Genomic DNA, 251,112 nt, shown 5'->3' with positions numbered 1-251,112 from the left:
CATGTTTTGCCTCGCACAATGAACTGCTCTCTATTTATCAGGGAAGAAGTCATTGATGTGTGCCCTCTATGTGCCCCAAAGCCTCCAGGAACTATAAAAGCCAAGTCTGATAAAGATCCAGTACAAAAAAAAACCTTAGGAACTGGGTCATTCTCTGTACGGGGGTTGAATGTGTTGTCTAAAGCAAAGGCAGCAGCAGTTGAGACTCACACACGTTCTCTGTGCCTCCAGGCTCGTTATTTTAATCTGCATCACACCATTTCCCATGCTGAACTAACTAACGATGACACTGAATGGGACAAACCCCACCTATTTATAAAGCTGGGTATGGATCAAAAAAATGGAAAAGCCAAGAGGTTTTCTAACAACCCCCAGAGCCTGAAAATATTATTGACAGCAGGAAGTTTGATCAGCAATTTCAGAGTCGATGCTTAGTACCATCTAGTGGGCATATCAGCACCCCATCAGAAAGGAATTATTTCTTCACAGCACACTGTTATTATTTGTACAGCAGTGGTGATAGGTGCTCCAGGATCAGTCAAATGTCCCTGTGTGAAGGGAGGAGCTATATCGATACGTACCCGAGAAGGATCATGAAGCTGTGCCTTTATTATTGCTGTATTCATCTTTTAGGTGCTGTCCCTGCGGCTTCACTCGGTTGGGCACTTGTAAATACTCTTAAAGGAAATGATCCAGGTAAAATATTCTTCTTAATGTTTTTTGAATCACAGATTTTTAAAAAAACTGCATCTCAGTTACAAAGTACAGAGAATTAAAAGTAAATATTTTTCCAAATCTCGTTCCCATTTCATCTAGTTTATCTACCTGCAGACTGCCTTGTTCTCATTTAGCACCAGCATCTCTTCAGATCAAAGCCACTGTACCCCAGCAAGTTAAAGCAAAGTACACGGTTCTTGGAAAAGGACAATATTGTTTTGCAGGTGTGTGTGCATAAATCATAGAATCATAGAATGGTTTGGGTTGGAAGGGACCTTAAAGATCATCTAGTTCCAACCCCCCTGCCATGGGGAGAGGCACCTTCCACCAGACCAGGTTGCTCAAAGCCCCATCCAACCTGGCCTTGAACACTTCCAGGGATGGGGCATCCACAACTTCTCTGGGCAACCTGTTCCAGTGTCTCACCACCCTCACAGTAAACAACTTCTTCCTTATACCTAATCTAAACCTCCCCTCTTTCAGTTTAAAACCATTACCCATCATCCTATCACTACACTCCCTGTTAAAGAGTCCCTCCCCATCCTTCCTGTAGGCCCCCTTTAGGTACCGGAAGGCCACTATAAGGTCTTCCCAGAGCCTTCTCTTCTCTAGGCTGAACAACCCCAACTCTCTCAGCCTGTCTTCATAGGGGAGGTGCTCCAGCCCCCTGATCATCTTCATGGCCCTCCTCTGGACCCACTCAAGCGGGTCCATGTCTTTCTTATGTTGGGGGCCCCAGAGCTGAACACAGTACTCCAGGTGGGGTCTTACCAGCGTGGAGTAGAGGGGCAGAATCGCCTCCCTTGACCTGCTGGCCACACTTCTTTTGATGCAGCCCAGAATGCGATTGGCTTTCTGGGCTGTGAGCGCACATTGCCAGTTCATGTCCAGCTTTTCATCCACCAGTACCCCCAAGCCCTTCTCCGCAGGGCTGCTCGCAAACCACTCACTGCCCGGCCTGTATTTGTGTTTGGGATTGCCCTGACCCATGTGCAGGACCTTGCACTTGGCCTTGTCGAACTTCATGAGGTTTGCACAGGCCCACCTCTCCAGCCTGTCAAGGTCCCTCTGGATGGCATCCCTTCCCTCCAGCGTGTCGACCGCACCACGTAACTCGGTGTCGTTGGCAAAGTTGCTGAGGGTGTGCTCAATCCCACCGTCCATGTCACTGACAAAGATGTTAAACAGTGCCAGTCCCAATACTGACCCTTGAGGAATGCCACTTGTCACTGCTCTCCACTTGGACATCGAGCTGTTGACCGCAGCTCTTTCAGTGTGACCAGCCAATTCTTTATCCACTGAGCGGTCCATCCATCAAATCCACGTCTCTCCAATTTAGAGACAAGAATGTGGTGTGGGACAGTGTCAAATGCTTTGCACAAGTCCAGGTAGATGATGTCTGTTGCTCTTCCCTTATCCACCAATGCTGTAATCCCATCATAGAAGGCCACCCAATTTGTCAGGCACGATTTGCCCTTAGTGAAGCCATGTTGGCTGTCACCAATCACCTCCTTATTTTCCGTGTGCCCTAGCATAGTTTCCAGGAGGATCTGCTCCATGATCTTGCCGAGCATAGGGGTGAGACTGACTGGCCTGTAATTCCCTGGGTCTTCCTTTTTTTTTCCCTTTTTAAAAATGGGAGTTATGTTTCCCCTTTTCCAGTCAGTGGGAACTTCCCCGGACTGCCACGACTTCTCAAATATGATGGATAGTGACTTAGCCACTTCATCCACCAGTCCCCTCAGGACCCACAGATACATCTCATCAGATCCCATGGAACTTCTGCACCTTCAGTTTCCTTAGATGGTCTCAAACCAATCTTCTCCTATGGTGGGCGGTTCTTCATTCTCCCAGTCCCTGCCTTTGCTTTCTGTGATTTGGGCAGTGTGGCTGGAGTAGTTGCCAGTGAAGACTGAGGCAAAAAAGTCATTGAGTACCTCAGCCTTCTCCATGTCCCAGGTAACCAGGTCTCCCATCTCCTTCCGGAGAAGGCCCACATTTTCCCTAGTCTTCCTTTTATCACTGACATACCTATAGAAGCTAAATCAGAAGATAAATAAATTTTTCTCCATCCCCTCCCACCAGAGCAATCTGCCTGGACATGGCAGGTTGTGTTCACCTGCCCTTTAGCACCTTCTCAGAGCAGTGTCAGTGGTAACTGCCCTTCTCATACTGCCTTCGCTCTGAGTTTTTTGCTGTAGCGTTACAGCTGGCACAGATTTCCTCCAGGGCCTTCATGCCTCCCACAAGCATTGCTCAGCCACAACATGCATTCGTGACCATCTGATGTCATTGCACTCCCATAGTCTGCTCCCTCCCTTAATCTTCTCTAAATTATGTCCACTCCCAAGGAGTCCTCGCCACGGCTCTATCAGTGACAACGGACAGAAAAGGAACAAAAACTGGGCCATCGCTGGTCCCTCTAATATACATGAGAAAAACAGAAGACCTGGCTTTCAGGGGTTAACATGTCAAAAGCAGGAGCTGGAAAATTAGCAGACCTCAAGCAGTAGTCCCAAGATAGGTTCAGATAAAACTGCTTGTGTCTCTGTGGACTTTGCTGGTCATTGTCAGCTGGAGACAACAACTGGGCACCATGGTTTAAAGCACTTTGAACTCTAATCCCCGCGGCATAGTGGCTGCATTCTCCTGTCAGGATTTCCATCCTCTCTGAGGTCCTGGCAACACTACACAGGAATCACAGCAGCCCCAGATACAACAGCAGGGCGAGCTGAATAGCTGGGACCCACTGCTGCTTTCATCACGCCCAGGGGAGCTGACAGTCAAATAGAAATGCGTAATGTCTAAATTTTATCCTCATTTAAAGCAGAGCGTCTGGATTCCTCTGTAAAAGATCCTAACAAATTCCTCACGTAGGCAGACACGGTGGAGCTGGCTAGGACACCCATGGCTTTAATTGGACACGGGAGAAGACTGCCAGGGAAGACAGGTACCTCAGCTTATTTACATCACCCAACCTTATTTAGTATATATGAAAACAGTCCATACACATGATAGGAAACTTTTCCAAAGGTTTTTGTGTCAGGCTGTGTAATTCCATGTCGGGGCATGAGCAGAAAAGGAACCTGCCCATGCCTCATCCCACTGCAGCCGCTGCACAACCTTCCAACCCAGCTGAGATGGTGCCCCTTGCTGTCACCTGCCCCCCAGACACAGAGTGAACAGGGAAGGGTGTTTTCTGCAGCTGGATTATAAAGTCATTAAAAAGCAAACATGCTGGGTTCAAACTGGCAGAAATCCCAGTGCTGCCTCTCTGAGGTTTGTTGCACATGCCAAGGACTGGAAAAAGAGATGAAAGGGCTGGGGACACGCACCAGGTCTACACACATGGTCCAGGACACTTTATAACACTCCACTAAATCCCACTTTTGAAAAGCACCTTGGAAATACTCCTGCATCTAATGAATATTCATCTCTTGCTAGAGCAACAGGACTCCATCCTCGTACTTTTAACCGGGCTCCTTAGAAAGGCACAGTAAAAATGCTGAGTAAAAAGATCAGGAACACAAAGGGACTAGACAGAATCCTTTAAAGAGCTTTTCATCCCTAAGTCTTTATTGTTTCTACTGGAGACTTGAAAATACCATTTATTTCCCAAAGTATTCTCCTTTTCCTGACAAATGGTGTGCTTTTTCCTAGTGGATGTGCTCTGGTTCAGCTACTTGCTGTGTAACTCTGGTAGCGTTTACAGTGCTGCAGGTGAGCTTCATTCCGAAATACAACTCTTCAGACCCATACCTGCGATAAAGTGATTGTCTCTACAAAGGAAAGAATGGGCGGGTCTTGTAGAGTCAGTAAAAATCTGAACCCAGATGGTTCTTCCTGCAACCGAGTGGCTTTGAGTAGCAGAGAGAGGATTTATCTAAAAATAATCCCTGTGAAACAAATTATACAGGCAGAGAAGCAGGCAGAAGGCAAACAGCCAACAGAACTGCTCCCAGACGCGGAGGTTGGGTTTTCTGCTCCTACACAGAGGGGAGCGGAACCCAGATGTTCCAAGGGGGGCCGCTGGAGATGCAGCCCTTCTCGACCTCCCACTCCTTGCTCGGCCTACCACCCCCCTTACACCTCGTATTTTTCGCAGTCTCTCCCTTTCTCTCAGCCGCCCGCCCCATTTTGGCCTCTACTTTTCCTCTGGCTTCCGCGGCCGCCCTGACCAATCGCAGGCCAGGCGGTCAAGCGACGGCCAATCGCAGGCCTCCTCCTGCCCTCCGCCCCACCCCCTGGAGGGGCTGCCGAGCAGCCGCGCACGCCTCCCGTCCCCACCCCCCGCCAGGGGCCGTGGTCGAGGCGGTGGGCGGGACCGCAGGGAGACCTGCGAGCCACGCCCAGCGCCCGTCCGCGCCAGTGCGGGGGCGGGCAGGGCCCCGCCCCCGGCCGCCACGGAGCCAATGGGAAGCGCGCCGAGGCGTGTCCGTGGGGGCGAGGAGCCGCTGCAGGGCCCGCGCGGCTGGCGGGAAGGGGTAAGATGGCGGAGTAGGCGCGCGTCGGCGTGGCCTGCGCTCACCGTGCCGCGTCCCCGCGCAGGAGGCGGGTGGGTCCCCGTGCGGCAGCCGGTTGCGGTGCGAGGCGGAGCGGGGAGGAGGAGAAGGCCGCCACCATGCCCAACATCAAGATCTTCAGCGGGAGCTCGCACCAGGACCTGTCCCAGAAGATCGCCGACCGCCTCGGCCTGGAGCTGGGCAAGGTGGTCACCAAGAAGTTCAGCAACCAGGAGACATGGTGCGGCGGGGGCGGGGCCGCACTACAGCTCCCGCGCAACAGCCTGCAGCAGTCCCAATGACAGTCAGACCCAGGAAATAGATTTAAGGACCTCCAGTTTTGAGGGGAGCTTGGCAAAGATCAACACCCTTCGAGGCCATGCCTACAGCTTTCCCAATGGGTTTCTGCAAGTGCAGCTGGATACCAGTGAGCTCCTGACTATCCTGAGGCAATGTGTGGTGAGCCCTGATGTCCGGGACTGCAAACCCTACATATCCCAGCTGGCTGAGTACAAGCAAGAGCTCGCCCTCAAGTTCAAGGAGTTTCGGGCATCCTGCCGCCGCGTGGCAGCCGTCGACAAGAGTCCTACCCACATGCTCTCTGCCATCACGAGCAGCTTCCAGGTGCTAAGCAGCCTCATCGAGATGTTTGTGAGGCTGGTGTACATCATGCACTCAGAGTCCCAGTGTGGCCTCCCACCCCTTTTCAGTCCTAACTTTTTCTCAACCTCTACATCCCTTTTTGGCCTCCCACCGCTTTTTGGCCACTACTTCCTTTTCAGCCTCCCACCTCTTTTTGGCCTTCCACTCCCTTTTATTCTCACACAACTTTGAGGCTTCCCAGCCCTTTTTGGCATCCACTTTTCTCTTGGCCTCCCTCCCCTTTTCGGCCTCCCAACCCTTTTCAGCCTTAACTTTTTCTCAGCCTCTGCTTTCCTATTCATCCTCCCACCTGTTCTCTGCCTCTACTTTTCTTTCTGCCTCCCGCCCCTTTTTGGCATTCACTTTTTTTTCCAGCTTCTACTTTTCTTTCAACCACCAAGGCAAAAGGCAGAGCCTTGTGTTATTCCTAACAGAACGGGCTGTGAGGCAGTGCAGTCATAAAGCAACAAAAGAAAAATAACCCTCAGCCACAGGCTTTCTATATGAAAATGTGTCCTTGATTAAGTGGTGGGTGGTAATTAAGTGGCAATTGTATGCAGGAATGTGCTAACAGAGGGATAAGGGCTACTTGTCTTGACTGTCATCACCGTGAAAGTTGATGGCATTAATGCACTGCTTAAAACTTCCTGGAAGATGTATTCTCAGGGCATGAAACACAAATGTATTTCTGATTAAATGCATCTCTATAGAATCAGGTAAATAAAAAGGGGGGTTTGCCATTTGTGGGCTTTCAGGTTCTCCTTAGTTGGACAGTGATTTACTTCACAATTTTCAAAACATGAAGGAACACAGCAGCTCAGGCTATGAGCTTGTTCTTTCTGATACCAAAACCAACTTGTACATGTCCGCATTGTAAACCACCACAGGAAAATTAAATTAAATACTTTAGATTGGAAGTAGATAATTTATTATATTTTGCTTTCAGAATGAAGCAAGCCAACTGGAATTAGGTGCTTTAATTTTGAGAAAGGGTGCCCACACAAGAGTTGAGATACTCCAATCCACTTTAACAGCCAAACTTCACTTAGGCTGTGGTCATTTCCCTGAGCATCTTTTGACAGGCAACCTGACTTACAGGTCAATGGTTTTCGACTACTTAGTCCCTCCCTTCGTCCCATTTAGGCCAAGAACCAGATAAACATCTCCCTTTCAAAGCTGGTTCTCCTTGTCCCTTCTTCAGTTAATGGCAATGCAAGCTGCTAATAGACAAGCTATGGCTGAGGAACCTCTGGAGCAAGCTTTTTGGCTTTGTTTGACTAAGACTTCGGTGGATTAAGAGCTTCTTCTCAATCAAATCTCTGAGATTATCCTGTTCCAAGAGCTTTGCTAGCGATAGTGATAAATCGTTAAGGCCGATGGACTTTTGTCCTCATAACCAAAGTGCTGTCTAACCTACAAAGACATTGTGGTAGCTGAAACACTGAAGGGTATCAGGGACTTTTCTTAGATAGCACTCGTGGCCATTTAACACTGCTGTGAGCAGTGCAAGGCAGCAAGACGATGCAGAGCTGGAGAGACTATAAGCGGCCACAGCACCCAGCCCGTGGCTGTTAGCCTTTGGGGAAAAAAAGAAGGTGTCACCCACCAGCAGTTCCACAAAATCTCCCCTCCTGGGGGCGCAGCTTCCACCAGCTCACTGGAGTTCCTGAGACCATGCTTGGCCTCTAGCTCAGAAAGGCAAAAAAAAAAAGTATTTGATTTTACACATGAAAGGTTGCCAGTCCCTGGTTTACAGGATTAAGGATCTAATTTCATCTTTTGTCAGATTTTTCACTCCTGCAAATCCCATCTCCATGATCCCAGGAGGAAACTGACAGACATGCCACTTCAAAAGTCCTGTGTAGGGGAAACTCAGACAGAGTTCATCAATGAGGGGCATAATTTGCATGTTTTAATATGCCTTCCACTCCCTTCAGCCTCAGGTTCCCAGTGCTTGTTTCACGAATAAACAGGGAGGGGACAGGGATGTTGAGGCACAGAAGACACTCATTCTGCATGCAAGAGCAGGGGAGGGAAAAATGGAATTTAAACCAAGACTGAAGCAAATGGTTCAAAACCAGAAACAAGTATTTTGGGGACTGGAAAGAAGTTATCCATCTTCCAAATTCTTCAAACTGCAATAGCAGCAATAAACCTTCTGTAGTCTGGTTTGCGGGGAGGAGAGGCCTTGCAGGTATTTTTAGACTACAAAGCTTTATCACTGGAAAGTATGCACAGAACAGCCATTGCAAACTTCCAATTATCCCAAACTATCATTTGAAAAAAAAGTTGTGAACTGTGAAAGGCCCATGTAAGAATGCCAACAAAATTGCTGGATTTTTTTTAGGTGTCTTTCAGACAAAAATACAGGAGTCATTAGTAGGGAGTGGTTACAGTGATGTGGATTTTGTGCAAGAATATGGCTGCTAGAAATTTGGGAGGTAACCACAAAACCCGTCACTTGAACCACCAGGTAGCCATCTGACGGTGAAGTTTTCTTCTGTGTTATTAAGATGAGCAATGTTTAGCAACAAATTAGAAGGAAAGGGCTGTATTATTCCTTTCCCATTCCTTGGATTCGCTGTATGTCACAGCATTTCACAAGCTGCTATAGTTACACAAAAAAAATCTGAATTACCATATATCGATATTCCAGTTCCCACCAATGCTAAGTATGGGAATTAATATATTTTAATCCAGATGAATTCCCAGTTTAATGACACCCTCCAAAGGGTTATAGAAAACCTCCTGAAAGTATGATTTTGTAATCATTAGTTTACTGGCCCTTGGGGATAGTGACAGCAGCATTTTGGGCCAGGATAGTTGCAAGACGAAATAAAGAGAATGAGGCCAGCCTCTGAACTGCGGACTATTTGTTCTGGTTGAATTCTTAAGGACTCAGAGCAGTAACTTATCAATGCCAAATTCATTGCAGAAGTTTGTTGTCTATGAGACAGTCAAGTAAAATGAGTAGGAATTGCATGACTGCATGCAAATTTTGAATAAGCTGTTTGTGGCTTATTATTTAAAGACCTTTAAACACAATGTTTATTTTTGCAAAAGCTAAATTAATCTGCATAATGTAATCATGTACAGGCTGAAAGTTCACAGGAGACTAATTACAGAATTAGGTACAAAACCCTGATTATAAATGTAAAAAAACCCTCAGAAATTAAATTAAACAGTCTGTTAAAATAGTACCCACATGGGTTTTAACAGTGATTCAGAAGACAGAAAAAAGCACCTCTGTATTTGCAATTCAGAGTATCCACCACAATTATGATTTTTTTTAATCTCAAAACACGGCCAAAGGCCATTTCCAACAGGCAAATAAACAGCAGAAAGTATTGCTGCAAATTCTGAGGACAGGTGCAGAAAATGTTGATTATGGCTATCATGATATTTTTTTCTGAGTTTGCAGTGAGACCAGTTGGACTGGCTGTACGTGTGAGAAGTCAATGCTTCTTTGCACATAAAGCCTGCTACCATCATTTCACTTTTGAAATGGGATCAACTCACGATTCAGCCAAAGGAAAAGAGACCGAGGACATCATCCTTGAAAGAAAGGGCAAAGAAAATCAATTATTAGTATTTTTGTAGAGTAGAAGTTTGCAAGACAAAAGAGCGAAAGGTTTATCTTCTGGTGAAGAAGGCAAGCACTGTCCTTCCAGAATTAAGAACTACCTCCAACTTGAGAACGGGGACACATAGTCCCACCCAACCTCTGAAGCGAATAGCTGGGGACCGGTCCCAACCGCTGGGTTGAGCGCGGCCGGTCTGGGCACAGCTGCTCGGGCAGCAGAGCTCCGTTTCCGTGCTGTCCTCAGCTCTGCGCGGCCTTCGGGTGAGGCACCTGGCCTTCCGTTTGTGCTGGAAAAGCCACCATTTCTCTGAACGAGAACCTATTCCCTGTGAAAACCACAGAGGAACATGAAATGGTGGGGCCCAGCGGGCATTGCTGTGCCTGGGGCTCCGCAGGCCGTCGCCTCACGGCTCGGGGGGGGCCTTTGCTTGGAGGCAGCTACAGCGCAGGGCGAGCGAGGGGACCCGCGCGGCGCCGGGCTGCCATGCCGCAGCACCCCGAGCCGTTCGCGGCGGTCGGCGGCCGGGGCGGGGGGGCGGGGGGGGGGGGCGGCCGCGCGGCGCTGCCCGAGACGCAGCGGGGTGACTGACCCCCCGCGCAGCGCCGGGGAGGGTGCGGCAGCCCGGCGAGGCGGCGCCTGCACAGCCTGTCTCGGGGGGGGTACGGTGCCTGGCGAGGTGACGCCGGTCCAGTATGACACGGCGGTAGAGCAGCCGGGCAAGGTGACGCCCGTACAGCATGCCACTGGGGTACTGCATTACGCCGCGGTACTGCGGCCCGGCGAGGTGACGCCTGCTTAGCGCAGGGCAGGCCGCGGCAGCGGAGGCAGGAGGCAGCTGGCGCAGGCACACCGGCATGCTGAGGTAACCCCCGCCCCGCCGCCGCGGGGCTCCTCACCCGCCAGGGTCGGAGGCCGGCGGGGGACGCGGGCACGGCGCCCTGCGGCGGGAGCGGGGCCATTTTCTCTGCCGCTCCCCGGGGCCCCCCTGACGGAGGGGAGCCATCATGGCCGCCGGGGTGGGGGTGGGGGTCGACTGTCAATCATGCGACCAACGAACTCCGTCCCCGTCGTCCCCCCCCCCCCCACCACCACCACCCCCCCCCCCCCAGAGCCACGTGGGGCAAGGCCGCCGGCCAGCTCCGGCCGCGGCCGCCCTGACCAATCGCAGGCCAGGCGGTCAAGCGACGGCCAATCGCAGGCCTCCTCCTGCCCTCCGCCCCACCCCCTGGAGGGGCTGCCGAGCAGCCGCGCACGCCTCCCGTCCCCACCCCCCGCCAGGGGCCGTGGTCGAGGCGGTGGGCGGGACCGCAGGGAGACCTGCGAGCCACGCCCAGCGCCCGTCCGCGCCAGTGCGGGGGCGGGCAGGGCCCCGCCCCCGGCCGCCACGGAGCCAATGGGAAGCGCGCCGAGGCGTGTCCGTGGGGGCGAGGAGCCGCTGCAGGGCCCGCGCGGCTGGCGGGAAGGGGTAAGATGGCGGAGTAGGCGCGCGTCGGCGTGGCCCGCGCTCACCGTGCCGCGTCCCCGCGCAGGAGGCGGGTGGGTCCCCGTGCGGCAGCCGGTTGCGGTGCGAGGCGGAGCGGGGAGGAGGAGAAGGAGAAGGCCGCCACCATGCCCAACATCAAGATCTTCAGCGGGAGCTCGCACCAGGACCTGTCCCAGAAGATCGCCGACCGCCTCGGCCTGGAGCTGGGCAAGGTGGTCACCAAGAAGTTCAGCAACCAGGAGACATGGTGAGGCGGGGGCGGGGCCGTACTACAGCTCCCGGCGGGCCGCGGGGCGCTGCCACGCTGGGGTCCGCGCAGCCGCCGCGCTCGGAGTGCTGGGATTTGCAGTGCGGGGCGCGGGGTGGGCCCTGCGGCCGGGGCCCGGCCCCGGGGGAGCGGCGGCTCGACGCGGGCCGCGCTCGGAGACGTCCGCTGAGCGCGGAGCACTCCTGCCTGGGCCCCGCTGGGGCGGAGGGTCTGCAACGCATCCCGCCCTTCTCCTGCGCGCAGCAGCTGCGCAGCCCGCGGGCAGGGCCGCGGCCGGGGCCGGGTCTCCCTTGGGCGCCCTCCAGCCAAGGGGCCGCCGTGCAGCGCCGCTGGCTCCGCTCGAGCCCGCTCCCCGCCCGGGGCCCCGTCCTGGGCGGCAGCGCTGGGGCGGCTCGGTGATCGTGCCGCCGGGCCGGGGCTCGCGGAGCGCTGAGTGAGAGCGAGCGGGAGCAGCCGGCGCGGTAACGCGTGACACCCCGGGCAGCGGCGGAGCCCCGGGGAGGTGGGCTCTCGTGGCGGGGGCGGAGAGAGGCCGGGGCCGCGGCGCTCCCTGGAGAGCTCCTGGCGGCGGCGAGCCATGTGTCGGGCGGCTGCAGGGCCCCGGCCCGGCCCGGCCGTGCCTCTAGCGGCCTCCGCGGAAAAGCGCCGGCCTGCCCGGCGGGCCGTGCCGCTGGGTGCTGGGCTGCCGCCCGCGGGTTTTGGTGGTCTGGCTGCACTGGGGGCCGCGGCGGTGCTACGCGCGGAGGAGAGGGTCTGTGTCACCCGGCCGCTACGACGGGGGTCGGAGCGGCAGAATTCAGCAGCCGGACCTTGCCCCCTCCACCCCAAAAGCTAGGAGCTGGTGGGAGCGCACCTCCCGGGGTTCCAGCCGCGCTGAAGAGCCTCTTCCGTGCTTAGGCAAGACACTGACGACTTGAGGCGTGACAGCTTTGCGCTTAGTGTGTAGCTGGTGCCTTTAAACTACTCTGAAGAGCATCAGAATCTTAAAGGTATTGATAAAATTATTCAGGGAAGAGAAGCGGCTGGACACCACCTTGCAGCCGGTGATGCAGTTGCAGTCATGCAGTCTGTGTTGCCCCCCAAGCTCTGAAACCTAAGATTCGTCTCGTTTTCTGTCTCTATGCTTTATAAGTCTTGCTGCCATCCTGCTTGAAGAAGCTAGAGGAAAGGAGAGGATAAAAATTATTTGGAGCCCTTAAACCTTGGTTTAGAGAGGTACACTAATCACATATACACCACACAGTATAATACAAAGAACCTTGAATGACTGGTCCAACCCACTCCTTTCTTCTGGAGACAGTAATTTTTTCCAGGAGAATCCAGGATGTACACATGACATAGGATATTATGTTTCTATTGCATGGGTATTGATTGTAACTGAAATCTTCAGAGGTAGTACAAAGAGTTTGAGGAGAGTTGTAAAAAAGAGTCTGTTTGATTTACAGCCATTGCGACTGCACTGTTCTCATTGCCCTTTATCAATTGCTCTTATCCATCCAGTTAGCTAGCCGGCAGGTTCTTATGTCAGCAGGTAATGTGACTTTAAGATCTAATATACATCTTATTTACCCCAATAAACTGATAGCAGATGCTTCTCAGATAAAGTAATATTGTTTTAACAGAGTAGTTGATTGGTACTTTTGTACAATAAGTGTCCTGAATTAGCTTAATATTAGGCTGTTAATAAGCACACTTGGAGATGACACTTGTATGCTAACTACTGTTTATTTACACACTTATCTAGCAGAAAGTTCTCATGCTGGCTGAAATTCTTCACAAGAAGAAGCATCTTGGTGTATGCTGTAAGATGCAATAAAGATGACAGCAGTTTGCTGATGGATATTGAGCAGTAAGACTATAAATACCTAGCAGTTATCAAGAACATTTTGGAGAAGAGGGGAGGAAGATCAGAGAATGAAATATTAAAATTAGAAATCTACCCTAAGGTGCTCTATAAATGAAGCCATTAGGAGTGGGTTGGGTGATTATCTACTTGTTTCTAGAGTTTGATGTGGCAGCAGTCTGCAGAGTGGGTGAGCATCTCTAGTGCAAGAAGCAGCAAACTGTGGAAAAGCTCTGTCCTCAGTAGACTGACTTCTGGTTACTTCCAGATGTGTGGCAGGCTTCTCTAATCTGAAATGGTGGAAGTACTTAGTAGTTAATCTGTTCCTATGAAAGGCCTTATGCAGGATGGTCATGTATGAAACCTCAAACCTAAGACTACTGCTTGCTTTCCAACTCTGCCTCTGGTGCAGGTGTCTTGATACACGCGCTGAAGCTGGCAGTTTGCTGCTGGCAAACAGGACCTTTGGCTTGTATTCAGTCCCTTCATCAGCAGGGATTAGTGTGCATTACATCCAGGAGGAAATTAACCCCAAAAGCCTTTCCAAAGTGCTGGAGGGCTTCTCTGTTCAAGCCAGTGAATAGCTGTTATGACTCTAAATCTAATAATAGGCTGCAGTGTAGCTTCTGGTAGAAGTTTGGCTTTGCTTTCTCTGCTGACTGGCTATCATCCTTGCTTCCTTTGTACACTGCTGCTTTTAGCTGAGGTGGTTGTACTTCTTTCTGATTCAGGGGGAACGAGGCCTGTGCTGGGGTGTTTACATGCTCAGCTTGTGTTGAGATTGAGACTACACGCTGAGTGCTTTTAGCCTTACTGACTGAACCATTAAATTTGATCAGTGACCGATGTAAAATAGTTACTGAGCAAATAAGCAACAGTGTTCCTGCTCAACACCCTTGCTTATATGACACTGTCACCCACAGACCCTTGGGAATGCAATCACTTGGTTGCTCTGCAGGCATACGTAATGGCTGTGTTTTAATTTCTACTTGGATACAACTCTCCTTTCCTCATCTGTTCCCAGTGTGGAAATAGGCGAGAGTGTACGCGGGGAGGATGTCTACATTGTGCAGAGTGGCTGTGGTGAAATCAATGACAATCTGATGGAGCTCCTTATCATGATAAATGCTTGTAAGATTGCCTCAGCCAGCAGAGTCACAGCTGTCATACCCTGCTTCCCTTACGCTCGGCAGGACAAAAAGGACAAGGTAAGGAATGGTGTAAAGGTTTCTGCTGGGAAGATGAATGCATGCCTTGAAAGTCCTGACTGCTGGATAGGCATTAGATGAAGCTGAATATGTAGAAGAGGAGATAAAACTTATTTTAATTTCTTTAAACCTCAGGGCATTGGACTGCAAATGTATCTTTTCATAAAGATCTAGTTCTTCTTGAAAGTACATGAAGCTGTAATCACCTGTTGATGAAAAGATGCAATGTTAATGAGTACTCCTTTTAGTAACTGCTTGTGAATCATTGCCTAGAAGTGGAAGACTGACGTCTTGATGAAGGAATTGAATTTGTCTTAAATACTGTTTTTTCCTGTACCAGAGCCGAGCTCCAATATCTGCCAAGCTGGTTGCAAACATGCTGTCTGTGGCAGGTGCAGATCATATAATCACCATGGACCTGCATGCATCTCAGATTCAGGTAGGAGCTAAAATCGGGGAAGTACTTACCTGCTCCAATCTAAGCCTCTTTACTGCCTTGCAGGCTTCCCAGTAGTCTGCTCTTTTTAGACACAGCAGTGATCAGGACTTGGGAACATGAGACTGGAAGGGACTTGTAGAATCAGTCAGAAGAGGATGGGGGATGGGTAACATTATAGATGTTCTTGATCAGACTAAGCATATTGAGTCCTGTGTAAATGAATGTTGGGCTAGTAAATGATCCATGCAACTTTATTGCCACATAGTGACACTGTGTATTCTTAACTGGTCCTTTGAGGAATTTGAGATGGAGAAAGGCTTTATCAAGAGTGTTCTTAAATATTGAGTAGAGCTTTCTGATATTTACCGAGTTGTCAGGGAGAAGTGAGCAGTCCTCTGTTTGACACAGTGGCTGATAATACTGCTGCCCTGAGGTTAGCTCTGCCTCCAGATGTACTGGCACAGCTGCTTGTGAGGGTTCAGTTGACCAGGACAGCGATCTGACAGCTTGCTGCTGACAAGGTGGGCAATCCCACTTGTATCCATTCAGTGCCATCCTTCCACATCAGTTGGCTTTGGTTCTCTCCCAAGCTGTTGGTGAACTGAAAATTATTCATGGGTTTTGCTGGCTTAGTGAACAGAATAGTCTCACAGAGCAATTGAAATCTTGACCAGAGCTGTGTAAGAGAAGTGGCAAGAGTGTATACCAGGGAGAGGAGGGAGAGCAAGCTGTTAAATTATCAGTCTTGTTTCTTTCCACCTTGAGCAAGTGCTCTGAGACCAAGAAACCACCTCAGTGCAACTGAAAGGGGTGTAGCAGAGGGGATGATACCTATTCTGTTGCTGCAAACACTTGAATCCAGAAGGCTAAAATACCTCCTGCCTGGTGAAGTAGGTGGGCTGGCTGTTTTTTTAACAGTTGAAAATGCAGCCATTCACACTTCAGTGTAATTTCTTCCAGTATAATTTGCCCAGAAATACTTTGTCTCAGATGGGAAAAATCTATGGGGGCACAGCTGAGAAGACTTCCTGAAAGATCATGGAATAAAAGAACAGAGCCCAAGGGGGTATGCCTCTTCCCTAAGAGTTGTGATGTGTGCCATAGGGTTGACTCACCAGCAGCAGTGGTGAGATTTGATTGAATAATTGGGTTTGTGTATATAAGCTTCCAGCATCTGGCTGGTTTCAGCCTGGTTCTTGTAGTTGCTGTGTTGCTGAGTGCAGAAAGAATGATGGTAGGAAGGATCTGTTACCCCTGTTCCTTGAAGCATTCCTTTAGAGTAGCTGCCCCCTCTCCTGCCTATTACTCCCTGTCCAGGATTAACTTCTGGCTTTTAGTGACCTTTGAGGTTTACCTGGAGGAGTCTGTTGGGTCAGTGTAAAGTTGTGGAACCAGCTGTATTAGTTTAAAAACAAATGTTACTCAAGCCTTTTTCATAGGTTTCCTGTAGGTGCAAACAGTGTAGGTAATGAGCTTTAAAGATTGACTTTGTAAACAGGCAGCTAGCTGCTCTGAAAATGAGTGTGTTTGATGCTGGTTTTCTGCACCTCCTTAGGGACAGAACTAGTTCCATGTTGTGAAGGTGTCAAATGTGAAGTGTTATTTATGCTGCTAAACTATTTCTGGCTCTGAAGACTTCTTATATTACTATTTTGTGTATCCCAAAGGCTACTGCCCTTGCATTAAGGGAAGTAGAAAGGAAAGCTGAAAGCTGTGGAGAGGTGGTGGCTGCATGCCTGATGATATAGAAGGCTTCTTCCAACTGTTTTTGGAATGTGACCTTCAGCTGTATCTGTTCCGGTTGTCTTCCTTGCAGGGTTTTTTTGATATCCCTGTTGATAACTTATATGCTGAGCCTGCTGTACTGAAGTGGATCAAAGAGAATATTGCAGAGTGGAAGAACTGCACCATTGTTTCACCAGATGCAGGTGGAGCCAAGAGGTAAGCTGTCAGACAGCTAGCTTGGGGTGCTTCTGTATCTACTTGAATTCCTGAGAGTGCTTGTGACCTTATTCTTAAGACACATGTTCCCTCTGCCAGCCTACCTTCTTTAAGACAGTCTGTGGCAGCTAGTGAAGAGTGGTCAGATGTTCTTCCTAGGGAATGTTTGGAAGGTTTATTAGGCTACATGGAGAATTAAATAGCTTCTAGAATCACAGCTGCATAGGTAGGAATTGCGCAATTACTACATCCCTTGGACTAAAACAGTTTTTTGTGGAAGGGTAATTTATGCAGGTTGAAGGAGGGAATCAAGACAAGGTTACTGCTGCTGCTTAATGATACATTTTCATCCAGGCTGTTTTCTTTGCAGTATTCAGCTTAGTCTCTTGAGATGTTTTCTTACTTTACTACTCTTGATTTGAATATCTAGCTGGGACTTAAGCCTGCTGCTACTCTTCCTCTTCCCTGAGAGCAAGGAAGATAGATGGTTTCTTTCCAGAAAGCAGCAGCATATGTTACAGCACATTTCTACTTCAATAGTTTGACAATCTCCCATCTTTCTGCAGATAAACATGCCAGTTTGTGGGCAGTTCAGAATGTTCTCAGGTGCTTATTAGGAGAAACTAGGCTGTTCTTGATGCTTCTGTATAAGGGCTACATGTGAACATCAAAGGGATGCAGATGTGTTCTTTAATCTAGGACTGTAACACCAAAATGTTGGTGCATGCTGACCTGATTCACATACTTTAGAGTGTTTTAAGCTATCTATTGCAAACAGCCAAGAGATACTACTGCTGTAGGTCATTGTATGTTTTCCTGTAGCTTTGTTATGGCCCGTGTATTGGACAAGACCTTTTGTATATTCAGCTACTTCTGTAGCTTGTTGCATAATGCAGTATATGAAATGCCAAGTCAGCCAGCTATAATCTGACTCCTGAAAAAAAAACTCTTCAAAAGCCACTTAAACTGAAATGTGTTGATCTTAGCTGGTGCAATACTTTATGGCAGTACTGCAGAACTAAATACTTCAGTAAAACAGTTTAGTTTAACAATCTTGAGTAGGGCTCCCAGGCTGATGAGTCTGATCTACTGAGGCTAGGAGTCTACTCATCTCAAGTGTAGAATTTCTTAGGGGCATGTGTATTTTGTTCCTTCTCACTCTTAATACTTTTAAATTCTTTACTATTCATCAGTATCAATATATAAAGTTTAGGTCCCTCTATTAAGGTTGTTCTGTGGTCACTTTAGTTAAAGTAAATGTGAGGTGGTGGACTTGCAGTTCTTGGATGTGTACTCCTGCCACTGTCCTTGTGCCAGCACTTGTATGCATGACAGTTGAATGCTTATATGAGTGTAAGTAAACCCCTCTTGTAGCAAAACGTAAGCCTTTGCAGTGTAGCATTAAAGATGACAACTTCCCGAGCATTCTGATCACTTCAAGTTTGCCAAACTTGCTGGTTAAGGTTTGTTTTGAGGTTTAAGTGCAAATTAATTTACAGTGGTCAGGATGAAAGACTGTTTTATCTTAACCTAGTTGCTTTCATTGGGAGAGATTGGATCAGAGATTGCAGTTCAACTGCTTGAAGGGAAACTAAGGAGGCAGAGTATCTTCTATTAATTGCTTGGGAGCAGTAACAGATGTGGTGACAGCTTCTCTTACTGCAGTGGCAGTCTGTGCTTAATAGTTTTAAAAGAGATTTGATTGAAGCTGGTGTGTGGAGTTAAGTGTTGTTTGGAAACTGTTCTCTCTTCAGAGTGACCTCCATTGCAGATCGATTGAATGTAGACTTTGCCCTCATTCACAAGGAGCGCAAGAAGGCCAATGAAGTGGATCGCATGGTGCTGGTGGGTGATGTGAAAGACAGAGTGGCCATTCTGGTAGATGATATGGCAGACACATGTGGTACCATCTGTCATGCTGCAGACAAGTGAGTAGGGCTGACTGATTCTTTCCTAAATCAGAAACCTATTGTTAGTGAATGCTATGTAATGAGTTAATCAGATTATTTGCATATCAAGTTTCACAAAGTAATATATGGTTTCTTGATTATCTCATGTCATACAATATAAGTAAAAAGCCTAAAGTTCTCACAGAAGACCATAGTGTCTTTTTTTTATTTGAAAAATGCTTGTGTTGAAAGTATGTCTTCCACTACAGTCACTGACTATGCTAGGCAGAACTAAGTGCTGTCGGGTCTGTCAGCTTAAGGTCATACATCTGTATTTCTATTAGAAGTAAGCTTTTCAAGCTTTGATATCTTTCAAGCCTTCTGTACTAGAAATGCCAGCATATGCAACACTCAGTATTAAGTATCTGCTACCATGTGTTGGCAAAAATCACCAGAAGGTGATTTGTATGATCTAGTCCAAATGTCTCAGGGCTAAGAACAATATTTTTTCAATGTATACTTTGCCTGTGGTGTATTTTATGGTAATTGTTAAACTGTTTTCTTCCCCCAAATCAATAGTGGGCTGGAGGGGGGAGTCAAAGATAGCCTGTCCCCTAAGCATATTGTACTGTCTCCTTTCATGCTTACCATGTGCCCTGCACTAATGTCAGTTTAATACTTGCTAAGAATTTCTCATCCTTCTCCTTTCCCCCGCCTTGTAGGCTTGTGTCAGCTGGAGCCACCAAAGTTTATGCCATCTTAACTCATGGGATCTTTTCTGGGCCAGCAATTTCTCGGATCAACAATGCCTGTTTTGAGGCAGTTGTAGTCACAAACACAATACCCCAGGAGGACAAGATGAAGCAGTGCCCTAAAATCCAGGTGAGCATCTACTTTCTCCTCTGTCACTCCTGGGGGGTGGTAGCACTTGTCTGTCCTCCTGTTGGTGCGAAAACCCATAATACTGTTTAGTGTTTACAGCAGTTCCGTTGGTACTGGAATCAGTGGCAGAGTTGACTAGTTCTCTTGTTCCTATTGCTGTAGGATAACAGACCTGTTACATTGATAAAATGCACTTCTAATCCAGCTCATCTTAAACAGTGCATTTAAGTAAATTTTTTTCAGGGCGTGTTTTACCTAGATCTGATCAGTGATCTAATGGGGCCGTGATGTAAGCAAGCAGTTGTATCTGTACACTTTGGAGGAGTAATAGGCTGATGACATGTAATACTGAAGCAGAAGTAGATAGGAACTTCTAAAGTTGGTAATGCCAGCTTCAGTTGTATATCTATCATGTAATGCCCAGCCCTTTAAGCAGAGTATCCCTTGCTTTTGTAAAGCAAAGTAGGCCTGGTCTGGGGAAGGTGGATGCTTCATGTCTGGTCATAACAGCAGTGCAGGTGAGCTGGAGAGGGAGTGTAGTCTTGTCCCATGGACAGGTCTTGCTGGTTTGACTAAGAGCAGTTGACACAGCTCCACAGTACAATGTTCAGATACTTGCCAAAGATAAACAAAAACACTTTGCCATCCACGTGAAAGCTAAAAGCTGGTCTCTTGATGTTCACTCTGTGTCTTGGGTTTTCCATTTAGGAAGAGTACTGTGGCATTTTGTTTCCCAAGCTGAGGCTGACTTTCCTGGAAAAAAAAAAAAATGGCTGTACAACTTGAGCTAGGCAGAACTTGAGGATTTCCTGTGTTAATGGACAGCTGGAACTTGCAGCTTTACCTGAGCATTCAGGCAGAATAGGTCCATCAGAAGCTTCAGGTACTACTATAGTGCATACACAGCCAAGGACATCCTAAATACTAGCTTCACAGCACAGATATACACAGGCATTTGGAGAAGTTTTGGAAAGTCAATGGCGCTGCTAAGACTCAGCTAGTACTGTGTTGTAAGTGTAGCAGATGCCCCCGTACTGGGATTCTGGTGAAAAGGAAGCTCAGCTGGTTGAAGCTGCATTGAAGCTTAAGCTGCTTTTGGAAGTAAGTTATAAGCCGATTCCAAACTGCTGTTGGGTTGCATTGTTTTCAACACTAACTTCTGGATGATATTCCTGCAGCTGAGCACATCTAAAAGATGTCTGATGCTTCAACATCTTTCCAAGCTCCACACTATAGTTAATGTAGGCAAAATGTTAAACTGGTAATCAGTATGTAAATAGCTGTAGCCAGAGATTGCAGTGGAGTATTTTTTTCAGACTCTCACTTAACACCTCACTCTTTTCAACTAACATCTGATGTTCAGTGCTGAGAAATACAGAACTAAAGGATTTGTCATAAGTCTCATGCTCTGTCTGCTCTGCAGCTCTTAAGTTTTTTTTTTTTCTTTCCTTCCTTAGGAGGCAAACTATCTGGAAGAAAGAAAATGTAAAATATGGATTCCGCTTAGTTTCCTTAATGCACCATGAACACGGTGCTTCTTACTGAGACTACATATATTGAAGTACTTTAGCTGCTGGGGTTCAGAGCTAGAGTTTTACTGAGACTTGATTTTTCCCTCCTTTTAACTGGATTACCCCGCCAGGTGGAGCCAGCACAGTGATGGGAGCTGAGCTGCAGCACAGTCGCTTCATCTTTCTTAGGCTGCTGGCAGTGATGGTAAAGCCTCGTGACTCAAGGGAAGCGATCTGATCTTGATTTAGACTCCCTTAACTTCTCTGCAACCTACACAAAGTGAATAAGATAGTCCTAGGGTAAACAGACTGAGCTTAGGGAGTCTCAGCAAAGGAAGGTGACAGTAGACTGTCATCCTGACAAAGATCAACAGTGAAATAATTCTTGTAGTGCTATATGTAGAATATCTTCAGAATTATATGTAAGTAAATCCCAATCCTGTGTAGAAGTCATTTGTCTGGCATGTTATAGATTTGGGTGATGAGTTTACTCCTTAAGTTCTTCCTAACTTACCAGCCATTCTTCCAGGCTTGATGTCTTTTCTCAGTGACGGTGATGCATCTTTCTTCCCCTCCAGGTGATTGACATCTCAATGATCCTTGCGGAGGCCATCAGGAGGACTCATAATGGGGAATCTGTCTCCTACCTATTCAGCCATGTCCCTTTATAACAACAGATGCCAGCTGCTGCTTGTATGGCTTTTTTTAAAACCAAAAGTTGTTCAGCTTGTTGTAAAGTTCAGTAGAAGACTCTGCTTGTTCCAGTGCAGTTCTCCACAGCTCCTCCTGCTTAAGTCAGGCTTACTGGCTCTGATCCCAACGCTGGGAGGCTGGGGGGAGAAGCTCATCTCCGTAACACTCCAACTCCACCAGCAACCCTGTGCATTGGGGCTCATCAGTAGTATTGACTCTATTCTGCAGATCTGTGGAGAGCGGGACTGACACATGGCTAATTGCCACAGTTACTTTGGGGTGGGGGAGGGAGAGGGTTTGTCTGTGGGCAGTGTTAGATATCTGGCATGCGCACCCTAAATTGTTTGGGAAGTAGAGCTCCCTAGGACATGGTGGTCTGGATCTACAGCAAGAGCCTGAGTGACTGCTGGCTGTCTTACCACTCTATGCCTGACAGTATATGGGGAAGAGCAATGGGGAAGGCTTGTATCTTGGCCAAGCTTGACCCTAGGTGAAGCCCTGGAGGACACTTGGGAGGTGGTTCTGCTACAGCTTCCTCCCGTGAAAGGAGATCAGTTTAGCTTGCAAACTTGAATTCATCTTAATTACTGATGAAATTAAATGTCCTATAGCATGCTACACAGCAAAGTGAAGGTGAGAGCATAGTCTGTGCAGTACTGCCTCGCTGTGTTAACTTAGTGGTGAAGGTGCATCCTGGACAAGCATTCCTCTCCCTCTTAATGTAGAGGACTCATGGTGGTTGTGTGCTTTAGTTTCTAGTGTAGGCTAAGACCAGTTCCTCAATTTCACAGCTTACTGTTAGCCTTGCTAGTGACTAGAGGACTGCTGTCATGTACTATAGCTGCACCTTGACTTGCTGTGCAAATCCTTGATCCTTTTTTTTTTTTTACCAGTACACTAGTAAACTGAGCCTCTTTATCCCATAGTAGCTTGGTTGTTGCATCTAGCAAGTGCCTGCTCAGACGCTGGGGTGACCTGATGCACAACAGCTTTGTGTCCAGCTGTCTTAGCCTCTCATTGCCTGCAGTCCTATTGTCCTGTAAGTTACTGACACATTCTGGTTGCTTGTCCTGGTCACTGTCTGCCTTGCCTTGAAATTGTTGCTCCTTGCAAAAGATCTTAAACCAAGGAGCATAGGAGGTTGCAGGACTACAAAACCTGAAGAAGCCTTTGGAGTGGGTCTGATGCTGCTAATGAGTTCTTACAGCAATGGGTTGAAGAGGCTGGTGATACATAGTACTGGGAAAACTGTAGATCTAACACCAACCTGACAGGCAGCAAAGTGCCTGAAAGAAAAATACCAAAACTAGAGCTGACTGAGGCTCCCAGATGTAATAAGTATCATCTGAAACTTGAATACTTAGTAACTGTACCAGACAATCGTAAGGTAAACTGTTAAGTCTCTCCTGGACTCTTATGGGGTTATAGATGAACCTGTTTTATGCTCTGGTTTTTATAAGCACTCCTCTTTTACTTGTTTTTGAGCTGGAGGAAGGGAAAAAGGGAAAAGAAGGAACTTGAAACTACTTGCTAGAGTAACCAGCATGGCTTTGAGAGGCTAGGGGCTGGGGTATAAGTGGAACTAACTGAAAGACTTGGTCAAGATCTAGGGGAGTACTTCTTTAGTTGTGCCTTTTACTGAAGAGTTCTCTCCCTTCCTAGAACTCCTGTCCTGTGGCAACGTTAACACTTCTATTACAGTGTAGGGTTTTTCTTTTTGTATAAGAATTGGTGTTTGTCTCGAAAATGTGTGTGTCTTGCTTGTTTGCTTTGCATCCTGCACTGAGCTCTACTGAGAGTCTGATTCCTGCCTCCTGTATTGGAGCCCCTGCTGCCACACTGCGAATGCCCTAAGACCCAAGAGCCAGGACATCGGAGCAGCAGTGTGAGGATTTTCAGCAGCATTTGTGTTTAAATTTAAGACCTGATGAAGGAATTAAACTTTTATTTAAAAACCATGGCCTCTGCCTATAAATGCTTTTAAAAACCTTACAAAGGTGATGTGCATCTTCTGAGTTGGATCAATTGCAAGGTAGATCATGGAGTAATGTTATTTGGAAGGGGACCTTGGAAGGTCATCTGGTTTAGCCCTCTTGCAGCAGGGCTGACTCTGAGGTTCAGCTTGGCTGTGCTCACATGGCATGGAAGAAAAAGCTTGGGACCAAGCTGCTTCTCTTAGCAAGCAGTGGCTTTTGTCTGTTTCTGATTTCTTAGACTTAATTGTTAGAGGTGGTAGTGCAGTTTCTCTTGTACTGTTCAATTATGTATCTGAGCAGATCTGTTCACATAATGTTCAGGTAGGGGAAGACCTGAATAGTTTAGCAAGTACGAGTGAAGAATTGCTAAGTATTTTGCACAAAGCTAATGATCAGAGGCAGCAGGATTATGTCCTGAGAAGTGCTTGTTCTAACTAAACCATCATCCTTTCTCATTGTATATTGTAGACTTAGAAAGTATAAATGAAGTCAGAAGGATGACATGGTCTAGAGAAAGGTCTTTGGCCTTACTATAGACTTCCAGGCCTAGATTGAACGTTGCCTCAGAAAACAGACCATGGCCTCAGGTAGACTCTGAGGATCACTACTGTCATTCATCTGTTAAAACATATTTCAGTACTGGTCAATGAATAAGTGAACTGTGTATTTTTTCCTCAAATAGCAGGGGTGTGATGTGGGTCTTGTCAGGGACAAGCCAGCCAGCAACTAAGCCAGCAGCAGCTCAGGCCCCAGCCAGCAACTAAGCACCACGCAGCTGCTCACTCACTCCCCCTGCCCTGCAGTGGGATGGGGGAGGAAAATCAGGAAAAGAAGTAAAACTCGTGGGTTGAGATAAGAACGAGGTAAGAACGGTTTAATAGAACAGAAAAGAAGAAACTAATAATGATAACACTAATAAAATGACAACAGTAATAATAAAAGGATTGGAATGTACAAATTATGCACAGTGCAATTGCTCACCACCTGCCGATTGACACCCAGTTAGTCCCGGAGTGGTGATCCCCTGCCCCCACTCCCCCCAGTTCCTATACTAGATGTGACATCACATGGTATGGAATACCCCTTTGGCCAGTTTGGGTCAGCTGTCCTGGCTGTGTCCTGTGCCAACTTCTTGTGCCCCTTCAGCCTTCTTGCTGGCTGGGCATGAGAAGCTGAAAAATCCTTGACTTAGTAGAAACACTACTTAGCAACGACTGAAAACATCAGTGTTACCAACATTCTTCTCATACTGAACTCAAAACATAGCACTGTACCAGCTACTAGGAAGACAATCAACTCTATCCCAGCTGAAACCAGGACACAGGCTTCACCTTCCTTAGAGAAGAAACAGAACATGAGCTTTCCAGCCAAAAATTTGTACAAAGGTGACCATTACTATTGGTGTGTGTATATACTGCTTTCTTAGTTACTTTAATAAAATCTGGGGGTTGGAGTGAGGAAGGGCACGGACTTAAAATGCTGTATGACAGCACTGTAGCTCTGAAAAGGATGGGTGATGCATGGGGTATGAGAACTGCCCCAAGGAGATAAAGCGCTTGTGCTCTGGAAATCTTCAGATCAGAAGGGCTGGACACTTTACCAAAGTTCCTTCCCTAAACTGAAAAAAAACCCCAAACTTTCTAATTACTGAACCTATTTGTAGGCAGGTTGTGACTGACTGACTAGAAGTAACCATTGTGCTATTAGAGCATGTATGGCTGCCTTTTAACACGTGCATGTAGTAGAATGCACTCTTCTTATCCAGGACACTCATGGATGTAGTACCAGGCAGCTGTGGGAAGCGTGTCCCTTCACTGCAGCATGGGCTGGGAGGAAACCAGCCCCGGAAGTGTGAATGGCAGAGAGCCAAGTTCCTCTAATGTCCGAGTCTGGGAGTGGTGCAGGGATGCTCATCCCTTAGCCCAGGCAAGTTCAGCTCCAGCAGCATCAGCCATGATGTGAAGTGCTTGTGCTATCTTGAGCTACCTGCTGTAGTGGAGATGATTCTCCAGCCTGTCCTGGAGAACTGCTGGAGTGAGTACGGAGCATGCAGGGTGCTCTGGAGATGAATTGTGTGGTGTCTTCTCAGGCTTTCTTCTCAGCTGCTGAAGAAATACTATTGAAAGCAAGTCGTTACTTCCCCAGGAGAAAATACCAAGTGAGTAATTTGCTGTGCTTTTGTAGTTGGAGAGCTGGAAGAGCAGGACCGAGCTACAGCAGCTTGCTGTGCCACAGACACTGCTGGAGCATGGCTGCAGGTGTGCAGATGCTGGTACTGGTGCCAGTAGCTGTCTAATGCCTGTCTGTCCGCTGCCCCCTGTAAAAGCAGGAGCGGAATGGAACACATCAATCAGAAGTCCTGTACGTTAGCCCAGCTCACCTGCCTGGGTAGCTGAAGCTAATATGCAGGGTGGGGATGCCTTAAGCCACTGTGAAAGCTGGGCTTACCCTTTGTGCCTTGCAGGCAGCAGGACTCGTCTGCTGCTTGGGGCAAGATGAGACACATCTCAAATTGCTCTCACCAGCAGCTCCTTTGTGCTGCTTTTCCCCGAGCCTTACTAGTGTACAGATGATTTGTCATCTCTTGGAGTGGGTGTTTCTGTGATCTAGAGAAAGCAGCAGCTTGCCTTGCTGCTGTTGGGTGGTGGACAAGTAGTAAGGGTTAATGGAAAGGCCTTCTTTAAACTGCAAGGGGCAGCAAAATCCACTGGAGGCATGAGCACTGGTGTAAGACACAACAGCCCGAGTGTGCTGGCTGCCTTCCTGGGGCTCTCTGCTCCTGCCCTGGTGGAAGGAAAGGGTCGTGGCAGGAGGCTGGGGTTCACAATGAGCAGGAAAATACAGTAAACTGTGGCCCTGCGGGGTAAGGGGACTGCGGGGTAAGGCTCACAGCTGGGCAGCGGTGGCTGAAGGGAGCTCAGGTCCCAGCTGGCTGTGGTGGTGCCCTGCCTGTCCCTGTGGGCAAGAAGGGCAGTAGGCAGGAGGCTGAAAAAAGCCTCTCTGATCAGATAGAGAAAACTTCCTGCTGTCTCCTTCCTGTACAAGAGAATGTAAAGCATTCCTGGAAATGGCCATCAGCGAGGCTGTATCTCAGCCCTGACAGCCTTGTTCTGTGGGAGATTTAAAATTCATCTAAAATGGCTGGCAGTTGTTCTTTCCCGTTTCAGGCCAGGGCTGTTTCCGCTTTCCCCCTATCTGTTGATGTCTTGGTTCTTTTGTTACAAATTATTGAAAGCAGAAATACCAAAACGCTGGAGAAAGAAGCGGGTTGTGTGGTTACGGGAGGCTTTGCAAATTTGTCAGGGGAAAAAGCTCTTGCTGGGATATAAGCTCCTTTCTTGCTCTTTGTGCCAGATGGATTTTGAAAGCTCCCCAGCAGCAGCCCCACACCTTGCCTGCTGGAAATGCAGAGCGCTGGCTTTAAAGCTGCACCAGCTGTGGTTTGTAGGAGCTTGGCGGTGCCTGCGTGGCTGTGGCTGGCTCGGGGAAGCTGGAGCTCCCCTTCCCCTGCCCGCGTGTCTGCCGTGGCGGCTTTGTGCCCAGACAAAGACCCCGGGTTTGCAAAGTGCTGCAGCATCGAGGAGATGCAACATGTCGCACAGGGGCTGCGCCTTGGCTGGGGTGGGTGCAGTTGATGCTGGTGAGGGGCTGTGCACGGGGAGGATGGGGACCAGGTCCTTTCGCAGTCGCTGCCTGATGGGGACAGAAGCTACAGCGGAGAGAAGCGTGTGGAGAACAGGCAGGGAAAGAGGGGGAAGCTGGGGGGAAGGCAGACACAGCTGGAGAGTAAACACGCAGTAAAACACTTGTCTGACTATTTGCATAAAGGCAAAAAGGATTTCCTGCTTTCATTTTGAAACTGGGTGGGTTTTCTGTTTCCTTTTGGCTGTGCAGGAAAAATGAGCCCTTTCTCAGCTCAGGGTGGGCTTTGTGATGCAGGCTCTGCAGGGTGGGTTTGAAGGATGCTTGTGAAGGCAGCCCTGCTTGGGCTTGCTGCTCCTGGCTATGTGACACCCTCCAAACCTGGCCCTGCGGGCAGGAGGGGAGCAGCCACAACACCGAATCAAAGCTGCTCCCGGAGCAGCCTGGCCTGGGGCTTTGCCTGCAGCCTCTTCCTCTTCCCCCACCCCGCTGGGGGACAGGGACTGGAGGCTGTTTGCCATCCAGACTTCTCTCAGAGTAGCAACCAGCCTTAGATCTCAGCCTTTGCCTTTTCTGCGTACACCAACCATTGGCATTTCTTTAATTTGGAGCATGCTTGCTGGCTGGAGGGGCAAGGTGCCTGTGTTCTCAGGGCTTGCTGCAAAGGGCCACCTCCGGCCAAGACCTGCTGTCGCTGGAGAGCACCAAGCCTCCCTCCCAAGATGGCAGCCTTCTAGCTAAAAAACACAAAGCAAGTGTTTCTTTATGCTTGCTGGGGATTTTCTCTGCAAAATCTCCGATAAGCCTAGAGAGAAACCCAGAGGCTGGCAGGCTGGGAGGAGGCGGAGGTGGTTGTGAGAGTTGCTGCAGCACAGCTGCTACCCCTGGTGCTCTATGTCGGGTTCCCGCTCACCGTGAACACCGGGATCTCTGCAGAAGGCTTTTGGCAAGCCTGCCGTGGGGGTCAGGATGCTTTTGTCTTTTTCTCCTCATTCCCTTCAGCACCTACAGGACCCTACTGGAAGGCCTTCCAGGCATCCTGGCCCTTCAACTGCTCCCCATCCTGGTGGCCCGTGCGCAGGTGCCCCCCGGACCGCCACTATCCTTCCTGCTCCCCGCTCCAGCCAGCAACAGATAGGCTGCCTGCACTTATGCTCAGCTTTTTCCCCCGCCGAGGTGTTTTTTCCACACACACCCCAGCGCATCCGGCCCGCGCTGGCTTCCCCCCGGGCTTCCAGCACCCTATTGCCTTGCTACGGCCCAGCGAGAGCCTCTGCCCGCGAGCGCGGTCTGCTCCTTGCCCGCCCGCGGTGCTGCTGCTCCAGTGACCGCATCTCCCCGGGAAGCGCCGTGGCTGGAGCCGGCGCGGCCGCGGGTCGAGCGAGACGGTGAGGCATCTCCCACAGCTGCGAAAACACGGTGCTATTTTTATCCCCGGGGCTCGCTTGCTTAAACAAGTTCTGCTTCAGCAGGGTGGGGGGTGGCCAGCGGCGGGTGCGTCCCCGGCCACGCGCGCAGGGCGCAGCTGCCCCCGCGGCTGCGGGGCATCTGCTTCAGGGGAGAGGGTTCGGGGCCGGGACGGTGGCCCTGGGGACTCCCGGTCCCGCGGGGTGGCACCCAGGTGCGGGGAGCGGGGGTGGCGGCAGGGCTGGGTGGGATCCAGCTGGCGGCGCGTGCACGTGCGCGCACACGCCGCGGGCGGCGTGCCGAGCCCGTGCTGAGCCTGCAGGCACGGGGCGCGCACCCGTGAGCGCGCGGGGCTGCCCCGGGCGGGGGCGCAGGGCGGGCGGCAGCTCCGGCCGCGTCCGCGACCGCCGAGGGCGGGTGACGCGCTCCCCCGCCGCGGCTCCCACAGGGGCGCGGCTCCCACAGGGGCGCGGCTCCCACAGGGGCGCGGCCCCCAGCGCGCTCCGCCCCGCTCCCCGCTCCCTCCCCCCCGCCGCGGGGCGCCTCGGGAGCGGCAGTTCTCCCGGCGGGGGCGGCGCGGCGGCGGCGGCCGGCGGGCGGACTACGCTTCCCGGCAGGCTCAGCGGGCGGCGGGCGGCCAATGGGCGCGCGGGCTGGGCGGCGGCCGGCCTATATAAGGCGCCGCCCCACGCCGCGCGCGCCAGCCTCACCTGGAAGCGGAGCGGGGTGGGACGGGACGGGCGGCGCAGCGCGGCACGGCACCGGTACGGCGGCGGCTCTCTCGCCGAGGAGCTGCCTGCGCCGGGGGCTGCGCGCGAGGGGGGGGCGTCCCCGGGCGGGGGCTGCGGGCACGCGGCGAGGGGGGGTCCCGGGCGGGCCGGGCTGCGTGCCGCGGGGAGCGCGGCGGGCGAGGGCGGGCGGGGAGGTCTCCCCCAGCGGACGCGAGCGCGGGGGGCGGAGGTTGGGGGCCGCCCCAGGTGGCCGCCCAGCCGGTCCGGGGCTGCCCGGAGCCGGGGAGCGGCGCGGTGCCCGGGGCGGCGGCGGCGGCGGCGCGCCCCGCCCTGCGCTATTGTCCGCGGCGGGGGCCGGGCGGGGGGGCCGGGGCGGGCCGGGCCGCCTTTGTTCTTGCCGCTCCCCATCTCCGGGAACCTCGGCTGACCGCGGGGCGGGGGGCGGTCTCGCAGGCAAAATGTGCGACAAGCCAGACCTCTCGGAGGTGGAGAAATTCGACAAGAAGAAGCTGAAGAAAACCAACACGGAGGAGAAGAACACGCTGCCCTCCAAGGAGAGTGAGTGCAGCGGCGGGGGTGGGGGGGGCTGGCTGGGACCAGGGTGGAGCCCCAGCGTTGGGCTGCGCGGGACGCACGCGTTGGCCACGGCCGGTGGAGGGGTGCCCTCGGGTGCTGGTCTCACCACCGCGGTGTCCGATGGAGAGAGGCTTTGGGGCAGTTAGGCTCTGACCCAGAGAAGACCACTGAGTGCGAGGTGAGGGGTCAGGGTATGGCCCTCTGCATCCTGCTCGGAGGGCTGTTGGTCCAAGCTGCTGCCTCGGGGCATGATTTCCCTGAGGAGAGCTGAAGGCAGGTGCCCAACTTGCTGTCACCCCTGTGCGTGTCTCATCACCCTCTGACTTGAAGTGCTTGCCTACCTCACTTGGGGTCAGACTGTAAAACTGGGTGCCAGGGCCCGAGTGATTGCTCCGCAACCTTCTCCAGTGGGTGTTTCCACAAAAAAGCGCCAGAGACTAATGGACCTCTCTTCTCTTTCAGCTATTGAGCAGGAGAAGGAATGTGTGAAGTCCTCCTAGAGTGAGATGGCCTGCAGGAAGAGTGACCACTTGATTTTTTTGCTTTGAATTAAATCATGTGTTTTTTTTTTTTTTAAATTTACATCATGTACATGTATAGGAAACAGCTGCATCACCTAACCCACTGTCCCACCTTGCTGGCAGCTTTGGCGGGTGGGGGGAAAAAAGTGTGGCCCTCTCAGTCCATCAATAGCCTGACCTAGCCCCATCTCTGCTGCTCAGCCAACTCCTGTTGACAGCTCTGATGTTGCTCTAATGCAGTGGGGAGGTGAGCAAGGGCTATGGAGGCTCCTGGGGACAGACCGCTTCTGCCTGGGGGAGTGGGGATCCTTTCTGGCCTGGCCTGTGGCCTGGGTCTGTCTCGCATATTATTCACTGACAGTGTTCTGTAGCCTCACTCACAGTTTTTTGTCTTCCTTGGGGGAAAAATGAGAAGTTTATTATAAAATAAAAAATGTAATGACCTACCTATGGCTTGTGGCTTCTTCCCTGGCAAAGGTTCAGGCTGCAGCTTGGCTTGCCCAGGGGGTGGGAAGGTCTCTGCCTGGTGGAGCCAGTGCTGGTGGTTTGGTGTTGCTCAGAGGGCTATATGGGATGGTTCCCTGCAGGGCAAGTCCAGCTTGGTGTTTGTGCAGGGCTCAGTTCCTGGTGGCCTGGGGGAGACCAGAGCTGGGAGTGTTGCTGCTGTGGTGCTGGGGGCTCAGCTGGCTGAGGCCACTGTGTTCCACCAGCAGTCCCACCACCATAGCAGTTTCTTGGTGCATCTTCAAGTAGAGGCTAACCTGAGCCTTCCTGCCCACCTGAAGGCTGAGCCTCCTGCTTCAGAGAGGTTAGTGTCCCCTGCCTGAAACATCACTTGTGGAGCTGGGCTGGCTCTTCACCTGCATGGCTGGAGGTGCCTGTGCTGGCAATGTGGATGCTGGCCTGGGTCCCACTGGTGCTGTGGTCAGGCTGGCTCTGTCCACCTGGTTCTTAAGAGCGGAGCTCTCCCCTTGCCTGGCACAGCCCTTCTCTTCACCTTGAGCCAAGCTCCACCCCTGCCCTTGGTTGAAGGAGGTTTTTGCAGCCTTGTAAGGATGGATTAATGCGGTAGACCCCTTGGGTACCCTCTAGGCTGGTCCTACCCCTGCCTTGCAGGAGTGGAGATCTGTGTGTCTTGCCATCAGCCTCCAGCACAGTGTGGGCAAGAGGAAGCTGGGGTCTGATAGTGCTTCCAGGTCTATGCTGAGGCTTCCTGGATGCTGCTAGGATTTCCTCACCTCCACCTGGCCTGCAGGGTCACTGAATAGGCTGCTTATGGAGGAGGTGGAGGCAGACTTGCCACCTAACAGTTTTGGCCAGTGTCCCTAGTGAGCCTGGTCAGCTGGAGACAAACATGGGGCTGTTGCGCCTGTCTGGACATGGTGCCTATCTGCATAGTACCTCCACGCAGCCTGCAAATAACACTGCTTGTGTGGCTGCAACTGCCTTTGCCCCTTAAAAAGCAGAATCAAAAGCAGAATCAAAAGAGCTGAAGGTAAGAGGTTGGTGTTTGTGTGCTGTCAGAGCAGCGTGTGGGGTTTTCCGTGGGGTGAGGGTGGTGGGGAGAAATGCTGAGGCCCAGCTAGGGCTGCTGCTTGCACCAGGCTGAGCACTGGGAAGCTCAGCACATGCCAGCATGGCTGTGGCCCCTCAGCACCCTGATGTCCCCAGGACAGCACCGTATCCTGAACATGGGAATCCTTTTCCCAGTGCCAACTGCCAGGGTGGGCTGCCGTGGTGCCAGGGTGGCAGCAGCTGCTCATTGCCCTGGCAGGGCTTATCCCTTCTTGGGGGTGGTTTCTCTCACTGGGCAGAGGCAGGCTCAGCCCTGTGCTGGGGAGGGGGCAGGGGGCCTCTTCGGACCCTTCTGTGAAAGCGGAAGGTAGAAAAGGTCACGTCAGCAAGAGCTGGGCTCGGGAGCAGCAGGCAGGGCTTGCAGACCACTAAAGGTTAAGCACCTTCTCGCTGCTTCAGCATTTCTCCCTCCTGCAGAGAGGCTTTGCAATCCCTTGGCCACTTCATGTACCCAGGCTGGGAGTCGGGTCAAACCCAGACGTAAAGCCAGCCTGAGCCCTTTCCCCGTCCCTGAAAGCCAGAGCATGAGCTGAACCAAATGAAGCTTTTGGAATGGAAACACAAAGTGGCAGAGCTGATCCCCTCTCTTCAGCCAGGCTTTTAGGGATGGAGAGGTCTTGGTGGCTGCCCATAGCACCCTGGCTGCACCCAGTGCCACTCCCTCCTGTGTGCTTTTAGTCGTGCTTCAATGGGCCATTCTGCAGGCATGGAAAAACCCCCAGTCGACTTATCTCGCCCTGAGTCACTCAGACCTCTGCAAGGTCACGGCAGGAGTGCCCCGTCCCTGGCACTGCCGTGCTCACAAAAACCTCCCCTTTGCCCTGTGTTGCACAGGTGGGCAGTAGAGACTTTGCCCAGCGGTGCCGGGCATCCCAGGTGCCTGCCAACTGCGCAGCCCCTTCCTATGGAGCTGACTGGTTCACCAGCCAGGGTGAGGGCTGCGGCTCCCCAGCGGTTGCCACAAATGGCAGGGTTGCTGGTGCCAGGAGCCAGCAATGCTCCAGCGTTCACCTCAAGCCTGTGGAACCAGCCCATGGGACCAGCTTGCTGCATGCTGGGGTGCTGCGGGGTGAGGACAGGGGTGTCGATGCACCTCGGTTTGGGTTACTTTTTCACTGTGGCCACCACAGGAACACAGCGATGCAGGTTTAGACATGGGGTTAAGTGCTGGCACGGCCAAGTCTGTGCCCCGATGAAACCACTACAGGGGCTGGCAGCCCCAGCCTGGCACTGGGGACATCAGTTGGAGCTGGGGGCAGCTCCCCAGCCCCAGCAAACCCATCTCAGTGGGTCATATGGCTGATGCAATTGTGCCCACCCAAAATGAGGGCAGCCCAGGCACTTCTCCCACCTACATCGCTGCCAGAATGGTGCACAGCAAAGTACCAGACACCTTGCCCAAACCCCGTATCCTCAGGTCTGAGGATAAAGAGAAAGCCGTTTTGCAACGCAGTGCCCAAAATGTCCCTGGTGCCAGCAGAGGATTAGCCAGTAAGGGGAGAAGTATTACAGAAAAGCCTTTTATATCAACACTTCCCCTCCATCCCTGCCCCAGACTTTCCCTTTTTCACCCTGGCACACATGGGCACACAGTTGCCAGTGGTGTGGGAGGCCAGGATGCCTGCCAGGCTGATGTTCCCTAGAAACCTGGTGGCTTCGGCAGCACGGGCTGCCCCAGCACCCATCCACGCATGGAGGATGCCATCCCAGGAGCTGGGCCTTCCTGGCAGGGCTCGATGCCACCTTTCCTCGTCAGGCACCAGCTAAGTTATATGTGCCAGCTCCTCCTGGCAATATCCATGCCTCTCCCTGGCCAGGGCCTATCCCCCCGCTCCTGGGACGGTTTCCTCCCATCACTCGATCGGATGGTGAGCTGTGGCCAACACTGCAGAGGAGGGAGGAGGAGGCTGAGTCACTGGCAGGAGGAATTTGGGCAAATACCTGGTGATCAGCAGCACCAGGGAATTCAGATCGGGGCTTGCAACTGGGAAGGGCATCTGCCCCCGCCGCTGCTTCATCCCCTCTGACTCAGCCGGGAGAGGATTTGACCCCACATACGCTTGTGTGGAGGATCATAATCCCCTTTCTTGCAGGATGTTCCTGAGTCAGCCTGTGCATGGCCCTGCACTGGGCACCCCGGTGTCCCCCTCCTCCAAGCCGTGCACCCAGCCTGCCAGGCTGTGGCACCCTCCACGCATCCCGCAGTGCCATGCTGGTTTGCAGCACGGATTGCCCAGCACAAGGGAAGCTTTTGCATGCCGGCAGCCGGGGTTTTCCCTTGGCTGCTCTCCATCTGGCAGCCCCCAGGAGCTGCGGCAGAAAGTGGTGAGTGACCACCACTCACCAGAGGTGGCAGTGACCGGGGCCTGGGGCAGCTCCCGGGTTTGGATGGCACGAAATCGCCGGCCCCAGCCCACACCGCGGATGGTCCAAGTAAACACTCCGTTGGAAAGTGTAGGTTTATCACCAGAGCAAACAGGATATGGCAAAGCCAGGTTGTGCAGTCAGGCAGATGCTGCAGCTCCCTCGTGTGGGTCCTCCCCCACCCACCACTCCCCACATCCCCGAGGAAAATGTGTCACCACCTCTGCATCACTCAGGTCAGTCTCTCCCTGCCAGGTCTCCCCTGCCTGGGTGGACACACTGCCAAGTGCAGAGCTCAAACCCCACAGTGATCGTGGTGGAAAGGGGAGGTGAGGGGGCAGCAAGCACGAGCTGCCAGGGAAAAACCCCTGCTGGGAGTTTTTGGGGAGGATATGTGTTTGGCTGTAAAAGCGGAAAGCAGAAAAGAGTGAGAAGTAATGGGGAAATGAAAATATTGTGCGAGCTGGTGACCATGGTCCTTTGGGAACGGAGCTGATGGGAAGCCACCAGGGGGTGGGAGAATGTGTATGATGTGGCACTGTAGGTCAGACCATACCGTGGGGATACTCAGTGACACAAGGGGAGGGTTAACAAACAAGCTGTCCCCATCCTGCGGCAGGGAGCAGCGCTGTGCTGGAGAGCCCTGTGGCCATGGGGCAGGAAAGCCACCATCCCTGACCAGTGGATGCAAAGGCACCAGCAAAGCGAACCAGACGCCTACAGACACCTGCACTGGTACACCCTCCTGTGGGCTGTGTGGTGGCTGGCAAAGCCAGGCTGCCACACTTGGCACACCCCGACACCTTCTCCAGCAGCAGAGAAGTTGCTGCTGCTGTTGAAATAATGCCCGGGAGGCCAGGTTTACCAGCATGAGGTTACTTATCCCCTGACAGCAAGGGCTCAGCCTGAGTAATGATGAACCAGGAGCACTCAGAGCTTCCTGCCCTCTCCTCCAGAGCCCCGGTGAGAACTGAGCTCCTGCCAGCACCAAGGGCTAAATAAAGCTGGGGAGTTACACACTGAGCCACTCTGCAACCCGCCTTGCTGCCCACATTTGCTCGGGTTGCTGCCGGTGTGGGACGCAGCTTTGCTGCATGCCTTTGCCAAGCAGCATGCATGTTGCTGGCGCCTGGGGGTGCCGAGCCCTTCGATGCCTCACGGCCTGCTCCTGAAAGTGGCCAGTATTAATCGCTCATTTCTGGCCCCCCAGTTGCATTCTGCAGATTCCCACTGGCCCATGGGGCAGTACTGGGAGCTGCAGGAGCACATGCTCCCGTGGGGGATGCAGCTCCGGTGTCGTGTGGCAGTGCCCGCACTTGTGCTTGAGCCGGGGCAGCTGATGGAGGAGAGGAGCGCTTTATTTTAGGAAGCAGCTGGCTCACACAGGAGACATTGTTTATCGTCTTTCTTCCCCCTGGTGCTTTATTACAAAGGATTATGGCATGAAAAGCCATTTTGTTCCCCTGCTCCCACTGCATAGCCCCCACTCTGTGATTTATTCTTCTCCGCAGGCAGCAGCTGGGCTATGGCACCCTGGGGAGCTGGAGGGTGACAAGGTGGGGGCTCAAACCCATGGCAGTGATGGCAGCAGGGATGCATCCAGCACCCATGCCGCGGCAGGGTGGGGTGGGGTTTGCCAGGAGTGCCCAAGACTGCTATCGACTGCGTGAGCGCCTGCATGATGTGAGGAAACCTTGAGGCATGGAAAAACAAAATCAAAGCCTTTCCATGGTGGGTGTCACCCGTGAGGTGATGTTGCCTTGCTTTGTCCGGACAAGGCAGAGGTCAGTGTTCTCTCCCCAGGGACACTGCTGTCCCCAAGCCCTGGTGTTCCACTGCCAGTGCTGGCAGCACCATGTGGTGTCACAGCTCCAAACATGCCTGGATGAGCCTGTGGGGGAATGTCCCGCTGCCCACGGGGAACTGGGGCTGGGCTGGGTGGGAAGAGCACGGTGCAGGGTACGATCTGGGCACAGAGGCTGTGGTGCAGGATCTGAGCTGGGACTCAGCATGGGAATATGGCCCTTGGCTGCTTCTCCCAAAATCATCCGTGGGCAGGGCAGAGGCACCTCTGAAGCAGCAGCAGGAGTGGCTTCTCTCCATCCCTCTGCCCAGGCACTTTCCTTGCCAAGAGGCAGCTGGGATGCTATGTGCCCCTCTGTCCCCCTCCTCTGATCCTGCTGCCATGAAGCCCACTCTGCCACCGTGCACCTTTGCTGTGAGTTCCTGAGCAGAGCCTGCTGCAGCAGGGCCAAGCTCCCCCCTGCAAGGCCATGAGCTGGTGCCTGCCAGCCGCCTCCACGGCTTTCCAGGAACCAGCACAGGAGCGATGGGCAGCAGATAAGCGTGTAGCAACAGACGCCTCATGCTGTCTCCCAAAGCCCCAACCTGCCCACGCACCTCCATCAGGGTAAAATTATGGCTGGTGCTTCCTCCTATGGTGCTACCTGCTCCACCATCCTGTCACCCAGCACGTCCCTGATAACAAGGGGCTCCAGGTATGAGCTGGGTATGGCTGAGGAGGAGAGGGCAAAGGCTGTGGCGGTGGCACGCAGCTCAGCCGCTACCAGCCCTGGGGCTGTGGTGAAGCGGGGACAAGCCCCTGCTTGCAGTGTTGTGTCTCCAAGAGGCGACTCAGCAGCCCAGGCACATTCCTCTCCCCGCTGCCTCTCCCACGCCACTCCCAGCTCAGCAGGGAGGGACCCCACAGTGTGCGTAGCTTTCACAGGGAAGGTTCCGACAGCACCTCTGGCATCCCAGTGCCATGGTGGGGAGGAGGCAGCTCCCATCCCTGCTGCCATGGTCCCAATTCCCCTGCAGTGTTGGCAGCCACTCCATCTCCAGCCGGTCACCAGCTATGTGGTCTTGCCGCAGTGGGTGACGCTGTTTGGGGACACTGCTACACCCCTGAGCTACTGCTGCCTGTGTAGTGGCTGGCAAGTGTCAAGTTTGCAAGGCCTCAGCCCAGCTCACGAAAACCACATAGGGCACTTCTTCGGGGCAGCTTGAGCTGTGTGGGGTAGAGGGAGATGCATGTGGGGGGGGGGCTTCCTGAGCTTTGCTCTGGCTATGCTCATCCTTGGAGGGGAGAGGAAATGGGTGCCAGGGTGCCTGGCAGCCACTGCTCAGAGCTGTGAAACGGGGAAATGCGGGTGGCCGAGGCTAGGGGTGGCAGGGCTGTTCAGGAGGGACATGTTCTGGGGAGTGTTTCAGAGCAGATGCCGTGGGCTGGAGCTGCCGCTGGGTACAGTCCTTGGAGAAGCAGCTGCAGACCCGTGAACCGGGGCTGGAACAAAGGAAGAGGCCCAAGCCCCAGCTGCAGCGTGGGACGTGTGATGAGTTAATCGGGGCACAAGCTGGCAGCGCTTTGCATGGCCACAGGCTGGCAGCAGGGACGAGGCTGTATCAGGGCTCCTTACCTTGGCACCAGCTTCCCCATGTTTGCTGTAACACCCAGAACCGGGAGCGAGAGCCAGGTGGAGGGTATGTGTGTCGCAGCCTCTCCAGGTAGGGATGCAGCCAAGCCCAGGGGAGTAAAATCTCACGCTCCAGGAGCCTGGTGTCCTGCAGAGCCCCTGCCCCACTGCCCTGGTTCTGCCCCCACTGCCCTGGCGCTCCTTGCCCAGCACGTGCTTCCAGGACAACATCCCCATCTCCAGACAAACCCCCCTGCAGCAACCAGTGACCGTGCCCAGGGCCCGCAGGCAAGGTCCTGTCCCACCTGCAGTGCCAGGGCCATGCCGGCTCTCAGCAGGCTTCCCACAAGCGTGAGGTCATGCCCAGATAAGCCTGTTCCTCTGCCCTTGAGCCCAGGGCTCAGGTTCTCAGGCACCGTGGGAAGCACCAGCCCTCCAAGCAGCTCCCCCTGGCTCCCTCCCGCTCCTCTCTTCTGGGGGCTCAGCGGGGAGCCCTGCTTCTGCTATTCACCTCCTATTTAATTCTCCCCTTGTCCCTTCCAGACCTCCTCAGGAGAGGATCCAGGCCCCCCTCCCCACTGCATGGCCAAGCAAGCCGTGTCGGGTTGTGCCACCAGGCTGTGTCACCGCACCAGGGTGGCAGAGCCATGGGGGCAGTAGCTGTGACACTGTTTGCAAACCCATCAAGCCACAGTTAGTCATCTCAGAGATCTCCTTTCACTTATAAAATATGTTTTTCCCTAAGATGCTGTATTGGGTCTGGCTGAGATGGAGTTAATTTTCCCCCTAGCAGCCCTCAGAGTGCTGTGCTCTGTATTGGTAGCTAGAAAGGTGTTGATAACACACCAGTGTTGTGGCTGCTGCTGAGCAGTGCTCCCACAGCATCAAGGCTGTCTCTCCAACATTCCCCCCTCACCAGTAGGCTGGGGGTGGGCAAGATCTTGGGATGGGACATAGCCAGGACAGCTGACCCAAGCTGACCAAAGGGAGATTCCATACCATAGGACATCTGCTCAGCAATAAAAGCTAAGAGAAAGGAGGAGGAGTGGGGGCATTTATGACATTTGTCTTCCAGAGCAGCTGCTACACCTACTGAAGCCCTACTTCCCGGGAAGTGGCTGGACATGGCCTGCTGATGGGAAGTAGAGAATAAATCTTTTGTTTGCCTTTGCTTCCGTGCACGACATTTGCTTTTGCTTTTGCTTTATCAAACTGTCTTTTTCTTGACCCACGAGTTCTTTTCCATCTTATTTTCTCCCGCCCTGTCCTACTGAGGAAGGGAGTGACAGAGCAGCTTGGTGGGCACCTGGCATTCAGCCAAGGCCAACCCACCACAGTCCTTTTTGGTGCCCAACGTGGGGCTCAAGATAATGGCAGTTTTGCATTAAGCATGCTATAGCTATAGTAGTTATTAAGTAGCAAGCATCTGTGCGGGTCACAGAGATTGTTGGCTACACTGCTTATCTCTTTATTTCGCTGAGCTTGGGAACATGTTAGTACAAACAATGGCTTTCTGCTTTTCCCTGGCATTGGTAGCCTTGCTGTGCTGGGGGAGCTATCTTGTGGAGAGGATGAGGGAATACATCTCCCTCTTTCTACCCAGGCCCAAAGTGGGTGGTTTTCTTATGCAGGCTCCTGAGGTCCTTGTTCACCCTTACATGAGCTGTTTAATACTACTAATTAACACTGTTGGCATATTATGGGGTTTGTGGAATCTGGTGTTGTCCTGGTGTAAGAGAAGACAACTTTTGGGTGAGGCGATACTGAAATGTGCCCTGAGGTGGCCGGTCCCTGGGTGGCAGGGTGTGTGGAAGGATTTGGGCAGGTGCCTAGGGCAGTTTTCACCTCCCATAGCCTGGGACTTTACACCTGAACAGGCAAGCAACCCTGGCAAACTGATGTGCCACCTGATAGAGGGGTGCCTTGCCCACCCCAATGAAAACCAGCAGCTTCTAGCACTCTACTAAGGCTTGGCTTGTGCCTACCGAGACATGGTTCAGTACTATCAGAGGACTATGCTTAAGGCAGGGACCCAAACCACTTCTGAGAATACCTTGACTAAGACCGGGGTGCAAACTACATCTGAGGACATGATAGTAGAGATAGGGACCCAAATTGCATCTGAGGACACCATGTTTGAGATAGGGACCCAAACAACAACTATAGTAATTGTCTCAGTAGTGAAAAAGAAAGTGGACAAGGAGGTCAACAGGTCCATATCATCGATTAGAAAGGGAGGAGGAAGAAGAGGAAGGGTTTGATCAAGAAGCTGGTCCTTCAGCAAAGAAGTTGGAGAAAGGAGTGAGGGAAATCAGACAAGAAGCGGAAACTACCCGGTCTCTGACCTCATCAGAACTTTGAGACATACAGAAAGATTACAGCCGCCAGCCAGGTCAGTGGATTGCTGCCTGGCTGCTCCGATGCTGGTGTAACGGGGCCAACAGTCAGCAATCAGAAGGTAAGGAAGCCCGACAGCTGGGATCCCTTGCTAGGAACCGGGGAATTGAGAAGAATTGGAAAAGAGGCAGCAATTTGCAGTCTCTGAAGATGGCTCCTCTCAAGTGTGAGGGCAAGATATCCGTTCAGGGAAGATCTTGTGAACTACTCATGAAAGTGGACTACCGCAGATGAAGGCATCCAGTACCTGAGAGAGTTAGCAGTGCTGGAAGTCATTGACAGTGACTTAGATGATGATGAGATTTCCAAAGATCCAGAAGATGTCCTGTGCACATGGGCCATGTGGATGAAGGTGCCCTAGTGTCATATTCTAACAGCTTGGTGACGATGTATTGCCTGGATATGGATACACCAACTGTGGAGAGAGTGTCTTCTTGGCTCCAAAACTTTGAAGAAAATCTCTGTCCGTCCTCACCCCCATGGGCCAGTGCCTTGGCTGTCAGGGTTGCCCCAATAAGTCAGTCCCCTCCTCCCCTGGTCAGAGGGAAAGGGAGCCCCGGGCGTATGCCGCGTGGTGCACTCTGGTTCTTCCTGCGTGACCAGGGGGAGGACATGAGGAAGTGGGGTGGTGAACCCACCTTTAAGCTGGAAACCCTTGTATACGAACTGAGAGGGAAGACAGCTGTTATGTAGGGGTCACCCAAGAAGACTGTCAGCTTAGTTGCTCTAGACACCCAAGAAGGCAATCGGCGATCTCCCAGACATAGAAGGACTGAAATCACTTCCTTTGATCCTGGTGAGGGGACTTCTGGTCTGGCACTGAAAGGGTCAGACAGTGAATACTCTGACCAGGAACAGGAATAGAGGTCCCTGCCTCCGGCCAGGAGGAGGAAAGGGATGACCAGGTTTACTGGACTGTGTGGATTTGATGACCTGGTGCATCAGACCCACAGAAGTATAAAGCTTTGGTAGACAGTGGTGCACAATGTATGCTGGTGCCATCAGGGTATAGGGGCACAGGACCCATTGGGATCTCTGGACTGACAGAGAGATGCCAAAAATTGTCTATTGGAGGCTGAGGTGAGCTTAACAGGGGACAAGAGGCAAAAGCACACCATTGTGACTGGTCCAGAGGCCCCTCATATCCTTGCCATAGACTACCTCAGGAGAGGGTACTCCAGGGACCCAAAAGGGCACCGATGGGCTTTTGGTGTAGCCACTGTGAACACAGAGAAGATCAAACAGCTATCTACCCTGCCTGGCCTCTTGGAAGATCCCTTCATTGTGGGATTGCTGTGAGTTGAAGAACAGCAGGTGCCTATCGCTACCAGGACGGTGCCTCGGCGGCAATAGTGCATGAACTGAGACTCCCTGGCTCCCATCCATGAGCTGATTCATCAACTGGAGAGCCAAGGAGTGATCAGCAAGACTCACTCACCTTTTAATAGTCCCATACGGCCAGTGCAAGAGTCTGACGGAGGGTGGAGGTTAACAGTAGACTATTGTGGCCTGAATGAAGTCACACTACCACTGAGTGCTGCTGTACCAGACATGTTAGAGCCCCAGTATGAACTGGAGTCAAAGGCAGCCAAGTGGTATGCTACAATTGACATTGTCAATGCGTTTTTTTCAATTCCTTTCGCAGCAGAATGCAGGCCACAGCTTGCTTTCATGTGGAGGGGTGTTCAATACACCTGGAATTGACTGCCCCAGCGGTGGAAGCACAGCCCTACCATTTGTCATGGAATAATCCAAAGTGCACTGGAAAAGGGTGATGCCTCTGAACATCTACAATACATTGATGATGTCATCGTGTGGGGCAACAAGGCAGAAGAAGTGTTTGAGAAGGGAAAAAGAGTAATTCAGATTCTTCTGAAAGCTGGTTTCACCATAAAAAGAAGCAAAGTCAAGGGACCTGCATAGGAGATTCTGTTCTTGGGAATAAAAATGGCAGGATGATGGCATCATGTCCCTATGGATGTGATCAGCAAGATAGCAACTGTCTCCACCAGCTAACAAGAAGGAAACACAAGCTTTCCTAGCCCTTGTGGGATTCTGGAGAATGCATGTTCCAGGTTATAGTCAGCTTGTGAGCCCTCTTTATCCAGTAACATGAAAGAACTATTTCGCATGGGACCTTGAGCAACAACAAGACTTTGAGCGTATCATACAGGAGATAGCTCATGCGGTAGCTCTTGGGCCTGTCCAGACAGGACCAGCTGTGCAAAATGTACTCTACACTGCAGCTGGGGAGCATGGTCTCACCTGGAGCCTCTGGCAGAAAACATCAGGAGAAATCAAAGGTTGACCATTAGGGTTTTGGAGCTGGGGGTATTGAGGATCAGGAGCCCACTACACCCCGACTGAAAAACAGATACTAGCAGCATATAAGGGGGTTTGAGCGACTTCAGAAGTTGTTGGTACAGAAGCATATCTCCTCTTGCACCGCGATTGCCCATGCTACACTGGATGTTCAAAGGAAACATCCCCTCTACATGTTGTGCAACCAGCGCTACATGGAGTAAGTAAGTGGGTAGCATTGATCACGCAACAAGCTCGACTGGGGAAACCCAACCGCCCAGGAATCCTGGAAGAGATCATGGACTGGCCAAAAGGCAGAGATTTTGGAGCATTGCCTGAGGAGGTGGCTCATGCCCAAGAGACACGACCATATAACGAGTTATCAGAAGATGAAAGGTGTTATGCTTTGTTTACTGACGGATCCTGTCATGTTGTAGGAAACCACTGAAGTGGAAAGCTGCTGTGTGGAGTCCCACATGACAAGTCATTGAAGCCACTGAAGGAGAATGTGAGTCAAGTCAGTTTGCAGAATTAAAAACCATCCAACTAGCTCTAGAGCTTGCTGAACAAGATAAGTGGCCAGTACTTTATCTCTATACTGACTCCTGGATGGTGGCTAATGCCCTATGGGGGTGGCTACAGCAGTGGAAGAAGACCAACTGGCAGTGCAAGGGTAAACCCATCTGGGCTGCTGCATTGTGGCAGGACATCCCTGCCCGGGTAGAGAACATCTCTCTAAAGGTATGTCATGTAGATGCTCACATGCCCAAAAGCCGCACTACTGAACATTGCAACAATGAACAAGTAGAGAAGGCTGCCAAAATTGAAGTAGCTTGGGTGGACCTGGACTGGGAGCATAAGCATGAGCTATTCATAGCTTGATGGGCCCATGAAACATGGGGACATCTAGGGAGAGATACAACATACAAATGGGCTCGTGATAGAGGGGTGGACCTGACCATGGAGATCATCATACAGTCACTCATGAATGTGAAACACATGCTGCAATCAAGTGAGCCACATGAGTAAAGTCTCCCTGGAACTGTTACACATGCATAACTAACCAAATCCAACAGGTGTTAAGACTCAGATTTATTCTTCAGCAAAAGTTAGAAGTCCAGTAACATCTTATAAAACCACAGGCTCAATGATGTAAAGAGAATTAATACTACACGGCCGACTTAAGAATCCCCGAGATTTAAAGTGATGGCTCAAAACGCACGTATCACTCACCTAAAAGCTGAGGGCTCTCTCCCTCCAGGAGTTACCTGGGGTGGTGCCCCGGCCCGAGGGGGAGTCCCCGACTGCAGACCCGCTGGTCCGAGGAGGACTGCCAACGTGTCCTCCGGCAGGACCCCGTTTATACCCCTGTCGAATCTGACCGGTGGTCGTTTAATTCTGTTGGCTAGGAGGGTCACCTCGGTGTACCTGGCGCATCTCGATTGGCCAGTTCAAATTTCAACCTGCAGCCTCCAGGGTTTCCGTCCCATTCTCCCTTCCTGGAGAAGTTTCGTTTCCTGCTGGCGGGATGGGGGGGGGGGGGGGGGGGGGTGTACTGCCACAGGAAGAGAGGGTGGCGGCTGGGTTTTCGATATGGTGAGGCCTGGCAAATTGACTATATTAGACCACTGCCATGAACACGCCAAGGCAAGTGCTACATACTCACCATGGTGGAATCAACTACTGGTTGGCTAGAAACATACCCTGTAAACTATGCCACTGCCTGAAACACCATCTTAGGCCTTGAAAGGCAAATTTTGTGGTGACATGGTACCCCAGAAAGAATTGAATCAGACAATGGGACTCATTTCTGAAATAACCTCATAAACTCCTGGGCCAAGAAACATGGCATTGAGTGGTTGTATCACATCCCCTATCACCCACAAGCCTCTGGAAGGACTGAGAGATTTAATGGATTTTTAAAGACTATGTTGAGAGCGTTGGGCAATGGGGCACGGAAGCACTGGGATATAAATTTAGCAGAAGCCACTTGGCTGGTTAACACCAGAGGATCTGCTAACTATCCTGGTCCTGCCCAAACAAAACCCCTACATACTCTGGGAGAAGATAAGGTCCCCATAGTGCACATAGAGAAGTGGCTGGGGAAGGCAGTGTGGATTGCTTCTCCCTTGGGAAAAGGCAAACCCATTCGTGGGATTGTTTTCACTCAAGGACCTGGGTGTACTTTGTGGGTAATGTGGAAGGATGGGGAGACGTGGTGTGTGTCTCAAGGAGATTTAACCCTGGGGAAAAATAATGTGATGTGAGTTGTATGTTGTAGGAAGTGATGTAGCAGGAATGACCTGAACGGACGAAGAGTGAGTTTCACAAGGAACCAGGCAAGTGCAATGATGACCCAAACCAAGCCCGTGTTGGTGCCCAACAATTGAACCTACTGCTTCTCCTGTCCTGAGCAGCCATCTTGACAGATGGGGACCAAGTCATAGACTGTTCTTATGAACATTTGGAGGAGTGGAGGAAGCCCATGGAATGGGATAATATCTATCTGTTAAAGGACAGAGGATAGTAGTTTATGAGAATGTATAAATCTGTATGTTGGGTATAAAGATGGTTTAAGTATGTAGTATAAGTTGTAAGTGTTGGTAAGAAGAGATTTCAGTAATGAGAGTTAAATACAATGGGATGGTTGGAAGATATATATATGTATTAAATTATGTGGAACCTGAACATGATGCAAATAGTATGGAATAAGGGGTGGAGAAGGTATTGGGTCTGGCTGAGATGGAGTTAATTTTCCCCCTAGCAGCCCTCAGAGTGCTGTGCTCTGTATTGGTAGCTAGAAAGGTGTTGATAACACACCAGTGTTGTGGCTGCTGCTGAGCAGTGCTCCCACAGCATCAAGGCTGTCTCTCCAACATTCCCCCCTCACCAGTAGGCTGGGGGTGGGCAAGATCTTGGGATGGGACATAGCCAGGACAGCTGACCCAAGCTGACCAAAGGGAGATTCCATACCATAGGACATCTGCTCAGCAATAAAAGCTAAGAGAAAGGAGGAGGAGTGGGGGCATTTATGACATTTGTCTTCCAGAGCAGCTGCTACACCTACTGAAGCCCTACTTCCCGGGAAGTGGCTGGACATGGCCTGCTGATGGGAAGTAGAGAATAAATCTTTTGTTTGCCTTTGCTTCCGTGCACGACATTTGCTTTTGCTTTTGCTTTATTAAACTGTCTTTTTCTTGACCCACGAGTTCTTTTCCATCTTATTTTCTCCCCCCCTGTCCTACTGAGGAAGGGAGTGATAGAGCAGCTTGGTGGGCACCTGGCATTCAGCCAAGGTCAACCCACTACAGATGCCAAACAGGTTGTAGCCCAGCTCAGGGAGGCAGCCAAGCTGCACAGCTGCCGGGAGCCAAACCTGCCCAGGCAGATCCCTGCTCAGACGGGCAGGTGACTCTCCAACAGCTCCCAGCACCCACGGCTCAGCCTGGGGGAACATGGGGGGCCTCCTGACCACCGGCATGGTCAGCTGAGGCCACGGGTCCTGTGCTGTCCTGGCCGCACTGCAGGGACATGCTGCCCTCCCTAAGCCCTGCAAGCAGCATCCCCTGAGACTTTGGTGTTTGCCAGACCTGCCCGGGGTGGTCCAGGGTGTCAGGGCACAGCACAGTGCTGCTGCAGAGCACCGTGCCCCTCTTGCCTTAGCAGGATGTGTCCTGGTGGCTCTATCTCGCTCAGGAGGCGTCTCGCCCCTCCTGGCCTCAGTATTCTTACATGCTAAATTAGATCTCTAATAAATAAGTAATGACAAATAATGGGATTAAACGGCTGCTGGGCAAAGGGAGCTGGCAGGGGGAGGTGTGCCGTGCTCGGAGGCTCACCCCAGCGGCGTGTGGCCCTGGCAGGGCTGGCACAGGGATCCAGACTGGTTTGGAGCGAGCCACAGCTGGTGGTGCAGGCTGGGTCTGCCACCTGTACCAGCAGCACCCTGTGCTTCTGGCCCTGGTGCTGGTGCGTACGTTGGTGCCCCAAATACATGCCTGAGGAGCACCCCCATATTCCCCAGGCTCCCCTAGTCCCAGACTGCCAACACCCTGCACCCTCGGGCCCTCGGCCTGCTGCCTCCTCCTCATCCCCCTACGCTTCTCTTGTTCCCCATCTCCTCTGACAGATCACCGAGGCTGGTATTACTATAATCCCTGGCTTAATTTAAATCCTCCTCCCATCTCATGTTTTTCCGGGGGGGAGGGGGGAATCAATGCACTTTCATGGCACCCGCTTGGCCCTGGGGCTGGTGCTGTGTTCGGCCAGCCAAAAAGCCCTGGGCTTCCATGTGAGGGGTCTCCGCTCTCACCCCCCGGGGAAGGTGCCTGGGGCATCTTGCAGCCCCCAGCGAGAGGTGTCCCCAGGTTCTGGAGCTGTCTCTGGGTGGGCACCAGGCAAGGGCGGGAAGAAGAGCTGACGATGCCGGGGGTGGCATGCCGGGGGTGGCAGGTGGCTCCGGCTCCCCAAACCCCGCCTCCAGCCACCCAGGGGTCTGGTCTCCCCGTCCCTCTCCCGTTGCTGGCTGTCCCAGGCTGGGGTGACCTCGCCTCTATTTTTCCTTCCGTCCCTCTGAAACATCTGTATTTGCTGCTCTTCCCCAGAAGCCTCCTTCTTTAAGACGTTCTCCCTCCTGGTCCCACGGGTGGTGGTGAGGGTGGGAGGAGTCGCACTCCTTCGGGCAGCTGCCAGCCACTTGCCACCCTCAGCGCTAACCGGGGAATCGGGAAGAAGCCATTTGGGGTATTTGTTAATTTATTTCTGTATGCCCCCCTGGCGCAGCAGCTGGGATCCTGCTGGCAGGGTGAAGACGGGCCTTCGTTCGAGCACACCAGAACAGGCGTGGGGGGATGCGCAGGGCTGGGGACGGCCACCACTGCCGGCCTGCGGTGACACGGCGCAGGGGACTGTGTTCTGCAGGCGGGTAAGGGGCTTTTTGCGGCGAGGGTGCCGTGGCCTCACGCGTGGAGGCCACGCCGCTTCGAGAGAGCACCCCCCGGTCCGGCAGCGGGGCGGCAGCTGCGAGCTGGTGCGGGGACAGCGGGGTGGCAGGCGGGGGGAACGAAGTGACAGAAGGGCGACCGGAGGGGACCGCGAGGAGGGCGGTGAGGGGGCAGGAGGGGACTGTGAGGGGACCGGAGCGGACCGGAGTGAGGGGAGTGGCAGGAGAGGGCAGAGGGGGGCCAGGCGGGGCCCAGCGGGCTGACGCGCGGATGGCACGAGGGGCAGGGAGGGGACCGCAGCGACACCGACACCGGCCCCCAGGCCCGGCCGCCCCCGCAGGAGGGCGGGGGGCGGGGCGGGGGCGGGGTGAGGCCCCGCCTGGCCCCTCCCCGCTGCCTCGCGCGGCCGCCGTCGGCAGGGCGCGTGCGCTGCGCAGGCGCGCGGGCAGCCGGCACCTGCGCCCGGCGGGTCAGGTGGGCGGTGGCGGCGGCGCGGAGGGAGGTAAGGGCGGGCGGGCCCGGCGCCATTTCCCCCCCCCCCCCCCCCCCCCCGCCCCGGCCCCGAGACGCTCCTTGGGGCCGGCGGGCCGCCTCTTTCCCCCGGCCCTCTTCCGAGGGGCCCCGCGCCCCGCGTCGCGGGGTGCAGCTCCTCGGCCGCGTCCCCCCCCTCCCTGCGCCTCTCCTCGGCCGCTCCGGCCTGGGGGTCCGGCTGCGGGTCGGGAGAAGGCCGGGCAGCCAGGCAAGGGCCCGCCGGAGGATCTCGCCTCTTGTCGAGCTGGGAGCCGGGGCCTGGGGAGCGGGGAGGGGGGGGGCCCAGCGTGCAGCTCCCACGCACGCACCCACCCCTCTGTTTTTATCTGCAAACAGGTTCTGGCGTCCTGCCTGAGGGGTTTCAGTCCTGCTGCAAGTCTAGGTTAGCCTCCGGAATAGCTTGCAAGGGGCTGACCGGTGAACGCAGGTTGCAAACAGCGTTGCTAACGTCGGTGTCGTGGGTGGCAGTGTGCCTATCGGTGTCTTGGCTGTGTCATGTCTGTCAGTAGTCTGCTGACCTGCCAGGCTCTGGAGTAGCCTAGCATAACCCATTAGTCATTTTTAAAACTTCTGCTAGTCACTTGCTAACAAACCATTTCTAAACGGAAACTCTTGTCAGGGCTGATGGCATGTGTCAGGAAGGGCTTTGGTGATGGGCCAGGGGCCATCTTAAAGCCCCCTCAGCAAGGGTTTGGAAAAGGAAGAGCAAGGGTTTTGAACAGCTCACCTGCTCAGGGGAGAGTTCCCCAAAGCCATTGGCCCCAGGGAGCTGTGCTGCATTCCTGTTTGTCTCTTGTGACATTTGCATTTTGTTCTTTGCTTTAGAACCATTGGGTTGCAGAGATGCTTCTTAAATGTCCCATGGCTCATCAAGTTAGTTTAGCTGTGCTCGATTTGAGGTGTTTCTGTGCAGGGGAAGTGAAATTGGGGAGCCTTTAGTGAGTTTCTGCACTTCCCACAGAAACTAACTTGAAGCAGAAGTTTCTGATTTTGGCTTTGTGGTAAGCACTGGTTAAAAGAGCAGAAACAATGTTGAAGAGGGCCCCCTGCGATTAATGCAAAAAGTGATTTTGGGCCTGGAAGGAGTAGGAGTGCTGATCAGAGCAGTGTCAAATGCTCCTGTTTTGATCGGTTGGAGGTGGTGTCATCACTAAGCAGCACTATGTGTCCACACCCTTCCCAGGAATGTTGGTAGCAGGTGTAAGCAAGCCAGTCTTTTTTCATACCAGGCTCTTGCCAGCTGGCTCACTCTTCTGGTTAGCAGATTCAGGTACATGTTCAATCCTCAGATCAGATTCCAGAGTGTGTGGGTAGGCAGGCCAAGCAGATCAATCCAGGGGACGTCAATAGCTTTGAGGGGAGATACAGGTTACACAGCCTGTGCACTCATGCCAGAGCTGCTTCAATTTATTCTTTTCTTATTTTGGGTTTAGCATCCATAAGGTACTGGCTCTGCCCTGGTCAGAAATGGGCTGTGTTCCATTTTACTTAGGGCAAGGGAGACTCTGTCCTCGGTGCCTTGTTCTTGCCTGTTTTACTCCACCCATCAATACTGTACTTTCAGTTTCCTAGAGCTCTGCTGTTGTTCTTCCAGCCTGGGTCAACATTGCAAATTGAAAGGCAGTGCACCGAGTGGAGCTCTGGCAACCTTGCTGACTGATGTTTGTTTTTTAGTGACTGTTATGCTGGAGGAAGGTGTTCCTTGGACAGTCCTGGAGACAGAAGCACTGTGTTTCTAGAGCAGGTACAGTACAGACAGCAGCCAAACAAATGTCTTATTCCATGTCAGGCCTTTACCTTCACTTGCAGAATGTCCCTGGGAGGGGGGGACTGGTTGGCACTTGGCTTTTCTCTTGCAACTGCTGACTAAGGAACCTGTGGTGTCGGGGCTGTTGCATTGTGAACTTGCACCTGTGCCCTAGCAAACTGGCCTGTGAAAAGCATTGCCAGAAAAGAGCAGCAGAGAAGCTGGGTCTCTGTGCCTGGGAAACCCCTTCTGAGCTGTAGAGATCATGCACAGAGAACAAGCACAGCTCCACTTGTAAGGTGAGTCAGCGTTCTTGGGGTGATTAAGAACTGGTTTGCCGGATGACTTGTATTGATGTTAGGCCTGTACATCTTTTACATCCTTCCAGTAGAGCAAGTCAGATAGGAGAAATTACTTAGCTAGTGATTGTACAGTGGAAGGGAAGGCCTGGTGACGGTGATCCCTGGTGATTTTGCTGTTTCTGTGATAGCCTGAGGACACAGGCCAGAAGAGATGTTTAACTAGTGATGGTATTTTTGGAAAAACTAGACAAGCTTTCAGATACAGAGTTTTCGCCAAAAGTGGTATAATTGATACTAAACTCCCAACAGTTCTTCTCACCTTGCACTTACAGTGGTGACCTGCTGCTTCCGATTTGGACCTGAGGATGACTTGTGTGCCTGAAAGCTTGTCCAATTCCCAGCTCTAATCTCTCTAATAAGAGAGATTACCTCTTATATACAAAACTTGTTCAGAAATGGGGATGGAAATACCATATTCTATTCTTCTGTGTGCAACTTTCTGCAGAATCCAGGAGTCAAATGGCTATTTTGTACTATTTCTGAACCCTGCAGATTGCCTTGGTACTGCGCCCCTCCGTCCTGCTGCAATGAGTGGGAAGTCCTTGCTCTTAAAGGTCATTCTCCTTGGGGATGGTGGAGTTGGGAAAAGTTCCCTCATGAACCGGTATGTCACCAACAAGTTTGACTCACAGGCTTTCCACACAATTGGTGTGGAGTTCTTAAACCGGGACCTGGAGGTGGATGGACGTTTTGTGACCCTCCAGATTTGGGACACTGCGGGACAGGAGAGATTCAAGAGCCTGCGAACCCCCTTTTACAGGGGAGCAGACTGCTGCCTGCTGACCTTCAGTGTGGATGACCGGCAGAGCTTTGAGAACCTCAGTAGCTGGCAGAAGGAGTTTGTCTATTATGCTGACGTGAAGGACCCTGAACACTTTCCATTTGTAGTCCTGGGCAACAAGATAGACAAACTTGAGAGGCAAGTGAGCACAGAGGAGGCCCAGGCCTGGTGCATGGAAAATGGTAACTATCCATACCTGGAGACTAGTGCCAAGGATGACACGAATGTGGCAGTGGCCTTTGAGGAGGCTGTGCGACAGGTGCTGGCAGTGGAGGAGCAGCTAGAGCACTGCATGCTGGGCCACACCATTGACCTGCACTCCAGCTCCAAATCGGGGTCTTCCTGTTGTTAAGAGTGGCTGCTGCTTCGGGAATGTCGCTCGAGCCAGCGGCTGGATTGGAATAAGCGTGGGCAGCTCTGCGGCACTCTGAGGAGAGTGGCCACAAGGACAATAGGTGGTTTGCTCACTGGGGAGTTGCAGCCTCACCATCTGAATTCTGGCTGGAGTTTTCGGGCACAGAGCATGCATCTGCACGAGGGAGCTGTTAAAAGAGCATGTGAGAGTAGTCCTGCTTCCACCTCTGCCTATTTTAGCAGGTTTCAAGGACTGGGTTAAAGTCCTTTAAATTCACTAAAGACAGTAGTGATCTGATCTGTACCAAGAACTGCCTGTGGAACAAAGCTGAGAGCGCTCTAGACACTCCGTGAAGTATTTTAGTCCTGAACTAAAAAAAAAACTAGACCCACTAAACTCATGACCTTACTGCCAAAGGAAAGTCTGCTCAGCATACTGAACAAAACCTGTTGTAGAAACTAGCCCATGCACTGTGAGAATGCCAAATACTAGAGTGGCTGAGGTGTGTGTATCTGTTGTTTGGGAGAAGTGCACTGTGTCCTGAGACTGAATTGTGCTGAGAATTGTTAAAGCTCTGATCTGAAGCAACATATGAAGGAGAGATGGACCTGTGTTTGAATGTGGCAGCATCACTTCTTTGTAGCTGCCTATTTCTTGACTGTTTTTCCTCACATCTAACTTTGTCTTGTGTGAGTGTCGTTTTGTGGAGAGACTGTCTGCTTCTTGTTTAATATATGTTTCCTTGTCTCTTCTGGAGGGTCAGCACTGGATCTTGCTTATCATACCTTGAAGCCCTCGATGAAAAATACCTATGTGGACACTCAGCGGGTCACGTCAAAGGGTTTAGAGTTACCAGGAGTTCAGGAGATCTGGAGCATGAAACTTCAGCTGGTTTCTGTCACAAGTAATCACCCTGTCCAGGTGATATGCTCTAGCAGACCGATGGTAGGTGGGTGGGATGTCTCCTAGGTGTGCAGGTGACTGGGGGAGTCATGTGTGGTCAGCTGTTAAATCCCCTCACTCAGTGTGTGGGGCTGGTGACCACTGTGCTTCGTTAGCTGGTGGTTCAGTATCTTCAGTTGCTTTAGCACGGATGTTCTCATCTGGATGCTGCAACATATAACCATTCACTTCATTACCTGTTGTGTCAGGTGCAGTGCAGCTGAACACAGTTAACTCATGCCATTGTCCTGACACTTACTCCCTAATGGGGAATCCAGTATGTTTTATCTGTGATTCATATGACAGATTTTACTGGTAGAGGATGTCCACTTAGTTAATTGGCCTTTGTTTATGGCTGCAGTGTTCAGTCCACTGGGGAGAGAGCTGCAGTGGTTCCCCCTCTGTTTCAACATGGCTGAAAAGTGGTAGTGGGGGGCAGGGAACCTTCTAGAAAAGGACGCCAGGCCTTGTTGATCTCGGCTTCTGCCCCCTGCTAGGTTTTAGTCCCAAGCTGTCTGTGTAGCAAAGAGGTGAGTGCTTGCTGACTGCAGTCTTTGCCATTATAACCTCATGTCCTGCAACTTCCTGTGCAAACGTTTGTCCAAAACTCCGTCTTTGCCCATAAGCACATAGGAGCCTGCCACAGGGAGAGCTTCCCTGAGTACATATCCACTAGCTGCTGAATGCAGTTCCCACTGTGATGAGCTACTAGATGGTAATTTGTGTAGCTCAAATCGAGCAGCCTCACTTAGGCAGTGCATTAGAGCAGGGCACTCTCTGCCCTCCTGCTGGCTGGTGGCAACTAATCCCTGTTGCCGAGCAGTCTCTGAGCATGCAAGGAGTCTCCTCTGGGGGAACTCAGGGTGATCCTGCCCTTCTCTGTGGGGCAGCCACATGTCAAAGGGACTGGAGCTTTAATGCAAAGTGCTTTAGAGGGATCTGATTTCTAAACAGGGCTGAACACTTGTATTCACAGAGATAGATAGGGAGTGCTTGCAGCCTCTGGACAACCAGGTCCCTTGAGGTATAAGAGAAGGCTCTGCCTCCATAGGTGCAACATATTTTTACAGGATATTAAAGTTACTGTTACTGTTTATTTACCAACGTCTGACCTCCCCAGGCCTCTAGATTTTTCTTCAGTTTAACACTGCTTGATATTTCCTTCAAGATCCAAGACACTGTGACCTGTGGTTCTGATTTACATCTTTGAACAGACACGTCCTCTGGGAGCTGGTTAGCGCAGGGGTCCTGGGGTCGGAACAGGCTCAGGCCCTAGTGCGCTGCCCAGCCCTGCCAGAGGAACTGCTGAGGGAGCTCTCTGAAGGTGAAACTGCTGCTGCCCCAGCATGGATCTCATGGGATCTGTGTGAGGACTGGCACTTCCTGTGGGAGAGGGCAGAGGCTGAACAAGCCGAGGTGTAGGAGGCACAGGTGCAGCATGTTGTTTGCTGTACCCTGGGCATGTATTGATGCTGATAGCTGAAGCTCAAGAGCCGCATTGGGCACAGGCTGTGCAGACAGTATGTATTGCTGGAGAGTGTTACGCAGCATCTTTTATTCCTAACAGATGTTGGATCATTGACTTTTAAAAAAAAAAAAACAAACAACCTATTTTATTAGGCTTATGTGTTTTAAAAATACATTAAAAAAAAGTATATTATAATATATTTAAATTGCTTAATTTATTTTAAATGATACGCACAATTTCCAAAGGAGCCAAGATTTTGAACTCTTTGTTGCAAAGTTCAGTGCCAACAGCCATCCCCTCCCTGTGTCTACTCATGCTGCTGCGGTTGTTGCTATTGCTACAAAACTGGAATTGTAAAACCGAGATTCTATCTTTATTTAAGCAAATAAAACATGGATGTATTCAAGTGAACTCAAGAAGTGGCTGCCTTCTTGGTTTATCAAAGTTCAAGATGCCTCCTGTTCTCCTGAGGGATGTGGAACTGGGTTGGTTACAGCATCTGGCAGAGAGAAGTCAAGAAGGGATCAAAGGGCTTGGTTATTCCTGAACATACCTAGCTAGGCCAGTAGTTGACGGACTATAACTTATTTACCAGCTGAATCCAGTGACCAGTTTTGTCTTTTCAAGAATGTATCAGAAAACACTTTCATAACAGAAATATTCCACATTGCTTCCCTCTGTCACTACATTTTGATTTTCAGCCTGGGCTCTCAGCAGCGAGCCAGGTACTTTCCTTTGATTTCTTCCTGCGATCTTGGAACTGGTCCCTTGGGCTCCAGGGGGTTGTAACCAGGCATGATTTCCACAGGATGCCGAGACAAAAATCAGCATATGGGGACTGTTTTCTTCCGCTGTCCTGCCAGGATGGTTGCTTTTATTGGGAGGGTTTCTCTGTGCTTACAGAGTCTGTGCCTGCTGTTTCTGTTGGCAGAACCTTTTAGTTTATTTTTCTCGCATGTCTGCTTGCCTATCCACACTTCCAGAGGCAGCGTAGGGTTTCAAGTCCCTGAAAATCCTGCTTTCTAAGTGTGGGCTGGACTATCTGGGGACCTCCAGCATTTTACTTCAGCCGTTTCAAGACACAGCTGATAATAGACAGACAGCATGACCTGGTGGGAGATGGTCCCAGGCTTGGAGGAGTCACAGGAGTTGGGTGAGGCTGTCTCATGTCAGCAAGGGTCTGTCTAAAACCATCGGAGCCACTGACTCCCCTGATGTGAGATGTTTGTAAGAAAACGTGGGGCTGAGGCAGAAGCAATAGTGAGGCTGTTCCTTCATTCCCCACTTTGACACTGCAAGCAATAGCTCAGGGGGTTTTGTCATGGGCTGGGGAGAGGATGGATCCCTGGAGGGCAAAGGAGTGTCTCCAAAGGAAACCAGTGAGCTGCACTGCGTGGAACATGCTGTAGCTTATCTCTATGTGCTTGCAAAGCAAGATGAGTGTTTTGGGGGGGGGCATCCATCCCTCTCCCACAGGCCTCTTGAGGATTTTGCTGCTCTGGGCCAGGTAGTGCAGCTGTAAGGCTGTGCAGCTGCTTGGTGGGCTGAGGAAACCAAAATCTTCTCTAGAACCACTAGCTGAGGAGCCCCAAATGGCTGCCCATGCCCTGGAGTTGCTCTCTGAGTGACTGAAGTTGCTCACCCACTGTGTGTTTCCTGAGTGCAGCTCCTCCCTAGCTCAGGAGGCTGGATCCTCACAGCAGTACAGCTGTAAGGATGTTTATGGGAACACAGTCTCTGGGGACTGCATGTTCTTGTATGTGTTTGAGGATGAGCAAAAAGATACAAAGAGTCTAAAAATGCCTTTTCAGGAGCCTCTGAACTCCACTCCAGGCTCCAGTTCTTAACAGGGAGTTTGTTGCAGCTCTGGCGCCAGGGGCACTGGCATGTTCTGCTCTGGAGTAAGGACCACTCCCCTCTGCCGAGGAGGGATGTGGTGGGAGGCAACGGCAGCTCCGACAGTGGTTGCCCAAAGGCCTCAGGTGAGTCAGAGTCCCTTGACTGGGAGAGTGGGGCCTGGGACAATCTGTGAAGTCAGTGAAATGGTGGGTTACCTGCTGAGGTGATTGCTCAGGCAAAAGCAGTCGGGGATGGACAGAGATACACCTTGACCCCAGTGCTTGCATGGCTGGTGGAGCAACTCTTTCCTGGTGGCTTCAAGGGGTCCTTTAAGGGCTGGTGCATGTGGCCACATGCAGATGCAGGACTCTTGTCTTCATGAGCAGCCAAGTACAGTATCTGCCTGTCTTAGATCTGTCAGTCTTATTCATTTCCATGAGGACTTGCCACTTGCTATTCCCTTCTGTCCCCAGGCATCTCCCTAGCAGAGCCAAACCATGTGCAGAAATGGAGAGAAACCAGCTGGGTGCCTGAGAGGCAGCAGGTGAGACCTTCATCTAGGGCAGATGGGCAGCACTACCATGCTGTGGCCTTGGCAGGCGGGGCTGCTCGCCAGCTACCACCCCTGCCAGGGCATCGCTGGCCGCTTGCAGCCCTTTCCCTGCCCTAACTGAAGCCAGGACAGGGCTGGGGGAGCTGCTGGTGAGGAGCAGCATGAGCATGCCCTGCCACGGCCGGTGTGTTGGCTGTCCGCTCTGCTGTTAGTGCAGCAGAGAGATGGAGGGCTGAGCCAGGGCAGTGGGCAGCCGTTGGGTTTGCCTCTAGCACTGTCTCCTTTCCCTGAGCCTCCCCGCTCGTCCTGCGCAGCCTTTCCCCAGGGCTGAGCCTGAGTCCTTGCTAAGAGAGCAAGGCAGGAGACTGCCTGTGTGGCTTCAGAGGAATTTGCTATGTAGTTAGAGGCTTGCACACAGGCTTTGAATGGCAGCGTCTGGATGTTTAGGGTAGCTTTTATTTACTATTCCCTTGCTGGACTGTGCAGGACTGAGCCCAGTGTAAATGAAGGCGCTGGAGGGAGACGGTCGTTATTTTTTCCGATGCGTGGCTGGTGGGCTGGCTTTGTTTTGGAGGATCCCAGGTCACCCTTAGCAGGAGACCTGCCTTTGCAGGGAGGGCTTCCCCGGGGAAGCACGGGCAGCGCACAGGAGGCAGGGTCCGGGGGTCGGGGGGGGGGAAGCCGGGACACGACGGTCGCCTTGCCCCGCTGGGCCTGGCAGCACCAGCCCGGGCAGCCGCCGCTGCGGCCGGCGGCCGCGGGGAGGAGACGGAGGACCGGGGATGCGGGAGCCGGGCCGGGCCCGGCCCGGCCGAGGGAGGCGGCCGGGAGGAGCATCGGCGTGGCGGGGCTTCGCCCGTGGAGGCCGCCTCAGCGGGGGGCTGGGGACCCGTGGCCGCGCCTACACGAAGACCCTTGGGTGCCGCCATCCCTTCCCCTCGCCGTTCCCTCCGCAGGGGTGGTTTCCGTCTTCACCGTCCCAAGGGTTCGCTGCCCAGTGTCCCTTGCTAGCAGCAGCACAGGGCTGTCTCCCGGAGTGGCAAGGCATGGGATGAAGGGGTGGGAGTCGCCTTGCCTGCTGCCCGGCAAGGCAGCCCATGGGACCTGCTCCAGGGTCCCTCGCCCTGGTCCAGCCTTTGTGGGAGCAAACTGCAGCCACATTTCAGCTGCTAGTTAGGGGAAGGTGTTCGACTGCACTGGCTCCCCTCCTTGGAGCTCTCATGATGGGCCAGTTTGCAGAGATGTGGTTTGGTACCCGGCAGGGTTTATTCCCTGTCTTTTCTCAGCCACTTCCCAGAGGGCACAGGGTGCCCAAGGAAGGAGCTGTGAGGGCAGGTCCCATGTCCCCAGGTAGGGTGGCAGCAGGACACAGCCAAGGGCACACCCGACGAGGCTACATGTGTTCTTCGGCCCTCGGACTTGCCCAGCGTCCTGGCCACACTGGCCGCTTTCACATGCTATGTTGCGCTGCTGTCCCCAACTCTCACGCCGGCCGGGGGGCACCAGTCGCTGCCAGGGGAAAGAGATGGTGTTTTGTTCCCTGGCTCGCTCCTGTCCAGCGGCTGGTCGTGCACACACAGGGCCCTTTCAGCATGGGGAGAGGAGGGTGATGGCATCTGGGAATGCAGGGAACAAAGAGTCCCATTGATGCTGGCTGCAGCCCCATGGGTTTCTGTGAGCTGGGGCAAGGCCGGCGTGCAGGCACAGCTGTGCACTGAGCTGGGGCAGCAGCAATGCATGAGGTAAATCTCCCCTGGCCTGGCTGTATGGGAAGCCTTACTGCCTGCCTGGAGGGGGCTTAAGCCAGGGGAGAGAGGGGAGAGTGGGATTTGGGCTAGCATCCCATTTAGGAAGAGCAGCATGGGTCCTGGCTGTGGGTAGGTAACAGCCTGCTGGCTCTCAGCCTGCCCTGCCACTCATGGGCACCTAGCTGTGCCTGAAATCTGCCTCTCGGCCAGATCTGCTACAAACAGGAGTAGTGCTGGGGTTTGAGCATGGGGCTGAGAGCATCCCTCTGTGGCCTTGCTCCCCGGAGGCTCCTGAGCACAGTTCTTGAGGGGAATTTCTAAGAGAAGCAACATTTTAATCAGTAATTTTTGAGTAGCTGCTGTGGAAATGTGCATCTACGGGCAGTGTTTGGATCAAGGGCAGAAAAACACCATCCAGTGGTCTCCCCACGTGCCAGCACTGTGCAAACTGTTAATGACCCTGCAGCAAACGGCATGCAGCCACCCACACAGTGTGCAGACAGGACATGTAGGGCCCTGTGATAGTTGGGTCTGCCCTCGGGCCTGAAAAAGACCATCCTATTTCACACAGGGCACTCTGCAAGTGAGAGGATGGTGCATCCTGCATGGCTCTGGATGTGCTTGTACTACATGCATTGCCTGATGCGAGCCAGCAAGCTTTGTTTGAGCCATGCTGATTAGTTTTGCTGCGGTTGTGCTGTAGGTGCTACATTAGGAGATGTGGCGGAGGCTGTCACCACATAGGCTGAGTATTAAAGGACAGCGGCACATTGCCAAACAATGAGCAAGCAGCTCCTACAAGACCCCAGCTTTCCTTTGGGTGGCTGAAGGAGAAATAAAGGTTTTAAGGGCTCCCCAGCTGGGAACCATGATTTTGTAGTCAGAGTTATGAACCTCATGGCTGGGGTGGGAAGGAGGGGTGGGCAGGGTCCTGCAGGGGCTGCTGGCCCACACATAGGGCTGGTGAGTACTGCTCCTCTGGGACCTTCTCCTCTGCAGCCTCCCCGTCCATGGGGTTTTTTTGGCAGGGGGGGGGGGGGGGGGGGGGGTGAATCCTGCTCAACAAATGGACAGACAGACATATATCTTGTTCAGAATGTTCTTAATTTTAATTTATTTCCTTTAATTTTTATAAAATACATCTTGTAAGATAAGTCTCTAAAAACTTGCTCCTTTTTATTGCTTGTTAACAAGTTGAAATTCTAGATCAGAAATGAAGGAAACACTTTCAGTTGATTAACTCTCTTTTTGCGTGTGTGTGTGTGTGTGCACATGTGTGTGCGTGTGTGTGTGTGTGTTTGGGGTCTGGGGACAAGGGTGGAAGGAGGATCTGGTTATTTTTTTGTTAAACGGGTACCAAAAAAACCCCAGCAAACCCCCAAGAGAGATAGTGTCAATGTGAATTTCCAGATCTTGACTGGTTTCTCCCCACCCTGCTGTCCCTCCTGGCATCTCCCCCATCCCCAGCCCGTGTGCGTTGGTAGCCTGGCCAACCTATTTCAGCATTCCTGGCAGCAAGGGTCCTTCGAACGCTCTGCTCAGCAGATCTGCTCCTTTATCCTTGCCCCTGCTGAAACCGGCACTTAAAAAAAATATAATAATAATACAGACAAAAAAAAAAAATCCATGCAAGATAGAGCTACAGTCTGCCACTGAAAGTAGTTTCTCCAATAAATAAACACAAAGATTAGCATTAAGGAGAGGCAAGGAAGAGCAAAACAAAATACCGGTTGGCGGGAAGGACTGGAAACAGCATTTTGGCGGGTCTGGCTGGACCCATGCTACCCAGCCAGGGGGCTTTCCTCCAGCTGCCACGGCGAGTGATCATGGGGGAGAGGTTGTTTCCACCAAACCCCTCACCCTGCTGCCCCCTTCCGTGGGAAAAGACTGAACTGGCGCTGGAAAAGGTCTGGTTTGCAGAGACAGACTGTGTTTCCGCCTCGTGACCCCCAAACCACCGCCTTTCCTTCCCTCCTCAACTCCTTCATGGGTTTTGGCTGGAAGCGAGATGCTGCCAGTCCCTCCCGCTCTGGCAGACACAAGACAGTTGTCCTGACTTGCAGGAAGCACGGGAAAAAAAGTGAGGGGAAGAGGGGGACAGAATGAGGGAAAGTTGTGTTTGACACAGGTGAGAAACAAATCAAGCTCTCTGACGCAGCGGAGGTTAGAGAAGCAGACGTCACCCCAGAGAAGAGCACCATTGTGAAGGGATGAGAGCGTGCGGTGAGCGTGGCACTTGCAGGGCAGGGTGGGCAAAGGTGCACAGTCCAAAGGGTCATCCCCTGCCTATGGAGGGACAGCTCTGGCTTTACGCTCCTGGGGCACAGCGCAGAGATGTCCCCTCTCGATCAAACCTATCTGCTGCCTCTCTGCTGCCTGGAGTGTAAAGCCAGGAGTCCCCCTTGTCTACAGAGACACCAAACTCCTTTACACTTTAATAAGGGCAGCTGTTTTAGGGCTTTATCAGCATTGGGGGCAGGGCTCTCTTCTCCGCAATGGGAAGATCCTTGCCCTAAACTCCCTTTGCCTTGGCTGCAGCAGGCAATTTGGGGTAAATTCACCTTTCTTTGCTAAGGGAAAAAAAAATAATCCTTCTCTTATTCTCCATCCATGGGTGGTGACAGCAGACAGCTCCAGGAGAGTCTCTAGCAATGGTACCGCGACTGGGCCAACTTCCTTTTCTCTCTAGGTAGCCTCTTGCTACTAATGGAGCAACCTACATGGATTTCCTCCTCCCAGGAGCATGAAGGACTTTGCTCGTCCCTAGGCAACATCAGGACACTGGAGTAAGTCCCTCCTCTTCTCTGGCTGGTTTTGATGGGCTTGGCCCTAGAGCGAACCAGTTGCGGATGAGCAGAGAGAGAAAAGTGCATGAAGAGGTGTCCATTGGTGGGAAGCTCTCCTTCCTGGTCACGCTCAGCACGATGGATGCGAGGAAGGAAGAGGAGGGGAGTCAGCAGCGAAGGCAGAGTTAACGCAGGAGACCTGGTGTCGGGTGGCTGCAGTGTTAAAGCCTCGGGGTTAGAGAAAAGAAGGGCATTTGGTCTGGCTGGACTCCACCGCGCAGGCTAGAACTTGGTGCCTCGGCCCATCAGCTTGAGGACGGCAAAGTTGTAGGTGGCAGCAATCATGAAGGTGAGCTGTGGGTGGGAAGAGAGTGAGCAGGAGGGGAGGAGGAGAAACAAAGCTCCCATGGGTGAGGAGTGCAAGCAGGGGGGACACCTCACTGCAGTACACTTGAGGTCACATCCCTGAGCCCAGCACCCCAACAGGGCAGTTGCCCCATGGAGCCCTGTGGCCCCACTGCACCGACAGGACAGTGTAGTGTCTTGTCACTGGTGTAAAGCAAGAGAAGAACCAGGGAAAGGCAGGGGACTCGGTGCATGGGCAGCAGGACCTCTCCCTGGTGGTCTCCTAAAGCCTCTCCAGATCCCCTCCAGCAGTCACCTCTACATTCTTATGGCCCGAATTCGCCATCTGCACTTATGTGCCAGAAAATGACATGAGCACAGGCTCTGTCACATCCATGCCCACCACCTCTGTTGTCCTCTGCCCCCACATCCTCGCTGGGCGGAGGAGAACAGCCAGGCAGGGGGAGCACCAACTCACCAGTGAGACCAGTGTGGCGGCTGCCCCCACGAAGGCTGCGATGAAGAGGTGGAAAGTCATCTGGAACTGCAAGGGAAGAGGGGGTGAGCTCCCAGGGTCCTGTGTGCTGGCCAGGAAGGCCAGTGCCGAGACCACTCGCTGAGGGAAGCGCACATGGGGTGATGGAGATCCTCACCTCGCTGGTCTTGCAGATGGAGAGCAGGTTGGAGCCACACACCTTGCCGGGGAAAGCGTTCCAGGGCAGGACACCTGGTGAGACGTGGGGAGCCAGGTGAGCCAGGCAAGGCTACCAGCCAGCCACCTTGCTCAGCCTCCCACAGCCACGTGTGTCACACACCCCCCAGCGTTTCAGGGCTCTTCAGCACTTGCCCCTGCTTTATCCCAGCCTTATCCACCTGGACCCTCTCCTCCATCCCCTCTCTTCCACCCTGAGCCCAGGCTCCTGGGCAGTGAACCCGTCACTCACCATACATCCTGGCATCTGCACACAGGGTGCCAATGCTGGCCGAGGTCTTGCTGGGGTTGGCAATGGACTGGCAGGTGGTCCAAGTGTTAAAGTAGATGTAGACGGGCACCGCGGAGCAGGCAAAGACCAGGAGCCAGATGATGGTCAGGACGTAGGTAATGCCCACAAACTGCAAGGGGCAGGACAAGCCGGGGCAGAGCCGTGGTTACTGAGCGGCCAGGGACACGGACAGGGGAGCGCGAGGGTCCCCGGGCAGGAGAGGGTGGGGGGCAGGCAGGGGACTGGGATGCTGCCTGCATCTGGCTCCACGCCGCCCACCACACCCGGTGAATCCCCAAAGCAGCCAGCACGGAGCAGCAGCCCGAGCCGTGCGTCCCTGCGGCTCACGGGGCCAGCACCAGCCCCGGGCTCGCCCCAGGCTCACGGCCGGCTACACGTGCGTGGGGGTGACCGGCGGCGGCAGCAGGATGGCTGCCACGTCCCGCGCAGGGCGGGTAACCACAGCCACAGCAAGCAGGGCTTGGCTTCTGCGGGAGGGCAGCTGCAAAACCCGCTTTGGCGTGCAAATGCGGCTCTCCTGCCCTCCCTCTGTGGTGCCACCCCGACCAGCCCCCGAGGGAACCGCAGCCATCCCCCTCCGCTCCCCCAGGCCACGGGCTCCCCTTACCAGCACTTTGTCATGGTCCCCAAGCACAGCGGAGAGGACAACGCCAGGGGCACGAGGTGCCAGAGAGCCTTGGGCTGCCAGCACTGCACGGATGCTCCTGGCTCTCCCCGCCAACGTTTAAACATGAAGCGGTTTTGTTACATGTGGCCATTTGGGCTGCTTTGGTCCCCAGAGGCCACAGCAGGCCTGGGGGAGGGCGGCCGGGCTGCGCTTCCCTTTGGGATACCCCGAAACCCGGACGGCCACAGTCTCCTGCCCTTTGGCCACGCCGAGCGTGGCGAACCCACTGCAGGCGCGCGAAGGGGTGCCAAACCCCGGTTAAGATCACCTTGTCAGGATGTCCTAGCCACTTTCCCAAACACTGACACACCCGCTGCAATGAGTGAGCTCGCTGGGGGCCTCGCGCTCCCCTCCCTTTCGGGCCCCCAGTTACCGTTGCGCTGAGGCCCTTGCCGCAGATGGTGGTCTTGTAGTCCCCGAAGATTTGCCGGACGGCACCGGTGGTGTAGAAGCCTTCGGCCAGCAGCAGTGCTCCGTAGAGGAAGAAGAAGGAGGCCGTGCCATAGATGACATACTGAAAAGCGTGGATGCTGCCGGGGAGAGGAGCAAGCAGGGATGCTCAGGTGCCGGGGTGGTGCTGGAGAGCTCAGCCCCACATGCAGCATGGCTGGGGCAGCCTGGCTGCAGCGACTTACCCTCCCCATGCCACCCCGGGGGGACCAAAAGAGAGGGTGAAGCCGCAAGAGGAGTGAGCAGGGGCAAAGCTGTGGCGAGCAAGGCTGTGGGCCGCTGCCAGCTCCCCCGTGCCCTCCATACCTACCCAGTGCAGAGGTCCAGCACTAGCCAGAGCACCTAGTGAGGGTCAAATAAAACAGGTGTGAAACAGAAACAAGTGGCCACTGGACACTGCCATGCAGCCGCGGCACCAGCACACAGCAAACACAGCCTGGGGTCTCCATGGTGCCTGGGTGACAGCATCAGCCCGGCCAGCCTGGCCAGACACCTCCTCCCAGCCCAGAGCAAGACAGAGACACGAGGGGGCCCAGTGTGAGGGCAATGCACCACCACAGGGTACTTACACGTCGATGAGATACTCGTAGTCCTGGTAGTTTTTGGAGAAGTAGGTCTCAATGAGCTGCTCGGTGCCTGTGAGGGCTTCGTGCCCACAGCCACAAAACAGTGCTACCCCAAAGAAGCACAAGCCAGTGGCAACCAGTGAAGCAAAGGGTGCCCCAATGAGACATCTGGCACAGCACTCGAGCAAACCTAGGGAGAAGAGAGGTGAGGTGGGATGGGGCTGCTGGGACAAGGGAGCACTTGGAGCCTGCAGCTCAGGAGCAGGGAAGCACAGGGCGAGGAAGGTGCCCAGCAGGAGGAGGGAAGCAGGCTGAAGGAAAAATCCAGAAATGATTAAATGATTCATTGCAGTGCTGGAGAGGAAACCCAGCAGCTTCCCCAAGAGCTCTCTAAGCAGCCAGGCAGGATTGCACCCAAGTGTGCACAGGAACAGGGGTGACGGCAGTGTGGGGCACCGGGGCCACAAGTCAGCCCTTGGGTGTGAGGTGGCCGGGGATCTGAGGCAAGCCAGCTGTGCCGACCCATGCAAAACAAGATGGAAATACAAGGCAATGTAGCGTAATGCCAGTGGGACCCAGCAAACAAGCTGCTAATGGGCTCCCCGCTGCCAGCGCAGCCCAGCTGCGGGCAACGGTGATGCCAGCTGCCTGCATTTTTCTTTTGCCATTGAAGATGGAGGGGAACCCAGCACCTCCACAGAGACAAACTGCACTGGAGACCTAGCAACATGGCCCAGCTTTGGGGCAGCGCAGGAGGAGCTGGCACATGCCCCAAGCACACTGGGCTTCCAGGCAGCACGCTGGGGTGCACTCATCCCCTCTCCTGGCACCCCACGGGCAGCTCATGCTGCAGCAGCCCCGTTCCACGGGCAGATGTGCTTATGGAGAGGAGCCATGTTAGTTCCCCAAATGTCAGTGCTTGTGTGATAGATTTAGTCCTAAGGGACAGATATTTGGCAAGAGGGCATGTGTACCTGTGTGTGGGTATGGAAAGCGAGAGCACATGCCAGTATGCTGCTTGGATTGCCTAAATGCTGGATTTTTTCAGCAGTGGGGCCATGGAGACGTGCTCCTTCTGCACGTCAGGGCTCTAACGTAGAGGATCATTAGCTCAGGGGTCTGATGGGCTGGGTTCGGAGGTGCTCAGCCAGCCACTCTCCTGCCCAGTTTGGGGGTGGGCAGCCAGGTGGGTTTGCACCCACCAGCATCTGGCTCTGGAGCTTCAGTTTGGCTCCAGCTAAGCTGCAATAACCTGCTGCCCTGGCTGTGCAACACCTCTGCGCAGGGAAGCTGCTCCCCTTCCCCAAGATGTGAGCTTTAGCACCCCACTGTCCTGGGCATGGTGGCTGCCTGGGCATATCCCATCTGGGCATAGCATTTGTGCCTTGAATGCCAAACAGGCACCCGTGGGAAGCGTTCCCAAACCTACGCTCCCTCCACGGATCCCACAGTGCTTATCTCCTCCCTCAAAGGACAAGAAAGCCATGGGGTGCCCTCCCCTCCCCACTGGGAGCAAGGTCGCGCGGTGGCACCGAGGACAATGGGGGATTGTCCTGGCACTGACGCCCTGGCGGCTGCCCCATGCTGAAAGCAAACAGGGAACAAAGGCAGCGCTATGGGGGAGCACTGGGACCCCTCCCGCTTGTTTGCCTTGGACATGGCAGGTCCAGGGGGTCCTGCTCCTCCTGGCCAGCACTGCTCCTCGAACCTCGCTGGGACCCACAGCAGCAGGGTGCTGGGCCAAACACACCTTTTTCATTTTTATTTTTGGCCACCTGAGAAGTGGCGTGGCAGGTGCCCAGACTGGGGCATGGTGAATGGCCCCGTTCCTGGGGGCCTGCAGGTCCCGGGATGCGGCGGCAGGGCCCGGCAGGCTCCCTGCCACAGCTCCGGCCCCTCGAGCTTTGGGAAGCTGCGCTGGGGAAGCCTGGGGAGGGGAAGGGAGGAGAGAAAGAGCCCTTGTGCCACACAATCCCAGGCCTTGTACCCAGGCTCAGCTGCTGCTGGAGCCAAACAATATGCTGCAGACAGGAGGAGGCAGGGTGCCGGCAGCCCCTGTCACCTCTGGGAGCAGAGCACCCCTGATGCCCTGGGGGGTATGCTGGTAAGTATTAGTTCTGGTGTATCAATAGGGAAACTGAGGCATGAGGAGTGCCTCTGTTTTCCCACGGCTCCTGGCGTACAAGTGGCACAAGCTGTGGCAGGTCTCAGCACCCTGCCCAGACCTCCCAGCTCCCACCAGCCCTGGGCAGGAGCTCTCATCTCTCCAGCCCGTGTGGCAAGGGCTTGGATGGGACCAGCCATGGGGATGGCACCTGTCCCCACAGACAGCGCATGAGCACACAGGGACAGAAAACCACTTTGGGAAAGAAAACACCGTTCCCGCTGTGCAGAGGCATCCTCCCCCGGCAGCTCCCATGGCCAGCATGGCCACACAGGGGCCACCCGACCAGACCAGTGCCAGAGGAAAGTTTCAGGGGCCTCTGCTCGGGGACAGGGTCCGCAGAGCCACCAGCAACAGCTCTCCGGGTATCCGCCACCCTCACCCCATACTCACCCATTGTGCTGGACTTGGTCAACTCCTCCGACCACCCGCTCGGCTGCTTTGGTGCTGTGTGCTGTCTGCCGGAGCCCTCGACTGCCTGGCGGTCCCTCGCCCTGTATTTCCCCCTCTGGGGGCCTGTCCCGCTCTCCAGCAAAGAAAAGGGCTCTCTGAGTGACAGCCACCCCCCTTAAAGGGACAGGACCCCGCCCCTCCCCCTCGACCCCCCCAGCAGCACCCCTTGGCTGCCAGCTCCTGGGTGCCTGGCAGCTGCGTGGGCAGAGCCTCCCCACAGCCCCGCTCAGGGCTTTTGGGGGAAAAGGCTTTTGCAAAAGAAAGACAGCGGGGAGGCTTCATGGGTGTCCCCTCATCGGTGGCTCTGGGCACCCTCGGCCTGGCCAGGCTGTGTTTGCCCTGGGCTGCCCGCTGTGGCAGTGTGGGAGACTGGCCCCATGGTTGGGGGTCCCCCTCTGACACCTCCCTGACACCCCAGCACCTGCCAGCGGGGTACAGGGTCCCCTGTCCCAGGGACCTGCTTTCAGTCTTGGGGGCTCCAAACTGGGAGTTTTACCCCTTTTAACGGGAATCCTGAGACCACTTTCCCAGGCCCCTTGGCCCCCGTGGGGGAACAGTGCTCAGGTGGGCACAGCCATGGGGTCCCCAAGTGACAGGTACGGCTCCAGGGCTGCAGCAGATGGAGGCAGCTCCCTTGGGTAGTCCCGCTCCCATGGGTACCCCAGCCCCCTTGCATGTCCCATATCCCATGGCTGCCCCCAGCTCGCCTGGGTGCTGCAGCTGCAGAGCCAGCACAGGACCAGGGAAGCCTGCAGAGGGCAACCGGCCCCTTCCCGGCGGGCACGGGCTGAACAAAGCCCCGCTGTGTCCCTCAATGCCCCTCTTTGTGCCAGGCAGTGAGGTGGCAGGGCCTGGCTGTCCCTGGGGCTGGGGACACTGGTGGGCTGGGAGGTCTCTGGGCTGTGGCAGGCCAGGAGCAGGGTGGGCCACCTTGTGGGGACCCCTGCCCCTTCCTTGCCCACCCAAACAGCCACCCCTTGGCTTGTCCACAGGTGGGCTGTGGGGGAAACACCACTTGGGCAGCTGTGCAAATGCTGCCAGGGCTTCATGGTGGCCATCTGCACCCCACATCGGTGGGACCCAGCTCCTCACCCCCCCAGCACCACTCCCTGCCTTAGTTTCCCACTGCGAGGCAGGGTGGCAAAGGACTACCCTGTGTCCCCAACCGGCCATGGGATGGGAAGGGCTTGGGAGGGACAACAAAGCAGGGAAAGCCTCTGCTACTGCTGTGGTTGGCATCCTTAGGCACCTCCGTTAGCCCTCCAGGTGGCACCCAGGTGGCCTGGCAGTGATGTTACCCAGCCACGGTCACCTCGTAATGGCCATGGGAGGGTGACAGCCTTGCAACACCCCTTTGGAAATAACCCATGACCCCTACAGCCACTGGAAACCAGCAGGGCCCAGCCTGCAGCGCAGGGGGACCTCTGGCCACCAGGAGGAAAAAATATTACCCCCCCCTGCAAATATAATATATAAAGTATAACATAATATATTAAAAAAAATTACATAGGGGAAAAAAATATAAGTTCTTATTTTTCTTTCCGTAGAAAGCCCAGTCTTGCTGACTCTGCAATTTCTGAACACCCTGGAGGTAAGCAGCAGCTTGACACCATTGGGGAAAAGGTGGGCAACTAAGAGGGACTGTGATTTCTACACAAAATGGCTTAACATTCTTGGTGAATGGCCACTCTTTGTCAGCAAGCATTTCCCTCCTGGGATGGAAATCCCTCAGTGCTGCTGCTAGCATCACCCACTGGCTGTAGGGACCAGCCCATCTCCCAGCAGTGCTCCCGCGAGTGCTCCAGAGCAGCGCTGCAACACAGGGAGATGGGAAAAGGGGGAAATCCCCTCCCTGGATTTCTAAGGCTTAAGATAGAAGAAAGCATGCAAGAAAATAGTTGGAGTTGCCTTTCCTCTGTCAGCGCGGCAGGTACCGCGCACTGAGCAGCTGGGTGGGCAGCCAACAGCGGACCCCAAACACTGCACCATCTGCCTGCGCTGGGGGGGCAGAGGCTCAGGGGTATGTGTGGCCACAGGGATGCTGAAAAGGCTTTCTTGCATCCTGCTCCCTTTACATTTCAGTTGGAAAGGCTGAGAGCCTCTCCTGCAAATCCTCAGTGTGTAACTGGATGCTTTCGCACGCTTGGAGCAATCCTGCAGCTCAGCCCCTTCCTGGATGAGGCCCCCAGGGCAGCGTGCGGCTGCAGGGAGCCTGCCAGCCAGCATAAAAGCTTCCTTGTCAGCTTGTCCCTGCCAGAGAAAATGCTGCTATTTCTCAGGCGGGGAAGGGAAGACGCATCCCTGTTTTTCAGCCAGGAGAGGGCCATGCCAGGCTGGTAAAAATAAACATGCTTATAAATCAATCCAGATCACCTTGCAATGTGTTCTGACCCTTTGCTGTGCTGACCCTGCACTGCAGGCTGGGCCCTGCTGGTTCCCAGTGGCTGTAGGGGTCACGGGTTATTTCCAAAGGGATGTTGCAAGGCTGTCACCCTCCCATGGCCATTACAAGGTGACCATAGCTGGGTAACATCACAAATTGGCAGTGGCCAATTATGTCCAAAACCACCCCCCACAGAGCAATTAAGGACATAGCTATCTGCACTCATTAACAGAGCCTGGGCCTACTATGCTGCCCCTTGTGAGGTGTGCTGGGGGCTAGACATGGAGAAGGCTTTCCTTCCCCAGGCACCCACAATCTGCACTAAGACACTGGGATGGGCTGCACCATAATGAAGTATCTGGAGGAAAACACACACACATATATCTCTAAATATACCCCCTGCATGGTAAGGCCTCTCTAGGATGTTTGTGGGTTTTTTCTCTTCCATCCTTGATGCTTCACAGCTGCGGCTCAGACTCAAGCTTTCCCTGGGCCATGGGGAAGGCAAATTTGGGGCTGGAGGGACAAGCAGGTGACAGCAATGGCAAAGGGAGAGCCACACAGGCACCGCTGATCTGCACTGCTCCACCACATTAGCACAAAGAAGCAAGATGGGAAAGCAAGCAGGAGTATATGGGGCAGAAGACCAAAGCATCATCCCTGTCTCCATATGCAGCCACCTCACCCGTAATCACCGCAGACAGCCTGTCACACTTGCTCCCATCACACTGATGGCATGGGACAGCCTCCTGCTTGCCCTGGCCCCCTGGCACACACCGGGCACGCGGGCAGCCCTCCCCGGGGTGAGCCAGCAGGCAGCAGGGAGGCCAGTTGCAGTCGCAGGGAGGCCAGTCGCAGCAGGGGCTGGCTGGGAGAAGGTTTCCTGCTTGCTTCTGGCTGCTGCAGACCCGCAGTTTCAGGGAGGGTTCCCCCCCCCGATTTCTTTGCTTATGTCCCCACATGGTGGCCAAAATCACATGCTTCCATGGGTGCTGATCCTGCAAAACACAGAAAGCCCCTCCACCCTGCAGCCTCCAAAATGAAGGCACAGCCCTGGTACTCCCAAGAGGAGCCAGTGACGGCGCATGCAGCGCCCTTATCCATTATAGATGGGGCAGCGGGAGAAATCTGGGTGTATCTTGTCACAGCTGAGAACCTTGCTGCTATTTTTAGGCAGCTGCTTCCCCGACCAGGCTGAATTTCTCATTATCTGCTGCTGATTTTAACTGTCCTTCTTCACCTGCCTTGCTGCCTCAGTTCATCCATCAGCAGGGTAAAAACACCCTGGCCGGGGAGCCCGAGAGGTGTCCTGCTATCAGGTGCCCCAGAGCAGCTCTGCAGCCAGGGCAAGCCAGGCAGCTGCTTGCAGCAGCCAGGGATGCCCAGGGATTTTCCTGCTGTGCAAAATCTCCTGCTCTCCCAGGCAGCCCCATCCAGGCAGAGAGGAGATGGCAAACGTGGGAAGGTCATGATGGCACGGGCAGCATCTGTCCAGCTGCCTCCTCCCGTCAGTGCCAAGGATGCCCACTGGAGCTGGCCCTGCTCACCACTGCCTGGGCCTGGCTGCACTTGCTGTCCTATTTGTATTCCTGGGTTGCTGCAAGGCTACAAAATGTGCTAATAAAAATTAAATTGAAAAAAAAAAAAAAAAAGGAAGCTGGCAGCTGCTGGCAGAGGACAGGGGAGGCACACTGAAGGACAGACGGATAGGCCAGTGTTTTGGGATGAGAGAGGAGGAAGGGCAGGGGCTGTTCAAGAGAGGAGTGGGCTAAAACCCTTGCCGGGCTCAGCCAAGGGCTGGGCAATGGGTACCAGCCTTGGGTGTGGGCAGCAGCGGGATCCTGCACCCTGAGCCTCCCAGGGATGCTCTCAGGACACCCCAGCAAACAGGGCTGCAGGCAGTGCAACAAAGCCCTGCCGGATAACCTGGGGCAGACCCCTCCTCCCTGGCACCAGTGCCCATCTCCTGCCTGCATCAGCTGCCAGACTTTATCTGGGACCCCAGCGGCAGCCACGGAGGTGCTGGGCAGCTGAGATTACACCTCAGCTGAGTTCACCTCTTCACCTAGTCGCCCTTAGGAGAAGATGAGCAGATGACCATGCCTCCTTTTTGGTGAGCCTGGCTGATGTTTTCCCCTGCAGGAGCCAAGTTTTAAATTTCTTAAATTTAAATTTTTGTAACTTAAATTTTTTAAATACCAAGTTTTAAGATTTGGAAGGTCTTCTTCCGTGCCTGGGCTCACTGGTGTAGGAGGAGCTGTGAGCCTAGAGGGCAGAGGGGACCACCAGCCCCCCAGCCGTGCTTGGGGCAGGGTGTCTGGCACCCCAGAGGTGATGCATGCAGGAGCGCTGCTGCTGCCTTGCTGTCCCCAGATCTTTCACAGGCTGTGAAGCCCAGGGTGGCAGGGCTGCACAGTGCACGTGTGCAGGCACGGCTGCCCGTGCCCGGCGGGGAATCAGGGGCACAGGCAGCTGCTGGCAGCACAACCCAGGGTCCAGCTGATCTGAGAGGCAGCCCAGGGCCCAGAGGGCTTGCTGGCTGCTGGCTGCTCCCTTTACCCACCAAATAGCCCCGTTATTTACTGCAGAAATAGGGGATAATATGCTGGTCCAAACTGCTTTCTTTTTCTAGTTTCTAATTTCCCCCCCAAATTCTTACCAAGCTCCTCAACCAGTACAGTGAGTCCCCTGGGTTAATTATAGGTTTGGGGGGAAGATGATTTTTTTTTTTTTTTCCCCTGGCTGATTTTCCAGCAGATTTGCCTTTCACGTCCACTGCCTTTCTCCTTGATTTACTTCCTAAAGGAAGGTAAACAGACGCCTCACGCTGATGTTCTCCAGGCTGTTCATTACTCTCTTGCTCTGCCACTCATGGGGTCATATTCTTGAACTGTTCTCATTTACCTTTCAGAAAATCTTGGAAGGGAAAGACAAATGTCATTCTGCCTCCTCGGAGCCAACGATGTCTGACAAGCAAATACAGCCCAGGATCACTCTGTTTCTATTTGCCCCTGCGAAGCCAGAGTGGGCTCTGTAAAGGGAGGGTGAAGGCAGCACCAGGGACAGGCTTAGCTCTAGGGCACCCTCATTTATTTCTTGCTACCCATGGGACCCATTGTGGAAGTTTTGGGTGAATTCGCATGCCTCCAAAGAGCCAAGGAGGTGCTAACTTGTCCATGGTTTCCCTGAGCCCAGAGGAGGGACAGTGATGCTGAGGGAGGTCCTGGGTTAGCCAGCACAGTCCTGAGCAGCGGAGGTTGTGTCTGTGGTGTTTTGTCTTGGATTTCTACCCAGAGAGGGAGCTTTTCCCTGTATTTCCCTCCAGAGCCCAGGAAGATTCTTCTCCTCTTGCTCACCCCCATGCCAGCCCCAGCCCCAGCTCACCCACGCGTGCCAGGGGTGATGCCCGTCCCAGGGACCAGGGGATAGGGTCTGACCTGGCCGCTCCGACCCTGTCCCTGGACTGGCAGGACCCTTCCCACAGCCAGCGGGTGCCAGCTGTGGTGGGGCTTTCCCGAAGGAAGAGCAAGTGAGCTCTGGGGAGGTCACAGCTCGGTGGGGCGGCAAAAGGACAGCAGTGAGAGCCCCCAGGTGGCATTACTGCCACAGCACCTTGGGCACACTGTGCCATTTCCTGGATAGCAAACCCAATGGTAGGATGACAGAGATGCAGACATTTCCTACCTGGCACCCACTGTCTCTCCCCGGAGTCGCTGATGCAGGCGGCTCTCGGAGAGCTGGGTGGAGAGCAGCAGCCACACAACCCTCCCGCATCCCCTGCAGCTGGGCCAGGTGGCAACAACCCACGAATGCCATGCAGGCTCCTCTCCTGGGGTGGCTCTGGGGACAAGGGACTCATTTGCTGCTCCAGTTGTTACATTTACTTAGGTAATGCCGCTGTGCAGCCCCTCGGTGCCGGCAGCTGCACAGGGAGAATCAACCTTGCTCCCTGGGGATGGCAAGGTGATGACATGGGGACTGATGAGATGCCTTTGCCAGCGTGCCACTTGCATCAGGGACCCCAGGACAGCTACCCCAGAGCCCATAACAGCATGGGAGGAAGAGGATGGAGTGGGGGGAGCAAACCCAGGGTCACACTAGGCTTCTTATGGCACCATCCTCTGCAGCCACATAGGGTGGCACCCAGCATGCTGTTCCTCCGCAAGCCACGGCTTCATGGGACTGTGACACCCACCAGCTCCATGGGATGCAGGTGCCATCATGGCAGCCCTGCACCCTGACTGCCGCAGCCAAGATTCCCCCAGGAAGCAGCTGCTGCCTGAGCCACTGCTGTTTGCATTTGTGCATCAGCAGGGGGATTTGCCATCTAATTAAACAAATCCTTCATCTCCACCATGCTGGCCGTGCCAGGGGGGAAAGCAGCAGGGGGGCACAGGGCAGGAGGGCTGATTTCTTATTCCTTCTCCCCCCTGCTTGCCACCTAATGCTGCAGATGTGTAACACTTTGTTTTCCAAACTTGTCCCTCCTGGGGGTCTCTAGTGGAAAACAACAATCCCATCCAATTAGGCTGAGGCAGGCAGCCTGTGGTTAACACCCTGCAACGCTACCACACATTTTGCTCCCAGTGATCTCCTGCTTTCATGCTTGGAGACCGCTGGGGCCAAGGGCAGGAGAGCCGCGGAGGCAAGAACAGCAAACAGAGCTCATCAAACTCTGCAAGCGCTCCTGCTGCAGCAAGGGATGCACATCACCATGGCAACCGTGGCCAAGGATGCACAGAGCTGGGTGCCCCGAAGTGGGGAGGAGACTGGGGGACCACGCTGACCCTGTCCCATAACCCCCACCTGCCTTTGCTGACACAACACCCCTTAGCACAGCACTGGCCAAGGCATTGATTTTGCACAGCAGCTCCTCTGCTCCCCAGGCTCAGGCAGGGAGAAAAGCTGTGGGGCAGAGCTGGGGAAGGCAGAGGTTAGGGTCTGGGGGGGTCTTGCAGTGTCAAAATCCAATAGATTTTCCCCAGGGTAATCAGAAATGCTGGAAACAACTGCAGCAGGGGTTAGGCTATTGCTGCAGCCCCAGCACTGCTCCCAGCAGCCCATCAGTAGATCCCAACCCCATCCGATCGCCATCCTCGCCAAGCAAGGCCATTTCTGGGAGCAGAGATGGGAGCATCCTCAGCCAAGAGAGAGCTCTGCTCCAGTCCAAGCTTCCTCCTTGTAATTCCCCTCCCGCATGCCCAGCCTCAGGAGGGAACCAGCCCACACCGCGGGGCAATTTGGGGACAAGGCAGGCAGCAAAGGGGTGGCCCATGGTAAAAGAGAAGGGACACAAAGATGGGAAAGGGCCAGGTCACCCCTGGGGAGCGAGGCACCCACTGAGGGTTTTGGAATCTGTGCCAGGCTTTGCTGCTGGCCCCAAGAGCCTCGCTTGACACTTATCTAAATTAAATCTCCCCGTTCAGCATGTCCAGCTTGTCAAGGTCATGGGATCAGCCGCTACCGTTGCTCCAGCCTTCCCTCTGCCTGCAGTTCTCTCCGCGCGTGCTCTATCTGCAAATACAATCCACGTAGTTCACCCAAAGCAGAGCACCATCTGTGGCAGGAGGCACAAGGTCCGCCATCCACAGATGGGAAAAGGCAAGTTAGGATGATCTAGGCTTAGTTAGGACCTGTCTTCAGGCCAGGGTGGCAGTCCCCTGCTCATACATGATGGGGGCAACGTACACAAAATATTTCCTTGAAAACCTGCCATAAAATATCAGAAATATGTTAGACACGTGAGGATATGTGCCGTTAGATGAGGGTGGGTATTGAAGAACAAGTGTTAGACTCTCTTTAGCTTGATAGCTTTCAGGAGAGCAATATCTGAAACACCCTCCAACCTGCATGACCAACTTGACAGAGTGCAGAAGAGCTCCCCAGGGCAGCACTGAGCTGCACAGCCACTGGCAGTGTGGCTGCTGCAACGTGGCCTGCCCCTTCCTCGGCCACGCAGCTGGCTCCCACCCAGCACAGCATCTGGCCCCAACGGCAGCCATGCTCTGCCCATGTGGCCTCCATCACAGCGGTCCCCAGGATGACATGACATACCCCAAGGCTGCACGATGGCACAGGCAACTGAATCCCTATGGATCGCCCTGAAAAGTCCCGCCATGGACGCAGATGTGGGCCCAGGGCCAGATCCTGCATTTCTCATTGCCCGGCTCTGAGTGATCTGCTTGTGACAGCAGAGTGGCGCAAGGCTGAGTTGTCCCCATGGCAAGGAGGGTAGTGAAGGTGGATGGGGCTGGCCCAGCCACATCCTGCCGTGCTGGGACTGCCTCCAATCCTGGGAGAGGCTTGTCAGCCCTGTCCCCTCCGGCCACCCACTCATGTGTCCCAAACTCAGCTCCCCAGGAGCTCAGACACACCGGGACAGGTGAGGTCCCTTGGCCTGGTGCCAACCCCCCCCAGCTGTACGGAGGGGCTGGGGGCACATTTCTTTAGCACATGCAGCAGCCCCACAGCCACAGCGATGGGCTGAGCTCCTCAGGCCTCGCTGCCACTCGTTGGGGAAATGAGGCTTGCTGCAGCATCCCACCCCCAGGCTGGTCCCCAAATGGGCCAGACGCACCCTGAGGAGCTGGTGTGACCCTCCGGAATCAGCAAAGGACCCAGTGCCAGTGTGAAACACAGCTCAGAGACATCACTGAGGATGCTTTCTCCCCACACGGTATTTTGGGGACTACTGGCTGAGCGGTTGCATCCAGTACAGCCCTGGAGAGAGGTGCCAGCTCACCTCAGAGGAGGAGGAGAGAATAGGTGACCTCTGCATTTGGCTGCTCAGGGAGCAGGAGGGTCAGCCCCACGGCTGCTGCAGGGCCACCCCAGCCCCACCGGCTGGCTGCCCGCCCTTGGCTGGTTCCACAGCACGGAGCATCCCTCCGCAGCCACTGCACGCAGAACCCGCCCCATGCCGCGCCGCACCAACAGCAGGGGTATTTTTAGCCTGGAAAAGCGCCACAAAATCATAGAGTGACATTAGCTGGAGTTGGGACCAATGTCTTGGTTCACCTTGCAATCTCCTCCGGGTCACCCTGCCCAGCTCAGCGAGGCACTGGGTCCCACTGGCACTGCCACATAAGCACCAGGGACCCACTGGGCTCCCCAGCACCGCTGCCATCCTGTCCTCTCCTCCCATGCCACAGTGCCAGCTTTCCCTACGAGCAGCCCCAAATCGCCCCAGCACCCCATGACCTTCCTGGGCCACTGGAGGGGACGTCCTGCCCTGTCCTGCCAGCAGCTACACCCAAACCCAGTGCCCGCTTGCCTTGCTGAGGTGTGGTAGGAGTTCAGGCTCTCTGCCTGTGCTCTTATGCCAGCAGGGCCCTAGTCTCCCCACCAAAACAGCACCACAGTTATTCATCCCCTAGCCATGCATTTATTGCCCTGAGATGATGTTTGCTCCTGCTGGGAAAGGAAAGCACCCGCAGCCCATTATACAGCTTCTCCGGGAAAAGATGGGGACAAGCACAACACTGGGGAACCAGACGAATTGCCATTAAATGAGAATGAAGCGCCCAATCTGGGTGCACACTGGGTGGCCAGGGAGAGCCTCAGGCTGGCAGCAATGAATGTGTCTTCCTGGCATTAATTTCACACCCGATTAGACGCCTCAAAATGTTTGCTTTGGGGGAGCCCGCCACCATGTCCACCCCGGGGCGGAGGGGCTGTCATCTCCCTGAATGCAGGCATGCAGGTTTTCCTATTTGTTTTGCTGCTTTCCTTAGAAACAGCAATGAGACTGTGTCTGCTTTCCCTTGCTGTCACTGGTCAGAGGATTAAAAAATGGAAAGGGGAGCTCACATAGCCCTAAACTGAAGGCACAGAGGCCTTGAATCTTTCACAAGGAGCACTTTGCTCCCCAGTGCTCATTAAGCATTTAAGCAATCAGTACAGAGCAGAAGCTCACGGCAGTGCTTGCACACTGGCTGGCTGGCAGAGCCCTCTGCATTCAGCATCTCTGTTTCACGCCTCGGTTTGTGCAAAAAAATCCCAGTCCTAGGGCAAAATAGAGAGGAGGATGTCTGGAGTCAGCTGCGTTGGCTGGGAGCCTTGGAGAGGGGAAGGAAGGCAGGAGGGAATTAGGAGACAGGGGATGGAGGTGCCTGCTATGTGGTGCTCTCTAATTAAAATAAGCAGAGTCTCCTAGAGCATCTGCCTCTGCCTCTGATTAATTGCAGTCGTTATCCTGTCTTTGGCGGGAGGCTGGCCCACGTCCTGGCCTGTCACTGGGGCTGGAACTGCAAGATGCAGAGCATGCGACACCCCCAAAATAGGAGCTGCCTCTAAGCTGATATCAAACCCACTCCGGAGTCCCCCCACCCTCCAAGCCTGCTGGAGGGGAGCTGGAGCAGGTTGCTTACAGCTCACCACAAACCTGTGCCCACCTGAAGCTTCTGCCCCTCCTGGTGCTGCAGGCTCTCCTGGCTCTGGGGCAAAGGTGAAGATCCAAGCTGACTCTGAAGGACAGACCAAGGAGCAGCGTGGGCAGCAGCATCCTGGCCCCCAGCCCCCCTGAGCAGGGCTGCCAGCCCAGGGGGCCTTTGTGGCCCTACGCGAAGAGCAAAGCATGCTCCTTCGCCTGCTGCCCTCCCTCCCGCTCCGCCCCCCCCAACACGAACAGCACAAAATTGATCTTACAGGCAACTGTTCATCCTCAAATGGAGCTTAAGCACCTCAATCTGGAAAAAAACCAAACCTGTTTTCAAGGGGTTGAATCACTCAGCCCTTCAGAATTGTGTTGTCTGCAAATGCACTACAGGGTTTATCAGGTGGGATTAAATATATAGATGTGGCAATGCAGGGTCTGAGCAGCAGAGAGGGGTCAGGATCCAGGTGGTGTGGATTAGCACAGCCCTTCTCCAGGCTCTGGATCCAGGCAGATTTGCAGCAGGTAAGAGCCTGGTCCCAGGGCAACAGTTTGACATGGGCTCAGAGATAGCAGAGGGAAAGGGAAAAAAGATACCATGCTTTTGTCCCTGTCTTAGCAACCCCAGCCTCTGCTGCCGGCATCTCTCTTATTAGCAGAGTCTGGCGCCCTGATGAGGATGGCTTCAGGGCAGGGACAGAGGGATCCCCAGAGAGGGCCATGCCAATGCCAGCCCTGGGGACTGCACCAGGCTGGCAGCAGTTGCCCACAGCCTGGGTCATAGTGCGGTCCTTGGCCCCCTGGTCTTGCTGTCCCTGGGGAGAGCAGCTGCAGGGCAGCCTGGAGGTAGGTGCCTGCCTCCGGGAGCCCATCGCCAGCAGCTGCCTGCTGGCTGGCATCTTTGCTGTTTACAGAAAAAACACCTCATGCTCTGATTTGAGGAACATGGGGAAGAAGCCTATTCTTGTCACTCCCAAAAATCCCTGTCCCGGATGCGGTGCAGTGCCTGGGGTCCCCCAGGCACAGGCAGGCTCTGCTTTTGCAGCTCCTGCTCCATCCCCCTGAACTGGCCAGCAACAAATCAGTGCTGCCTTCGCCTTCCCGATGGGATGCTCACTGCCTTCATTTTCTCAGAGCTTATTTTCAGCACCGCTTTGCTCCTCGCAGTGCTGGTTGCCTGCAGAGCTGCAAGGCGGGCAGGAGGGCTATGGCTGCACCGTTCCCCGCAGCCCTACCCATCAGGGAGCTGCGTTGCTGCATTGGCTTCACCGGCCTCTCCAAGGGCCTCATTAGCTTGGCCCTGGTGCCCTGCTGACCGCAGCACATATGGCTGAGGCTTGTAGCTGGTTATGTTGAGAGCCCATGCTCATGGCCACCTGCAGAACCAGCTCCACAGCCACTCCAACCATCCCCAGGCCCCTCGGCAGGTGCAGGCACGGATGCAGGCACGACACCCGGGTGCCTCGGTTTCCCCAGAGGGTGGAGAGGAGGCGGCTGACTCCCCTCCTCCTGACAGTGTCAGGTCCACTTAACTCGGACAGTCCCTGGAAGAGGAGCTGTCACACAGTGTGTGTTTGCTCTGTGCCCTGGGGCTCCAGATCCTGCCTTGCGCCTCTCAGCACCACAGCCCCATAAACATTAATGGCAACGGTAATCGGAGGAGACTTCTCCCAGCTCCTGGTGCTGGGGGAGCCGATAAGTGGGGACGAGGACTCCTGCACGCTGCCTCGCAGCTAAGTGCCTGCTGCCTTCAGCCCCCTATCCTCTCCCTGGCGCTGGACAGGGCATCCCAGGCTCGGTTTCACACAGCCAGCCCTCACTCATGCTGCCTCCCCACAGCAAACTCAGCAGGGAGCTCTCAAAATCCTGTGCTGGCTTTCTGCCGAGGAGAAGCAGGCGCAGACCCAAGCCCCTCACTTGCCCTGGGGAGAGCAGGCGTGGGGGTTACCACGCTCTCCTCCTCCTCCGCTGAGATTCTCCTCTACAGGCGCCTGCAGCAATGGCTTCGTACAGCAGCTTCTAGCCATTACCAAACTGTAATTAATACAAATAAACGAGATGAGCTAGCCACAGTAGGGTGAATGGAAACCTGAATGACATATCCGCCGGGATTCATTTATTCTGTGCTTTTCTCTTTTTTTAATACTATTTGCTTCCTCACAGATTAATCACAGATTGCCTAGGACTAGAGGCAACTCTGCAGCTTGGCTGGGTAGCCCCAGGGGACAGGGCAGAGGCAGCCCAGCAGCCCAAGTCTCAGCCCTGCCTGTGCTGCCCTGGTTAACAAGCAGCTCCCCTCCCTCTGCCTCGGTTTCCCTCTCCCTGGCAGCCACTGCAGCTGCCCACATCACGCAGACGTGACTGTCCATCTTGTCTTCTCCGAGGAGCTTACCGGCCCCTACGGAGGGACAGGCTTGCCCATCCGCTGAGCCTCTGGAAAAGGCAAGCACAGCGGTCCCAGCAGGAGGGCTGAGCCCCCCGGGGTTTGTGCCCCAGCCTGCCTGCGGGCCGGCCCTGACCTGCGGCCCCGGGACAGGCACCGCCAGGCCAGGCAGAGGGAAGAAGGAGCCCGGCCGTCCCCAGCTGCTCCCTCCCACTCAGACGGGCAGTACCTCCAGGGCATCCCTCAGCCCCTGCACAGTCCTCGATCCCAGCACATCCCTCGCCCCCGGAGCATCCCTCAACCCTGCTCATCCTTTGATCCCAGTACAGCCATCAGCCCTGCCGCATCCCTAAACCCCGGCGCATCCCTCGATCCCAGGGCATCCCCCAGCCCCGGTGCGCCCCGGGATCCTCGCAAACCCCGCAGAGAGCCACCTCCCTCCCCGGCACCGGGGCAGGGCCCTGCCGCCCCGCGCCGAGGAGCCCCCCGCGGGGGACGTGGGCTCCGGGACAGCCCCGACAGGGCGGCAGAGGTCCCCGAGGCGCCGGGGAGGAGGCGGGCACGGCGGCGGGGAGCCCCCCGCCGCCGTGCCCGCCTCCTCCCCGCCGCGGCGGGCGAGGCTCCGCCCGGCTCCCGGGGCCCGCAGCCGGCCGGCACCCACCCCGCGGCGGGCTCCCGCTCGCCCGGACTATGAGGAGCGGGACCGGGCGGGGGGCGGCGGCAGCGGCGGCGGCGGCGGTAGCAGCCCCGGTGCGACGGGAGCGGGGGCGCCGCCGGCGCCGGCCGGGTCATGCCCGTGCGCCCGGGGCGGCGGGGCTGCGGGCTGCGGCGGGATGGGCGCGCTCCGGGCCGGCGCCCTCGCCTTCCTCCTCCTCCTCGGCTGCCTCCTGCCCCGGCGCGGCCCGCTCAGGTGAGCGCACGGCGCGGGTGCTCGGCGCTGCGCGTCCGGCGGGGCAGCCCCCACTCGCGGGCCGTGGGGCTGCGGGGGCCGCTGCTCTCCCCACCGCTCCCCCGGTACCCCCTCCTCCGGCACCCGGACCCCCATCCCCCGGGAGTCACATTTCTTCCCCTCCGGGACCCGGGCATCACCCCCTCTCGGAGATAGATCTCTCCTGCAGGACCCGGGCACCCCCTTCCCAGACCCGGAGGACCCCCGGGACCCCCACGCCCGACCCGGACCTCTCTCCAGGGGCTGCTCCCCCCAGCCAGAACCCTCCCAGCTCTGATCCAGACCTCCCTACAGGCTGCCGGAGCTCCCCCAAATCTGGCCTCGCTCCCTGTTCCCCGGGACCCTGACCCAGCACCCCGGGGATCCACCAGACCTTCTCCCTCCAGCCCCAGCTGCACACAGCCGGGTTCTGCCTGTCCCCAGCAGCCCCTACCCCAATGCTGGGTCTCTGATGGTCGCCCTGGCCCCAGGCCAGCTGGGGACCCTTGCCACGGTGGAAGAAGGGGCGACCTGAGCCAGGTCATGGCCCAGGCAGCTCCTTCTCCAGTGCTGCAAAGCCCCTGTGATGCCCAGACCCTCTTCTGGCTCAGGGTGTTTGGGGGGGGCTTAGGACTGTCCCTGACCCAGCCCCTGGGTCGCCCAGGCCAGTGGGTGTCCCAGGTCCCATGGGTGCAGGAAGAACTCTTGGTCCACTTGGGTAGAAAATCCAAAGCCCCCAGGTCCTTTTTTCCCTCTCCGGCCACCTTGGATGCTATCTGGGACGAGGTGGGATGCAGGGGAGAGTGGGCCAGGCAGGGAGGGGTTGGGGGGCTGCAGTGTCCCTGGGCTGAGCCTGCTCCCTGCCCCCACTCTCCCTCCCATCACTCAGCCAGTACAGCTGGAGCAGCGCAGCGGGGAACCACAGCATTTGTGGTGGGGAGGGGGGAAATCGTATCAAAATGTCATTGCTTCACGTGCGGAAACTGCTTGTCTTGGGGTGGCATTTTTAGGCAGATGTGAGCATTTTCCAGCCCCACAATCCCCTCACTCCACAGAGGTGCTGAGCTCCAGGACCCTGCAGTGTCCGGGCCAGGTTAGTGGCAGAGTCCCCCGGGACAGGCAGTGCCCGAACTGGGGAGCTGCAGCCAAACCTTGAGAAGAGCCAGGACCCAGGGGCTGTGTGCCAGCATGGCCCTCCAGGGATGCTGCTGGAGGTGGCTGCACCCAGGGCGTTTCTGCACGCCCTGCGGTCCCCAAGGTCCAAGCATTGCTGGGGCTACAGATCCGCTGCTGCTCAGCCAGGTATCTGAGCCTCTTCAAGGAGCTAGCTGCCACTGCGCCAAGGGACCCTTCCTCCCACATGCTCCAGGGAAGAACCCTCATCCTCCTCTCCAGCAGAGGAGGACATGGTTCACAGCTATGTGGCAGGCAGAGGCCTGACTTAACTCCTTGTTGCCCTGACCTCTCGCAGCCCTCCTCCCAAAGCTGCACCTTTCTAATGCAGCTCCTGGAGGGGGAATTTCTCCGAGCCTTTTGCTCTTGGCCAGGACCAGTCTTGGGTACTCTCTGCTGCCCATCTCCAATTAAAGGAAAACCTGCTCAGCTGGATCATTGTGGGGTGGCCATTGTGGTCATTTCTAGCTGGCAAGGATGCACATAAGCCCCTCCAGGATGAATCCTGCTCCCCTGAGAGGAGGTAGGAACAAGGTGTGTTGGTAGGAACAAGGAGGTAGGAACAAGGACCCCAGGGGGTCCTAGCTCCCAGCATCATTCTCTGCTTGTGATAATGGGGTTGTAGCTCCAAGCAGGAGTGGGACCCACCTGGGCATGGACCTGGCAGAGTCATGAGGCTGTGTGCAGCAGCACCAGCAGCGTGCTCAAAGCTCCCTTTGTGTCTGGGGTTCTCTGGCTAATTCCTCTCCATCACAGCCACATGCCTGGCAATGTGGTGAGCGAATGCCTCTCGCATTGTTCCTTGAAATGATCATTATAGACTGACAGAAGGAGAGAAACTGGCTAAGATGCGTTCACAGAAATATCCCCTCCAAGGTCAGGTTAAATAAGTCTCCATCATCACTGGGAGTGCTGTGTGGGAGAGCTCATGTCAGCTCCACGCCACAGTCGGTGCAGAGGTGGGCTTTGCTGCTTTTCTCCTGTCACGTCGTCTTGGCCCCTGGCAAGGTGTCACAACCCCAACTGTGCTCCTAGGCACCTCCTCACTCATGCCAGGCCAGCCCATGGCTCGGGGGGTTGTTGTGTCCCCCAAGCCCCGAGTCTGTGCCAGGCGGGGTATGCATGTTTGCTCAGCAACTCAGGCCGAGGCTGGCAATTGAAGCCAGGAGGGACTCTGTCCGCTTTCCCCCTCCAGCACCTGCACAGAGCCCGGCTGTCATGCACAAGGCCATCGCCTGCTGCGCCCCGTCCCCACCGCAGCCCTGGAGCCAGGAGGCACCCGGCCCCAAACACCATGCCAGGGGACACGGTGGGCAGGGGCTTTGCTAGCAGGGGGGACAGGCAAAACGCCGGCACACAGCACTCAGGCTGTGGCAGGCGAGGAGGGGAAGCCACCAGGATCACAGCAGAAGGAGGAAGGGGTCCTGGGGTCAGTGCGCTGACTCAGTGCTGGAGCGGGTGCAGCACAGGCACAGCCACTTCCCCTGACAGCTGGCAATCACCCTGAGGTGCCGAAATGTGCCTGCAGACCCCTGGTGCTGGCAGGCAGCTAACCTGCCTCCTCTGCCCCACAGGCTGGTCTCAGGGCGGGAAGAGATTAAAGCTGCTTCCCGAAGCTCACCCCAGCCCATGTCACCCTCTGATTTCCTGGACAAGCTTATGGGACGAACATCAGGGTATGATGCCCGGATTCGACCCAACTTCAAAGGTAAGGGAAGGCCATGAGGCTCCCAAACCTGGCAGCAACCCATGCTTAAGGCTGCCCAAAACCAGGGAATGGACAGGTATGGGGGCAGAAGCCTGACCCACGTCCCTCCGTCCCACCACCCTCCTCAGAGTCCTGGCTGCTCCAGCAATCACAGCCCCCCTGCATATGCCTGCTTTGCCTGGCAGCGTGGGCAGCTGCAGTACTTGCAGGGAGTGCTGGGGTTCACCCTGACACACTTTGGGGGTGACCCCCAGCAGGTAGGGGGACGCTCATGTGCATTCATCTGCACAGTGCACACAGGAGGTGGCATCCCCACGTGTGCCTGTGCAGTGCACGTGTCTCCCCAGCCAGTGGTGAGAGGAGGCTTCATGCTGTTTTCCAGGTCCGCCCGTCAACGTGACATGCAACATCTTCATCAACAGCTTCGGCTCCGTCACCGAGACCACCATGGTGAGGGTTTCACCAGTGTGACAGGCTCCTCTCCCAGCGCCTTGGGGCTGGCGGTGGCTCTGCCAGGGAGTGTGCAGGTCCTGGTGCCCAAGCCTTACAGGGGTGGCCATGCTTACAGGGGTCCTGTGAGCCCTTCTCCGGAGCTGGCCCTGGCACCGTGGTGGGGACATGCAGAGCCATAGCAACTGGCTGTGGCTTTTCTGGGGTCAGTTAACCAGAACTTGGCTGTGTGGGCCACTTTCCCCATGCCTGAGCTGGGAAAAACACCCCGAAGTGTTGGAGCAAGGCTAGCTGGTGGTAGCTCCCTGCTGTTCGCAGGCTCGGCAGGTGCCGTACAGTGCAAGCAAGCTCTGTGTCCCTGTGATCCCCAGCCTCCTCAGGTGCATGAGGAACTCCTCTGAGGAAGCCCCAAGGCTAAAAATTCCCTATTTGTGCTGCTGCAAAGCCTTAATACCATCAACCATCACATCAAGCCCCCCCAGGGCCACAGAGCCCTGCGAGAAACATTGCAGGCAGCAGCTACTGGTCCTTCTCTTTCTCCTCGTCTTGGCTGCTGCAGCTTTGGCTTTTTAATTTCCCCTGGCTGCTGACAGCATGGGAAGGCTCCTGAGCTGCCCCTGCCCTGTGTGTGGTTAGTGTCAGGCAGGCAGCACCTGTAGAGCTGAGCCTCAACCGAGACACCCCCTTCCACCTTCTTCTTCATCTCTTCTTCCTCCTCCATCTCTTGCTCCTTCTCCTCCTCCCTGGGCACCGTGGGGTGCTCCTGGCTGAGGTGGTGCCCTCTGCCTCAGGACTACCGGGTGAATGTCTTCCTGCGGCAGCAGTGGAACGACCCCCGCCTGGCTTACCGTGAGTACCCTGACGACTCCCTCGACCTCGACCCCTCCATGCTCGACTCCATCTGGAAGCCAGACTTGTTCTTCGCCAATGAGAAAGGGGCCAATTTCCACGAGGTCACCACCGACAACAAGCTGCTGCGCATCTTCAAGAATGGCAACGTGCTCTACAGCATTAGGTAGAACTCTTCTCCTCTGGTGCAGTGCCTGAGTGGGGAGGCAAAGCTTTCCTCTTGCCTCCTGTGGGGCAGCTTTTCCTCCTTGACTGCCCCAGCCCCCAGCAACCCCCTCCTTTCCTCTGCCTCCTCCAGGCTGACGCTGATCCTGTCCTGCCCCATGGACCTCAAGAACTTCCCTATGGACATCCAGACATGCACCATGCAGCTGGAGAGCTGTGAGTACTTAGGGGGGGGTTCAAGCTGTGCTTTGTCAACCCGCCACCCCCGTCCCATCCCAACAGCTGGCATCTCCCTGCTTCTGAGGGAGGTGAGAAGGAAGGAGTGGTTGTTCAGAGTGGGGATGAATGCGGTCCATGTCCCCCCTATCCCATGGCTCCCTCCATCCCCCCACAGTTGGCTACACCATGAATGACCTCATCTTTGAGTGGCTGGAGGAGCAGGAGGCTGTGCAGGTGGCCGAGGGCTTGACGCTCCCACAGTTCATCCTCAGGGATGAGAAGGACCTGGGCTATTGCACCAAGTACTACAACACAGGTGAGCACCCCAGGCACCTGCTGCCATCCCCCCGCCATGGCCCGGGTGTGCCTCTCACCCATTGGGGCTCTTTCCCTGCAGGCAAGTTCACCTGCATCGAGGTGAAGTTCCACCTGGAGAGGCAGATGGGTTACTACCTGATCCAGATGTACATCCCCAGCCTGCTTATCGTCATCCTCTCCTGGGTCTCCTTCTGGATCAACATGGATGCAGCACCGGCCCGGGTGGGCTTAGGCATCACCACCGTGCTCACCATGACCACGCAGAGTGCCGGCTCCCGTGCCTCCCTGCCCAAGGTCAGTGCTGGCTCCATGCTGGGGTCCCGCGCTGCAGCCTGCTTGGGGCAGCTGGGGTGCCCACTGCCGCCGCCGGTGCGCCAGAGGCAGCATTCCCTTGGGAATGGCTGGCTCCATAGCCTTGCTGGCTGGGGCACTGCATGTGCCGAGGGGAAGCACGGCACTGCTTGGCCAGGTGAGCTCTGGCCCATGTGTCCCAGCTGAGAGGGCTCCTGTGCCCCTTGGCAGCAGGGCAAAGCTGGCAGTGGGGGGGATGAGTGAGGTGGGAGGCAGCGGGTCCCTGAGCCCCCTCTTGCCCTCGCAGGTCTCCTATGTGAAGGCCATTGACATCTGGATGGCCGTGTGCCTGCTCTTTGTCTTCGCCGCCTTGTTGGAGTACGCAGCCGTCAACTTTGTCTCCCGCCAGCACAAGGAGTTCATGCGCCTGCGCCGGCGCCAGCGACGGCAGAGGATGGTAAGTCCCTCCAGCCACCACTGTCACAATATCTGTCTGTCCTCAGCTGCTGAGGGGACACCCTGAGGCTGCGGGGCCAGTTTCTCAGCAGCCACTGGGGCAGGGCTCAGCGCTGGACTGTATCCCAAGCCGGCTCCTCCAGCACATGAGGGACCCACAGGCATTGCAGTCCTTCTGCCTGCCTGAGCAGCACACAGGCCCTGCCAGCACAAACACACCCAGCGTGCTGTCCTCCTCCTGCCAGGACATACTAGGGCTCTGCTACCTCTAAAAAAGCAGAAAAATAAACAGCAAAGGTGGGGGAAATGGCCTTTCCCCTGCAGCCCCAAACTCCTGGGCTCCTCACTGTGCTGCAGCGGTGATAGGGGCCCACTGCTGCATCAGGGTAGTGAAGCACCAAGGGGACCTGGTGGCACTCAGGGAGAGGGTCTGAGCTGCAGATGAGAGCACACCAAGGCAGGGTCCCATGCTCGCGGGACAGCCCTCCCCTCCGTCAGCCCATCGGCGCAGGCATCAGGCCTGTGAGATGCTCGGGGAAGGCATGTGGCTGCCCCACTCATTTTCTTGCCATAAGCACACTGCGAGGCACCAGACCTCCATGGAAAACACGAGTACACGTACACACTGCACAGGCATGCAGTGCCCTGTGCAGCCAAATCCCTTTGGCACATGCTGAAGATGGATCCCAGTGCCTGGGCACTGCTGGGGGGGTTTTCCCCCCATGTGGCGTGCCCGTCCCCCCACTGTCCCTATCCCAGTGCCCAGAGCTTCTGTCCCCAGGGCCAGGGCAGAGCCATCGGTCACCTGCTGTCCTGTTTCTGTTTGGTGCACACTGTCGGATGCCAAAAGGGCCTGAGCAGCGGGACAGCCAGCCTGGAGTCCCTGCGGCAGCTGAGCGGCTGGCACGGCAGCGAGCACACCTACGCGACGCTCTCCAGCTCCCGGGTAAAGCACAACCCCCTGGCAGCCCCCTGTGCAGTGCAGCGCAGCGCACCCCCAGCCAGTCTCACCGCCCCCTCCCCAAAACAAGCCCCCACCAAGGAGCTTGCCCCGGGGGCCAGCAAGGGCCCATGGAAGAAGCAGGGCAGTGATTTGCACAGAGCATGTGCCCAAAGGATGGAGCTGCCACTCCCTGGGCTGAAAAGAGATTTGTGAGAGGGATGAGAATGGAGCAGATTTCCCTGGAGACACCCCTGCTCCGTGCCTTAGTTTCTCCTTCCGTAAAGCAGGACCAGCGCAGCCCCCTTTGCCAAGGTGTGACTGATGCTGGGGCAGACCGATGGCCGCTCCTGGGCTGCTGCCCGTCTCCCCAGGCCATGCCCACACCTCTGGCAGGGTGAGGTCTCTGCCTGCCTGGCTTTCCTGGCACAGGCAGGCTTGAAGCACTCATGGCTGCCTGCAGAAACTCCAGCGCAGGCATTTGCTCAGGGCACAGGGGCAGTTTGCAGCTTGAGGCATAGGGAGGAGCGGTGGGGCAGGAGAGGCTCCCAGGCTGGGGGGAGATACTGGGGGACAACCACAGCTCCAGGGAGATCAGGCCTGGTACATTCTTGCCTCCCCACCCAGCCAGGCTGCCCCAAGCTTCCCCTCCGCCATCATCAGCCTTGAACGCCGGGAGAATCTTCCTGGCTCCCCTCAGCACGCTCCCTTGCTCCCTGCCTTTCACAGCCCCTGAGTGCCGGCTCCTGGAGATGAACCCAACGGGAGCAGGGAGGGGGAGGCTCTGCCAAACCCAGGGACCATCTGCTTAAAAGAGACTGAAGTGCAGTCACCCTGAGGTGGAGGCTGCAGAGCCACCCTGGGGTGCCGCTGGCAAGGCACTGGGTGCAGCCAGGAGCACCCCGGGTTGCCGCTCAGTCAGAGACCGGAGCAGAGCCCCGCTGCTCGCAGCTCCCATGCCGGCACTGCCTCACGCAGCACAGCCTGGGTGCCGCAGCCCCATGGCAAATCCCTCCCACAAACCCCGCAAAGCTGGGCCCAGGGAGCTCCCTGCACCCAGTCTCGTCCCCCAGTAAGCACCCCAGGGCTGCCCAAGCCCAGAGGGACCCAGCTGGGAGGACCAGCACTCCCAGTCTGCCATCTCCTGCCCCAAACACCCTGGCTGGGCCCACTGGCTCCCTGGGCTGGGGGAATAGCTGTTGGCCCCAGGGCACCCTGGCTCCCCTCCACTAAGTCCCTCAGGGCAGCCGCAAGTGCTCAGCCTGGGGCAGGGGAATAAAACTCCACTGCAAATGAGAACAAATCATCTCAGCAATTTGAGCTGCTGCTGCTCTTCCCACTGAGAAATCTTGCTTAGCCGGCGGATTGCTGAGTTAAATAAAGATGCCAGGGCGCAAGCTCTCCGCATGAGAGCCCCCTTGCCGGCTGAGCGCCTGTGCAGGCTGACCTCAGCGAGGAGGCTGCTCTAGGCGATTTGGAGGGCAGTGCCGGTCAGAGATGGCATTTGGGATCTGGCATCCGGGCTGCATGTGGGCATGGCGTGAGGCGAGGGCCTGGCCTGCAGCACGCCCTGGGAGAAGAGACCCACCACAGCCAGATATGGCACTGGCAAGGCATAGGGGGGATGAGCCACAGAGACCAAATGAGTGGCCTGGGGGCTCGGTGAGATGCCAGATGTGCAGCCCAGGCTTGCACATGCTGGTCCCTCACCAAATCTTTGCACACACACCCCCCCAAGCATAAAAAAAGCAGGACAAGGTGAATTGCTAACTATGCGTAGCTGTCGGTGGAGAGGAGCACAGGCACCACTGGCCAGCACCCAAGGGGCTGCGAGGCGAGCAGGGCTCTGCTGCGAATGATGGCAGTGGGCTGCAACCCAAGGGTGAGGGCAGGCGCCCAGCTCTCACAGCACTTTTGCAGGCTTGATCATGGGCATGCAGCCCCACGGGCATGCTGCCCTCCCTGCAGCCCCCCACCAGCTTGGGGGCAGATGGGGTGAGCAAGGGCAGAGACCAGCAAGGAGTCCAGCTCTCTCAGCCTCCCTCCTCTGCTGCACCAGGCAGTCCCTGCCAAGCAGCCATGGGGAGAAACAGGGGCCTAGGCCCTTGGAGGAACTGGGAGGCCCTGCAAGCCCTGATGGTAGCCAGGCCCCTGCATCCCTGCCCAGCTCTGCCCCAGCAAGCTGCCTGCCCCCTCCTATTCACCAGCACAGGCACACTTCCACCTCACAGTGAACACAGCTGCCACAGCAATGCCTGCACCCTCAAGCTCCCTGCACCCCCAAGCTCCCTGCACCCCAGTGCACCCTGCACCCCTGTGCCCTGCAACCCCATGTGCCCGTCTTCCCCCCCCCCCCGAGTTCGCCCCTGTCCCCCCTGGCTGCCAGAGAGCGGGGCTTCCCAAGCCCCTGAGCCAGAGCTGGGAGGAGGCTGGGGGGATCAGTGTGGGGCTGCCAGGGTCAAGGTTGCCCTTGGATGCACCCTTAAAACACATCCTAGATGACAAGGCAGTCCGTCAGTGCTCGCCCCCACACCCAATGCACACTGCTGCCTGCCTCTGCCCGCAGCCTGCCGGCCCCGTGCTTTTGCCTGCACGCTTCGGGCTTTCTGAAAGAGTGCCTAACCTTGTGCTGGGCACTTACATGACTGTATTGCCTCGCGGGGGGGGGCGTATAGGAGATGCAGCCACAAGCGCCTGCTTGCCCTGCAGTATTGGCGCCCATGGGATGCCCCAGCTGACAGCCTTTCCCTTTGCCAGGAGGAAGAGCTTGTCCGCGAGAGCCGCTTCTACTTGCGAGGCTACGGGCTGGGCCACTGCCTGCAGCCAAAGGATGGGGCTGGGGAGGGCCCTGGCATCTACAGCCCCCCAACAGCCAGCATGCTGCTGCGGGAAGGGGAGAGCCTCCGCAGGCGCTACATCGACCGGGCCAAGCGCATCGACACCATCTCCCGAGCTGTCTTCCCCTTCACCTTCCTGGTCTTCAATATCTTCTACTGGGTCGTCTACAAAGTGCTGCGCTCAGAGGACATCCACTCGGTGCCCTGAAACCCAGAAAAGCATGACTGCCTCTCAGTCTGACCCCCGCAGCGTGCCTAGGCACCACGAGCTCAGCCAGAACCACGTTTCCCTCTGTCCTGGAGCAGCAGCACAGCTGGGCTGGGCCTCGGAGCATGGACATAGCAGCCCCCAAGTCCCTTTGGATGCCAGGGCACTGAGGGGGGGATCAGCAACCCCAGGTCCCCACGGTCAACTGGAGAGAAAGACCACTCCTGCCTCCTGCATGGTGTCACCCCCAGGTACCCGGGGATGCTGTGCTGCCAGGGCACAGGGGAGCCCCTGGTACTTTGGGGTGCTGGACAGCTGGTGGCCATGGAACACCACCTTCCAGCCAAACACCCTCCATGTCTGTCTGCTGCTTCTTCAGGCTGCATCACCGAGCTGTGGGCCATGAGCAGCCAGGTGAGAGGCTGCAGCCCTCTCTCCTCCCGTGGCCCGGAGCTCGGTTGCAGGAAACAGCAGGCAGCACCCCTGCCTGCACCTGGACTGTGTGGGGTGCTGGCTATGGCCCCATAGTCCCCAGTCCAGCAACAGACAGGGCCCCTTTCCTCCCTGCAGAGCCCAGAGCTGCCTATAATGCCCGTGGCCGCAGGCAGGACTGTGGCAGGGACACTGGGCAGGAGGCTCCGTTTCCTCCGAGGAAACACCAGCCCTCAGGTGGGCAGCAGGCGAGCCCAGTCTCGCTGATGGTGAAGGGGCACAGATGGCCATTGCAGCAGCAGATGGGTGCCGTGTGGCACTGCAGAGCCAGCACTGCACTACCTGCAGTGTAGGGCCCACAGCCCAACCTCTGAGGGAGATTTTTGGGGATCAAAGTAGTGGGGGCAGCTTGGCTGATCCCTTTGGAGGAGTAGAGTGAGTGGTGGCATCCCCAGACTGCTGCGTTCCCACTGCACCACAGTGCCAGCAGAGAGCTGGAGGTGAAAACCACCCCATTCCCCAGCTTTCTCCCCACCCCAGCGCCCAGGCACGGCGTCCTCTGAGCAGGTTCACCCCTGCTGCTCCTCCACCGGAGCGGAGAGCATTCGAAACGTCAACAGGACAAGCTCAGCAAGACTTCTAGCCCTCCAGACCTGGATATCCTCCGTGCTTAGCAGGAAATAAAAGCAGTAGGTGATGTTTATGTAGGACCTACAGAGAGAAACGTGTTGATGCTCGCCTTTCCCCCTGCTCACAGCCTGGTGGAGTCCATCCCCCCATGGCTGCGGGTGCAGGAGAGGGCCCAGGGTCTTTCAGGCAGGGCAGGATGGAAACGGGATTCACCCTTTTCTTTGGAGGCTGTGGTGCCACCATGGCATGGCGAGGGCTCCGGTGACCTGCCTGTCATGGCAGAAGGGACCCTGTAGGGCAGGGGGATGTGGGCAGGAGGCCAGCACAGCCCACTGAAGCCAGACCTGGGCAGAAACCCCCGCCATGGCCCCTGGCCCCGTTCCTTGGGCAGGAATCACCCTCTCCCTTGCACAACTTACCAAGAGCAAAGCCCCACACCCCCCTGCCCAGCCCCCTGAACCCTGCAGAGTGCTCAGCTGCATGCACCCATTTCAGACAGGACAAGTGGAGAAGAACTGGCCCCAGGCCATGCCTGGGACCCACCAGGACAGGCCAAGCCAGCTCCATCCCACCACCACCGCCGTGCATTCCTTCCCCACTGTGAGGGTCCCTGCAGGGCCCCACCATGTGTCCAGGCCAGGCTTTCAAGACTTGTTTTTGGGGAGGACCCATTTGGAGGCAGAGGGAAGGGCGCACCTTGTCTCCTCGGCTCGCCCGGCACCTGCCCCCCCCCCCCCCCCCCCCACCCCCGAGGCAGTGCCGGACAGGGAGGTGCCAGCGCCCAGGCAGCACCTGCAGGCGCTGGGCAGCCAAGCCACCCTCTAGCAGCGGTGGGTTTTAAAACAGCATCAATCTTCCTACGCAAATAAAGCCTTTCTGGGATTTTTCAGTGGTGTGCTGGGGGTTTGTCTCTGCCAAGGACCCTGCGGCCAGCTCCAGGTGGGGCCCCCCATATGTGGGAGGGACATGGGGACGAGGGCACAAGAGCCCTGTGGGGACAGGAGCCCTGACCTGCAATTACAGCCAGATATCATTACCTACACGGGAGATTTTTCTGACATAATTGGTGGTGACTGTCAGGTTTTATCTCCCATGTGGGAGATGCCAGCAGGGCTGGGCAGGAGACTCTGCAAGCTCCCAGCCCCATCACTCTCCTCCCCCTGCCAGCTCTGCGGGGTGCTCCCCGTGGTCACCCCAGCTCCTTTCCACCCCACCCAGGCTTGGCCAGGGGACAGGACCCAAGATGGGGCAGATGCGGGGCGGGGGGGTGCTCCGGCTCTGCAGTGGAGCTCAGATACCCGAACATGGGTGAGCATCCCGATGGGCGAGCCTCCCTGTGTGGTCCCTTTGCGCTGGTTTGCTGGGCGGGCGCCAGCCTTACAGAGCTGCCAGCTGTCCCAGGGGGCTTACACCAGCCCTGCAGTGCCATCCGGGGCCGGCGCTTTTGTCCCCAGCTGGCGCAGGGGCAGGCAGAGCCCGCAGCTGAGGGCTGAGTGCCCAAGCAAACATCAATCTCCCTCTGTCCTCCCGGCCAAGTTTCATAGACCAGCTCTGTTGGTACCTCGCAGCCCTGTCGCCCGCCCAGCCCCATCAGGGTCTTCTGTGGCAGGGAGGAGAGAAAGCGAGGTGCACCCATGCCGTCTCGGTGCAGTGGTTGTTTTTCAGATGGGACAAACCAAACCCCCTTGAGGTCTTGCTCCTGCCCCCACCCTAAACCTAGAAAGGACACGGCCAAGGAGAGAGCAGGGAGCCATTTCATGCCAGCATGGTGGGCCCCATTTCTTCACTTGCTGCTCTCCTTTCTCTCCCTTGCCGAACGTCAGGTCTGGGCACCCAGCATCTGTTTGGAGATGAATGCTGCGGTCAGCTCTAAGCCACCTGGCTCTGGGAACTGGTGCATCCCAGAAGAACGAAAATGGTAAAAACCCAACACATCCTTCCTAAGCTAAAGCCCCTGGGTCCCACGCGCTGGTCGCAGCAAGTTGGGGGGGCCTTGCTGCTGGCACCGCACTAGCAAAGGCATGAGGGAAGTGCAGCCCCACAGCCCCTTGCAGTTTGGGTGTCCCCAGGAGCAGTTTTGGGGCCAGGAACAGCACTCAGCCCCCGCCCCTGGTCCTCCCAGCAGCCAAGTTTGGGCTGGGAGCCACTGGGACACCCCCACAGCTGGAGGGCTGTCACTGCCCTCCAGCACACAGCTCCAGTGGGTCCCTCACATCTTGGAGACAGCGGCAGCACAGAGGCTGGGGGTGCTGAGCCCTGTGCCCTCCCACAGATTGCAGCAGGGCCAAGGGCCAGCCCAGGTGGCTTCGTCCCCCAGCAAAACCCACAGCCTTCAGATGGAGTCAGCTTTCTATTTCCTGCCCGAGGCTCTGCATTGGGAGATGCATCCTAGCCACCATGGGAAGCAGCTGTGAGCATGGGACCAAACAGCCATGGCCAAGTTAATTGCTGGTTTAAATGGAAGTTAATGGAGTTACACCGGGATAACAGGACTCCCAGACAGTAAAATGAGCATCATCAGCACTGGCAGCTTCCAGACAACCTGCCAACAGCATGCCCAGGGCCATGTTGAGGCAGCACGGCCCCTCGCCAGCCCCAAGGTCTCCCTGGGTGGGACTGAGGAAACGTGCCCTCGGCTGGGCACTGCGATGGCGTGCCAGCCAGGCTGCTGCTCCACCAACAACAGAGGGCCTGATCCTGCTGGAGCCGAGATCTGCCGCTGCGCATGTTGGCATCGCGATGCCAAACCTTCCCTTTCTCCCGCCCTCCCTTACCAGGGCCTCCTACCTGCACCCACAGCCTGGAGCTGCCTTGGGGCAACAAATGCCAGAGGCTTAGCAAATACCCCTGTCTGGATGCACCAATGCTTGCAGCACAGCATGTCCCATGCTGTTTGGGACACCAGGCTTGGAGCCAGGTGAGTTCAACACAGCAAGAGCAGGCAACAGCTCTGCTGGGGCTCTGAGCACTCAGCGCCCTTCGCATGTTGCCCAGGCATGGATTTTTTTTTAAAGAAATTATCAAGATCCAAAGTCAGCCAGCCAGTGTTGAGCAGGCCAGGGCTGCTCCTTACAGATGGGGAAACTGAGGCACTAGGAAAGCACCAGGAGCTGGACTGACAGTGTGCCCTGCTGGGATCCGGCCACGCCACAGTGCACAGGGCCCTAGCAGGACTGCAGAACTGCTGTGGCCGGCCCCATGGGGGCAGGATCCTTCCACACAGGGAAGGTCCAGGTGCAGGGTGCTCAGGCAGCGTGGCTGTGCTGGCATCCCAGCCCGCAGCACAGCTCTGCCAGCGTTGCCTCCCTGGACACAGGAGCCCCAGGAGCCAAGGGGCACTTTGGCCCCCAGCACGCCCCTGCCATCTAAGCTGCAGCATCACACCACAGCCCATCACCTCTGCCCGCTCACAGGGGCTTTGCCGGTGCCCTGCCAAACCCCACATGCCCATGGCCACATCCATCCCCCAGCACTGCCTTGGGGTCAGCCTGCACCACTCAGGAAGCCAGCCAGCACATGCAGGCCACAAGGCACCCCACATGCTCCCCAGCCCAAGGGGTGTGGGTGTGCCAGGTACTCCTGGGGCAGGCAGGACACCTGGAAAGGGGCAGCGAGGGAGGGCTGGAGCCTGGACACAAGCAGGGATCAGCCTTGCAGCGCTCCCAAGCCCTGGGAACTTGGGATAACTGCCCGGCTCCGGGCTGTGGTTTTGCACAAGAAAAAACAAAGCAATGAGGTTTTCCAGCCCCCAAAGTGGCTTGTTTTGTCCGACTCTGAGAAGCCTCTGCGCTTCAGCCCCTCAAGGGGCAGGGGGAGGACCCCAGCACTGAAACAAGGAGCAATTATCAAACCATGGGCTCTGAAGAGCTTTTGTTCGCTGGATGTGCCAGAGCAGGGATCGGAGGACACCTAGCGAGATGCCTCAATGGCCCCACACACCAGCGGCACCCAGAGCCCAATGCCTTGGTGGCCCCAGCCCTACAGCGGTCCCACTGCGGCCCCGCATCCTGGTCGCCTCCTCCTGCTGTGGTGGGGCCCATGATGAGAGCTCCAGTGGGGCTGCAGGGGCTGGTCCAGCCCTGGGGGAGATGGACAGGGGGAAGAATCAGCTCCTCCTTTCCCATTTCCCACTGTTGCCTTGGCAGCGAGAGCCTCCATGCCTCCCTGACAGGCCAGACATGCTGCCAAAGCTGATACCTCCAGCAGGGTGAGGCCCAGCAGTGCTCACAGCTGCGTGACTCCTGCAAAAACAGGGATTAAATCTGGGGCTCATCTCAGAGACGTTGACTGGGAGGCAGGTGCCCCTTACAGCCCTCTGGGACCTGCTGACACCAGCATTGCCAGAGGTTCTCATCTCAACCCCCAATCAAGCTGATTTTACTGGTGCAAATGGGGCAATGCCCAGTGACTATCACTTATTCACATGGCTGAACTTGTCTGAAGAGAGACCACAATCTCTGAGTGCAAAGATCTGGATGGGCACAGGCACCCGAGGCAGAGATATGCTGGATCCAGCCCCTCAGGGAACCCCACAAGCAGGCAGAGTGGCAGCGAACAGCCTGCCCATACCCTACACTCTGTATTGGCCTCTTGCCAGTGCTGGATCCAGCTCCAGGCTTCACTCTGATCCTTGGATCCCTGCAAGAGAGCCAGTCTCTGCAGAGACCCTGTTCCCCTTCCTTACCTCCTAACCTACAGTACCATAAAGCACCCTGAGCTCACGGTAGAGACCCTGCCAGGTCCTCAGCACAGCTGAGGCACCCGAGAGCCCTGTCCTCCAAACACCCCATGCAGCCAGGACAGGCAGGCCCCAAGATGCTGTCTGAAGAAATGCTGTAACACCAAACTCCTCCTCCTCCATTGATGTCGGACAAGCTGTCATGGTCAAGGCGTGGTAGTGCTCAAGGTAAGCGAGGCAAAGCGAGGAAGATGAACACAGCGGTGTGAAGGAACCCAGGTGGGTTAAGAGGGTAGTGGTGACAGAGGAAAGAGTTCAGGGGGAAGAAGGCACTCCGAGGAGGAAGGTGCCATCAGAGGGTTCATTCAGGAGCTGCTCACGGGAGTGTTTGAGGCAGAGCTGAAGAGCAGAGCCAAAACCGAGCCCTGGGCCCATGGGGAACAAATCCACTTCCACAGGACCCTGTGCTCACACGGTCAGCGTTGACACTACGGAGCACGCACAAGCCCACCGCCCCTATGCTCACGGCAGCCCCAAGCCCCCCCCCCCCGCCCCGGGCAGCTCCGGCGCACCCGCGCCCGGGCACGGAGAAGCCGCAGCCCGGCCGAACCTCGCCCCCGCCACCACCCCCTCTCCCTCCTCGCTCACGTGACCACCGCTCCCACGTGACCGCCCGGAGAGAGGGCGGGCCGCCGTGCGCCCCGCTACCCGCGATTGGCGGAGGCGTGGAGGGCGCCGCGCGGTGATTAGCCGGTGGGATAGCCCATTGTCGCGGCGGCTCGCGGTCGGACATGGCGGCGGCGCGGAGGGTGCTTCGCTGGGCCTTGGCGGCGACGGCGGCGCTGGCGGCGGCGCTGGCGCTGGACAACGGGCTGGCGCGGACGCCGCCGATGGGCTGGCTGCACTGGGAGCGCTTCCTCTGCGGCACCGACTGCGCCGCCGACCCGCGCCGCTGCGTCAGGTAATGCCGGCGGCGGGAGTGGGGTGGGGGGTACCGGCCCCGGGGCAGGCCGGCTACCGGCACTGGGGGTGTCTGGGCCGGGGACAGCCGGCCCGGCGCGGTGCTCTGCGGCCCGGTCCCGTGGCAGCCGGTGTGCCTTCCCCATGCCAGCGCAGAGAGCCAGGTTCGCCCCCGTGCCGGGGCCGGGGCAGGGGCATTCTCTGCGCTCCCCTGCCGTTTTCGTGCTCACGGCAGGGCCAGCCCCGTGGCGGAAGGGTGGCACGGTTGCCGTGCCGGTGCTAGAAATCGTGCTGCCACGTTCTCTGCTTTCTTTCCCGGTCGTGCCTTCTCCCCCTGCCCAGCGAGCGGCTTTTCGTGGAGATGGCCGACGTGATGGTTGCCGAGGGCTGGAGGGACGCAGGCTATGAGTTTGTCTGCATTGACGACTGCTGGATGGCCCCGACACGAGATGAACGCGGCAGGCTCCAGGCTGACCCAAAACGGTTCCCCAGCGGAATCCGCAGACTGGCTGACTATGTGAGTGCCACCCACCGTGGCGTAGGGCAGCGATGGCAGTCGGGGACCTGACCTGCAGCCATGCTGGGAGCAGGGGAGGAGAAGGAAGGCTGGGGGGGTAACAGCTGTGTAGCTGCTGAGCTAAGGCCCTGCCTGCCAGAGCGGGGTTTTGCATCCCTTGCCGGCCCAGCTCTGTTCCCTGCTGCCTCACAGCTGCCCTGTCCCCCGTTCTATTTTCTGTCTGCAAGCACAGGTCCACTCCAGGGGGCTGAAGCTGGGAATCTACAGCGATGTCGGGAACAAGACGTGTGCTGGCTTCCCTGGCAGTTACAACCACTATGACCTGGACGCCCAAACATTTGCCTCCTGGGGCGTGGACCTGCTGAAGTTTGATGGCTGCAACTCTGGCACGTTGGAGCTGCTGGCAGAAGGTAGGTGTCTATTCAAGGCAGCACTGTGCCACGGGGTGGAATATTCTGCAGGCAGCAGCAATGCTAGGCCCAGGGTGGGCTCCAGGGAGTTGCTTTTCCCTGAGCATACTCATTTAAGGGATTTGCTTATAAAAGCAAGTACAGGACTCTGTGCCCAAGGCCAACGTTGTAAGTGTTGCTGGCCTAAGTGTCTTTCACCTTTTCAGCCTCCTGGAGCTTTCACTGGTGTGCACAGCTTGAAAAAGCAAGCTTTTTCACACCAGAGACCTCATCATGCCGAGCACGGAAACACTGACTGTGTACTCTGGGGGCTCTCTGTGCAGACTGCTGCCTCAGCTCTTAATGCAGCAGAGGCTTTGCCTTTCAGCAGTGCCTTTACTGGAGAGCTCAAAGTGTTTCACACGCTTGACCCTTAATCCCTTTGGTGAGGCCATGTCAACGTGGATCAGCTTGAGGCTAGAACAGCTTGTGTCAGCTGTAAAAAGGGAAGTTATCAGGGCTTTTAACAGGAAAAAAATGAAGGGAATACTGGCATGAAAGTCCTACTGGGGTTTTCATTTTAAAGCACGCCGGTATAAATCCCAGTTCAGAAGTTATTTGTGCACAGGCTGGCAAGTCAGCAGCTGAAAGCTCAGTAGCTCACTGTGCCGAGAGGGCTTGGCTACAGTCTGTCTGCAAGCACAAGCAAATCCCAGTGCCACAGGAGCAGATTTGTGGGAAGGAATGATGCAACTCAGAAGGTGGTTTTCTCTTGACTGGGCTCTTGCTGCTGGCACAGTCAGCACCATGGTGTTTGGCAGCAGGAGTCTTGCACACAGTCTTAGCTCTGCCTGACAGGGAGAACCTGCCCAAGTGACAATCCCATCGAAGCCAGTTGGTGGGGCATATGCCTGCTGCTGCAGCCAGGAGCACAGCTGAACACCATAAGCGACAGCTGAGCTGAAAGCTCTTGTTGGATCATATGTGTAACCCAGATACAATCCAGTTGTATTGAAGCAGTTCCAGGGGAGGGAGCAAACTTTTTGTTCCTTCTCTGCTGATTAAAAGGGACTTAACCGGGCTGTCTGGGGACAAGGACAGGAAAAAACTAGTGCTTTTGCATTCCTGCCCCATCCACATGGTGCAAAGGCCTCATAAGAACATAATCCTGCAACATTACCCAGTGAAGCTGTATCCAGCAGCTTGATAGATACCAACTTGTATTTCCCAGGTGTCTAGAGGAAAAAATGCCATACAGCAAAATTGCAGCCTATTCCCATGGCTTTGTGTACAAAGAGATCAGCAGTCTTGGAGCAATAAGCCTGCCTGTGACCTGTATCAAAGCTGTGAAGAAGCTCAGCTGTCCTTGGGAGGTAGAAGACTGGCTGCAGACTATAAGCTCCCCTGTCTTCCCTGTGGTGTTTCAGCCAAAATAATGTGTTCAGCCTTGACTTCACAAGAGTTGAACCTGCGACATTGGATTAGTTCCTCTGTTTGACCAGGGAGATTGTGTAACCTCTGTCTGTCCTCTTCCTTTAGGTTACAGGCGCATGTCTCTGGCCCTGAACAAGACCGGAAGGAGCATCGTGTACTCTTGTGAGTGGCCTTTCTACCTGAGGCCCCTGCAGCAGGTAAGGAGTTTTTTTCAAGGCTTATCCTGGGGCTGAAAGTGGGAAGAACAGAGAAGCATTAAGACTGCAAAACAGCCTCCCAAGAAACGTGCCACTCTCTGGTCTGAAGGAGAGCAAAGGCTATAAGGTGGGGGAAAACCACTTTTTCCTCTGGAGCCCTGAAGTATACCTGAGGCGAGTCATTACTCTGCTGAAAAGAATTCAGTAGGATCCTGCAGCATGACGGCACAGCCCAGCTGGAGTATGCCAAAGAATACAGCAGCATCCATCTGCTTTCTGTCTCCAAGGAACCAAGCAACAAAACACTGGCAATGCAGACACACAGCTAGCGGATAGTTTGGTGTTATTTCTCTTGGACACAGAGTGCTGCAGACTCAGCCTTACAGTCACCTCTAGGGACCAGGAGAGAGACTTTAGGACAGCCTATTTAATAGGAATTCTCCACATTGTTTACTGACAGATTTCTGCCAGCCAGGGTGCATGACTGACATGTTGCCCTCCACCCATAGCTGGCTTCCCCTGTTCCACTACGACAGGATGGTGCTGTTCCCTCCCACTGGGAGTTAAATGCATTAGTCACCGAAGGGTGTAAACCCAAGAAATGGCAGTAATTACTGGGATGTCACAGTTTAATCCCACTGGCCCTGTCGTGGTTTAACCCCAGCCAGCAACTAAGCACCACGCAGCTGCTCACTCACCCCCCCCCCCCCCCACCCAGTGGGATGGGGGAGAAAATCGGGAAAAAGAAGCAAAACTCACGGGTTGAGATAAGAACAGTTTAATAGAACAGAAAAGAAGAAACTAATAATGATAATGATAACACTAATAAAATGACAACAGCAATAATGAAAGGATTGGAATGTACAAATGATGTGCAGTGCAATTGCTCATCACCCACCGACCGGCACCCAGCTAGTCCCCCAGCGGCGATCCCCGGCCCCCACTTCCCAGTTCCTATACTAGATGTGACGTCCCATGGTATGGAATACCCCGTTGGCCAGTTTGGGTCAGCTGCCCTGGCTGTGTCCTGTGCCAACTTCTTGTGCCCCTCCAGCTTTCTCACTGGCTGGGCATGAGAAGCTGAAAAATCCTTGACATTAGTCTAAACACTACTTAGCAACAACTGAAAACACCAGTGTTATCAACATTCTTCACATACTGAACTCAAAACATAGCACCGTACCAGCTACTGGGAAGACAGTTAACTCTATCCCAGCTGAAACTAGGACAGGCCCCATCACACCTTCAGTAAAATAGCACTCTGTGGAGGACCTCGGCTGGACCGAGGGGCCTGGGGAGGATATTGACCTTGACAAGATTGCAGTGTTCCCGTGAGAGAACAAGAAAGGATGAGAAGCATGCCTGGGAAACTAAGTTTAAGGAATGTGTTAACTGTTTGCAGTTGTGATAAGGAACCTGAAAAAGTCATCCAATGAGGGGTGAGAAAAACAAATTCTGACAACTTTCTGACCAATAAGGGACAGACAGATGTACAGGGTAACAAGTATAATAGGTATAAATTTACTGGCTTGTAGTAATAAAAATACCTTCTTTACTTGTACTATAAGAATACATACTTGTCTCAGCCACGACAGCACTCAAAGGAATTTTCTAACAGAGCTAGGTGGCCACAACTGTTCTCCCAAGGGAAGCAATAGTGTTGTCTGGAGAATGGCAGACTGGAGTTACTGGGCACAAGGCATCCTAGGGAACCAACATGCACTAGATCATCCAGATAGCTGGTGATGGAAGGTGTTACCATAGTTCTCCCCCAAATTATCCCTGATCCAGTCTAGCCTTGGGTACGGTCTTGTTCTTATACAGCCAGGCTCTGTAGTTAATCACACTCATTGTTTTGGCAGCCCAATTACACGGAGATCAAACAGTACTGCAATCACTGGAGGAACTTTTTTGATGTCTATGATTCCTGGAGCAGCATCAAGAGTATCTTGGACTGGACAGCACTTCACCAGGACAGCATTGTGAAGATAGCTGGGCCAGGGGGCTGGAATGATCCTGACATGGCAAGTAGAGCAAGGCCCACCCCCTTGCAGCACCAGCAAAAAATCCTTTCCTTGTCTGTAGGCTGAGAAGGATGGGAAGGGAGAGAATTGGGGGAGAAATGTTGAGGGGAAGGGCTCTGACAGGGACCTAGGATCAGGAACTTGATGAGAGGGTCCCTCGCTGGAAAGGGAAAGAGAACTACAGCTACAGACAGTACCGAGGAAGCGCTGTCTCTGTGTACTGTAACCTCTACCAGCAGTGCCAGTTCCAAACACAGGTGTGGCAGCAGCAGACAGTCTCCGAAGTGCTGATCTCCCACCACAGGGAAAACCCCTGGGTGCCAGGCTGGGTGCCAGCATTGCAAGGAAGGAATAGCTGCATCCAAAAGCAGATTCTTAAACGCTGCCTAGCCAGTTAAGGATCCTTCTTTACTGCCACCAGTGGTTCATCCTAAATTGCCACACTAGGCATGCCTTGCCTTTCCCAACCAGCTGGTCCTGCTCCTGGCACTCAGGCTATCTAACCAGTCCCCACATAGGGCTCCCACCCTCAGCATCCTGTTATTTACCAGTGCTCAGGTTGATGACCCAGTTTCTTCTTGGCAGGCAGCATTACCAGGCATTTTTGTTTTCTTGTCACAGCTGGTGATTGGAAACTTTGGGCTGAGCTGGGACCAGGCGGTGACTCAGATGGCAATGTGGGCTATTATGGCAGCTCCCCTCTTCATGTCCAACGACCTGCGGCGCATTAGTCCTGAGGCTAAGTGGCTGCTCCAGAACAAAGAGACAATCGCTATCAACCAGGATCCGCTGGGCAAGCAGGGATACCAAATCACCAAGGTATGGCAGGACCAGGCTGGGGGTGCGGTGTGGGGCACAGGCAACCAGCCTCCTCAGAAAGGGGACATATGGGGTATAGAGGAGTGCTCAGGTTTGGGAACAGGAGCCCAGTGAGTCCACTTGTTCCTGAAGCCTACTTAGACAGGCATGAAGACCATCAGTTCTACCTCCTCTAATGTAAGCCACAGGTTTATTTTCTCCTTGGCAGGACAAGAACTTTGAGCTGTGGGAGCGGCCCCTGGCTGGCCAAGCCTATGCTGTGGCAGTGCTGAACCAGCAGGAGATCGGGGGACCCCAGAACTTCACCTTCCCCCTCACCTTCCTTGGCAATGGGCTAGCCTGCAACCCAGCATGCTCCGTCCGGCAGATCCTGCCAGCCAGCAGGGACTGGGGGGTTTACAGCTGGGTCTCCTCACTGAGTGTGGAGGTAAACCCAACAGGCACTGTGCTGCTGAAAGTAGTGGCACTATAGGAGGCACAAAGACAGTCTTTTTGTAAGCCTCAGACTCTGTCTAAACATCTTGTCCTGAGAAGCCTGTCTCCTTCCTCCAAACGGGGTGCCTTTGTTCTCTCCTCAGGCATTTACTACTCGAAGTGCTTCTACAGGGACTTTGAACCTTCAGCCTAATGTGACAAATACCCATCACTCCATCACCAAGAGATAACAGAGAAAGGGGTGCTGCTTCTCTTCCGTTTACCCTTTCTCTGGCATCTCAGTGAACTCCTCCAAGGAGCTAGAAGGGCCCCAGCAGGGCAGCAACTCCTGTTAACGCCCACTGCCACTAGCAACCAAAGAAATGCAAAGGCTACATGCAGCATCTGACAACTCTCCTTGAGCATTTCAGGGACAACAGGGAAACATGCCTTGGCTGGCTGGCTGCCTGGCTTTTGCTTTGCCAGGCTGGGGCATACAGTCCAAGACCAAGAAAAGTTGCTCCTACCCCTGCTGAAGAAACCCAACAAGTGTCCTCATAGCGTGGATGTCTACTTCCACCTTCTGAACAACTCAGGGACTGGCCTACATCACTGCACTTCTTAGCAACTGTTTTCTTGACAGCTGCCTGCTTAGTACAAAGATTAAGTATCATGGCTTAGGATTCGGCTTTTGAGGGTTCCTCCTTACCCCAAGAGTATTCCTCCCAACAGTGGCTATCACTTCCCTTTAGATGACAATTCCCTCTCCACCCTTCATGGGGCCACTGGAGTCCCCTTCCTCAGTGAGCTGCCTTCCAGAAATACCTGTGTGCTTTCCACTGCTGGCAGTAGCCTGTAGGTTGAATAACACAGGTCCCTCCAATACAGGGGATGGATACTTGTACATGATGGTTGCGTAAGTGATTATTGCATAAGATGAAGTATGTTCTCTTCTGACTACTACACAATCAGGATATCTTGATTTGTTCTTATTTCCATGAGTGAGCACTGATTAAAACGTCCCTTAAAAAGGTTAAGCTTTTTCTTAGTTCCACTGTACAGCAGTACACCATGGTATCCGAAATTAAATCAGGTTTTAGAAAACAGGCCAGTTTGTTCCAGTCACTAAGGTCCTGTGAAATTTGTCACGACTACTACAAACAGCGCTCAGTAAAGCTGACACAATGCAGCCATACAGTCCATCTTGCAGGCCAAGGCCAAACCACTGCTGCTAACAGCTTGAGCAGCAGGAGTTTGAAAATGCCAATCAATCACATCAGCCAGTACTGAATAAGCAAAGATACAAATTCTGTTACTGTTCAGTAACTGAGGCTCTCAGTCCCTATGAAGATGTGCAGAGGCATTTCTCCATCTTCCAGCTCTATTTCCACTACATGAAAGTTACTTTTGAGAGAGCAAGATCCACATTGCATTCTCAGCACCTGCTGACAGTGGACTTCCTTCTCACAGGCAGCATACTGCTACCTCAAGTGGATGATCCTGTCAAAGCCCAGGGTAGGCTGTCCTGTAACATACCATGCTCTCAGTAGTTGTCCATCAGTCACCACTCATTTGAAACTTCAGTGCTGTGCTTAGGCTTTTTCTTCTAAGGAAAATTCCAAGAAGAGGTGCCAACAGCAGTCAGACACAGGGGGCAGGCAGCTGAGGCCTGTCACGCCATCACTTCCAGTGTGACAGCATGCAGCTGGAGGAACCATGGGCATGAAGCTGTCCCTCTCCTGTCTCTGAGCTACTGTAACACAGCCACTGCACACAGGTCATAGCTCAGCCGCAGCACATAACCCCCATCTAACATTGCGTGTGATGTTTCATCAGATGAACCCCTGGTACTGCACCCACTAGCTGCTCCAGGGCCTTTGCTCATGTGCTGCCCCTTAGGGCAGTGCAACTGCTCTGTTTGTCAAAGAGTGGCCTACAGCCACATGCAGGGGCTGTTGGGCAGAGTTTGGATTACTCTGGTCCCTACTGTGTTGAAACCATTGCTGGGTGCAAGGAATCTTACCAGCCTCTCCTCTCAGGCAAGGGCTTGGGAGAGGAAAAAGGCCTAATTGGACACCTCTGCTTTTTTTTTTTTTTTCTCCCCAATCACTACTTCATCTACCAACAATTCAAATTCACCACAGCATTTCTGAAACGGAGCTGCTCTAATGGAGTCATGAACTGTTTTAAATGAAACAAGCTCCAGAAGTTTAGAGGAGGCCCTTTTGAAGACAGCCTTCTACCATGGAAGCTCATAAATAAGCCTGGAGAAAAGTAGCAACGCAACACTCAGGCAGAGAAGACACTGGTGCAAAAATCCATCAGAGCCTCAGGCTCTACATACTCTAAACCACCTCTTGGTAACACAGTAAGGAGATCCCAGCCATTGGCAGGGTTTTTTCAAAACCCTTCAGACTACGAATTGTTTACTTACTAAGCAGCTTTGCAAGCGACACCGTCCTCCTGGGTTGATGTACTTGCGAAGTCCCACCCCACCAACAAAAGATACACAAAAACAAGCCACAGATCACTTCCAAATACTTTATTATGGTCCATAACAACAAGTAGGATGGAGCTTAGAACTGGATCACCTGGCCCTGTAAGAAGGAAGAGACAGAGTGAGTTTATTCACCACTGAATGTTGCCACCCTTTCTCAGCCACTCATGGTACACAAACCTACCTTTCTCTTCTTGTCTCCTCCCAGTTCAAAGTGCTTGCACCTCTTAATCGCCAGCATCCTCTTGGACCTGCAGTTGGGCTCCACACACTCCAGCCTCAGCACAATCTTCTTCGTGGTCTTAGCCTGGGAGGAGAGGAGCAGAGTGTATCAATGAACAAAACATGCACAAGCGGACAAATTGTCACTCTCAGGAAAAGCTTGTTATCTGCACTCCTGAAGATTCAGCAGCTTGTTCTCAGTGTAACGAAAAGAGTATCAACAGAGTTAGGCTCTCTCCATTAAAAACAAGAGGACACCTTAAGGACCAGTACACGAATATAGTGGATCTGTACCTTGACAATAAAGGACGCTGGCAAAAGCATTCAGTGAGGCAGGGCTGGTCCCCTGCAGAGATCAGCTATGCTGGGAGAAAGTCTGTGCCAGTGAACGCATGAAGGAAGAGGCACTTGTTCAGTGTGGGAGAACAGACTGACAGGGCTCAGAAGTTCAGCAGAAAGCCAGGCAGAAGAAACACCTGAAAGCGGCACAAGTGACAAACTTTGCCTGGAAGGAGCAGCAACATATTCAATGCAGACCTGCAGCTACTAAGAAGTTAGATGAAACTCAAAAGACTACAGAGGGAAGAATCCAAAGCTGCGAGGCTACTGTAGCAGCTGGACAGAGTTGTAACCACCAGTTACAGCTTCAGTCAATCATCCATATAACGCTGATTGGGAAGAAACAGAAGAGGGGATGGAAGTGTACAGGTGGAGTGCCAACCTGTGAGAGCAGTATAGCGGCTTTGGGTACCCTGCTTGCAGAAGCATTTTCTGCAAGGTCTTCCCACTTCCTGGCCGAAAGTCAACTTGAGAGACTGCTGCCTCATTTTTTTCTCCTTGCTGGAAGGCTTCCTGAACATCTCCAGCAGAACACCAGGGCTTTCCAGCAACAAACCAAGCAGGTCTATAAGTGTAACTAAACAGTTCACACAAAAACCATAACAATCAGCCCATCGGGTTTTGCTTCACTGCTGTAAATACCACAGATTTTGCTCCCTCCCACCTGACTCCTTCGCAGGAGGTACAGAGCAAAAAAATGCTGCAAGTTTGCAGTCCCAGGTACCAGGTACCCGCACTGAAGAGGAAGGATGACAGCAGCAGGTTTCTGCAACTCATCGGTAACAGAATGCACTGCTGTCCTTCCACCACTCTCAGGAAAGGCCTAATGCAGCAGCTCTCATTTCCTGGCTTGACAATATGGATTTCCCTGGAGACACTGGACTGCAAGGAAATGATGTCATGTTCTGCGGTACCCCCAGGGGTTACACACGCTTCACTTCGATCATACCCTTGTCAGTGAAGGCAGCCTCACTACGCAGAGAGCCTCACAAACCCAGCAAAAAGTTTCAGTGATAAACTACTGCCACTTCAAGAACATAAGGAAAGCAAGCGGCAGGCTCCCTTTCCCTTCACCATACTCTTTGCCTTTGGCAAGCAATGAGGAAAACACTCCTCTCATTAAAAGTATCACCTCCATTAAGACCCTGCTCCCCTACAGCATCAAGGCTCCCTGCAGAACCTGCTCTGCAAACACATGCTACGTCACTTCTCAAAAAAAAAGGAGCATCTACATGAGACCAGAACAGCAAGGAAGATGAGCAGATGTGGATGGGGAACTTACACTCCCCAGACAGCACTACCAGCACAGAACTGCCGTTACACGGCTTGAGCACAGGACCACCACAAGGCTGCAGGAGGCTGAAATGTCCCTCTTCGGCTGGGCACGTGGGTTGCCAAAAAAGTTCTAGGTCCTCTTTCCAGGAGCAGCACTCACCTTCTTACGGAAGATGGGCTTTGTCTGGCCCCCATAGCCACTTTGCTTCCTATCGTAGCGTCTTTTTCCTATGGGAGGAAATGGCTCTGTTTAGGCAACAGCTCAAGACATGCTACAAGCGCAAATGGCACTCTTACCAAACTCTAGCAGACTTCAGCCTGCAGCTGCACAACCGATCAGAAGCAATCCCCCCTTCTCCCACAGCCGCGTGCTTAGCCCACAGCCATCACCCTAGCACAGAGCACGACCACCCGGGCACCACGCAACTTCCCCCGGGCCATGCCCCAGAGCCCCCGGAGGGCACCCATCCCTACCCTGGGCGTAGAGGGAGTCCTTCCCCTTCTTGTACTGGGTGACTTTGTGCGGCTGGTGCTTGCCGCATTTCTTGCAGTAGGTCCGACGAGTTTTCGGGACGTTCACCTGGAGGAGCAGGGAAAAGTCAGTCAGCACGGCCTGGAGCCGCGCAGGGAACTGAAGAGACGCCACGGCGCGCTCCGGGACCTCCCTCGCCCAGGCGCTGCCAAGCGCAGCCCGGCCGCGCAGCCCGGCCGCCCTTCCCCTCCTCCCGGGGAGGCCCTGCCCCACCATCCTGGGCCTAGGGCCTCCCCACGCCGCCCCGACCCGGCCTAGCCACCGGCCGAATATCCACCGCAGCGGCCGGCGCCTCGGGCGGGCGGAGCGAGCCGCTGCCGGGGCGGATGGCAGCAGATGGAACCAAACCCGCTGCGGCCAGCACTCACCATATTGGCGACCGCCTCCCGAAGAGAAGGAGCACCCCGGAAGCGGAAGCAGGTGGGAGCGGGGGACCATAGAGAGCGGAAGGGTGCAGGGAGGGCCAGCGGCCCCGTCAGGAAGTGGGCATGCAGCGCCCCCTCTCGGTGGGAGGAGAGCGGGGCGGGGGGCGCGGGGCTTGGGGGCCTGCGGAGGAGTGGGGGTGTGGGGGGGCTACGCGGCGGGGGAGTGCCAGGGGGTCACTGGGGTAGGGGGTCTGTGGGACGAGCAGGGTGTGGGACGCGGGGAGCAGGGGCAGGCAGCCAGCGGGAACGTGGCGCTCCCCCCTGCCCACCTCACGGCCTGGACGCCGGCCCCAGCCCCGGCCCTGCGCTCCGGTCCCCGCGTCCCGGCCCCGCACCCCTGGCCCTGTGTCCAGGCCCTCTGTCCCCTCCGTGCAGGGCAGGCCCTGGCTGCGGCCGGAGCCCCGGCGGCCCCACAGAGGTGGCCTGGCTGCCTCCAGGAGGAAACACAGCTGCTGCTTTTGAGTCAGAAACCAAAAAAAGGGGAACCGAAAGGGTGGGGTTGGCCGGCCCCGTCCTTCCGTGCCTCCCTGCCTCCCCGCCACCACAGCCACCCCGACCCGCCGGCCCGGGCCGCTCAGGCGGGCGCGGAGCAGTGGGCACGGTGGGACCCCGGCCGGCCAGAGAGGCGGGAGGGCTCGGTGAGTGCGCTGGGGCGCGGAGGGCCCGGGGGAGCCCCGTCCCGGCATCGCGTGGCTGGGGAGAGGCATGGCAGGGAGCACGAGGGTGGCGGTGCCCTGGGCGCCAGCACGGCCCCATCAACGTCGCAGGGTTGGGGGCATGGCAGCGGGAGGCGGGAGCCTCCATGTGGCGCCCGCCTGTGGCCTCGCACCTCTGGTCACCTCCTCAGCAGTGCCGGGGGCCGTGGCGCCTGACGGGGGCTGGAGATCCATCCCTGGCGCAGGCCGCACGCTGCCAAGCAGCGGGTGAGCCGAGCTGGGAAAGCTCAGCCTTGTCCCGCAGCCTGGCCAGCTCTGAGCAGGCGGCGTCTGACTGGGGGTGGGACAGCTGCCATGGGGTCACAGTGCTGGGCGCCATGGGGTGCAGCAGAGCAGGGCGGTGGGGTGGTGCGTGGGTGCCAGGGGCTGCAGGGGTGCACTGGGGCAGGGGGTCAAGGTGGTGTATGGGCACCAGGGACCCCAGGGCTGCAGCAGAGCACAGGAACAGGGTGGTTTGTGGGTGCCGGGGACCCCAGGGGTGCTCCAGAGCACAGGGTTGGGGTGCTGACAGTGCCCTTGACCACTCCTTGCTCGTGCTTTTTGCAGTGGGTGCTGCTGGGTTGCAGCTCTGGGTTTGTTCCCAAGTCTCTCCCATGCAGGAGATTCCCTCCTCTGTCCTTCTTGGCCTTCATTTTTGTCACACTCCAGGCTGCACCTGAAGCACGGGGGCTGTGGAGTTTCTCATTCCCAGACACGCCGTCACCCTTCCCACTTGGCCCAAGCATGCCAGCCTCCTGCCAGCCCCCCATCAACCAGTGATGGCACGCAGGCTCAGCTCCTTAGCAGGACACAGGCAGGGGTCAGGTAGTCTGCCTGCAGGGAGGTGGCCCCAGGGCTGTGGTGGGGCACAGCGTCCGGTGGCATGGGGCTAGCAGTGTGTGCTGGGCCAGGCCCGGTGGTGGTGTCAGAGCACGCTTGGCCGAGGTGTGACAGTGGCAGGAAGTCACATTAGCTGGGGGGGACGACACACAGGACATGCTTCCACCCACCCACTCGCCACCTTTGCTGTTACAGCGTGGCAGCGATGGCTGGCTGCGGGGGTGAGTCCTGTGAGGCACCTACCACCCCAAAGGACAGGCAGGGACAGAAAGGGGTCAGTGGCAGTGCTGGGGAGAGGGAGGCTGTGCCATGCTGGGGACAAGGAGGCAAGTGCTGATGACAGGGAGGCTGTGCTGGGGACAGGGCTGCTGCGCCATACTGGGGCAGAACAGCCCTCTGAGGTACTCATCGTCCTTTCCTCTCTGGTGGCGCTGTCCCAGAGGACACAGCGAGGACGTGTCCCATCTGCCCGGCACTGCTGGCGGTGACGCAGCTTCTGCGACTCAAGGTAAAGCTTCTGGGGACCCAGCACTGCAGCTGGGATGGGCTGGAACCCGGGGGCTGCTCTGCTCAGCTCCCGCGTCTGTGCCAGGAGGGGCAATGGGAGGCCTCCTGCTCTTGGGACACAGGACGAGCAGCCACATTTTATAGCTAGGGAAACTGAGGCATGAGGCTACAGGGGCATGCTGGGGTCACTCTGGGCTCTCCCACCACCCCGCCAGCAGTCTGGGGTCAGTGGCCACCGCAGCTACCTGCCCTGTGCCCAGCAGGGACCCCAGTTCCCTCCTCCCCAGGCCTGGTTCAGGCGGCGGAGGCTGCTGTTTTTTCTAAAAGATTCTGATGGCTCATCTTTTAAGCTTTTTTTTTTTTTTTTTAAACCACCCAAACAAGCCAGAAAGGGCTGAGCCATGAGGGCCACAAGGGGACAGAAGGGGGGATCCTGGGAGGGGGGAACCCTGCTTGTCCCCAGCCTCTCTGTATAGCTACCGCAGTGGGATCGGTGCTGGGAGGGTCTGGGCATTGCCAGTGGATGGGAGGACGCTCCTGTTCCAGGGCTGGGGCATGCCCTGGAGAGAGGCACAGTGGGTGGGACCAGCTCCTGGCATCTTTGGTGCCCAGCTGGCCACTGTTGCGAGTGAGTCAATGCTGCCTCTTGTGTGGGGGGAGTGGATGGGCTGCCTGGCCGGGTAGTGGGGGGCTCAACCCCTGACTCTGGCCCACCTCTGAGCCTCCCCCAGAGAAGACAGGCTGCGGGCAGCAGGGAGGGGAACACCTTCTCCCAGGTTGCTTTCCAAAGCTGTGTTTGTAGAAGAAAAAAGGCAATAAGGTGGAGGTGAAAGGGGAGCAGAGCATGTAGGTGTTCAGGGCAGGAGACGTGGAGGAGGGCTCCAGGGGATCACAGTTCAGCAGTGGCTCCACGTAGCTCATCAGCTGCCTGTTAGATTCAGCCTGGAGTCAGGTGTTGGTTACAGCCTTCAGAGGAGGAGAAGACCACAGCTCCAGCTGCGTGGCTCTGTGGGGTGCTGGAACTGTCTGGGTGTCACAGTGCCTGGGTGCAGCATGGAGGGGCACAGGGCGAGATGGATGGGCTGCTCCAAGAGATGGGCCAGGGCAGATTTCCAACCCCCGGAAGGCAGGGCAGCAGTGGGATGCGGGGCTCTCATCTGAGCCCTTTCCTGCCCAGACCATCCCAGGAGAGGCTCGGGAGGAGAGCTTCACTGAGGAGGGCTGGGGGAGGATTTAGCCCCTCTGGTTGCTGGCTGGAGGCAGCCCTTTGAGACTGGCCTCTGGCGAGCACTGCTCACAGGGGAGGAAAGGGGGTTGAGCATTATCCCTGCACTCCTGCAGGCTCCATGAATGCAAGAGGGCAAGGATGATTTTACGGGTACTGCTCTCGGCAGCATGGCACTGCGGCTATTGGAGGCCAGGACCTACCCACAATGTTTTAGGGACTGGCCTTCTGCGGCTGTCCCTTGCACACTGCCAAGTCAGCATGTCTCCAGCACAGAGCGCCTGTGGTGTGGCAGGAGGAAACAGCCCACACAAACACACACGCATGATGTTGGAGGGGAGGAGGGAGCCTGCTGGGTGTTGCTGCTCAGGCTATGCGCTCCTCCCCGGGGGCTACGCTTCTCACAGCCTCCCTGGCTCCCTCCCTCTCCAGCTGTCTGTGTCCGTCTGTCTGCCTGCAGACCCAGGGGCCCCCTCCAGCATCCAGCGGGAGCCAAAGCTGGCTGGGTGGTGGCTTGGTCTGCAGCCTGGCATCGGAGAGGGGACGTGAGAGGGAGAGGTCAAATCGCAAATACCCGACACTGACCGGCTGCAGACCTCTGCAGCTGATTCCCCTCGTGGGGGTCCCAGCACCCCTTGGCTGCCCCTCAGGTGTGGGGAGAGTGCACCTGAGCAAGGTCTGGCAGTGCCAGGTTTTTGGCTGAGCAAGCACTGTGTCAGTGTTGTCGTGCCCACAGCAACCTGGTGAGCACGGCACGGAGGAGGCCGGCGGGGCCAACATGGCCAGCGTCATCCTGGAGAGCATCTTCTTGAAGCGCTCACAGCAGAAGAAGAAAACATCTCCCCTCAACTTCAAGAAGCGCCTGTTCCTGTTGACGGAGAGCAAGCTGTCCTACTACGAGTATGACTTTGAGCGGGGGGTGAGTCAGCAGCCCCAGGGCCCCAGGGGCTGTGCCATGGCAGTGCCCAAGGGTCACCAGTTGTCCCTCGCCAGCACCCAGCCCCGGGGGTGGTTGGATGGGGATGGTGGTTGGCTTGAGTCTCCCCGGGTCTGCCCCTTAGCAATCATTTGAACCAACCCCATCTCTTGCAGCGCCGGGGCAGTAAGAAGGGCTCAGTGGACATTGAGAAGATCACCTGTGTGGAGACGGTGGTGCCTGAAAACAACCCTCCCCCCGAGCGGCAGGTCCCGGTGAGAAAGGTCCTGGGGTCCCCACTTGTGTCCCCCTGTCCCCTCGATGGGGAAGGAGGGAGAGTTACCCTGCCCTGAGGTGGTGGGAATGGGGGACAGCCCTGCTTGGCATGGGGAGCTCTGCATGCACAGCCCATACCATACCAGGGGTCCGGCTTGATGCAGGGCTGGGGGAGCAGGGGGATGCCAAAGGCTGTGGGTCCCAGGGGAGATGCCAGCAGCAGGATGCCAGCGTCCGCCTCTGCCTCTCTCTTCCAGAGGAAAGGAGACGATTACAACATGGAGCAGATCTCAATCATTGAAAGGTTCCCCTACCCCTTCCAGGTAAGTCCTCACTGCACCCCCTTTGCCAGTCCGCTGTGCCTGGCTACAGGGTGCTGGGGGGAGGACCCCAGAGGAACCTGGGGCCAAACATGACATCACTGCCCCAGTGCCAGCTGTCACTCAGCTATTTTTGGAGGCCCTGCTGCTGTCCGCAGTGTGGGGGGCAGGCAGGTGAGCCTCTGCAAGCCCCGAGGCATTGGGCAGCTCTATTTAAGGGGGCTGCTTAGATGGAAACCTGCTTCTGAGCTCTGTCCTGCCCCTTTCAGTCTCCTGGCTGATGCTGGAGGTGTGCTGTCTGTTGGCTGCCTGCTCAGCCCCCAGCCCAGCTGCCTGCCCAAGCTGGCACCCAGTGTGGCCCCCGACACACCGAAAGTCAGAGAAGGAAGTGGAAAGTCTCGGGGGAGGGGGCTTATTTATAACCTCTCTGTCATGGTCCCGTGAGCACCATGCAGGGCTAGCACACACCAGCACGGCTTGTGTTCTGCACTGGCTGCTCGGGGTGGCCACAAGCCTCGGCTGCCCCTGTCCTCCCTGGAATACCCCCAGCTAGGGCACTGAGGCATGTGGTCCTGCAGGTGGTATATGACGAAGGGCCCCTCTACGTCTTCTCCCCGACAGAGGAGTTGCGCAAACGCTGGATCCATCAGCTGAAGAGCGGTGAGTTTGGGGGCTCTGTGGCTCCCTCAGAAAGCAAACACAAACAATCGGCTGTGCGTGCGGCACGACCTAGAGCACCGGGTTTCCGGGGGCTTGCTATCTTGTGGTTAGGTTATCCTATGTCTACGGATGAGCAAGCACTGATCAGAAACTTCTCCCGTGATGAGCGCACTCATAAGGCCATACCCCCACATGCATGCTCCCTAACATCCCTGAGCTGACAACAGCCACTCCTGCCCAGGAGAGGTGGACACTCACCTCTGTCACCCCCTGACTTCTGCAGCACTGCAGCCACCTTGGCTGAGGCTTCTTGCACTCTTACAAGCCTGCTCCAAATTAGCTCAAGCAGGCTCAGAAGTTATTGAGGGCAAGAGGAAATAGCAGACATGGCCACGCAGCTGTACTGCCATGCAAGGCGAGGGTAGGGCCCCCAGTGCTTTAGGAAACTTGACAAAAAGCCTGCTGGAAGTCAGGGAACATCTCTCCCAACCCATCCTGAGCCTCGCTCAGTGCTGCTGAGCTAACATTCAGCTGTGTGGGTGCTACCTCCTGGAGCTGAGAGCGTGTTGCAGTAGCAGTGCGCAGAGGGACTTGGGTGCTTGCCGTTGGCCAAAATCTGCTGGAGCTGCCCAAATGTGTCTCTTGGTGCATGTGTATCTTTCTGTGGCTTTGTGCTGGTGGGGCGAGATTAGCTGCTCAAATTGACACAGGGAAGTTTGACCAAGTGGGGCGGAAGCAGAGTAGGCTGATAACGGGGAAGTCGGTTATTTCACGAGAGCCCTGCTGCTCTGCACCGGCAGGCAGCCAGCCCGCTCTCCACTTCCCTGCTACGGGACGGTGGTGCTATGGCAGCTGAAGCCAGTGTAAAATCCACAGGGAAAAGGGGAGAGAAAATGCTGGCCTTTCACTGCTGGGATGCCCTCATCCTGCTCCACCAGAGAAGGGGCTCTCTGGACCCTGCAGAGCTGCTGTGGTGCGGTGGTGTTTAGGCACATCCAGTTGTCCCTCTAGGTTGGGGAGAAGTATGAGGAAGCTGGTCAGCAGCTGCCTGGCAAGTGAGCAGTTTCCCAGCAAGGGAAGTCTCTGAGCAGGCAGGGGATGATGGCAGTGCCGTGCTTTCCCCATGGAAAAGCCAGGCGCGGCACGGGCCTCCCTCCCCACTTCTGAAAAAAAGGGTTCAAAAGAGCTGTGAACCATGGGCCTCAGCAGCCTGGGGGATGCTGGACGTTTTGGGGGGCTGGAGGGCCAGTCACAGCAGGACCTGGCCCTCCAAGCATGCTCGTGTCCCTTTGCAGAGCTGCTGAAGAGCTTTGATCAGATCCGAGAGGAAAGGCCGGGCCCTCCCCAAGCTAGGAGTTTTGTGGCACAGGGTTTGCAATAGCCACAGCACCAAAACACAAGCGATGATCTGAGGGAAAGCTGAGTAGCAGGGCCACATGTGACTGTGTATCAGTAGCACAGCAGAGGGTGAAATGATTTAATGGGGCTGATCATCTGCATTCAGGGAGCAGAGAGCTCTCTGCAGCAGGCTGGGGACACAGCCCTGTGTCACACACATTTCCCCTCCTCTGCCACAGTGATCCGGTACAACAGCGACCTGGTACAAAAGTATCACCCCTGCTTCTGGATCGACGGCCAGTACCTGTGCTGCTCCCAGACAGCCAAGAACGCCATGGGCTGCCAGATCCTGGAGAGCAGGAATGGCAGTAAGACACTGGGGGCACCCTCCCCAGCCCCTGGTGACCACTGCAGCATGACGCTGGTGATCTTTTCTCACCTTAGTCCCTTTTCTGATCTGAAGGTTTAAAAGTTGGGCGGTCACATCGCAAGACAAAGAAGCCTCTTCCCCCTACTCCTGAGGAGGACCAGGTAGGGGCCAGCATCAGCATGTGGGTTTGCTCCAAGGTGTTTAAGGAAAGGTCTACCTGGGAAAAGCCAACATGTTCAATGACTAACAGGGCACTGCTGAGAGATGTACAGGCCAGGGCTTTGCTCTGGAAGGGGATGTCAAGATGGTGCCCTAAGGGAGGAGGAGCTTGAACCAGGGGATGGAGCTCAAAGGCCTGGAGGAAAGTCAAATGATCTTACCCCTGAGGTAACCCAGGGGGAGCTGGGAGGATAGAGAAGCCCTGATATAGGGTGGAGGAGTCACGGGTTAAGCCAAAAGGTAGAGAGAAAACACTTATCTTTTGTGAGGATGGGTCTTCAAGGAGGAAATGTTGCAATAAAAAGCACTGGGGAGTGACTAGTCTCCTGGTGTAGATGCATGTGGGAGCTGAGATGAATGCTGCGCCGACCTGGCCTGAGCCCACTGCCCTACCAGGCCTGGGGAGGGTCTTGCCTGGGAAACGGTGTGTCTGCCAGCCTCACTGTGTCCCACGCTCTCCCTTGCTCTGGGGAAGATGGTGATGAAGCCCCTGCCTCCCGAGCCAGCCCCCAGCACAGCAGGTGAGATGAAGAAGGTGGTGGCCCTCTACAACTACCTTCCGATGAACGCGCAGGACCTGCAACTGCAGAAGGGTGAGGAGTACTTCATCCTGGAGGAAAGCCACCTGCCCTGGTGGAAAGCCCGTGACAAGAATGGGTAAGAGCTCCTGCTGCCCACGGCACTCGACCCACAATGGTGCCTTCTCCTGATGCCAAGGCACTGGTGGGCAAACACACCTCTTCAGCATTGCAGGGGTTAGGACAGGCCGCCTGCCTGCCTGCAGGCTCCTGCATGGGATGGCACATGAGGAGGGTGAGGGAGACTGGAGCAGGCTGTGGTATCAGCCCTCCCCAAGCATGAACCCAAATGGGTTTGTGCCAAGGTTTCTGAGCCCATTTCTACTCAGCCTTCTTGGGACAGGAACCTGCTTTCCCCTTGGCCTCCTCCATCAGTGTGTGACCAGCCCCTTTTCTCCTGCAGAAGGGAAGGATACATACCCAGCAACTATGTCACTGAAACCAGCAATTCCCTGGAGATCTTTGAGTGAGTAAGAGAAGATGCAGGGACGTGGCAAGTTGTGTGTGGTCGGAGACTTTTTACATTCAGTTCTGTTAACCTATGCAGCCTGCGAGCCCAGCGTGGCTGGGTCGCTCTCCCTCTTGCACACCCTTTGAGAGCCTCTGGCCCTGTGACAGCCATCCCTGCCCTGCTCCCTGCACTGCCTATCCTGGCTGGGCCAGGGTCAGACCAGGCTGGGGACAGTGGCGGTTGCAGTGATCTCCCTGATGGCTGTGTCCCTGTTCCAGGTGGTACTCAAAGAATATCACTCGGAGCCAAGCGGAGCAACTGCTGAAACAGGAGGTACGTGTTGACTCCTGAGGCTGTGTTCTTTCTACACACCAGCCCTCCATGGGCTGCTGTCACGTTGTGTCCAGCATGGGACCAACCCTGGCTTGCGCTGGCAGGGGAGTGTCATGCCAACAGCCCCAGGAACCATCTCTACCCTCCTGGCAGGCACTTCAGTAGCTGGTCCGCCAGGCAGGGACTGGAAGTAGGACTCCTGACTTACCACACCCTCTCCAGCCATGCTGTGATCTTCACTCACTTTAAGTCTTGCCTGTTACAGTCATGCCTCCCCACAACCATCCTGTCCCCTTTTTGTTTTAGGGCAAGGAAGGGGGCTTCATTGTCCGAGACTCCACCAGCAAGACAGGGAAATACACTGTCTCTGTCTACGCCAAGTCCTCTGTGTAAGTGGATCTCAGAACAGCTTGTTCCTACCTCAGAGGGTCCCTCCAGGCACCCCTCACCCTCTGCCTGTCCTCCACATGCTGCTGACCCCACATAATGTCTCTCCAGAGACCCCCAAGGCACGGTCCGCCATTATGTTGTATGCTGCACGCCCCAGAATCAGTATTACCTGGCAGAAAAGCACCTGTTCAACACTATCCCGGAGCTCATCACATACCATCAGCACAACTCTGCTGGTCAGTGTTTGGGAGACAGAGTGAGGCCAGCAGTGCTTTTACTGACACGACAGTATCCTCACCTTCCTGCACTGAAGGCAGGATGCTTCTGTTCCCTGTGGGAATGTGGCAGGTAAGCGTGGTGCGGCAATCTACCTTTTTGTGTTTCAGGGCTCATATCCAGACTGAAGTACCCCGTGTCTCAACATCAGAAAAGTGCTCCTTCCACAGCTGGCCTCGGCTATGGTAAGCTGGCCTGGGCTACCTCACAGTTCCCTGGTTGCAGGGCCCATCTCTACTGGCAGTAACTTTCCGGGGCTGGGACCCTGGCTGTCCCATGGCAGCAGGGCTTACAGCCTTCCCAGGAATCACTTCCCAACACTCACTGGCCCTCTGGTGACAGTACTGACCAAGAGAAACCACAAGCTACTTTGCTCCCCATCCCCTGGGGGAACAAGTCTCAGATTTTGTGGATTTTTTTGGATGTTTTTTTAGGCAGCACATGCTCGTGAGCTCTTCTTGGGCTTGCCAGATCAGATGACTGGGAGAATCCTGCAGGGAGGTCACCTGCACTCACATTACGCTCGCATTCTTTGTCCTAGGGTCATGGGAGATTGACCCAAAGGATCTGACCTTCCTGAAGGAACTGGGGACTGGGCAGTTTGGCGTGGTGAAGTACGGGAAATGGAGAGGCCAGTACGACGTTGCTATCAAGATGATCAGGGAGGGTTCCATGTCAGAGGATGAGTTTATCGATGAAGCCAAAGTCATGATGTAAGTGGTGAGCAGCCTGCTGGTCAGTGCTGGATATGCCTCGCCAGAATGGCTGCATCCCTGGGTGGTGTGGAGGGGCAGTCTCAGGCACTCTCACACTCTGCAAAATGCATTTGAGAACCTACTGCCTTTGTGCTGATTCCCTGGTGAGCTTTTCCACCGTCAGCTGGGCCAGAAGCATCTTCCCTTCCCAAACTCTCTTTATTCACAGATGCTTTTTTTGCTGCTTGGCCTTCAAGATGCTTAGAATTGCCCTTCTTGTCCCCAACACAGGAACCTGTCTCATGAGAAGCTGGTGCAGCTCTACGGTGTCTGCACCAAGCAGCGTCCCATCTTCATCATCACAGAGTACATGGCCAATGGCTGCCTCCTGAACTTCCTGAGGGAAACTCGGCAGCGGTTCCAGCCTGCTGAGCTGCTGGAGATGTGCAAGGATGTCTGTGAAGCTATGGAGTACCTGGAATCCAAGCAATTCCTGCACCGAGATCTGGTAGGGCTGTGGCTGAAGGACACATCTCCAGCTCAGCGACAGCCACAGCATGTCCTAGACAGGGTCCAGCTAGTTCATCAGCATGAGGAGAGGCAGCTCGGCAGCCTTCTCTGCAGAACATCCCTTTAAGCTTCCCTGCCCACCTGAGCATGGGTGGTATGCTCTGAAGTCACTGCTCTGCAGTAAGTTAGCAGAGACTGCAGAAAGGGCAGGACTAGGTATTTTTTCAGGGGATGGGAAATGCATTTGTGGCTAAGGCAGGGTTTGCATTAGGCAGCATTGCTGACTGAGACATGAAAAGGGACCTCTCAACCCCCATGAAAAGCTGAGCGTACAGTTTGTCAGGCCTTAGGCTGCCATTGCCAGCTTGCAGTCCTGCTAGGTGCCATACCTGATCTCCTGCTGGTGCTGCTGTGTTCAGGCAAAATCCCACCAGGGAAGTTGCCTCTCTGTAGATAAACAGGATGCCTGGAGGCCTCCCTTGCTATCTTTGCTGAGGACTTTGTAGGTTGCCCCAATCCAGGTGAACCTGCAGGACAAAGTGAGGCAAAGTGTTAAGTGGGTGGGTGCGAGATGAAGTTCCAGATGGTACAGGGGAATGGGAGAGGCAGGAGCAGGTAGGAGTGACTGCCTCCCTCTCTCCATTCACAGGCTGCTCGCAACTGTTTGGTGAACGACCAAGGAATTGTGAAAGTATCAGATTTTGGCCTTTCCAGGTCTGGTAGATAGTCTGTGTCACCGTCCTGCTCAATCCCCCGATCTCCTCCTTCAGTCTCTTCTACACTTTAGTCTTTCTCCCCACCATCCTCCAGCTCTGCTTTTCCTCCATCTTCTCCTGTCTTTCTGCTTCATCTATCTGGCTTAACCTTCTGCCTCTCCACTTTCCACCATCCCTTTCTTATTTCCCCTGTCCCTTTTCCCCCTGTCTTTGCTGCTTCTTTCCCCCACCTCTAGTCTCCTGGCTGCAGCTTTCTCTCCACATCTGTCCAAATTTGCTGTGCTTCTGTGTCACCGTATCCCCTTCCCAATCTTGACTAACATACGCTTGTTTGCAAAGGGACATTTCTGCCTGTTGAAGCCCATGCGGAGTGCAACCTCTGGTCACTCTGAGAGCTGTCGATTTCTTTTGGGCTTGGTTGGTTGCATGGAGGAATGGAGAAATGAAAGGTGAAATCCAAGACAGGCACCCTGATCCGGTTATCTGCTGCAGGTATGTTCTAGATGACGAGTATACAAGCTCCATGGGGTCAAAGTTTCCAGTGCGATGGTCTCCCCCTGAAGTGCTTCTGTACAGCAAGTTCAGCAGCAAGTCTGATGTCTGGGCTTTTGGTAAGAACATGGCATTAATGACTCGGGGGTCAGGAAGAGAGGGTGCCCCAACAGCGAGCTCCTCTGCTAGTTAGCTTCAGGCACAGGCACTCCCATGCCACGAACTGTACCTGCTGTTTCCTGTAACAGGCGTTCTGATGTGGGAAGTGTACTCTCTGGGAAAGATGCCTTACGAGAGGTTTAACAACAGCGAGACGACAGAGCACGTCATCCAAGGCCTGCGCCTCTACCGGCCGCAGCAGGCCTCAGAGCGGGTCTATGCCATCATGTACAGCTGCTGGCATGAGGTGAGTTGCTCTTGCCCTTGGTGATCACCCCCAGCTGCCCTGGGGAGCCTGACACGGCTCTGCGGCTCCCCCGGGGTGCGGGGAGCAGTGGGGTGGCCGGCAGGCTCCAGCAGGGCCCCCCCTCTTGCATGGCAGAAGGCCGAGGAGCGCCCCACCTTCACGGCACTGCTGGGCAGCATCCGGGACATCACGGACGAGGAGCCCTGACCCTAGGCTGGGCCGGCCCAGCCCGCTGACCCCTGCCTGGTGCTGATGGCTGCTACTACTGGGCTGGTGCTGCCCCACTACCCGCCGGGACTGACCTGCGCACCGGACGGTACCTCAGCACCGCTGTCACGGACACGGCACGGGCCACACCCCGGGGCAAGCAGAGGCCTGAGGGGCCGCCACGCCGCAGCCCCCGTCACCGGCAGCATCCCTCACAGCCAAGGACAGAGGCGGGGCCCCTGACAGCCGCGGCCCCGGCCGGCCCCGGTGCCGACCAGCCCCGCTGGGTTCCGCAGGCGGCGGCGGCGGGCCGGGCCTGTGCACAATAAACGGTTCCCGACGCCGACGACTCCCCGCCTGTCGCAGCGCCCCGGCACCGCCGCGCCCCGCCCTCCGCCCCGCCGGCAGGGGGCGCGCGGCCAGCGGGCGAGCATGCGCAGTGCGCGCGGAAGGGGCGGGCGCTGGGCGGGCGGCGCGCATGCGCGGCGGCGGCGCGGCGCGGCACGTGAAGGTCGCGGCGCGGCGGTGCCGGTAATACCGGTGGTACCGGTAGCAGCGGTAGCGGGATGGACGCGCCGTCCGCCGCCGGGCTGGGCGGCGCCGACCCCCAGCTCCAGCGCTTCATCGAGGTGGAGACGCAGAAGCAGCGCTTCCAGCAGCTGGTGCACCAGATGACCGAGCTCTGCTGGGTACGGGCGGCCCGCGAGTGGCGGGCGGGGCCGCCGGCTCCGGTGACCGGGGCGGCGGGTCGCGGTGGTGGGACAGGCGGGCTGGAACGTCGCGCTGACCCTTGCCCCTGGGGGGAGGAGGGAGATGGGGACAAAATGGAGGCGCCGTGGGAGCAGTCGCAGCCCCGGTGAGCCCGGGGTAGGCTCTCGCGGGGGCGGGGGGGCTCCGGGGGAACGGGCCGGGAAGAGCCCTGGACGGGGCGGGGCGGGAGCTGTATGCGCCCGAGAGGATGAGGTTCCCGTGGGGGGATGACACCGGTGTGCCCGAGGGTTGGAGAAGGCCAGGAGGCAGGGCCCCGGTGTGCCGGGGGGGTCGGGGGGTCGGGCCGCGGCGCCCCCGGGGCCAACGGGTCCCCCGCTGTGTGCAGGAGAAGTGCATGGACAAGCCGGGTCCGAAGCTGGACAGCCGGGCCGAGACGTGCTTCGTGAACTGCGTGGAGCGCTTCATCGATACCAGCCAGTTCATCCTGAACCGGCTGGAGCAGACGCAGAAGTCCAAGTCGGCCTTCTCGGAGAGCCTGTCCGACTGAGCGGGACCCGCGCCCCAGGGGACACCGGCCAGCCCCCCACAAGGCCAGGCCCTCTGCCATGCCAGCTCCTGGTCACTGTGACACCCAAGTGAGCCAGGATGAGCTCTGGGGTTTAGGATTTAATTAAATGCCAGTCTCGGGGAAGTTGCAGCCAGATGAGAGCCCACGACAGAGGCACAGTCGCTCCTCCTGGGGGTGACGTGCTGCCCCTGGCCCCGCAGGCCAGCAGCTGTCTTTGTGCTGGGACTGGGACTTCGGGGCTGCCAATGCTACGCAGGGAGTGTTTGGAATGCACCCGCTCAGCTGAATGGAGGGGTGTCGATGCTCGTGTCGGGGTGCTCCCAGCGCTGACGCAAATCTCACTCGGCTCTAGGCGAGGTCAGCCTGCGACCACTGCCTTAAACGGTGCTGCACAAAATGAACCCTCCTGGGTGGATGCGAACAAGCCCTGCAGGTACCATCGCTGTGCAGTCCGGTACAGGTACCCTTAGCAAGAAGAGCTTGTTGGGCACGCTGTTCATCCCAGGCAGTCTCACTACTGGAAAATACTTTCAGGCTTCCACAGGTAAATCATTCACGTGGCCAACTGACAAATTTTCAGATTGCAGCACAACTCTGTCAATACTGACTTGCTCCATTAACTGCTTTCCCCTGGTCAATGTAATAAATATTAACTGGGTCAATTTTTAACATGAGATTCTCCTTTGTTCAGGCGGATGACCACTGAGAATTGAAAATCTGGCCTTCTCGTCACTCCCCCTCCTTCCCAGTGATCCTGTTTATTGCAAAATTAGTAGGGAGGGGGCATAATTGTCTTCTGGCTAGAAGGCCTGCTCTGAAGTCTGATTTGTTGCTCAATTTGGTCCCATAAATCAAACTTGTTTCTGTGAGAGGCTGTGGCTTTTCTTCCTCTTCCCCAAAGGGTTAACCAAAGGGTTAACAGCTCCTGCTGCCCTGTCAAGGCGTAGTTTCTTTAGAGAGACTAAATGCAGGAGATAAGTAACCAGCTACTTTATAACCTCATGCACCTTTACCTGCGGAGATCACTGGAGGGAGGCCTATGGCTGCGTATTCTGGAGCTCTGCCCCCAGGACACAGAGAGGAGCTTCTAACTGGAAAAACAACAAACTACTGATCCGCCCTCTGGAAAGGCAGCATAGCATTTCAGCAGTGTTTATGTACAGTGTGGCTCTGGGAAGCCTGGAGTGACCCACTGACAGTGGCTTGGAGCTTTACACAGGAACCTGGTAAAGCAGTTCTGCACACGTCCATTTGCTGTGGGTGGCTGGACAGGGCCTGTGAGTTCCTAACATGGGTGGCTTGTAGCCAGCAGCCTTCCTGGGAACAAATTCAGGATGTATTAAACAGAGCTGTGCAGATAAGTGAGGACCTAAGTCCTTACTACATAAGTGAGGACACAGCTGTTACCTTTCAGAAACTTACCTCAATAGCTAAGGACTCTTGGGTCACTCCTGTTCCCAGTGTAAGCAATTCCCTCTCCTGTCCCTACCTTGAGTTTCTCTCAAGCATCTGCACGGTTCTTTCTACCCCTGTAATCCTTCACGCCTTTCAGCGCTGGCCCAGCTCTCGGTACAAATGTATCACTGGCTACTCAGTAACTGAACAAATCGGTTTTTAATAGAATACAGTAAGCAGGTCCTTCATCAACCTGCACTGCAGATGTTGTGTGAAGGGGCTGGTCCCTCTGTAAGAGCCACAGCAGCATGTGGCAGCACCACTGAAGTTTTCCAGTTTTGGCTGTATTCTGTTCTTGGATGTGAATCTGTAAATAAATTCTAGCAGAGTGAGCAAAACAAGTACTTGACAGAGGAATTTTTGAATTAATATTCTGTGTATGTCATCTTTAAAGCCAGACATCCATCTTCTCTCTGTGTAATCTTAGCACTACGTTAGATTATTTTGTGACTGTTAATCTTCTAAGTATATTTTTTTAAAATGCTGTGAGGCCTCCCCAAACGCGTGGTCTTCGCATTCAGTAAGGGTTAGCACTGTGTTAGTGCTCTGGGCCTCTGCGCAGCTGAAGCCTGTGTCCTGACGAGGGTGGATCAATTCTTCAAGTAAAAGAACAGTGAAGAGGCACTGGATCCCAGGAACTGGGCAGTTCCCAGGGCTCCTGTCTGTAACCATAGGAGGCTGCTGTCCCTGCTGGCCTCCTGGCAGTTGCGGGTCACCCATCTCATGCAGGTAGATGGTAACTGCCAGCTCCTGCTAGTGCAGCAGTAGCTAGCAGCGGCTGAGGCAGCATGTTCAACCTTGCAGTGGAGCTGCTCAGCAGTGGGAGCATAAAGCTAGCAGTACAGAGGCTTCCTCACACACTTTCACCTTCCTCCTCCTCTTCCTCCTCTGCACTCTCAGAGCCCTTGTCCTCTGAGGGCAGAAGAGGCTGGTGCTGACATGACTGATGTCTGTCTGCACTCCTCCATGAGGTGTGCAGGTCTGCCCTGGCTTGCTGGAGGAAGAGGGGCAGGAGGTCGGGGGTGAAGGGCATGTCCCTGAAGGCATGCAGGAGGAAGATGCCGGACACGATGGTGAGGAAGCCGCTGATGGTGCCGATGATGTTGTCTAGCACCATGTGTTGCCACTCCTTGAAGAGGATGGCAGAGCACATCATGACTGCTGTGGTGAACAGCACATAGTAAACAGGTGTGACCACAGATGTGTTGAAGATGTCCAAGGCTTTGTTCAGATAGTTGATCTGGACGCTGATGCAAATCACCAGGCACACCAGGAGCACCCAGCCCAGTGGTTCTTTCAGGACTGGCTTCCCAGAAAACAGTTCTTTCAGGGCAATCCCCAAGCCTTTGACGCAGGACACGGAAAGCGAGCCAATGGCGGAGCAGACCAAAACATAAACCAGGACGTTGCTCTGTCCATAACGGGGTCCAGCCACAAAGATAAGCAGAAGGGAACTCACCAGGACACACACAGCAAATACAATGAATCCTTGGGGAAAGACGAATTAAAGAGCTCTATCAGAGAACAGTAGCACCAGTGACAGATGTAACTGAACAGCAAGTAGTGATGGAAGACAGGCGGGTAACTGCCCCATCAGTCTGTCTTTTTAGCCTCCACTTGTAGGGACCAGGGTTGGGAAGCAGAGTTGGTCTCCAGCCTGAGCAAAGTTGCAGAGACAACAGGAGCTCTTTATGGTGCTGATCACAGCACCGCCCCACAATTCAGCCTGTCAGGGGATACAGCCACCCGTGGTGGAAGGGATAGGGGCACAGCCAGGCTCTACAGCACTAGTGGAGGTGGGGGGCTTGTTGACCAGGAAGATGGGAGGCACAGCTCTGCAGGAGGCCCAGAGGGAGGCAGGCGGCTCAGGAAGCCCTAGCTGAATTCTGCAGGCTGTGGTGAGATAAAGAGGAAAGCGCCACATCACAGGAATGCAAGGCCCTGCCAGAGCGCTCCCTCTAATGAGCAGCAGCATCTACATGTTACTTTGCTTTGCTCTTCTCCCTGCGCTTCCTTCCTCCATCTCCTGTGACTTATTTTGTCACTCATGCTATTGCCTAAATCATATCCTTGCAACCTGATTCATCCTCTAAATATCAGGACTACTTGATCTTGGCTGTAACTTGAATGGCTCGTTCATCTTTGCCTGAAGTTCCTCCTCTGTCTTCCCTCAGCCATATCACTGCCACCCTCATATACAGGAATTCCCCCTCCTATCCCGGCACTGCTACAGGCCAACCCCTTCTGCTGCCAGCTGCAGCTAATTCCCATGCTCTTCACTTTTTGCATCTATACCTCATAGACAGTACAAAAAAAGCACACTTGGTAACTGTTAATGACCCAAGTTCTTATCCTTGCTTCGGCACAGACCCAGTGACTTTGGAGCATCGCCCAGACTCCCTCTCTGCAAAGCAGGGTTCCTGTCTGCCTCTTTCATCTGGGGTCAAGAGAACCTGACAGTCCTAAAAAGCTATTCTGAAGCTGACTTGTCCCCCTATCTTTTGAGCTAGTTAATAAGGTGTAATTCCTCTGAGCATGTGCATTAAATGCTGTTTCACTGTCGTCATTCTTTCATGCTTACAAGCGTGGAGACCCCAGCCTTTTCCCACCACAGAAGGCAACCCACAAGCTATCCTGGACACAGGGGAATGTTTCCTCCACTGGCACGCAGAACAAGAAACAGCTTAATTACCCTTTAGTTCAGTCCTTCCCAACCTAGCCAAGTTGTATCCTACCTTCTGCTGTCATTTCCAAGCCTGAAGTTGACAGGACCCCTTTTATTTAAGTACCTGGATCTTTCAATTTCTCTGCCATTGACTCCAGGCTGGAAACCTCTTCTTCCTGCGGAGCATGGATCACCATCACCGTGGAGCCCAGGATACTCAGGATGCAGCCAATCTTCCCATGAACATTCAGCTGCTCATTCAGGAAGGTGGAGGACAGAACTGCACTGAAAGATAGTAACAAAACCCCAAACCAATTAGGCCAAGAGATGGAGCAGCTGAGGGAAGAGACAGAGGAAAGCAGAGCAACTGCTTTCACCACTAAGGGGTGGTAGGGAAGGGTGTTTCTGAGGCTGCTTACCTAACAAGGACACTTAGAGCACCCAGTGGAGTTACTAGCGTTGCAGGGGCAAAGGCATAGGCAGCAAAATTTGCTGCTTCTCCAACTCCCACTACAAGAGAAACTGTCGGGTGAGCATCAAAGAGTGCAGTCAGAAGAGAGCCTCAGTTTCCACCTAAGCATCCCGTGTTTCTCTGAGGTATGTCGTGCAACCAGGGAAGAACAGCACCAGCAAGAACAAGCAGAAGCCCAATATAGGTTCTCTTGGGAAGAGAAGGCTCATGGTTACGCATGGTGATCCTTAGTCACACATGGCTATGCAGCTGAGCAGTAACCACAGAAAAATATTTCCATAATGTCCTCAAAGCTGAAAGGAGTTTTGACCCATTTCGTATTTCTAAGTCATGTTCTTCTCCTGGAACAGCTTTTACAGCTTTTCTAAAGGGTAAATCAAGTACAATTTGTTATTAATGTTGAAAAGTGTAAACCAGAGCTGCTGAAATCGTTGTAGCACTAAACCCACAGTGCTGGATGTGCCGTTATAACTACATCATCTAGGCAGACCATTTCAGAAGCACTTAACCCAACACAGTCAGGCCAGCTCCTCAACTCCTGTTTAGCAGGGAAACCTGGAAATGCATGAGACTTTAGAATATTTTAGAGTTATAATTAGATCAACAACATCCTCAGACACTCAGATAAAAATCAAGCAGTCAAACAGCAATCATGATAATAAAACACAAAAGCAACTGGAAACAATGAGAACCACACTCTTAAGTGTGTCTTGCTACGGTTTCAGAGCAGGTACTTACTGCACAGCAGCCCTGCCCACCAAAGCCATTCTTGCAGGTACGCGTGACCTCCTTGCCCTAAGTCAGGAAGAAAGGGTAAGAAGAAACCTCAGATGAAGCTACACAAAAGGCTCATTGTCCTGCCAGAACAGAGAAGCAAGTGGGAGCAACCTGATCTCTTAAGTGCAAGGCTGCCTTGGGTCTGCCTGCTTTGTCACGTATTGGCCTGACCCAGACATGGGCAAGCACCGATTCTTTTACCCTAAAAGCAAAGATTTTATCCCCTGGTTCTCCCGCATTTGAAAGACAGCAATTTCAAGAACGCGTGAGCCGGTCTAGAAACGTGACTTTGTTGGCTATGGGCGACGGCTGGAAAAAGTCTACCTTTACACCAAAAAGCCTTTTCCCTGTGGAAGAAGTCTACTTTTACACCAAAAAGCCCCACAAGCAGGGAGGGGGGCGGCCCAAGCCCGGCGCCGGCCGGACTGCCCGGCTGGAGGCTTGGCGCGGCCTGCGGAGTCCGGGGAACGCGGCTACGGGCGAGCAGCCGCAGTGACAGCCCGGGGCCGCCTGCCCACCAGCCGGAGGCGGAGGTGACGGGCTGCTCGCGGGGGGGGGGCACCGCGGCGTTTTGCGCTGCCCCCCAAGCCCCGTCAGCCCGAGCCCCCCACCCCGGGCCGGGGGCGGCGGTACCTGCCCTGGCGCGGCCGTGGCGGCACAGCCGGAGCAGCCCCTTCTTCTTGAGGATGAAGCTGCTGCCGATGAAGGCGCTGGAGGCCAGGGCCAGGCCCAGCCCCACGTAGAAGCCGGCCGGACCGCCCGCGCCCCCCATGGCAGCGCCGCCGCCGGCCGCCGCTTCCGGTGCGCCGCCAGCACCCTTCCCCCGGCGCCGGGCGGAGAGGAGAGGAGAGGAACGGAGAGGAACGGAGCGGGCGGAGGAGGGGGGAGCCTATGCCGGCGTACCGGGCCTCGCTTCCGCCGCGGGCCGCTGAGCGGAGCCGGGGGAGGCGGGGCGTGGGGCTGCCCGCGGGCGCCGGACAGGCCCTGCCGGGTGTCTCCTCCCGACAGCAGCGCAGCCCCGGAAAGGCCCCGGCTCCCCCCGCCGCCGCCTCTTTGCGGGACGCCGGTGGGCGAGAGCCTGGCCCTGGGGGTGTTGGGCTGGGGTTACCTGGTAGGAGCCTAATTGGCGACGAGGTAATTGTATCTCGTTTTCCACGCGGAAGAAGAAAGGATGAGTAAGAGCAAGGACGATGCTCCGCATGAGCTGGAGAGCCAGTTCGTGCTCCGACTGCCACCGGTAAGAGGCCGTTTGGTCTGGTGTAGCTAAGGTGGCTGCCATCACGTTTTACATGCAGCTCAGTCCAGTTTGCTTGGCGAGCGTGGCGCTTGGGAGAGGTATTAGCAAGGTGGGTGAAGTCTGTGGGAAATCTGCGCACCTGGCAAGGGACATGGAAGCAGGCTGGGTGCTTTTGGCCTTGGGCAGCCCATTCCCACTCATTTGAACAGATTTTCCACGGCTTCCTCTTGAGAGGCATTTCTGTGACACAGAGCAGGAGGCTTGGAAGACAATTTAGAGGATTAGGGAGGAAATTTCTGTAAGGGTAGAGCTTTAGCAAGTGCTGGGTCTTCAGTTGCTGTGGCTGTCAGTGCACTTGATGCTATTTGTTATGCTATTTGTCAGCATAAAGCTGAGACTGTGTCCTGCTGAGACCATGAGAGCTTGGTGAGGGGAGCCGTAACTTCCCCCAGAGCTGTGGTCCTCTGGCAGGGTATCTGTTGGAGGCCTCACACCACTGTCACAGCTGTATCGTGTCAGGGGTTGTGAAGGGCACTGGGAATAGCAGAGCCACAGGGTTAACACTGGGAGGAGGGTGCAGTTTTCATTGCGGCTCTTGCAGTTGTTTTTCTGCATTGGGATGGCAGGGGTGTTTATAGCTGGGTAGGTTGGACAGAAGCTTTCGGTGATTCTCGGAGGAAGCACACCCAGTCCTGATGTAAGTCTGTCCAACCTTCCCAGGAATATGCCTCCACGGTGCGGCGAGCGGTACAGTCTGGGAATGTCAACTTGAAGGACAGGCTCACCATTGAGCTACATGGTGAGTGAGCAGGATCAGGGCATCTTAAAACTCCTCTGACTGTCCACAAGGGAAGCTGTGCAACTTGCATGTGTTTTCCCCTGAAATTTCTGCTGCCCATGAAGGTATTGCTCAGTTTAGCTGTTTAGCAACAGCACTAACCTCTCCTGTGGCTTTCCGCAGCGGATGGGCGCCACGGGATTGTCCGTGTAGACCGGGTGCCGCTGGCAGCCAAGCTGGTGGATCTGCCCTGCATCATCGAGAGCTTAAAAACCATTGACAAGAAAACCTTCTATAAGACAGCAGATATTTGCCAGGTATGGGCTGTCCTTCTTGCCTGCCCCAATAGCTTAATTCCTTCTTCCCCTCTCCAGGAAAACCCTTGTACACTTTGACAGCTGGACACCCAGTATAACATGGCCAGTTTCTGTATTCTCACAATATTAGCAGTTCAAAATTCCCCACGCTGCTTAGTGTTTAGAAATCCCATTTCTGAAGCATGAAATGTGCTTGTCCTTGTAACAGTTTAACTGCTGCTGTGTTTAGATATGAACTGAGCTGGGTGTGAAACATTTTGTTTCTTGTACCCCATGCCCATGAATCCTTTTGGCTCACAACATGCAGTGGGCTGTCATTGTTCATTTTCCAGAAAAGCTTTCACATCCTTTTGTCCCTGCGTTACAATAAGCACCCTTTGTGTTTATGCGGGGATTCCAGATGCTTGTTTGCACTGTGGATGGTGATCTCTACCCGCCTTTGGAAGAGCAAACTGTGAGCACTGACCCCAAGGCAAACAAGAAGAAGGACAAGGACAGAGAGAAGAAATTCATCTGGAATCATGGCAGTGAGTAGAGGCCGTGCCAAACCCCTCCATCCTACCACCCCAGTGTCCCCACAGCTGTGCACGGCACTCACCACTGCCATGTCCTGGGGGTGCTGCTGCTCTGTTTTCAGAGCGCTCTCTGTTCCTGAGGGGATCTTCTCCCTTTTGGCATGCAGCTCTCCCATTAAGCCATCTGCTTGACACATGCAATCTGTTTCCTCTGTCATAGTCACTCTTCCCCTGAAAAATGTACGAAAGAGACGATTCCGGAAGACAGCTAAGAAGAAGGTGAGTTGCTTCTCACACAGGTGCAGATGCAATAACCAAGAGATAGGAAGACAGGGGCATTAGAGCTATAACTGTCTATTAGTCCAGAAAACATGTAATTTCTTAACATTGCTTCACATGTTGCCTTGCCTGAGATGAGGGTGAAGAGAGGGTAGTAGATTTAAACATTTCTTTGGGTGCTTCCTCCATGTTTTCCAAAGTGCTCCTGAGGGCAAAATCCTCTGTGCAGAGAACTGCTGGACTCTGTTCCTGTGGCTGCCTTGCCATAGTGCATCTCTTCCTGCTCACTGAGAAGAAAGGGGGACTCACATGGAAATGAGGCATCACTCATTCCTACTTTCCCAGCTGAAATCTCTCTATGCATAGCCTGTTCACTTCCCCAACAAGCAACACTACAAATAGAATAACTGTCATTTCAGCTGGGGGAGTGACAACAGATGGAGCTCAGAGACTGTCTCTGTGCATATGCACAGGCCAGGCAAGGTGTTGGGGAGGTGCAGCGCAGTGAGGCTGGGAAGACTTGTTCTTCTCTTCTTTGCAGTTTCTGAGAACAGGATGGGGTGCTATTTTCCGTGACATTTGGGAAACAAATTACTCGAGACTTTCTTCTAGCCCACAGGAGAGGTTTGATGTCACTGCATTAAGATTCCTGGCTAATTTAAAAGTGAAAAATGAAACCTTCTTTTGAGTGAGATGGGGAGGAGTCGAGTTGACCATCCATCAGGAAACAGCACCTCAAGGACTTCTGAATACATGTGGAAAGTCTTATTTCATAAGTGGTATAAGTAGAAAAGTGAAAGCATACAACCCACCAAGGAGCTCTGCACAAAAAAGATGGATTGCTTTCTGGAGGTGCATAAATTACTTCTAGGGTGAGCACGAGCAAAGGCTGAGCAGAAAGCATAAGAGAAGAGAGGCTTGAAATAGGGCTCTGTCCAGAGGTGGAGGGTTGGAGTTGACCAGCACCAGCAGTGTGCATGAGGCATTTCACAGTGTCTTTGTTCTCTTTCCCCTCCCTGGCCCAGTATATTGAGTCTCCTGATGTGGAAAAAGAGGTGAAGCGTCTCCTGAGCACAGATGCTGAAGCTGTCAGTGTCCGTATCCTTTTAGGAGAAAAAAAAAGCTCAAGTGGGGGGACAAGACACTATGTGTGGCCTGGGGGTTGTGGAAAGGAGAGACAAGTTCAGCTTTGTGTGGGCGTGAGAGACTGGGAGATAAGCACGCAAGAGGCACTGAAGTTTTGGAGCTTCATCTTTGCTTTGTTCAAAGTTCATTGTTTCTTCATGGTGACCTTCCTTGCAGACTGTACTGTGGTACTGAGCAGGAACTTGCGTAACAGCAGAGGAGAAGTCATCAAAAAAAGGGGCTGGAGTGGTTCGTCCTGGGTATCCATAGCTGCAAGACCAGTCTTGTTGGAGGGGCAGTGATCTCCTGCAGTTTTTAGCATTCTTTCGTTGTACTGCATTTTTCTTTTTCCCTTGACTCATCTGTTCTGGCTGTTAGGCTGGGAAGTCATTGCTGAAGATGAAACAAAAGAAGTAGACAACCATGGTTCGCTCACCAGCCTGGACATCTCCTCCCCAGGGATGTCGGGACATAAGCAAGGCCATGGCTCCTCAGGTGCAGTGGGGAAGGCTGGTTTTTTTCTTTCTAGCCACTAAATAATCGGTTGGGCTCATTCCCTTTGGGGTAAGCCCTAATCAGAGTGAAGGGGAGAGGGCGTTGAGACAGGCACCCTGTACTGATGTGGTCCCTGGCAGACAAAGGGTGCTAGGAGGTCATTAGCTGTGTTTTAACTCTTCCCTTTTGCACCCCGCTAGAACATGATGAACTGCGGGAGATATTTAATGACATCAGCAGCAGCAGTGAAGATGAAGATGAGAGGGATCATCATGACGATGAAGACCTGAACATCATGGACACTGAGGAGGACTTGGAGAGGCAGCTGCAGGACAAGCTGAATGAGTCAGATGGGCAGCAACAGGAGAATGAGGGGTCCAACCAGATAGGTGAGTGGGTGGCAGAGCACAGCAGAATCACCAGGGTGCCAGGCAGGCTGCGCTGCCCAGCTCTGCTGTTGCTCTGGGTCTGAGCTCACTCTCTCTTCCAGTCATGGGTATCCAGAAGCAGATTGACAACCTGAAAAGTAAACTCCAGGAGACCCAGGACAGGAGGAAGCGCCAGGAAGATCTCATCATGAAAGTGGAGAACCTAGCCCTCAAGGTGAGAGCTCTCCTGGCGCCTCTTCAAGTCTTTTGCTTAGCACGGGTTTGCCATTAGATCCAGCAGACTGATGCAGCTGCTGCCCTGGAAAAGACAGGGGCCTTTGACTGCTGGGTTAAAAATAATTGTGGTGTGACCATACACACTCCAGCATTTCCCCACGGAGGCAAAACAATCCATGAAACTGCAGGAGATGAGCGGGCTGGTTGTCAGTGCAGCTTGAGACTTGCTGCACCATTTGACATGTGCTAGCACCCATTCAGTTGAGAACACATTGGTAACTGTGGTCTGGCATGTTTGTTTCTGCAGACCCGTCTCCAGGCTGTGCTGGATGAGTTCAAGCAGCAGGAAGAGCGTGAGAAGCAGCAGGTGAGGAAGCTCCCACAGTGGAGTGGGAAGCACTGGGGCACAACACCGTTCTAGGCTTGGCATCTGACAAAGTTTCCTGAGTCTTGTACCGCACCAGCTGCTTTGAACTCCAGTGTTACAGGTCAGGTGTGGTTGTATCTGTAGTTGCATGGAGCTTCCTAAGGCACAAGGAGGTATGGGAAATGGGGTTGATTGCAGCCTTCCTTCTGGAGGAACAGTGAGCCAAAACACATCTAGTCAGCAGTACAAGGCTGCTAGGATTGCTGCATGGGGGTAAAACATGACACAGAAACCCACTAGCACTCATGTACAAGAAAGGCAGTAGGTGTAGGGTCTTGGCTGATTTCCTGCCTGGGCAGCTCTGCTGAGCTTCAGTCAGGTACCAAGGCAGAAGGTTCCTACTCCCAGGTTCCTGTTGTGCCGCTTCAGCTTGTGGGCAGCGCTGAGTTCTGCCCCAGAGGTGCCCAGGCCTGCCTCCCTGTGATGTACAGGCAAAGCAGCCACTGGCATAGGTAGAAGATCTGCAGACACGGAAGTGCTTGGGCTGGAGCTGCCAGGAGTCCCAGCCATGCCTTACTGTAATACCTCACTCTCTGTTCCCAGATGACGTCCCTGCAGGAGCAGCTGGAGTCCCTCATGGAGAAGTGAGGAGTGAGCCTGGGTCTTGGTACCTGCAAGCAGAGCTGGAAGTGTTTGTCTGCCATGCTGAAGTCTGCTCTAGTAACATCCTTCTGCAGCCAGGTGTGCTGCTGGGCAGTGCTAGAGGCTACATGTCCAGACTTGCTCTCACATACATTGTGCTAGGCTTGGCTGTTGCAGCTAAAGAACTGGACTATGCCTGTGAGAGCAGTCATACGCATTTACTGTAAATGTTCAGCACCATTCTCCCAGAGGGGTTTAGTTCTCCCTGGGACAGTGCCATACAGCTTTCTGCATCTTACTGAGTTGTGGACTTGATGGGCTGTGGCCTGGTAGGAGCTTGTTCTTGTGTTTGAGGAATGCTGTCTCTACAAACCAGACTTAATAAAGTACCATTTCCAACCCTGGTCTGTTCCTCTGTGGTCTCTGGAGCACAGACTAGCGCTGCCTCTTGCCAGCTTGTGCCTGACCACACACAGCCCCGGGCTGGCGCTTGCACCAGCATTGCTGGGCTCCTTCACTGAAATGCTCCTTGCAGGGCTGGGTCAGAGGGAGACTGCGTGCAAAGGGGACCCTGTGAGCTGTCACTCTGTGGGAGGAACAACGCCCTCCTGATCAGGGAGTTTCTTTAATTCCTCACAGACTAGGCAGGCAAATCCCAGATTAACCTGGCAGGGTGGGAAGAGGATTAGAAAGGCAGTTCCAGAATGCAACAAAGGGCACTGTGGGCTTCAGTGAGGGTGTGCCCCTCTCACAACCCGAAGGGCAGGGAAAGGGGAGAAAGCTTCCAAGCTCTGCCCCCAGCACACAAAGCAAAAGGCCAGCAGCAGCCCTGGGACATGACATGTGTGGCCAGATAGACAAGAAAGGGAGATACCCTGAGGAAGACGCGGAGCTTAGGAAGGGCCAGAGTGTGCCTGTGTGCACGTACCTGTGACCTGCTCTGGGGGGCTGGCAGGAGCAGCCATGGAGGAAACATACTTGCTGAATGTGGAAGGGGTCAAAAAGAAGATTCTGCATGGAGGCCAAGGGGAGCTGCCGAAGTTGCAGGATGGGAGCAAGGTAAGTTGTCTTGGTTGTTACCCCAACGCCCTGTGAGAGGGGAGTGGATCTGACACTGCCATCCCTGCCCATTACGGTTAGATTCCCTGCTCACAAGCCAAACTCCAGGCATGGGAAAATCCCATCTCCAGGAGATCCCTCACAAGTGGGGTGCAGGAAGGGCTGTTTTGGGTGCAGGCAGCCACATTGCCCACTGCCTTCACCTTGCATTGGTGCAGTTACCCTCCTCCTCCCTCTGTCCTGGGGCTATTGGAGCTCAGCGGCCACAATGGGTTGGTGGAAATCTGCCTTTTCTGACATGTCAGACGAGTGAGTGGTGCTAATGGGGATCTCTTGGGGCTTTCCAAGATCGCCCAGCCCGTGGGTATGGGCAGATCAGCATGGGTTCTGCCAGGCCCTGGTGTATGCTGTGGGAGCACAATTTGTACTGGGTTATAAAGGGGGATACAAAGAAGAGAGCAGCAGGATATAGCACTGATGGGTGTTAAGGCGCTCCACCATCTGCTTACTGTCTAGACAAGTGGGTAGGAGGAACAATCTCCTGCTGTGGATGGAGAGCTGCCAATCAAACCACCACCTCACTGGGAGCAGGCTTGGCCCTGTGTCCTGGCCCTATGGCAGACGGCTTCAGGGCTGGGGAGGGGACAGGGGGTTCTCACTGCAGTGCCTGCCCTGGCTCAACACTGAGCTTTCTCTGGGGCAGATCACCTTCCACTTCCAGACGCTGAAGGATGACTTTGAGCGGACAGTCATCGATGACAGCCGGGAAGCTGGCATCCCCATGGAGATCATCGTGGGCAAGATGTTCAAGCTGGAGATCTGGGAGACACTGCTCAGCTCTATGAGAGCCGGGGAGGTGGCCGAGTTCTGGTGCGACGCCATCGTGAGTGAGGGGCCCACGGGCACCCACTCCCCTCCTTTCTGCAGAGCCAGGGCATAGGACCGTGCACCCCAGAGATGCTCCAGCCTTGCCTGGTGCAAGCACAGGGTGCACAGGTGTCACTTTTAGCCATGGTACCAGGGGGCTGCCCCAGAGGAAGGGGGTGCAGGCTGGCCCCATGCAGCTGAGCAGGGTGCTCCCCCTCCTTGCAGCACACGGGCATGTATGCCCTGGTCTCCAGGGGCATGCGGAGGATTGCAGAGGGCCGGGACCCCCTAGAAGGACAAAAGCACCGCTGTGGCATGGGCAACATGTTTGACTACCACAGCACGGGCTATGATGACCTGGATGAGCTGCAGCGGACACCGCAGCCCCTCATCTTCATCATGGAGTTGTTCCGGGTAAGGGGGATGGTGGGGATGGCTGCCAGCACAGGGATGGCCAGGGCAGGCAGCTCAGCTCCACCTGCCTATGCAGGTGGAGGAGCCCTCAGCGTACAAGCGTGACACCTGGGCCATGAGCAAGGAGGAGAAGCTGGCGGCAGTGCCCGTGCTGCACAGTGAGGGCAACCGCCTTGTCCTCCGCAAGGAGTTTGGGCAGGCGGCAGCGAAGTACCAGGAGGCTGTCATCTGCCTGAGGAACCTCCAGGCCAAGGTGAGGAGGATCCAGCCACCTCCTGTCATCCCTGCCTGGGTTTCCTCAGCAAAGCACTCCCCTGTGGGCCCTGGGTGCCCAGGAGGAGACAGCCACAGCTGTGAATCACCCACTGTGGCTCCCTGGGGCAGGAGAAGCCGTGGGAGGATGGCTGGCTGAAGCTGGAGAGCTTGGTCACACCACTGGTGCTCAACTACTGCCAGTGCCAGCTGGAGCTGGGCGAGTACTATGAGGTGCTGGAACACACAACGGAGCTTCTCCAGAAACACAACGGTACCTGTGCCCTGCATCCCACCCCCTTGCTGTGCCCAAGGCCCTCGGGGACTTTGTCCTCTGGATCCCCCATCTATGATAATGCTCATCCCACATCCCTCTGCCTGTGATGGTACTTATGGCATCTGGCTCCCCAGGTCCCCCTGCCCATGACAGTGCCCATGTCCCTGGTTCCCCCTGCCCATGATGATCCCTGCACCCCATGTCCCCTGGTGCTCATGGTGGTACGTGCACGGCCCAAGTCCCCCTCCCCATGATGGTACCCCTGCCTACAAGTGTGCCCACCCTACGTTCCCCTGCCTATGATGGTACCTCTGCTCTGTGTCCCCTGGGTACCCAGGGTCTCCAGCTCCTGTGGCTAGTGGCCCCGAGCTGCAGGACCCCTGCCGGGGGCTCTCCTCTCCTGGCAGATAACGCCAAGGCCTATTTCAAGCGGGCGAAGGCCCACGCTGCTGTCTGGAATGAGCGGGAGGCACGGGAGGACTTCCTGCGGGTGGCTCACCTCGACCCCTCCATGGCAGCGGCCGTGAAGAAGGAGCTGAAGCAGCTGGGGGAGAGGATGAGGAAGAAGCATGTGGAGGATCAGAAACGCTACCAGGGGCTCTTCCAGCTGCCCCGGGGGCCACAGGCCAGCAAGGGGCAGGAGAGCAGGGAGGTGGGCAATGGGGCAATGCTGTGGGAAGAGGCACCCCAGGGTAAGGTTGGGGTCCCGGAGACCCCTGGGCAGGGGGAGTGGCGTGCAGGGACCAAAGAAGCAGAACAACCAGGGGCTGACCAAGCAGAACAAGGGACCCCCGGGGCTGGGTGTGAAGGGGCAGTGCCAGGAGGAGAAGCAGCCCAGGGGCAGGCTGCAGGGGTGGAGGTGGAAGTGAGGGATAGGACAGGACTGGGGGAAGAAGGAAACCTGGGCACCTGTGGGGCAGAGCCAGAGAGCGGGGGAGCAGAGAGGGGGGTAGAGGAGGAGGGGGAAGAGGTGGAGAAGGAGGAAGAAGAGAAGTTGGAAGAGGAAGAAAAAGAGGAGAGGGAGGAGGAGAAAGCAGAGGAGGATGACAGGGAAGAGAGCCCAGCAGCAGAGAGGGAAAAGTGGGCTGTAGGGCAATATGAGGCAGCGGGGAGGACAGAGGCAGCAGGGTTCGGGCAGGGACTGGAACAGGGAGCCAGTGGGGCAGAGAGAGCTGGCACAGGGAGCACGGCCAGGGCTGAGCCAGGCAGAACCCCAGCACCCGGGCCATCCAGCGAGAGGCTGGGGCCAGCCAAGGGGCCCCCAGAGCTGGGGGATGAAACACCTGCAGAGGCACTGGAAGAGGGGAGTTGTGGGGAGCAGCCAGCAGGCAGTGGCCGAGGAAATGCTGGGGAAGGCAATATCCCCCCAGACAGCTTCACCCCCAGGGCAGTGCTCCAGGCTGGGCACTCGGAGGCAGAGGAGGAGCTGGGTGGAGGGGCAGAAGTACCCCCCCCTGCCCCATAGCAGCCAGGGAAGGGGGTGATGCACCCCCAGGGCAGTGCAGCGAGGGCAGAGAGCTCGAGGCCACGACCCTGGGGCACAGCCAGCCCTGAGCGGGGCCAGTTACCCCTGGATGCGGGAAAGGCTGCTGGACCACTGACAAAGAGGCACAGCACAGGCAGCAGGGCTGCTGTACCCTGAGAGGGAGCCCCAGGGCTGGGGGCTGGCCCTGCAGTGACACTGGAACAATGCTGTCCTCACCCTGCCAGGGACCACCAGCCCTGCTGTGCAGCAGTGCCTGCTGCCTCCCTGCCCCAACTCATTGGCTCCAGCGCCTTTCAGCTGGGCCCCGCTGAGCTTTGCTGGCTGAGAAATAAAAGATCTTCCCTGGCACCATGTGCTGGATTTGTTCCTGGACGTGACCGGCTTCCCTGATCACAGCCCACACCTCCTGCCTTGCCCTGGAGCCTGTGGCACAGGGATGGGGATGGGGCATTTTGCTCTACCCTTGAAAGGGGAAGAGCAAGAGGCTGCATTTCACCCCCATTTAAGCACCTGAATCTCCTGTGTGAGAGCTGTCCCTGTACTTCCCTGCAGTAGCACCGACTCAGGCCTTTGCCCAGCCCCACCAGCCCTTCCAGGCAAGGGTGGTAGCAGGTCCAGCCCTACAACTATCAGTGCTGGGCAGGCTTCACCATCAGCCAAGGCTGGGCTGCACTCTGTGTGGCAGGAAGGGACTGAGAGCCCCCAGCCTTGCCGTGGGCTATTCCTCAGCTGAGCCCCTCAATGTGCCATGGAGACATGGGAAACATGGGCAGCACTTGCAGCAGAGGCACCTGGACACCTCTGGGCACTGGAGACCTAATAGGGCTCCCGGGAGAAAGTATGGAGGGAGAGGACTGCCTGCCCAGTATCCCACTGCTGCTTATAACCTCCCTGGGGCTGAAGGGTTTCCTATAGCAGAAGTTCCTGGGCAAGGAAGAGGGACTGTCCCCACACAGACCCTGCCCCAGCCCTCAGACTGCCACGTGGCCCTGAGCAGACCTTGCTGGAAGAGGGCGAAGGAAGATGGTGGTCAGGGCATGCACCTGTGTCTGGGTAACCCGGCGCTCTGCTCACAGCTTCTGCTCTGCCTTGAATGGTGTGGACAGCCAGGGTGACACAGGGCACAGGGACATCTGTGTCCCAGCAGCCCTGCAGGAGCAGTGTCAGGATAGCACAGCACCAGGAGCTGCTCTGACTCAGCTGAGGTGCATGAATAGAAGAGGCCAGAGCACCAATCTGGGTCTCAGTATAAATACAAATTTATTCTCTTTCCAGAGCAGAGATGGCGTGAAGCAGCGAGGACAGCAGCACCACAGTACAAGGTTACCAGAGCATTAGCCAGCCTGCTCCCCTCCCTGCCGCATCCCAGCTCCCAAACAGCCCAAGCACCCAGCCTGGCCACCACTGCTTCCCACACTTGGCACTGGGGCCAGAAGCTCTGCCCTCATCCTGCCTTTTCCTTCCTCCAGCTCCCACCAGGCTGGGTAATCCTGACCTCATCCTCAGTCCAAGGCCTTGCTCCTCCTCCGCACGGTCCCCCCATCTTGCCATTGGAATAACAGGGGGTTCCAGCCAGGTCTCACAGGTTGGCATGTGGTCACTCACCGCAGTCAAACAAGCAGCTTGACACACAGCGTACTTACAGCCAACCTAACACCAATGCCACTGCTCCTGCACTCCTGCCGCTTGCCTGGGTGTGAAAGGGGATGTCAAGGACAGCAACCTGCACCACTGGTAGTGGACACTGCAGCACAAGACCCCAAACACCTGGCTGTAAGGCTTGCACCACCTAATCCCTGGTGTGGGCACTGCTTCGTACCTCTGCCAGCACACTGAAGACAACCGCGCTGTCCTGTGCCGCCACACACTGCCTTGGTCCAAACCTCCCCAAACAGCTCACCACTGCATCCCATCCCAACCAGTGACAACAGCCCCATCCCTGTCCTCACAGCAAGCCCTTTTTTGGGCAGGATGCTTCACACCAGCATGCAGCCCTGCCTGCGCCCTGCCCTGCCCAGAGGGCTCCGGCATCTCATCCCTCAGCCTGTGGCCCCAGAGCACCAGGGCCATCTCAGCCTCTATTCTGGGGCACCCCACAGCACCTGACTCTACCTCTTTCTCGACATAACACAGCATGAGACAGCCAGCCTGAGGGAGCTTTTGGGACCAGGAGCCACCACCACTGAGCTACCCTGCCAGCTTGCAGAACAGCCTCCTCCACTGCCCAGCAGGACTCCCCTGCTTCTAATGAGTGCCTCCTGCCCCTCAGCCCAGCTCAAACTGGGGCACAGAAGCAGGGCAACTGCTCCTTGGGAGTTGCAACGAGGTGCCCTGCCTGTCCTGCTGCCTGCCCGCACCACTATGCTCCTGCATCACAGCCCAACATGCTGGTGGCCCCAGGGCTGGAGCTATGGCTGGAGAAAGCCGTTTCTGCAGTGCCATGGGGATCGGCAGCTGCAGAAGCCAGGGCTCCTCATGGATGGAGCTGGGTCCGGGCAGGACAGGCTCTCTGTGCCATGGCAAAGGCACAGCTCCCCAGGAAACTAGGTGGGATGGAGTACCTGCTGCCAGTCCGCCAGCCCTCTGCTGATCTCCTCTTGCAGCAGCCCTGCTCCAGGGCAAGCACCAGCAATGGGTAAGGTGCTGGTCCCTGCGGGAGCAGATGCTGGGCTGGACTGAAAGTGAAGGGCAGCTGCACTTACAGTATTAGAATTTTATGGATTGAGTCCATGAGAGTATTTAAGTACAGAATATATATATATATATATATATATATATAATATATAGAAATATATGCAAATTAAATGATAAGGCTCTGTTATAAAGACCCTCTGAAGATAAGGCTACTAGCTGGGCTGAAGCTCTAACATGGACTCATCCCCACTCCATAAACCTCGGGGACTCTCCCCACTAGATGGTATGTACCTGGCTTGCTGCAGAGGCCTGGGTGGCAGAGAGAGTTCAATCCATAAGGCTGGCAGCTGGATACTGTTAGAAAGAGTTTTTTTAAAAACGGTGGCTCCAGGAGTGTTTTGGTGCCCATAAACCTGGAGACCCCTGGGCACAACTGAAGAGGAACAGGATGCTGAGCTCTGCATCCCCCGAGAGCTGTGGGCAAAGGCAGCAGCCTGTGAGCACTGGGGGAGACAGGCAGCTTTCATGGCTTTGGTTCTTTCTTCTGAACCTTTCCACCCAGGCTTCGACACTGTGGCTGAGTGACCGAGCCAGCCTCCTGTGGAGCCCACAGTCCCACTCCTGCATGACCTATGTTCCCCTGAGATCTTCTGGAGCTAGCAAGCATCCTGCACGACCGGCTCAGAGGGAGTCTGTGCAAGGTCTGCCGCAGCACAGGGAGCATGGCAGGGAGAGGAGGGGGAGGAAAGCAGCCAGGTAGCTGGTTAGGAAAAGCCTCTGGCTCACAGGAGGTGTTAGATAAGGGAGGTCATACCTGAAAGAGAAATTAAGAGGTCAGGAAAATAGGACCCAGAGCCACCTGGTTAGAACAGGGCTGGTGCAGAGCCAGGAGGATCCTGCTCAGGGATGGCAGAAAGTGGGTGAGGGTCTGCGTGGACAGAGAGGGAAGCTCTCCCCCTCCTTGTGTTAGTGCTGGCACCAAGCAATGTCTCCCCCCAGCACACACATGGGTAGCCTGGGTGAGGGACCAAATGCAGCTCCTGGGCTGGAGCACAGAGGGACAGCAGAAAGGCCAACACCAAAACCCACTGGGCGAGTGGAGCACCGTCCACACACACATCCCCCAGTCCCCATCCCTGCTGGGAAGAGCCGTCCATGAGCAGCCAGGAGAGCTTGCACCATTGCTTCCATCTCACCAGGTAACTGGGGCCTCGACCTCTCCTGGAGAGGGGTCTGGACAGGGATGAAGCAAGGAGGTAGCTCAAGGTGATCGCTGCAAACTCAATGCTGGCAGGTCTGTCCATCTTCGCAGTGGGGAGCCCCTTGAGGTGCGGGGTCCCAAGCAGGGCAGCAGGCTGCCTTGCAGCTCATCTGAGGGGATCTAGTTGGTCCATAGTCTTGGCAGCTCTGGTTGCCTCTCCTTGCAGGTGTGAAACCTTCTCCTCATCCTCTCTGCGCCCAGGCCACACACCAGTCCCAGCAGCACTGCGGCAGCATTGCTCTTGGCTGCAGGTGCTGCAGGGGATCGGCCATCGCAGGGAAGCTGGGATCGGGGCAGGGCTCTGTGGGGAAAACCTCATCTGAGGGAGCAGTAAGAGGCCAGAGAGGGGGATTTCACTCGAGTACCTCGAGAGTTGGGGAAGGCGTTCCGCAGCTTCTCCATGATGTCTTCCAGGCACACGCTGACTTCCTGGGTTTTGGCTTCCACATCATCTGCAGCAGGAAAGAGGGCAGAGGGGGTGGTGGTGAGCAGGGTCTCTGGGCATCCACCTCGCCAGCCAGCATCTCTGCAGGATGGCAAGGTGCAGGCAGCTTCCTGCAGCACTGAACCAAGGGAGTGGGGCTGAGTGCTCAGCCCAACCCCAATCCTCACCTGCAGCTTCCGTGTCAGGAGTGTTGTGCTCTTTCTCCTTTGCCTGGCTGCCTTCAGACTGATGCGGAGAGGAAGCCAAGGAAGAGGCTGCTGAACTGTTGCCATCTGACTCTGCTGGAGGCTGGAGAGAGAAGGGGAGGGTGTCACCATCCTCTGTCCTTGTCCTCCCCCACTTCTGACCATCCCTTTTTCTGCCACTGCCCCAGCTCTGTTATGGCAAAGGCCATCCCAAGGATGGGCTTCCCTGGATCCTTGCTCTGACAGTACCTGCAGCAGCAGCTCCCTCAGCCGGTGCAGCTGGGACTCCAGCTGCTTGTTGTGGTCCTCCAGGATCTGCATGCGGGTCTCCAGGCGGCTCTTGTGCTGCCGGAGGATTCGTGCTTCTGCCAGGAGCTCATCGTTATGTGGGTCTTGCACTGATTCGGGGGAGCCTGTAGCCAAGGTTGGAGACTCCACCGCCTCATCATGCTGCCATTTCAAACGTCTCAGCTCTCCCTGGAGTATCCTGCAAGATAGCCTAGGTCAGCATCACTGCTCTCCTTTCTAAAGCCTGCTGGAGACACCCAACAGCTGCGCACTGGGCATGGCCCATGACTCAGAGACAAAACAATCCTGGAGGCTTTGCCAGATGTGAAGCTTGAGGACCAGCACACTCCTGGACTTTGTCCCTGCACCACAGGGTGGCCTGCTTGCAGCTTTACCCCTCAGGCAGTTTACAAAAAGACATGCAACTGCTTCCTAAAGAGGCTGAAAACAAGGGCAGGGAAAGGATCACCTCCTCCTGAGCCAATCTGCCCTGCCTAGAGCCTCACCTCATGTGGTCCAGAGCAGCACCACAACTGTTTGCAAGGGGCTCAGGAACAAGAGAGACAGCAGTGCTCTGTGCTCACTTCAACTATTTTGGGGTTCAGGAGGGGAACAGGTTCTGGGGATGGAGGCAGGAACATTTTGGGGAACAGAGTCTTCTCCGTTCCTTGGAGAGCACACCCTCACTGAGTGCTCCCATAAACGTTTTAGGGCTCAGCCTAGACACCTTCCAAACCAGCCCACTCAGCTCCTCTGATCCCCAGCTCCAGCCCCAGCAGCTATCCCCTGGCTCCACTCTGAGCTCTGCCAGGCTTCTCCAGCCCTTTCACCTTAGGATATAAACCACACTTTCAGAGTTGCCCGTGCCCCTACCTGTTTTCATCCTCTAAGTGGGCGAGGATTCGCTCCAGCTCTCCTTTGTCATCCATGCTGAGGCTTCCTGGAACCTGCTGGCTGCCCCCAGGCTCTCTGTCGGTGATGGGGCTGGAATGGCGCAGCAGGTACTGGTCCTCGTCCCTGTTGCAGCAGGTGGAGAAACACCTTAGTGAGAAACATCAGTCTCATGAGATTTGTGTGCCCTTGGGGAAGGACAGCCTGGAGGGAGATGGTTTCATATGGGAGCTCATTCTGGCTGCTCCAAGTCTAGAGCTCAGAAGTGGCTCAGCAACACTGGGTAGCTGGGGGTGCCCAAGAGCCTCAGACTCAAAGGAGTTGGGAAGGAAAGCATTTCTGTGCCCTGGCTAGACAGGGATGGAGCCACAGGAGCCCTGACTTGGTAGGAGGTGAGGTGGAGGGAAAGGAGGCAGAACTCACAGGCTATCGTCAGGGGACAGGCTGTCATTGAAGAAGGAACAGTTCTGGCTTTCCATCTCTGCAAGCCTGGAGGAAAGAGAAACAGGTTGAGATATGGTCAGAGACGCCCTGAATGTCTGCTTGATGCACCCTACTTACGGCAGCCTCTGCAAGACCCCTCTCTGGCAGGGTCTCCCAGCAGGCCTGCACCAATCTGCCCTCCTTTACAGGCTCTAGAGAGTTTTGCCTTTTTAGAAAACAAAAGACGCTGCTGCTCTTGGGTGACAGTCTCTGGAATAAAGGGCTGCTGTCATGCAGCTCGCTCAGCCTCCTTTCACATAAGCAAAGGGCTGAAAGCGTGCCAGCTTCAGCCTAGGGCCTGAGCTACAGGCTCCCTGTGCTCCTTGGGTCCCCACTCTGCCTGGACCCGTGGTGAGGGCAGAGGCATTACAAACAACAAGGCAGCAGCCATGGGAAGTGTGCAAGCAGCACTGGTGAGTGCACAGGCAGAGCAAGACATTGAGGGATCTGCCTGGTGAGAAACCAACCAGCAGCTCATACTGAGAAGAGCAGGAGGGTACATGGAGGCTGCTTCATCACCAAGACACCTGCTGTCAAATGCATGGCATTTGCTGCCAATTTGCATGGCATTAGCCATGTCCCAGGCAGGAGCAAAGTGGTGCAGGCCTCTTCCCAATGGCACTGCAGCCTGAGCCACCACAGCCAGCCTCTGCCTGCCAGGCAGCATGCTGGGAAGCGTGGAGGGGGCTGCGGGCAGCAAGAGCTCGCCATGCGTCTGCGCCGAAACCCCTCCACACCCATTGGAGTCATGCTCCGTGCCCTGGCATGACAGGAGTGCCCAGTGGTGATACCTGCTGGCAAAGTGCTCGATCCGGGAGTGGGTGTCAGCATGTGGTAACATCGGGGAGGAGGCTGGTCTGGAAGAGACGTACACTGGTTGGAAAGGCTTGGCAGTTCTCGCTCAAAGCTAGGGCTTGGAGAGGCTGCCCTGGTCTCATGTGGGCTGAGAAGAGTCAGGGACAGGCTGGAGAGGGAGACTGAAATCTCTGCTCCTCCAAGAACTAGGTGCCATATCACCCCCAGAGCAAGTGCCCCCTCCAGCCCTCCCAGGGGAGCCCTGTCTTGCAGCTGAGATGCTGCTTCCATCCATGGAGCCCACGTACCAGACAGGGTTGAAAGACACAGCCCAGGGCACAGACAACTCACGTCTCAGAGAAGTCAGCCTCAAGTACGGACTGGACGGGCAGGTAACCTCTCTGCGGGTGCTTGCTGAAATACTGCTTGGACCGAAATTTGTTCTTCAGTGTTGTGGCAAAGTCTCTCATGTTCTCACTGGATGTAGTCTGCAGAGACACAAAACATTATCAAGACGCTGCTTAATGAAAAGTGGGGGACCACATGTCACCATCCACAGGAAAGAAGTCCCTTCAGGCTGGGCACGAACTCCACAGAGGAAGAGGCAGACACAACTGAGGAAGCAAGAAGGGCACACGGCAGCTCTGTCAGCCTGTCACGGGGCCTTGCACAAGCCAAGCTGGGCATCAGTGGGTGCCATGCATCCCACTCACCACGAGCCCCAGAATAGCAGGGACACAGGCAACCTCCAGCATGCAGAGGGGAACGAAAACATACAAGGGATCCACTTCTGGGGCTGCACCAGCCTAAACATTGCAAGGCTGCTGCCGTTGATGGGGAACTCCTCTGAGTCAAGACCCTCCCAGCGCAGCCCAGCTCCATACCGGGGTGTAGTACTCCATGATGGGGTAGTGCAGTTTGTTGCCCTTGCTGGCCCGCCCGGTGAGGAAGCAAGTCTGGCAGATATCCACATTGAACTGCTTCAGGCTCCGATACCTGGAGAGATCAAGAGGCCACAGGGAAGCAGCGAGAGTCAGCAAAACCACATCATTTTGGAGCCCAAGAAGAGCTCAGCAGGGGACAGAGGTGGTCTGTGTTGCTCTCGCACCCCACTGAACCCACAGTGCTGATGCATAAGTCCCCAGAAAAGCATCCTGCTCCTTCCCCTCTGCTGGCACCTGGTCTGGCCTGCCTGAAACACTGCTGCTGCAGAGCTCTAGGTTCCCCCAACAGCACAGAGCAAATTCAGCTCCCTCCTGCAGGACACCATGTACTTCCCTTGGGGGCCAAGGTCCCATATCACAACCCCTACCTGAAGCCCTTGATGGGGCACTGCCGGCAGACGGAGCACTTGGTCTGGTGCTTCACCTGCTCAGCTATGGTCACCCGGTGCAGCACGGCCAGCCACACCATGGACTGTGGCTCCAGGTTGGCCCACTCCAGGAACTGGGATGCCTCGATGGCAGGCTTCCCATTGCTCTGGGGAGGGGAGAGGAAGGGGCTGCTTAGAGCTGGGACCCAGCTGTGATGGCGTGCAAGCTCCTTGCCACCTCCGAGAGACTCTCCCCAGCATGGCTGCTGCAGAGGGGGTGGCACGGGCCATGGCACTCTACTTACAAAGCGGAAGCAGCTACGGATGCTGGGCTCCACATTGCTGCCCCCAAATGCCGCCACTTCCCCCAGCTGGCGTGGGACCTGGATGGCCTCGTGAAGCAGGACGCCAAGGTGCCGCTGGTCACACAGTCCCCCAGTGTTCGCCACTTGGCTGAAGAGATCTGCCAGCAGGACGGACACATAGCCCCATTAGAGACACGGCTGATGCCCCAATACGCTGGGCAGGACGCAGGCACGGGGGAGCGGTGTGTGGATCAGACCAGAGGCCCCATTGCCTGTCTCCAGCAGGGAGCTCAAATCAGAAGGAAAAACTGAGCTATGATTAAATAACCTTCACCAGTATCCTTCCAGCTCCCAATAACCAGGAGTTTAGAGTCTTCTTGAGACAGAGGTTACATACATCACTTCTTTAATGGCCACAGCTGGCTTGTCCTCTATGAATCTGCCCAATCCCTTTATTTAACCCCTTGATGTTTCTTATGCTAACTTCTCCACAGTATCCCATGACAGGGAGTACCATGGTTAAAATGCAGTGAGGAAAGGGGCTTCCTTTAATTTGTCTGAAACCTACTTCCCAGCCATGCACCCCCAGGTTTTTTTCCTTCTGGGAAGCACTGGATAACTGTTGCCTGTTTGCCTTCTCTGTGCTGTTCCTTATAGTGCCATGCAAGCAAGATCACCGCAGCACCAGTCAGTCTGCAAAAATGCCTCCTAATTTAGGCAGCGTAGGCCTGGGGAGGGAGGGAGGGAGGGAGAGGTGGTGATGCAAGCAGATTAGTCACTGCAGGAAAGCTGTTTCTCTGCTCTTCCTGGGTAAAGAAGGCTAAGCCAGGAAACAAAAGCAGTTCTGCTTTCCCCAGGTTACTCCACACCAGGCCCTGCGGGATGGAGATGGGGCACTCACACTGAAACTTCTCCTTGACCTCTGTCCCACACAGACATGCAATGCCCGTCTTGAAGGAGAGAGCCCTCATCTTCCCACTGCGGCCACTGCAAGGCAAGATATTGCACAGGTTTGCAAATGTTTTGGAGGGTTTTTTATGCAGGGGGGTCAGCAAGGCAAGCCCACGCCAGGCAGCCCCCTCGCTAGCGGCCAGGGCCTTTTTGCAGCACTGCCAGCTGGAAGAGTAACATGGAGGTTTCCTTCCAAGCATGACAGCTCCACAGCTCAGGGGAATGCTGAGGGAGTGGTACCTGTCAAAGACATTCAGCAGCCAGTTGAGGCTCATGTCCACACAGAGTGGCACATTCACCAGGATGCCCCGCTCCTCCTCCAGCCTCTCGTAGAGGGCGGTCAGGCAGTGGATGACCTCCACCACATCCATCGCCCGGTCACTGGGCTGCAGGTCATGCTCATTGAAGATTTCCAAGGCCGTGGCCAGGGTTACCATGTCCACTGCACAGAAAGCACAGGTGGAGGGATCAGAGGCACAGAGGAAAACGGGAGAGGTGAGAACCAAGAGGAGGGAGACACAGTCCTGCCCTGCCCTGGGGCAGTCTCAGCCCCACTGCGGTGGGGAAGATGCTGGCAGGATGGGCACAGCTCCCAGAATTGCTCTCCCACCCATAAACCCCTCCCAAAATAGCCACATCTCCACCTGTAGTCAACTTGGACCACCATTCTGTGTGGCCTTCCTTCCCTGTTGCTGTGGCCAACCATGGCCACATAAATGCTACCCATGAAAGGCACTGTGCAGAGCCACAGGTGCCCAGAGCCGGCCTCCCACATGCTGGGTCCCTGTGGGGCTGGTGTGGGGAGGTGAGGGGCCACAGAGCCACACAGACCCTATGAACAGCTGCCCAGAGGTGGAACAGTCCTGTCTCCAGCTCTGACTGGCTGCGGATGTCAGCGCACAAACCTAAAATGGGGCTAGGACAGTGTGAGCTACCCTGGCTACCCTACTTTCAGATTTCTATGGCCACAGGTTGTATGTGCTATCATGTTTAACACCCAGCAATCTTACTTTCCTGAAAATCTTTCAATTTCTGAGACTATTTATGTTCTCAGTGCCTGGGGGATCACGTGCCATTTCCACATTGTAACTTCACTCTGTGGAAAACTCCTCCTGTCAAAGCTGCTGACAGTTGCACTGGGGCACCCCAGTTCACACACCAGTATTGCTCCTGCTCACCCTTATGTCCATACTGCCCATGACTGCATATGGCTCTGGCATATTGCACACTGCCCCTTTCCTACATGGCCACTCATTCCACCAAACCTCTCATCATGGGGAAGCTGCCTTGGCAGCCTCTTTGCCCTTCTCAAGTATGTCTTGAACAAGAAGTACTTATTCATGTTCTTCCACACCATTTCTGGGTTGGGAAGAAGGCACCAGCACAGCATGTGAGATGCAAGAGATGGGCAAAGATGCACAAGCAGCACATGGAAGGGCTCTTCTTTGCTCTCTGCCCATTTCCCCACCATGTCTGGTGTTTCTCCAGCCACCTCTGCATGGCAACTTTGTAGGGTGGCGAAAGCTAACTGCTGCTTTCCCCCATTTGCACTATATCAGCCCTGAATATCCCCGGGTATGGGGCAGCCTGGTCACCACAGCATCATGAAACTACTCCGCCACCAGGGTTCAACTCCCTTGAGTACCAAACCTCCTCTCACCCTCACTCAACCTTCTTCCAGGCTTTTCACAAGATGTCAAGGAGCACAGGTCTGCCTGGGACCCCACTGCTGCCTGGCTGTGTCTCCTCCCCATTGGGAACGATTAATTCACAAGGGGTTTTCCTTCATCCTGCTGCTGTTTCATTTTGACAGAGCCTTAGGCGAGAGGCCTTACCAAAAGCTCTCCAGCAGCCAAGGATGCCGCATCTATCAGACTCCCATCCACCTGCTCGCCAATTCCCTTGGAAACTCCTCAGCAGCTCCCAAGGAGCAGCTTCCTCTCAGAGACCCATGCATCCTGTTTAACTCCTGTCACATCATATCCACCTCGCTATTAATCCTCGTTTCAACTGGAGTTTTACCAACAGTGCAGAAGTCAGGTTTATTGGCTCCCTTCCTCCTCTTTACGTAGTGGAGCCCTCTCTGCCCCTGCCAGCAAGGCTGGTTTCTGCTCTTGGTTACATCCATTGCTTCTCTGGGCTCCTTTGGAGGTACTGGGTGAGCCTCTGCCTGATCCCACAGCTTTGTAACTCTGAGATGGACCTCTTTGTTCTCAAATCTCGTTGACTAACACCTGCCCTTGAGGCATTTCCACCCTATGCCTGCAAAGAAGCTGACACAGACACCTTGCTGGTGGATTTGCTCAGCTTTCCAGCCACAACTCATCTTCCTAGCGCTTCTCGCCTCAGCTACCTGTCCCCTGGTGGGCTCCTGCCTTTGATGTGCTGATAAAAGCTTGTGTTAGTTTAATGCCTTTATCAAGGGAGACTCAGCAGGAGGGAAATACTTCCTGCACTCACATCGCAGGGCTTTTTGCACCCGTCGTAGCTTCATAGCCGTCCGATATGCTGAGAACTTGATGTTATTCAAATCCGCTGCAATAACACAGGAAAAGAAGAATAAAACCACAGCTAGACATCCTTATCTCCAGGGCAGGAAGCAGCAGTTGCTGTTCCCAGACTCCAGCCCCACCAGCAGAAGCAGAGTGCGTGCGGTAGGAGGAGGGGCAGAGCCTGGCAGGTGGTTGCACCCCATTGCTTTGGGGGGGCCCTGTGCCACAGAGGGGAGCAGGCAGGCTGGGGGGATCTCACATAGCACCCCAAACTGCGAAAAGGCAGATGCTATTCAAATGGCTTTGTGGCAGCCTCCTTACCCAGTGTCTGGTACAACTCTGTCATCTTTGGGTGGTCCCAGCATGTCGTCTGGGCCTGGTGACTGGAAGGAAAATAGAAGGAAACCAAGAATCAAACTGGGAATCAAGCAGCTGCCATGAGAGATTAAAAAAGGACCTGGCCAGCCCTGGAAGCAAGTCCCCCAGTGCCTGCAGACACTGGGGCTGCTGCACCCCAGTGAGCACACTCCCCAGCCACAGCAGCATGGAGGATGCCCACAGAACCACTTGCTGCCAGGCCCCCCCTCCTTCTAGCCAGTGTCCCCCCTCATATGGGGCATCTCAGCAGGCAGGAAAAGAGTGGCTTTGCCAGGTTGGGGGTCACATGCTTTGCTGGAGGTCAGTGCTCAGGCCAGTCTGCTCACTGCCCCCTGCTCCTAATTGGTCCCTAATTCCTATTCCCACTGGGCCAGAGAAGACCACAGGCTGCAGTTGGGAGCACACTCACTTGATGTAGTATGGCACTTTGTTGGGGGAAATGGCTCGCTCCCAGGGGACCTGGACAGAGGCTGCAAGGAGAGAGACACAGATGTCAGATCAACACCAAATGCTCCTTTACATTGATTCTGTTTCTGATGAGAGCCCAGTGGGACTGTGCCAGCAAGTGGGTCAGAGGCCAGCAGCCTCTGAAGAGGCTGTACCTTCCCAAATCACCAGCTGAGGGTGTTGGAGCGGGCAAGTTAATGCGGCCTATAAGATGCAAGACTGCTGGTCTTGTCAGAGGCATCTTGCCTCTCTTGAGACGGGGGCTCTGAATCTGGCTGAGCTCAGAACTCAGGAAGAGACGCTTCATGATGCTTTGATGATGCCCAAGGAAACGCTGTGGTCACCAGCGGGCAGGACTCACAGCAGCTGGGATTTGGACACACACAGAGCACTGCCTGTTATGGCCAGGCTTGGGCACCCACAGCATCTGCTGTTTCCATTACTCATGCTCTGTGTGTCAGCTGCAGCATCTAGGGAAGATGAGGACGCATCCCATACCAGCTGCCGGCCACCCTATGTTTGTTATCTAGAAGATGAAAGCCCTTTTATGATCCTCAGCTATTTTCCCTTGTCACAGGCAGCTTATCAATTCCTACAACTGGAAAAGTCGCTCTTCCTTTCAGATAGGAGGACATGGTCTGCAGAGAAACACAGGCCAACAAACCCCACTGCTGGGCTCAGCATTTCCAAGGATGGACCCCAGACTCTGGAGCACAACTGGCTGCCCATCCTTTGCAGGACTGAGAGCCACCAGCAGCTCAGCTTTGTAGGAACAGCATCCCTCTGCCTCACCACGTGAACAAAAGCCTCCTTAACGTGCACATTTTTGGCCTCCGAATTACTAACATGGGGTATGGGGGACTGCCTTTTTCTGCCATCTGTTGTCTTGCCCACCCAGTCTCTGAGGCTGGCACGCTCCCAGCGTTACCTGGGAGCTGCTGCTGCGAGTGTCACAGCTCTGCGCTCTGAAGGGGAACCGCACTCATGTCCCACCCTTGGTCCAACAAGGTGAGGTAGCACAACACTGACTTTGGGAGATGCCTTTGGCTCTGGTTTCTGTGCACCAGGCACTGGCCTGGGCCCTTTCCTAGCTGTGTGTGTGGCTCTGGGCCCAGCAACAGGACCCTGCACCCCATTCTCCTGTGCCACAGCCCATGCTAAGCCACTCTGCAGAGGCAGCCTCATGGCAGGAAGCCAGGAGGAACTGCTCACGTACAGGAGAGGAAGTGCTGGGAGCCTGGTCCGAAGTCCCGGTGGGCATCTTGGAGCTGCTTCAGGCGTTCGTTTATGGAGGCCTGGAGAATGGGACAGAAGAATTCAATGGCAGCCCATCAGGCATTTCAGACTGAAGCCCCATTCAGGAAGGCTTGTGCGTGGACTCAGACATGCCCCAGCACGCAGGTCCTCTTCCTTCTTCACCTGCCTTGGTATTTGCATTCCCCAGTCCACTCAGCCCTCTACACCTCCTCCCACAGGCTGAGGCAGCACAGGCCACATCTCCAGCTCACCTGTATCCATATTTTCAGAGACATCAACAAAACCACAGCTGGTACTGACCCCTCCATCAGATCCCGATTCTTCTCACACAGCATCCTTTGATCCTCCCATTGCCTTTTCCTGCTCAAGACCTCTACAGATTTACCAGCCACTTTCCTCACACTGAACTGATGCTCTCCTCCTCCAGGAACACCAGGTATACCATCCCTGCTATGCCAAGCCTTACTTTATCATCCTTGAAGCTCAGCAGTGACAGCCCTTCCCCAGCGTCCTCCTGCCTGTAGCTTATTTGCAGTGCTTGGTCCTGACTCCTTCCCACCTGCAGCTGCTTCCAGCGTGTGTTGATCTGCTCCAGGGTACGGGAGTTCTCCATGGACAGGTGGACATCTGAGATGGCAAGCTGGTGCGCAAGATCATTGACCACTTTCACCCCATCCTTCATGGGGGAGAGCTCCTCTTTGAACAGCTGGAGTCCCATGCCCGGGGGAACAGGCACAGGGCAGGGTAAGAAAGAAAAGAAGCAGGCGAGTGGTCAGGACTTGGATCTGATTCCTCTGCTACAAGCTAGGGTGGTCTAGTTGCTGGCAACATGCTGCTGACTAACCCTTCCCACAGTGTACTTTAGCAGGGGGAGAAAAAAACCGAGAAAACAAACCAGCCAGACTGGAGATTACTCAAATCTCCTGAGAAGTGGGATGTGGACAATGGCTCATCTATGCTAAGCCACTGTACCTGTGTAAGGTCTGTGCCATGACAAGGTGCTCAGCACAGCCAATTGCTCAGGACACTGCGGACCAAATCCACACTCGCAAAGCTAGGGGGCTGTCGGCAGGAGGACTGGGCCCTGAGACCCCAAGTAAGGAGGCTGACTGAGCCATCAGGAGAAGCAGCATTGCCCTCCTGGGAAGCAGCATCTCATCACCTCTGGGGCCAAGGCTGGAGCCTTCTCAGAGCCAGAAATACCTTGGTCGACTGGATGTGCTCTGGCAAGGAGTCAATGAAGAGGTCCCCAATGGGTTCCCAGGTTTCACGCACGTTTTCAGCCTGGTCCAGTGTCGTGCTGAGCTCCTCCATGGCCCCTTTAATCTCTAGCAGCTGCTCCAGCGTCCGTTCAATGTGGCGGTGCTGGTCCACACACCGGGCCGTGAGCTTCTCCCACAGCTCACTGGCCACATTTGCCTGCTTCCAGACAAAGCGGCTGATGTTTTGGATCCGGTGCCGGGGAGAGACATCTGTGAAGGCAAAGCAGAAAGGGAACAGGGAGCAAAAATGACATCCCAGCCCAGAGGAGAGTGGGCAAGAGAGGGAGGGAGGGCAGGAAAAAGGAAGATAAAAAAAATATAGGGAAAAGTGGAAAGAGGGAGGGAAACCAAGTGATAATAGTATCCATCTCTGCACCAACTCCTCTAGGTATCCAGCCTGTCCACAGACCTCTGTCTGCTGTCTGTCCTCACAGGCAGAAGTCCTGCTGCCCTTTAAAAACCTACCCCAGAGCACATCTGACACTGTCTCATGAGATGCACTCCATCACGGGCTGTGCCAGCAGCCTCTGCCTTTGCCCAGGACAGAAGCACCGCTCTGTGCCAGTCTGACCTTTGGCCAAAGGATTGGCAACAGCCTGGTGCATGACGGTGCGAGGCAGAGCACTGATGAGCCTTTTTGTGCCACACCAACCATCTCCAGCCCAGCCCAGGAGGAGCTCTGCTGTGCTATGGGAGAACAAGGAAGGGGGAGCTCCACAGACCTTTGCTTTCTGAGGTTGGTTCTTCTAATTCCTCAAATGGATGCTGGGAAAGGAAAGCCTGTGCCGACTCCAGGACAGAGTAAATGTATGGTCCCCGAGACTTCACTTCTTCCATGAAAGCCTGGAAAGCACAGAGATGAGACAGCAGGCTGAGCTGGAGAATCGTGCCCCTGCTGCCCTCTCACCAAGGGCTGCAGTGATTTATTCACTCCAGGGCCCAAACCTCACTGGAGACACAGAGAGAAGTTAACAGAGAAATATTTTTGCAGTTCGTGGAAGGAATGACCACCTGCAAGAAGGTGGCTTCTGCAGAGGTCTGGACTGCAGCTTTGCTGAAGAGGGGAGGTGGAACAGCAAGACCAAAAGGGTGTGTTGAGCCAGGGCTGTGCAAGAGGAGCTGCTTTATTGATGATGCTTTCACAGGACTGCTTTGAGATGCTCCTCACTCATGCAGCGAGACCATGGTTGTGCAAACAGTCCTTCCAGCAGCTGTTCAGCAACAGGTCCAGCTGCCAGAGGAGCAAGGAGAGGAACAGCAGGATGCCCCAAAGCAGCACATATGCCAGGGCAGACTTCAGAGGCAGGCTGGTTTAGGATGGCCTCTCCTCCTCTCCAGCTGCAGCCCCCCACTGGTTCTGTCTGCTGGATTGGCTATTTGTGCGCTGGGGAAGTGGCTAGCTCCAGCGAGGATGAGGGATAGCAACAGTAAGCAACAGTTCAGTTTTGTTTTCAAGGTAAAAACAACTAAAGCCCAACAGCCACTGGCAGTAAGAAGGAAATGCTCTGATCAAGGAAGCAGGAAACTGATCTGTCTGGGTTTACCCCAGTTTCAGATATGATGATAACGTGCTACTGCAGGAATCACTCATGTCCTGACCACCAGGTTGCCTTTAGACCAACTGACCTCCTCAGGCCCTGAGATCCCAAAAGCAAAGGCCAGTAAGAGGCAATTCCCTCTGTTGCAGAGGTAGGACACAAGGAGGAAACTAGGAGAGAAGTGATGGGGCCCACTACCAGCTGCAGCAGCTGCAGATGACTTGAGGTGGTAATGCAGATTTATTGTCTAAAAACAGATGGGCTCCACCTGTTGTGTGCTGTGGGTATTTGCTACAGGACTGGGGCTCTGCCATTCCATAGGAAGCAGAGATGGAAGTGAGCAAGGACTGGTGCACTCACAGGCTGTGGGCATGCGCAGTGACACGAGGCAGCGGTCCCAGACAGGGCTGCCCACCTGCAGTTCATCTTAGCAGTGAGCAGCTGCAGGGGAGGTGTGAGGGAACATACCGCATGCGTCTCCTTTTCCTGTTGCACCAGGAGGACATCGCCCCTCAGGGGCAGCTGTGCAGAGAGCTCCTCATCCTTCTGCCCGAGCCAGTCTATTATCTCCTGGAGAGGCACCTGCAGCTTCCCACTGTGGTCAGAAAAGGCCTCCAGCCGAGCCCTGGCAGGAGAGTGAAGACAGCAGGATGGAGGTCAGACAGGAGAGGAGCAGGTTACCCGGGGAGAGAAGGCACAGCACCACAGCTGGGGTGGTGACCCCAGGCACCCACAGGACCCCACCAGTGACTGGCAGCACACCTCAGCATGGTCTATGCATGACCCTCCGCCAGCACAGATGCTGCACTGCTAGGTGGGGTGAAGCATGGAGGCATTGGGGAGAGGAAACTCTGAGACTATTCATCACCCTGAAGCCCAGAGCAGAGGACAGAGTCACTTTGCATCTGCCTGTGGGTCAGGGCTGTGCTCTGGCTAGCACAGAGGGCTTGCCTCAGCTTTTACATGACTGGGCAGCTTCCAGGAGCCTTGCATTAAGGCAGGAGACAATTAACACGCCCCAGTTAAGCTCTCTGTCATGCTGGCTGTGGAGCTGCAACCTCTGACAGTCTGGAAGGCATGTTCCCCCCGCGCAGTGGAGGGGGCTCCCAGCGAAGGGACAAGCGCAGAGGAGGTGGCAGCAAGACCGTGGGACAAAAAGAGACAAGCCGCAGAGACAGCAGTGGCAGAGGATGGAGAAAGCAGCAGAAAGTGTGAAGGAGGGGAGGGGAGAGGAGGACAGGATGGGTGGAAATGGAGGGGATGCTTTTCAGCATAGGGAGAAAGACTTGGAGGTCTGTGGACAAGAGGGGAAACCAAGCCAAGGTCACCGTGGATTCATACGGCTCATCAAGCAAACAAGTTCAAAAACCTCCTGACAAACACATGCTGCAGGCAAGGCTGTAAGGCCAAGCCAGTCCTGGAGCTTGCTCCAGGCAGGGACTCTTACCGAAGGCTGTGGGATTTCTTTTTGATCTCATTCCAGCAAAGATTCATCTCCAGAGGGGCCCGGGGCCTGGCAGCACTGCTTGGAGCCCGGGAGGTTACACACAAAGGTCCTGCACCATCCTGTGAGGCTTCAACCTGGGCAGAAACAGAACCACGCTGCATCCAGAGGTTGCTGCCTAGTGCTTATGGCACTTGCCTGTGGACACCTACCCTTCCCTCCCCGTGTTGACCTTGCCTGGCTTTTCAACTCGCAAGGGGGCTGCCTGGCTTCCAGAGGGGTCTGTTAGCAGCTCCAGGGAAGGTCATGGTCATGCCTGGAGGAAGGATGCAGTGCCAGCTCCAGCAGCACTAAGAGCAAAGGTTGAAGGAAGGGCTTACTGCGTATCTCCTGTTCTGCAGGATCTCTGTGCTCCTCAGTTATCCAGCAATGAACTTTTCTCACTGCTAGGTATTAAATCAGAGCTGGCCCTTGTGTGTCACAGTGCCTGCAGGGCTAACGGTGATTTATTTCCACGCCATACAAGGCTGCTGTGCTTCAAGAAGAGGCGAGCACCATGGGTCCTGTTGTTCCTAGGGAACAAGGGGAACTGCCAACCTCCTTCACACCATCCCCAGTACTGGGAGCTGCCACCTGCTCCTATACAGAAGCACAAGGGTATTCCCTGCCTGCACAGCAAATCTGAGATGCCGCTTCTCCTCCACAGATGCTGCTTCTCCTCTGCACCTCTCCAGAATGAGCAGTGGTGGGAAGGATGCTCTGACAGGCCGTGGAACAGAAGACAGCAAATCCTAACCCAGCCACACAAAGGAAGCACACTTTGTACCCTGCCACTCAGCCTGGAAAACTGGCTGCTGATCCCTGGACAACAAATCCTCGGTGGATGGGGGAAGGAATCCTCTCCTGAGCTTTTAGCACTGTATCATGCTCCTGCTCGTGATGGCAGCAAAGACATCATTGCACTTGCTGGCGACAGTAACACACGCCAGCAGGACTAGAAGCACCTCACATAGGACTCAGTGAGTGAGAGGGGATTTCCTCTCTGAAAAATATTTTGCTGTGCAAAACACATGGACACATTGCATTTCCACAAGTGAGACGTTGATGCGCTTTGTTGGGGAAATGGCAGCATTTTGATCTAATGCTACTTTGATATTAGAGCTCATTTGTGATAATTATCCCCAGGTGATTAATCAAGCATAATTAACTGCATTAGCACTTTCTAAACAGCACATACAACAGGCACTGCTTTGCCAGAGAAGGGCAGCCACCTCTGGGGGAAAGCAGCAGCTCTTCCAAGGGGAATGTGCAGATACTTGTTACTTGTCCTGTCCAAGGGCTCCTGGAGGTGTCCAGGGGACAGATCCAGCCAAGCCAAGGAGAACAACAGGCAGGAGGAAACCATCAGACAAGGAATTTGGCTGCACAGCTAAACCAATACCCCCTCCACACCAGTTCTCAGAGAGAAATCAAATGATCAGTGAGACTGGTGCTAAGTTTGCTTCATCTAAAAACATCTAACGCTAGACTGTTCTCTGCCTCCCCATCCTGCCACTCCAGGAGCATCAAGAAAACAAAGAAAGCCATCACCCACAGAGTTCACAGGAATCTTGGGACCATGAATAATAAACCACTCAAGCTAAAATTGCTGCTTGCATGTAGAAAATTCAATACTCTGCATGTGCACATCCTCATGACACTGAAGTAGGTTAGCCCCACAGTGCTGCCAGGGAACACTCCAGCCCTCCCCTCTAACCCAGAGGATACCAAAGGAAGGGATCAGCTCTACCTGGGTGCAACTGCAGCACAGCTCAGCAGACAACACAGTCTTCCCAGCCTTGTTTGAAGAAGTTAAAAGCCCACCAAGCCTGTGACTCACAGACCATCCCCAGCAGATGAGCCAGTGACAGTGGCCAAGCAGGGCATCTGCTTCCCTAGAACAAAACCCCTGCAAGCAAGCAGAGGGAAAAAACAGTGCTTTCCCTCTAAGCATCCCTTCCCCAGAGCCCCAGCAGCAGCAGCCTGGATCTGCATTCCCCCTCCACCCTTGAACAGCTTTATTTTCAGGCACACAACACTCACACAAGCTCTGGCGAGCGCATCTACCTGTGCTTAGCCACAGATCCACTGCAGGGCTGCTCAGCTTTGCTGGAGGAGCGGGCATAGCCTCCCACCCCTCCGGGTGCCACCAGGCACCCGGCAGGGAAGCAGGCAAGTGCCCTGTGCTTACCAGAGCGGGGCCACCCTGAGAACTGACCCCCCAGGAATCTGGAGGGGGGCGGCTGTGCCTCGCAGCCAGCCTCAATCTCAGCTTTGTCCAGTGGCATTCCAGCAGCCTCCAACCTGCCTTAACCCTGGTGGTGCCATCGTGGCTGCCCGCAAAGCACAAAGGGGACAGAGATCTGCGTGCTGCAGGGCACCCTGGCGTGGGAAAGGTCTTTGCGGGAAGCTGGCTGTGCACAGAGGGATTGCTCTGGGCACTGGGGAAGATCCACCTCTGCAAGGGCATGACAAAGGTGATGGTGGGCTGGGCTGGGGTGACAAGCAGACACCTTGCCCTCAGATGCTGGAGCACATGCAGGGCAGACAGGGGTGTTTGCCAGGGAAGAGATTTACCCAGGGAATGGCCCCAGGAAGCTTTGGCTACCTGGAATGTAAATAGTCAGGTCCTTGAGACCTAACCCCCAAGAAGCCAAAGATGCCCTTGTGCCCACCATGTGCCCCAGCCCAGCACTGGGTGCCAGCACAGATGTTCCTGCCCACCTAGACTGGGTGCAAAAAGTTTGTTTTTGCCAGAAGGCTCTGGGCTGGCTCCTTGTGCCCCCCACAGTCCTGCTGCCCAGCATTGTTTCCGTGCTCTCCTCCACCTACAGGGAGGGAATGAAAAGCTCCCTGTATCTCTCCCTCTCTTCCCCTCCTTCCCTGCCTGCACATCTGACTGCTGCCGTCTCTCCCTCTAGAACCAGCACGGCCAGCCTTCTCTCCCCACCACCTCCCAGGCCCAACAGATGCAGAACCAGCTCCCAGACTGGAGGAGGGGGCTTCAGCAAGGCCAGGGCCCAACTAAGGATGAGTTGTCTGCAGCCTGCAAAGAACTTCCAGGACAAGCAAGGAAAAGAGAGGAAGGCTGTTTCCTAGGTGGCAACACCTACACCTGTGAGAAGGAGGGCATAGCAGACCCTTTGAATGAGGTGGGCTCTCATTTAACATTGCAGGAGCTAGCAGCCAGCTGGTGCATGGCACCCAACACAATGATGCCCACACAGCAGAAAGCCAGGCTCAGGCAGGGAATGGGGGAAACCTGTAGCGGATATGACCTGAGCTGAGAATGTCTGCACCCTCACTGTGCGCTGTCTTGCAGCTCAGTGGTGGTGGGTCCCACAGGGTGTCCTGCCCCAGCTCCCCTCCCCTCTCCCAGCAAACCCCACAGGACTCTGACCCCCTCTTAGAGGCTTGGACTGCTCAGGCAGCTCAGGAGGGCACTTCCCTGCTCATCTCGTTCTATCCCTCTCCCACCTTGCTTCATCTGCTGGGCTGTTCATTAACCACCTGCGCACTGGCCCAGTAGCAGCTACCTAACAGCCAACCCAGGGCCAATAAGCCCTAACTCAGCTAGCAAAAGCCTGCTCCAGCTGCAAGCCTCATTCTTGCATGCTGCAGCCATTCCAGAGACAGCTCTCCCTTCCTCCTGTAGACCCTGGCTCTCTGGGACAGGATGGGTCCAGACAGATGGCAAGCCACAGCAGGGAGAGCCCCAGGCTCAGCCTTTGCTTTTCATGTTTGAAGCATGATGAAGAAGGAAAAGGCAGAGCCAGGGACCTCATTTGTCCTGGGAGCAACACTGCCAGTGCCCAAGGAAAACTGGCACTGTCCATCATCCCTTGTCAGGTAAGAGGTACCCTGGGGCCAACAGCTACAGGCAGCAAAGGGGAAGCCATACTCTAGCAGAGTTGAGGCAGCGTTTCCCCAGCCTTGCTGTGCTGGGTGACCCAGGACAAGGTGCTAAACCAGCTTGTGACAGCTCGGTGCAGAGCACAAGGCAGGCAGCTTTACAGACAGTCGCCATCACACCTTTCTGTTCTCCTCCACTCTGCCCTGCCATTTACCCAGGGATCCTGGAGACCTTCACCTCTCTGCCTGGCTTTGGTGAGGACCCTGGCCTGCCAGCTCAGAGACCCTGGAGGAAGGAGGAGGGAGACCAACAGTGTGAGCATCCACTTTCCGTTCCTCAAGGTAACTAGACTAGAAAGAGGTCAGGCTCCTCCTCTGCCTTATAGCATTCGCCAGGGGCTTATTTCCAAGCTCTTCTCTGCAAGCAGGAAGGTTAGAAACCTACATTTTCAGCAAAAGCTGACGTTCTTCCAAGTTTCCAGGAAAAAAGTAAACCCACCAAATACACAAGAGCTGTTAATGGTGGTCTCTTGCTCTTTATTTTGAAGGAAGCTTGAAATCCACCTCTGCAGGTTGTCACTCTTGCTCTACTTTCGAAAACACTTTGCAGCCAAAATGCTCAAGGAGAGCTAACATTCTCATTAAGTGCAAGCCGATGGGGGGGCTGGAGCTAACAGCTTTCCCTGCCACCAGGAACAGAGGTCCCGGTTTGCTCCACAGACATATGCAACCACTGCAAAAAGCTGCCATGAGAAAAGCTCCCAGACCCAGCTCTTACCTGAGGCAGTGGGTGGGCAGTGCTGCTGTGCTGCGCCTGGTCTGCGATGTGCCACTCAGGACATCGTGGGAGGACATAGGGCCATTCCTGCATCACCAGGGGCTGCATCAGAACCGATGTTCATGGGGACAGAGACAACTCTGGGCACGAGCACCTGAAAAGCAGCGTGAGAGTCCCTGGGTCAGTTTGCACCTCCTCGTGGAGCTGACTCCCTTCCCAGGTGCCTAGTGTGCTGCCTTCACAAAGGCTGAAGACTAAAAGGATGCATTTGTTTTAATATATTTGTACTAATGTTGTAATCTTTTTTCACCTAAATGTCCAACTCTTTTTTGCATCTAATTATACAATTTGCTGTAATGATATCCTGTGTTAGTGAGTCCCACAGATTATGTTGCATTTTTAAAAAGGGTTGAGTTTATTGAACTACAGGAAATGCCCAGGGTTTAAAGGAGGAGGTGAGAGAGGATCTCACTGTCATGTCCACTTATGTTTAGACATAATAGACATATCCCCATAACCAACAATATTTTCAAACGTTTTTTTTTCCCTTTTATGTTCAGAAGGAAAATTGCCTAAAGCCTCAGTCCCCCATACATGCATCTCACACTATCAGCTACCTTTTCATGAGTTTTTACTCATTCTGAGTTATAAAATTCCCTTTTTTATTCTGTTTTTAAAACTGTATGACCCATAAAGCCAGTTAGCAGTGGCCTCTTGTCTATTCTATAGATCTGAAGTGCAGCCTCTGGTCACAATGCTGGTTTTTTTGTTGTTTGTACTCTGAATAAGCTAAAATAGTGATTTATCCCACTGCCAGAATCATCTTGGCTTTACAGAAAGACATGAGAAAATAAAGCCTAGAGAAAAGGGTGCAAGGTAATATTTACTTGAATCTGGCAAATTTCTAGAACTGAAGCACAATCCCACAACTCTACATTTGGCCGGTGGCAGTGCCATGAAAGGAGCTGAGCACAAACATGTTCACAGCAGGATGGAGACGTAACATACAAAAGCTGTGAACACTACACAGGGCTTTGCCCAGACCACACTCAGCACATCTGAGGTCAGATGAGCAAATCAAGAGTGATGCTTGAATACTGCCTGTGATGGGTCAAGAGGCAGTGCTGAGGGACTGTGCTGTCTCCTGTCCAACCCACTACCTAACTTGGTGATTGCTTTCCTACTTTTAGAAGGAAACTATCACCTGGCTCCAGCAGCCAGACCTCCAAGTCCAAGCGGAGATGGGACTGCTTCCAAGGTACAGACAGAGCGATGCTGCTGGAAGAAGGTTGTTGACTCTTTCACATCCAGCTCACTTGGACCAGCTGAGAAACTTCCTGCTTGGTCCTGGCAGGGCAGGAGCAGGCAGCACATCCTGCAGCGCCAGCAATCATGCTGGACAGCCTGGTGAGGAGAAAGCCCCCAGGACCTGGTACACACTGCCCACCCCTCATGCTTTCACATCCCTCACTCCCCTGCCTGGGCTTTCACTGCCTCTCCCCCCTCCATTACACACATTAAGAGAACAGCTTATCCTGTTATGATTTTTTTAATCCCTTAGTAATTTCTACAGCCATAATTCTCTCTCTCTCCAGCAGAACAGCCTGTGCCGAGCTCTCCAACATGCTGATAATCCAAGGTCCTGTCCTTTACCCCTCCTGCCCATTTGCACAAATGAACGTCGCAGACTGTGCATTGCAGCACTCTCACCCCGCTCCTTTCCCCATGCAGGCATGATCATCAGGACACATTAATAGTTATAAATTCCAGGGTCTTCAAAGCGCCACAGCCTCACGGGGCAAATTCACCTCATGCAACTCCAAGGGTACACTGGATGATTTCCATCTTTGACAGCAGGTAACACCACATCCTATTCCTCCAGTGCTTATGCTATTTGGGGTCTGAGCTGTCCCTGATCCTCTAAATGACCTCTAGATGAGGGCCAGTCTAGCAGAGATACAGTTCTCAGGGCATGAAGTTATTTTGCCTCAAAGCCTCCATCAGAGGAATGCCATTGAGCTCTACCGCATGACTGGGAAATCCATGGCTTTTGCCAATGAGGTTCTGTGACATCTCATTGCAGCTGCCATCCTGAGGCCTCAGTTTTTCTGTGGCGCAGTGCAATGTAATTGCAGTGATGTGTGCTGGCCAGGCAGGTTCAGCCAGCCCTTCAACACCACACACAGGGGCCCTCCGTTCCCAGTCCTCCCAGCACAGCCTGGTCATTTGTTCCTCCCACCAGCACCACTGAACGGGAACAATACTGGGAAGGTCACTAGCTCTGATCTTACTGCATTTTGCTCAAGGATAAGTCTTCATGCGCAGCACAGGTGCCGTCCTGGAGACAGAGATGGGTAAACCATGTCCTACCGGTATCCACGTGTAGGACGTGGTGGGTCTCCATGCTGTCTGCCAGCATTATGGAAGTAAGAATAGCCCTTGCCTCACCTCCTAAGGGCCAGGCTCCTGAACTCCTTCAGTGATGACAAGGTCTGTCAGGACACAGAGCCATGGCACAAGGGAACTAAAGCCTGTCTGAGGCAGCACTCAAAGAACAAGACTGAGCTGGAAAGCTAAGTGCCAGCAAAACCCACTACCTCAAGCATGTCCTGTGCAATATCTTACTGACACAGAAACTTTATTGCAGGTTTGATGGCAATGGCTCAGCTGCTCTTTGCCACTCTGCAATTGCAAAGACAAAGCCCAGATATGCAGAACCCAAGATAATATGGAAATAACTCAGCTGCATGGCAGCCAGCACAAAGGAGGACATTCAGTGGGAGAGAGAGACAACCAGACTGTGAGGCATCACTGCAAGCAAACCAACAGCTACATATGATCCCTTGCCAAATTCCCTGCTATTACAAGAACCAGGCAAGGAGAAATGCTCTTGATCTGCTCTGCTCCTCTGTCGTGGCACACAAAATAGCTCCCAACTCTTGCGCTTTTACTTCAGTGCTTCAGTATGGCACTGTGTCTGGGCACTGCAGCATGTGGAGTAGATGTTTTGTGGATGCTTCCTGGCTAAATGTCTATTGCCTGCTGCCTACACCTGTCAAGAACTGAGCCTGAGATCCACCTTACCTCTCCCACACCAGTGTTCACCCTCTGCACACTGCTTTAGGTTGGTGCTGGAGACCCAGTATGCTATAGCCAAGGGACAACATCCATCAAAAAAGATTTAAGTGTTGGCAACAAAAACTACCATCCCCGCAGTCTACTACAAGCCTCTACTTGAAAAGGAGTTGAAAAATCCTCCTTTGGAGGACTCAAGGAGCAATGTGGTCAGGCAGTCCAACCAGATTTAAAGCGACATTGATCCTCTGGGCACATTTCTGTGCAAGAAGGAAAAACATCAAGGCCTGTGTGAGCAGAAGCAGGTGAGAATTTCCACAGGAGGACATTGCAAGAAGCAGTCTTACAGTCACCACAGAGCAGGCACTGGGGCACTGCACCCATAGAGTGGAGAGTGCAAGGAGTGAAACCTTTCCCACTGGTATGTCTCACCTGGTCTTTGCTGGAGGTCCCCACTCCACCACTCCAGGCCCAAAGGTGATCAGACCCTTCCTCAGAAAGATCAGGTACAACCTTGTTACATGATGCTGTTTTGCATCCTCCCACATGAAAAGCATCCGACACTTGCCTCTGCCCTTAGTAGACCTTAAGAAATGAAGCATTAGACGTTTCACAGTGTTACAGCTTCCAAACACTTTGGTAACCAAGTCACAACTTTTTAGCCTAGTTGGAGACCATGATGATTCTCTAGTTGAAAAGTAAGAAAGCCAAAAATCTTGATGTTACATTTCAACAGCTGAATGCTTGGGCATTAGGGTGTATTCAAAACAAAGTAGTTGCCTTTTTCCTCTTCCTACATGAGCTGTATCTGTTACAAATTCAGCACTGGAGAGCCTGGCTCACCACACTGCTTTCCAGGCAGTCTGACAAAGGCAGCTGGAACAGTCTTTGCTCAATCAGTTCTGCTTCAGCTCTACCACACAACTTACTGCTCCGCTCAGCGATCTCTACACTCTTCCTACTTACAGACCTGTTGCAGCAGCAACGCTGGTTAGCCAGAGAGGCAGCGCACGGGTGCACAGGCTATGCCCCATCTCCTGTAGCATCTCTTCTCCGTCCCAGCCAACAGTAAGATGACAGCTTGCCACCAGCACACATGCTGCACAGTGTATTTCTGCTGTTTTGCTGCATTTGTTTAAAATCCTCCTGATACAAACCCAGATCCAAACCCTCCTAAACATCAAGGGAATTCACACTGCAGCTGACCTTCATCAGTAAAAGTAACCCCCAGGATTAGGGACCTGCTGTGGAAGCTAGAGTCCAATGTCAGGTGTTGAATTTCCGGCTCTCTACCACATATAACACCAGCAAATACAGCATATAGGTCAAGAGGTCTCTCAATCACAAAAGCTTATGCTTTGAATTGCTAATTTCCTCCAAAATGTTCTTTCTGGGCTGAAACTTTCCACTTCAGATCTTGGCCAATAAGGAAAAAATATGGCAACATTTTGAGGCAAGGCAGCTCAGCCTTTATCCCATGAGGGGAATGGAAATATAAACACATTCCCTGCTGCTGGAAACGTTAATGATGTTGTTGTTGTTTAACTTACTGTACAAGAGAAGTAATAACATTTTAGCTCAGCATGCTCAGTGTCCTTTAAGGGGAAAGGTGGGAGGCTTGTAGATATTTCAAAGTTCAGCTCCCATGTAGATGCTAACAAAGAGAGCATTCCCAAGCTGGCAGACAGCAGGACTCCCTTGACAGCGCAATAGCACATCCTGTTCCAGCAAAAATTATTTTTTGCACATGTAAGTAAATAATTTAAGCCTAAGATTGAGGGCCAGCAGACCTACTTCCCAAGACCCCGCTAGGTCAAGGTTTGGTGAGAGAAGGAAGAGGAGTCTTTGTCCCACTGGGACCAAGCGTACAAACAACACAACTCCCTCTTAGAGCATGGGCCCTTAGTCTCCATCTCTTCACAAACCAGGAATAGATACCTAAACACGCTCCTTAAAAAAACCACCCCAACAGTCTCCTGGTTCTCACTTGCTCCTGTGTACAAGGAAAGGGGAAAAGGACTATCAGCAATCTTCCACAGGATTGGGCATTTACAACCCCATCATCCAAGGGGTAAAAAACCCAGATGCCAAAGCTGCAGCTGGGCTTCACACTGCACTTCCACCTAAGTACCAGGTCCCCTTCATTAATTAGAATGAAGAGTCCTTCAATTAAGCAGCTGTCCTTAAGAAGTAACATAAAATTTTTGCTGTATCTGGTAGTGAGCAAGTGGCAGAGAAGAAGCCTTATTCACTGAGGGTGGGTGAAGTGGGGCACTCTCACATCTAATGAGCTGCATTCTTAAATGACCACTTAGACTTTGAGCTCATAACAAAAATGTAATTTTAGTTCAATGGATAAATAGGTGCCACAGGTCCTAATAAAGAAGCAGCATCTCTTCCACTGGCTCACTTGCTCTCCTTTTTCCCAAGCAAAATACACACATGCACACAAAAACTCAGGCTGAAAAATTTCAGCAGTTAGTCTTGGACCAGAGAACTGGGACGATGGTGTCCCCAGCTAACCAGGTGAGTGTGGGTGCATGCCCACAACACAGCCATGCAGAACTGACTGTTCCTCTCGGCTTAAAAATAACTTATGGGAATTTCTTTTGGAAGAATGAAATCTAAATTTCTTTCACATGCCATTTCAGACTCCCAGCTGGGTTTTAAGCTGCTCTCTCCAAAACTCACTTTGCCTAGGAATTCTTCCCATCTCTTCTCCTCCTCCTTCGATTAGACAAGTACTACAAATAATTACCCAAGCACCCTGAGGACCCAGCTGTAAACACACAGTCCTGCTGTGCTGGACACAGAGAAGTTGCTGTCTGGTAGACCTGACAAACAAAAGGAGCAGGGCAAGCAGCAAACATCCTCCAACCTCCCAAAAGGGACAGTAGGGGCCTGGCAGGGGGCACTTGCCTAATGACCAAAAGAAGGTTGCACCAACCATAAAAATTGAACCCAATTCTTCATAGACTTGGTCATGTCCTGTAGCCATGAAACCAGCCTATTTAAACCCACTAAAAATCCTGAGTCTTGTCTTTGTCTTTCTCCTCTAGGAACCCAAGCTTACCTTTCCCTACTGTTAGAGGCAGGAAATGAGTCTTGCTGCATTGTGAAAAACACATCACCCATTTGCCATACTGTATAACTGATCAGCAATAGTGGGAAGAGCACACCCACCACACAGCGATAGCTAAGGTAATGCTGTGCTAACTTTTGGCTTCCTTGACGCTTTGTTTCTCATTCTCAGTGTCAAACTAATATCTATTTCTCTGTACTGAATATTCTGCCTTGCCCCCAACAAGCTTGTCTTTATAATAAACTCCCAGTCAATGCACGGGCTTCTCTGGCCTTCTGAAGCCGTGCATTTTATAAGCAGGCTGTGTGCCACATGAAGTCACATTTCCTCTCCTTTCTTGAGATGTATCAGAGCAACCTTATTCTTATGCTAAGGGAAACAGCAAAGGAAAATGGGATGAAGCTATTTTGGCTCAATTCTGAAAAGCTCAGTTTCATCTTTATACACCTGTGAAAATGAAGGGTTTTTTGAAGACTGAATTCTTTCTCGTCAGTATGTCTTGTTTCACGAGACTTACAATTCCTCTTTTCTGCTTTTATCATAGGCATCCAGCCTCAAGTGGAAGCCCTGAATATATTTCTCAAAATAGTATTAAAATCAGAAATTCACCATACATCTCCAAAACTCAGGGCTTTCATCTGAACCCATTCATTTATTCCCTTCCCCATCTCACTTTGTTTAGTTTTGAAAAGAGTCACTCCAACCTGAGCAAACCCATTCATGGTTACAGTCCTGGCCAATTTTAGCAAGTAGGATTGATCTATCTCAGGTATTAAACCAGAGAGAGATGGTCCTCATCTTAGTTTCTTCAACTAATGAAGCATCACATCACAGTGACCACTCCAATGACTTCCCATCCCAGCACTCCAGGCACCCATGTTCCTGGCCACAGTGCTGCAAAACAAGATAGTTTAAAATTGCCCATCTATAGTCTGGTCCCTTTCCGGAGTGCCATCACACACTTCTTGTCACCAGAGCCCTGCCTGGCCAATTCCTGCAGCAGCAGAGAAAGCAGCTTTCAGCATGGGGATCTGGCAGGGGAGGATGTGAGGTGGCACCAGAGCCACGGCAGGCACACACGCTACACACGGCTGCCAGAAAAACAGAAACCCTCCCGGCACGACTGAGCCTTGTAGCTGGGACTTTGCACAGTGTGTTGCTGTAGGGTACTATGGTCGGGCAATAAAGGGCATTAAAGACAATAATCAAGCAAGAACTCTCATGGCTCCAGAAGCATCGGTGAGCAGCAGGAAAGAAGGTGTGAAGGACCTCAGATTAGGGCACAGGTAAAACACAGACTGACAAAGATTTGACTAGAGATTTTTTTTTCAATGCTAAAAACCAAAACCCAAACAAACATCGGTTTCTCCCACAGACAGCACAGCATTTAAAAGTGTGGGAGTAATTACCCGTGTACAGTGACAGGGGTGTGGAGCAATCTCAGCATTGAGACCCCATGAATATGATGCTGGCAATTCCACCAGTGGAGCTCTACGCCGGTGATGCCATGCCGGAGGGAAGACTGAAGGGAACAGACTGGACTGGCGACCGATAATAATCTGTTGTGCAAAGCAGCACTGAATCTTGGTGAACGGCTGCTCAGGCTGCCCTGTCTGGCACGGAGAGGGAGGCAGAGCCCTGGGGAGCAGCAAAAGTCCCATGCCTCCTGCGAGCGGTTCTGCAGCCAGTCAGGGCTGCCCGCATCAAAGGTAAGGTCAGTGGTGGCAATATAAGGCCTTGAGAGAGGAGGAGTAGGAATGAGTGAAAGGGATTGGGGAGAAGCTGGGGGAAGGGAGGGCGGACACATAAAAGGAGCAAGGCACTACTGGTAAGGTAGTGAATTAAAAGGGCAGAGCTGGGACTAGAGTCTGATCCCAGCTTACTACTCGAGAAATATTTGGGTCCCTGCCTTGCCCTGCTGTCTAATCCTCCCAGGAGGATGCTAGAAGGCCATCAACACCCTGGCCGGAGCAGTCCTTCAGCTCAGGTGAAAACACTACCAGGGTAAATAAGCCTTCAGCATGCAAAGAATCAAACCTGGTGAAATTGGGATGCTGGCTACTATTGTTTGCTTTGGGAATCTGCATCACCTACTGGTTCTCAGCCTCTCCCTTGTGGAAACGGTCTTGGCCACCTCTCTTGCTCCCACTGTGTCCCCCCTGACACCCTTCTTTTCTTCTCTGCAGGTTTCCTCACCCACACATACATGGACAGTGTTACTGTGAAGGGATACACACACACACACACACACACGCCCAAAGATCGTATTTCCGAGGTTAACCATCCGTCAATTTTTTCCCCTTTTCCAGCCCAGCCAGGATCTGAGTGGGAAACAAATTTTGTCATGGCCTACCTTCCGAGTCCACCAGGTCTGAGACACGGGGGCAGCGGCCGCCGGGCTTCGGGAGCAGGGACTGGGGCTGCCTCTGTGAATCAGCAAAGGAGTCCCTGTGACAGGGATGCATGCTGAGGCTGAGCGCTGCTGTCTGCACGCTCCCTGCCTCTCCTCCTCCACCGCCCCGCGCTGCTGTGTTGCTATGCAATCACATCACCAGGAGTAACAGCATCTCTCCAAGCCTGCAAAGAGATACCCTTGACTCGGCAAACGCAGGAGGAACAAGGACGATCCCACAAAGTGCCCGGCCCTTTGGAGGTCTCCTCGGCCAGCGATCGATCCGGAGGAGGGGAGGGAGAAGAGTGGAGATGCAAAGAAAGACACACGCACAGGAGGAGGAGGAGACAAAATACACATGGAGAGAGAGAAAGAAAAGGGGGGGGGGGACGACAAATGAACAAAAGGCGCTGTGGTCTGACCTCCGGAGACCTGACACAGGCTGCTGGGCTCAGACACGCTTCCCGCTGCTTGCCGACATCTCCCCACCTCCTTTCAGGACTGGCGGCTCTCATTTTAGGTTAGATATGGCCATGCGTGTGCTGGAAAATACCAGACACATTCACCTCCTTTCTTAACCGCAATTTGGGTGTCTGGCATAAGATTTAATAACTTAAAAATAGCCCATTTTAAAATTAAAGTTAAGGAGCAAAAATAGGATAATCACTTAGTTTCAGATATGCTTCCTATTCTTCTTACAAAAGAAAAAATAAGTAAAGGAAGAACCAATTCCCCAAGCTGGGAAGAAATACTGATCCAAGATTTTTTAAATGTCAGGGTATCTTGTCTCATTCAGCTCATGAGAAACAGAAGGATTTGAGCTGCTAACTTGGCCGAGGACACAAGCAGATCTGGAGTTGGGATTTCAATCCATACGTAACAAATAGTTTGCAGTTCTTCAGATCATTCCACCCAAGGATTTCAAACTGCTCAAGATGCCAGTGATGTTATTCCCATACTACACAAAAAGAGGGTGAGTTAAACGACTTGGTCAGAAAGAGGATTCAAATCTGATCCCAGCCCCATGCTTTCGGCACTAGACTGTCTTGGTCTCTCCCTGGAAAAATTAAAACTTGGGAAACACGATCTTCCTGGTCTTTGTCAGAGCAACCTTTAATGAGCCTTAGCCCTTCCCTTCCCAGAGCTGGCAGACTAAAGATGTTAATTTTCTACTCATACAGTCATGTTCTACAGAAATATCACTGCTCTTTATAAAGGTTGCCATTTTCATACATTTATTCCTCACAAATGGTAGGTCAGGTATACCTCAAAATGCAGGTTCACTTGGCTCATTTAGACCTAGCCAATGGATACGTAACAACAGCTTCACAATTCCGCTACATTTCTGAAAATAATTTCTGGCCAAGACACCTCTCTCACAGAATGGAAAACACAACTGGCAAACTACTCACAGTGGCACGGGGCTTCCCGTGAGCTCTGCATTGAGGAACGTTGGTCAGGAAATGCTGTTGCATAGAGCAACAGTGCCCAACCTGACTCAGTTGCCCACTGCTGCGACCAGCATGGTGGGGAGGCCAAGACTACCTTTCAGCCAGTTTTGGGACCCTAAGAACAAAACTTTCTAATCCCACACCATTGTTGGAAGGTGGATGTGAACAGATCAAAACTTTTTCTAGGTCACCAGTTTAAACCTGGAGAAGGCAGTCAAAATATAGTTGATTTTCAGTAAAATACATTTGAGAGAGTTCTCAAGAAACCAGTGTGCTCCTCATGGTGGTACCAGCTAGAACTTCCAGCAGATGGGTGGCTGACCCCGAGGAACCTCTCCTTTCATCCTAGGTATGTGAACCAGGAGTCAGGAGCAGAGCCCATCAGCACATAGTGAGGCAAGATGCACAGAAACATCATGTAACTACACTGAAAGGAGGAGATTTTTAAATAGCAACCTCCTTAAAATTGGTTCCAAAAGGAGCAACACTGAATATTTCAAGTACCAACCCAAGAATAGGTACTCACTCCACACACCTTCTGCTTTTAAAAGCTTCTTCAATAGCTTCTGCTTCCACAACAGCTGCACTGATTCAACAAAACTCATTCTGAAATGCTGTATTTAGACCAAAAAAAGTAGATATGGTTAGGAAGACAGAAATGAGGAGAGTCTCTTCTGGGCTATTTTTGTGCATACATACACGCACACAAATAGTAAGTCCTGGGTTAAGTAAGGAGAGTGAAGGGGGAAAAAAATACAGCAGAGTGCTGGAAGGGCTATCCAGGTAACTCCAAACACACCGTTCCACAGAGGGACATGACCAAATCCAACTGCAGCATGCATCTGTCACCAACAGCATCTATAAGGGACATGACAACATGGATAAACAAAGTGACTACATATCAAGCCAAGTTACACATGCACGAGACAGACATCAGCTCAGAGACATTAACAGACAGCATGAACCACAAAAACAAGGTGCTTTGCACTACATGCATCCTAAATTGTTGATAGTTTAGGGACAGCAAAATGCAGCAGGAAAAAAAAATCTCTTGTGTCAGTTTAGCTTAAATTTTGAGACAAACCAGAATCTCTGGTGAAAGAGTTGCTTCCATGGCTGGGAGCATCTTCCTAAGTCCCCGAATACCTTCTGTTTTAAGCATAAAATTAGGACAAACAGCCAAGCAATTCAGAACTCAAAGGAAATCAGGGAGACAAACTCAAATTTGTCATAAACACAGCCTTTCACATAAGCACTACAACTTTTTAAAGCATGTGAGAAGGTTTATGAGATGGGATGCTGAATTTGGTGTGCTTTGAGTTCTGAAGAGAACTTAGTCCCAAAAAAACCTCCCAAGGAACTCCAAGAACCCAGCTTCCAGAAGACACAGTGGTACCTACCATATGCCTTTCCCTAACAAAACATTTCAGACATTTTATGTTTTACTAAATGGCAAATATGTACCTTTTTAGCAAAACTAAGAACCTCCATCTACCCAACAGGGACATCTCAAGATGCACAATGCTAAATACAGTGTACAAACATACAATAGATAAAAATCAAGCCAGGTTTTATAAGGCACGAACATGAAATTGAAATCAGGTTCTGATTTACACCAGAATCGCTCCCTTTAAAACACTGGAGTCTAAATAAATTTAAATCATTGAAACAGATTCCAGTTTGCACTTGTGAAATCAGAATCAGCCACACTGAGTAAACATACAAAGTCACAAAATGCAGAATACCCTGAATACAAATGCATTTGCTGAAAATGAATGGTGAAAACCATGCTATTTTGACATACGCTAACAGTATTTTTAGTTTGAAAATTTTAAAAAGCTAGAAGCAAGGGCTGTCTGGCCTGACCCTAAAGTCTCTATTACTTTGTCTTTATTCAAAGTCAATATTAATTTGGCCAAATCACTTGTAAGCTGGACCATCCATCACACTAAGTGTCTTGCATTACCAAACAATAAAAATATTAACTAAAATTCTAGCATTTCCATTTTCAACACTTCAGGTTGTCGACACAGTTAAAGGCTGTTACTACTTTTACTTTTTTGCTTCCCATAACCTCCCACCTATTGACTTCCTCTTCAAAAATAGTCCCTGTGTTTTCGGTTTGTGTGGCAGGGTTTTGGTAGCAGGGGAGGGGCTGCAGGGGCAGCTCCTGTGAAAAGCTGCTAGAAGCTTCCTCGGCTCCAAGTCGGACTTGCCTCTGGCTAAAGCTGAGCCCATCAGTGACGGTGGTAGCACCTCTGGGATAATGTATTTAAGAAGGGGAACCTGCAGTGGGGGAGAAGATGGGAATGTGAGAGAAAGCCCTGTGCCCCTGCAGCCCGTGGTGAGACGGCAGGCTGTTCCCCCCCAGCCCATGGAGGTGAGCGGGGGAGCAGATGCCCACCTGCAGCCTGGGGAGGAGCCCACGCCAGAGCAGGGGGATGCCCCCGAAGATGGCTGGGACTCCATGGGAGAGCCTGTGCTGGAGCAGTCTGTGATTGAAGGACTGCAGCCCATGGGAAGGACCCACACTGAAGAGTTCTTGTAGGACTGTCTCCTGTGGGAGGGACTCCATGGTGGAGCAGGGGAGGAGTGAGGAGTCCTCCCCCTGAGGAGGAAGGAGCGGCAGAGACAAGGTGTGACAAACTGACCCTAACCCCCATTCCCCATCCCCCTGTGCTGCTGGGGGGGAGGAGGTAGAGAAAAATCGGGAGTGGAGATGAGCCTGGGAAGGATGGAGGGGTGGGGGGAAGGTGTTCTAAGGTTTGGTTTTACTTCTCATTAGCCTGCTCTGATTTGATTAGTAAGAAATTAAATTGATTGGTTTTTCCCCAAGTCGAGTCTGGTTTTTACCCGTGATGATAACTGGTGAGTGATCCCTCCCCGTTCTTGTCTCGACCCACAAGCTTTTCCTTATATTTTTCTCCCCATCACATGGTGGGGAGGAGCAAGCAAGCAGCTTCATGGTGCTTTGTTGTCAGCTGGGCTTAAACCCCGACACCTTGACACGAGAATTGTTTCCCAAAATACGCACTCTGTCTCCTCTTCAAACACTGCAACTTCCCTCCTTTTGAAATCTCATCTTCTGAAAGAGGAGGATCATCTTCCCTCTTGTACAGAAGAAGTGATATTACTAACCTTTGGAAACTGCTAGATTCTTTCCCTTTCTGAGTAAAGCTCAAATTTATCAATTTATCCCAATTAAAATATCTTAGATAATGATCCTTTACCTATTAATCTAGAATATAGATTGTGCAAGGAAGATTACAATTTACTGGTGTGGAATAAATTGTCAAAAATCCCTCACACAGAATGCAAAGCAAAGAAAGGTTTTAGGGAGCACAACACAGCAGCAGCAAGGAAGGCAGTAGGTTAGAGCATGTTCATACAACTGTATTCCACTGATCTTTCCTTGCACAAAGAGTGCTGCAGCATTTTGTCAAGCAACCTCTGATGAGGAACCCATGCGGCATTTTGAGCAGAGAAACAGCTGGTAGAGCCTGATGAGCTGAATTCCCCAACTAGTGCTGGAGAAGCAGTTGGAGGTTGTGAAGTTCCTACATGCAGAAACAAGTCTTTGATATCCTACCTAACAGTCTCCAAACCCCAAACACCTAAACCGAAGAACAGAGCTAAACATTGACTGAGAATATATATGAAAGCGCATCCTTACTAAAAGAATAAAGGAAGAGACAAAAAAGAGAGCATTTTCCCTAGAGCCATACACCAACAATGTTGTTGTGGATCCAGCTGCTGAAGAAGGGTTTGGTGAAAGGCTTGTGAGCCGGGACAAGGTCCCTTATGGCTGGAAGAAATCCTATTTCTCCCCAAGAGCCTGTGAATCCCTCTTTTCCTGAGACATCGGGCTCCCTCATCTGGGTCTCCTCCTAACTGAAGTAAGAGATTGTCGTTCTGATTGTCAACTGAGTTCGCACACAGCCGTCCGTATCAAAACAACAGTAATTCGGTTTTGATGCAGAATCATTGATCTCAGTGGTTATACTGTGCCTACCTGTAAAGGGAAAGCCAGAAGGAACATATCTCACACAAAGGGACAGACCTGCTCATCAATTCCAGTACATTAGATAGGCAAACATGCTTGTGAGTAGAGCACAAAAAGCCTTTTTTCAAGAAGGAGCAAAACTAGAATTAGGGGCCCTAAATTCAGCTTGACGAGAATCTAAGAATAGTGGCCCAGATATTGTACCATCCTGTTCCTTTTTTTGTTTAAATAACTGATGTCAAATAAATAACTGCACCTCCTTTGCTAGCATCAAAAGCACAAAAATCTTCCAAGCACAGATTTGACCCTACCAAAAGTGTTTAGAAAAACAGCAGGATACTTTCTAACAGCACAGTACCTGGGGTGAGAGAGAAGAATGGGTAGAGAACTGATACAAGCAGACAGCTGACATGCACTCAGAAACAGAATGAATCCCCCTTTTCATTTGTTCCTGCCTAGAGATTGAAACAGTCCCCCCTGAATGAGGAATGAAAAGGACTATAGGCGACAGAGGAAATCTTTTCAGAGCAGCAAGCACCAAAAGAATGAGGGGTGGGTGTCAAAAGAGTGTAAAAGAATTTGGGGGAGAGACTGAGAAAGAAAAGAGAAAGGAGAAAGTGGTAGTAAAGAAAAAAAACATGCAGGAGAGAAGGGGAAGGCAGACAGGCAGTTTCAGGGGCTGTTTTGTTCTTCAAAAGCTGTCAACACATTTACAATGTACTTTCCATCCCCCTCCTTATTTACTGGGCCGTGCACACAAAGGAGAAGGAAAGCAATCGTACAGAAGCTGCCTTCGACATAGAACAGAGGTGCCCTAAGAGAAAGGAAACTGCCTAGTGATCCGTGTACAACAAACTATGATGGGAATGTTACAGGCCTAGAGACTCTAGACAGAGGTTTGGGAGAAAACCTGCAGAGAGCAACCTCTTCCTGCAGAGATCACACTCAAGACTTACAGGCAGCACAGATACTGGAGGAGAGCAAGTCAAACTGCATGGGAATACAGCTGCATATAAAAATATACATATACACGAGAAGCTTATCACTGAATTCTTTAAAGGAAGACCCCAAATGATGTAGGCAGAGAATAAAGTTTTCAAAAGTATCTGTTGCAATTTGCACCTAAACCCAATGCCTGAGGCTCAGGAGCTCAACCATATTACAGTGACTTAATATCCCACCACCTAGCTTGTACTAGAAGTCTCCTTTGTGTCACATTTCTGGCAGGTACCAAAGCTTGCCTGATGCATGTGCATTCATTAAGCTGTAGAATGGGATCACTTCTGAGCCTACAGTTTTCGAAATACAGTCAAGGTTAAAATAGTATTTAGAGCCTGTGTAAGGTATCTGCAGATTTTTTTTTTTGAAGACCAACTGTTTGTTTCTACATTTGTGCAAGACTGCGGTGAGCCTGAAAGTGGAAATTAGATGCCAAAATAATTAAGGCATTTTTTAAAATCTTACCCTCTGCTGTGCAGACTTTTTACTCCTACAAGACAGGAAACTGAGAAGCAGAGAAATGAAGCAGCATCACAAGATCTGCACTTTACTGAACATTATTTATGTACTTCAATACCTCCCTTGCCAACTATAATTACTTGGGAGTTACTCGGGCAGGTCTAACAGCTAGATACAGATCTCGGGAATCCTGTGCCAAAAACCATGTCACCATATGCTAAGGTCATAAAAGACCTTCTTAGTCAAAAGCAAAGTTTGGTGAAATCAAACCATCATCAGACCAGAATCATTACTTTTATTCTAAAAAGCAGAGCCATAATGAGGGAAAGGCATTGGTACAACATAAATAATCTTTCCACAAAGAAAATACTTGGAGACGTTGTTCTTTCAAGATATTAATCCTCCAGAGCAAGCTTGTTACCAATGCCTGTTGTTCTTCACCCAGACTGGATGTATCCTCTGACTAAAGAGCACATAAAGAGCTCCCTCACTCTCTCTCAGAAGCCACAGCACTACAAATAAAAGCAGTCCAGTGTGTATTATTAATGACAAGTTATCAGAGGATCTAGGACCACAGCCAGACTGGAGTTTCACTGTGCTGTGATTCTGTAAAGATGAACCCTTAGCCAGGTCAGATCCCTCAGTTTCCCTTATTCTTTGATCCTCTGTGCAAAGATTTGTGATAAACCATTTTGTCACAGCAGCCGAGAGGCAATTGCCCTGCCCTAAAGGGCTTATAACTGAGCTTTAACTAAAAGACAAAGGGAGCCAAGTGAGGAGACACTGGGTAGAGGCACAAAAAACTTAAAACATTATATAAAAAGGCCAAAGTGAATTTTATTTTGGTACCAGTTAAATGTTATTAGAAGAGTTCAGGAGCACACATATTGGCAGTTGTTAAGAGTTGCAGTACAAGCCTCAGAGGTTCAATTTTCTGAGTGGCTACAGCTGTACCACCTTCTAAATCCTTGGGTCCTGATTTATTCATGGCATTAGGAATGCAAAATGCAAGCAGAGGGAAGTAGGCCAACAAGAGAATAGAAAGCAGGGACACAGAAGAACCAGTTTCTTCATTCCAGCTGAAAACAGGTTGAAATTATTAACTCTCAGAGCAAGCTCTCTCTGAAAGGGCAACACAGCCTGATGCATAAAAATACACAAATGAGTCTCTCCCCACAAAAGAAGATAATGATTAACAGAAACACAAAGCAAACATGGCTTCAGAAGAATTCAGCTTAACTCTAGCCTGAGGCATTTGCATTTTCAGATGCATACTGCTCAGGCTAATGTGTCTGACAGGGTAGGGGTTAATGGCTTTGGTTCTGTGAACTGTGGACCAGATGTTCAGCTGGTGCAACTCAACATAGATCCAATTAGAAATTGGTGGAGCTATGCCTGCTTACCCCAGACAGGATTCTGGCCCTGTACTTTGAAATCCTATCTAATACCCACTCAAAGATTTTTTTAGAGGGAAAGGCCTCACTTTTTGGAAGCATCCAAATAGGCTACTAGAAAAGCTGCAGAATGTGGTTAAGCTGAAATGACCACTGCCCTGGCCTGCTTGTAGTATTACAAAACCCCTAAATCGAAAGCATGTAGAAGCCTCCTGAGAAGGGAGGCCAGACAGGAATTGGAGCAAGTCATCAACTTTTATTGACAGGTAGACAGGACACAAACCAGCATTCCCTGACATCTGCTGATACTAGAAATTTGGACCTTGAAACAGCATCCTCTAGAAAGAAAAAACACTCAAGAGCAGACCCAAGTGACATGAAAGCATGCACTTTCTTTCTAGTGAATCACATTGAATATAATACCCTCGGAGGGAGGTTGCAGGCCTGACCTAAACTGAAATATTCTGGGGTGCTGGTTGACAACATGTGAGCGAGCCTTAAATGAACTTTTCATCCTGCATCATTCCTATCAAATAGTACCACAAAGCAGTTGTTTCTGCTAGTTTCATAGTGTATACATACATACAGGCAGCACCTTACAACGGGCAGAAACAGGCACTAGAAGTAAATCACTGATTTGTCACTTACCATGAAATGGATGGGTCTCAACTATCTGCATTTTAGTCCTCAGAGCAGATGCTGTGGTCAGCCAAGTCTCTGAGCACATGCCTGTAATAGAAAATGGTCTACAAAATTTACCATGGTGATTAGATGGTAAAGCGTGGGGCAGGGGAGGAAGGAAGAGGTACAGCAGCACATTCCTCCCTAAAAGGACCATTCTTCCATTCAAGTGGAATGTTAATAAAATCAGACATTTAGAGAAAAAAGAAAAAATATCCAGCTGTGAAAAGACAAGAACTACCAAGGTGTACAAAGAGGCTAAAAGTCATCTCAAGTGATCAGTAATACCTAGGCACATCATTGCTGCATGGGAAGGATTTTAAACAGCCACCTTGGCCAACAAAGCTGACATTAAAGGAAAATTATCTGCCCTGTTTCTTTATTTCTGCACCCCTAAGCATCCAGCCTGTGCACCTGAATGACAAAATTGTACATAATTTGTTTGAAGACTTTTGTAACACAGGGTATAATAAAAGACCTGTGATGCTTGTTCTGTGTTTTCTCAACCAAACACCAACCTCAAGGGAAAACTGATCTCGGACCAATAACTATACAACATTCAGTATATCCTAAAGGATTCTGCTGTAAGACTCTTTAAATACATTTACATACATCACACACACTCTTACGAATCTAGGCACGTTTCACAACTGAAATGAAGACTTTGGCAGCACCTTCTAGTCTGACAGGAATGATACAGAGCTCTGCTCCTTCCACATAAACTCCAAACAGCACCCAGGTAACATGAAGTCTGTCTTCCTAGCCAGAACTAAATGCTTCTTCGAGGTGTTCTGTATTTTCTCCTTTCCCCACTGAATGAGTCTGCCGTACACAGATCCATAACTGGGTCCATGTCTCCATCTCATATTTCCCTAGGGCTGTCAATCCCTCCAGCCCTATTCCTATACAGAATCCCAGTGCAGCAATATGGAAGTACAAGTCTGGTCAACATCTGAAGACAATTGTATGGTGTAAGGACAAGAGCTAAGGATTAAGTTGTCCTTATGGAATGCAGTACACAGGCTTTCCAGTGTAAGTGCTAGCATTTCCAATACCTTTCTGAAGGTAGCTTCATAGAAAAACTATAAAAACAAGTATGGAGCTACAGAGGTCTACTTCTTGGGTCCTTAGCTGGAACCTTTAACGAGTCTAACAAACAACAGGCAACACTATGACAGGGATTGCCAGCCAGTGGTGTTGGGATAGTCCTCAGCCAACAAGCTGAGCCGGTCCAAAACAATAGTACCAGCCTTTAAAGGAGATAACTGGTTCTATGTTAGGACCACATCTTGAAACATAGCCACTTGGAGGAATTTGTAATTTGTAGAGTTTCCCCTGTTGAGAAAATAGAATCAGGGTTTTTGAAGATCTGTTTCTCTTGACAGAAATTATAAGCATTCCACTTATACTAGCTGGAATAACACAGCCAGATGAGAAAGAGCAATACTTTAGTCTAAGCAGATCTCTCTGCAAATCTCTCTCTTTCAAAGTCTTCAGTGAAAGATTTTCTTATTCTCTGGAGAATATATATACACATATAAATATATATACACATATTAACCAGATCATCTATTTGCGCTGAGAAGTATGGTACTCAACCTAGAGCCAGTATGATTTTGAGAGGATGAAAAAACCAAACACATCGTTAGTGGCTCTGGAGTCACTCTCAGGACTGATTCCTTTACAGGATCAAAGTACAGATTCAAAATGCAACATTCAGTATACTCTGACTCATCTTCCAAGTGGTTACAATCTCGTTTTACAGCAGTGAAATAAAGTTCACTCAGATTTTGGAGACCTGAGTTCAGCTTCTCCCAACTTCTACTCAGTGTTAAAAATGAATTGACAGGAGAAGATACATTTTGTAGCAGAGTTCCTTCAAAATGGCACGTTGGAAACATTTTACAGAATATAAATTATATATATGTACAGTATAATATACAACACATACAGAGCTAAAACCACAAACGGGAAAACTACCTTTGCACTTATCAATAGAAAATGGTGAGCTGGTGGCGACACTGTTCAAGTGCTCAATCATCAATAAACCATCAACAAACCATCAACTGAGCACCAAATTTTCCAGCTTCATTAGAAGAACATTAGAAGCAATGTTAGCAAAAAGTCTCTTTTGCAAGCTTCATAATGAAAATGAAGTTCAGGAAGGTCAGTTTGGTCAGCCTGTTAAAAGCCAGTATATACACGGTACAACAGGGAATTGGTAAACTCGTAGTGCTCCAATCCAGTACATATATGGTATCCCTGAAAGGCTGATTAAATTGTTTCTCATAACCTGCTGTCGACGAAGGCAGAGCAGGTCAGGGATCAACATTAGTTATAAATGAAGCAGCACTGCTCACTGCAGTTTTTAGATGGAAAATGTTTGTTTCTCAATCAAAGCAATTACTCCAACAGAGAAAAATAAGGATGAAAAATGTGGATGATACATAACATATAAGCTTAGCAGCTTCAGACCAGAGAAGTTCAACAGGTACAAGAGGGGGTTCAGTGTTAGTGAACCAAGCCAGCCATTCCTTCCGTGTCTTTGCTTTCCTAAAACAGATGTCAGTACAAAAATGCAGACAAGTGTAATTGCTCTGTTTCTTTCCTCTGAAGAAGGAAGACTTAGTAACACTGTCCATTATATTCTGCTTTCCTGATCCATATGATAAAAAGGCTCCAGTGAGTCCCAGGGTCACACCTGCACATTCCCTGCTTTACTGTGAGAGGCCTGGGAAACACGATTGATGCTGCTTTCAATAAAGACCTTCAGGCCCTTTAAACCATGCGCATAGAGATATTCCAGATACCAGTTCCACTTCTTTCCCTATAAAAACAGAAGGTATAGTCAGATGTACAAGACATAACTTAGTCCCTTTCTTAGGCCAATCTGAAAAGGTCTGCAAATATCACCTTCCACAATTTGACAACATCCATCCTAGTCTGTAAATAGCCACAGGTATACAGGGTCATGTCCTCTTCCCAAGTGCCCAAACTTTTCACTTACTTATTATACATTCTTAGCTTGAACATGACAAATCATGATCTTTTTTTAATACTGAAGATGTTTATAAATCCCAGTTCTAAAAAGAGAAAAGTCTATTGGATCAACAGTGAAGATGTCAGGAACCAAATGAACATGGATATTAAAGCCTTCCTTTCATCACTAATGGTGATTCTTCCAGATCAGGTTTGAAGTACACTGTGATACAGGAAAGGAAACAAACTGCCACTGTATTTGCTCAGTGGAAGATCCCCGTTTAAAGCTATAACAAGGCTACACATCCATCTCAGAATTTAATATTAAGTTCCTTGATAATAGAAATTCTGCTTCAGGTACACCAAAAATATGGAGCCTGCAGAGAACAACAAACAGCCTTGTCCTGATACTGCACTGACTTATGGAGGAAATATATACAAATCTCAGACCACTACCCACAGATGACTAGATACATAACATCTCAGATGTTGATGCCCTCATGCTTGGCCCTATTAAGAGATTGAGCCAAAGTCTACAGCTGGAATTTTCCTCTTTCAAAGTTTTTATAGAGCATTTGTGGAATTGGTGAATATTATCACCTCATCCTCTTCCACATAGCTGCTGAAAATCGCTTGTTTTCACTTCACTAAAACAAGAAATCTTACCTTAATTAAGCTGAAGTTGAAGGTGGTATCATCTGGCCAAGCCTTAAGGAGAGGAATAAAAACAGTATCAAGTCAGATAAAGAGTATGTCCAGAGTTGCTGGGCCTCTGCTTAGTCCCCTCTTAAATCAGGAATTGCAGGTGTGCAAAGAAATTCAGTTTTTTAATCATGCTTCAGAATGGGCTTCCAGCATCATACTGTGTCCGTAAGTGGCAAGGTAATGTGGAGACCCTCTTGCCCTGTGCTGCAGTATTACTGGATAGCAACAGAGAATATTGATAAGTATCTTTAACCATTGTCTCTCTACAGTGTAAAAGCTACCCCTTCAAAACATTAAATACTTAATTCCCAACAATGAGAAAGAGCAAGAGGAGAGAACCTATTGACATTTAGATTATTGCTTGTGTTCTTTGAGTGTGCTGCAGAGCAGTGCCCTCTGGTGCTCAGCACTGAAGTGTTTAAGAAAAGATGGCACTGCAACTACGTATCTACTATGATAGCTGCTAAACAAAATCTTTCTTGGTTCTGCAGTAGGAAGAATGCAAAAATTCTCCACCAGAAGGTTTTGGGTTGTTTTTTCGGTTGTTTGGTGTTGGTTTGTTTGTTTAGGTTTTTGGGGTTGCTTTTTTTACTTGCAAGAGCTACAAAGAAGAATCCGGAAGCCTCAGAACAGAAAGGATCTAGACAAAAGATATGAAAAACTAATCCTGCTAGAACAGGAGAAAGACCAAGGAAAAGAAGTTGTATACAACAAAAATAAAATAGCCGCCTCTGGCAAAGACAAAACTTGGGTTTAAACAGCAGTAAGAGACAAACTACCTAGATTCAGGACACTGAGTATTATAAAGGAAGTAAAATTTATGAAGTCTTCCTAACCAGCATTCTTTGCTTCAACTTTAACCTCAAGTTTCCCTTGCTTCATTCCAGGAGCCACACCTACGCACACCTTCAGTCTACCAGTGTTCATCGCAACAAAACGGCATCTTTGTGCACCCCCTACAAAACCTCGGTTTTTAGAGCAGCGTGCACATCTCAGAACAATAGCAACTCTGGCAAGCTGCTCCCTTCACCATTCAGTAGCTGCATTGAATATATGATGGCACCCAGAATTCAGGATGACTTCTAGCAGAACTTGTATCAGACAATACAAGAGAGCACCATATTATCTTACTTCTGTACTTGAAGTAGCTACTTGTATTTCTTTTTTAATAAGCGATTCTCAAAAGCTACTGCAAGAGCCAGAAAGCACTGTTACCATGCGCACCTGTATACAATTTAACTACATATTTCTCGACTCGCTGGAGTTTAAAAGTTTAGGTCACGCTCCATATTTTGTGGGGCAGGATGCACTATTGCAAAGCTTTTACTGAATTAGTAATTTATTTAATTATTTTGCTATTTTAGTTCTATCCTCAAAATGATCATAAGCACAAATTCACATCTAAAACTGTTACATTCATGCTTTCATACCATGCCAACAAAGACTATTCAAATTGTGCCACTGATTTGACACAAACACAGAATGCCATACCAGCTTCTGAAAGATCAGTTGACTCTACAAATCAGCCAGTACACCGAGAGACACTTCTCTACAGAAACTGTCAAGCCAGAACAACTGGTGATGCCAAAGGCCTAAATGTTGGCCTATACCATTACCTGCTGCAGGAAGAGGACAGCATAGCCCATCATGGCTGGGTGGTAGACAATGTTAAAACTGTTTTTGAATTCCTGCACTGCGGTTTTCTTCAGCAGTTCATCATCCATACGAAGACCTTGAGGGTGAATATCCTTCTGGAATACACTGGATGTCCACAGACAACCCACCATAGCTGTTATGTACTGGTTGTACTCTTGGTATGTCTGGTTACTGAACCTGAATTGCACCATTTCCTGAGGGGCAAGAAAACAAATCAATAAATAGCATCCTCAAAGCAGTTGTGTGCTCCCTCCAATCCTTAAAAGAATGCCATCAAAGCACCTCCCCTCCATTCAACCCAACCCCTTGATAAGGTCCATTCTAGCACATAGCAGATTTGTCCACAATACCTTTTTACTCAGCTCATTTTCTTTTGCAGCCACCAAGTTGGTTCGATACCTGAAAAAAACCAAACAAAAGAGAAAGTTGAGGGCCTGTAAATTTTTACTACCTACCAGTGTTGAAAAAAGCTGGAGGAATGTATGAAGAAAGCTTATTTCCTCCATGAGAGAGATCATCAAACTTTACTGGTAAAAAAGAAACATTAGAAAGAATTCAAAGGGACTTTGTCAATCAGCATAGAACTCCCTTCCCAGGCAGAGTAGGGAGACACCTGATAATATTCATCTCTTAAATGACTAAAACATGACTGGTTTGCCTGGGACAGTCACCTTCATAAAGGCAATACACAAGAATTGACACAGAGCCTTAAAATCAGCAGAAAAATGCAGTGTGTTTTTAAGAAGGGAGACTTTCATTCACTAAGCAGAGAAACAGAAGCCACTGAAAGTAACGCAACTTGACAGTTGTTCTATATAATAAGCACTAGCTCCTCTTATTTCCCAGAGACCATCCTGTCATGTTAATTACCCTGCAAACTCCTTAGAGAAAAAGCCACATGGAGAACCCTGTGCCAGCTGTCAGCAATTGACTACTCTTCTTCTCAGATGCAACCACTGGAACTAACAAGGCCAAGCACCGCAGCCATGTTGGTGGATCCTGCAGAGCACTAAACAGTGCTGTCTTCGGACCTGCAGGCAGCACAAGGCAGTTCCACATTCCCACAGAGTTTGTAGGTGGCAGAAGTGCCTCCTACTCAGCACATTACAGAATTTCTAACGAAAAGCTCAAGTTTAGTGGTCAAAGGACAGGAGTGAGAAGTTGTATAGTTAACTACCAGTGATTCCAGCTGGCTGACTTAAGTTCTCGCAAAACAATATGGGAACTCCTTCCTTCACATACCAAAGACATGGAAATAATACTAGGAAAGAGGTCAGAATCCTGCTATTTTGGATAACAGACTGAAAAGAAGAGTAGGAACTACAGCTATAAAATCCTGTATCATGAAAGCTGGACACAACTGGAACTTTCACCTTTGCCTTGCATGGTAAGAAAAAGTAGATTTCAGATTTTACACCAAAGTAATTTCATTTCCAAAAGATAGAAAGAGAAGACAAGGAGTCCGTACAGCCCACACCATTTGTAGTACCTGTACATAATGTAGCAGAGCTGATTCAAGGTGACAGAATCCATGCTGAGAAGTGCTGGGTAGAAAACTCCAGCAGGAGGCATTATCAACAAAGGCAGATTGTACCTCAGATACATGTCACACGCCTGCAGGAATGAAAGCAAATCCAGGCAGACTATTACTACCATTAACAAACCCTGAAGCAAAAGAGAGCATGACACTGCAATTCCAGCTAGCTCCATCAACTTCACCTAGGAGGTAAGGCCAGGGTGAAGCAATTCCATTTGTTTCCTCCTTGGTATGAGACATATTCATCAGTTCATATCTTGGTCTCTGTTTCAACCATTTAGGTATACCATATGTTTTGACATGGTTACTTGCTGAGTCAAATCTACCCAGATCCCTGTAAAAAAGCAGCAGCCATTTTTTTCTGATCTTTTATATCATTTTGACATATGTAGCTGGGATTGCACTAGACCTGACCTTGTTCCTAGCCCGGTTTGCTGATAGCAGCAAGCCAAACAGACCATATACCTCTTCCAGCTAGGAAATTAAATCTTTCTATTTGACCTTGCTGGAATTGCATGAACACACAATAAAGCTTTGCTCTAAGAGAAGATGATATGGTCATAAAACGTGGGTTTATTATCAGACTCATGTTTAGAATTTAAGGTTGAGTTTAAGTAAAAAAGACATTTTAAAATTTCTGCAGATTTAACAAGATCTTCAGCTATGACGACAGTCTTAAATTATGGATAAATAATTGAAAGCAATATTGCTGTAACTTAACACATTGCTTCTTCTGTAGCTTAGCCACAGTAACTATTCCCAAAGGTATGCTCTTCAGGAAGGTACACATCATTCTCAGAAGAGTAGTGGTCTAAGAATATACAAATCTAGTTACTACAGCTCAGACCATAAACAATTAAGCTGTAACAGCCCACCATCCCGAACATGGATACTTTTTACATTTTGTTAAATTAGGTACAACAATTGTTTTAGGACTCCTAATCTTATAACAGACTTTTCACTAAAGATTGTTTGCCAGACCTTCACCTTTCCTCTTGCCTTCGGTACAGCTAATACCATGTAACGTATAGGCAGATATTTGCATGTAACTGAATATCTGGTATTTTCAGAAATCTAGACTCTTTACTTAATATCTCCACTGCATGATTTTAGAAGTCTCTAGAGTTCTGAATACATAAGCAAAACATCAAGAAAAAATTCAAACCCTAGTTGTCTGCTAGAGCACCAAAAATCATACATCAAAGGGTGCATGATTCTCTGTATATTCCCATAAAATGAGCATTTATTTTAAACACAGTCTTATGCAAATGTCATTGTCCATTAGTTTCGTGCATTTTTAATGGACATTTTAGTTACAAGTAGATTCCAGAACTATCATTGTTTTTTCAACTCTTCACAATTTTGTCCAAATCGTAGGAGCAACAACAGCATGGCTGGAGTTCACATGGCAGTAAGCACATCTACAGAGAGGATGTGAGGAAAATAGGGAACAGGCTTAAGCCTATTTGTTGCTGCTTAGTTTGTCTACAGGACAAACTGGGGAAAAAAATTCATTTTTTAAGGGAACATTTAAGGGAAAAAGATCAGGATATGTTGTTTAAAATTGAACTGAACATTGTTTTCTATAAATTAGCATTAAAAAAGCACGTTATGCCATATTGTTACTTCCCCTTCCACAGTACACCTCTGACTTAAGAGCAACCACTTTCTAGCAGCATATTTAGTTCTGCCTGTGGATGCAACAGCAGCAACCAGCTGTAGATCTACCAAGTATTTGGAACATTCTTGCATTTATTCACAGAATTCTGTAAGCTATAATAAGGAAGGTGTTTTCATGCCCTAGCTTAAAAACACAAACTGTATTAGAGTATTGGGATTTTGAAAGCCAAAATTAATGGGATACATACTGTCTCATAGAAATCCAGGATGAAGTATAGCAAGAAAGTAGGATTGTTTTCCAAACGCAACGCAACAGTAGAGATCCATCCAACAAAGTGGATTAGTTCAGCCACCTCGTTCAGTAGTTCAGAATGGGTGGTATTCCTGCAGCAATGACATGACACAATATTGCAAACAGTAAAAAGGAAAAGTGGTAAAAAAGAAGTTGAAGTTTATCCTTCTGCCCCACTAAGTGTTCAGCAACATGGATTTGTTCTTCAATATATCTAGTAACATATTGTAACCAACATTATTACCCAGCTGTCAGTGTTACAAGGATGTTGACTTCTGGACATTTCAATTTTCAGTGTCAATAGAAATACTTTTAAAGAAAGAACAGGATTCACAAGGTAGCTTACAATACACAGTAGAAACATTACAGCATTATTAACCTTCTAGTCAGTCTTTATGCTAGGTAATAGGGCTAGAATATGTATCTAAATACACTAGTGAACCATGCACAGAACACTGTATTGCATTCATTTCAGACAAACTTACGAAGAATGGACTTGAGAGTCAGACTCTGAATCCAGATGAATCACGTGCCAATTTAACCAATTCTGCAACAGCTCTTTCAGGCACTCAAGAATACTGCACTGCAAGAGGCAAAAAGAAAACAGGTTGACGACAATTTACGTAAGTGAATAATACTAATCAAAAAGTGCCATGAGAATTGACATGTATATAAGGAAAGGTATCAAGAGTTTCTCAGGACCTCACAAATAGCAGTGAGATAACTGCATGTCCCCTTGAACTGAATGTATGCATTACATAGTTTTTCCTGGAGAATGTGAGTTTCAAATACCGAGTTAAAATTGCAGTAAAACAAATCAACTATTGTCCTGTATACTATCAGTTCTTTTTTCCAGTGCCCTAGTTTAATTCCGAAAAAATCTTAAAGGCACTCAAATTCCAAAAAAAGTTATGTTGTAAGTATATATTTTACCCTCATTCGGACACAGACTTCCCCAAAAGAAGTCCCCTATACAATCCCTCAGACTGCTACAACTGATACAAGTGCAGATAGCAATATCAACTAGAAGTAAACAGCAACTGTACTCACTTAAATTACCTTAAAGTAAAGGGACGATGTGAAAAAGAACTGTGCCAGGGGATCATAGAGATGTGACTTTATTTCTGAAAGAATTGAGAAAGCATTATGCTATCTGTGCACAAATTCTGTCCCCCAAGATCAGACACTGTCCAGCCTCACCCAAAGGATCTGCAACACATACCAGAGAAGCTGCCAAGGGGGATCCAACTCACAAGTCTGAGGATTTGTGATCGGCAGCAGAAGCCATCCCAGAGAGGAAGGCTCTTATACAGGAACTCTTCACATGAAGAAAATCCCTCCTACAAAGCAGAAAACGAACACTCAAAAACTCATCTCGTATGCCTGCACCTTGCCATGCTCACTGCACCCTGGAGAAACAGGCTTACACCTCCTTCCTGCCATACAATTCACCAGGACATTCAAATTATCATTCTCAATGTCATTCTCAAATTATGTTTCCTGCAGAAAACAAGGCCATCCCTAGAATATTGACTCGCTATAGGAATATGTATTTTTATTACTTAGGACACTGTCACTTCTCAGAGATACTACAGGAAACAGGTAAGTCCCAAAAGTATTTTAAGGGAAGACTTCATGAAACCCTTGGCTTCCACAAAACAGGCACTTACCTGCAAGAAACACTCAGTCTTGTAGACAGTTTCCAGGAAGTCCTTGAATTCTTCTTCATCTTGGTTATTATCAAGGGCACACCAGGTGCATTCTAAACAGGAGAGAATACTGTATTTGAATATAAGCACAGCAAGAATAAGCACAATCAGAAACAAAATTCAGTTCTCCTCCAGTAGCTGTTTTAACACTATATATTATCACTATAAATCTGAATAGCAAAGTACCATTGTTGAAAGGTGTGAAGCTTCAGACATCCTTTACCTCCCTACCATGCAAGTTAATACTAAGTTCCTACCTTCCTGAAGAGTCTGGCCCATCCAATAGTAGAGCCTCAGGTAAATAGATTCATCTTTGATGCAATTCATGTAGTGAAGCAATAAAGGGTTTGTTAGCACTGAACCCATCTGGGAAGGAAACTGCAAGAGAAATCAAGAAAAAAAGAGTTATTCAGTATTTACATCAGCAAACTGCCAGAGAATCTCATTCTGTCAGAGTTGTCCAATCCTTTCACCAGCAACAAGACCATCTCCAGGACTCATTCATCACCCTCAGGTAGGACTAGATGCTCTGTTAGAACTAGGTAGCCCACACACTATTCACATATAAACAGGGCATAGAGGAATATCCTTTGATCTCTCAAAACGTTCAGTGAGCCTACCAAGACCTTCCTGAAACTCACTTCTAGATGGTGGATATTTTGTAGGAGCTGAGAAAAGGTCTGCAGCTGCTCCACTCGAAAAGACTCACTCATACTGTACAAATCAACACGGTTCTTTTTCTTGTCCTCTTCTAAATTATTTGTGTTTGTACTGCTCGCAGGTATAATCAACTGGGTATTCCATTTCTGTAGAAAAGAAATACAAATGAATAACAATGACTTGGTTTCCAATGCAATCAAGTGCACTTGTGACCAGTGTTCCCATAAAGACCCTATTTTGCAAAAATGGTATCCAGGCTTTCATTATAATGGAAATGCTGCATTTCTGTATAGCTACTCCACCCTCCCCAGTGCTGCAATAAAGCCTGACTCCCATTATTTGGCAATATTCATTATGAAAACAGCTGCCTTGCACCTTTTTAGGGTCTACCTCAGGCCCATAACCTACCCTTTTTCGTGACTGAGGTTGGGCTGTGCCTAAAAACAGTGGTTGGAACACTGGAGAGTTTTCCTGGTTTCTTCGCCTTACTGTGTTGATTCCTGCTTTCCATGGGCCCTCTGAATTCTTGAAGTAAGTCTGAAAACATAAATCAGACATCTATGCAAGAAGCCAAACTAAGACAAAATGACAGAAAGATCACTTTCTATTCTGATAAACATCACCACAGTGATGTAAATACACTCAACTCTGTTTGACAGACCAAGAGGCTAGGTTTTCACAGCACAGAACTCTCGTTGTTCCTCAGTTTCACTACCTTTTGACTGTAGTTCAACAGTTACACTTTTATTTCCTCCTGAAATAATGTTCCCTTTTTCAGAAGATATGTCCAGCACTTCTGATTTATAATCCTCATTCAGATCAATCAATTCATAGCATAAATCTCAAGCATACATTAAAATAAAGCATAACCAAGGTATGCTTATGCAAGTTACTAGGAAAGCTTCCCGAATTCAGCATCAGTGATATCCACCAAACAGAACAATTCAACGAGTAATTGAATCCTCAAATTAATGTGGATACTACAGCTAAAAAGAAAACTGGAAAAATGAACCCAACACCTTTTCTGTACAAAACTTATTTTTTGCCACTTCAGTTGCAATCAGTCTTTAAATCCTAATCAAATGCCAAATCATCACAAAAGTATCAGACTGGTTTGGGCCTAGGTAATCAAGCTTTTATTATACAAGTTAACACAGCATGTTCATAAAAACAGCTGAAGATGTATTTGGGTTTTAGTTGCTAGTTATTTACTTCTGTGCATGCCAAAAAAATATAAATTCTCCAACACATGACTGTGCAACACAATGCAAAGTATAAATTTATAGAGCAATATAAGTACATAAGCAGATTGAAATAAAACAAATTCTTTTATACAAACAGAACTTGCCTACTTATAAATTAAATGTCTCTTCTAAAAAAACAAAACAAAACAAAAAAACCCCAAAAAACCAAACCCTAAGTCTATCCCATTGAAGTACCAAAAGAAAATTTGTTGCAGAATTTAGGTCTCACCTGCTCCTATTTTCTGTTATATATTCAGTTTCTGCTATGTATATTCTACTTGGTCAAGGGGCTAATCGTACACATAGGCCTTTCTAAAACAAGAGTCATATTTTTCGCTGTTACCTTGAGGCTCTGACAAATCAGCTTACCACATTTTTTTCCCCACTTTTTTCTCTTTCCTGTGACATAGACTTTCCAAGTAGGAAGTTACTTACTGTTCTCCATTGTTATTTGTACTTGAGAAAGTCAGCAAATTGGTCAGTGCCTTGTACAATTAAGACAGTTTGTTTCCTTAATAACTTAACACTGTGTGAAACAAGTCAAAACCAGCAAGAACACCAAAAGGAGGATTAAAGTAATCCTCAAAAGGAAAAAGGTACATGCCATTCCATTTCAAATCATCTCCTTGTGCTGAAAAGGGAACAAAACCCAAGGCCAGGACTCCTCATCTAAACCTGATATTACTCAGTGAAAAGAGGAAATAGAATTAATCTTCACCACTAAATTGTATTATAGCTTAAGTGGAAAGCTCAGTACAAATACTGTCATAAGTACTGGTTCCAAGTAGATGAAATCTAATTCTTACCTTCATTTTCCCAGGAAGGGTTATGGTCACCAGCTCAGGACAGTAGAGTTTGTAAAGTGATAGTAGAGCCTGCAGATGAGACTGCATTCCCTGTCAAATAGCAGAACAAGAGGTAAAACATGTGGGGTATGTTTTTATATAGAAACTGAATACTGTATTCTAGAAACTGAATACTGTATTCTAGAAACTGAATACTGTATTCTAGAAGCAAAAAAACCCCAGTGACTACTAAAAGCTTTCTAAAGCTACATGCCAGTAAGTAACCATAGATGAACAACTGAAAATGAAAGGCAGAACAGAAACCATGTAAATGAAATACCATAGGAAGGGGATTGAAGAAAGAACTTTCTGTAGTCATAACTCTAATAAAAAGTTTAACAATCAAAACTATGAAAAATAGTCTTCTGCTGTCTAAATGCTCCAAAAACATGTTGTGATAATACAGTTTTTTCTTACAAAAAAGGAAGCAAGATCCTCTACAATCTTGTATTTCTCAGTCATTTGTTTATACCACTTGGAAGTTGAACAGAAAATTAACGATGGTAATAGATAAATGAAGCTGCCCCTTGCTTCAGAGATTTTACCACACCTAGTCATAAAACGTATAGCTTTGTGCATGTCATTTCCATGGGCTCATAAAACACAAATGAAAATTAACGATGCACATGCAAGATGGACAAGCCCTGCTGCTACAACAACTACAACCTACAATTCCAAGTCTAACCCTGTCCTGAGACACTAACCACTCTTCTCCATCCTGTAAGGACATTAGTCTTACAAACTGCATTATTAACCACAGTTCAAACTCTACAAGATTTGAAATAAACTCACCATTTTTGCTTGGAGGTCAAGCAGTCTCCTAATCCGGAAAGGCTTGACTGGAAACACAATCAAGAACATAATGGATTTAAAAAGCACTGGATCAGATATTTAAGCAAAAATGCAACATCACTTTTATTATAGAAAGTCATGGCAAAGAGCAGAACCAATCAGTCTTATTTCTAGGCTAGCAGACAGGTTTCCTATTCAGAAAGTGTTACACAAATCAGGCTGAACTACCACTCATGCTCCCTTACCTTAAAAGCAATATATTGGCTAGTCATTGCATTAGCTCCTTTGGAAGAAAAGGCAGTGCCAGCAAACAGAATAAGAAATAAAATGGTATTCCATCTCATACAATTGGATATACTCACCAGTTTCTTTCCTGGTCAGCAGGTAAAGCAAGTGGCAGACGTAGGGGCACTGCAAAGAAAAGGCAGCAATGAACTATCCTGCTGGTGCAGACTGCTAACCAGGATACACTAAAAGCAACATACAGGCTTCACAAGCTAACAGTTTCATTCAGTTGGCTGCCTTAAGTCATCACTGTGTCCCCACTGGGGCAGAGCACACCTTGCTTCCCTTAGAAAGTAGCATGTTTTTTCACATGTCACATGTCAATTTTATTTAAAAACATTATCTACACTATGAGCAGTCCCCATAGTAATCAAGCTACTCAGTGAGCTTGGATCTTGTTTTTTGGAACATGGTCTAGATATTTCAGGAGTCAGCAGTGAAAGTACAATTACATTTTAAAAAAGAAAGGCACCTTTGAATCGAAATAATTTATTAGAGCTTCTAACTACAGTTGAGGCTGTAAGGGTCTTAGATTAGTTTCACAGCAACTCTGGTGCAATTTCCAATTGGCCCATCATGCCTGAAAATGCTATTTTAAACAGTAAGAACTTAAATCCAGTTTTATGAAAAGATTATAACTAATGTTAACCTAAAACCATTAAAAACTTTGCAAGAAGTATAACTCAGAACTTCAGGAACTTTAAGTTAACCACAAAACATCCTAAACTGAAAGAATGTTAACAATTTCACATCTAACATGACTGGCAAGATCATCTTAATATGAACTGAATCCAAACACTTCAATATTCCAGCACCTGGATTTTACAGTTGCCATAGCAGAAATCTCCTGATTGCTTGTTCTCATTTAAGCCACATTTCAAATCAATTAAGTAGAACACCATTTAGAGTTCCTCACCTTTAAATAAACATTGCTCTAAAAGTTTTTTTTTCTTTTTGCCCAAGGTATGCAAGTCAGTTTCTCCCCAGGAATGGGAGACTTGACCTGCTGATGTCTGACATCAAAGGCAATCCCAGAGACTGCAGCATCATAGTCACTCTCTGGAATTTAGACAGAATATACTGTCACTCTGTTTGTGATGCAGAATAGCAATCCTTGGAAACATGCTTAAACAACCAGACCACAGCACTGAAACTAAAACAATCCTACAGTACTTCCCTGTTTCTGAATCTAAATTATCCAGCAATCTTAGAATGCAAAAAAAAAAAAAAAAAAAAAAAAAAAAAAAGCCAGCCATCAGAAAATGGTCTCTAACCAACAGCTACTCCAGACTAACTCTAGCATTAATATGCATACTACTTATGAACATTTAGGTTTATTTTGTCAATTCCATATATTCTTCAGCTCTCCTTACCATTTTCTCATCTTGCAGGAAGGAAAAGAAGAAACCATAGAGGGCATGAAGTTGTTCCTTGTGATCAATGAAGTCAAACACCGCGATCAGCCATCTTAAAAAAAGCAGCTGCAGGAAGGAAAGAAGCCATATTACATTAAGTGATGGGCAAAAGCAAGACAGACTAGTCACTAGACAGTTTAAGAGACACAATCATGAAGGATACATGCCACTCTCAAGGACGACCAGATAGCTACAGATGAACAGTACAGGGATAATTCAGCTGTGGAAGAAAGCCCGCCAAGAGCATCAACTGCCATATCAGAATGGAAAAAGCAGCTCAGTTCTGAACATGTGCTAACCCTTAAGATATGATCAGAGGGCCCCTCACTACAAGAAAGACAGTGAGGTGCTGGAGCATGTCCAAAGAAGAGCAACAAAGCTGGTGAAGGGTCTAGAGCACAAGTCTTATGAGGAGTGGCTGAGGGAACTGTGGTTGTTTAGTCTGGAGAAAAGGAGGCTCACAGGAGACCTTGTCGCTCTCTACAACTGCCTGAAAGGAGGATGTAGCAAGGTTGGTGTTGGTCTCTTCTCCCAAGTAGCAAGTGATAGGACAAGAGGAAATGGCCTCAAGTTGCACCAGGGTAGGTTTAGATGGAACACTAGGAAAAATTTCTTCACTGTAAGGGTTAAAGCATTGGAACAGGCTGCCCAGAGAAGTGGTTGAGTCACCATCCCTGGAGGTATTTAAAAGATGTGTAGATGTGGCACTTTGGGACATGGTTTAGTGGTGGACTTGGCAGCATTAGGTTTACGGTTAGACTCAATGTTAAAAGTCTTTTCCAACCTAAATGATGCTATGATGTAAACCTTTGAGCAGACTACATGAAGACAAAAAAGACTGTTTTGCTAACATTGTCATGTCATCATGTATGCCATGGCCAAGGTACACAGAACCTAAGGAATACCTTGCTGAAGTTGGTGAGGAATGCCTCACATAGCTGAAGTATTTCACAGAAATGTTGGTGGGGAAACCATTCCTAAGGAATTCAGAGATACAAGACAAGGAGGAACTGTGCAAATTTCCAACTCACACTTAAAAAGTGTTCCTCAGTTCCCACTGTGTTCCAGCAATGGGCGTCTCTGCCAATTTTTTTAAATGACAGTATCTTATGTAAGAACCTCGTACATTAAAACCTAAGGATTTTTTCTTCCTGAAAATAATGTGTCCTCATCATTCCTGTGCAGAAGCAATAACTACTATAAACATTTACTAAGTTACCTGGATGTTGCCTGAGCATTTGCTGACACAGAGCCAAGATACAGATGAAACCACTGAAGTTTCTGGTATTACTGAGGCTGGAAGCAGGCTCTTCAGTAAGCGAGTATTCACTGTATCAGCTGGAAAACAAACAATTTAAAATAAGACGGTGCCCATGTATCAGGTTCTTTGACATGGTTTTGCAGCTTAGGTCAAAATTCCCTACGGACAAGATTATTCAGAGGTTCATTGCTTGAAGTAAAAGTGCACAGCAATCTAGTAGGGACTTACCTATACCTCAAAAAACGATGACAAATATTTCTTTCCAGCTTAAAGAAAGAAAATGGAATATTGAGTATTTTAGTATTGAAATAGCCTTTAAACTCTTGGCAAGACAACCAAAAGTAACACAAATTGCTGGTAACATTAAACGATCAATTCCTTCAGCAAATGAGTATGAGTGTCAGCCAAACATCAGCAGATTAGTGTTCTGGAGATAAGCTAGTAATTTTAAATCAAGAAAAGCACTAAACCACTTGCATAATGGGGAAAGAATCTTGTGTGCTCCTCTTGGGTTGGAGGGAGGGGAAAGTTTAGGGGGTTTTTTCATTGAGTATTTAATTATTTAGAAGTATAAACAGTGGCCACCATTTCTAAGAAAGCAGCATGAGAGCTGCACTGACATTGCTCAATTGATTGTTAGGATGACATTTTACTTTTAGCAAGTTTCAGTAATACAACTATGTCGGTTTGTTCAATTATTTTGATCTTGGGGAAAAGAAACCCACACAGTTACAACAAGGCAAAGACACAATGGTTACTAAGGACATACTTTAAGCCTTTCAGAGACCTGCAATTACGAACAAAGGAAATAAGCTTTTCAAAAAATATTTGTAACAAACCATAATATTTTTCCAGATATCACTCCCTTGTAGCAAAACCTGAGGTTATTTTAGCATGAACTCAGAAATTACACCAAAGCATGCCAGAAAGATTAATTTTACACTAAAGTACCTAAAAATACAGTCACCATAAACACATTATCTCAAACAGGTTTGATTAGAGGGGAAAGACATTCACAGAAGACACACTAGCAGTATATAAACATTTTACCAAGTTTGCCACTGAGTGCCACGTTTAGCAATACATCAAATGCTTCAGGGGGTAACCCACTTTGCAGGCCAATGCTTTCCACAGTAGTCAAGTGTTTCTGCAGAACACTGTTCTTTTTCAGTGAAACTCGGTCTTGAACTAGGGGAAAAAAGAAAAAAAAAAAAGACAACACAAGGATGAAACAACTTCTGAACTGAAAACGAACTATTTTAAACTCCTCTGAACTGTCCCTACATATATTCCTTTTTGTTGGGTTCTTTACATAGTAACAGAAAGGGGAAAACCTTTTAAGACATTAAAGAAATATTACAAACCTCAGGCACTGAAGAGGGAAAACAGCAGGTAAAATTATATTTTTTTATTATTGTTGTTATTAAGAATTCAGTTATTTTTTCAGTACTTGGTAGCTAACCTTAAAACTGCTCTTACCTTTCTCAAAGTAGCTCAAAGCTTGCTCAAGGGAGCCTTGCTTGCTGTCATTTTTCTGATTGTTAGGAGATTGATGATTCTGGACATTTTTTTCAGGGTCAATTCTCCCTCCTTTTCGCCATGCAGAGAGATCAGTTTGATTTTTATGGTGAACTTGCAGAGGCTGCTTTTGGGTCTTAAAACTCTGTCTTCGCTGCATCTTTTCAGACTCTCAGCTGAGACTGGAGAATTTTACTCAGTTGTCATGTGGGCTCCAATCCTTCAGTTACGAAGAGGCAAGAAAATAGATCAACATCCAACAGCTGAAGAACATCTGAGAGCCGGTTCCCTGCAAGAAAAGAAAAATTTATTTGCCTGACAAACAGATTTTAGAGGGATCCTGCATAACGTAACAGAGTAACTTCAGAGGAAATCATTTAGAGCTGCCTGCCACCAAAAAGATCAGACAATATACTCAGAAGATGTACGGACAACAGTGTATCAAAACTCCAGTCTTTCTTTCATTAAAAAGGGAAGAAAAAATGTACAAGTAAAAATTAACACAAACTCCTTTCAATTTAAAAATTGTCTGATAAAATTTTATATAGTATTTTAATCCAAAAATTAACATAAGCAGAAAGTTAGCAAAACACAATCAACAATTTTCTTCTGAGTTTAGTTTGTGCATTATCAGTTTCACTAATTGTATTGTGTATGCCAGTGTAATCAGTCATCAGGTCATGACTTCCTGCAAAGTAATGTATAGATTTTAGAAGATCATAAAAAAACTTATCTTCCTGTTTTACAAAAAAATTAGATTCTTCAGCAGCCTTTCTACCCAGCTGCTAGGACTGAAAGAAATATGACATTTTGGTAAACTTCCAAGTGAAGCACAAGAGCTACCAACACTACAAAACCGCCTAGCTCTAGGCGAAATACAACCACGATAAGTGTAATTTTCTCCTTGATATGCTAGAGACATCAACCTTTTACCCACAAAATGTGAAATTTTGCTACAATTTCCTGGATTTGGTAGAGTATGCATGCGTGTCCCTGGATTGCTAGAGCCTATCTTTTGCTTCCCAGCTTTCCTGACACAATAAAACAGAATGATTTTCAATTCCTACTCCCTCTTCGGCTCTCACTTCCTTAAGATGTTAGAATCATCCCTATTTTCCTACAGGTTTATTTGTCACTAACTTCCCTGTGCAGCATACTAAGAACAAATCTCTGGCTAGCTGTGTTGAGACCTGCTCTGAAGAGCACACAGGGCATTCACATTTACAAATGAAACCTACTGACTTTAGGTGAAATGTACCCCCTCAGTATTAAAGGACAACACCAAACACATCAGAACTCCTACAAAGATGCTTTGCTGACTGGTGGCTAAGAATAACTGAGATGCTTCAAAACAGTGAAACTTCCTGATGGTGACTATACCGTGGTTAGATTGACGTGAGCTGGACTGACATGTAAGAGTTGCAGAAAACCCCAAATGCTCTGGAATCTTGCTTGTTGCACCTTGAATCACCTGAGCACACTATAAATGGTTCAGGAAGCAGATCCACCTAACAGTCCTTGGCTACCACACTCTGGAGTACAACAGCAGCTTTCTCACAGGCTCCTTAGCACCTGCTCTGCCTAGGTTTTTTTCTTTTGTCCTGCAGGATTTCTACCAGAAAGTTTTGGTGGGGAAGAGAGCACCACCAGACCTTAAAGCAGAACTAACAGACAGGCTGGAACGCCACTTCTTACTAACAGCGAGCCCGCCATTGCACAGCTCTTTCAGTACTAGACACTTCCACACGAGTATTTGGCACGAACATCCCTTCTCCTCCTCGCCAGCCGACGCACGCACACTCTTCCCCCTCCAACTCGACACACCGGCTCCCCCTGGACGCCCCCGCAGGCCCCTCTGTGATGCTCCGCGGAGGAGCGGCCCTGAGGGAACGGAAGGAGCCGAGGCCCTCCCGAACCAGCCCCACCGCCGCGCTCAGGCACTCCGGCCCCGGGGCCCGAGAGCAGCGGCAAGGAGCCCCCCCCGCCCCGGCGGAGAAGCCGCCCCGAGGAGGCCCCCAGGCACGGGGCCTGCTGCCATGGCCGCAGCCCCCGCCGCAGTTACCTCCGGTCAGCGCCGGCTCCAACCGCCCCGCAGTTCAAACCTCCGCGCCACACCCCGCGCATGCGCACTGCCCGCCAGGCACGGCCGTGACGGCCAATGGGAGGGCCCGCGCCCGCGCCCCCTCCTCCTCCTCCGCCCCCCCTCCTCCTCCTCTCGCGCATGCGCAGGCTGGGAAGGGTGGTGCTTCTGTCCCGGGCGGTGTTGAGCATGCGGGGTCTCGCGGCGGCGTGGCGCGTGCGCAGCGGTCTCGGCGTGCGTGAGGGAGGAGGCCGGGCCGTGGGGCCGGGGGGGAGGCGCAGCTGGGAAGGTCTGTGGGGGATGGGGCCTAAAAGGTTGGAACTCGAGGAGGGTCAGCGATAAGCGGCGGTCCGTTTCAGCCCTCTGTGGACGGGCAGGTCCTGCGGCGCCCAGGCAGGTCCTGCGGTGCCGCGGGCGGCTGGGCGGGTCTGGTGAGCCTTCCCTCAGTCAGGCCGCAGCTCCGCCCGGCACGCTTTGCGGGCGCCTCTCCTCTCACAACCCCCTACCTCTGCGGCCCCGAAAACCCTGGCGCTAGAAGGTGCCTGCCTTGGCAGCAGGTGGATGAGACCGACGGGAATGAGATTACGGGCTTGGGGATAAAAAGAAGAAAGAAAAGCGCAGGGGAAAAAAAAAAAAGAGGAAGAGTAAATTGGCATCGTGGCCTTACAAAAGGACTAAATCAGTTCTTGGCACCTTATCACCTCTAGCAAGCAAAGATGACTGGTAGCTTCCAAAAATAGTTTGGGGGGCAATGATGGAGGTCAACCTAATATAGATAAATACAGAATTCTTGTTACTGGACTCCAGGAAGAGTCTTTTCTTCCTGTGTAATAAAGAATATGTAGCCACCACTGCAGATCAGTAATTCGTACTGTTGGAAATGTGACAAGGGGGGGACATTTTCCAGAATTCACTTACAGTCTGAAGTTTTTGCAGGGATAAGCTTTGCTATGCGGAATATTTTACATTTACTATTATGGCTTCTATACAGGTTTTGGTGAAGAATATTACAAAAGACAAACACTCTTTTCCAAAAGTTCACTGAGTTAGCTGCATGTGTGAGGGCCAGCTGGCCAAAAGGTTGCAGCAATTCAGTATTCAGTACTTTGTGTAGGAATACACATCCTGGTGTGGTTTTGAGTTGGTGGTATTTTTATTTCATTTTGAATTTAAAAGTGAATAATAACTCCAGTTAGGGCATGGCAGATGAAGTGTGTTTTGGGAAGTAAAGCAAATTCTATGTGCATTTGGGATGACCTTAAGGTAGTCTGTAAAGACAAGAGATTGTCTAACATAGGCGGCCTGTTTGTACAGGGTGCATGTCTGATAAGAGATAATTGGTCACTCTTTGGGGTTCTAGGAGGAGGATTTTTCAGCATATATATATTTGGGACTACATTTGTTTCAGCAGAAAACATAAGAAAACTGGATATACTGCATATGAACATCCATTATCAATTTTTATAGAGATATTATACTGACATTTTACTGCAGTTTTAATGTCTTTTCTCACTGCCACATTGTACTGAAGCAGAAATTTATCTGAGACTGTTTCATGAAAATGTTCAATTAAAATGCCTGTGGTTATTAATATATAGCACAGTAGTGTTCATGTGGCTTCTGTCCTGTATCACCTTGTCTTTCTCTGAAATTCCCCTGACATGATCCTGCCCATTTTATGTGCAGTGTTTGAGCACAGGAAAAATATTTTCAGATGTGTCTCTCAAAAAAGAAAATTTGTTTCTGTCAAGACATTTTTCTCCAAATTTCAAAAAGTTTATTTTCATGAATAATTAAGAAAATAACGAAGAACTGAAAACAGACAAACATCAAGAAAAACAAACTCACTCAGAGGTAACACATGCTTCCTACGACATGTTGCAAGATTTCAGATACAACACATGGGGATTCAGGCTCTGGTGACAGGACTTCCCACAGCTCATTGAAGCTGTATATGGGATGAACAATGAGGTACCTGGACACATTCAGTCCCTCATCTATCAGCAATAACCGACAATTCTATAAAGTTGCAGTAGTTGTGGAAAAAGGATTTTTTTTCTTGCAAGGAAATAGGGAGCCTGATGCTATTTGCCAATAGCAGACAGATATTCTGGAGTTTTTTGGACAGTTCTGCTCCCCATTCCCTCACCAGGGATCCTTACTCTCTGCCAAGAGGGGTAAAGAGATGCCATTGCCTTGTGTGAAGCAGGCAGAAAATTACTGTTATCAGGCCATTGTCCCAGTTTTAGAGCCTGTGCAAAGTGTGGAAATCAAGGAAGATGCAAATAGTGCATCCCATGTTTTCCGTGGATAACCAGTCCAAAGAAAGGACTGGGCACAGAGCCAGCAAAGGCTAAGGGTTCCCTTTCAAACACAACAAACAGCACTTTTATGCTCAGTAGGGTCCTTTCCCCGCCCTTGACCATGGAAGAGGAAACGTAGATTTGTGGATGGGGCTGCACAAGCTAGCACAGGGACACTCTGGTTATGTTCTACCCAGCCACTGTTGCCGAGACTGCCGCGTAGCAGAAGTGCATCCAGGCTAGGTTTCAACTGCCATGGGGCTTGGGGCAGATGCTCGGGGACTAATCTCCCCACTGCCAAGTTAGTGTGACTACCTGGCCAAGTCTTTGCCCATGCTCTCAGGCTGGTTTTGAAGCTCCTGCTGAGGCCAGTGCTATTCCAGCCAGGCTGCTAACTGCCTCCAAGCTGTCCTGGTGAAAACTAGCTTGTATTTTTCTACCTTACACAGCAGCAGCAAAAGCAAGACTACAGTGTAGACATAACGTGTCTCTCAGACCCCAAGTGCAACTTTATTTATACAGACAAAAAATATGAGTAGGTAAATAAAAAACAAATTTTCTGGGTGATTTTGGAGAGAGCTGCCTCGAGGGTCCGTATTTCTCACACACACTCAACTAGGATACCTTCATTTTGCCTTTCTCAGGAACTGCTTCATGGATGAGTGGCTGTTCATCCCCATTCACTGACAGGATCCTCTTTTCTGGCGGCTGCTCCTCAGGCTGGCGGGCAATCAGCAGACGACAGGTAAGCAGGATCCCAAAGACTAGTGCATGGGCGTAACGCTTGAGTGGATCCCCCACCAGCTGGTGGAAAAAGAGCACAGCCAGCACAAGGAGGAGGAGGAGAAAGTTGGCCACGTCTTTGGGGCGACCAGGCACCAGTGTCATGACAATGCCACATACCACTTCTAGGGCACCAATGCTCTTGCGGAGAAGGATGGAGCTGACTCCCATCTTCTTTAGCATGGGGAGGGCCCGCACGTAGCTTTTGTATGCTCGTTTCTGAAATCAAGCAGTAATAGCGTAGAACACCATGATGTGAGAAAGTAAAGGTGACTTCCATTGAAATAGACTGATCTGCAATATGACCTAAAGATCACTTCAATCATCACAGGCCCCTCTAGCACAATATCCAATCTGTACCCCTAAAGCTTCTGTTGGAGGGATATTGACACCATCAACCTGCAATTCCCCCTTCATAAGCTGTTGTCTCCTCACTGGAAAAAGTTCAGCAACCTAGCACCCCATCTGTGGAGCTAGGACCTGGCCAGGTGTACCCTCTCCTGAAATCTGAAGTTCCGATTGCTAGAATTAGCAATGCAGAACCATGCTGTTAAAAAAAAGTACCTCTCTCTAAGAGCAGCTTGTCCTTTATAATTAATAACACACCTAGTCCCTGCAAAGCCAAGGCACAGCAAATAAAAGCAGAAGTCTCCACCTCAAAGCAACTTACAGTATCCCAGTGTTTATGGGCACTACAATCTTAGCATGGGACTATACATCAAAGCTGAGATTCACCAACCCTATCCTTTGCTTACAGATGTTTATGATCCTTTTCTTCCTCAGATGAATGCAAGCTGACGTGACATCCTTTGCTCCCTGGTTTATGCTGGATTTAGAAGCAGTGTAAGCTGCAAGACAGCCTCCTTACACAGCTGCCTCATTGTTTCAGGGAAGAAACAGCCTCTGTCCTTACACAGGTTCAAGTTCTTGCACTTGAACATTAGGTGTTCGTGGGCTTATTGTTTTTGTTTGTTTGTTTTTTTTTCTCAGTCAAGTATTTCCTCTTTTTTATATATTTTCATAAAGCTCCTAGTTATTGGAGACACTGAAATTATTTCCACTTACACTTGAGTGTACTATCCCTGTAGATATTCTTGCCATTGTGTTTTCTGCTTTCTAATTAGGGAGAGGGAAATGGAAGCTGAATCTCAGGTTGTCCAGCTCTCATGGGCACTGATCAGATTGTAGATTTACTGCCATGTGATTTTGGAAACCTGCACTACAGGCACACAGAACTTCTCCACTTCTCTGTAAATTTTGCTGCTTCCTTCTAAGAGGAGCTTACACTTCACATGTGGTTAAAAAATACACAGCATTGTCATTTTTGCTACTAAATAATTGAAGATCTCATGACACGTTTACTCTAAGTGTATGCATTGTAAGAATGCATTTTAAACATTCAGTGAATAAAACCTCAGAGCAGAGAATTTTTAGATAGTTGTGAAAAATACAGCTTTTTAAAGAAATGTACTATCGGCATGTCCTAGAGTACTGTGGTGTTTTAACTATTTTGATAGACAAACTAGCGTGTCTGGTTTTTGCTGAATAAAAACCTGCAAGTTTGGTGTTGTAGGTAGGTAACAGAGCTGGGGCAAGAAGCCATGCTTACTGATTGGCAAGATCAGGTTTTCAATAACTGTCTCCATTACATGACAGACCACCCTGGTACACAGCACAGCAAAAGCATGAAAGCCTAACGAGCCATGAACACATTACAATATGGGCTATTAAGAATGATGGTGCTGTGTAATATCCAAGTACCTCTGCTTTCTCTTTGTAGAAACAGAGATCATCCCTACCTGTAAGCCTGACTTGTTAAGCAGAAAGGAACAGAGAAGCAAAATAATTTACAGAGCAAGGATTTTGCAATGCTTCTAAAGTCTCAGTGTTTTTTTCTGTCCCTTATGTAGCAGAAGCTTAAGAGCTTTGTTTTCTGGGCATTTTATCTCAGTCTTTTGCTTCTGAGTTACTTCTTGGTGATTCTTCTCTGTGAGATCCCTATGCTGCTGGTCTGCAGGCGAGGCACTGCAATTCAGATGTTATTTGAGAGCTAAGGAAAAGCAGCTGGGCAGGTGGAGCAAAGGGAGAGAACAGAATGTGCTGGAAACTTCCAGCACTATTTTTTTATGGGCACAAAAATTATACCAACACTTTTCAGCCACTGCAATAAATATAACGGGGGGTGGGAGTGGGGAGCAAGAGAATAAATAAATATAGACAAGGAAGCAAAACGCGGCAGCCAGTCCCTCGCCTACCTGCAGCTTGCAGCTAGCAAAGCTCTGCAGCAGGATTGGCCCTGGGCAGAGGGGAGCACAAACTAGCTCACCAGCTGAGAAATGTACACAGTTTCTTCCCTTCCTCTCCTCACCCCTTTCCCATTAGGCAAGAGGAGAGGCTCATTTCCCAGGCTAAAGAGAATAATAAGGTGACTATTAATAATATCTTCTTCTGCCAGCTAAGAATCTCAAAGCATTTCACAGTCATGAATTAGCCCCTGCACAAGTCCGGTGAGGCAGGGACAGTCAGTGTCAGTATCCTTAAAGCACAGAATTTTGAGGATGATCATCTGGCTGCCAAAGCAGGCATCTGCTTTTCATACCCCCAGTCTAGGGGGTAGGTATTCTCCCAGGGATCAGCTGTACGTGCCTGCTACATGTCTGGCACTTCTTCAAGCCTTGCTTTTCAGAGACCCTTGCGTCCCCATCTTTTGCAGGCATCGGTGTGCTGTGCTACCCCCTCCTCCTTGCCTCCCCTCCCTGTCCTTATCCACAAGAGGTTTCTCCATGGATGGGCTCAGATGGAGCCCAGGCGAGGGCTGCCAGGATATCCTCGGCACTGTGTATTATTTGTTTCTCTCCGTGTCCATCAAATAAGGAGACAGATAAGCTTCTTCCCTCTCCCGCCCATGGCTCAGGGCTCCAGAGCGGTCACCCTCCGTGTATCCCACTGCAAACACTGCTGCTGCCGCAAGGTTGAGGGGAGAGAGCACTAATGCGTCTCCCTCCATGCTGCCACCGCCGTACTCACCATCTCATTGTAGGCATCTCTGCTGAGCCGAGGGGTCAGTTTGATGGTCCCCATAAAGACGAAAAAGAGCCCCAGGGCCACCGAGAGGGCGACGATGGTGATAGTCCTGGGAGATGCCATGGAGCCGCGGGGAACCGGTCCTGGGAACAGGTCCTAGCGAGGCCTTCTCGCTCTGGCTGCCAGCCCGGGCGGGAGGTAGTCAGTCACCATTGAAGGAGATGAGGAATAAAGCTGCAGAGGCAGCGAGGATGACAGCGGGAGGGGGATTCAGCCTCCTCCACTTGGCAGCCTCCGGGTCCTAATGCCCCGCAACCAGGCGGCCAGAGCCAGGCAGCTCTAGCACCTGCCCAGCGATGAGCATGGCCACCGCTCCTACCTCTAAGTCACCCTCTGTTTCCTTACACGTTCCATAAATTACCCACAGAAAGCTGAAACTGAGCCAGTTCTGGGCATGCGGATGGCAGCCAAACGCATAGCACTTGCTCAACAGTGGGAAAACAGGGACATGTTAGCAGAGGGCACAGGAGTAACCTGCTATGGAGGAAAAGTAGTTGGAGGTCTCTTCTACATAGGCAGCTTTCAGTTTCAGATGCTCAGACACTAATACAGAGCAAACAACATATTGCTTAATATATTTGCCCCAGAAAAGCAAAAAAGATGTCTTGCCCCTATGGCTCTCCTGGAACCTGATGCCCAAAAGGGATGGTGAGGCCACTGTGCCACACTCCCCCATTGCAGATAAAACCTGTCCTGTATGTTCAGCTCTCCAGAGACTAGTGGAAAGGTTTCCTGATCCTCTGTTACTTTCTGATTTAAAGTCATTCTCTCTCCCCCTCTAATTTGCAACAAATTTCCTTTTGACAAAAGCATAGCCAGGCTAAGCAGAAAACCATTCAGATCTTGCAGCGAGAAGCCTAGGTATAATTATACAAAACAGAACTGCTGGAAAACTGCATCCTTTGCTATAAACTGAAAATAAGAGGCAGTAACAGTGTGCAAAAATCTTATACTCATGGGATAGTACAAGAGTGACACTTCCTATGCCTGTCAAGATTCTCCATCACCTCCCTTTCTGGCATAGTAAGTCTCAAGTCCTAAACAAATGTATTTTAAGCCCCTGTGGCTTGAGAACTGGTGGTTGTTGTCATTATTCCAAGCTCAGGGTTTCTTAAGACTCGAGTTACAAGTCTGAAAAATACAGGCAGCTCCCCTGTTTCCTTGGGAGTTTATCAGCCTTGATTCACCCAAATCAGATAGGGAACTCCTCTTTTGGATGAAAGAGTCAAATTTAACAGCCTGACTGTAGAAATGTGTTCTGCTACTGGTCTGGCCTAGATGACCAGGATAAACCAAAAGGTAACTTCAGTACAACATAAAAGTAAAAATTTAAAAATAAAAATAAAAGGAACCCTCAAAACAACGTGAAGTTCACAAAACACAAGGGAACTCCACTCACTCAGACCTACCTCCAGGTTGTAGCAGCTCCATCTTTTGAAGAGCTGGAGAGAACTTAATGTAACACTGAGGTTCACAGCTTGCCAGTCAGTGAGCATGGCAGGACAGATAAAAAAACACACTGAATTTTTTAATTAGCTATTGCAGAGCAACCTGGTGAGGAAATAACTTCTTGCTGCTGACATTTTCACAGGGTACTTCATATTTAGGTATCAGCAAGCATTAGTGGGGAAGGGGGAGGCAGGTGTGGAAGGAGAGACACTGAAATCTGTTCTCTCTTGATTTTGTTTTATAGAAGAAACTTTCTTATTGCCTCCCGCTTATCCATGTGACTGATAGCGATTCAATATTGATTTTGGAAGTTCATACAGAAAATACTTCCCTGACCCCAAAAGTCAACATTTTCCCAGTCAAGCATGAGGATTTCTAGTTCCTACGGTTTCTTCATAGCAAGTTCGTTATCAACTTGAAAAACACCTGAAATATCCTTGAAGCAACCAGAGAACTAATGGCATGGCAGTATTAGAAAATACAGTAGATGTTAGTACTTTGTATTCACATGTTGATGGTGAAAAACCACAACACCAGAGAGAGGGTATTTTCCAGACTACTTTAACCAGCAGCCCAAGAAAAGGTTTGCAGGAGAGGGAAGGGTGATGAAATGCTGCAGAGAACCTTTTCACCCCAGAAATCCAAGTGTTTCCTTACAGAACAGTGTAGTTAGGCAACCCAAAATAAGAGCAAAAGCAAAATTATTTATTTTTATACAACTTTCAAGAAAACAAGTTAAAATCCTAACTACATCAACTCCAGTCTTCAGGACAGTAGGATGTTGCTTCCCAAGCTCTCAGAGCTGGCATACCTGCCTCCTTGTTAGCGGGTGAACAGCAGCACCAGCTCACAATGAACAGTATGAGGAAACATGTCAAAAGGTATAGCCAATGTGGGGGCAAATGGCTCTCCTGCCAGCTTCTTCCCTGGGTCAGGTGGGCAGCACAGCCTGTGGAAAGCAAAGAGAGCATCCTTTAGACCAGCAGCAGAAGCCTTCCCACCGTTATCCGTAGCACAATAGCACAGAGGATGCACTAAGGAGGTATCGCGTGTTTGGCTAACAACCCTCAGAGTCTGCAGCTGACACTGGCTGAGGTCTGAAATTGTCAATACTGAATCCCAAACCAGCTCTGAAAACCTCATGGACAAGCTAAAGAGTCAGTGGCAGCTTTAAAGCTCCCTTTCTCACAAGCAATCCCAGCTGAAAGGTACTTAATACCCTTAGGAAATAATCCTTAGTTTTGCACTACCTGCATTGGTTACCTGCAGTCAGAGTTATCACCTGCAAACGGGCCTGCCCCAGATAAAGACTTAGCTATATGATTAACCCTAAGCAGGTGACTAATCCCCTTCGCTTCACTTCGTTGGCTAGGGGCCAACCTTCCCACAGTGAACCCAGTGGACTCCATATCCCACATCCAGATGTGCTATTTTGTTGGGGAAGGATGCACAATACCATTATAGCATGTTTGCATTATTTTCTATTCCTTACTGATGCACTAAAGCATCCTGCTGGAACATAAAACCCAAATACCTGCTACCTTAAACCAGTGAGTGCAGCTTGCAGGTAAACCCAAAGTAACACAGAAGCATAAACCACTCCTTACCATGCACTGACTAGTCCTGTATCACACCTGCAGAACTCACCCAGTGAAATTCAGTCGCAACAAAAACCCTCCTAAGCCAAGGTCAGCTATTTATGTCCTTGTCTAGACATAATAGGGTCTGTCACTAAGGTCAGTGGAAAGGAAGAGAGGAGGGTGCTCACTCAAGAAAGTTCCTCATGGCTTCACCTTCTGGCTTGCAGGAGATGTAGAGCAGCCTTCGGATAGACTTGCAGTTTCGGATGGCTCGCACAACCCTGTAATCTATGAAAAAAGATAATGTGCTTTCCCAGGGACCCACCACCACCATGAGCTCTCCAGAAGGAATGATCGCACAGCAAGCATTACAGAACTGCACTGAACTGTCAAAAATACAGGGAAAAAAGAATACACATATTTTTCCATGTCGTGTCACAGAAGCAGGCTTTTAGAAGGCCAGGGATGCAACCCATGCTGCTAACAGCTCAGCTGTTTTGGCAGGGTAGAGCAGCGGGAGAAATCCCTCTGGGAAGCAGAGGGATGAAGGATGAGAGAAAAATTGGACATAGAGGCACATAAAACCTTCCACACACACTTGTGAGACTGCATCTGGGCACCAGGACTGGTCTGGGACTTCCCAGTACACACTGGAGCAAGTCCAGCGGAGACCACTAAGACAGTTAGAGGGCTGGGGCACGGCATGCACAAGGAGAGTGTGAGGGCTGCGGTTATTCAGCCTGGGGAAGAGAAGGTGAGCAGGGATCCATTTGCTATCTTCACGGGCCTCATGGGGGGATTACAGAGAAGATGGAGCCACAATCTGCTCAGAGCGGTACAACAAGAGGATGAGAGGCAACAGATGCGCTGCAGCAAGGGGAAATTCTGATTAAATATACCAGGGAAAACATTTTCAGGAAAGGGCATCCACCCTTGGACACATTCAAACCTCAACTGGGCTTTATAGCCCTGTGCAACCCTATACAACTCTGAAGTTGGCCTTGCTTTTATTGGGAGATTGCACCACAGACCTCCAGAGGCTCCTTCTCTCCTAAATAATTCTGTGAGCCTATTAAAGATGGAAAAAAGATTAGAGCTGTCTGCTTTAAAGAGAAAGCATGATAAAGGCACTGAAAACAACAGCTCTGTGGGATTTTAGCTGCTGTCAGCAACAAGGCAAGAAACTAGAAACTAAGCAAGCAGAGGGTTTGGAGCCAGTATAACAGGTCTCCCAGAAGTTGTTCAAAATACTCTGTTTTCAAGATGAAAATAAACAGCGTATTCTCTCACGGAGCCCAGCCCGAGATGGGTTCACCACAGCAACAAGGGGTCGGGCATCCTCCCACGATGACAGGAGTTGTGGTAACACGGCCTCTGCCTTTCCACTGTGAAACTCACAGTTCAAAATTCCTGTGAAGCAAAAAGCAGCCACATGAACTCAGCAGTCTCACCAGATGTTAGGTATAACATGAAGTACTGCCCTGGAGGGGCTGTGTGGAGGTAACTTGTTAAAATCCCTCTGCTCCCTTCTGCTTCCAATTTTTTCAGCAGTTAGTCTGAAACTTTCTGCCATGGCTAGTTTGAACTCACCATTCAGTGCTGCATTCCACCTGGCATCCTCTATTGCTTTCTCCACCACCTCAATACCAATAATCTTGGACACTCGGTGAGCCAGAGAGAGACCAATTGTGCCTGGAAACAAGGGAAACAAAAATACTCCATACATCCATGCTGAAGAAACAAGCCTTTAGATAGTGGGGATCATTTTTGGCACGCAAAGCACCAGCCCTGGGAGCCAGGCTCACAGAGCCCCGGCTCACCTGTTCCACAGCAGATGTCGAGGAGGATGGTGTCCCCACCAGCCTGACTCAGCTCTCCGACCACCTGGTACAGAACTTCTGCTGCACCCGTGTTTACTTGGAAAAAGGCATCTGGAGAGATGCGAAACTTCAGGCCTAGCACTTCTTCAAAGATGTGTGGCTCTCCGTGAAGGAGCTGGAAGGGGGACTGCTCATGGGAGCAGCGCGTCATGGTGCTAGCAGAGCACAACAAACCTAGCTGTTAGAAGGCAGCAGAGAGGCAGCTGATTTCCATTTTCCATTCCTGGAGTGCTTATGTACAAGGGAGAATGGTTCTCCCCCCACCAACTTTTATTTCATGTAAGCCTTTCAACACGATCAAAGAATTTTGATTCTTTATAAGGGATCTGTAACTTGCATAGCCTAGTATTCATTAAAAGGATCAAAATTACTTTGCAGAAGGCAGCAGTCCTAGGGTCTATTCCCCAGTTTTGCTGCTAATGTGATTTACTATCTTGGGGAAGTCACTGTAGGTTTTTTTCTTTAGTTTCCCAGGCTCATAATTCTCATGAGGTAGGGCCGTAGTGTATTCAAGTATTTCAGGTCTGGGAAAACAAAATATGTGGCCATCTCAAAACCACATCTGCAAGAAGCATCCAAACATCTGTCATTCTCTTCAAGCACTCCCTGAACTGGTAGAATTTGGCTTTGATCAGAGAAGGGGGGAGAAAAAGGAGGTGGTTTTGTTTCCACTCTTTCCCTGTGTCAAGACATATACCTCTCTTGGAAATATAGTGAAGTCAAGGCACAGACTCTTCCAGGTCCACACATGAAGAACTCCTTAAGCAATGCTTTCTGGGTAGCCAGTGCCTCCTGTCAAGAGCAAGAAAGGAAAACCTAGCTGTTTGGGTAATCTGATTAAACACCTCTCCCCAGCGATACACCTAGCAAGCTCAGGTCAGCCAGATACCTGATGTGCCTCTTGCCAGGTGCTCTGTGCTCCATGTACTCACCTGGCCCAGCTCCTGGGGGTGGAAGGTGATGATAGCCATGGTGTGACCATGGCTGGTGGTGCGTACCACGAGCTCCCGCCAGTGCCCACCTTCATGGAAGAGGATGCAGGGGTCCAGGGAGGAGCGACGGATGAACTCCTCATAGCACTGAGCGGAGGGGAAATGGCACTTGTGGTACAGCGAAGACAACTGCCCTGGTCTTAGCATAACTCTGTGCACCCCAAATGGGTGGCCCTTCCACCAGTACAATCTTTTTTTTTCTGTTTGATTTCAATACACTGAGTGAAAGGTCTTTCCAAGTTCTTGGAAGACAAGACATTTTAATAATTTAAATTCTTATGTATTTTAACAGATTGGCAGGAATTTATTGTCACTTGATTAACTTCATTCTTTGGGACAGTTTAGAGGCTGCAACGTTAACATGCAAGTTTAAAAAAAATATTTATCCATCAACCACAGTCAGGCCTGAAACTGTTCACAACATGAAAATGGACTTGAAAAAACAGCCTAACTAAAATTACAATGTTCTCCCAAATAAGAGTTATGGCAGTGCCTCTACTCCACAGTCTAGGGACAGACATGACTTACTCATTTACCTCAGCTACTTGTTTGTGTTCTGGGGGTATGTTCTCCATGTGGTTGGCTTTCACACAGACAATATTTCTTGCTGGAGAGAGACCGACAGGTATTTAATTGTTTTGTTTCAGGGCACATAAACCACTGTAGCATCTGACATGATAAACTGTGAGAGGCCTTTCCCCTGAATTCTCCCACTGTACAAAAAAAAGGAGGAAAAAAAAAAAAAAACCACCTGGTATCTAAGTGCCCCACTAAATCCTGGGATGTTCTGGGTACTTGCAGTCTGCAGGACCTGCCAGAATTCCCTTTGCCAGTGATAACTGTCACTCACTTCCATGAAGAGGTTAGAGCTCCGGGAGCTTTTTAAATGTCTTCTAGCAACTCCCAAATGACCCACTGCACTGTTCTTAAAGTAAGGGAGCCAGAGCAGAGCAAGCTATTTTTCTAACTGGAGAATAATGGTGTGGGCTTACAGCAGCAAAACAGTTTAGGTTGCCTGGAAAACAGCATTCCCACTTCAGTGTAAATGCTATCAGAGGTAAAATGCATCCATGGAATTATTTTTTCAATGAGAAAAGTACACAGCAACCACCGCAGCACCTCTTGCTACGGGTGCTGGCAAGCAAAACCCAGTATAGACGGTATGAACAAGCTCACCACTGAGCAGCCTGCAAGGAGCACACAGCTCACATCTTCGTTGCACAAAACCAAACTGCCTCATGCATCCCAAATGCTCCAATGTTGCTCTGCTGCTTATGGACATGCACACCCCCCCCCCATGCTCTCCCTGCTCAGTACAGGCTCTCAGAACACACCAAAAACACAGAACAGCATAATTAAGAATAACAAAGCTAAATCCTGGAGGGGCTGCTACCACAGCTGTCGTCCTTACTGCTGTATTTAGCAAATTAGAAGCTGGTGTTTCTTCAGAGGCTAATGAAGTGAGGTTTTAAAATTGCTGCCCCAGACTTGGTGGTGTTTCTGTTGGTATCCCCCAGGATTCAGGCTTCTAACTTGGGTGGAGGCTGTCACAGCAGAGCCTTGCCCCAACCCAGCCCATGCCAGCAGTTTTCTACCCAGCTCCTTGTCCTGCGCTGACCTCTGCCAGTTCCCACATACAACCCCACGGTTTTGGGGTTCCCATCCGGTCCTCGGTTCACAGAGAAAGTAGATTTGTTTCGGTAGCCATTAACGATGGGCTGAAGGAGAAAAGAAGGAAAAGTAAAGCCTTGGATTAAAAGAAAAAGAGAAAGTAATGGAGGAAAGCCAAAACCCAGCCTGGTTGTTCTGTCGGCAACACGGGAAGATACACATGAATGTGCAAAACGCAGAAACGGAGCTTGTGCACAAGACCCCCGGTACTTCCACTTGGGAAGAAGAAATGGCTCTCTGTGACATAACAGTGACAGGTTTATCAAGGAAGGCTTGGGCACAAAAAAGGGCTCCTAATCACTGGGCTTGTTTCACTCTCTGGCAGTCACAGGCTGCAAAGCAGAAGCTAGGAAAGACTGCCACAGACACATTCTCTGCAATCAAGTAACCCCTGCCATGAGACTCTTTGGGAGTCGAGTGGGAGACTGTTAGTGGCTCAGCGGGGACAGTGATCCCACAGGATACTCACTGAAGGGACTACAGGCTGGAGAGGACAGCAGAGTCCACCAGGTTTCTGTGCATCTATGCCCAGCTTCTCAAGACGAGATGCCAGTGTCTGCAAAATCTTCCTCTGGCTTTGATACTTCACCTGCAGAGGAGTCCTAAGCCAGAAACACTCTTACAGGACCACACAACAGGGGGCAGCTCTTCATCACCCACCTCTGGGAACGGCAACAGGAGGGAATACTGCAAGTGGGATATAGCCCCAGAGGAACTCTGCCTTTCTCATCACCACAGCTGCTTGGAGCAATGGGGAGAGAGAGAAACCCTGTGTCCATGGTCCCCAAGTGCTGGCCTGGAGCACTTGGTCCAACTTGAAGCCCCAGTGAACCAGCTGTCCCGCACTGGACAGGATCACTGTGTGAGTGCCCATCCTCTGTGCTGTTGGTGATCACACACACCATCCACAGGGAACCTCCCAGTTCTATCCTTCACAATAACTGAAGAATTAAAGCAGCAGTAAATGGGGTCTGAAGAGTTTACAGCATTAAGTGACTAAGATGCTAAGGGCTCTTGCTCAAGGGGGACAGGAGGGACAGCTGGGGCAACACAACAGAGAAAAGTCCATATAAGCGCATCTTACCTGCAGCTGCTCTTGATAGGGAAGTCTCCACAGTGGAGTCACCGCGTTCGCTAACCTGGAAAGCACAACATCGCAGTAGTGCCCAGAGCTACTTGCCTCCTGATACTTATGGCATAACATCCCCACTATCTCCTTCATGGGCAGGACCATTCTGGTATGGGCTCTGCACCAGAGCTGGCTGTGAACATCCAAACTCCCTTTTCGTGGCACCTTCCTGGTGCAGAATACTTGTGGCTGGAAGAGGGACCCAGGAACCACAATGACCAGCTCTCTAGAGGACAGGCTGAGCCTTTGGCAGAACACTGACCAGCGATGCCTCGGTGTCCTGGGTAACCCAGGTATCTTTCTGATCCCTCTTTAGAAGACAGGGCCAGGAACAGCGTTTCCCCCCCCCACAGAGATCCAGAGATGCCCTGCCAAGCCCTGGGTGAGATCTGACTCCAGGCTGGCAAAGTCAGGGGAATGAGTATTCAGATGTTACTGGGGTCAGAGGGGAAAAAAAACCCAAAGTGCAGAGAAGGGAAAAAAAAAGAGATCATGTTGTAGCTTCAGATGGGCTCTGTTGCTTTGTCCCACTGATTCAGAGGCTTTGGCCATCCCTTGCTGCTCTGAGGACAGCCCAAGTCCCATCTCCCTGGAGTTTTCCCCTAAAAGAGCAAGATGCTTCCTTTCATCACTCAGTGCATCCATCCTGCATCATCTACCTGCTCACATTTCCAGCCACTACTACATCTTTTTTGCTAATGCTAATTAAATCCACCACAGTGAAGTGCACAGTTTGTGTGTAGCAGGCAGGGAATTACAGGCTGCCCACTCTCACTGGCTCAGCCACCCACACAGCAGCAGTTTAAAGATAAACCTCGGAACCTGCCACTACTTGCATCTGAAGCAGGGCGAGCAAGAACAAAACACATAAAAGCTGATTAAAAAAAAAAAAAGACAGAGTAAGGGGTGAGGTGGATATGATCCAAACTATCATAACTATCCATCAACTACTGGCTCACTGAGCCCGTGGAGAACCTCACCCCACAGCTGGATCTGGATAAACTGCTGTTATTGCTTCCTGGGATTTTTGGAGCTGCTTCCAAAGCACCCACCGCCAGCTACTTTCAGGCACAGAACTGCAAATCAAATGGACTATTACTTTTTGCTTGCCAGTATGGCAACTGCTCAGCTCCTGATCCCTTCCTCTTAGACCTTTTCGCTTCTTTTCCATTATTCCTATCCCCAGGCGAAGCTCCAGGGAAGCCAGCTGAGCCCTGGCTCTTCTATTCCTACTGGGGAGAGCTGGGCATCCGTGAAACCCCCAACTGACTGCTCTAACTGCTTCAGGTGCTTGGTGCTTTGGAAGAATGCTTGGTCATTTTGGAATTGCGGTACCTCTCCTCCCAGGAGGAACCTGGCAGGCTGCAGCCCTGCCGGGCCTTTTTCTTCTCCTTCCACTTTGCTGCTGTCGTCTTTTCTGTCAGCAGGCTGTGGTCCTGACCGGGCAGGCTGCTCAAGTGAGCACCCGAAGGGCAAAGGCGCCGGTGCGGTAGCCTCAACGCGCAGGACAGAGCCATGGTGGGAAGGAAAGGGGCTGCACCCCTGCAAGCAGCACAGCGGGCCCACAGTCAGCCTCCCAGGAAGTGGCACGTCAGCTACGGATCTGGAGGCGGGTGGAGAAAAACACCACGCTGGGGGCCAGCTCCGCTCCACAAAGGAAACCACTTAAGTTTAAAAATACCCATGGCCGGTCTGACCAGCGGGTTCATTCTCCCTTGGCTCCGAGCTGCCGGGCGGTGCTGGCAGCGCAGCGAGCGGCCCTGCCCAGGGCCGAGCGGGAGGCGTGGAGGCATCGGGCAGCAAAAAGCGGCGTTTCCTTCCCCGGCCGCAGGCGACCGGCCTCCGGCGGCCAGCGCGCTGGGGCTCGGCTAGCAGCGCCCGCTGCCAGTCCCCGCCGGCCCCGGCTCGGCCATTCTTCCCGTAGCTCGGCCCCCACCTCGCCCAGCGAAAAGCTCGCTCCTTCCGCTGGCGGCCGGCCGCCTCCCCGCGCGCCCGGGTCTCGCCGAGCTCCGGTTCCGCCGCCCTGCGCAGCGTCCACGGCTGAGAAGCCTCCCCGGCCCGGGGAGCTGCCCGCCGCGCCGCGAGCCGGCCGAGCCCCGCGCCAGGGCCAGCTTCCCCCCCACGCCCCGGGGCGGGACGGGGCCCTCTGCTCGGCGGCGAGTCCCGCCGCGCTCCCGGGGCCCGCGCCTTACCTCCCGGCGCAGCGCCCCAGCCCCGCCGCGGGCTCCGGCCCGGCGCTCTCCGGGTCCGTCCGCGGCAACGGGGCGGGGGGCGGTGCCCGAGCCGCTCCCCGAGCCGCCCCGGGGCGGCGAGCCGTGCCCCGCAGGCGCCCGCCTCCTGTTCGCGGCGCCGAGCCCCGGCACGCCCCGGGGCCGCCGCGCTGCACGCCCCGGCCCTCTGCGCAGGCAGGAGCGCAGGGCGGCCGGGCAGCCCCGCGGCGGCCGGGAGCGCCGTGCGCGGGGAAGGCTGCGGAGGGGGGCGGCAGCCGCGCAGGGCCTGAGAGCAGCCCGCCGAGCACCGGCCGATGTCACCGCAGCTCGCCCCGAACGGGCGCCTGAGGCAGAGAGCGCCGCAGCGGGAGCGAGCGGGCTGCCGTCCGTTCTGCCCCCGGGGTGTTGGCGTCCCGGAGAATTCTCCGAAGGAGCGGCCCTGGAGCTCCCGGGACTGCGGGAGAGGGAAACTGCCCCGGAGCAGCGCCCGCACAGAGCCCAGAGCCTCTCCCGGGCTCCTGCGGGCAGTCAAGGCTGTCTGCTCCGTTTTGCCGGCGCAAATGGCGATGACTGCAGTTGCGGTCGCTCCCAGGCCTGGTGCCTCCAGGAGGGCTCTCGACAGCGGCCCAGAATTACCTGTGCACAGTTTTTAAGTATGCTGATTTCAGACGATCTAGGCATCTTAGAGAGGTCTCTTGTCTGGGAGTTCACACAGCCAGCTGTCGCTCGAGCCCCTAAAAAGCGAGGGTAGAACGGTCACGGTCTTTGGATAACCACCACATCACAGTCTAGTAACAGTTTCGTCTGTTTTAATTGAAAAGGAGAGGCTCATAAGTACTTTCGATGCACAGATTTTTGGTTTTTGCTTCACAGCATGGCGCGTCCATAGCTATAGCTTCACTATAAAATAACATCAAATTCTGAATTAAGCATCTATCAACTGTAATTTTATCTAGGCAAAAAAAAGCTTTGTGCTAATTGGCTCTTCTGAGATACTGTAGGGATGAATGGCTGCCCTTCGGCTAGGAACACCGCAAGTTCCTAGTTATTTAAGTGCGGAACCTGAAAAACATTCGAAGAACAAACCCTGGAAAAGCATTTGAAAAAAACTGCTGTCTCTCGACCCAAATATTAAAATCAGAAGTGCACGTAATACCACTGTTATACCAGAATTACCTCTTGCCTCTGTCTTCTCCCCTAGCTGTGCAAGCGGGACTGCTCTCTGCCAAAGCCTCAGCCTTCTGCGGGGAGTCCGGGGAGCGTTTGCTGCAAGCGTTCGTTTCATTTACCGTTAGCCGGGTGTACTAGAATTGCTCTTTATTTGTGCGACACAAACAATTATTCGGGGACCGCCAGGGCGTCTCTGGCTTCCAGAATAAAGCTTCCCCTTCTTGAGATTGCATCTTAACTCTGCAGAAATTTGGCTAGGCCTGTAGGCAACAGCTGGGTGCAGCAAAGACAGCGGGTTCCTTTCTTTTCTGATCTAAAGACAGGCCGCCTTCACCTAGGTACTGGAAAAGGTCCCAATAAGCAGAAGGCAAGAGGCAGAAGTGCCCAACAGCAGTCAGGAATAGCAGCTGAAGGGAACTGAGCAAACAGTCCATTCAAATAACTCATCCTTCTCCACCTCCACCATTAATTTCTGTTCCTAATTACCCTCAGCTGTAGTGGATTTGCCATCTTGCAGTCTCAGTTCTCCAGGTTGCCAGCTGTTCTACAGAAAACGTAGTCAGGCCACGGTTATGGATTTATGCACACCGGCCGCCCTAACAGGGTCCAACCCTAGGATCCTGCTGAAAATGCAGTGTCTGAGTGAAGGTTTCCGATTCCTCTTTTATTAGTTCTCAGGTCACAGCTCGAGCTGCGTGCCTCCGGGGAGGGACCCCTACCCCAGATCGCACCCCTCAATTATACCCGTACCACCCAGCACCCAATCCCCAAGTCTAATCACTTAATTCTGGTCAGCGGTCTCTTGATTTCTTACTGGTTTTCACTGTCGCCGGGCCAGCCTTCTTCTGAAGTTACTTCATTCTCTTGGAATTGTTTCCTTGGTCTTCATCTTCTTCATTCTGCTCGTATCTGCCGGATTCAGCTAGTTCTGTGTTAGCAGCATTAGTTTTATCAAAAAGTTTACTCTCAGTCAGCTCTCGCAGCCTAAGGCTTCAACTACTTTAGCTTCTACTGTCAAGCTACTAACGCTAAACGAGACTGTTCAGAGAGAAGAATACAGTTAATCGCATTTCTTCTGTAACAGTCCTCCCTTTGTTTCTTTCAGGCATCCCTGCCCGTCTATAGCTGGTCTTGTATGAGGACTCTTCGATACCCTTGTACAGATTTCATAAGCATATTCTGTAAACAATTCCAAATACAAGTAAAAACACAGCAGGCTACCAGAAGCATAGTAACCACAGCTAAAAGACTCTTTAGCAATGAACTAAATAAACTACTAAACCATGAGGATAATCCCCATCCAGAGAACAAGTTTTGTAACCAGGGATTCAATGGCTGTTCCTCGATCATTGATAGAGTCTTCAAGTTCTAAAGCAACCTTTTCTAAGGCCCTTTGTAGTCTGATGGTATATCGGCATGGTGGGGCCGGTCACTTACGGAATCATTCTTGAAATGGAACATCCTATTAGTTTTCCCTCTGCTGGTGGATTTTTCCATGTGCTATCTAGTGCTTCTTCTAGTCTTTGGAGAGTTTGTTCTCAAGTTTCAATGAGGGAAGTTTCTGTGACGTTTCTAATTGTTCCCTGAGGTAACTTAGAAGTAATGTGTAAATAGGGCACCCCGCGGGCGACGTAACAACTGCCTGTCCAATTGGCTGGTAGTATTTTATAAGCTTCTCGGCCACAGGCAAAATAATGGCCTTGTAGGGCCCACAGTGGGGAGTGATGTCTACTTGTTAGTACACTGGTGTGTAAGATTAAAATCCCGTATCTTCCCAACGGAAGGTCAAAACCGTCTTTGTCTTCCGATATGTGAGTTCCACTTAGACTATGTTGTCCTTTACCTTTCCACCACTTGTAGCTCGTTCTGGTGTCATACGTTGGGATGCTACTGCAATTGTTCCTCCATGGCCTGAAGCTTATAGTTTCAAAAAATGGGGTTTGACCTTTACAGAAAGCGCGGGTGTTCTTAAACCGGTAACCATCTCCCCACTGGGTTATGAGGCATGAGCTGTTTCCTGTGGACACATATTTAGCTAACGGTCGCAAGAGCATTCCAGACGCCTTTAGAAGGCCTTGAACAGAATAAACAAGAAGACAAAAAAAGAAAGATACCAATTAGAAGAACACAGGTGCGCATTCCACGATAAAGGGAACTTGGCACAAAGAACCTCAATTCGGCAGTTTATCTTGACCAATTAGACTGAGACAAGTTTCGCATGTTTTAGTATAACCAATTATGTCTTATGTTTATGTGCGTGTACAGTGTTGATATAACCAATCATTAAGTGTAACTAGGCGCGTCGACAGCGTGTGAATAATGTGTGTAACCAATAGTAAAATAGCTAAACGCATGTACGGATGTAACCAATGTATAAAAATGATGTCTGATGCTCTAGTAAAGGGTCTTCAACTATGATCATATTGATCTGTCGTTGAGTCCATTATTATGCTCCCACAGTTTCCTGCCGGGTAGGCACATTGGTCAGACTGGTTACGAGTGAAACAGAAAGTTCCTTCTATGAGCATGGCGGTGGTATATTCCCAATCCTGACATTTGGTCCGAGTTAAGAGAGTCTTATTCCAGAAAGGTGAATTGGAGGGGTTGTTTATAAGTATAGTTCTCTGTCGCTTTCAATTCAACTAAGGTAAAAGGATAATAATGGAATATTGGCGAGGAGGATTGTAAACACCCTCAAGTGACCTGCAGCTGGAGTGTAGAAAAATAAATAGATCATATTGATAGTCGTTTATCCTTGTGTGCTGGACAAGTAGAACATCTGTGTTTAGGTAACACAGGCACATGGCAGACTTAGAGGCACCCTATTGGACACGCTTGAAATTCCTGCCCTGCTACGCAGAAGGTCAAAGCACAGTGGTAAACTACACCTGCGCAAATCCCTGATAAACACACAAAACCAGCAGGGTTGGTGATCCTCCAGCATGAACCGAGCTCAGCGGTGCCTGCGTCCCTGCTTGTGTGCCTCTGCCTGAGTGCTGCTTCGGGGATGCCCCCGCTGGCGAGGTAACAAAAATAAATTCACTCTTTGCATTTCATCCGTGGGTTTGTGGTTGTTCCTGTGTTCTGCCTGCGCTGACTCACACAGCTGCTTTATCTGCCAGTTTGTTATTTCTTTCAATTTCGCTGGATCCTTTGGTATGAGCTGGACAGTGGGCTACAGCGATTTCCCTTGGAAGCTTAATAGCTTCCAACAGCATTTGGATTTCAGTTCCATGAGAAATATTTTTGCCCACCAGGGTACGGAACACTCGTTCTTTCCATAGCATACCCATTGCATGACACACTCCAAAGGCATATTTAAAGTCAGTATAAATAGTTACCTGCTGATTATGCCCCACCCAGGCTGCTCTTGCTCATGCAGTTAATTCAGCCCCTTGGGCACCCACCGAGAGTTGTAGAGGTTCTGCTTCAAGTACCTCTAAGTTTTTCACCACTGCATAGCCGCGTGTCGTTTTCCATCCACACAGTATGACGATCCATCGGTGGAAAGGGTTAGATCCAAGTTCTCTAGAGGCTGATCCTGCAGATCTTCCTGTAGGCGGCTGGAGTGGAACACGACCTTAGCACAGTCATGATGCGGCTCCCCGTCGGAGGGAGCGGGCAGTAAAGTTGCTGGATTCAAAACATTACGTCTTTTCAAAGTAACATTACCTGCATTTAAAATCGTTAATTCACAACGATGTGCTCTTTGTGGGGACAATGCTCGTGTAGCATGTTGCTTAAGAATCAGTTCCACTTCACCCGGGACATACACGGTTGTTGGGTGACCCAGGACTAACGGTCTGCTGCTTTCTATGGTAGTCGCTGTTGCTGCTATCACTCTTAACACAGGAATTATTCCCTGCCGCTACAGGATCCAGTTGAGTCGAGCGGTAAGCCACAGGGCGGCGGTGCGGACCTAGCTTTTGAGTAAGGACTCTGCTGGCACAAATAGTTTAAAGGGCTTGGAGTAATCTAGCGATCCTAATGACGGAGCAGAAGCTAAAGCTCCTTTTATAGCTCGGAAAGCCTTTTCTCTCTTTGGACCCCACCGTACAGGCTCCACTTCCTCTGCCTTGGTAGCTTCTGTCCATGGCTTACTTAACTCCCCTAGCCCCGATAGCCATAGTATCCTACTGCACCTAAAAATCCTCGCAATTGCATCTTTGTTACCGGTCGAGGTATTTCTACAATAGCCTGGACCCGTTCTGGGTCTACTAACCTTTGTCCTTCTTTTAATACGAATCCTAAATATTTCACTTCCTGCTGACACAGCTGAAGCTTAGAAGGAGATGCACAGTGACATTTTTCTGCTAAAGCAGTACATAGACAAATAGGATCTTTCAAGCAATCTTCGTATGTCTTGCTGGCAACTAACGAATCATCTACATATTGTACAAGTATAGAACCTCCAGGTAATACAGCATCTTTCAAATTTTCTCCTTGCCACCCCAGCATGTGATCCTTAAAATAGCTGCAGATGTCAGTGGTGGCTTGGTCCACAAACACACTTGCTGCCAGTTCATTATTGAAATTCTGAAGTGTCATTCCCCCATACGTCAACAAAGCCTGTCGCAATGTTCCCCAGTAGTTGCTGGGGTGTTCCTCTGGCCTCTGTCTACATTCCTGTACTTTAGTTCACTTTACTCTCATCTCCTCCAAAGCTATTTTCATACCTTTGTGAATGTAAATTATGTAGACAGACAGATTTCTTTAAGAAAAAAACATGAAGGAACTAAGCGGGGGGTAATACTCCTCTGTTGCCTATGGATAAAGTTAAAAGATGCCAGGGTGTTCTGTGGGGAACCAGGAAATCCACGGGAGCAGAACTGGCATTTTACTCTGATGCAAAAACCAAGATAAATGGCAAACAAGTCCAACTGTTGGATCTGTACCCATTTCGCCCATTTAAGTTTACGGGTAAAAAGGTTATTGAGCCATGTAACAATTGCTTTAATAGCTTTTGCATGTATTTACGCACTAATATCTTGTGTTGTTAAAGGCTGTTCTACTATTGGATCTAAGGTTTATGGGAAAATAATTTGAGGTGAGACCGATATAAGAGAAACCACACTGAAGTTCCTCTTTTACAGTCTCAAACGGGGGGGGGGGGGGTGGGGGGGTGTAGCCGTGTTTGAGTTAATGCCTAGGCTGTGATGATACTGCTTAATTTAGGGTTAAACGTGATGCATTGTCCTTTAAGGAGGAGCACTGCTCAACAGTTTCATTATGCAGGCCTGATTACTTAGTAAGGTATGATACAAACGACTATGCCCTTGAAGAAGAACTAAGAGACTGATAAAAAGGGAACATGCTGCCCCAGAAGGCGCCAAAGGCCAGATGATTGCCAAAGAAACATGAAGTCAGAAATACTGCAGGAACTAAGGGAAAGGCAGCAGGAGGAGATCACAACCGCCGCCTCAATTCAAGACTGGAAAGACTTGCTCTTGCCACCCCCCCAACCCCCGCCACCTGCAAGGGCCATGCTTCCTAATTTACATAGCAAGCAAGGCTAATTGAAATATAACTGACCAATAGTAGGTGAGATGGTGACTACCAATGTGCCAATAAACGTAAATTTAGGCGGGTTTTTACTAATCGTGTAACAGGATAAATACGTTGTAGTTCTTTGGTGTGGTGTGCTAGCTTTGTGGAATGATCACCTCGCACCCACCTTTGCGCAAACATGAAATAAGGATCTCGGCTCTGCGTGTAAGATTGGCGTATTGCGCACCGGGTATCGAACCCCGCTTATGGGACAACAGGCACACCTACCCTGCCCATCCCACTGTGATGGCAGCCAGCACCTGGCTGACCCCCCGCCATTCTCCAGAGCCCCCTCGTAACCCTGCTTCAATTTACTCTCATCTCCTCGCAAGCTCTGATCGCATTTATCAGATTTCTAACCCCCCATTCAGCAATTATCTTGATCTGTTTGATTATAATCCCAATTAGGATCAACCGGAGGCCAGGCAGTCCCATTTCCTCCTGGCTGTAGGGTTAATTCTCCATCCTTTTCAATTATCTTATCTTTCTCGTCTGGACAGAACAACTCTCTCAATAACAGGTTAACATCGACCCAGGATGGATTATATCCCAAACAAATATTAGAAAATAACGACGCACATCGACCCACATCTTCCCTTAACCTGCACATCGTCTTCCCCACACAACCAAAGCCCCGGGGTTCCAGGGTGATGGGTGTATGCATGTTAACACACTGGAGGTGGGGGTGGAACGTTTCACACACAGACACACGTCCCCCCAGCTGCACTGCAAGAGCATTAGGGATAACATTAGACACCACAGGGTGAAGCCCAACAGAAGCAGTGGGGACAGCAGAGGCAAGGGGGGGGGGGGGGGGAGCATCAACAAGCAGTACAGCAGGAGGAGTATAGGGTGGCGCAGAGACCGACTCTGCCAGCTGTTCTACAGCAGATGTAGTCAGGCAACCACTTGCAGGTCAGCGACCAACTCCTCCGGTCCACCCCGAGAGCCAAACGCATGGCCTCACGCTGGCTGCAGTGTCTTTCTTCAGGAAGCACACAAAATTAAAATCTCACTTTAATGTGGTGGGTTTTTTTTAAAAGGCAACTCCAGCAACATTTGCCTCCCAGATGTGCAAACCCTCCAACACACGTACCCAGGGCGATACGCTCCCAGCAAGTTTTCCTGTCTGCAAACTGCAGCCGGTTCTTCAAGGAACAGCCTGGTTCTGCCTCAAATCGGCCTTTCTGCTTTGGGATTACGCTTTTTCGATCATGACAACTTCCAACACGCAAGATAAACGAGTGGGTGAAGGCATTCGCTTCTCAGTTATCACTCGCTTCTGTTGGAGCACTCCTATTAACGCTGACACAGCTCACGGCTTAAGTAACAAGTCCAAGCCTGGGCAAGGCCCGTCCGTGCTGGCGGCGCTCAGAGCCCCTGTCCGGCGGGGCTGAGCATCTCCTGCAGCACCAGGTGCAGCAGGTGGTTCTGCTCGGCACTGAGCAGCGGCCACAGCTCGGCCTGCAGGGCCTTCAGCGCCTCCGCGTCCTTCTCCTGGCACGCCAACACGGCCGACTGCAACAGCAGGAAGAGCTCGGCCGGCAGGTAGCTCGCCGCCGGCGGCAGCCCGCCGCCGGCGCCGGGGCCGCCCCCGGGCCCGGGCCCCGGCCCCGCGCCGCCCTCCGGCGCCTCCCAGCAGTACTGCTCCAGCGTCCGGGCGTGCTCGGGCAGCAGCTTGGCGGGCGGCGGCTGCAGCAGCAGCAGCAGCAGCACCCGCGACACCTCGCAGCGCGCCAGCACGTCCAGGAAGGCGCCGCCGGGCGCGGGCGCGGCCCCGGCGCCGCCCAGCCCCAGCCCGGCCCCGGCCAGCGCCTGCGCCCCGCGTCAGCGCCGCCAGCGCGCCGGCGTAGTCGCGGCCCAGCAGCAGGCAGGAGGCGCGCTCGGCCAGGCAGCGCAGCGCCTCCAGGGGCAGCCGCGCCGCCGCCAGCAGCTCGGCCGCCCGCTGCAGGGGCGCGGCGGCGCGGGCGGGCCGGCCCGTGTCGCGCAGCGCCGCCGCCAGCTCCAGGCACAGCCCGGCCGCCAGCGCCGGCTGCCCCCGCTCCAGGTGCAGGCGGGCGGCGAAGGCGCCGCAGCTCTGCGCCGCCGCCACGTGCTCGCCGAAGCCGCCGCGCAGCCCCAGGCGCTGCCGCAGGTCCCGCTCCTGGCGCAGGAAGAGCCGCGCCGCCTCGGCCAGGGCGGCCGCCTCGGCGGGCCCGTGGAAGAGGCTCTGGGCGCAGCGCGCCACGGCCAGCTGGCACCAGGCCGCGTAGGGCAGGCTCTCCTGGGCGCGCAGCTCCCGCGCCAGCGCCGCGAACTGCTCCGCCGCCTCCGCCACGTTCGGCTTCCGCAGGAACCGCCGCCGCAGCTTGGCCGACACCAGCCGGTACCGCGACAGGAAGTCCCCGTCGCCGCCGAGGACCGGCCCGGCGCCGCCCGCCCCGCCGGGGCCGGGGCCGGAGCCGGAGCCGGAGCTGGAGCTGCCCGCCGCCGCCAGCATCGCGCGCCGCCCGGAACTGACGCGCGCCGCGCCGCTCCGCCTCGCGCGCCGCTGGGCCAATCGGCGCCCGCTCCGGGGTCACGCGGACGGCGGGGCGGGGGCGGGGAGGTGACCGTGAAGAAGCGGAACGGTACGGCGGGAGGGGGTGCCTGGCGGGTGGGCCTCTGGGGGCGTGGCGGCGGACGGCTGCCCCGCCTTGGGCCGCGGCCGCCCCCTCGGCCGTTCCCTGGGTGGGCCCCGGCCGGCCTCGCGCTGTGCGTTCCCGTTCCGGGCGCGCTCCCGAGGGTCGTTTCCCGGGGTCGGGGCCCGCCCCCAGCTCTGTGAGTCCGGGACGTGCTGCGCTGCAGGGAGCCGGGCTGGGAGGTGCCCCTAGCTCCAGGAAGGAGCCGGCCCAGCCCGCCTCCCTCCGGTCCGGGGGGAGCAGCCGCAGGAGCTCCTTTCTCCGTCAAGGAAAAGACATGGCGTGGGGCACCTGTCTCTCGGGAGTGAGCGTCAGCCCCTTCGCCCTGTGGCTTCTCCTACTGCCCGGGGGCTGTCTCTGCTCCTCTGCTAGCCTCCTGCTTCCTCCTGCCTGCTGGCCCCCCACCTGCACTCGGGGTCCCATCTCCTCTCACCGCCATCACCGTCTAGTTTCCCCCAAAGGGGAAACCTGCACTGGTACTTTGTGTCCTGCACAGACCTCCGCTGTGGAGCGGGGCATGGGGTGCTGGCCAGGTGTGGGCTTCTGAGGATTTCTAGCCTCTGTGCTACTCTACAGGCAGGGAGGTGTCGAGGGACTCCGCTTTATGAGGGGGGAAACTTGACTTCCCACAAGGGAAGGGCCGTATGGGGTGCACATACCGTGGTGTTGCAATGCTGAGGCTTCTGAACCACATAGTGTTTCTGCTTTGACTCTTGTTAACACTAGTCGGAAAATGTGAACAGTTTTGTGACCTTTATTTGCAGCTTTCCACAGGAAGAGCTTGGCTTTTAGTGTTTCCCCCCACCCCCATTAAAGAGAAAAATATCCCTCTCCTGGTCTTAACAGTTTTAGTAGTAGAGATGGAAAAGCACAGTGAGTCTTGTCCTCTGATTTTTAAGGTGCTCCTTCAACAGAGCTACAGTGCGGTTTGGGGTTGCTCAGACCTTAAGTGCAAAGGTCAGAGGATTCAGTCTTTAATGAAACATTTTATTCTCCCAAGTATTATTCAAGTGTTTGAGCTAAACAGTTACTAGAACAGTTTGCAGTCTGAGTGAAAATCCTCCTCATAGCCCAGGCTGTGTTTGCCTGATGTGTGAATGGCTAAGTCTCTGTCTCCAAGTCTGCAGTCTTCTAAAATAAGCAAATGGATGAGCGTATAAAATGGAAAAAATACAAACAGGGAAATGTTCTCTTTTGCAGGAAGAGAATGGACACCTGTCATGGTTTCAGCCCAGCCGGTAACAAAGGACCACGCAGCCGCTCGCTCACTCCTCCCGCCCCCTCCGGTGGGATAGGGGGGAGACGGAGGAGAGAAAAGAAAAAAACCTGGAACCTCGAGGGTTGGGATAAGGGCAGTTTACTGGGACAACGCAAAAAAAGTTACAACAACAACGACGGTACTAATGAAAGAGTATACAGAAAAGAGTGATGCACAGTGCAACTGCTCACCACCCGGGACCCGACGCTCCGCCACTTCCCCCACCGAAAGTCAGAGAGAGCAGGAGAGCCCTCCCCCCGGCCCACTCCCCATGTATATACTGAGCATGATGTCACATGGTATGGAATAGCTCCTTGGCTAGTTCAGGTCAGCTGCCCCAGCTATGCCCCCCCACCTCCCAGGTTCCTGTAAAAATTAACTCTATCCCAGCTGAACCCAGGACATTATCCACCCCTTATTCTATACCATTTACATCATGCCCAGATCTTACATTTTCCAATCAACCACTACCACTTTCCTTGTCTTATATATAGATATATATGTATATGGACACCCCCACACACACACACACACATACAAATAGTATTCCCTTAGTCAATGGGTTATCCCTCCAATGTGTCCATCAATTTTATTTAGTCCATGACTTTGAGGCTCCATCTGTTGTAACACTTCTTCAGGATAAGAGAGATGGTGTGAGGTGTTGGGTTGTTGTATGCTGTCTCTGGAACTTCTGGCTGGTACATTTGATGCAACCCACACCCTTGGTCTGCAGGTTGAAGATGTTGATCTTGAGGAAATTGCTGGGCGCCAGTTCAAGTTCTATCACTGTTGTTCCTGGCTCAGTTTCAAAGTCCATTCTTCAGTCATTTGGGTAATTCTTACAGTAATACCCTTGATATGGCATATAGACACTATAGATACAATGACATACATTGGCAGGTTATTTAGCAGTTAAATATCATACAGCCTAGTTCACTGGCTATTCTCTCCCAAAATCAAATCTCCCTGAGGTACACATCGAACTTCCCCATCCTTCTGCATCACCCACCAGGTGTACCCAGGTCCCTGAGCAAAAACCACCCCTTGGATGGGTTTGTCTCTGCGTGAGGGAGGACTAACCCAGACTGTCTTTCCTAACATACTCCTCATGTGCACTACAGGAACTTTATCCCCTTCTACAGTATGTGGAAGTCTTGGTTGGGCGGGGCTCGCCCGATTGGTGGATCCTCTAGTATTAACTAACCAGGTGGCTTTTGTTAAATGTGTATCCCAATGTTTGAAAGTTCCACCCCCCATTGCTCTCAATGTAGTTTTCAGCAGTCCATTGTATCGTTCGATTTTTCCGGAGGCTGGTGCGTGATAAGGGATGTGATATACCCACTCAGTGCCATGTTCTTTGGCCCAGGTGTCTATGAGGTTGTTTCGGAAGTGAGTCCCGTTGTCTGACTCGATTCTTTCTGGGGTACCGTGTTGCCATAAGACTTTCTCTTCAAGGCCCAGGATAGTGTTCTGGGCAGTGGCGTGGGACACAGGATATGTTTCCAGCCATCCAGTGGTTGCTTCCACCATTGTAAGCACATGGCACTTGCCTTGGCGGGTTCGTGGGAGTGTGATATAGTCAATCTGCCAGGCCTCCCACTGTTTATATTCAGCCATCGCCCTCCATACGACAGGGGTTTCAGTCGCTTGGCTTGCTTAATTGCAGCACATGTTTCACATTCATGGATAACCTGTGCGATAGTGTCCATGGTTAAGTCCACCCCTCGATCGCGAGCCCATCTATATGTTGCATCTCTTCCCTGATGGCCCGAGGTATCATGGGCCCACTGAGCCATAAATAGCTCACCCCTACGTTGCCAGTCCAGGTCCACCTGAGACACTTCAATCTGGGCGGCCTGATCTGCCTGCTGGTTGTTTTGATGTTCTTCAGTGGCCCGACTCTTGGGTACATGAGCATCTACGTGGCGTACTTTTACCACTAGCTTCTCTATCCGAACAGCAATATCTTGCCACAGTGCGGCAGCCCAGATGAGTTTACCTCTGCGCTGCCAGTTGCTCTTCTTCCATTGCTGTAGCCACCCCCATAGGGCATTTGCCACCATCCATGAGTCGGTATAGAGATAGAGCACTGGCCACTTTTCTCTTTCAGCAATGTCTAACGCTAGCTGGATGGCTTTCACCTCTGCAAACTGACTCGATTCACCTTCTCCTTCAGCAGTTTCTGCGACTAGTCGTGTAGGACTCCATACAGCAGCCTTCCACCTCCGATGTTTTCCCACAATGCGACAGGACCCATCAGTGAACAGAGCATATTGCCTCTCATTTTCTGGCAGTTTATTATACAGCGGGGCCTCTTCAGCCCGTGTCACCTCCTCCTCTGGCGACATTCCAAAATTTTTGCCTTCTGGCCAGTCCATGATCACTTCCACAATTCCTGGGCGACTGGGGTTTCCTATGCGAGCCCGTCGTGTGATCAGTGCGGCCCACTTACTCCACGTGGCATCAGTTGCATGATGTGTAGAGGAGACCTTCCCTTTGAACATCCAGCCCAGCACTGGCAGTAGGGGTGCTAAGAGGAGCTGTGTTTCAGTACCAACTACTTCTGAGGCGGCTCGAACTCCTTCATATGCTGCCAATATCTCTTTTTCAGTTGGAGTATAGCGAGCCTCGGATCCTCTGTATCCCCGACTCCAAAACCCCAGGGGTCGACCTCGGGTCTCCCCAGGTGCTTTCTGCCAGAGGCTCCAGGTAGGGCCATTCTCCCCAGCTGCAGTTGTAGAGCACATTTATAACATCTTGTCCTGCCCGGACTGGCCCAAGAGCTACTGCATGAACAATCTCCCGCTTAATTTGTTCAAAAGCTTGTCGTTGCTCAGGCCCCCATTTAAAATCATTCTTCTTCCGGGTAACTTGGTAGAGAGGACTTACAATTTGACTGTAATTTGGAATATGCATTCTCCAAAAGCCCACAACACCTAAGAAAGCTTGTGTTTCCTTTTTATTAGTTGGTGGGGACATAGCTGCTATTTTGTTGATCACATCCATAGGGATCTGACGACGCCCCGTCTTGCCATTTTACTCCTAAGAACTGGATCTCCTGTGCAGGTCCCTTGACCTTACTTTCTTTTATGGCAAAACCAGCCTTCAAAAGGATTTGGATTATTTTCTTCCCTTTCTCAACACTTCTTCTGCCGTGTTGCCCCATACGATGATGTCATCAATGTATTGCAGGTGCTCTGGAGCTTCACCTTTTTCCAGTGCAGCCTGGATCAGTCCATGGCAAATAGTGGGGCTGTGTTTCCACCCCTGGGGCAGTCGATTCCAGGTGTACTGGACACCCCTCCAAGTAAAGGCAAACTGTGGCCTGCACTCCGCTGCCAAAGGGATGGAAAAAAATGCATTAGCAATGTCAATTGTGGCATACCACTTAGCTGCCTTTGATTCCAGTTCATATTGAAGCTCTAACATATCTGGCACAGCAGCGCTCAGCGGTGGCGTGACTTCATTCAGCCCACGATAGTCTACTGTTTAGTCTCCATTCCCCATTAGATTTCCGCACGGGCCATATGGGACTATTAAAGGGTGAGTGAGTCTTGCTGATCACTCCTTGACTCTCCAATTGGCAAATCAGCTTATGGATGGGGATCAGGGAGTCTCGGTTGGTGCGATATTGCCGCCGGTGCACCGTCGTGGTAGCAATTGGCACCTGTTGTTCTTCAACCTTCAGCAACCCCACAACCGAAGGGTCTTGAGAGAGACCAGGCAGGGTAGACAGCTGTTCAATCTCCTCCGTCTCCAATGCAGCTATACCAAAAGCCCAACGGTACCCTTTTGGGTCCTTGAAATATCCCCTCCTGAGATAATCTATACCAAGGATGCACGGGGCCTCTGGGCCAGTTGCAATGGGGTGTTTATGCCAGTCATTCCCGGTTAGACTCATTTCAGCTTCTAATACAGTTAGCTCTTGGGATCCCCCTGTCACACCAGAGATACAGATGGGTTCTGCCCCTTTATAACTTGATGGCATTAGGGTGCATTGTGCACCAGTGTCTACTAGAGCCTTATATTCCTGTGGGTCTGATGTGCCAGGCCATCGAATCCACACTGTCCAGTAGACTCGGTTGTCCCTCTCCTCCACCTGGCTGGAGGCAGGGCCCCTCTAATCCTGGTTAGAATATTCGTTACTCACTTTTCGCACCCGTGAATCAGAAGTCCCTTCAAGAGGATCAGAAATGTGATCAGCCCATCTACTGCATCTGGGGGACTCCTCACAGGAAACTGGAGCAGCAGTTTTCCAAGAAGAATCCTCTTTCCTGGTTGCTTTTTCTCGCAACTCCCGTACCCGTGCATCCAGGACTGAGGTAGGCTTTCCATCCCACTTCCTCATGTCCTCTCCATGGTCGCGCAGGTAAAACCACAGGTTAGCCCGTCGTGTGTACTTTCTCTCTCCTCTCTCTTGGGCAGAGGAATGCTTACTCCCAATAGCTGCGATGCGGGCCTGTACAGGTGGGGAGGAAGACATATCCACTTTGAATTGCTGGAACTCTCGGGACAGTTCCTCTACAGCCGAGACACAGGCCCGTAGGGAGGAAGAGAGACTTCCTTCGTATTGCCGGAGTTGGACAGCCAATTCATCCACCGTTTTGTCCATGGCCTTCTTTCCAGGACATTACTGCCAATGAGTTGGCATAGGTTGGTGGTGCACTTCGTAGAAACTTCCGCCACATGGGTTGTGTGCATTGGACATCATCTGGGTCTATGGGTGACTGCGCATTTTCTGGATCATTATAAATCACCTCCAGCACGGCTAATTCCCTCAGGTACTGGATACCTCTCTCCATGGTGGTCCACTTGCCTTGGTGACATGTAACTTCATCCTTGAAGGGGTATCTTTCCTTTACACCTAACAGAAGTCGCCTCCAGAGGCTGAGGACTTGTGTTTTTCTCCCAATCGCCTTGTCGATGCCCCCTTCCCTAGACAGAGATCCCAACTGCTTGGCTTCCTTACCCTCTAATTCCACACTACTAGCCCCATTATCCCAGCATCGGAGCAGCCAGGTAACAATGTGCTCACCTGGGTGGCGGCTAAAATCTTTTCGCATGTCACGCAACTCACTCAGGGATAGAGATCGGGTGATTATTTCAGGTTCTGCCTCTTCCTCCTGTTCTCGTGATGACCCTGGTTCATCTTCATCTCTCACTGAGCGAACTGATTTCTTTGTGTGTTTCTTTTTCTGTACAGGGGCGACTGATACCGGCACAGGTTGGTTCTCTGGTTTAGCCGCAGTATCTGTCACTGCGGTTGGGGTAGCCGCGCTGCCTGTTGCCGGGGTAGGGGTAGCCACGGTGCCTGTTGCCGGGGCAGGGGTAGCCACGGTGCCTGCTGCCCTGTTTTCCATCTTTTCCCCCTTTTCTCCCTGAGGGTGCTGCCTAATATCAAGCAGTGTTTGGTAGATACTGGCCAGGGCCCAGCACAGTGCAGCGAGTTGTACATCTTTGGAATAGCCACAGCATTTTTCTTTCAAATATTCTACCACTTCATGAGGGTTCTGTAGTTGTTCAGGAGTGAACTTCCAAGCCACTGGGGGTGAGAAGTTCTCTAGATACCTGCCCATATCCTCCCACATGCCGTGCCACCCATGAATATCCAGCTTTGGGGCAGATCTCTGGGTGGTACTCTTAAAGAGCCTTTTTGTAGCCCTAAACAAGACCTGAAACATATTCAGGAGGCATAGCACTAACAGCACAGTGGCTTGTGCATCCCAAGGATATTCAAAGTTCTCAAAAGCTGTTGTAATTAGTCGGAAGGAGAAGAGGGAGGCGAACGGACGGGGGGAAGTATCCCCCCCTAACTCCCCCATGGATTGGCTGTAATTACCAATAAAATCCGATAGAAGGTGCCCAAAGTATGGAAATGATATCACTGCCTCATACAGATACCAGCTTAACCTCATGACCAGTGATGTAATCATTTCACAAGTCGACATTGCCCAGTACAGCAAAATGATAATCCCAATCACTCTCCCAGAGGTGAGAAACGTAACTACAGGCAATACATAGAGCATATAAGGACCTACAAAACGCCACCATGTAAACAAATTAATCAACATTGTGACTAACATCTATTTATCTAATATAAGGAATGCGTATGACAAATTTGTTTCAACACGCTCTGGCCAGATCTGTCGTTATCTCAACCCTTCGTGCCCCACGTTGGGCGCCAAAAAGGACTGTCGTGGTTTCAGCCCAGCCGGTAACAAAGGACCACGCAGCCGCTCGCTCACTCCTCCCGCCCCCTCCGGTGGGATAGGGGGGAGACGGAGGAGAGAAAAGAAAAAAACCTGGAACCTCGAGGGTTGGGATAAGGGCAGTTTACTGGGACAACGCAAAAAAAGTTACAACAACAACGACGGTACTAATGAAAGAGTATACAGAAAAGAGTGATGCACAGTGCAACTGCTCACCACCCGGGACCCGACGCTCCGCCACTTCCCCCACCGAAAGTCAGAGAGAGCAGGAGAGCCCTCCCCCCGGCCCACTCCCCATGTATATACTGAGCATGATGTCACATGGTATGGAATAGCTCCTTGGCTAGTTCAGGTCAGCTGCCCCGGCTATGCCCCCCCACCTCCCAGGTTCCTGTAAAAATTAACTCTATCCCAGCTGAACCCAGGACAACACCAAAGAAGAAGAAAAGCAGAAAATATTGCTAGGCCCTTCTGTGGTGTATTCCCTTTGGCCATTGGACCCCTTGCTGGATGTTCTTGGCACGGTTCAAGCACCAAACAAGTGCTTGTGCAATGGCCAGGCACGGCTGCTGGTCCTGGCTGAACATGCCAGTGAAATGAGCAAAGGAAAATTGCTAAAGAAGGCCTGGAGCTATCTGTTTGAGTACACAGAAAACCTGGAGTTACAAAGACTCTGGGAACAACAAGAGAGGAAAAGTTATCATTATCCTGGTTTGGGGTTACAGGTTTGCAATGTTTCCTGGCATGCCTGTCCTCCAAACCCCGCAGTGCACATTTCTGGGCTCCGTCATTGAGCAAAATACTCACCCACTCCCCAAGTAATGCTCTGATGGGTGTCTCCCTCTTCCCAATGCTTCTGCACTCTTCATCTCCCTTTCCCTTTTCCTGCTTTCTCTGGCATGGAGATGATGTGGTACTTAGGAAACTTTCACAGCAGATTCTCATTCCTCCCATCACTCCCCTTCCTCACGTTGAAGGAGCCTGTCTCAGTCCTGGGCTCTGTACCTGCCCTTCCCCAGGCTGGGTGGAGACCCTAGGCCAAGGCTGTTTCTCCCTTGACACTTCCAGCCTTCATTCTTCCTGGGAAATATGTTCTTCAGCTGTGTCAGCAGAGCTGGTGCAGGAAAAAGTAAGGTCCCAGTTATCCTTTCCTCTTCATCTACCCCCCCTCAAGGAAGCTCAAGCCCTGGTGGTATCAGTGGAAGAAACATGAAGTGGTTCCAGTTTCTTTCTCTGTCTTCCCAGCAAGTCTTGTCTGGTAAATACCAGCAGTCAGAGCAAATCCTTGATGAGAAGGTCCCATGCCTGAGACCTTGGCCCACTGGAAAGCCTATATCTCTGTCACAGACCTGCTGTGGCTTAGCCCCCCTTGGTTCCTTAGAAGAGCTCTCTTCAGCCTGCCCTGGATGGTGCAGAGGACAGCCCTCTGGAAGCTGCTGGACAAGAAAAGAAGATGACTGGATCAAGGCAGCTGTTGAGGGCTGAGATGCAGAGCACAAGCTCATTAGCAAGGTGGAGACCCTGCTTCCAGGGCAGACTAGAAATGGCCCCCACTTGCGCAAGGATGTAAGGAATGCGGACAATGTGATAGGGAGTGAAGCATACAATAAAGATGATCAGGACTACGAAGGTCTTGGCAATGGCTCTCATGCTGGTCCTCTTGTTCAGCTGCTGAGCTTTCACTGAGGACACTCTGTGGAGCTTGGCAAATATCTTGCTGTAGAAGTAGAGGAAGAGCAGTAGCAGGATGAAGAAAGTAGCTACTGCAACCATGTTAAAAGCTGCTGCTGTGGTGCTTTTGCTCCTGAAGTGGAAGCATTTGTGGTCACAGGGCCCCTTTCCTCTTGTCTCAAAAAAGAAAGGCAGCATGAATGCTGTGTGCACCAACCAAACCACCCCAGAGGCCATGGTGCTACAGGATATAGTGTGAATCCTAAATTTCTGCAGGGGCCAGATGATCTTCAGGTAGCGGTTGAGGCTGATCAGGCTGAGGAATGTGATGCTGATGTACATGTTGAGGTAGAAGAAGGCCCCAATGATGTTGCAGAAGATCAGAGGCTCGCTCTTGCTTTGAAAGGTGATGCGGAACGGCAGGCAGAGGGAGAGCAGCAGGTCAGAGAGTGCCAGGTTCTTCATGTACACGGTGATGGAGGTCCTGCGCTGCACACCGCATGAGAACACCCAGAGGGCCAGGGCATTGCTGAGCAGCCCTATGATGAAGGTGAGGGAGTACATCACAGGGAGCGTCACAGAGAGGAACTCGTCTTGGATCTGATAGCAGGAATTGCTGAGTCTGTGCTCTGTGAGCTGGCTGGCAGGAAAGGGGGTGCTCTGGGAATCCATCGTCAGGGCCACGGAACTGGAAAGAAAAATGCAGGAGGTGTTGGAGCAGACATCTGCACGAGCTGGCTCCATACATACCGTCACTTGTAGGTATTGAAGACCCCTGTGGTACCTCTGTCATTCCCTGGTGCCCCAGGTTACTGCAAACACAACTTCACGGTCCCCAAACTGTTATGTGAAGGCCACGAGCTTGCGTAGCACATGGAAAACAGGACTGGGGACTTAAGAGCATGAGCCTGCCAGGCTCACACACTGGCTTTTTAGCACTGCCTTCTCTCCTGTGGGGCTCAGGCCTGCAGGGAAGCCTGCACAGAGAATCTTACTGTTCCACACTGGTGAAAAGACAGGCCACCACACTGCTGCCACAGGCTGGTCTGGGCAGCCAGCAGCACTCTGCTGTCCCAGGTGTGGTAACCATCTTTTCTCCTGGCTTCTCTTGTGCTGTTCCGTGCTACCCTCTGCTAAGGAAGGATGTGAGGCTGGAGTGGTGGAAGTAGGCTGCTGTGTGCTAGGTAAGCACACCCTACTAAATAGCAAAATCTGTGGTTCCTCAGCAGGGGAAAACCATGTTTTTGCTTGTACATGAGCAACCCAATGGGTATAGCAAACATGAATTCAGACGACACGCAGCATGATACATATGGGTATCTTGGTGTTGTTAAGGGACACTGCTGAGGTCTGTCAGAGCTCCCTACCATCCTCTCTGAGGCTGGGAAAACAAACCCACACTTGGCTGTTCCTTCATTGCCATTTCCCTGCTCTCACATCAGATACCCGGGCTTCACTCAGGCGCAAGACCCCTCCACCAGACTCTTCCCTCCCACCCAACTCTTTCTCATGCCCATCCCTTCTCCCCCTGTGATCCTGGCATTTGCAAGGTGCAGGACAGTGGCACAGGGCTGCAGTTCTCCACCAGCAGTGATGGTGCAGGGGGGTGCAGTCATGCTGTTGGTCCCAGTGGCTAGGCTGCAGGTCTGATGCCGGGCGCTGCATGCATGTGTGTGCCTGCGTGGTTTTGGTCTCAGCCCTCTTCTCATGACTTTACCCACAGCTGCTTTTCCATCCATGGTGCAAAGCCACAGGGCTCCTCCGCCAGCGACAGAAGGCAGAGAGTAAGCCCACGTCAGGGATGGAGGCACTGCAGCTGTAGTGGCCCAGCTCTCCCCAGCCCTGCTGGGGACTGACCCCAGAAACACTTTGCATGCCCACAAGCTCCTGTTTCCCCTGGACAGGGATCGGAGAACTGGCTCCTTCCAGTCCCTCACGCTTGTGAGAGACTGAAAGAATTAATATCTCAAACATTGTGGTGAGGCAAGTTCTGCTTAACTACGAACAACGAACTCTTCATAAAAATGAACTCTGCCTAGCAAGGAACCACAGGTGAAAAGAAGCTGATCAGCAACAGGACAGGGAGAGCATGCTGGAGGGTGCACTGCTCTGTGTTCTGAGATGCTGTTCTGATATGCTGAGCAGGACAGCTCACCATGCATGACAAAGATCACATCTGCAGGGAAGAGGAAGTTACTCCCCAAACAACCCCCAAGTCCCAAAGGCTCACAAACCGCTCATGACTGTAGAAGATTTTAGAAATTTAGGACTATAAGACTGTTAGAAATTAATATAAAATGAGATAAGGTTATTATTGTGTAGCAGTGCTACATATCAAGGTGCCGCGATTAGATCACTGGTCGGCCTGGACCAGGGAAGAGACAGGTAACACACATGGTGTGAGTGCCAACTCCGTCCTTTATTGCGCAGTTAATTCCTTTTATACTAACAACGGTAGGTGGGATTACTGATATGTCATAGGGAGGCGACGACTAGCCTTCTACCTTTCCGTGACATCGCGAGATCTTCCGAACAGTGTTCCCTACATCTCCCCCTCCTCATGTCCAACTAGCTCCCATTGGTTACACACACTATTCATGCACTGTCCACGCGTCCAGTTGCACTCAATGATTGGCTGCATCAACACTGCACACGCGCATAAACATAAAATATAATTGGTCATACTAACTAAACATACGAGACTTATCTCAGTCTAATTGGTCAAGATAAACTGCCGAATTGAGGTTGTTTGTGCCAAGTTCTCTTTATCGTGGAATATGCACCTGTGTTTTTCTAATTGGTATCTTACTTATTTTTGTCTTCTGTTTATTCTGTTCAAGGCCTTCTAAAGGCGTCTGGAATGCTCTTGTGACCGTTAGCTAAATATGTTCCCACAACAATTCCCCCTCCCTTTTTCTATTAGAAGAGCATTAGCAGATCTAGTCACCACCATCCGCGAACTCAGCCCAGCAATCGGTAGGTGCCAGCTTTACGTGGGCATCCCCACAGAGGCAACGATGGCCTTGCCGTACACCAGCCCGATGCTCTTCGGAAAATTCCGGTATTTGTACATTTGCAGAGGAACAGATTTTAGCACGCATGGCCAGCGGGTGCTAAAATTCCCCTCAGTTGAAACATGGGGAGCCTATGGCACATGCGGTCGCTGGCCAGATGTGCCGCATGAGTCATAGCCATCCTGTCTATTGGTTCATGGGCTTTGTGATGTGGTTGCAGTGCACAGAGAATCTTGACCTGTTATGTCGGCTAAGGTGACCTACAAGATATATGAACACAATTAATTAAACACAGTAAAAGCAACATTATACCTAATAAAATACACAAGAATAAAAGAAACCCTGATTTTTAACAAAGATACAAACCAACTCCTAAGTCCCCATCCCGCAGTTAAATACTCCAAGCCAAAATGATAGTGTTCTTAATTGCTATAAAGGTCTTGCAGCTCCTTATTGTCTCCGAAGTTCTGTTGTCTTATTCATTAAGTGGTGTAGTGTCAGAAATTCGCAGCAGATACCCAAGGCGTCATAAGCCAGGAAAGGATAACAGTAATCTGTAAAGAAAAAACACTCAAAACACTATGAGGTTAGGACAGGACGAACCATGCGACTAGGGACCCATTTCAGTAGCCCTTCAGGTGTCTGTACACAGGCGTACCCCCGCCCGAGGCAACGCAGCTCAAACGGTCCGTCCCATTGGCGTGTCTGGGGATCACGCACACGGACCAGTGGGTAGGGGCCTTTCTCTTCCGTAGCCATAAAATGTCGTTGCGCCGTCATCTGGTCCAGGTCCCCCCGAATTGTCTGATTTAATGAAGTTAACACAGTTAACAGGAGACACTGTGTACGGAGAACAGGTGAATTATCCCGTAAGCAGGAGGGCTCCGCCTGGTCCCCCCCCCCTAAGACGATCTAGCAGGGTCTTTAAGGTTCGATGTGCTCGTTCTACAATGGTCTGGTCAGTGCTGTTATAAGGAATGCCATGTACAAGGGCTATACCCCAGATTGCACAAAATCGTTTCACCTTTTCCGCAGTATAAGCTGTACCATTATCCGTCTTGATCTGTCGTGGAATCCCCAGTTGGGCTATGCAAGCACGCCAGTGTTGTACAACCGCCAAGCTATTCTGCTTCCTGTGCGCTGTAGCGAGAATATATTTACTATAGGTGTCTACGGTAACATGCAAATACTGTAGTGGCTTAAAGGGAGCGTACTCTGGTCCACTCATGTTGACTGCGGGCTACTTATGCTAACTCTAAATAATCAGGCTCAAAGAAATGTTCCCCCATTTTCTATGAAATCTCCCACAATTTGCCCTTTTTTTTTTTTTTTGTGCAAGATTCCCTTTATTTCACAAAAGAATCCAACTTATATATGTTTCAACAAAGATCCAGAAAGTACTAACGACTCACAGCCAATACTACTAGCACAGGAGGGCATATCTGACCCAGCTGGGATGTTTGCCAGTCCTCAGAACAGTTAAAGATAAAAACATTCCATAGACATGCTCGTGACTGTCTTCAGCCACATCTTCCCAGGCCTACACAAGGCCATCCTCCAACCTGACCTTGTAAAACTAGTTCTTCAAGGCTTGGCAAACATGCAGCACAACAAATTCTAACGGTCACTCTTGAAAACAAATGCCAGGTGTTCCGAGCTGCTCCCACATTGCCCCCTTTTTTGTTTAGGAACATCAGATTCACGACGAAGGCAGCGAGGACTCTAGCTTCGAACTAACGCAATCCTCGTACTGCTCCTCAGGTGATTCTGATTGCTGCAAACACACAAATGATTAATAATTCTCCAATAGCAATATAAATTCAGATATACAAATTTAAACCTTCAAATCATGTTTTTGGATTTAAGCATTCAACAGTATTAGACAATTCTTTGAAAAACACCTTATTCTGCTAATTTCGTATATTTCCCATTTGATCTTGTAATATCTGTGCAAGGTCTTAGGTCTCTCCTGCAATATTAGTAGCAAATGCACCTTGCAAATGTGCCTTCACCTAATTCCAATCACATACACTTTCATTCCCTTGTAAAGGAGTTACACAGAGCCCTTGTTTTTGAAATTCCCAATTGCAATGTAATTTCATTCTATTTTACAATGCATTTTGTCTATGTGATGGGTTGATCCTGGCTGGACACCAGTTACCTACCATAGCTATCCTATCACTCTCTCCTCCACAGCTGGACAGGGGAACGGGAAATGAGGTTTTGCGGTTAGTTCATCACACATTATCTCTGTCACTTCATCCTCCTCAGTGGCAGCACTCATCGCACTCTTCCCCTGTTCCAGCGTGGGATCTCTCCCACGGTAGACAGTCCTCCACGAAGATCTTCAGCATGGGTCCCCTCCACAGCGTGCAGTCCTTCAGGAGCACACTGCTCCAGCGTGGACCTCCATAGACCGCAGGGGAACGACCCGTCTCACCATGGTCTTCCCCACGGGCTGCAGGGGAATCTCTGCTCCGGCGCCTGGAGCATCTCCTCCCCCTCCTTCTGCACTGACCTTGGTGTCTGCAGGGTTATTTCTCTTAGATGTTCTCACTCTTCAGCTGCCATGTCTGTGTGTTCCGCAACCGCATCTCTCTTCCCCCTCTCCAGCCGTTTGTTTTCATTAATTTTTTTTTTCTGTCTCTTCCTCTCTCTCTCTCTTTTTTTTTTTTTTTTAATTATTTTTATGCAAGCCAAGTTACATGAAATGCTTTTGCAATCATACGTTCAACTATTTTATGATACGTGGTACAATCATTACAACTGCTAATATTACAATTAAAATAACTAAGTTATGTATAAGCAAATCTTTCAACCATCCCGTAATTCTCAAACTTGTTAGCCATCCACTTAAAGCTGTGTCAGTTATCGTGAGCCTTTTACTGTGAATCATATTGATATCGGGTGTTAGTAACGCAAGTCGTCCGAGGCTACATGGCCTCCCGTTAAGTTTCAATGGAATTCCTCTCCCACGCTCTATTTCCACAAATTAAAAACATCCGCGTAGGTAAAGCAGCTGGAATAGAAAAAAGAGTGTGATATTCTGGAATAGATATAGTTACACCAAGCTGTAGCATTTCTATATACAGGCAAAATAGCATTTACATTCTGACCCTTTTGAGTGGTGTTATGGGTGTAATTAAACATCACACAGGGATTCATGATGACTGATCCTAAGAACTCTAACTCTTGAGGTTCTTGCATTTCTTGAGGCAGGTGTGCATACAACAGGAAAAGTAAACATGGTATCTCCTTGCTGTAGAGCTTTTCCTCGACAGCATTGCATCAAACTATGTGTATTTTTTCCCAAATTATTAAGTGAATCGTCATGGATTAGACAGAGGCACAGAGTTAGAGGGATTAGCAGGAGAAGGAGATACAGGCAGTGCAGCAAAGCCAGGTTCCGTTGTAAGTTCTGCAGACCCTGGAGAGGGAGTACCAGGCCATTGGGGTGGGGGGGTGGGAGACGGCGGCGGCACGGCAGCGGTCCCGGCCGCGCAGAGGCCGTGGGAGGCAGCGGTGGAGGTAATGAGGGATATAAATCTGGCTCTTTTTCAGAGTCCACCCTGCCTGATACAAAAGAATTATTATCAGAATCAGAATCCTGCTCATTAGCGGCCTGCTTACAGACTGCCTCCTCAAAAGCAGTATCAGGCTGTACCCGCCTGCAAAACTTGTTGCAAGGCCGCCACTATCGGACGCGCTTCCCGGTGTTGCTCTCTCTCCAGTACATGGCGTATCATGTTACCTAGGGACGAACCCGCTGGCAAATGAGAGACAAGCGCTGCGCTCTGTGGGTTAGCTTGAGCCCTAGCACATTCAAGCACAATCGCCTCTTTAGCCGCCTCCGGGAGGTTTGCCGCCCGCATAGCAAGCTGAAGCCGATCTAAAAAGGCAGTAAACCTCTCGGCAATCCCCTGCGGAACTTTCACGCAAGGGGGGTCCGCTCTATCCATGGCCGCGACACGCCCAAGTGCGGCCAAGGCAGTTGTTGCAACTGCCGTAAAGTCACGCCCGCGTATGCCCTGTGCCTGTGCCTGAGGCGTTGCAAACCGTCCCTCCCCATGAGCTGCCGAACCACCCGCCGCAACTCCTCTCGTGGATACTGGGGGGGGGGGCGCATCAGGTCCTGCTGGTGCCGCCTCTGCAGGAAAAACCTCCGTCTCCGCCGCACCCTCCGTGCCCATGTCCGCAGTCAAAGACGGACCACTCTGCGAGCCCCGCTCCACGGCCGCCCCGCTCCGTCTGAGTCCGACCCGCTGTCCCCGAGGGCGCTGTCCCCGCTGTCCCCGAGGGCGCTGTCCCCGCTGCTCCCGAGGGCGCTGTCCCCGCTGCTCCCGAGGAGGCGCTGCACCCGCAGACGCAGCAGCTCGCGCCGCCAGCCAGCACGCCTCAGCCTCCCGTCCCGCCGCGACCACCTGCTCCACCTTCCCCCAACTCTGCGATCGTTCAGCGGCTCCGCGCTCGGATCGGAGCAAGGACTCCCGAATCTCTCCCCAATTTGGGGGGCTCAAAACTTATCTAGGAAACTCAATGTCCCCCCGGCGCAGCATCCATTGGATGCATTCGCCCGTGGGCCCCTCCTAATCGAACCGCGGGGCACCCACCTCATAAGCTAACACCTTTAATACCTTAATCGCTTGCGCAAGCCTCATCGTCGCCTGTGCGGCCGATCACGTCGGGGTCACCACTATGTAGCAGTGCTACATATCAAGGTGCCGCGATTAGATCACTGGTCGGCCTGGACCAGGGAAGAGACAGATAACACACATGGTGTGAGTGCCAACTCCGTCCTTTATTGCGCAGTTAATTCCTTTTATACTAACAACGGTAGGTGGGATTACTGATATGTCATAGGGAGGCGACGACTAGCCTTCTACCTTTTCCATGACATCGCAAGATCTTCCGAACGGTGTTCCCTACATACTATGAAGAAAATTAACTCCACCCCAGTGTCCTGGTTTCAGCTGGGATAGAGTTAATTGTCTTCCTAGTAGCTGGTACAGTGCTATGTTCTGAGTTCAGTAGGAGAAGAATGTTGATAACAACTGATGTTTTCAGTTGTTGCTAAGTAGTGTTTAGTCTAAAGTCAAGGATTTTTCAGCTTCTCATGCCCAGCCAGCGAGAAAGCTGGAGGGGCACAAGAAGTTGGCACAGGACACAGCCAGGGCACCTGACCCAAAGTGGCCAATGGGTTATTCCATACCATGTGACGTCCCATCTAGTATAGGAACTGGGGGAGTGGGGGTGGGGAATCGCCGCTCGGGGACTAACTGGGCATCGGTCGGTGGGTGGTGAGCAATTGCATTGTGCATCACTTGTATATTCCAATCCTTTTATTATTGCTGTTGTCATTTTATTAGTGTTATCATTATTAGTTTCTTCTTTTGTTCTATTAAACCATTCTTATCTCAACCCACGAGTTTTACTTTTTTTTTCTGATTCTCTCTCCCCCATCCCACTGGGTGGGGGGGGGAGTGAGTGAGTGGCTGCGTGGTGCTTAGTTGCTGGCTGGGGTTAAACCACGACAGTCCATTTTGACACCCAACATGGGGCACGAAGGGTTGAGATAACAACAAACCTGACCAGACCGTGTTAAACTAATTTGTTACAAGCATTCATTATATTAGTTTAATAGTCTTTGGTCACAATGTTGATTTATTGGTTCTTAGAGTTGTGGCGCTCGTTTTTAGAGTTCTGTTATGTTTCACCTTACTTGCTGTATGTAGTCCCTGTGCTGCTGCTTATCATCCGTGGGAGGTGGATTAAGGTTTTTGCTTTGATGTATTGTGTAACACTGGTTTATGGTATGATAAAGTTATTGGTCGTGGGATTAATCTTGTATTTGCACTCAGCATTGTCGTCACCTCTATACTTTGGGAGCCATCTGTGGGAAACTATTAATAATTACACCATTTACCTTTCCTCCTCGGAGAGCCAATCTATGGGTGGGGTACCTTTCTTCCCCTTTCCCTTCTCCTCCAGTCTAGTTACAAGGGTGTTTGAGAATTTTGAAAAATTTGAATTCCCTTGGGATGTTGAGACCAGCATGGTCCTATCGCTAGGAACTAGCATGTTCCTGAATGTGTTTCAGCTCTTGTTTAAGGTTAAACAACTATTTAAGAAGATCACCCAGAGATCTGCCCAGAGGCTGGATAATTATGAGTGGCAGGGTGTGTGGGGTAGTATGGGCAAGTACCTAGGACAGTGGGTACCTCCAGTGTTTTGGAAATTCACCCCTGAACAAGTGCAGAATCCAGAAGAACTAGTAGAATATTTGGAAAATATGCTGTCACCCTGGCAACTCCAGAGAGATACAAATCACTGTAACATGCTGGGGCCTGGCCCATGCCTATCAAGCCCTGTTCAACACCACTCAGTACCCTCAAGGGGAAGAGAAGGTCTCTGGATCTAACAACAAGACGACAGGCACTGTGGCCCCTCCAACCCCAGCGACAGGCACTGCAGCTACCCAAACCCCAGCGATCAGTACTGCAACTGAACAAGTGAACCAACCCACACCAGTATCAGTTGCCCCCATACAAAAGAAGAAATATACAAAAAAATCAGTTCACTTAGCAAAGGATGAAGATGAACCAGGGTCATCACAGGAACAGGAGGAAGAGGCAGAACCAGAGGTAATCACCCGATCCCTATCCTTGAGTGAGCTGCGGGATATGCAAAAAGATTTTGGCCACCATATAGGTGAGCACATTATCACCTGGCTGCTCTGATGCTGGGACAATGGGGCTAGTAGCCTGGAATTAGAAGGTAGGGAAGCCAAGCAGCTGGGATCGCTTGCCAGGGAAGGTGGCATTGACAAGACAATTGGAAAAGGGACACACGCCCTCAGCCTCTGGAGGCGACTCCTGTCAAGCATAAAGGAAAGATGCCCCTTCAAGGAAGATGTTATATGTCAGTCAAGCAAGTGGACCACCATGGAGAGAGGTATCCAATACCTGAGGGAATTAGCCGTGCTAGAGACCATTCATTATGACCCAGACAACCCACAATTACCCAAAGATCCAGACGAAGTCCCATGCACACAATGCATGTGGCAGAAGTTTGTATGGAGTGCACCATCGTCCTATGCCAACTCACTGGCAATAATGACCTGGAAAGACGAAGAGTACCGATGGTGGATGAAGTGGCTCGCCAACTCTGGCAATATGAAGAAAATCTCTCCTCCTCCCTAAAAGCCTGCATTTCGGCTGTGGAGAAGCTGTCCCAGGATTTCCAGCAATTCAGAGAGCATATGCTCACCCTTATGTTGCCAGTCCAGGTCCACCTGAGCCACTTCAGTCTTGGCAGCCTGATCCACCTGATGGTTGTTTTGATGTTCTTCAGTGGCCCGACTCTTGGGTATGTGAGCATGTACGTGACGTACTTTTACCACTAGCTTCTCTAGCCGAACAGCAATATCTTGCCACAGTGTGGCAGCCCAGATGGGTTTACCTCTGTGCTGCCAGTTGCTCTTCTTCCATTGCTGTAACCACCCCCACAGGGCATTTGCCACCATCCAGGAGTCAGTATAGAGAGGAGCACTGGCCACTTCTCTCTTTCAGAAATGTCTAACGGTAGCTGGATGGCTTTCACCTCTGTAAACTGACTCGATTCACCTTCTCCTTCAGCGGTTTCTTCAACTTGTCATATAGGACTCCATACAGCAGCCTTCCACCTCCGATGCTTTCCCACAATGCGACAGGACCCATCAGTGAACAGGGCATATTGCCTCTCATTTTCTGACAGTTTATTATACAGTGGGGCCTCTTCAGCACACGTCGCCTCCTCCTCTGGTGACACTCCAAAGTTTTGGCCCTCTGGCCAGTCCATGATCACTTCCAGAATTCCCAGGAGCTCAGGGTTTCCCATTCGAGCCCATTGTGTGATCAGTGCAACCCACATGCTCCATGTGGCGTCAGTTGCATGATGTGTAGAGGGGAACCCTCTCTTTGAACATCCAGCCCAGCACAGGCAATCAAGGTGCCAAAAGGAGCTGTGCTTCAGCACCAACTACTTCTGAAGTGGCTCGAATTTCTTCATATGCTGCTAATATTTCTTTTTCAGTTGGAGTGTAACGGGCTTCAGATCCTCTGTATCCCGACTCCAAAACCCTAGAGGTCGACCTCGAGTCTCTCCAGGTGCTTTCTGCCAGAGGCTCTAGGTGGGGCTGTTATCCCTGGCTGAGGTGTAAAGCACATTTTTCACATCTTGTCCTGTCCGGACTGGCCCAAGGGCTACTGCATGAACTGTCTCCTGCTTAATTTGTTCAAAGGCTTGTCGTTTTTCAGGGCCCCATTCAAAGTCATTCTTCTTCTGGGTCACTCGATAGAGAGGGCTTATGGTCAGACTGTAACCTGGAATATGCATTCTCCAAAAACCCACGACACCTAAGAAACCTTGGGTTTCTTTTTTGTTAGTTGGTGGAGCTGTTATTTTATTGATCACATCCATTGGGATATGACAACACCCATCATGCCATTTTATTCCTAAAAACTGGAACTCCTGTGTAGGTTCCTTGACCTTACTTTGCTTTATAGCAAAACCAGCTTTCAAAAGAATCTGGATTATTCTTCTCCCCTTCTCAAACACCTCCTCTGCTGTGTTGCCCCACACAATGATGTCATCAATATACTGCAGGTGTTTGGGAGCTTCACCTTGTTCCAGTGCAGTCTGGATCAATCCATGACAAATGATAGGACTGTGTTTCCACCCCTGGGGCAGTTAATTCCAGGTGTACTGGATACCCCTCTATGTGAAAGCAAACTGTGGCCTGCACTCTGCTGCCAGATGGATGGAGAAAAATGTGTGGACTATTCCTTTGGTCAGCTGGGGTCAGCTGTGTCCTCTCCCAACTTTTTGTGCACCCCCAGCCTACTCACTGGTGGGGTGGGGTGAGAAGCAGAAAAGGCCTTGGCTCTGTGTAAGCACTGCTCAGCAACAATGAAACATCCCTGTACTATCAACACTGTTTTCAGCACAAATCCAAAACATAGCCCCATACTAGCTACTATGAAGAAAATTAACTCTATCCCAGCCAAAACCAGCACACATGGTAGCAATTGGCACCTGCTGTTCTTTAAGCTGCAGCAACCCCACCACTTGCAGATCCTCTGAGAGACCAGGCAAGCTAGACAGCTGTTTAATCTTCTCCGTACTCAAGGCAGCTACACCAAAAGCCCACCGGTACCCTTTTGGGTAGTCTATGCCAAGGATACACAGACAGTTCTTGGGATCCTCCCATCACTCCAGAAATACAGATGGGTTCTGCCCCTTTGTAATCTGATTGTATTAGAGTACACTGTGCACTGCTGTCCACTAGAGCTTTATACTCCCATGGGGCTGATGTGCCAGGCCATTGAATCCATACAGTCCAGTAAACCGGTTGTCCCTTTCCTCCACCCCAAAGGCAGGGCCCCTCTATTCCTGGATGGAGTCTTCGTTACTTGATTTTTGTAACTGTAAAACAGAAGTCCTTTCATCATGGTCAAAAATACAATCAGCCCTTCTACTCTGCCCAACAGACACTGGAGCAGTAATTTTCCTGGATGGATGCTTTTTGGTGGCTGTTTTCCCTTGCAGTTCCTGTACCCGAGCTTCTAGTCTCCAGGTAGGTTCACCATCCCGCTTCCTCATGTCCTCCCCTGGTCACACAGGAAGAACCACAGGGTTGCACATGGTGTGCGCCACCAGTACCCTCTCCCTTGAACAGAAAAAGGCTGACTTAATAGCTAAGACCTTGGTTGGAGTGTGTGAGCAAGACCTACCCTTCTTGGCTTGCTCAGACATTTTTGGGGTCAGTCTGCCCGCAGCTGAGATACAAGCCCACATGGAGGAAGCGAGATTATCTTCGTATTCTTGGAGTTCTCTGGCCAGTCCATCTATAGTTGGTGCCTCCGTGTCTGTCCAGCTCATTATCGCCAGGGTGTTGGCGTATGACATCAGTGCATTTCGTACAAACTTTCGCCACATGGACTGCGTGCACCGGATTTGATACGGGTCTTTGGGATGCCTGGTCATCATCCAGGTTGTTATAGATCACCTCCAACATGGCTAATTCCCTCAGATACTGGATACCTCCCTCAATGGCGGTCCATTTGCTTTGGGAATTTGCAAGTTCTTCCTTGAAGGGATACCTGTCCTTCACACTCGACAGGAGTCGCCGCCAAAGACTGAGGACTCCTGCCTTTTTTCCAATCCCTTTGTCAATGGCCTTATCCTTAGCAAGGGATCCCAGCTGCCAGGCTTCCTTACCCTCTAATTCCTGACTACTGGCCCCAATATCCCAGCATTGGAGTAACCAGCTGAGAATTAGCTCACCTGGTTAATGGCTAAAATCTTTTTGCATATCTCACAGCTCACTTAAGGCTAGGGATGGGGTGGTTTCTGTCTCATTTATGATTTCAGTCTCTTCCTCTTCCTGTTCTTGTGACTGCTCTGCTGCAGAACAGGCTGCCTCTTCTGATTCTTTCTCCTGCTCCCTCTTAGGAGAAGCTTCTTCATCCCTTACTAAATGAGCTGACTTCCACTTCCATTGTTTCTTTTTAGTTATAGGGGCAACTGATATAGTGTCTGGTTTAGCCATAGTGTCTGTTGGTTTGTTTTCCCTCTCTTCTCCCTGAGGGTGCTGCATAATATCGAGCAGTGTTTGGTAGATGCTGGCCAGGGCCCAGCACAGTGTGGTAAGTTGTGCTTCTCTGGAATAGCCACGGCAGGTTTTTTTTTTTTTTCAAACATTCTATCACTTCATCAGGATCCTGTAGTTGTTCCGGAGTGACGTTCCAGACCACTGGAGGTGAGAAGTGCTCTAGATACCTGCCTATGTTCTCCCACATGCTGTGCCACCCATGACCATATTCTTGTGGAGCCTGGGTCATGTTCCTAAATTGCTTGTTAACCTTAGACAAAACCAAAGCAATATTCCTAAGACATACCAATAGAAGTATTTTAACTACCCAAGGATGTTCAAGATACTCAGAAGTTATTGTAACGAGGGAGAAAACATCATGGAAGAAGGTAGCGAAGGTTCCATTCTGTACTTCCTCCACAAAAAACCTCTCAGAGGAAGAAGTATAATTGTTAATTGTCCCCATGAGATGGTACCCGAAGTACAGTAATGGCTTCAGTAGAGAGCCCAAATACCAGATTAAGCTCAAGGTCAGTGTTTTAGTAACAAATCTCCCAGGCAAAACATCACTAATCACTACAGAGCACAGCAAACTGCAAAAGCCAACACCAATCTTTAACATGTACAGCAAAAAAAAGAGCATAGCACAGATCAGATAAACTAATATCGAGAACAGATGAATCAATATCGTGACCTGCAACTGTTAACAGAAATATGTCCCTTCTAATATGCTCTGATCAATCTGTTATTATCTCAAACCCTTCGAGTCCCTGTTCAGGCACCAAAAAGGACTGTCATGGTTTAACCCCACTAAGCACCATGGAGCCACTTGCTCACTCTCCCCCCCTCCCTCCCAGTTATCCTGAAAACTTACTGGACAAGATGCAGAAACTTAACTTGCCTGTCCTTTCCCCCAAGGATGGTAATGAAAAAAGTTATGTGCTTTATCAATAACAAAATGCAGACATAAAGTTTTGCTGGGCTATTCAAATACCTCTATAATAGCTTTTTTTTTAAAAAAAAAGTATTCATTATACTTGGTTTTGTGTTAGCAACATATTCAAATGCTGGCAAAAATTATTATTAATCCCTTTGGTGTTTTTGTAACAATGCTAAACATGATGAATTCATTTGGTACCAATATGAATGTTATAGGTAATTTATCAGACTTCCAACTCAGTTAATTACTAATTACCTTTACCATTATTTTAAGGAGTTACCCAGACGTGTTTATGGTAGAATTAAGGTAAACAATGACTGATGCTCAGAGGTTATGATTAGAGCAGCTCTACACAATTTGACAAAACCTCGTGTGCCTTTCAATATAAAGCACCTGCCAAGTCACATGTGCATCAGATTTCTCAAATTCCTTGTCACTCTAATGCAGATGTAGCCCATATTTTAAAGTGAATGTGTAGAAAGGATATTTTTTTTTTAAAAAAAAGGCAGGCTTCCTCTTTAAAACCCACATATTCTGTAACTGAAATTTTTAGTGACCCACTTGTTTGCTGATTGAAATACTGTTGTCATATCACCTACAGGTTTTTTCCACCCACTTCAGTACATCACTTTGACATAGAAATAACATGTCTAAAAATGTATTTTCACAAAATTGTACAATTTAGGTATGAGAAAGGCCTATTACCTCAAGCTATCTAACTTCCTGCCTTTGTCAGATTGTTTCCTACTTTAAAGCAAGTAGGGTTTAGTAGGATTAATTCACTCCAGTTTTGAAATTCTCCAAGGAGTCTAACCACTTCCCCAGGGGAACTATTCCAAAACCTAATATGTCACAATGTCAGTACATAATTCAACCTAATTACTGCATATTTGGTGTTTACGTCCTTTGGATATTTGAAGACATTTACCATGGTTGTTCTGCTTCTTATTTCTGCAGGCAAGTAGGTGGGAATTTTAATAAATTATTTAATAAACATTGGACAACGTTGTTTACAAAATATCTGGGGAACACCTGATACCTTTTGCTAACTACTATTTGGGTTATGTGGTGGAAGAAGCTGGGGGGGGGAGACTACCAGGAGGTGGAATGACTGGTTTGCTACATTTAAAAGGATGTATCCAACTCATCAGAGTGAAGAGGAGAAAAAGACAGCTTCTTTGTTTAGCTTTGTTAGTGTCTTTGCCTTTAGTCCTAGATTTCAAAGGTGCAGGAAGTCTAGACTTTGCAGACTGTCTAACTTGAAAGGACTGTGAACACAGCCCATCTAAAAACTCGGCCATCATTCGAGGAGTCAGACATAAGGAATTAATTGGTTTTTAAGCAATAAATGTTGATCATGTGAGATAGGAAAAAATTCCTTTGACTAAGAAAGACCATAGTCCTGATCAGTGGGAGCTCTTGTTGATCCAGGACTTCATCCACATTTTTATATGTATTATTTCTGCTCACAAAATTAGTTATGTAGTTTCTTGCACATAAAGTCTTTAGGTGATCCAGGTGCATATTTTATCCATGCTCAGAATACCTGCAAGGTACTTTTCTTCTTTGACTATGCCTTGTACAGAACCATAGAATCACCTAATTGTTTTGGTATAATGTTGGGTAAGTGTATAGGGTGGTGAGTACTGGATGTGAGTACTAAAAATGAAGCCCATATTTACTTCAGTGCTCCATTCTATTCTTTCAATAATACCCAGGACTTATGTGGTATCCATATCCAAATATCATTTGGGCTTACATGCCTTGATGCTTTTGAAAAGCCCAACATGCCCTTGTCTGCTCTTTTAAATGTCTAAAAAAATAAACCCACACACCTTAATTAATCTTACTAGCATTTTTGACATACTAATCTGTTTTGATTTCTTTGTCTTCTCAGATGAATTTTTCCTTTCTCCCTTTCTATTTGCAGTGGTTTGCATAAGCCAGAATAAGCACATCCCATAAGAAACAGATTATTTTGAGGTTTCTGTTTCATGCATCCTTTCCTATTGATGTGCTGCAGTATTTAATACTGTACTGAATGAAGCAGGTAAATATTTACGGAGACTTAAGTGATCCATAAATTACTTATATTTTAGCTTTTTAAGTGTAACAATTTAGCTTTTAAAATGTAAAAATACTGTAAATACTTTGAAAATACAGTATTTTTCAAATAGTGTGTTACAATATCATGGCAAGGCAATTGTAGTTCAACGCTTCTACACAATTTTCATGAACAGTATGTTACTAAAACTATTTCCAAACAATGACCCTTCCAGCAAATTGCCCTCAGAGAGAGA

General features: G+C 52.0%; 19 protein-coding genes and 2 long non-coding RNA genes across 52 annotated transcripts; 11 read left to right on the top strand and 10 right to left on the bottom strand.

Annotated features, from left to right (window-relative positions):
- The first annotated feature begins 5,184 nt into the window (after positions 1–5,184).
- On the top strand, positions 5,185–23,560 carry PRPS1 (phosphoribosyl pyrophosphate synthetase 1). Of its 3 annotated transcripts, none has more exons than XM_029996561.2 (8): positions 10,192–10,307; positions 10,975–11,175; positions 14,064–14,247; positions 14,588–14,686; positions 16,503–16,627; positions 18,382–18,555; positions 19,239–19,398; positions 21,488–23,560. In XM_029996561.2, the coding sequence occupies exons 1-8, from the start codon at positions 10,300–10,302 to the stop codon at positions 21,578–21,580; spliced, it is 1,044 nt and encodes a 347-aa protein (XP_029852421.1). In that variant the 5' UTR covers positions 10,192–10,299; the 3' UTR covers positions 21,581–23,560. The 3 variants fall into 3 exon arrangements, with proteins under 3 accessions (XP_029852423.1, XP_029852421.1, XP_029852422.1); XM_029996562.2 differs by lacking the exon at positions 21,488–23,560 and adding an exon at positions 20,856–21,481; XM_029996563.2 differs by lacking the exons at positions 10,192–10,307; positions 10,975–11,175 and adding an exon at positions 5,185–5,460.
- Positions 23,561–29,242: 5,682 nt separating this feature from the next.
- Positions 29,243–30,901, top strand: TMSB15B (thymosin beta 15B). Of its 2 annotated transcripts, none has more exons than XM_029996564.2 (3): positions 29,243–29,391; positions 29,812–29,916; positions 30,397–30,901. In XM_029996564.2, the coding sequence occupies exons 1-3, from the start codon at positions 29,268–29,270 to the stop codon at positions 30,432–30,434; spliced, it is 267 nt and encodes an 88-aa protein (XP_029852424.1). In that variant the 5' UTR covers positions 29,243–29,267; the 3' UTR covers positions 30,435–30,901. The 2 variants fall into 2 exon arrangements, with proteins under 2 accessions (XP_029852424.1, XP_029852425.1); XM_029996565.1 differs by having other exon boundaries at positions 29,296–29,402.
- Positions 30,902–47,188: 16,287 nt separating this feature from the next.
- RAB9B (RAB9B, member RAS oncogene family) lies at positions 47,189–54,048 on the top strand. Of its 10 annotated transcripts, none has more exons than XM_029997163.2 (4): positions 47,882–47,953; positions 49,657–49,726; positions 49,905–50,028; positions 50,584–54,048. In XM_029997163.2, exon 4 carries the CDS (start codon positions 50,619–50,621, stop codon positions 51,222–51,224), a length of 606 nt encoding a protein of 201 aa, XP_029853023.1. In that variant the 5' UTR covers positions 47,882–47,953; positions 49,657–49,726; positions 49,905–50,028; positions 50,584–50,618; the 3' UTR covers positions 51,225–54,048. The 10 variants fall into 10 exon arrangements, with proteins under 10 accessions (XP_029853018.1, XP_029853011.1, XP_040975121.1 ...); XM_029997162.2 differs by lacking the exon at positions 47,882–47,953 and adding an exon at positions 47,979–48,364; XM_029997158.2 differs by lacking the exons at positions 47,882–47,953; positions 49,905–50,028 and adding an exon at positions 47,189–47,432.
- A 4,814-nt stretch (positions 54,049–58,862) lies between these two features.
- Positions 58,863–66,302, bottom strand: PLP1 (proteolipid protein 1). Of its 2 annotated transcripts, none has more exons than XM_029997165.1 (7): positions 66,153–66,302; positions 63,599–63,785; positions 62,953–63,109; positions 61,853–62,021; positions 61,562–61,635; positions 61,387–61,452; positions 58,863–60,917 (listed from the first exon to the last, which is right to left on the bottom strand). In XM_029997165.1, exons 1-7 carry the CDS (start codon positions 66,154–66,156, stop codon positions 60,846–60,848), a joined length of 729 nt encoding a protein of 242 aa, XP_029853025.1. In that variant the 5' UTR covers positions 66,157–66,302; the 3' UTR covers positions 58,863–60,845. The 2 variants fall into 2 exon arrangements, with proteins under 2 accessions (XP_029853025.1, XP_029853024.1); XM_029997164.1 differs by having other exon boundaries at positions 62,848–63,109; positions 66,153–66,301.
- A 13,668-nt stretch (positions 66,303–79,970) lies between these two features.
- LOC115333859 (glycine receptor subunit alpha-4) lies at positions 79,971–91,036 on the top strand. Of its 2 annotated transcripts, XM_029997393.2 has the most exons (10): positions 79,971–80,262; positions 83,028–83,161; positions 83,544–83,611; positions 84,403–84,626; positions 84,759–84,841; positions 85,020–85,160; positions 85,242–85,456; positions 85,761–85,910; positions 86,760–86,855; positions 89,607–91,036. In XM_029997393.2, the coding sequence occupies exons 1-10, from the start codon at positions 80,186–80,188 to the stop codon at positions 89,892–89,894; spliced, it is 1,476 nt and encodes a 491-aa protein (XP_029853253.1). In that variant the 5' UTR covers positions 79,971–80,185; the 3' UTR covers positions 89,895–91,036. The 2 variants fall into 2 exon arrangements, with proteins under 2 accessions (XP_029853253.1, XP_029853254.1); XM_029997394.2 differs by lacking the exon at positions 86,760–86,855 and having other exon boundaries at positions 79,972–80,262.
- Positions 91,037–96,406: 5,370 nt separating this feature from the next.
- On the top strand, positions 96,407–103,425 carry GLA (galactosidase alpha). Of its 4 annotated transcripts, XR_003920942.2 has the most exons (8): positions 96,408–96,595; positions 96,937–97,111; positions 97,344–97,521; positions 99,040–99,131; positions 100,994–101,155; positions 101,777–101,974; positions 102,183–103,042; positions 103,085–103,425. XR_003920942.2 is itself a non-coding variant. In XM_029997410.2 (7 exons), exons 1-7 carry the CDS (start codon positions 96,426–96,428, stop codon positions 102,637–102,639), a joined length of 1,062 nt encoding a protein of 353 aa, XP_029853270.1. In that variant the 5' UTR covers positions 96,407–96,425; the 3' UTR covers positions 102,640–103,425. The 4 variants fall into 4 exon arrangements, 3 of the variants coding, with proteins under 3 accessions (XP_029853270.1, XP_029853271.1, XP_029853269.1); XM_029997410.2 differs by having other exon boundaries at positions 96,407–96,595; positions 102,553–103,425; XM_029997411.2 differs by having other exon boundaries at positions 102,875–103,425.
- A 1,490-nt stretch (positions 103,426–104,915) lies between these two features.
- On the bottom strand, positions 104,916–108,364 carry RPL36A (ribosomal protein L36a). Its single transcript, XM_029997412.2, has 6 exons — positions 107,948–108,364; positions 107,622–107,852; positions 107,196–107,301; positions 106,882–106,949; positions 105,070–105,192; positions 104,916–104,985 (listed from the first exon to the last, which is right to left on the bottom strand). Exons 1-6 carry the CDS (start codon positions 108,362–108,364, stop codon positions 104,965–104,967), a joined length of 966 nt encoding a protein of 321 aa, XP_029853272.2. The 3' UTR covers positions 104,916–104,964.
- Positions 107,644–120,441, top strand: BTK (Bruton tyrosine kinase). Of its 4 annotated transcripts, none has more exons than XM_041119129.1 (20): positions 107,644–107,673; positions 109,654–109,721; positions 111,682–111,864; positions 112,038–112,136; positions 112,395–112,460; positions 113,036–113,117; positions 114,695–114,823; positions 114,919–114,986; positions 115,520–115,701; positions 116,026–116,088; positions 116,352–116,406; positions 116,713–116,795; positions 116,905–117,032; positions 117,183–117,257; positions 117,614–117,785; positions 118,059–118,275; positions 118,927–118,991; positions 119,486–119,604; positions 119,734–119,891; positions 119,995–120,441. In XM_041119129.1, exons 3-20 carry the CDS (start codon positions 111,724–111,726, stop codon positions 120,142–120,144), a joined length of 2,052 nt encoding a protein of 683 aa, XP_040975063.1. In that variant the 5' UTR covers positions 107,644–107,673; positions 109,654–109,721; positions 111,682–111,723; the 3' UTR covers positions 120,145–120,441. The 4 variants fall into 4 exon arrangements, with proteins under 4 accessions (XP_040975063.1, XP_040975062.1, XP_029853265.1 ...); XM_041119128.1 differs by lacking the exon at positions 107,644–107,673 and adding an exon at positions 107,851–108,316; XM_029997405.2 differs by lacking the exon at positions 107,644–107,673 and adding an exon at positions 107,852–108,316 and having other exon boundaries at positions 120,027–120,441.
- LOC115333869 lies at positions 117,968–120,296 on the bottom strand. Its single transcript, XR_003920943.2, has 2 exons — positions 120,194–120,296; positions 117,968–118,804 (listed from the first exon to the last, which is right to left on the bottom strand). It is a non-coding gene; the product is annotated as an uncharacterized LOC115333869 (long non-coding RNA).
- Positions 120,442–120,560: 119 nt separating the features above from the next.
- TIMM8A (translocase of inner mitochondrial membrane 8A) lies at positions 120,561–122,046 on the top strand. Its single transcript, XM_029997403.1, has 2 exons — positions 120,561–120,787; positions 121,195–122,046. The coding sequence occupies exons 1-2, from the start codon at positions 120,665–120,667 to the stop codon at positions 121,354–121,356; spliced, it is 285 nt and encodes a 94-aa protein (XP_029853263.1). The 5' UTR covers positions 120,561–120,664; the 3' UTR covers positions 121,357–122,046.
- A 926-nt stretch (positions 122,047–122,972) lies between these two features.
- Positions 122,973–127,618, bottom strand: LOC115333862 (magnesium transporter NIPA2-like). Its single transcript, XM_029997401.2, has 5 exons — positions 127,380–127,618; positions 126,708–126,764; positions 125,917–126,007; positions 125,622–125,782; positions 122,973–124,320 (listed from the first exon to the last, which is right to left on the bottom strand). The coding sequence occupies exons 1-5, from the start codon at positions 127,516–127,518 to the stop codon at positions 123,686–123,688; spliced, it is 1,083 nt and encodes a 360-aa protein (XP_029853261.1). The 5' UTR covers positions 127,519–127,618; the 3' UTR covers positions 122,973–123,685.
- Positions 127,619–127,675: 57 nt separating this feature from the next.
- Positions 127,676–133,505, top strand: TAF7L (TATA-box binding protein associated factor 7 like). Its single transcript, XM_029997402.2, has 11 exons — positions 127,676–127,983; positions 128,704–128,782; positions 128,945–129,078; positions 129,479–129,605; positions 129,814–129,872; positions 130,898–130,970; positions 131,376–131,492; positions 131,693–131,881; positions 131,983–132,095; positions 132,405–132,464; positions 133,068–133,505. Exons 1-11 carry the CDS (start codon positions 127,918–127,920, stop codon positions 133,110–133,112), a joined length of 1,062 nt encoding a protein of 353 aa, XP_029853262.1. The 5' UTR covers positions 127,676–127,917; the 3' UTR covers positions 133,113–133,505.
- Positions 133,506–133,669: 164 nt separating this feature from the next.
- LOC115333861 (aryl-hydrocarbon-interacting protein-like 1) lies at positions 133,670–137,809 on the top strand. Of its 3 annotated transcripts, XM_029997397.2 has the most exons (6): positions 133,670–134,165; positions 134,869–135,048; positions 135,258–135,446; positions 135,523–135,699; positions 135,831–135,972; positions 136,383–137,809. In XM_029997397.2, the coding sequence occupies exons 1-6, from the start codon at positions 134,070–134,072 to the stop codon at positions 137,438–137,440; spliced, it is 1,842 nt and encodes a 613-aa protein (XP_029853257.1). In that variant the 5' UTR covers positions 133,670–134,069; the 3' UTR covers positions 137,441–137,809. The 3 variants fall into 3 exon arrangements, with proteins under 3 accessions (XP_029853257.1, XP_029853258.1, XP_029853259.1); XM_029997398.2 differs by lacking the exon at positions 134,869–135,048; XM_029997399.1 differs by lacking the exon at positions 133,670–134,165 and having other exon boundaries at positions 134,918–135,035.
- An 893-nt stretch (positions 137,810–138,702) lies between these two features.
- Positions 138,703–169,485, bottom strand: DRP2 (dystrophin related protein 2). Of its 7 annotated transcripts, none has more exons than XM_041119131.1 (24): positions 169,470–169,485; positions 169,009–169,232; positions 160,499–160,652; positions 155,833–155,966; positions 154,854–155,010; positions 153,570–153,690; positions 152,789–153,057; positions 152,145–152,291; positions 151,545–151,623; positions 150,291–150,351; positions 149,825–149,886; positions 149,472–149,546; positions 147,252–147,453; positions 146,962–147,047; positions 146,061–146,218; positions 145,756–145,922; positions 145,328–145,439; positions 144,795–144,931; positions 144,440–144,505; positions 143,589–143,654; positions 143,148–143,291; positions 142,236–142,473; positions 141,969–142,089; positions 138,703–141,808 (listed from the first exon to the last, which is right to left on the bottom strand). In XM_041119131.1, exons 3-24 carry the CDS (start codon positions 160,604–160,606, stop codon positions 141,672–141,674), a joined length of 2,847 nt encoding a protein of 948 aa, XP_040975065.1. In that variant the 5' UTR covers positions 160,607–160,652; positions 169,009–169,232; positions 169,470–169,485; the 3' UTR covers positions 138,703–141,671. The 7 variants fall into 7 exon arrangements, with proteins under 7 accessions (XP_040975065.1, XP_029853084.1, XP_029853082.1 ...); XM_029997224.2 differs by lacking the exon at positions 169,470–169,485 and having other exon boundaries at positions 138,703–140,909; positions 141,722–141,808; positions 169,009–169,399; XM_029997222.2 differs by lacking the exon at positions 169,470–169,485 and having other exon boundaries at positions 169,009–169,399.
- On the top strand, positions 166,646–169,031 carry LOC121232503. Its single transcript, XR_005931064.1, has 3 exons — positions 166,646–166,774; positions 168,031–168,364; positions 168,965–169,031. It is a non-coding gene; the product is annotated as an uncharacterized LOC121232503 (long non-coding RNA).
- An 8,104-nt stretch (positions 169,486–177,589) lies between the features above and the next one.
- On the bottom strand, positions 177,590–198,723 carry CENPI (centromere protein I). Its single transcript, XM_029997396.2, has 21 exons — positions 198,615–198,723; positions 196,514–196,841; positions 196,085–196,222; positions 194,993–195,111; positions 193,732–193,839; positions 192,436–192,484; positions 192,074–192,120; positions 191,243–191,332; positions 189,601–189,729; positions 189,174–189,338; positions 188,790–188,910; positions 188,494–188,585; positions 188,046–188,163; positions 187,883–187,947; positions 187,309–187,406; positions 186,780–186,915; positions 184,864–184,988; positions 183,725–183,773; positions 183,335–183,568; positions 181,680–181,721; positions 177,590–180,861 (listed from the first exon to the last, which is right to left on the bottom strand). The coding sequence occupies exons 2-21, from the start codon at positions 196,710–196,712 to the stop codon at positions 180,730–180,732; spliced, it is 2,256 nt and encodes a 751-aa protein (XP_029853256.1). The 5' UTR covers positions 196,713–196,841; positions 198,615–198,723; the 3' UTR covers positions 177,590–180,729.
- Positions 198,724–201,422: 2,699 nt separating this feature from the next.
- TMEM35A (transmembrane protein 35A) lies at positions 201,423–205,073 on the bottom strand. Its single transcript, XM_029996782.2, has 2 exons — positions 204,746–205,073; positions 201,423–201,937 (listed from the first exon to the last, which is right to left on the bottom strand). The coding sequence occupies exons 1-2, from the start codon at positions 204,863–204,865 to the stop codon at positions 201,551–201,553; spliced, it is 507 nt and encodes a 168-aa protein (XP_029852642.1). The 5' UTR covers positions 204,866–205,073; the 3' UTR covers positions 201,423–201,550.
- Positions 205,074–206,935: 1,862 nt separating this feature from the next.
- Positions 206,936–215,819, bottom strand: TRMT2B (tRNA methyltransferase 2 homolog B). 4 transcript variants are annotated; one of them, XM_041118944.1, is made up of 14 exons: positions 215,696–215,812; positions 215,201–215,526; positions 214,839–215,106; positions 213,459–213,513; positions 212,844–212,963; positions 212,322–212,421; positions 211,240–211,310; positions 210,644–210,790; positions 210,409–210,503; positions 209,652–209,866; positions 209,422–209,523; positions 209,122–209,241; positions 208,020–208,119; positions 206,936–207,200 (listed from the first exon to the last, which is right to left on the bottom strand). In XM_041118944.1, the coding sequence occupies exons 3-14, from the start codon at positions 215,018–215,020 to the stop codon at positions 207,074–207,076; spliced, it is 1,434 nt and encodes a 477-aa protein (XP_040974878.1). In that variant the 5' UTR covers positions 215,021–215,106; positions 215,201–215,526; positions 215,696–215,812; the 3' UTR covers positions 206,936–207,073. The 4 variants fall into 4 exon arrangements, with proteins under 4 accessions (XP_040974878.1, XP_029852640.1, XP_029852637.1 ...); XM_029996780.1 differs by lacking the exon at positions 215,201–215,526 and having other exon boundaries at positions 215,691–215,819; XM_029996777.1 differs by lacking the exon at positions 215,201–215,526 and having other exon boundaries at positions 215,696–215,809.
- On the top strand, positions 215,187–216,623 carry LOC115333890 (translation initiation factor IF-2-like). The gene is made up of 3 exons (XM_029997462.1): positions 215,187–215,370; positions 215,428–215,855; positions 215,889–216,623. Exons 1-3 carry the CDS (start codon positions 215,187–215,189, stop codon positions 216,462–216,464), a joined length of 1,188 nt encoding a protein of 395 aa, XP_029853322.1. The 3' UTR covers positions 216,465–216,623.
- A 6,811-nt stretch (positions 216,624–223,434) lies between these two features.
- Positions 223,435–224,924, bottom strand: F8A1 (coagulation factor VIII associated 1). Its single transcript, XM_029996781.2, is given in 2 exon segments — positions 223,435–224,246; positions 224,248–224,924. Coding segments are annotated over 2 exon segments (1,107 nt in total). The 5' UTR covers positions 224,910–224,924; the 3' UTR covers positions 223,435–223,801.
- An 8,956-nt stretch (positions 224,925–233,880) lies between these two features.
- LOC115333571 (probable G-protein coupled receptor 34) lies at positions 233,881–235,053 on the bottom strand. Its single transcript, XM_029996678.2, has one exon. The coding sequence runs from the start codon at positions 234,970–234,972 to the stop codon at positions 233,950–233,952; it is 1,023 nt and encodes a 340-aa protein (XP_029852538.2). The 5' UTR covers positions 234,973–235,053; the 3' UTR covers positions 233,881–233,949.
- Between the last annotated feature and the right edge of the window lie 16,059 nt (positions 235,054–251,112).

The sequence above is a fragment of the Aquila chrysaetos genome, chromosome 21 (genome assembly GCF_900496995.4).
Source record: "Aquila chrysaetos chrysaetos chromosome 21, bAquChr1.4, whole genome shotgun sequence".
NCBI lineage: Eukaryota > Metazoa > Chordata > Aves > Accipitriformes > Accipitridae > Aquila > Aquila chrysaetos.
This window is presented reverse-complemented; position numbering and strand designations above follow the sequence as displayed.

What these genes read in the sequence shown, in the direction of transcription:
- PRPS1 (XM_029996561.2), top strand. An exon ending in TTCAGCAACCAGGAGACATG is followed by an intron (nt 11,176 to 14,063) that starts GTGAGGCGGGGG and finishes ATCTGTTCCCAG; the next exon opens with TGTGGAAATAGGCGAGAGTG. An exon ending in ATCTGTCATGCTGCAGACAA is followed by an intron (nt 18,556 to 19,238) that starts GTGAGTAGGGCT and finishes CCCGCCTTGTAG; the next exon opens with GCTTGTGTCAGCTGGAGCCA.
- TMSB15B (XM_029996564.2), top strand. Translation starts at nt 29,268, where the DNA reads ATGGGCGCGCGGGCTGGGCGGCGGCCGGCCTATATAAGGCGCCGCCCC. An exon ending in CGCAGCGCGGCACGGCACCG is followed by an intron (nt 29,392 to 29,811) that starts GTACGGCGGCGG and finishes GCGGTCTCGCAG; the next exon opens with GCAAAATGTGCGACAAGCCA. An exon ending in CACGCTGCCCTCCAAGGAGA is followed by an intron (nt 29,917 to 30,396) that starts GTGAGTGCAGCG and finishes CTTCTCTTTCAG; the next exon opens with CTATTGAGCAGGAGAAGGAA.
- RAB9B (XM_029997158.2), top strand. Translation starts at nt 50,619, where the DNA reads ATGAGTGGGAAGTCCTTGCTCTTAAAGGTCATTCTCCTTGGGGATGGT.
- PLP1 (XM_029997164.1), bottom strand. An exon ending in TACGAGTATCTCATCGACGT is followed by an intron (nt 63,110 to 63,598) that starts GTAAGTACCCTG and finishes TCTCCCCGGCAG; the next exon opens with CATCCACGCTTTTCAGTATG. An exon ending in CCGCCACACTGGTCTCACTG is followed by an intron (nt 60,918 to 61,386) that starts GTGAGTTGGTGC and finishes TCCCACCCACAG; the next exon opens with CTCACCTTCATGATTGCTGC.
- LOC115333859 (XM_029997393.2), top strand. Translation starts at nt 80,186, where the DNA reads ATGGGCGCGCTCCGGGCCGGCGCCCTCGCCTTCCTCCTCCTCCTCGGC. An exon ending in GATTCGACCCAACTTCAAAG is followed by an intron (nt 83,162 to 83,543) that starts GTAAGGGAAGGC and finishes GCTGTTTTCCAG; the next exon opens with GTCCGCCCGTCAACGTGACA. An exon ending in CACCATGCAGCTGGAGAGCT is followed by an intron (nt 84,842 to 85,019) that starts GTGAGTACTTAG and finishes ATCCCCCCACAG; the next exon opens with TTGGCTACACCATGAATGAC.
- GLA (XM_029997409.2), top strand. Translation starts at nt 96,426, where the DNA reads ATGGCGGCGGCGCGGAGGGTGCTTCGCTGGGCCTTGGCGGCGACGGCG. An exon ending in GACCCGCGCCGCTGCGTCAG is followed by an intron (nt 96,596 to 96,936) that starts GTAATGCCGGCG and finishes CCCCCTGCCCAG; the next exon opens with CGAGCGGCTTTTCGTGGAGA. An exon ending in AGGGATACCAAATCACCAAG is followed by an intron (nt 101,975 to 102,182) that starts GTATGGCAGGAC and finishes TCTCCTTGGCAG; the next exon opens with GACAAGAACTTTGAGCTGTG.
- RPL36A (XM_029997412.2), bottom strand. Translation starts at nt 108,364, where the DNA reads ATGCCGGGACGGGGCTCCCCCGGGCCCTCCGCGCCCCAGCGCACTCAC. An exon ending in GCCGGCGTCCAGGCCGTGAG is followed by an intron (nt 107,853 to 107,947) that starts GTGGGCAGGGGG and finishes CTACCCCAGTGA; the next exon opens with CCCCCTGGCACTCCCCCGCC. An exon ending in AGCCCATCTTCCGTAAGAAG is followed by an intron (nt 105,193 to 106,881) that starts GTGAGTGCTGCT and finishes CTCTCCTCCCAG; the next exon opens with GCTAAGACCACGAAGAAGAT.
- BTK (XM_041119129.1), top strand. Translation starts at nt 111,724, where the DNA reads ATGGCCAGCGTCATCCTGGAGAGCATCTTCTTGAAGCGCTCACAGCAG. An exon ending in GATCCATCAGCTGAAGAGCG is followed by an intron (nt 113,118 to 114,694) that starts GTGAGTTTGGGG and finishes CCTCTGCCACAG; the next exon opens with TGATCCGGTACAACAGCGAC. An exon ending in TGTACAGCTGCTGGCATGAG is followed by an intron (nt 119,892 to 119,994) that starts GTGAGTTGCTCT and finishes GGTGGCCGGCAG; the next exon opens with GCTCCAGCAGGGCCCCCCCT.
- TIMM8A (XM_029997403.1), top strand. Translation starts at nt 120,665, where the DNA reads ATGGACGCGCCGTCCGCCGCCGGGCTGGGCGGCGCCGACCCCCAGCTC. An exon ending in AGATGACCGAGCTCTGCTGG is followed by an intron (nt 120,788 to 121,194) that starts GTACGGGCGGCC and finishes CGCTGTGTGCAG; the next exon opens with GAGAAGTGCATGGACAAGCC.
- LOC115333862 (XM_029997401.2), bottom strand. Translation starts at nt 127,518, where the DNA reads ATGGGGGGCGCGGGCGGTCCGGCCGGCTTCTACGTGGGGCTGGGCCTG. An exon ending in CCACGGCCGCGCCAGGGCAG is followed by an intron (nt 126,765 to 127,379) that starts GTACCGCCGCCC and finishes TTCCTGACTTAG; the next exon opens with GGCAAGGAGGTCACGCGTAC. An exon ending in GTGGGCAGGGCTGCTGTGCA is followed by an intron (nt 126,008 to 126,707) that starts GTAAGTACCTGC and finishes TTTCTCTTGTAG; the next exon opens with TGGGAGTTGGAGAAGCAGCA.
- TAF7L (XM_029997402.2), top strand. Translation starts at nt 127,918, where the DNA reads ATGAGTAAGAGCAAGGACGATGCTCCGCATGAGCTGGAGAGCCAGTTC. An exon ending in TGGAGAACCTAGCCCTCAAG is followed by an intron (nt 132,096 to 132,404) that starts GTGAGAGCTCTC and finishes TTGTTTCTGCAG; the next exon opens with ACCCGTCTCCAGGCTGTGCT. An exon ending in AAGAGCGTGAGAAGCAGCAG is followed by an intron (nt 132,465 to 133,067) that starts GTGAGGAAGCTC and finishes CTCTGTTCCCAG; the next exon opens with ATGACGTCCCTGCAGGAGCA.
- LOC115333861 (XM_029997397.2), top strand. Translation starts at nt 134,070, where the DNA reads ATGGAGGAAACATACTTGCTGAATGTGGAAGGGGTCAAAAAGAAGATT. An exon ending in TGAGGAACCTCCAGGCCAAG is followed by an intron (nt 135,700 to 135,830) that starts GTGAGGAGGATC and finishes TCCCTGGGGCAG; the next exon opens with GAGAAGCCGTGGGAGGATGG. An exon ending in GCTTCTCCAGAAACACAACG is followed by an intron (nt 135,973 to 136,382) that starts GTACCTGTGCCC and finishes CTCTCCTGGCAG; the next exon opens with ATAACGCCAAGGCCTATTTC.
- DRP2 (XM_041119131.1), bottom strand. Translation starts at nt 160,606, where the DNA reads ATGCAGCCCCTGGTGATGCAGGAATGGCCCTATGTCCTCCCACGATGT. An exon ending in AAAGTGCCATACTACATCAA is followed by an intron (nt 149,887 to 150,290) that starts GTGAGTGTGCTC and finishes TTTTCCTTCCAG; the next exon opens with TCACCAGGCCCAGACGACAT. An exon ending in TGAGGGAGCTGCTGCTGCAG is followed by an intron (nt 142,090 to 142,235) that starts GTACTGTCAGAG and finishes TTCTCTCTCCAG; the next exon opens with CCTCCAGCAGAGTCAGATGG.
- CENPI (XM_029997396.2), bottom strand. Translation starts at nt 196,712, where the DNA reads ATGCAGCGAAGACAGAGTTTTAAGACCCAAAAGCAGCCTCTGCAAGTT. An exon ending in TCCTGCAAGATGAGAAAATG is followed by an intron (nt 192,485 to 193,731) that starts GTAAGGAGAGCT and finishes TTTTCTTTGCAG; the next exon opens with TGCCCCTACGTCTGCCACTT. An exon ending in CCCCCTTGGCAGCTTCTCTG is followed by an intron (nt 187,948 to 188,045) that starts GTATGTGTTGCA and finishes CAATTCTTTCAG; the next exon opens with AAATAAAGTCACATCTCTAT.
- TMEM35A (XM_029996782.2), bottom strand. Translation starts at nt 204,865, where the DNA reads ATGGCATCTCCCAGGACTATCACCATCGTCGCCCTCTCGGTGGCCCTG. An exon ending in GAGATGCCTACAATGAGATG is followed by an intron (nt 201,938 to 204,745) that starts GTGAGTACGGCG and finishes GCTTGATTTCAG; the next exon opens with AAACGAGCATACAAAAGCTA.
- TRMT2B (XM_029996780.1), bottom strand. Translation starts at nt 215,020, where the DNA reads ATGGCTCTGTCCTGCGCGTTGAGGCTACCGCACCGGCGCCTTTGCCCT. An exon ending in ACCCCCAGGAGCTGGGCCAG is followed by an intron (nt 210,504 to 210,643) that starts GTGAGTACATGG and finishes TGCTCTTGACAG; the next exon opens with GAGGCACTGGCTACCCAGAA. An exon ending in TCACTATATTTCCAAGAGAG is followed by an intron (nt 209,867 to 210,408) that starts GTATATGTCTTG and finishes GTGCTCTGCTAG; the next exon opens with CACCATGACGCGCTGCTCCC.
- LOC115333890 (XM_029997462.1), top strand. Translation starts at nt 215,187, where the DNA reads ATGGCCGGTCTGACCAGCGGGTTCATTCTCCCTTGGCTCCGAGCTGCC. An exon ending in GGCCAGCGCGCTGGGGCTCG is followed by an intron (nt 215,371 to 215,427) that starts GCTAGCAGCGCC and finishes TTCTTCCCGTAG; the next exon opens with CTCGGCCCCCACCTCGCCCA. An exon ending in GCCTCCTGTTCGCGGCGCCG is followed by an intron (nt 215,856 to 215,888) that starts AGCCCCGGCACG and finishes CGCCGCGCTGCA; the next exon opens with CGCCCCGGCCCTCTGCGCAG.
- LOC115333571 (XM_029996678.2), bottom strand. Translation starts at nt 234,972, where the DNA reads ATGGAGCCAGCTCGTGCAGATGTCTGCTCCAACACCTCCTGCATTTTT.